The 253,434-nt window shown below is 36.9% G+C and overlaps 13 protein-coding genes, 3 long non-coding RNA genes and 1 pseudogene across 21 annotated transcripts; 10 read left to right on the plus strand and 7 right to left on the minus strand.

Annotated features, from left to right (window-relative positions):
* Nucleotides 1–3,188: 3,188 nt before the first annotated feature.
* LOC143231601 (uncharacterized) lies at nt 3,189–5,711 on the minus strand. Of its 2 annotated transcripts, XR_013017046.1 has the most exons (3): nt 5,591–5,711; nt 5,313–5,439; nt 3,189–3,451 (listed from the first exon to the last, which is right to left on the minus strand). It is a non-coding gene; the product is annotated as an uncharacterized LOC143231601 (long non-coding RNA). The 2 variants fall into 2 exon arrangements; XR_013017045.1 differs by lacking the exon at nt 5,591–5,711 and having other exon boundaries at nt 5,313–5,584.
* Nucleotides 5,712–18,109: 12,398 nt separating this feature from the next.
* Nucleotides 18,110–45,818, plus strand: LOC143232514 (uncharacterized). The gene is made up of 3 exons (XM_076468078.1): nt 18,110–18,333; nt 20,038–20,161; nt 45,456–45,818. Exons 1-2 carry the CDS (start codon nt 18,110–18,112, stop codon nt 20,114–20,116), a joined length of 303 nt encoding a protein of 100 aa, XP_076324193.1. The 3' UTR covers nt 20,117–20,161; nt 45,456–45,818.
* Nucleotides 45,819–58,508: 12,690 nt separating this feature from the next.
* Nucleotides 58,509–61,993, minus strand: LOC143231599 (uncharacterized). Its single transcript, XM_076466126.1, has 3 exons — nt 61,921–61,993; nt 61,073–61,235; nt 58,509–60,236 (listed from the first exon to the last, which is right to left on the minus strand). Exons 2-3 carry the CDS (start codon nt 61,159–61,161, stop codon nt 60,101–60,103), a joined length of 225 nt encoding a protein of 74 aa, XP_076322241.1. The 5' UTR covers nt 61,162–61,235; nt 61,921–61,993; the 3' UTR covers nt 58,509–60,100.
* A 282-nt stretch (nt 61,994–62,275) lies between these two features.
* Nucleotides 62,276–133,766, minus strand: LOC143231585 (uncharacterized). The gene is made up of 5 exons (XM_076466103.1): nt 133,652–133,766; nt 127,364–127,463; nt 71,250–71,385; nt 64,472–64,692; nt 62,276–63,784 (listed from the first exon to the last, which is right to left on the minus strand). The coding sequence occupies exons 4-5, from the start codon at nt 64,587–64,589 to the stop codon at nt 62,703–62,705; spliced, it is 1,200 nt and encodes a 399-aa protein (XP_076322218.1). The 5' UTR covers nt 64,590–64,692; nt 71,250–71,385; nt 127,364–127,463; nt 133,652–133,766; the 3' UTR covers nt 62,276–62,702.
* LOC143232416 (uncharacterized) lies at nt 67,473–68,028 on the minus strand. Its single transcript, XM_076467862.1, has one exon. The coding sequence runs from the start codon at nt 68,022–68,024 to the stop codon at nt 67,473–67,475; it is 552 nt and encodes a 183-aa protein (XP_076323977.1). The 5' UTR covers nt 68,025–68,028.
* LOC143232524 (general transcription factor II-I repeat domain-containing protein 2A-like) lies at nt 89,744–90,343 on the plus strand. The gene has a single exon (XM_076468096.1). It carries the CDS (start codon nt 89,744–89,746, stop codon nt 90,341–90,343), a length of 600 nt encoding a protein of 199 aa, XP_076324211.1.
* LOC143232525 (zinc finger BED domain-containing protein 5-like) lies at nt 91,762–92,829 on the plus strand. The gene has a single exon (XM_076468097.1). It carries the CDS (start codon nt 91,762–91,764, stop codon nt 92,827–92,829), a length of 1,068 nt encoding a protein of 355 aa, XP_076324212.1.
* Nucleotides 95,569–102,752, plus strand: LOC143232530 (uncharacterized). Its single transcript, XM_076468104.1, has 5 exons — nt 95,569–96,163; nt 96,837–97,442; nt 97,767–98,010; nt 100,195–100,425; nt 100,901–102,752. Exons 1-5 carry the CDS (start codon nt 95,569–95,571, stop codon nt 102,750–102,752), a joined length of 3,528 nt encoding a protein of 1,175 aa, XP_076324219.1.
* On the minus strand, nt 100,928–193,800 carry LOC143231592 (uncharacterized). Its single transcript, XM_076466114.1, has 2 exons — nt 188,460–193,800; nt 100,928–103,664 (listed from the first exon to the last, which is right to left on the minus strand). Exon 1 carries the CDS (start codon nt 189,906–189,908, stop codon nt 189,480–189,482), a length of 429 nt encoding a protein of 142 aa, XP_076322229.1. The 5' UTR covers nt 189,909–193,800; the 3' UTR covers nt 100,928–103,664; nt 188,460–189,479.
* On the plus strand, nt 105,806–115,547 carry LOC143232532 (uncharacterized; annotated as a pseudogene).
* Nucleotides 116,786–118,081, plus strand: LOC143232533 (general transcription factor II-I repeat domain-containing protein 2A-like). Its single transcript, XM_076468108.1, has one exon. It carries the CDS (start codon nt 116,786–116,788, stop codon nt 118,079–118,081), a length of 1,296 nt encoding a protein of 431 aa, XP_076324223.1.
* On the minus strand, nt 139,906–227,931 carry LOC143231598 (uncharacterized). The gene is made up of 4 exons (XR_013017041.1): nt 227,655–227,931; nt 157,413–157,549; nt 143,528–143,645; nt 139,906–140,261 (listed from the first exon to the last, which is right to left on the minus strand). It is a non-coding gene; the product is annotated as an uncharacterized LOC143231598 (long non-coding RNA).
* LOC143232417 (uncharacterized) lies at nt 206,729–209,207 on the plus strand. The gene has a single exon (XM_076467863.1). The coding sequence runs from the start codon at nt 207,477–207,479 to the stop codon at nt 209,205–209,207; it is 1,731 nt and encodes a 576-aa protein (XP_076323978.1). The 5' UTR covers nt 206,729–207,476.
* Nucleotides 211,508–216,712, plus strand: LOC143231574 (uncharacterized). 3 transcript variants are annotated; one of them, XM_076466090.1, is made up of 6 exons: nt 211,508–211,803; nt 211,972–212,019; nt 212,898–212,978; nt 213,756–213,997; nt 214,348–214,547; nt 215,884–216,712. In XM_076466090.1, exons 3-5 carry the CDS (start codon nt 212,900–212,902, stop codon nt 214,543–214,545), a joined length of 519 nt encoding a protein of 172 aa, XP_076322205.1. In that variant the 5' UTR covers nt 211,508–211,803; nt 211,972–212,019; nt 212,898–212,899; the 3' UTR covers nt 214,546–214,547; nt 215,884–216,712. The 3 variants fall into 3 exon arrangements, with proteins under 3 accessions (XP_076322205.1, XP_076322204.1, XP_076322206.1); XM_076466089.1 differs by lacking the exon at nt 211,508–211,803 and having other exon boundaries at nt 211,810–212,019; XM_076466091.1 differs by lacking the exons at nt 211,508–211,803; nt 211,972–212,019 and having other exon boundaries at nt 212,617–212,978.
* On the plus strand, nt 223,547–226,402 carry LOC143231591 (uncharacterized). The gene is made up of 4 exons (XM_076466113.1): nt 223,547–223,781; nt 224,522–224,588; nt 225,274–225,436; nt 226,272–226,402. Exons 1-4 carry the CDS (start codon nt 223,554–223,556, stop codon nt 226,336–226,338), a joined length of 525 nt encoding a protein of 174 aa, XP_076322228.1. The 5' UTR covers nt 223,547–223,553; the 3' UTR covers nt 226,339–226,402.
* LOC143231597 (uncharacterized) lies at nt 227,237–232,726 on the minus strand. Its single transcript, XM_076466124.1, has 2 exons — nt 232,587–232,726; nt 227,237–228,165 (listed from the first exon to the last, which is right to left on the minus strand). The coding sequence occupies exons 1-2, from the start codon at nt 232,633–232,635 to the stop codon at nt 227,912–227,914; spliced, it is 303 nt and encodes a 100-aa protein (XP_076322239.1). The 5' UTR covers nt 232,636–232,726; the 3' UTR covers nt 227,237–227,911.
* On the plus strand, nt 228,039–243,218 carry LOC143231600 (uncharacterized). 3 transcript variants are annotated; one of them, XR_013017042.1, is made up of 3 exons: nt 228,039–228,171; nt 232,835–232,940; nt 241,280–243,218. It is a non-coding gene; the product is annotated as an uncharacterized LOC143231600 (long non-coding RNA). The 3 variants fall into 3 exon arrangements; XR_013017044.1 differs by lacking the exon at nt 232,835–232,940 and having other exon boundaries at nt 228,041–228,171; XR_013017043.1 differs by lacking the exons at nt 228,039–228,171; nt 232,835–232,940 and adding an exon at nt 240,531–240,725.
* Nucleotides 243,219–253,434: the final 10,216 nt, after the last annotated feature.

Genomic DNA, 253,434 nt, shown 5'->3' on the forward strand with positions numbered 1-253,434 from the left:
AGTAAATAATCCTGCTTATACATACCTTAAAATCTGACTTACCTTCTATCGATGCTATAAAAGGAACAGCAACAAAACCTGTATCATGCGAGCTTAAAATTTAAATGCACACACATAAAATAGTTCGTAATCGTTACATTTAACAGCAATTTAAACTGGCACAAGTATTTCAAAAACGTTAACTCACAGTGTGTAATACTTGTATGTTGTGGTCCCCCGCTAGTACAGCGGTACGTCTACTGAATTACAACGCTAAAATAAGGGGTTCGAGTCCCCTCGGTGGGATCAGCAGATAGTCCGATGTGGCTTTGCTATAAGAAAACACACACACTTGTATGTTGTGTACTGCGATAATCATTAAAATGTTATGTAAAGAAATAGGATCTTTTAAATGCTAGTAACGCTAATTAAAGTATTTTGTACGTTTGTATTAAATGTTTTGTATTATAATTATGGTTTAATTCAATTCAGTTAATGATCTATAAGAGTTAATGTTATGTAGAATTTATTATTAATTCGATATAACGGTTATAGTAACCGATGCTTTATTAAAGATATATAATAATATACAACAAAAACTTCATTGTATAATTTATTATCACAAACTTTAATCACTTCGTTTATTATTTATGGTTCTGGACTAGCAGCCCACTTATTACGAAATAGGCTTAGTTAACTCAAATCTGACCTTCGGCTTCTCAACCAAGCTTGTCAGTGACCTTAACTTGGTAAACTTTGTAATTAAGGATTGGTAACAGCAGTATACCAAAAGTACTATGAAGGAAAGTGACATTTGATCCCGTGTTATCAAAATTCTTTCTTCCTGCGGTAACTGTCTATATGCATGTTCCAGTTTGACATCATATATCGATTCGTTCGTTTTGCGAACTTATAGAAATGGAAAAACAACATGCATGATTAAACAAATCTAGGACTTGTTTATGTGCGAATTTCTGACAGCGTCTTGATACATTTGCAAGTTCTGGTAATTTAAGTAATAGCAGTCATTAAATAGTTAGATTATCATATTTAGTTATTGTTATTTAGAATTAAGTACAAAGTTACACTCTGGCCTATTTGTGCTCTGACCATCAAGGTTATCGAAACCCTGATTTTCACGTTGCAAGTCTACAGACATGGCGCTGTGCCATTGGGGAGGGGGGTTATTAAAGTTAGTTGTTGTAAACTGTATTAATATAGATGATATATTTAAATTGTTTTTATTTTCACATAATTAAACACGGACTTTGACCACATGTGGAAGTACTGTTACAGTTTATTTATTATAATCTTACAAACAGTTGTTAAAATAATAGCAATTACATGTAAACGTATATGAAAGTCTGCCTTTGTACAATAATTCACACATTCCATAAAACTTTAGTTATGTAATAACACTTTTATGCATGCTACTTTATCTCGTATTTCACAAAGTCACATTAGTAAAGGTTTTAATTAATATATGTTATCGCCCTGGTATGGTGAAGTGGTTAGGGCGCTCGACTAGTAATCTGATTCGAATCACTAACACACCAAACATACTCACCCCCTTTCAGCAGCTACCATAAAGCAATGAAACAAATAAGTGCTCTTTTAGCCAACTAAGAAACTAAAGATCTAGGCCTTCACCCTCGTGGTATAGACAATGATTGAAAAGGAGTATCAGAGAATTTTTCTTTTCCCGACTTGAAACATTGTAAAAATGTTATTGTTTCCCTAATCTTATTGAAGTTTATATTATTCATTGGTAAAAGTGTTGCGGTAATGACTAGCTGTCTTTCCTCTGGTCTTATACTGTTAAATTAGGTACGGCTAGCTTAGATAGCCCTCGCGTACCTTTACGCAAAATTCAAAACAAACATTATTGCTCCCCCATTTTCAGATCGACTTGGCAACAACTCAAAGACCATGAAATACACACTTTTCTATCTGTGTAGTTAAAGAGGTATCGCGATAACAATATTAACTCCCTCTCCAGTCACATTTCAAACTTCTCTGTTTTTGTACTGCATGTTGATATCAATTAATTCTTACATGTCTTCCTTACAGCTTCTTTCCGGGTACAGTCAGGGCTTTTTATTTGACGCCCTGGCCCTAAAAGTGGGTTTTCTCGGGGTACTGCCGTTTTCCACCACTGCTAAATTTTCAGTCTCATTGGATCTATAGATACAAATCCAGAAAAAAAAAAAAGAGGCCCGTCTGTAAGTATCAAAATTTTAGTTAACCAATGTCATGTGTTTAAATCATGTCGACATACTGGTTTGAAACTCTCTACTTTTTCCACTTCGACCATATCGACGTCAAGAGATCTTCAAGAAATTGTAAGCTGAACTTCTCCCTACACTCTTCACACGCATTCCGACTCGCCGACCCCTTTTCGCAGCTCGTATCGACGCTCCTCAAAGATATAATAAATCTGTGAACTTCATCAGGTCAATCGGAACCACCACTCGAATTCAAAAAACAAGATCTACCCTAATTCAGTGATTAAGTTTCGAAATTATGTGACAAATTAACTCTAGCCGCCTGTAGGGTGAAGAGAAACAATAGTTTCTGACCGCCCCCGGGGTTTTTTCGCCTCCCTTAGGAGTACCAATTAATAATTTAACCCGAATACCTACCACGTAACACACATCTCAAACTCTTAGTTCAGACTCTACAACTATAGACTATTCACTGTCAAGGTAGTGAAAAAGAGTTTTTTACTACAGTTTTCTTTTCTACTCAAACTGGAGTTATTCGCTCTTTAACTCCACACCTCCGGAGTTTGCAGAGATTAAAATCAACGCAAACATTCAAGATATAATTATAGGATGTAAAGATCTACATGTGTATAGAATTTGAAAAACATCCATAAAAGTTAATTATGTTTTTCTATCAAATAAGATTTGTTATTTCGTTGCGCAGAAAGAAAACAACAAAATCAATCAACTTTGCATATTTTATACTTACTGTATTTTATAATGGAATGCTTTAGAATTTAGTAAGAAGTAATGGTCCAAGAGAGTATATTCAATAAAAATATGCGATAGTTTCGAGTAACATAATCGGAGCTAGAGAAGTTAAATTATATATACAGCGTGTGTACGTGACCTGCAGGTCCGTTTGTCAAACGTGCGTCTTGAAGTAACGTTATTGGGTGTGGTCATTTTTCGTCTGATATCGTATATGTTGTGTACACTATAATAATAATAATAATAATAATCATATCTTCATAAATAAAAACGAAGTTTTATTTTCACTAAATTAAAATAATTTATTGTAAAAAAACTGTAAAATTATATAAATTGAATAAAAAACCCATAATCAGATACACTTAAAAAGTAAAATTAATAATCTTCAGGTGAGGTGAAATACTGATACATGGATAACCTTTCCAAATGGTCAGTTACTTGTAGTATTCTTTGATGTAGAATGTTCAAGTCTTCTTTATTGAGGAGATTTCTGGTTGCTAAATTAAGACCAAATAACCCAATATTAGATTTTATGAAGCTAAATTATGCGTGAAAAACATTGTAATATTAGAATCCATTTGGTAGTTTCTACAAATTGTTACTTATTTTCGAAGATCACTCTTCACGACATACATACACTCACAAAATAAGTCTACTTATATTTTTTCACACACTGGATCCATACTTGCATGGAAACACCACACGTTAAACCCACAACAAGAAATTCTAGTCTTTATTTCTTACTTACTTCCATGATTACTGAGAAGGAATGGAATTTTCAGATACCGTTTACTAAATTCAATGGGTATCTTACAGTTACGTTGGACATTCATGAGGACAGTGTTCAATTCATTGTTCTAAACGCGTATTAAAGTTTAGTCTGCACTGCTTTCCGATAACGAACAACCGAGAGGACAGAAGTTAACCAAACCAATAGCCCACAGAAGTGTTATCCTGACGAAAGCCCAAAATTGTTCTGCACAAAAACAAACACTATCATGCCGCGTTGTCAGCACAGGCGCTTAGTATTGTTAAAATGCCCTCTTAATCAACTATAAAACCAAAGACCTAGGCGTCCATCCTAATGGTATAGACACATTGAAGTTTGTTATATTAATAAAGTCATTATTATTACACCAAGCTTACCTTCTTTATAAGAGTTTTAACTTCATGTCTTTCTAAAAGGATAACAAATTCTTTGTCCAATACGCTTTTGGGTTTTCGTTATCATCTTAATTTTAAGACAAAAGAAAGAAAAACAATTACAGATTTGTTATTAAGAAACATCTATTACAACTAAATAGTTAATATGCATAAGGAAATATGAAGTTTGTAATACTATTATTTGCACGGTTTCACTCCCCTTCTTAAATAATTGTCTAACAATACCGTTATTAAGAAGAGCAACCTTAAAATATATTTATCATTTGGTTTAGTCCGCCTAAAACAAGGTTTATTTGTATTAATCGCTGTTATGAAGTACTCACGACACTAACTGCCCTAGCGAGATTTCTATGTTTCACTTAAGATAAAGGAATGAAGACCATAGACCCAAAGTTTCGTACTTCTATAGGCTTACCACTACATTTAGGGACAGTAAGATAGGCAATATAATTAATACCACCTGGTCGCAAAACCTGATCCAAATTTAAAATAAAAAGTTAAAACACATCAGAGCCGAAAACGAATTAGAGGCACCAGACCACGTAACCGTAATTCAGTAGTATAGAAAACAACTTAAGATTGAAATAAATTCAAGCAAAATCTGCAAAATGCTTTGCCAGGAATATAAATATAGAAAAAAAAAAAAAAAAAAAAACAAAGCAAACAGAGCAAAGTATTTCAATTGGAAAGTAAGATATGATGTTGAAAATAAAGAAAGGAGTGATGAGAAGAGCAAGTGACCCGAGAGGTCAAGATCGAAGTAGATTAATAGAAGAAAGCAAGTCTAGGTATACGATGATTGTGGAAAAGATAGGAACACTAAAGCCTCTAAAGAAATTGTTTTTTTGGTTTAAATACTCCACGAATATCAAATCTCCAAAAAGATTCCGAATAGTAGTTTATTTTTACCAACCGACGCCTACTGGGATATATGTCAAAGTTTGACAACTCACAAAAACAAAAGTTAGAGTAACAAAAAGAACGGTTAGTGATGGAAAGATGAGCAAATTGTTTCTAAATGATAAAACTGTTCCAGTTTTTTTGTTTAAAAGAACAAGTTATTCGAAGTTAACTTAAATTTACCCATTTTTAATAATTTAAAGTTTCCAACTACATTGGAAAGAAAGACAAAATTTAATTGGTTAAGTTTAAAAATTTATAAAGCGAGGAAGTCTTCTTACATATCAGACATACCCGTTTCAATTTCGAAAACGTTTTCTTATTTTGATTTCTTTTCACTTTTTTAACAGAATTAGGAAACCTATTGAAGATAATTTGAGAGTGTTGTTCACCTTTCCTGCTAGAACCCATCTCACCAAAACTTTTTCAGATAAACAAAACAAAAATACATTAACATTGTGTACTCCTTATTAAACACTTCTGCTATTGGTAGAATTAAAACGAATCAACTCACAACTAAACACTTCCACACTTATTCTTAAAACTTTAATCACACTATTAAACACGTATACCTTAAAATTAAATATAAGTTACGAATTATATTTCAACTTTTTGAAAAAAAAAACACGTTAAAATACGAATCAAATATACAACACATATAGATTTCTATAGAAAATAAAACGTTAATCGTTGTTAGCTCCTTAAATAGCACACTTAAGTACGTGTAATCTAAATAAGTACAACTTAGTTAGTTAGGGGGCGGGAGGATGTTATTCCCCTCAAAGTTATTATTTGCTTCACTATAAAGTATTCATGAAGAAACAGGTTTAGTCATGGGGGAAGTAACTACTTCCAAATAACAGGAGGGGGCCCTATAATATTCCTAGGGTAATTCCATGCATTTTGCGCTACACCCTATATCACGTCACGTTTTTTACCATTATTTAAAGTATTTTCAAAATGAATTATCAAACTCATAATTTGGTTGCTTATTTGATGCTTCAAAATAAAAATAGTTCGATTATTTATTTTGTTTTAATAAAACAAGAACGGTAACATTCCTGATTTACAAAAAACAATTTCACTTTTCAAGAGCAACTCTAAAAAAACGGGAACATATGAGTTTTTAACTTGTTTACAAGATAAACGTACAAGATTATCTTGACATTTTGGAAGAAAAATCAGCAAAGAAATACTTAGCACGCTCTCACATTAAATCCATCTGCTGTTTGACAGCGATAGTGCTTGATTATTGTTAAATGATCTAAGGATGGACTGTAATAGTCTGGTGAAGTGATCTACTGATTGTCTGCTTTTACTGAAGGTTTTCTGGATGTTTGGGATGAGATTGTTGTTCTCAGCCTGTTTGAGATGATTCATTTCAAGAATTTACCCAGGCAATTAATAGGTCTGAAGTTGTCGGGGTTTGAGTTATTAGTATTAGATTTAGGTATTAATGGAATTATTGCTTTTGTTCTCTAGGAATATGAGCAGTAGCATGACAGTAAAGATAAAGTCATTATAATATGAAAGTGTGAATGAAGGTTGGATGATGCATTTTTAAATTCTCTTGTGAAGATTTTCCTGTTAAAAAGTAGTGGTCGTTCAGTGAAGTTTGTGTGTTTATACAATAAAACCTGTCTAAGGCGGAATCGCACAGGACCGAGTAAAATTAGAACATGTAATTCTTTAATTATATATAATTTTTGAGCGGAAAGTTATACTTGCTTGACTCAAGCGAAGTAAGACGTTTGTGAATAAAGTTATTATACTGTTTATGCTATACTTATTACAATAAGAACAAAAATAACACATTAAAATTATATATAGGTACACAAAATCTTAATCAAATTTATTTGAAGAAATTCCCCCCTGTTATTACAGCGTTACGTCTACGGACTTCCAACACTAAAATCAGGGGTTCGATTCCCCTCGGAAGGCTCAACAGATAGCCCGATGCAGCTTTGCTATAAGTGTGTTTGTGTGTTTTTTCTTATAGCAAAGCCACATAGGGCTATCTGCTCAGCCCACCGAGGGGAATCGAACCCCTGTTTGCTATAAGAAAATACACAAACACATTTTCCCCCTTCATTTCTACATAGAATTTGATGAAGTAGGAATTTCCATTTCCTCACTATCTTTTCCATTTTGTTCATCTGAATCCTTTACACTGTTACCATCTTGCAATTCTATTATAGATTTTAAATCAATTTCATTAGTTTCTGTTAAAACATTCTTGTCAACGTTCACAAAACTTTCTACGTTCACAGAATCATCTGCATCAATTTTCTCAATCAGAGTCTGGATTTTACTAGAATCGTCATAACAAACAACTTCTTCACAATCTCCGCCATTGTCAAGAATAAATCGACAGTTTCCAAAGCATTTTATTACACATTTGATTGAATGATTTAAAAGTGCAATTGCATCTAATACGTCAAGTTTCATGGTCATTTTAGATACTCTTTTTCAGTCGTCCATGTTTGCAATAATATGCCAATATTCCTATTTTCTTGTTCCATTCTTTTGTTTAATTTGTTCAAAAAATTCCTCGAATGTAGCATTTGTCATCCACGCTTTATTATTCGCGTTTCATTCCACAGGAAGTTGATTCTTCCTCAAATTTTTGAAACAGTACGGATAATACTGTAACATTTTGATATTTCCGGCTTTACAAGTTCCCGCCCTATGCAGTTTCCGGCATAGTCAGGTTTTACCGTATTAGCAGGAAATTTCGGGGAGAATACATTTGGAAATGAGGTAATGTGATTGTGGACTTCTTGTTTAACTGTACATTTAACTGGGGAGAATGAGTATACGAAAAGGTAACTATAGTATTCGGCTAACAGGTCCGCTTCGTCTATGTGGGTTTTGGCCGTGATGTTGTTGTATTTAATGTGGTCAAATAATATGTTGCTTTTCTCATTTGTTAAATATTTAACATTCTTCAAAAATTCTCTCGGTTCATTGTAAGTGCTATTCAAGGAGTTACAGAAGAGTAACCAGTTGTTGTTATAAGTGCTATTCAAGAAGTTACAGAAGAATAACCAGTTGTTGTATTTTAATATTGATATTTTACTTTAATTAAGGTATGAAATATATTAATTTTTGTTTTAAGTGACTGGTCTCTTGTATTCGTGAAATTTCTCCTTAGACTTTTCGTTCCAGAACTGAATTGTGCATTTTCGAGTTAAGTTTCTATTGCTTAATTATATTAGACTTGTTTGCCGTGGGGATAGTCCATTTGGTTGTTAATGTTATGCATCAGAGATTTTGTCTACGTAGCTGTCTAGTTCACTTTTCTTGTTTATGGTGGTGACCGAATTCGGTAACAAATTTATCTAGAAGCGTGTTGAATTTGTTCTAGTTGGTGTGGTGTAATTTAAAACTGTGGGAGGTTGGAGGGTGTTTCCTGACTATTTATTTGTATTGCGAAAGAGATGGGAAAATGGTCACTGGACACAGCAGGGCGTACTGTTATATTTCGCGGGTAAGAAAGTATAGCGTCGGGGATTAATGCAAGGTCCAGGATGTCGTACGTGCCAATATAAGACGTGGAGAAGCATTAGCCTCATGAGACACGACACGGACCTAGACGCCGAGTAAGTAAGACGTGTGTTTTCTAACCTTGTGATTTCCCAGTATGTCGTTCTCATTACCCGGACCTGCCGTGCCACTCGCGCCTTCTGTCCCGCCGGTCATCGTCGACGGTCTACCACCCCACCTTTTGCCTTTACAAGTTGCTACGGTCATCGCGCAAGCTAAGCCCGGCGCCTCCATCGACCCGTCTAAGACACGGTTCCTTCGCCGGGGAGGTATTCTCCTTCAACCGTCTACCCCTGCCGACCTTTCCTATTTCTGTCAACCTTGGAGCACTGCGATTGACATCAGATGTTCTCCAACAAAAAAGCCCAACGAGCCTTTATACTGTCTTCTTGAGAGGTATTCATCCCTCGATACATCCATCTGAGATAAAAAAATGCCTTAGAAACCCAGACCAAGTCTGAAATATACGCCGTACACCGTATATTTTCCAAATCTAACAGACAACCTACTAGTTTTATGAAAATAGTTACCACCGTCAAGCACGTTGCTGATACAATCCTACATAACGGTTGTTATTACCATATTTTTCATTTTAGTGCCGAACGTCCCCGACGTCGCCCAACTAATCCGAGAGCACCCAAACCACCTCAACACGTGTCACAACCTATTACTTCATCTTATACGCCTGCCGACCCACCTGAATTAAACCACCTGGAACATCAGAAGTCTACTAACAAATCGAGCCAGACCACACCTCTCGTTCCTGATTCCACCACCTCGACTCAGACTCAAACCACGCGTCCGACAACTAAAGACGCCTCGGTTCAAACCGAACCCAAGCCCACAAGTACCAAGTCATCTCAATCTTTAATTAAAAGAAGACATAAACCTGTCCAGACCAGTGCAGAACCACCAAGCCCAGAAACCCCATCTGAAATTACACCTGTGAGAAGGTCAATAGATCTGTGTCGAGCTAATATGAAACGAATTCTTTCCGCAGAACTTGCCAACCGGACAGCACCACCAGAACCAATCTTTGTCGCTTGTGATCATCGTGAACGTGCTAACCCAGCAGAACCACCAGAAACAATCTTTATCTCTTATGATGATTACGGTTATTAATTATGTTTTTGTTTTTTTTTTCCTGTGATTATTAACTCTGACTTTCTTTCCTTACAGCTACCATCGGGCACGATCTGGGTAGTTTATTCGGCGCCCAGGTCGTGAAAGTGGGTTTTCTCGGGGTACTCCCGTTTCCCCCCCCACACCTAAATTTGAGGCATTGGATCTTTAGATCCCTGCCAGGGCACTTTGATCCATCGATCCATGCCCGGCCCTGAAATGGCCCGTTTGGTTGTTGTTTGTATTTATCCGGCTTGCTTCTCGTCGTATTTCTTCTTGGGTGGGATTTGCTTTGCCTTCGCCTTGTTGCCTGCCACGCTCACCAGACAAGCACTTGCATATATTTAATCAATCCAGTAATCTGTCTATCAGTGTTATCTACTACCGCTATTAATTCATAAATTCCTATCTCGTGCGGGGTTGAAGGAGGACTAGTTAGTCTTCGAGCACCCCAGGGGATTAATGTTTCTTAGGAAATATTAATTTTTAACCTAAACACCTACAGATATATATATAGAGAGAGCCTCATGAGACGTTTACGAATTTAAACGCTGACGGAATTTTGCCCAAGTTTAGACTGAGAGTTGTACGAGACGAAGCTTCCAAGTGACGCATTATCAACTAGCTTTCTTCATAACAAGTATTTCAATGATACACGAGTCTCAGTTAACTTATTTTTCGTCAACTTATTCTTATCTCGTGTGTCTGCATTTAATCTCTTCAATTAAGAGTATTTTCTTAGTATAGATTTAAGCCCTTTTCAGGGCTTGTCTTAAAATCTCTGTAATGAGAACACGAGCCACCGGGCCGCCGCTTTCGGAAGGCAGTCAGTTAGAATTCCTCGAGTCTGCAGTAGCAGACACGCCTTCCTCTGAAGGTGAATCGCCAAACGTGTCATCTGACCTTGACACAAGTAGCTCTTCGGTCACTGGCCCGAATTCGCCATCAGGATCTCCAGCCTGCTTAGATGACAATGAGCGCCGACAACAGGAGAAAGTACAAACTAAATCAGCTTTACCACCCGCAAACATAGCGGAAGGAATTCCTGCGACTATCCGCTAACCAGAGGTCGCGAAACATCTCCAAGCCCTTTTTTCCTACAGTTACGTTCATAGAGGTTCGCCGCCTTCCGCGAGGAGGGTTAGTCATCAAATGCAAAGAACCGAAAGATTACGTGAAACTTTTAAAACCATGGTCTTCAGAAGCATTCAATGCAGCAAAGCTCAATATTCATGTACCTGGGGACCGACTTCCCGCTAAACAAGTAGTTATTCGTGGACTCGATAGCGACATCAGTCCACTAGAAATTCAAGAGGAACTGACCAGCCAAGGCATCCAAGTCACCAAAATAGAAAGAATCAAATCAGCCAAGAACGGCCTCCCCACGCCGCTAGTCCGAATCACCCTAAGTGATGTCGTCTTAGCCGATAAGCTAATAAGCAATGGCATTACCATGTGGTTTTTAAAACTTCGAGTTGAGGAATCAAAGCAACCCGCTGTAGTTACAGTACTGCAGTGCTTCAACTGCCAGAAATTTGGACATGCCAAGGCCGCCTGTAAAGCTACTCCCAGATGCGTGAGATGCAGTGGTACACACACAGTCAAGGATTGCCCAAAAAAAACCGGGACGAAACATGCTGCGTTAACTGTTGCAGTCCACACGCAGCTTTCTATCGTGGTTGCCCCAAATTTTCCAAAGTCATCGCTCTAAAGCGGGAAAAATTCTCCAACTCAAACTTTCCGGCAAACTTCAAGACGATTAACCCAATGAACAACAAAGACAGTCTGAACCCTCCGACAAAAAATACCGTCAAGCCAACAACCCAGCCGAAAGTCCACCAGAACCAGCCAGCTGCTGGCTCAGCTCCTACATCCCCCAAGCGGATCTATGCCGAGGCAACTGTACCTAGTCGAGAAACTGCCCAGTCCACGCAGACACATCGACTACTCATTAAACGTATAGTATCTTTTGTAACAGAGACTATACTTAAAGCCATGGGAGGTCACTTCAGTACCACCAAAGAAATAATAGAAGGAATTGCAAGTTCTTTACCCCACTATTTTGAGTTCCATCCCTACAGCCCCGAGGAACTGTTTCAAAGGACCATAGAAGACCCTTTATACGACTTCAGACACAAAAAATATGAATTATTTAAATTATGTATAAAAGAAAGCATACATTTAATAATCATTAGCGAAACACTTCTAAATGATAATAGTAATTTCAGCCTACCAAGCTATCACTGTATCACTAAACCTAAAAGTCCAGGTCGTAGAGGTATCGCCATACTTGACACCCACATCAACTCAACTAATGAATACATTCTTGCTACCATAAATCTATCAAACCAAACAAAAATAGCAATCTATACTTCTCCTTCTACCACTCCAGACACGAACTTACTCTTTCAAGGAGTTATAGCTTCCCGAACATAATTATTCTTGGCGACCTCAATTCCAAACACCGAAATTTTAACTGTAGAACAAACAACAGAAATGGCCTCATTCTCAATAACTTTATTTCCCAGCATAACCTTATATTAGGTAACAACAACACCCCAACCCACACTCACCATGATGGGACCCAAGACATCCTTGACCTTGCACTATACACGACAAGCATATCCCCCCTACATACAAGACTTCATAGTGCACCATGATATCGGAAGCGATCAATACCCCATATCTGTAACTTTAAATAGTGCATATCCTCAAATACCCAACCAAGCATTTTTGATTACTCTGCCACTAATTGGAACTATTTCTGGGAATATATTGATAGAACTTTACTACAAGTTTATACTCGGGCAAATAACCCCAAATCTATTGACGATTATCTATTACTCATCACCAACACACAACAGATTCACTGAACACAATAATCCCCAAGCGCCGTATCAACAATCAACCAAATTCATGGAAACTCACTAGAGCAGTACATTCACTGATTACCAAAAGACGTAAACTCAGACGACAATTTATAATCTCCCGAGACTCCGCAATTAAAACCCAAATAAACCGAGTAACCAAGACGCCGCATCAACGAACAAAAAATCAAAATTGGTCCGAGGTTTGTGCATCATTAGATAACTCGTATAAAGATCCGGCTACATTCTGGAAAAAGTTCAAAAGCATATGTAATGATAACTCAACCAACAGAATTCCCAATTTAAAACACAATGATAGCTTAGCAACTAATGACCTCGAGAAAGCCAACTTATTAGCCGATTACTATAAACAGGTTTTCACCACTCCCAACTCGCAGCACTTTAATGACAATCATCTGTGCACAGTTCAAAATTTTGTTAAAGATAATATAACATTATTCAGTTTGCATTTCCCGTGCTATCTACCCCACAATAGTAATGTCTACACTACCGACCTCCAAAAACTAAGTAGACCAATAACTCCGGTTGAAATAAAACTAATAACCAAAACACTAAAAAACAGTGCCCCAGGTGAGGATAGTATACGTAATATTATTCTCAGAAAAGCATCTACCTCATTCTTAAGACATCTGACAGCCTTATTCAACCTCTCTTTTTATTCAGGCTACTACCCGCCTCCGTGCAAGTCAGCCATAATCAAAGTAATACCTAAAACGAAACCTGCATCCAACAATCCCAAAAACTATAGACCCATCAGCCTAATTAATAATATTGGTAAATTACTGGAAAAAAATACTAGCCACTCGCATTACATGGTATTTGTAAAGTAATATGCTACTTTGTGAAATACAAAATTCCTCCCGAAGAAACAGACAGATGGCTGATCATTTAGTCCGATTAACCGAATCCGTTATTCAAGGTCTTAATAGAAATCATACCACTGTTGGATTATTTTTAGACGTTAAACAAGCCTTTGATTCTGTCTGGATGGATAGATCGATAGATAGCTTTCTTGATAATAGAACAGCTGAAGTAAGAATCAACAACGCTACATCCCACACTGTTCGCCTCTCAGCAGGAGTTCCCCAAAGTTCAGTACTTAGTCCTCTATTGTACATACTGTATGTTAACGATATCCCCTTTCCTAAGTTCAAATATACTTATGCGTCGCAATATGCCGACGACATCGTTGTATGGAGTACGTCACGTGAATCCCTCCTCGCCGCCGCTAAAGTCCAATCCACACTAAATAGCATTACCACCTCGTGTAATACCTGGCGGGTAGCGCTTAATGCCACTAAAACACAGTCCATAATATTCAAACGTAGAATTACGAGGAAAAACAAATCTATCTCCAAAGTTAAACTTAAAATGATGGACACTGAACTCAAATTTTCGTCGACTGTAAAATTCCTTGGTATTACGTTTAACAGGCAGCTAACCTGGACAAATCACTTTCAAACCATTCTCTCTAAAGTCTATAAACGAATCTACTACCTCAGAAGAATTAGTAATATAGTCCGAGAATGTAGATCTAAAACGATTCTTGCCATTCACAGAACTTACATTCAACCGATCATTGAATACGGCAATATGATCACGGCAAACGCACTCCCCTCCCATCTTAAGAAATTACATCAGGCCCAGAATCTTGCCATTCGCCTTGCACTTCGACTCCCAAGGCACACCCCGATAGAATACATCGATAAAGCAAGCTCCATCCCGTCTCTCAAGAAGAGACTCGTCTATCTTGCAGCCAACTATTACAAAAAAGCAAACAACCGTACACAATTAACAAGGCAAATTCCACAAATAGCAGCTACCCCACGATTTTGGCAGCGATACCTCTCGCCATATAATTACATTCAAGCCCTGAATGTAAACTCAAGTGACTAACCATCCATGTTCTTTTTTATTTCCAGCATTGGGCACTGGTGGGGTTGGTTTCTTACGGCGCCTCACCAGTGAAAGTGGGTTTTTTCGGGGTACTCCCGTTTCCACCCACATCAAAATTCTTTTTACTTAGGATTTATAGATCCCAGCCTTGAAAAAAGGCCAGTCAGAACACATCTTAGTCATTTCAAAATTTTAATATGTTAATATAAAAATCATAAGTTGTAACCAAGCTGACGCACTGCTTGCATCTCTCTGCTCACTCCAAGTCAACGTCGACCACATCTTCTTTCCCGACACGATTCTTCGAACACTTGTGAGTTGGTGCTGAACCTTCCTCGTCTTTCTTCGTGGTCTCTCCGACCAGCTGAACCGCTTATCAGCTTTTCCCAACGCTCCTCAATTAAATTCAACACACTATCAACTTCCAAGTCATTCGTGACCATCGCGTTGGATGAATAACTTACATGCCACTCCTGTCCACTTAACTTACTCCGTAATCAGTTAACTAATTTATTCTTGCCTTGTGTGGGGTGAAGAGAAACAATAGTTTCTGACCACCCCTGGTTATTTTTCGTTCGACTTTTGGAGAACGAACGAATAATTTAACCTAAATACCTACCAAGTTTGTCTGCTCAGCCTCATGAGACACATGGGTCACGGGACCGCTACTAGCTAACGTCTAGAGCAGTTAATTTTGTGAACGTTTTCTACATTCCTAATTACAGTATTCCCTCGCTATTCGCGGGGGGTAAAGAACGTAACCCCCGCGAATAGCGAAAAAACCGCGAATATTGGATGCAGTTTTAAAACTTCTATGTATGAGATTATATACGGTACTAAATGCTTCCCAGACACTTTCTAAAGACACTCTTACTCATTAATACAGTAATAATGTAGTAATATTGCATGCAGTCATGTATTTCACTAATGTAGTAATGATAATGTAAACACATTTTAATTTTGTACTGCAACAATATTTTAATCAAAAAGAAACGTACATAGTATAGTTACCCATACTGTATTACTGTACCGTAAAGTCATTTTCTATGCGTACAACACATGTATTAGAATTGATAGAAAGTGGAACAAATTTAAAGGCAAACTTAGACAGATAAATACAGTTCAGGTAATAATAATACAGTACAGTACAATTCAGTAATAATGGTTCGATAAAGACGTCAATCGATAAAACTGCTTGAGAGAGTAAATACAGACATACCCCCCGAAAAGCGCTTTTAGTCTCTATGACCTACAAAAACCCGGTTTACCGAGCATTCGTTTTTATGACGTTATGACGCTAGCCCGGTATACCGGCATACGATGCGATAGGGTTAAGAGCCTAACCCGCGAATATGCGGGGCCGCGAATGGGGAACCGCGAATAGGTGAGGGTATACTGTACTTCAGTCCTTTTCAGAGCTACAAACTGCCTTTTGGTTCATATTAGACTCTTAAGTAAAGCTATACCGCAGGTGTTATTTCCCCTACTGAGCCTTGCACTAAGCCAAACTCCCACCCTGGGAGTCTCACTGAAAAAACCGAACGGTCATGAAGAAGAAGAAACCAAGGCCGACCACACGCTCGCAGGGCCCGTCCCTAACCACCACCAAGCGCCTGAAACTGCTAGCCGCCGCTAGTGTGTCACTCTCAACCGACGAGGACCTGAATACATCAAGCGATTCTCTGTCTACCCTCACTGCGACTTCAACTTGCTCGGTCAAGATCAACAAGTGCCCCGAAACACGTCCCACGGAAAACTCTAAAGCTACCAATTCTTCCACTAACTCCGCTTCCACTAAGATGCCACCTGCAATTATTGTAGAGGGTATCCCCGCGACCGTCAGACAACCCCAAATTGCTTCTGAACTTCGACAACTATTCCCAAGCGTCAGGTTCAACAACGTTCGCCAATTACCCCGTGGTGGAATTCTAATCAAGAGTGAATGTCCCAACGATTACGCCACTCTTCTTAAAACATGGCCCACGGATGCCTTCGGTGGTATCCCCTTAACTCATGGGGTACCTTCAGACACCCCTAGGAAAACCATCGTCATCCGAGGTATACTTCTTGATACCTCGGACCAAGAAATCGACGAGGAACAAAGGCTACGAGAAGTTAAATTTTCTAACTTCTCCAGAATAAGATCAGCTAAAACTCAGCAAGTCACGCCTCTAATTAAAATCAATATCTCTGACATCACCCAAGCCACTTCCTTCCTAAAGAACGGAATCATTCTCTGGTTCCGTCGTTTTCGAGTCGAAGAACCCAACTTTCCAGAAAATAACATACTGCAGTGTTTTAACTGTCAGCGTTTTGGACATACGATAAACGCTTCCACCGCTAAAACACGCTGCGTTCAATGTTCAGGCGATCACACCGTCAATAACTGCCCGAAAGATGGAAACGACACCACGTACAGTAACTGTGGAGGTCAGCACGCGGCATGTTTCCGAGGCTGCCCCAAATTTCAATTTGTTGCTGCTATCAGGGCGAAGCTCTCCAAGACTCCACGTGTACAAACCACACCAGTACCCAACAGCCAGTTTCCTACTCTAACTCTACCTCAACAAACCCCAATTGATAATCAACTGTTAATCCGCAGCATCGAAGTCGAAGAGTACAGTAAGATTGTAGTTCTACATACGCGTGTAGTATTGTACGGAAAAAACGAACTTATCGAAGGAGAGCTGTAACAAAGGAAGAAAAGTAATTTATTTTTTATAAGACAGAACTTTATCCAGTAAGACGTAGGAGTTCAACTTAAGTGCCATTTCAGCATAGGAGATTAATATTAACAGGAGGAATTCGGTTTATACTGATATTCCTGAAGGAGCTCTGCCGCACGATGTCATCAACGCGGTAGAGGAAAAGTTAGGCCTCTAAGCGGTTGAGTGCCTCCAGCCGTTAGGAGGGAAAAAGATATGTTGCACGTTTTTATCGTATAACATCACAGTTAAGGGACTAAGTATCGGGTTTTTTACCTTTTTAAAGGTAAAGATTACAAGTATGTACCGGCTAGTACTAATGTGACCGTAGTTAGAATTAGGAACCTATCACACGAAGTTCCTAATGAGTATTTAGCAAGTTCCCTAATGAGTTATGGAAAAGTGTTGAATGTGATAAGAGAAATTCACGTTAACACAAGTTTTCAACGGTGCCAGAATGATACAGATCGACATGTCGACCCCGATACCCAACTTTTTGTACATCGGCCAGTTCAGGGTAATGGCAAACTACCCAGGAATGAAAAGGCTGTGTGCAAAATGTAAAGAAAACCACTTAGCGGCCAAGTGTAAAGAAATTGTGTGTCCTAAGTGCGACGGAGTCATCCACCCAGTGATGTGAAAAAGGGTGTAAAAATGTGGAGGAGATCACCACCACAAAGTGTGTAAAAATAAATCTTTCGCTGCAGCCCTTAAATCGGGTGAGGAAAAAGATGAAATAGAAAAAGTAGTTGAAGAAGTCGTGAAAGATGTGGTTGAGAAAGTTCTAGAAAACGAAGGTGGCAACATGGAGGTTGAAACAAGTGAATGAGGTGAAGAAATCGGGAAAAACAGACATGGAACAAAAACAAGTAACTACCAATGGGGAAAAGGATGGGAAAGTGAAACCAGCATCATAAGTTTATTCAGGAAAAGAATGGCTGATTCTAAAGAAGAAAAAGAAAATCAACAGCCAAACAAGTCAACAGATAAATATAAGCAAAGTAAACCGAGTATTGGGTATAGAGCTTCTTGCCAAAGACCTTCTACTGTCGGAGTCATCTTCGGACAGCGAGGAAGGTATGGAAGAAAAAACCAGAACGGTAAAGTTCACGGTCAGCAACATCGTCCGAAAAGAATACCAAGAAGTACAGAAGAAATGTAAGTAGGTAATTCCTTATGTAGTTGTAGGAGCCTCATTGTTTAATTGTAATTAGCCCTAATTTCCTTTTCTTTTTAATCCATTTCTCACTCCAGGTTTTATTATAAAATATATTTTTGATTGACTTTCAATGCAACTAAAAATAATAACTTTTAAATACTCAAGGTTTCCTAAAAATCTTAAAACAACAGATGGTAATTGATATGATGAAGAGAGATGGGGCTGACATTCTGGTGGTACAAGAATGTCATCTCAATAACGTTCATCAGATCAGACAATTTAATAAGAATCATAATGTTCTATCGTACTGGCCATTGGGAAAACCTAATGAAGCAGGCGCAGGCATTATAATAAGTAAAAATTACACAGGTAAAATTAAAGCTGTAAGACACGATTATTATGGTAGATTAACATATATAGATATAGAACATAATAGCTAGAAAATAAGATTAATTAATGTATATGCCCCAGCAGACCATACAATTACGGCAGTTTTCTATATAAAAACAACAACAACAAAACAACCCTATATACAATAACTATGTACAACGAATGGAATTATTCTAGTAGGGGATTTTAACTGTGTTAGGTTCTCGAATAGATAAAATAGGTGGTGATAGAGAAAAAAAATAGACCCCGGTGCAAAATCGTTAAAATATATTGATGCTTTTCAACTCGGAGACATTTAGAAAAAAGATAACCCAGGTTTAACTTTATGGAGCCGTTATGGAGTGGGAAGTAGATTGGATAGATTTTGTCCAACGTTTTTTTACTCCTGAAGACAGACGGAATAACAGTCCGATAGGTAGCCCGAACAATTATGTTAGCGACAACAATTTTGTGACATTTAAAATGTAAAATAGGAGAAACTCAACAAAGAGGCAGTGGATGTTGAAAGCTTAACGTATCTCTGTTAAGGAAAGATCACGTCATAGAGAAAATTAGCACTTTGCTGATGGAGCTCTGTGACACCACAGAATACGATGCCGACTGGTGGGAAGATTTAAAAACCAGAATAGCATCTCTGTAAAACGATAGCAAAAGACAATAGGAAAAAAATACATATAAAATAGAAAGACAGCTTACTAGTTTAGCAAGATTTTCAAATGGCGACCCAAATTTCTTAAAATCTATAGAAATCCTAAGACATGAATTAGACGACTTATATAGCGAAAGAATAGAAGGACTTAAAATAAGAACAGGTATAAGGGGTTTAAACAGTTAAGAAACTTTTAATAGTGAATTTTATAGACAGTTTAAGAACAGACTGAACAAATCCAACATAGCAGTACTAAAAATTTCAGAAGAACAGACTACCACCGACCAAAAAGAAATAGAGGAAATAATATTGAAATTTTATAAGGATCTATAAAACCTAAAATAGATGAAAGTAAGTGGGCGGAGGTTACAAAATTCCTCCCCCTCCCTTCCACCATAAATAATCTTGTTAAACCGTTTGAGAAAGTATAGCGTCGGAGATTAATGCGAGGTTCAGGATGTCGTACGTGCAAATATAAAACGTGGAGAAGCATTAGCTTTACGAGTACTGAAACAACTTTGGTCAAGTTATAGGTAAAATGTTTGTTACCGGCAATTTATGTAAGCAACAACAGCATATAGACACTTCAACCAGAAGTTATAGAAAAGTATGATACACTAATCGAGTGTCTTGTTGTTTTAGTTACCGATGCTTTGTTTTTCAGGTTCTGTGCAAGTTGTTCTGTAATTATAGATGGAAATCTGTTCGGTTGCTGCTTTCTGTTTAGTCCTGAAGAATCCTGACCCTACTTCCTTATCCGACAAGAGACATTCAAGAACAACTTTCCAGTAAGTGAAAATGGTTTTATTTTTTCAGAAAGACTTATTCCATACGAAGTTTTGAATAGATAAAATGCAGATATAATGTCATTCAACGAAACTTTACTGAAACAAAATCATTCTTTTATCTTTCCAGGATATAATATTAAATCAATGCATCGAGTAAAAGATATTGCTTTACTTAATGAACACAATCTCAATATTAAATTTAAAATTTCGTGACATGCCTCCAGTACTCAATAATAAAATATTGTATCTGATATCATTTACAATAATTTCCCAACCTTTGCATTAATCCTACTTTACGTCAAACCTAACCATTCACCGGACACCAACCTATTACAGAATTTAATTACAAATCATCATCGTATAATCACATAAGATAATTTAAATTCAAAACTCCAGGATTTCTTCTGTAAAACGAATAATAGAAATGGTCGCATTCTGAAAGGTTTTGTACACGGAATGGGAACAATTTGATTTATATTAATAATGATCAATCTACAGACACGCATACCGACGACTCGCAGGATATTCTAGATTTAGCCTTAGTTACTCCAAACATCTCTTCATATTTCAAAATTTCAAGTTAATGAACATAGTGATGGTGATCACCTCTCTATTTCATTCAACTTGTATTAGAAAAATTTTACCAATATTTATTATAGATTACCGATTTATGATTTTACCAATTCCAGACAGGAAACATCTAAGTTATTTAAACAATATTTTTGAGATTTTCCATCTCATATCAATAACCCTGATACATTAGATGAAATAAACATATCCCTAAGCAAAGTAATCACAAATGCTAACGATGCTATTGTCTCTAATAGAAATCGATTTGCAGATACAAAATGTTTGCAACTAACACCTGAATTACATAAACGCATCACTAAAGACCTCCGTTTACGTAGACTATTTGTAACTCTCCCTTTGTCGCACCACTCGAGAATGATATTTAGAGATTTCTGTACTCTTTCTGCAGCGATTAGAGGATTTTTCAAGGTGCTCCAAACGGCAATGTCGCCTGCATACTGAGAGAAATAAGTGTTGGCTAGGGAAGGGATATTGCTACCAAATATTATGTATAGTAGGGGAAAGAGTGAGCAGATCCCTGAGTTACACCTCCTGTAATATTTAATGTGTTAGAGAAGGTATTGATAACTTTAACCATGGCAGTTTTGTCTGTGAGAAAATAAGAGATCCATCTTAGGGTGGAGCTAATTCCCATAGTTTACAAACGATATCTGAGTGCATTATGTCCCACAGAATCAAATGCTTTTGTATATCAAGGAAAACTGCAATATTTACTTGAATGTTGTTAAATGTTCTATGTATGAACTCCATAAATCTTTTTAGATGGTGTATGGTTTACCTTCCCTTGTGGGAGGAGTTTTGTATCTTTTGGTAGGAGGTTGTGATTTTCGCAATATAATATTAGTTTGTTAGAAATGACTCTATGTAACACAAACTTTGTTCCTGGATAGTATGTGTTATTTCTTAATTGCTTATGTTGTAAAAGTACAGAAAATGGCCATTATTCCTTTCAAACTTTGTTTTATTCAGGCCTTATGTAATTAAAAATTTGCAAATTTGGCTGTTTTTACACAGAAAAATAGGTTAATTTCCAACTCACAAAAGCAATGTGAAAACCTCAATATCAGGATAACTCAGCTTCTGTGGAACATGTAACTATCAATGTGAAAATAAAGATTTACATGTATTTATACTAAAGTTCATACAAAAAATGAAGAATGTTTAGAAGTGAGTAGTTTTCCGAGATTTGCGACTGTAATGTAAATCACTTTTACGTATCAGCTCCCAAATAATCTCCCATCATGTTTTTTGTTATACTCTCTCAGTTCACAAAAGGAAAGTTTGAAGAGAAAAGTAGGTCTCTTTTCTTCCCTTTAGGCATAAGCAATAGGGAAATAACTTTCTGCTCAGGAACGAGTAAAAATTTTGTTACATCGTATAATTATTTCAATATCCTAAGAGACAGATAGCGACATGTTCTTAAGGATCACATTCCGTATTTTATCACGATTTGGAGCAGTTATTTTTGAGGGCTTTACCGTTTATTTTTATTCCATCTATTGGAATGTTCCTGTCGAATGGATTAATTTCGGTTAGGGTTATTTGTGCGTTTATGTTAATTGGGAAATGAGGATGGAAAAGATCTGGATTAGAGACAATATAATTATCGACTTCATGTTTAATTTGAGTATTAGTGTAAAAAGTCTGTATTAAAGAAAGAAGCTGTGAAATATTTCGCTAGGCCAGTTTTATCGATATCAGTTTTAGCTGATATGTTATTGTACTTGATATGATGGAGTAGTTTTTTTTTTTGGACAGTTAAGAATTTACGTTTTTTCCAGAAATCTTTGGGCCTTTTCCTACTTTTATCAAAATGTGCAAAAAGATGACCATTTTTCTTTCAATATATTTTTCTTTTGATTAGTGCGTTTCTGTTATTGTGTCTTTTTGTTGTCGAACAAAAAAACACGAACGTCCCGTAACAGTTATTTACGGGGGTAAACTTCCCAGTTGGAGTTCATGGATATTAATATCATCTTTACCCGGCTTATAATAGAATTTTGATGTGATCATAGAGAAATTGGATTTAGTTTTCAGTCTGACATGTCTTTGTATTACTCGATTAAAATTGAAGTAGTTTCAGAGAAGAGCAAATGGAAGTGTGCAGTCATATTAAGGTAGCAGAGAGAAAGCAATCAAGGCCAGTGGCGTAAGGTTATCTGTCCTTGCATTACCAATGACGCGACTTAAAGGACGAACTTTACGGAAGAACAGAAAGAAGCAAGTCGACAAACTATTTATCAAACGTCCTGTGACCAGGGCAATGGAGTGGCCGGGATCTATAAATCCAAGTACCTTAGAGTTTGCTGTGGGGAGGAGAAGTAGAGTACTCTGCGAACTCAGTTTCATAAGACAGTGTTCTACCTATCCTGTGCCCAAAGCTGAAATGAGTAAAAATATTAACAGTGATTAATACAGCAACATAGCATGTTTATTGTTAATTTATTATGTCTTGGAGGCCACGTACATGTTGAATGAGGATATTGTCATCGTGTGTAATTTAGCAGTTAGGGAGTTACGTTTCAATGCCTTCTCATAATAATTGTAAGTTAACGTTGCTAAGGGTACAGGTAAGTTGCAAACTTCGTTCACGTAATTAATTGCAGTGAATTTGGGTAGTGTAAAAGTCATTCTTCAGACTGTTCTGTTGGAGTTGTTCTAGTAATGCTTTTTTGGATATCATGTGATTTGAGCACCATATTCAATGAGAAAGCTTTGTGAATTTTTATGGTAGCGTGAGGTGTGCATCCTTTCATTTCCTCTGATAAGTTTTAAGTGGTAAATGCTCTTGCTAACAAATTTATTTTTGACTTTGAAATGTTGTGCAGGAGAGTCATTTATCGAATGTAATGTCCAGGAATTTGTGTAGAATTCAACTTAATTGTTTTATTGCCTAATTTAAGATTTACTTTCTCAGGTTCTTGAAGTGTTTAAGTCTGCATCCGAATGCAATGGCAGTGGTTTTGTAGACTCTAAAGTCATTACACCAAATAAGGATAAAATTTAATGATTATTGTATTCTGCTGCTCTCATTGTTGGATTTCAGGTGTACATAGGGCATCCATGGTACATACCAAAATGGGGACTGCCACAGTTTGCATAGCATGTCTCTTCCTTTTGCTTGGGACATTTGGCAACGAGATATGGTCCACTGCATTGCACATATTTTGTATCAAACGTTATTCCTGGGAATTTTGTTTTGAAGTTAACTTTAATTATTTTATTGCCTAATTTAAGATTTACTTTTTCAGGTTATGATGTTTGGTTAGGCTGCACCTGAATGTAATGGCAGCGTGGATGTAAATGGACTCTACCTGCATTTAGGATAGCATTTAGTGATTCTTGTATTCAGCTCTATTTACAATTGTTGGATTTCGTGACACACTCTAGACAGCTATATCGTCGGCGTATTGTGAGAATTAGGTATATGTCAAATCTGGGAAAGGTATCTTACTGACAAATATTATGTATATGATTGAAAGGGCGATTATGGCTAAGCCTGTCATGCTCTGAGTTTCGTTGTGATGTGTGCGTGTTGGTGAATTATCATTAATATTAGTGAGTTTGTGTTTGAATGAAGTTGGCTACAATTCAGCTGGGAGTATTTGTTGTATATTCGTGAAGAATAGGTGTCGCGTTAAGGTAGCCGAGTATGATTTACATTATTAAATGTGTTAATGATTGAGTTCAGAAGTTTGTCAGGTGGAGTTTGGAAAAAGGTATATCGCCAAGAGAAAGATATCGGGTAGTGACAGGGTCTTGAAGCTATAAAGCGTGTGTGTTTATGGTATGTGGGTGTGTTGTGGTCGATGAGGGTAATGTCTAAGTTGTGTTTATGTAAGAGTGTGATGCTTCTGATTTTGTGAGTCTTTGGCTTGTAAATGGTTTTGTAGTTAGAGAGGCGAAAGTTGGTGTTATTGGTTAGAAAAGTTTTGTTGATTTGTGATTAAGGAAGCTTTTAACTTGGTGGCTAGATCTAACAATTTTGTTTATATAATAGTGCACTTTGAATGTTAACATCATAAAAATAAGTTATTAACTAACTTGACTATTCGGAACAGTCAGGGAGTCCTTTGGTGATAAGATCACTGCGTACATCTGGTTAAATATCGCGAACCTTCAGGTGGTTGTGAGCTGCTTTGCAGACGTTCTTGAGGAACGTGAGCTTGTCGAGATTCATGTCGGCAGCAGCGAAAACGACGTCGACAATGAATGCAAAGATATAGCGTGTGCATAAAATTTGCCAGTTTTGGGGTTGTTTCTTCATGGGTGGCTGGTCTGTCCGTCTGGATTGTGACTTGGATGTAGCGTTGTAGATACGGGATTGTTGTTGGTGTGAACTTGTGGTTGGCGTTTTGTTTGGTAGGAGCTGTTGAGTTAGTGGTGGAAACTGGTCGTTATATGGTGGCCTGGGTTGTGTTTGGGGTGATTGAATACTTTTGCTCTTATTTCACTGACGAACTAAACTTGGGTCAACCATGGTACCATGCTACATGTTGGGTTTCACAATTGCCGGATTTCATGTCTTCTCTTACTTTTGGATAGTCACTAACGGTACACGCAGTCTTGGTATGGCCAAAACGCTGGCAGTTTTCACATTGCACAACGTGCGGGCCTGAAAACTTTGGCTCCATGGTTCTGACTCTGGAATCTCCTGCAGAAGGGTTGTGGCTTGTTCAGCATCCATGACTGTGATTCTTACGAGTGATGTAAATTGCTGGGACCTCTGGGTTAGAAATTACCTGCAACTGAGTTATTTTATTATTCCAAGACGGTTAAAAAATGTGGAAAGATCGTCAATCCACTGTTTGGACACAATTTCAACCTCCTACCACTTAGTCATAGAGCCCCTTCTGATCTCTCAGCTGACTTGGATATAAACAGAATTTGGAACTTTATTCAGGGAGAATTATCCCTTTCCATTTTAGTTTCTCAAACTGTACAGTGTCAACAGGATCTGCACGACTCGTGGTGTTATTTGAACTTACCTCGACAGATGGTTCGACTTGCTGGAGGTAGCAGCGCTTATCCAAGATCTGCTGAAGAGTCTTTTTGGGTAGATATTCTGCTCAGAGAACATTGATATTCCCACAGCCTGAGTATAATACTTCCACAGCCTGAAAGGGTCGTATTTCTTCCATGGACCATATTACCCAATGATGGGTCTCTGACAACGTCCTGAGTTGTAGATTTCATTTTGCAGGTCTTGCCGCTGAAGCTGTTAGAATCTGCTGCGAATGTGAAAGTTCACCTACAGACATTTTGGAATATGACAGGCGATAGCGTGATGGTTGCTATCATTTTTTTTGCAATATTTACATTGTGCCTGGGCCAGGGAGTTATGTTTATTTGCTAGATATGTTGCAAATTCGTGCGGAAACAGGTTACATTCTATTTTTTTAAGGGAAGGGAAACAAACTCCTGTTGTGCCTATTCATTCTATACTGATGCCTGCTCTTTCTCTTTGATTGATAATTGACATCCACCAGAGCGTTATGGCTGTTACTATACTCGCAATGCGACGTAATACCACTCATGCTATACATCTAAGTGGTTGAGTGGTAGCAAGATCTGTTGCACCAGTTTCACTTTGGGTATGTGAGCTTGTGTCAGAATAGATATCATTCAATGCCTTTATTCCTGATCTTGGACAATCCTTTCCTTCATTGTCGAATAACTGCTTGTAAGCTACTATCCCCAGTTGGGGCCAAGTAACTTTGGTTTGGCTGTTGCCTTGGCACCCCACGAATGCTGAACCATGGTTTTTATCTAACAAGTAACTTTCCATATTTTAAAAATGGTATGCTCTGTTATAGGTGTCAGCCAGGTCCCTATAAAATGCAAATACAGGGTAAAGCTGCAACTTCCTATCATATACCCATATAGCTGAGTTCTCACCATGGTTTGAAGTGTTACCATCCTTTATCTGGGGTTGATCCCCCCCTTGCCTATGGACACGTAGTGCACAGCAAATTCGCCACAGGGATTTTGGATGTTTTCCTTCACATAAGGAAGTTTATTTACAGGCTTTTCTATCTCCAGCTGTACCACTAGAAGGTACCTTCGTAGGATATTACTTTTCGGTATTGAAGCTCTAAGCTTATAGAACAGTACTATTTCAAATTAGCCAATCTTAAGTCAGTCGACGATACCGACAAATGCTGGTTGTTATTTTACATTAATGGAATCTAGATAAATGTAGAATTTTAATGGAGTCAACAGTTCCTACCAAGCGAGATGTTCATTATTTGCCTTCCATAGGATCTCCAGTGCGTATAGGTTTGTATGTTTACACAATAATTATTTTCAAGTACTGAGACTTGATATCTAGGTCAAATAAAACTTCCTTGTTTTTTAGGCGCCCAATGGGAAACCGTGAAATACAATAGAAGTTGCACTTGTTAGATCTTTTATTTGATGTGCCAGATTTTTGTATTTAAAGACTTGACTCGTATGCTTTTTTAATTTATCCATACATAAGCTCGTAACGACTCGTCACATTAACGACCATTCCCTTGTTATTGGGGTGAAATATCAGATCAGGTCACTGACATTCTCTGTTTTTTGTCTCAAAGGTGGATTCTTGTAGAACCTTTCATCCCTTTATAATAAGAAACCCCTTTTATCAAATAGACATGTATTTTATTGTGACAATGTATTCTCATCGATTTCAGTTTTGGACATTGAGTGCTAAAATTACAATGTGTCTTTCGTGGCTGTGCTAAAAGATGTTTGTGACCAACTGTATCAAATACTTTACAGAGGTCCAAGAAATCCAGAATCTATGTTGCTTGGCAACCCTTATTCTTCAGACTGGATATAGAGAAATCTTTCTGCTTTAGTCTGTGCTGTCTGGAATTTATCTGCACCACCTGCTCGAGACAGTGTGCCATAATCTTGGAATGCAGCCATAACACAATGGATAAAATTGTGATAGGCCTCCAGTTTTTAACATTGTGTAGGTTACTCCTTCATTTCGGAATGAGCATCGACTTACTATTGATTTCCATGGATTAAAACAGGACCTCAAAATTGTCGGAGATTGAACACATTAAGGAAACATCTATACCATATTTAACATGTTTTAGTAGAAATGGAAGGATGATGTTATCGGGCCCAGCAGCCTCGGTTTAATTTCATACCTTGAAGTGCTGCCGTCACTTCTTCTGATGTTATTCATTCCATAAGATTATTGATATTATTTGCCATAGGTGATAATGGACATCTGTCAAAATTGACTTGAACATTAGACTCACCATAGACCTGATTGTAGTAGTCTTTCACCTGATATTTACAGAGGATGTATTGGACAGCATCCCAGCCATCCAGTATCTCCTCTGGTAAGTGTTTACATTCGAAATTGAACATTTTTTCTAAAACCTTTTAAAACGTTCAATTCTATAGAAACGTTTCTTGTAGGGTTTCCTAGCAGGTTGTGGGTTACCAATAGTTTGCTTGAAAGTTCTCCTCATTGTTTCAAGACTCTTGAGAATGGGGGAGAGGATCATCAACCCATTGTTTGGTCACGGTTTCAACCTTCTGTCACATTGATTCATTGGTTCCGTTCTGATCTCTCAGTACAAACAAAACATGGAACTTTATTGGGGAAGAACTATCCCTTCCCAAATTAGTTCCTCAACCTGTATGCTGCCAACAGGATCTCCACGACTTGTGGTGTTATTTGAACCGACCTGGACAGATGGTTTTACCTCGTGGAGGTTGAAGTGCTCAACTGAGATCTGCTTAGGAGTCTTTCAAGGTAGATGTCCCACACAGAGTATAATCGGCCCCCAAGAATATCAATATTCTACTTCCACATCTTGAAGGGTTCTTATTTCTTCCTCTGAACATATTACCTGAAAAGGGCACTCTGATGCTGTACAGACTCCTTGAGACAATATTCATTCAGCATTTCTGGTAGCATGTCGATGTTTTCTATGCTTCGATAAGCCCAACCTGGTTTTAAATTTCATTTTGCGGATCTTGCAGTCAAAGCTGTTAGAATTGGTGTGAACGTGAAAGTTCGCCAATGGAAACATTTCGGAACATTACAGACGATAGCGTGATTGCTGCTGTCATCTTTTCCACAGATGGGCTGCAAACTTGGAAAATGCCATAAACTCGTGGATTCAATGAATCAATCAATCTTGCTGCATCTCTATCTAATGGCAGAAGTTTTATGGGGTTTAGAAGGACTCCAGTCGTTACTCCATTAAAGGTTTCTTCTGTTTCTAATTGTTTGTTTAGAATGTGTAATCTCAAATTTAATATTCAACATATAAAATACTAAGTTTAGCCTTCAAGTTAAGGTACTAATAGATTCCTTGATGTCCATGTCGTTTCCTGGCATTCTGTTAATGGTTGTCAAAGCTCTATCCAAATGATGAATCGTCCTTTTCCTTTCTCCAGACAGAAGAGAAGTAAGAGACTTAGCTTTAGCAGCTATAGTTACTTTTTAAAGAATTCCACTAACTGTCGTCGTAATTATTGGCTCTCAAGAGTTTTAATAATTTTCAAGTTATCTCATTTACGATAGGTGTACGTTCCAGTATTATTAAATCTCCGACATCCTGGACCTCTTTAAATGTGAGTGACGGGAATTTGTAAAATAACCAAACAATTGTCGGTTACATAATTGTTTGAGCCTGTCGCTTGTGATGAAACATCCTTACAGTTAGTCGTTGTATTAGAAGAGTAGAAACAATCGTTTCCAGTTCCTACTCCTGAGAAACTCCAGAAGGTAAACCCATGCTCTTGCAGGTACTTATTTCTCCAAGTATCTTTAAAATGAAAGTTGTCACATACGTTTTTTAAGAACATTAGCATTGCTTTTATACCTCCTAGAGCCTCCCAATTTGTCTATTACTTCCAGAATACAATTGAAATATCTTCTTAATACCACATCGTGTTGTGTGTGATAATAGGAAGTTCTTCAAAACTCTTAAAAATACCAGATCAACGATATACATGTGTAGGTGTGTAAATATCAACCAGAGTTGGCGCAAGGGTATTTGGCATCCTAGGTGAGCCCTTGGAGCCCTAGTAAGTTTTAATAAGCTAATGTAGGAACTTTGTTATTGTCCATCTGAAGTCTCGAAAAAACATTTATAATATTTATATTTTCACCTTGTGACTTCGTATATTAATTCATGCAAATGACCAACTTATAATAATTCATTGGAAAAAATGTGAATGAAATACAATTTATAAAGCTTTATTTTAAGGTAATCTCTAAATAAAGTAAGCATTTAGCTGGCTCATTTAACCTCGTAGTAGTATTATTAAATTTTTATTACATACACGGAGTGAACATGAGTCACAATATATGTATGTAGATTATATTTATTTTCAAAGAACCTTGGTAGCCTATTAGTCACCGGTAATTAAAGATCACATGGTGGAAATGTTCAGGTGCGACAACTATATAATCTTAAAGGTTCTTTAATACTACTATATTCAGTCCGTCCATGTTTGACAAATTAAATATATCAATTCTGTTTCGTACATAATTGATATTCATAGTATTTTTCTAATATTCTAGAGAATATAGTTTAAATGAATCTATATTACGTCTTATGAAGGGAAAGTTTTATACGTGCTGTATACTGCAGATAAGCATATCTTACCCAAAAAATGGAAACATGACCGTAAGGTACTTTCACCTATATTTACTACGTGATGCAACTACAGATGTATGGTAATACAGTTCTCTCATCTCGAAAGAGAACTTGCAGACAAATAACATTATTATACATGTTACCATAACTGTACGGGATTGGCTGTACTTTAAGCCAAAGTAGATATATTGAACGAAAATTGTATTTTTTTAATATTTCGAGTGAAGTCTATTTGATGCAGGTATGTGGATTTTCTGAGGCATTGTCCTTCTTGGTCATCCTTGGATGTGTCCTGCAAAACGTTATTTATAAATCTTTTACTAATTTTTATTTGTTTGCTCAGTAGCCACTTTGATCATGACATAGCACGACAATATTACTAATATTATATAATATCATTATTACTATATTATATGTAAACGCATGATTTTCCATTAAAACTTTACCTTTCGTGCTTTTGATGTGGCAAATGTGCAAACAAACTGTTTCAAGTCGAGTTTCTCAACAATTTCATGCCCTATTTCTAGAGTGAAAACCCCAACAATTCTTTCTTGTGCCATAGTTTACTGTAAATACGTTTTTATCAATTTTATTTGGGAAAAACATTGCTTACCACTAGCCACAGGGAGTGTCAAAATAATATGTAGAGCAATAAATACATTTGGAAAACTATCTGTCAGTTTTTTTACCTATAAATTTCAAAATGCCTTGTGGTGATGCACGCTTTTCGACCCGTCTTGCAATTAATTGTAATTCACTACACAAATCTGCAGTATCACTATCTTTGTCATCATCATGTTGCAAAGCTTTTTCTAGTTTTAAGCAATGTTCAGTTAGTTCCTTTGATATTGTCTACATTTTGTGGATGTCCCAAAGGAAGCCAGACAGAGAACTTGCTTGATGAATGTGTGTGAATCTTTGTTCAACTGATTGCATTGCTGCATCCAAGACTGTAAAATAAAAGTTCACTTTAAAATCTACTTGGTGTTCTGAATTGATTCATCATCTGCCTCAAACATGAACTGCTTTCTCCTTCTAATATGAAGTGGCCCTGGCTCTAATTCTAGTGATATGCCAAACTCTTCATCAAGTTCCTGTGCGTTTATTGTTTTCTCATCTTCTATATATTTCCTGCAGCTTGGAAAATACTTCGTTTCTTTCAGCTGTTCAACTGCATCATTTGTATAAAGTTCCTTCTCTTCAATTTTTTGCTAGCTATATTAATCTCGAACAGAATATTGTTCCAAACAAGCGACACAATAAACTTGAAATTGGAACTTTTATTTCACGACTGCTTAAAACCGTAAAGAATTGCCAGACGATCCCGTAAGGGAGGTATCAGATTTCAGGCAAGGCACCAAGTACATTGCCTAGCTGATTACTGAAGAGATTTCAAAGCATTAATATTATTTTCCGATCTTGTATCACTTAATATTTTCACTGTCATTTTGGGTATATGGCTTTTTAAAATCTCTTGGTGACGTGTCGAAATGAAAAGTACAGAAACATGTCGTACCAGGTCAAAGAATGCTGTTGTCTCAGACAACTTTTGTTAGTATCATTAACAACCAGATTTAAATAATGTACATTGTAGAGAGCAAATGTTACACTGGTCGTGGGTTAATATCTAATATTTTCCTTTGTACATAATTTTCTTATTTTCATGTTTTTTTTCTGTTATCCTAGTCTTGACTACACATCTTTGACGAGTAATAATATCTCTTGTAAATAATGTGGAATGGGATTAATCATACCAACACCTGTTGTCCTTAGTTCATACACATCCCACAAAATGTTCTTTGATTCAAGGCTCTGGCTGGCCAGTGTCTGAATGTATATCTACAGATTGAATGGTAGTTGTTCAACACAGCTTACATCACGTGTACAATCTAATATTATCAAATAATACTTAGATGCATGAGTAGCTGCTAGTATTTCATTTTTATCGCACTGGCTAAGAGCTGTACCAGTTCATTTTGTATATCTTTCCTACAGTTATGTACACATGTCTCGCTCTCTTCGACGTTGCAAAGATGTTTATAAGGGTGTGAAGCAAAACAAGTTATTCTTAGTTTAAGAAGTTTCCATTGCAAGACGTATGTAGGTTGTCAAGTATATGCTTATTTCTCAAGTAATGATGATGTGGGTCTTAATTATGTTATCAAGGCCATAAAATTTGAATTTTTAGAATAAAGGTAACTCTGGCAGTGGATGTGCAGGATTTTTAGTTTCATCCTTGTTTCTCTGCGGGAATCAATACATGATGTGGTGTGGAAGAAGACTGCTCTTGCAGTTTGTGTCCTGCAACTGTAGAAGTACACACACACACACACACACACACACACACACACACACACACACACACACACACACACACACACGTGATAGCCACAACATACGGGACACTTAACTATAAACGAGTCACTAGTGTGTCCAAAAATGAGACATTTATGGCACTGAGGAGTGCTGCAACTCTATGAAAAGTGGAGTCTGAGGCCATAGCGACGACACATGCGGCAACAAGTCAGGGTAGTTGACCATGATAGTAAACCCATTATTCCTACGAAAGTTTGGCATATGATGTTTACTGCTAAAGCACACCTTCCTGTTTCCACTACATACACTAGGGTGAGTCTGGTAACACTCGTGTCCGAGTTTAAGAACCATCTCATATAGTGTTGTAATCCTGGCACAACTGTATCATGGGGTAGTTCATTTGGGGGGGGGCATGGAGTCAACCTCTTGATATGTAGCCTCATTGGTTCAACAGGGATGGAGGTCCCATGAAAAGTAAAGTCACCTTTGGTCCACTAGTTTTTGAGCAATGGCAGGGAAGGCATTGATGCCCCACAGCATTAACTACCAGTTTTGTAGACACTCGAACAATACCTCCCAGTTGACTATACACAGCATTAATAACTGCTGATTGCAGCGAGACTGCAGGGACCACAAAACGAATTAACTGCACCTAAACAGAATAAGGCTGGATGACTAGCCATGCCGACCAGCCTGGAAAGTGAATTCCACTCTAAATTAGGTTAAAATACTAACGCAGATCTGTCAAAGCTAGGGTTGAAAAGTATTACCAAGACACATGACTACTACAAGTAACAAAATCTAGACAATATTGAAGAATAATACACGAACAAAAACAGAATTTACAGTGACTACATACTGAAACTATAAATTACACAATTAAACACATTTTGAATATACATATTTACAAGAAAAACATTAAGTAATAAAGAAAATTTAAAAAAGTAAAAAAAGCATTAGACAACTATTCACCGGTAATGAACAACTAACACCAAAAAAATTACATGTAAATATGTACAAATAAATAATTTAAATTCGCAAATTAAAAAGGTTTTTATGAAACAAAAATAATATAAATTATAAATAGCACGATGCATAGATACACTGTACACATATACACCGTGTACCAAATCCAGAAACACAATAAGGATAATAACAAAATTGAAATAAATGCAACAGTAAATAATAAAATACAAATGAAAGTTAAAAAGTAAATTACAACAGACAAGTAATGAAAATTACAAAATATATATACAAATACAAAGTTAACAAAACACATAGATACGAAGTTAAGAAGTTACAATATACAAAATATAGATAATGTGTGTATTATATTTGTGTATTTTAATTAACGCGCGTGCACACGCACTCTCTCTCTCTCTCTCAAAATATTAATAACTAAAAATGCAAATAAAAACAGTCATAAAAAATTAAATTTACACAAAATGATTAATATTTACAAGACACGTTACAACATAAAGCAGAAGTGGAGACGGAGTCTCGGTAACAGTTCTACCCGATTCCCCACTCACGCACAGAGAGGCGAAACGTCTGACTGCCACAGATGGTAAAAGTCCCTAAGGTTCAGCATCCTCTAATCTGCCTCAAGATGGAGTAAAAGTTTATATCTGCCCTTGCCCAAAATCTTAAACTATAATACTGATGCCTACTGGAAAACAAATTGGTTTTGAACAAGGCACACGACGTACTTAAAGACTGTTAATGTATACTGAAACGAAAAGGCTAAGTGATGTCATATAGTCTTAGATGTTATGCACTACTTGCCAGTTGAAAGCCTGGAAGTAGCTATCAACATGGTGTAGCACAACGTGGCCCCAAATAATGCCCTACAGAACAGCAGTGTTATATTCAGTGATGTCGAGAAACCCACTTGTTGAGAAATTTATATGCAAAAAACGGCTTGTTTGGGTTGAGAAAATATTTTACATAGAAGAGCGAACAACGTTTCGACCTTCTTCGAAAGGTTTCAAACATCTAATACCGCCCTCTACATTTCGACACACAGTTACACAACCCCTTTCAAACATGTGGTCAGATTCCGGTCAGTTACCTCTTTCTTTGTGAACCTGACGATGACCGAAGAAGGTCGAAACGTTGTTCGCTCTTCTATGTAAAATACTTTCTCAACCCAAACGAGCCGTTTTTGCATATAAATTAGCAGTGTTATATTGCTCCATCCTGTGGGTACATCCAGGGGCCAGCAAGCAGTATAGGGAACGGGTGTGTTAGAACATTATGAAATGCGACACGGAAACTCCGAATCGCTGCAGTATCCTCTTACCAGGAGGGAGAGTGAAAACAAATTGGTGTTTGCAGGTGTGGTGAAACATCCAAAAGCCTGAGCCCCATGTCAATCAAGACTGGCTAGGCGGCAATAGGGTTGACTCTGCAAAGACAGTGTAAAGTTGTAGACAGGAAAACATAAAAACGCTGGGTAAAGACACATGGAATACCCACACCCTTTTCTGTAAAGGTCAAGGAAAGCTGGCACGGAGCTTCCGAACTTGCCACTCCACAGGAAGACGAAGACATGCCATTCGACAGCCTGTGCAGTGTGATCATAGAGAGGAAGAATAGCTCCAAAGTACCAGACCAAGTGGAGTTTTCTTCTCCTCACCTGCCCTTGGTATAGATTCTTGTATGTGGTAAGGGGACCTCCCAGGGAAGGCTCCGTTCTTTCAGTTTACCTCTTCTTGGATCTAAATATCCACCCACGTGTTTACTGTGCAGGGCGACCCGTGAAGGGAAGAGAGGAGCCTGGTGGTTGAGGGGTCCAACCCAAACACACCACTTTTGGCCTTGAATTCCTGTAGACGGGCGGCCTTGGGGTGGCCCCTTGGGACAATCGACTGGTCTATTTTGGCTAGGGTCAACTAAGTACTAGTGTTGAATATACTCGACAAGTGTTGTAGACATTGTATCAGATGCTGGTGTTTGAGTATAGTACTCTCGAAATCCTGGCATTCCTGTGTCCTTGTTTGACATTGTAGTGCATCCCCCTGTAGGGCTCCAGGTGGGTGGGGTCAATGGGCAATGGAATATCCTTTTTTATGGATCCGCAATAAACTTTAAAAAAAATTGTGAAAACAATGCATGGGTAAACGACCACATATGAAAAGATTCTGAGCAACAATTCTCAACATCTGTAACATCTGTTGTACCTCAGTTTCTTATACTACATTCTCTTTTTCTGACAAATCTTTTGGGCAAATATCTCTCTTTCATTCAGAATAGACTAGACGGACTTGTTGGCTCTCCAAAGTTAGTCAAAAATCTTTGATCTGGAGACATTGGCGGAAACATCCACATCTCAACACCGTGAATTTCTCTTGCATTCAAAGGCAATTGGGAATATACCTATTGAGGTTACACCTCATACTACTTTGAATTTGTCAAGAGGAGTTATTGTTGAGAGGGATTTGAATAACAATCCCTCGTCAGATTCTCGCTGGTTTCTCCACTCGAGGAATTTCTGCACTGAGGTATATCCCCACTTGCAAAGATGGAATTACGATGCTAACCAAATGTCCTTATTCTCACATTTACATCACCACATCCACCTGCCAACCTCAAGGCAGGTTATCTTTCCTTGCAGGAAACATTTCTGAAACCTGCCAATACAGTCACCTTGTGCTGGTTTTCTTTGTACAGAAATTAATAGCTGTGTAATGGACGAGTGCAAGGAGGGGTGGCACTGTTGGTTCATCAGTGTCTAATACACTGAGCATCGCCAATCCTCTATGTAAAAGCTAGACAGAGCAACCACCTCTTTCCTTTTTAGGAGAATATCTCTGGCTATAGTCGTCTATTTTACACTGGAATTCAAATTGGCCCTTCATTTGTCTGGCAGTATATTGGTTGAACCTGATGATGTACACTATGAAATGCTGCACCATCTATCTCCTGCTTCTCTTGCTATTATTCTTATTTGTTTTTAACTGGATTTGGCAGGGGAACGTTTTCTTGAGGCCTGGTGCCAGGCTATTGTCCAAACTTTCTCTAAGCCTGGGAAAGATCCCAAGATTCCTTTAAACTACCATCCAATTGCTTTGAGGTGTCTAAGTCCTCGGAGGATGGTTTATGCTCGTCTTGTTTGGTTCCTCAAATCAAACAATCTCTCGCTCATCCAGTGTGGGTTCTGACAATAGAACTCTACCATATCAGAGAAGCTTTACTCAAATGACAACATCTTGTATCAATATTTTTTAACATTGAGAAGACTTGTGATACAACATGGTCGTATGGCATTTTCGAGATCGCCATTTATATGGGTTGTGTGACCATTTGCCCATTTGTATTAATGGACAGGCGATCCCAAGTTTGTGTGGGTTCGACACTTCACTGTTCTTTTCTACATGAACTTCGATTCCCCGAGGGCTGTGTTTTGAGCTTTAAACTTTTAAGTATAAAGATTAATGCAATCACTGAAAAACTATTTTACTGTCTCAAATGGGCTCTATGTCGACGACTTTCCCATTTCATGTCAGTCGTCGGACATGAGGTATATTGAGTGGCAGCTCCAGACTTCCCTTAATCATTTACTGAAGTGGACCACAGCAAACAGCTCTAACATCTCTTTCTCTCTCTAAAATTGTTTGCATGGACTTTTACCACCAATGGGGTATTCACTCTTATCCTGAACTCCTTGTCAGTAAAGTTATGCTGCCTATTGTCTGTAGACATCATTCTTATGGCTCATCTTTAACTGCAAGCTGACCTTTATACCACACATCAAGCAGCTATGGATCGAATGTACAAGAGCACTGAACATCCTTTGTGTCCTCTCTTCCACCAGCTGGAGGGCAGATGGATGTTCTATCCTAAAGATACATCATTTTCTTATTCAATCGAAACTCGGCTACGGATAACTGGTCTTTGTTAAAGATGTTGGACACCATACATCATCAAGAACTTCCACAATTCCCCAGTTTGAAACTTGTACATAGTCTCATTAACCTTCTTTGCACCTCTGCCATTTGCAACTCTCTTTATTAAATGCTTTGAAACTTTGTTCCTTACCAAAGCCTTCCATTTGGGATTGTATTTCCTTTCTCAGTGAGCCATGCTCTTTCAGAACAAATGATCAGCCATTCCTCCTCTTTCCTTCATATTCAGGGGCTGTTAGATGAATTGGATCTGTTCTTGGATAACATTGCTGTATCCACTGGTTAGCCAATCCAATCAAGGCTTCTTACAGTCCCCAAATGTGATCTATCTTTAAGTCACCTGAGAAATGCAGACACTCCCGCTTGGTAGTACTGTCTGTTACTTACTGAACATCTTTTGAACCATCTGTCTATTCCTATATATATATGGTTCGAAATCATCTGACTGTGTTGGCTCTGCTATGGTTTGTTGTGGTTCGATGGTTGCATGCAGAATCCCATCTACAGCTTCTGTGTTCACTGCTGAGCTACACACCATTTCTCTTGCCCTGGATCACATAGAAGCTAAGCAGTACTCAAATTGCATTATTTACACTGACTTGCAATGGAATCTTTTCACGTTAGTTCACACCCTGTTCTCGCCGATATTCAAAACCAACTGGTCCATTTCTCTAACATCTACCTGCTTCTATCCAGTTTTACTGGATACCAGGCCACGTAAGTATTCGCGGCAATGAGCTCACTGACACTGCAGTTAAATACAGATATATGGAACAGGCAAAGAAGTGATAATGCCAGAACAGATACTCTGGCTATGACTCTCTTAAGGTAGCCAAATGCCTCGTCATCTAATTAGTGACGCGCATGAATGGATTAACGAGATTCCCACTGTCCCTATCTACTATCTAGCGAAACCACAGCCATGGGAACGGGCTTTGAGAAATCAGTGGGGAAAGAAGACCCTGTTGAGGTCAGAACAGATACTCTGGCATTATCACTGCTTTGCCTGTTCCATTCATGGGTTATGGTCCTGTATTCAAGGCTCAGTTCCATGTTAGTTGACAGTCGACTTGGAGTGAGCAATGTGAAACAAACTTTAATAAATCCCTCTGTTGGGCTGTTCATGGCCATTTCCTGTGTCTTTCAAAGTGGAACACAAGTAACGTTTCTGGGATCGAGTGATTCCATTAGACGGGAAATGATCACTTCATGAAATAGTTTTGAATACTTCAAATCTCTATACTTCTTAAGATTCTCAATGTCTGAGAGGACCCACTGATCTATCAGCCTGCCTCAAAGGAAGCAAGCTATGATGCCCTGCTTGCTCTGCCAAGCTAGGCAGCAAGCTCCCGCACGCTGCATGCCAGCTTGTTGCAGGATGGAGGCACAGGCATCCTTGAAACACACCCATGAGGACTCGTCGAGAGACTCAAAAGCATGGGTAGACCCTTGACAAAGGCAATGAATTAGTCTCCAACTACATACTCGGCCAGAATGGAAACATTGGTCCTTCACACTCCAGGACCACAAGAAATGATGATCAAGTCCTGTAACTTTGAGAAATGCCTAAGGGTCAAACACGTGAAACTAAAAGTCACCAACCTGATAAGCTGCAGCCCTGCCAAAGTTCTGCTGTAGGCCACGTGTATTGTAGAATCTGTCCAGGTGACAAAAATACCCAGACTGGTCTAAGTGGCCACTAAAGCAGATCCATAGACTGCATACAAAACATCAAAAAACTCAAAACCTGAAAGCACTGCATGCAGAGCCTAGACATACCAATCACCACAAATCTTGTTAAGGTGGGGGGTACAGCAGACAGGTGAAGTCGCCACCGAGAATGATATTGGCCTGTGTTATCAAGCAACCTGTCCAAGGTCGACAAGGAAAAACCACCTCTCCACCCCTACAGGTGCATAAACATTAACAAGTCGAATCTTACGATCCCCTGTGACAATATCAACTCTTATGACCCTACCCTCAGCATCACTATGTGACGCGAGGATGGTTCCATTAAAATGCAGATGCAAGGATCCCCACACCACCCACATGCGTCGAGTTGAACGACCAGAAAGAACAGATGGGAACACAGGAAGAAAAAAAAGTCCCTTCTAGAGGCAACATAAGTTTCCTGCAAAAAAAGGACATCAATAGCAAAGCCTTTAGAAGAAAAAAACTGGAATCTCTTTGCAAAGCTATGAGTTCCCTGGATGTTTTAAAGGGAGGGGGAGAATGAATGATGCTGCTACTTCCTCTGGACAGTGTAGGGGCCAAGCAGACTCATGGCCCAACCCCACTCATCACCTCCTTTGGTGTGGATTCTTGTATGTGGTAAGAGGACCTCCCACAGAAAGTTCTGTTCTTTCAGTTTGCCTCCTGAGATCTGAACCTCAACCATGGTTTTTTTTCGTGCATGGTAACCTGGAAAGGGGAAAAGAGGATCCTGGTGGTTAAGGGGCCAAACTATAACACTACGTTGGCCTTGAATTCTTGTAGACTGGCAGTCTTGGGGTGGCAAATAGGGTCAATTGGCTGGTCCACTCGGGCTAGGGTCAACCGAGTACCAGTGTTGAATGTTCTCAACAGGTGTTGTAGACATTTTATCTGGTGCAGGTGTTTTGGTGTAATGCTCATGAGCACCTGGAATTGCTGCAGTGTCCTTGTTTCGCATTGTGGTGCATCCTCCATGGTGGAGTGGGGTCATTGGACAACTAATTATTCCTTTTTCAGTATGGATCCTCCAAATAAAAACTTAAAATAGTGAAAAACAGAATCATCTATATATGGTAGTATACCTACAGACTAAGCATCAATCTTCAATATCTGTAACATCTGTGCCTCATTTTCTTATTCTACATTCTCTTACAGACAAACCTTTAGGGCAAATGCCTTCCTTTTTCATTCAGAAGGGACTAAAGCGACTTACTGGCTCTCAAAAGTCAATCTAAAAGCTTCATTCTGGTGACAAGGGTGGAAACATCCACATCTCAACAGAGTAAACTCCCCTTGCAGGCAAAGGCGATTGAGGATATACCTATTAACGTTATGCCTGATGCTACTTTGAATTCTTAACGAGGAATTATTGTTGAGAGGGACTTAAAGAACAATACTGAGTCAGAGATTCTCGTTAGTTTCTCCACTCAAGGAGTTTATGCAGTGAGACACATCTCCACTGGCAAAGATGGAATTATGAAACCGACCACTGTCCTCATTTTCACATTTACTTCATCAAGATAATCTGCCCCCATCAAAGCTGGTTATCTTAATTGCAGGGTACGACTTTATATTCCAAACCCTCTTCAGATGTTTCCAGTGTCAGCAGTTTGGTCGCACAAAGAAGTCATTAGTGGTTCCTTGATGTATACTCGTTGAGGGTTGGCAATAATCCACGATGCAGTGATCATTTTCCTATAATTTTGAGAGACTGACAGTGGTGGCAAAGACCATGATGCCTTCGAGTGTGAAACGGACTCGATGCGTCAATTGCAATGGTTCTTACCCATTCTACTTTTGTTCTTGCCATAAGTTGTTGGAAGAAAGAGGTGCAGCATTTCAAAACAATTCGTAACGTTACTTATCCCGAGGCTCGAAAGTTGCTATTCGCCACTTCGTCTCGAATGTATGCTGCTACACTTTGTTCTGCTACTACACTACACTCATCGTTCTAAAATCAAATGAAAGGTCTTTGGACTTCCATTGTTAAAGTTGATGAATTAACTTCACTACCCATCTTTGTCCCTTACATACATTCCAACAAATTGCAAGATCCAATTTCTTTGGTTCTGGGTACAGGCATTTCCTTGCAAACATCTTCTCCCACCCAAAGATGCAAAACGATCATTTGTTCATGTCCTCAGTCACTGGAATCCCCTTCCAACGGCAAACACCTGCCCGATCGACCCAGGGCAGGATCCGTGGAGGTCGATAGACCTCCCTCAAATAAGGACAGTAAAAAAAAGATGTGGTCGTAAACAGAAGGGTTTTTCACCGAATTCACCAACACATAAATAAAAATGGCCACCTTGATGCACTGCTTCCTACCATCCTATACATCTTTCTTTGCAGGAAACATTTTTGAAACTTCTTGATACAATTACCTTTCCTCACTTTTCTTTGTACAGAAATGACAGGCTCTGTGATGGACGAGTGCATGGAGAGGTACTGTTGGTTGATCAACATATGTTTACCTGGTAGTTGACACTCTACACACCTTTTGGGGGCTATAACCATCTGCGTTTCATTGTTGGGTTATACCATATTGTTCTCTACCTGTTGCATGGAAAGACCTATGATAAAGTCGCTCTTGATGCTCTCATTGAACAGTTGCCATCTGCTTTTTTTAATCATAGGAAACTTTAATAGACATCCACTCCTTTGGGATAGTGCTAGTATTAAATGAAGGGATCTCTCTGTAGAGTGTATGCTTTCTGATGACATCGTTTTCAGTACTGGCTCTTAGTTGTATACAGCTAGTCAGTTCTTTACTGCTATTGATCTCTCAGTTTGCTCTCCTCTACTACTGCCACACCTTTTCATGGAGGGTTGGCAATAATCCACGATGCAGTGATCATTTTCCTATAATTTTGAGACTGACAGTGGTCGATGCCACCCAACCTGCATACTCAGGTGGAAGTTGGATCAAGCAAACTGGCTTTCTTTCACTGAGGTTGCTCTGAATTTGATCTTGCCATTGTCTGTAAGCTGATGCATAGCATCATTTACTGACTATTGTACTGGCAGCTGCTTAATGCATTCCTGAAACCTCAACCTTTACCACAATATCATATTCCATGGTGAAATCCTGCCTGCCATATGACATGGAAGGTTCAAAAACAGGCCTGCAATACTTTTCATGGGTATCGCCCACTCTCAAACCACATTGCTTTCCAGTAGACCTGTGCACATCCTTGGTGGGTAAGATGACAAAGCCAGAATTTTGATTAAGTTCACAAGCAGCATATCTTTTACCACCAGTTCCAAAGTCATATGGGAGACGATTCGAAAGGTCTGTGGGCAATATAATTCTGTCCCTCCTCTCAATCTTGCTCTCTGATAGCCAGGAAGTAGCCGATATGTGGATCATCACCGATACTTTAGCTGAAATGTTTTGCCAGGTATCTAGCTCTTCTGCTTCTTCCTCCACCTTCTTAGCTATCAAGACTTGGGCGGAGTGATCACTTTTTTCCTTTCAAGTTGATTGTCTCTATGACTATAATTGTGGAACTCAAACTGGCCCTTCTTTGGTCTGGCAGTACATTGGTTGGACCTGATGACTTACGCTATGACATGCTGCACCATTTATCTCCTGCTTCTCTTGCTATTATTCTGATTATTTTTAACTGCATTTGACAGGGAAATGTTTTCCTGATGCCTGGCACCAGACTATTGTTCTACCTTTCTCTCAGCCTTCTCAGTATGGAATCTGATGACAGTGCTACACCATGGACAACGTGATTCGATGTAACGCCAGAGAAGCCTTTCTCAAACATTGCATCAATATTCTTTGACATTGAGAAGGCTTAGAATACAACAAGGAGTTACGGCATTTTGCGAGACCTCTATTTATATGGGTTACATAGTTACTTGCCAATTTTTAAAAATATTTTAATGGACTAGTGATTCCAACTTCGTGTGGGTTCGACACTTTCCCGTTCTTTTCTTAGGAACTTTGAGTCCCTCAGGGCTGTGTTTCCAGTATAAAGATTAATGCAATCACTGAACAACTCCCTCTAACTGTTGCAAATGGGCTTTATGTCGTTGACTTTCACATCTCATGTCAGTCGTTGAACATGAGGTATATTGAGCAGCAGCTACAGACTGCTCTCAATCGTTTACTAAAGTGGACCACAGAAATGGTTTTATCTTCTCCCTCTCTGTAATCATTTACGTATATTTTTCTGCCAATGGGGTATTCACCTGAACTCTGTATTGGTAAAGTTATGCAACCTGTGGTCCCTGTAACAAAGTACTTGGGTCTTATCTTTGACCATAAGCTGACCTTTATATCACACATCCAATGTATAAGAGCACTGAACTTCTTCCTTGTCATTTCTTCCACCAGTTGAATTGTGGATCGATGTTCTGTACTGAAGATGTATCGTGCTCTTATTTGATCGAAACTAGGCCATATGTCACTGGTCTCGCTCTGCCAGAACATCTGACTTGATAATGCTGGACCCCATCATCAGGGACTTTGGATCTGCATCTAGGACTTTCAGATCGTATACACAGTCTCATGAATCTCCTCTGCCATTTGCAACTGTATTTATTGTATGCATCAAAACTTCAAGGACTACCACAGTATCCAACCTGGGATTGTGTTTTCCCTCCTTAGTGGGCCATGATTTTTCAGAACATACGATCTGCCATTGTACCTTTTGACCTTTGTCTCCAGGTTCATTTGTATGAATTGTGTCTGTCCTTGTATGACATTGCTGTATCTACTGGTCAGCCCATTCCACCATGACTTATTAGTTCCCAAATGTGACCTTTCTTTAAGTTATCTGAGAAATACCGTCTGTTATTAGCTGAACATCTTCTGAACCATCCTTCCATTCCTATTTATATGGATGGTTTGAAATCGGGGGACTGTGTGCATAATACCCTTCACAGTTTCTGTGTTCACTGCTGAACTGTATGCATTTTCTCTTGCCTTGAATCACATAAAATCTGAGCAGTACTCAAACTGTACTATTTATACTAGCTCGCTTCGTTCTTTACTGGCAATGGAATCTCTTCACGTTAGTTCCCACCCTATTCTCGCTGATATTCAAAACCAACTGGCCCATTTCTCTTTAACATCTTCTTCTATACAGTTTTATGGATACTGGGCCACGTTGGTATTTGTGGGAACGAGCTCACCGACACTGCAGCTAAGTCTATCTGCTTTGGCACTATCACCACTGTGCCTGTCCCATAAATGGACTAGATCCTGTATTCAAGGCTTTGTTCCGTGCCAGTTGGCAGTGGACTTCGAGTAAGCAACGTGAAAACAAGCTTTTCCAAATAGAACCTTCTTTTGGACTTTGACAGTTTTGTTTCCTAAAGGATTGGAAAGAGGAAGTTGTTCTAACTAGACTACAGTTTTAAAGTCCATCGTTTACCTTTATCTGGGATTGATGCACTAGTGTGTTGTCTGTTTAACACTCAGGTCACAATAAGCTACATTTTACTTTCTTGTAATCGTTACGACTCTCAATTATGGCACTATTTTAAAAGTTCTGTCCAAATGTTTGTCTAGGACGTTAGACAGTGTTGTTGGCGATGGTTACACTGCCCATCTTAGAAATGTTTTGGTTTTTTAAAGGACATTAATCTTTTTAATGCTACTTAAAAAAAGAAATGCATTAAAAAGGTCTAATGTATAAAAAAAAGTACATCTAGTTCGATTTAAAATTAGAAAATGGCCGTAATGTCAAATAACTCAAAACTAGAACTGGAAAGGCCAGCTTCAGGTGACTAACTTTCATGTTTGAACTACCCATTTTAGGCGTCCTGACGCGTTATTATAATTACAATTTTACTAAAGTCCTTTTAAAACTTGAATTGCTATACTTTCTGAAAACTGCCATAACATCAAATAACTCTAAACTAGGCCTGGAAAGGCAAACGTCTGGTGATCTAATGCTGATTTTTTGAACTTGCCTATCAGTCATCCTGGCAAGTTATGGTAATTACAATTATGTTACAGAAAGTTCTTTACAACTTGTATTACTGTAGTTTTCTCTTACCATTGTAGACTAGATATAAAAATTGGATGTAATTCTATTCATGCTTTAATGGAAAAATTTATCTTGGTTTTGTTTTACCTTAATTTCGTCTTATGATATTTAATAATTTTATTTTAATTTTAACTTTTTCCAGATATTTGATGCAGATAACCTAGTTGCTTGGTGCCATAAGACACCAAACCAACTAACCCATATCACCATAGTGGCTTCCAGAATCTGATGACCTCTGCCATACCATAATATCTGTCACATTTAACAGAGCTGCAGGCTTCCCATTCCCAGTCATTCGCCGCAATGATCCTCAAAGGATAAGGAGACTGGGGAAGCCGACGAGGTAATCAAACTTTATAGGAGACACGTTGGGTGGGGTTACCACCACGAACATTATCACCCACAACACTAGAAGCCAGAGGAATGGGCTCCTTCAAGCCCAAACATCAGCCTCACTAGCTAAGGAGGCATGGTCCACCCCAGTAGCACCATCACTCGCAGCCATTCCCACCAGGACAGAAGGAGGCTGATACTCCAAAGAGGATTCCACCCCAACAACAACACAAGTAGCGGAAATCGGGGCACTGTTGTAGTCCCCCCAACCCTCTCACCACCAGAAACTGAATCTAACCCCAAATCTGCCAAACTAGCCAAAGTCCCATCAGAGTTCTCAACCACATCAGTGCTAGCAGGGTGGGCCTGGGCATTTACTGTGCCCCACCCTCCAGACAATGTCGCCAAATAACACCCATTACCAAATGTTGCAAAACGTTGACAGGGCTACCTGCCAAATTGATATTTTAAGGTGTCTTTAACCTCTAAGGGTAGCACAAAATGGGTGGATCCCAGTAGAATGGAATATGGTCAGAGGCCAATAACCAACATGGAAAAGATGGGCCATCTTCTCCCAGATCACTACCAAAGTCGGACAAAGGACCAACACGTGCAAAACAGACTCCAACTGAAAGGGACACAAAGGACACATCTCAGTTGTACAATAATTCTATAGGAATGTATGCTCCCTCACTGGTATGATGCTATGTACTATGCACCAGTTGAAAAGTTGAAAGCCTGGAGGTAGCCATTAACATGGTGCAGCACAGCACAGCTCCAAATAACATCCCATGGCAGAGCAGGGAGTTTTCCTCAATCCTGTGGGTACATTCAGGGATCAGCAAGCAGGAGGAAATGGGAGTCCATCGGAACGTCTTCAGGCGTGGTACGACATAGCCAAATCGCCACAGCAGCATCCACATACCAGGAAGGAGGGTCAAAACACGTTGGTGTTTGCAGGCTCACTGGAACAGCACAGAGTCTGCACCTCATGCCAACCAATAATATAGTGAGGTGGCAACAAGGATGACTTCCGAAATACAAGCAGCAAAAGGGGTTCGCCAGAAAGAGAAAGACACTGGATTTGGACACATGAAATGTCCAGACCTCCTGTGAGGTGGCAGGATCAAAGAAAGCTGACACAGCCTCAGGCTTGCCACTACCCAGGAAGGGAATGACATGACATTTGATAGCCCATGCAGTGAAGTCATCCAGAGAAAGAATAACCCCAAGGTACCAGACCAAGGGGAGTATCCTCCTTTTAACCACCTCTGCCCTGCCAAACAAACAAATCAGCAGGGCAGAAACAGTAATCATGCAATGTCTAACTGACACACATCAACTCACCCCAGGCAACCTCGGGGCTTGTAAGAAACTGAACCCCAAAGCAACTGACTGGGGAACATAGCCAAACCAGTCCAAACAGGGAGTCGGCAGACGAGGCTCATTTGCCCAACCACTGAGCCTGATACTTGGCATAGTTGAGGCAGGCAGCACTTGCATGAGTAACGATGGAAAATGGCCACTACAGAACCTAGGGATGTTGTATTCTCAAGGAACAGGTTCATATCATCTGTATGGGAAAGATACTTGATACCCACACCACTTGGCAACTGGAGGCCATGCACCAAAACTGACTAACACAAATAAAAGAGCAGGCCTAAATCACTGATGTATAAAGCGAAGGGGACAATAGACAGCCCTGATGAACACCCTGGAGAATGGGAACTGAGCTGTCAGACATCCATTAATTAAAAGCCTGCTAAAAGTGGCTGCATACAGGGATTGCAGACGCTGGACAAAACAGGAGGAAGACCACAATTCTACAGAACAAACCACAAAAATTTCCAGAAATATCCCTGTCTGTAATGTAATGAAACAGGTCCCTGAATAGCATCAAGTCTGAGTTTGAACTAAATAAGGTATAACTGCACACAAATGGGCACACAGGACTAGAATGTGGATGCAAAGATTATTTTTAAAGAGAGACATGGGATGCCAGAAAGATCAGACTGGTTGGGATCCTTACAGATAAGTGAAATGAGCTCATCCAATATTCCTGGTGGTATAAAGTCACTAGTCAGACAGCTGTTAAGAAGTCTGACAATGAAGAATCTGACAACATGGCACACGTGGCGATAAATTTCCACTGGCAAACCATCCAACCCAGGACACTTATCAGGTGGCATGCACCAAATGGCCAACCAACATTCACCCAAGCTGATGGGTTTCACCAGCTGATCGTGAAAAGAAGGAACGAGTGAGGGCAAAAAACTGAATGATGTCCTCACCAACTTTACTTCCCCTTACCCAAAATTAAGCTACACCAGGAATTAAACAAAAAATCTTTGCACTTTATCTTCCAAGATGCCCTTCATTCTAAAACATGAAATTTTACGACCTCAACAACAAAATTAAGCCCGACATAATTATTTCTGAAACTACCGTTCAATAAAACAAACATCAACTTAACAAATTACAAATTCTTCACACACGTTAAAATCAATTAATTTGCTTAAACATAAATAAAAAATGGACAGCTTGATACAATGGAACTGGCGAGGATTACATTCTAATCTGGGTGACAAAGTACTGATTAATTCTTACCATCCTGTGTGTTTTTCTTTACACGAAACCTTTCTGAAACTGCTGATCCAATCACCTTTCAGCAGTTTTCTTTGTACAGGAATAACATGCTGTGTGATGGACAAGTGCATGGAGCCTGTCATTTCTGTACAAAGAAAACTGCTGAAAAGTGACTGTATTCACAGGGTGGACACATGCTGATAAACCAACAGTACCACCCTGTCTTTGCCACTTGAAACACCTGTTGTACCATCACTGTTTGTTATCTCTACCTGTTGCTTGGAGATACCTGTGATAAATCAGACCATGATGCCCTCATTAAACAGTTGCTCTCTCCCTTTTTTAATCCTGGGAACATTAATGGACGTCATCCCTCCAGGAAGTGCTATTGATTTCTCAAATTGCTCTCATTCGCTATTTTCCCATTTTAGTTGAAAGGTTGCCAATAATCGATGAGACAGTGATCATTTTCCTATAATTTTGAGAGACACTGGTCGTGGTCAATGCCACTCGACCCACATGCCATGGTGGAAGCTTGATCAAGCAAAATGTCCCTTTTCAGTACTCGTGAAGAGCTTGATTCTGTCATCGTCTGTAAGCCCTCAATATGCAACTGTGTGGCAGCAGTAACTGACTGTATTGTACAGGCAGCTGTTCAATACATTTCGAAAAGCTCCAAAACGTTTTCCATGATGTCCTCATCCGTGATGATATCCTACCTGCCACATGGCAGGGAAGGCTCAAAAAGGGGCCTGGGATACCTTTCACAAGTATCCCACACTCAAACAACATAGTTTTCCAGTAGATCCATACACATGCTCAGCAAGTAAGACATCAAAGCCAGAAGGCATCTTGGATTAAGTTCACAACCCACATATTTTCTACCAACGGTTCAAGTCATATGGGACAACATTTCAAAGGTCAGTAGGCAATATAATTCTGAACCCTATTGATCTTGCTCTATGAAGCCCAGGAAGTAGCTGATACCTGAAGCATCACTGATACTCTACATAAAAGCTTTTGCCATGTATTTAGCACTTCTGCTTCTTCCTTCACCTTTTTTTAGCTATCGAGACTTGGGCAGAGCAGTCGCCTCTTTCCTTTCAAGCTGATTGTCTCAATGACTTTAATCGTTCCTTTACACTGGTGGAATTCAAACTGGCCCTTCATTGGTCTGACAGTACATTGCCATCTATCTTCTGCTTCTCTTGCTATTCTTCTGATTATTTTTAACTGGATCTGGAAGGAGAATGTTTTTCCTGATGCTGGACTATTGTTCTATCTTTCTCTAAGCCGTGGAAGGGTCCCAAGATTCCTTTTAACTATTGTCCAATTGCTTTGGAAAACTGTCTCTGCAAGACCTCAGAGGATGGTTAATGCTCGTCTCGTTTAGTTTCTCGAATCAAACATCCTCCTCTCGCCCACCCAGTGTGGGTTCTGACAATAGCACTCTACCACATCAGAAAAGCCTTTTTTTCAAATGACAACATCTTGTATCAATATTCTTTGACATTGAGAAGGCTCATGATACAACATTGACGTATGGCATTTTACAAGACCTCCACTTGTATGGGTTATATAGCTATTTGCCCATTCTTATTAAAAACTGTAATGGACAGGTGATTCGAAGTTTGTATTAATTTTTAAACTGAAAAGTGTAATACTCAAAACACAGCCCGAAGGGAACCCAAGTTCCTGTAGAAAAAAACAGCAATCGCTGAACTGTTTCAAATGGGCTCTATGTCGACGACTTTCACATTTCATGTTAGTCGTCGTACATGAGGTATATTGAGCGGCAGCTCCAGATTTCCCTCAATCATTTACTAAAGTGGACCACAGCAAACAGCTTTAATTTCTTTCTCTAAAATTGTTTGCATGGACTTTTGCCACCAATGGGGTATTCACCCTGGTTCTGAACTCCTTGTCAGTAAAGTTGTGCTGCCTATTGTCTGTAGACATCGTTCTTATGGCTCATCTTTAACTGAAAACTGACCTTTATACCACAATCAAGCAAATGTACAAGAGCACTGAGCATTCTCCATGTCCTCTCTTCCACCACTTTGGGAGTGGATCAATGTTCTATGCTAAATATATATCATGCTTTTATTTGATGGAAACTTGACTATGGATCACTGATATAGTCTGCATTCGGTATTAACGTGTGTTAGGTAGCATTTGTTGTGTATTTTAGAGGCAGCAATTAAGGGGTTACGTGAAATGCTCAAACTGCTATATCGATAATCCACGTATTGCCAAAATAAAGTGTATGTTGCTAACAAACAGAATGTAGAGTACGGACGATAAAACAGTTCGCTAAGGAGATTCTGAGCGTTTTAACTATGATATTAACATTTGCTTTCCTCTCTGCAAGGAATTTGAGATCCATCTAAGTATTACTGTGTTAACCTTCATTTTATACAAACAATACCGGAGAGCATTACGTCACACGGAATCGAATGCTTTCTGGACATCAAGAAAAACTGCAATGATTGCTTGATTATTATTATTGAATGCCATGTGTATGGATTCCGTTAACCTTGTTAAGCGGTCTATAGTTTGTCTACCTTTTCGGTACACATTTTGTATATAAGTAAAGGAGGTCTGTTAGGAATAATTTTTCCCCACAGTTTACCCAGGCAGCCCAGAAGACTGAGCGAAACACTATTGGGATTAGAATTATTGGTATTGTCTTTTAGGTATAACTATGACATGTGTTTTTTTCCAGAAGTCTGGGTAATAGCGTGAAAAATAATAAATAAGAGGATGGAGGGTGATTGATTTTTGTTTGTAGGATTTATTCAATTGATGTATTTAAATTAATTGGGAATTTCGGGCGGAGAGATAGGGTTTTGAAGTGATGCGAGAGTCGACTTCGTGTTTGATTTGCATGTTGAAATTAGGCGACACAGTGGTTAAAAAGGACTATTGAAGTATTTGGGGTTGTCGGTGCTATTGTATAAATGTGTACAGAAAAGACACCAGTTGTACTTACTTGATATTGAGATTTTTTCTGTTGATCTGTGTTTTAGTGTCCTTTATTGTGTTTTCATGTGATCTCTTTTTAGACCATTCCTGTTTTATGATAGAGCTGTGCATTTCAGGGTTAAGTTTCTACTGTTGTAGTGCATTAGTCCTGTTTGAAGTAGAGGTGATTGCTTGTTTTATTGCTAGAGTTATCTAATTCGTTTTTTGTTGCTAAGGGAGGAAATGGGATTGAGTAATTTGTCTCCAGGTCTTGTTAAACCTGTTACAGTCTGTTTTAGTGTAGTTGTAAATCGGTGGGAGGTTGTAAGATATTTCCTGTTTACTTGAATTGGGAAAGAGATGAGGAAAATGATCACTTGGCACAGCAGGATGCAGTGAAAAGTTTGGAGAAAGCTGAAGTAATGTATTTGGAATAATAACTGAGTCGAGGATATCATACGTGTCCGTGCCCACATAAGTGTGGGGTGGTTAGTGTTGATGACAGTCTCCATCCACAATGGTGGTTCGGTTCGTGTGAAAGTGTGTATGTGTGACAATAAAATCACCAACTAAAATAGGCTTGGTTTGTGTGTGTAAACAAGAATGAATGAAATTTGTGTATAATAGTTTACTAGGAGAACAATACACGGGTAAAAGTGCAATAGAATGTCTACTGTTAAACCGGATGTAAACTAGACTATACTTAGAGGCAGGTATCTGTTTCAATACCAGTGCAATGAGTTAAATAATTTTTAAAATAAATGGCGTGACTTCTGTTTTCATCTGTTTTAGGACGTGTAAAGAATTTGTAATATTAGTATTATCTTGTAGTTTCAGAGATAATGATTATATCAACATTAAAAGTGTTGTGTTGATATCACGAAATTCTAATTTTTTGTGAAGGATTTTTGGTTTGATTTTTTATTTACATTTTCGTGAGTGTATACGTAAAGTGATATGGTGCGAGGTGTAGGAGTGGTAAATAATGTCTGGGAGTTTCGCACACTTGATTAATTAATATTTTGTTGTTTTGATAGGTTGACTATTGCAGTGTACTTCTGTGAGAATGGCTAGTAAATTGAGTGTAATCCCAAAGGTTGGGGGGAAGTTTGTGTTTTGTTGATGTGAAGACAAGGTAATGGTGTGTTGCTCTTTTGTTTATTTGTTCTGAATGTATGTGTTGTTGGTAAGTTGGTGTTGGGTGTAGCTGTGGCAATGGTGCAAAAGAATTGAGATGTAAAATCTTTAGAAAACGTGTAATTAGTTGTTGGTACTTGTGGTGTTAGAAGTAATGAGGTTTTATTTAGGGTAACAGGGGGAGTGTATGCAGGGTTAAACGTGTTCGTGATATTTACTGGTTGAGTACTTTTAGCAATACTAGGGTTTACTCTGTTTCTAATGACCTGAAATTTTGAACAGGCTCTATAGCTAGCAGCGTAGGGGTCTTAGCAGTTTGCACATTTTACCTGTTAGCGTGTGTTGGGGCACTGGTTAAACTCTTCTGGGTCTGAGCACCTAACGCATCTTGAGTTAACAGTGCATTAGGTTGGGAATCCCCAAATCTTTGGCAATTGAAGCACTGTAGTACTGCTTGGTGGAGAGGTTTGGCTGGTTCAATTTTAAATTTTGTGTAAAATAGGGTACACCCATCACGGAGTAACGTGTCTTGGTGTTGCTTGTTTTCAGAGGTTACTCTGATTAATGATGTTTTCTCCTTAGCCTTATAGGAAACAATTCTTTCGATTCGTTTGAATGGTATATTCTTTGTTAGGAACACCTTCAATAACTCTTGAAGCAGGTATGTGCGTGAGTTTTGCGGGTTCTGTGTTTGTAACAGGAGAGAAATGGGATGGTTGTTCACAAACAATCTTTGCCGACCAACACTCACCCAAGCTGATGGTCTTCACCAGCTAGCTGTTCATGAAAGGAAGGGTCGAGGGAGGCCAATAATCGAGTAATGTCATCCCACAACCCCTCGTCCACGTGTGAAGCCAAAAACAAATGGCGGTAATAGCTGAGGCAAACGTTCAGAATGTCGGAGATGTCAGATGACGATTGACCATTCTACAACACCAGACTGGAGATGTATCTGGTCTTAGCCATCTCCCATGCCTTGCACAGTGGAACCCTGGTGGCAGTTCTGGGATCGAGCAACTCGATCAGACAAGATATTCAGCAAGAAACAGTTTGGAATAATCCAAATGAATGTCCCGACGTAGTGTCTCAATGTTCGAGAGAACCCAGCATTCCATTGGTCTGCTATGAAGCAAGGCAGCCAAGGTGTCCTTCTTGCCCTGCAAGGCCAGGCGGCTGGCCCGCGAATGCCAGCTTGCCACAGCAAGGAGGCACAGGCTTACTTGAGACCCGCCAACAAAGACGTGGTAAAGATTTGACAGAACAGAGCTCCCGAACGAGGACGAGCAAAGCGTCCCCATCCTCATCCTTGGCAAGGTGGGAGATGTTGAGCCTCCACACACTGGGGCCCCGTAAAACGGGGACAAAATCCCGGAATGTGGCGAGAAACGCCTGATGGTCAGGCACGTAAAACGAGACATCTCCAACCCGATGAACAGCAGCCCTGCCGAGCCTCTGTCGAAGGCCAGGTGTCACATAGAACCTGTAAAAGCGACAAGAAACGCCCTCACCGTTCCAGGTACCCACAAAGGCACACCCATGCAGCGCATGCCGACATCGGAAAAGTCGAAATCTGACAGCACTGCATGCAGAGATCGCGTATACTAATCAACAGAAAGAGGATCACCCCAATCTTGTCGAGGTGACGTTCCAAAATGCAGTTGAAGTCGTCACCAAGGACGATATCGGCCTGTGTAACCATAAACATGTCCAAGCCCGAGAAGAAGGCCTCCTGCTTCTCAGGCCAGGCAGGCACATAGACATTGACAAGACAAATCTTACGACCCCCAGTGACAACATCAACGTACACCACCTGCCCCTCAGCATCACTATGGGATGCGAAGTTGGTCCCATTAAAATGCAAGTGGAAAAGGATCCTCACCCCCGCGAACGTGTGGTGCCAAACGACCAGAAGGCACGAACAGGGTAACGGGAGGAAAAGGAAAATGGTCCCTCCGAGAGGCAAAATGGGCCTCCTGCAAAAATATAGCATCAACTGCAAAGTGGTTAAACAGAGAGAATGCCTAGAATTGCTTAGCAATACTACGTATCCCCTGGCGATTAAGTGTAAAGCAGAAAAAACCCATCAACCAGTCAGAGGGGAGAAATCAGTGACGCTGCTGCTTTGACAAAGTTGACGGAGGCAGGGGGGCGTACAGCCTCTTGAGGCTAACCGACCCCACCCCTCTTCACAACAGCGGCCGGCGACATCTAACCATTGCCGCTGCACTACAGGAATATCCAAACCAAAGTCCGGCACCTCCCCACTGTCCTCACTCAGTCCAGACAGACAGGGAAGACTGGGGAAATCTAGAAAACTTGCGAATGAGCTGGGAGACAGCAGCTCGTCCAGAGTAGGGGTCGGCGCCCGCACGGCCTCGGGTGATGGGGACTTTGCACTGCAGTGTCTGACACGGCTGCAGCAGATAGTCTTCAAGGCCACAGCAGCGACACAGTCGTCACATGCCTGGGTAATTACACATCACCTGGAACCCGTTCACAGATATGAAGTTCGGAAATGGTGTCTTCATGTTCATACATACACGACGGTTCCCAGTGCACACATGTGGCCGCTTCTGGTGCGCCTTGTGTTCTAACTTTCGTACTATCCCATACGCCGACAACACGTCCTTGACTACGTCATGGGACAGTTCCTAGGTAACTGACCGGAGGGTGATCCACTTAACGTTTAGCCCGGCCGGCTCCACAGGCACAGGCTGGTCTCCCAAGGGAAAGTCTCCTTGGTCGAGCAGGCGACAGGCGTGAGCGGCCGACGCCAGCGTCGCCACAGTACACCCGTTGCCAAAATGTTATAAGCAATCTACATGGCTGCTCCCGACAGCGGCGTTCAAAGCGTCTATAACTGCAGAGGGCAGCGAGGCCGTGGGCACCACGAGACGGATGGACCGCAGCCGAACAGAGTACACGGTACGTACACGAGCACACACACAATGACCCCCACACAAACACTCCTACACCGCAATGAGGCTACACACGATCAAAGGACATGAACGAGGCAGAACTCGGTACGGCACATGGTACAGGACACGGTACAATCAACATGCCGAAAAACAAACTGGAACAAACCCAATGCTAAGTACAGAATGAACCACACCATACTCGACTGCCAGCAGTGGTACTCACTCGCACTTCAACAGGCAGGAGGAGCACACCAAACAAAATGTTTGAGGTTTAAATAGGGCAAGCCTCATTCACAATGCTGAGTAACGATCTTCTAATCACGTGCACTTGGTGTGATACACCTGTGTGTGAGTTGAGCCATTTTATGTGGGAATAAATGTGGTGTCCTAACTTTTTCCTCAGTTCGAATATGCATTTTTGTAGCACAGCATTTACAGAAGTTCTTAAAGTCTTTTCTTCACTTTTAATTGTTTAGTTATATTTTATAATCTCTCAGTATTGTTAAAATTGAGATTAAATATCTATATAACCAAAAAATGTTACGTAAATACACAGGCTTTCATAGGGTGTCCTAACTTCACATGACTGTACAAATATAATATCATTGTGTAATGTTATCTGAAACACATGAATATATATTAATAATGTTTGATGTTTCAATTAGAAATTATATTCTACTTTTGGATTACTATTTTCTAGGTTTGATCTAGAACTCGGGTATTTTTCGTTTATATAAAACACAAATTTAGATACATAGCCTAAATTTTCGAAGGTGTAATAATTTAGACGTCTATAAATATCAGTGTCGTCCATCTTGCAATTTGAACAATTTTTTACCTGAGGGTCAAATTCACCTGAGAGTATAATAACCTTTGATATTTATAAATAACACAATGCTTGTGGACTACCAAGATTAAATAAGCTTTCATACAAGTGAGTATATAACTTCTATAGGGAATTTGAAAGGGGCTTCGTAAAAATTCCGTTTTTCGCTACATTTTAGTAAAAATAGGTGAAAAGGTCTGTCTTAATAAAGTAACTTAATTCTACAAAAAAGGTTACTCCACAGTTACACTTCCCCAGAGTATGTAGTGGATGTATCTAATCGCCCATTCACACTGGTTGTGGTCTTTATCTCAAATACATTGCTTCAAAATAATGGATATATAACTTAAACTAATGCTGTGCATTTCTCCGCAGGTAAATTGAGATGGTGATTTCCATGTGTAAAAAGTCGAGATGTTCTCTTATTTTCATCACTTTCACTCATAATATCGTCAAACATAAAATGATTTGGCATTGCCAGTTGTAAATGATCCAAAAAATATTCTGGTAAGCATCAGTCAAAATGAATATTAGGTATGGCTTTCATTAAGTTAATATACAGCTGTTGAAATTTATTATAGAACCATAAAATGTTTTCTGAAGTAAGTAAAATAACATCACAAGAATGTGATAACATATTGCTAACAAACTGAGTTTTACTGCTTTCAGTTGGACCAGACCTGTGGAAAGAAATCTGTTGTAAAAGATACATTCCCTGAAACACAACAAAAACTCAACGTATTAAAAAATCAAATAAACACAGCCACAGAACTGATAAAATTAACGATGAAATCAACAAAATAAGACATTTCATCAACAACAACAAATTTCCTTGAAAAACTGTTGAAAAAATTATACACACACACACACACCTGGACCAACAACAACAAACCAATAATAAATTCAAAGATACAACAAACTAAGTTTAGAGATATACATACACATGTATATGTGTTCTTTATATTTTACATACAGTCAGGGCAACAAGATATCATTAATTTGTCAGATTTAAGTAGCGTTTTTAGTACTATAAGTAATAATGATACTAATATGTTGATTCAATGTAAACATAGGGATGAATTATGATAGAAGCAATTAGTATTGTTAAGAGTAATAATAATACCAAGCTGGTATGACTGCGTTAGGCTAATTTGGTTCATTTATATAATTGTTGGCTTTAATTTACGGATTAATTTTTAACTTAAATTAGTACAGAATTATGAATAATTTTAACAGTTCTTGGCTAAGATATCAATAATATTATATCATTATAAGAAGCTCGTTTTTGTAAATTAGTTTTTTCTAATTGTGATGTTTTAGAAATGCTTTTCCAGACGTGTAATAACAATGTATTTTACATGGACCTTTTAATATAAATGCGAAAGAACACAAAAAGCACAATCTCTATCGGTTCAAAGTGTGAAGACTAATTGATTTGCAAAACTCTTGCATTCGACACATCGGTAAAGAGTAATCCTACAATTCGTGTATCTACTTTCTTCCTAAAAACAGATTCATATTTATTTTGAGTTAATACTGCTATATAATAATTACCACAAATAAATGAAGGATATACACTGTTAGAAATTGTTCGTAATTTTACACTGCAATGTAGTGGCAGCAGAGTTGACGCTACACTGGAGTGTAATTTTTACGGTGCATTGCAAAAACAAATCTTGTCGTTTAACATGGCAATACACCGTAATTTTCATGCAAATACAGTGTAATTTTACATAGCAAGGTAGTGTAATTTTAATGCTGATAGGAGTAATTTTACATGGAAGGTAGGGTAATTTTTATGCTGATGTGGAGTAATTTTACAGTAGTATGGAGTGTATAATTTTTACGACCATGGTGGTGTTACTTTACAGAAAGAAATGCTCAATATGATAACATGCGCGGGGCCTGCATTTTTTAGCATAACATTAATAGAAAGAAAGAGACATGACTTTTTCTTGAAGTAAAAAAAACAGAGACTCCTGTTTATTTTCCATATTTATTGCAAACTGATGATATTTTGTTTTTCAAGAAAACATGAAATAATGGTACACAAGGAATGTCATGCCAATGTTCCTATTTATTAACTGGTTAAATTTCAATATTAGAAACCATAAAGTCTTGCAGTTGTTTAAACTTTTATTGTCCATCTTTTATTAAGCAGAAATAAAATCTCGGTAAATAACTGCCATAACAGTGTTAAAAATGTTATCAACATATTAACAAGAAATACTAAACCTAACAAAAATATAATAATAAAGAGCTACACATCAGCTTCTTAGCCAATACATGCCTCATTTACACAGAACAATACAGATCTAATATTACACTGCATCAGCGTAACTAAGGCAAATAAGATGACAAAGGTAATAACTATGATAAAAATTCTTTAATGTACATAAAAAAGTTAATACATTTTACATGACACATGGTGAAAGATATAGATTCTACTCATTTCAATCTTTCCATACATATCATATTTGGTGTTGTATGTTAAATACAAGACCCGTGGGTCTAAAGCGAACTTGTCTGAAGAAAAGAACAAGAAGTAACATGGACCAGGGTGAAATATATGCTTAAGCAAGTGCTTCATTATATATCACTTAAGGAAACATTTCAGTTTTTTGACATATTCATGCATTATTCACCTTCTATGACAGGTGGTGCCACCATATGAATAAATCTAAAATAAATTCATCCTAGGAACATATCTGAGGCAAAATGAATGAATTCTGTAAAATGGCTTCTTCAGTACAGAAGATTTTTGAGCAATTCCCTTCAAATTAACATAAAGCCTACAATAATATCAGAAAGCTGCAAGTAGCACCATCTTGTGGGCAAATCTGAAGGTATAGGCCTAGGCCATCTTTTTGATGTCAACTTGGGAAAATCTGATGAATTTTTTAAAGTTTTTTTTTTTAGATCCTGAGATTAACATTGGTACTCCTCTTATTTGACAGGTGGCACCAACATTTGAACAAATTTGAGCAATGCTTATTCTAAGAGTTTATATGTGTCATATCAAAAATATCTGTTTATTGTTTTTTTACAAGAAGACCCGTTTTACGACAAAGTTTATAGCTTAAGATTTCAGCACGTTTGAGGGGATGAAAGACAATGACAGATGCCAGATGCGACACTAAAATACACCACTGCAATATTTCACAAGTTCACTAACAAGTGAAAACTAACATTATCTACTGTCATGCAAATACAAAAGTAATATAGTCAACTGTATTCCTTTCCACATACCAGTAAGAATTTTGAAGTCATCATCTGTAAGCTGTATTTATGACTATTTCCATACAATGTAAACATTCCAGTAAATTTGCAAGATACATGAGATATGAAATGATATGTTTAACAACAACAAACTGTTCTGCATGATTAGCAGGATTATTTCATTTAAAACCAGTATGTGCACATTATACATACTTTTAACATGGCGTCTAATAAATATTTGAGAGAACACTTTGTAAATCCACAATTCAGATAAGCAAAACCAATCAACTACATGGTAGCAATACAAGGAATGCTTAGCAGTGTGCTCATCAATGTAATGTTCAGGGGGAGTTCTCCCTTATCTAATGGGTCCAATAATAACCTTATTTTAATTCCCATTACATTACATTTTGGCTCCTTCACTACATATTTTGCATTCAGTTTTATATTTTACTTAACACTGGAAAATTTCTTGTTGAATTTGACTAAGACTTCCTTGTTCTCCCCTTCTCTTTTTAACATGTCCTATACAACATGAACAACTATCCATAACAACTTTTTATTTACCCCATCTTTATTTGCTTTTTTATTCTTGACTTCAGTTTGGATATTTCAAGGTCATCTATTAGGATGACAAAGGTTTTATAAGTAAAACCAGTCGTAAAATAAAGAAAACTGCTAACAGCCCCATCTAGTGAACAAATCTAAAACTAGAAAGTTAGACAACCATTTTGCTGTGCCACTTGACACATTCAAATGAATGGTTTTTGGAGAAAAAGATTTGTTCTAAAAAACATTAGTCAGTCAGTCAATGTTCCAGTCATTATCAAAATCCCTTAGATTGTCTATCAACTTTCTAACTTTGGTACTAAAGGCAGGCCTCCTCTTGTCGGTCTTCCTCACTTTGGAGCCCCTCTGAGGATTTATGCCAAGGAAGATCCTGTTAAAATTGATAAGCATGGTTAAATGAGTCATAATATCCTGGAATTCTGTTTTTTTTATATATTTTTTCATAACATTTTGACAATTCAAATTATCTGCATTATAACAAAATACAATAAGGCCACAAGGAACAAATCTTTTGTTACTCATCCTTTTATTCCTTCTAGAGTGGGTTACAGATGCACTTTTTTTTTTATTCCGACCAGTCCACTGTTCAATTTGCAACAAAAATCGCTCAATTTTTCATACATGTCAATTCTCTTATAGAAAAAATTGTCATATTCTGCTGCAAATACCATGTACTTCTATTTCTGCCTACTGGTGACATAACTTTTTAAACTGAATATTCAACCAAATACTTCTAACAAATATACATTTCATGCTGTTAACATATAATATCTTAAAAAATTTTATTCAGTAAAGCCATAAAAATGTTTATAGGGCAGCCAAGACTGGATGCACGTAGCGATGATTCACAAATCTGTATTTCTTGTGGCCTAAGCTTAAGTTTTGTATGGTGAAACAGGTCTGGGATATGTGAGAGAGGACCTGTGTAGTAAGACTAACTAACTACTTCAGCTGGCCTTGCATGTCGGCCAGTCTAAATACATGCAAATTGATTAGTACAAGTTTAAAACTTTTGAAAGACCAACTGTGAGTAGGGAACATTTAACCTTGGTCCTAAGAATGGCTCTATCAAACTGATGGGTAGCAACCAAAGTACCGGTATTCTTTTGCATAGGAAAGAACTATTCATATTTATCATCTTCATTTACAGGTCAAAAGAAATTATGTAAGTAAATACAGGTAAATTAACAAAGTGCTATTCCAAACCTTTGAATAAATTCAAGAGTGTTGGCAATGGACTCTGGGTAGGTGATGTTCAAGTTATAATAAGCTGCTATGGTCAAACCAACTGCCATCCGTAGGGTGACATTTTCTGCCAGGATACATCCTTCTACAACTGCATAGCAGTTATTTTCAAATGGATGGTTTCCTACAAAAATATAAAACAACAAGAGTACATTTTGATGTTCTTGTGAGGCATATTGTCTTGTTAATACTGTTATCAAGTTTTCAGCCCTGATAATTCAGGTCAGACCAAAACCACATATGGAACCCTGCAGCCTGTAGTGTGTAGTTTTCTTTTATATATCTCTCCTGATGTTACAAATAAAACAAAGTACGTAGCAAACTGCCTAACAAGGAAATAATTACAGCTGCCCTCTTCTATCAGAGGCAGCTATCATATTTTCAGTGACGTCTGTGTGTCTCCCTGTGTGTGTGAGTTGCCCACATTTTTTGCCATGCAGGACTGTGTAATTTTGACCTTGAATGGTCAAAATTGAGGTCTAGCAATTCACAGGTCTAAACCCTAAATTTACAGAAACATCAAGGAATTCTGAATATTGTATTATATAATCTGCAGTGGTGCCATATATTTTAAACATATCTCAAACTTTAGGCCTTAATTATCATTTTCTTGTTATTTTTAATATATTTAAAGAAAAACATGACTAATTGTTCTTAATGAAGGTTTTAGAGTTTCAAAAAACACAATGAAGTCCATTAAATGGAAAAATAGGCATACAATGTGATGCACATACCCCAAAAAAAAAAATAAAAAAATCAAAGTACAAAAACAGTATGCATGAGTAAGAATATATTAATAAGTATCTTACCTCTGATGACTACATGGGGGTGAGGTAGGTCATCATGTTGTTCTAAATCAACAGATGTGATGATATCCTGTTGAAAAAATTATATAATCCTATTACATGTATTTATAAATTAGTGTCTAATACTGGAAACATACAGCAGGTCAAGTGACAGCAAAAGTTGATTTGTAATCAGGATTATAATATAAACTTATCTGCAGCGCAGCCCTAATTTGACGGTCACATAAGTGCTTAATTCATTTGTATAAATTCTGCGAACTTTAGTGATCCATAATACAACATTCAAAATGGCTCATTTTGCTGGGGAAAATCTTCAAGGACTGGCAACATTGGTAAGATTGATGAATATTTTTCTTTAGTGAATATTTTCCTGTTTACAGTATAATCCTGTTTCAAATCTTAGATAAGCGTTTTATGTTAATTATGTTAATGCTGGATACTGTCAGTCTACTAAATGTTTGTGAAAAGAACCTTGGTACTAAGTTAAATTAGGCAGTAGTATTAAAATGTACAGTACTACAGAGAACAGTATTTCCTTAAATAGTAGCCCTACCACAGGTCTCTGTTTTTTCAAGCTTATATTTGACATAAATTTGCTAATCCTATTTTCTTATAATTAAACTAGTCAATATTTACAGAAATTAGCAAACATTTAAGAAAAATTTACCAAAATCTCTAAAACAGGAAGAGCATCTGGTCACTAGAGCTTGATGTATACAAAGGTATTTTAACTGAAATGTGATATCATTTTGCAAAATCTGCCAAAAATAAATTGTTCCTATTTTTCACTCATTATAAAGCTGTAGTGAAAGCCTTACCTCTGCATTTTTAAAGAGGTCTTCTTTATCTTCTCCAAAGATCAGAGAAAGCAGCAAGAGGGTGCCATACACCTTGGGACTAACATTTCCAACCACTTCGGCTAGCATTGTCAACTGGGCTGCTGATGTTGCCACAGTTACATTTGTTTGTGATTGACAGTACCTCAGCATCTTGTCTGCCCTACTGCTCATCTCATGGTCAAGTCTTTCAAATAAACTGAAGTCCATAAGGTATTCAAAATGGCTTAGAAAGTATGCTGGCTGTAAAAGGAAAGGCCAATTTACTTTCACTGCTGACAAGTGAGCACTTTTGTTAATAAGGTAGCGCTGTGACGGGTAGGTGCTGGTCATACTTTGAATCACCCTTGGCGTGTCGGTACTACCATGGTGGTATTCTTCTACAAGCCAGCACCTCTGCTGTTCCTGGCTTTCCTCAGTCTCCCCGTCGGGCAGATCAGGCTGCCACCTGATACAGCCATAGCTATCCTGCTGCAGCACTGAGGCAGACTTTCTCTTAGCACTACCAGTTGTACCTCCATTTTCGTTTTCTTCCAGCAGCTTCCTGCGGAAAGAGTTGCCTCTGCTACAACGATTCAGGTTGTCAAATCTCTCAGAGAGGCGATTTGCGAGAGTAGCATACCCTTTCTCCACCTGGCCATATCGTGCTATAGAATCCATGAAGGTTCTAGGATGCGTATCCACAATCTTCTTGGCAATAGCATTTAAGTTAGCTTTCCCAGGTTTGGGATTTACCTTAGCTATTTCTTGGCACAACACTCTTACTGCAGCAAGGAGATCAGTCTTGGCTGGGGTTGTCCCTTTGGCACAAGCGTCTTGGACTGCATCAGGCAGCTTTTGCCAAGGGATTTCGAATCTCTCTGCCCAGCTTTGCGCCTCCCGTCTATATCCAGAACCTGAGGTGGTTGGTGTGATATTGTCCCTTGACAGTGACAATGGTGGGGGTGTGACACATTGTTCGGCTGGTGAAGCTGCTGCAGCAAGGTTTCTACTTTTTGGAGTCCCAACAACTGATGGGATACTTTCGGTGCCTTAAGAAAGTAGATTACAATAGAAAATTACAATAATATCTAAAGAGAATTAAAGTATTTGAAAAAGCACTTGTACATTACCAATCAAACCAAGTTTCACCTGCATTTTTGACAATTAAATGCAAAGTTTTGTTTAGCTGTATTTTTGACAATTAAATACAAAGTATAGTTATAATATTAAAGTAGTATTGACAGTTTCTTGCAAATTCATGCAAGTTAAGTCCCCAACTTGTGCCTCTCATTTTGATGGGTGAGGAAAAAACTCTACACCCCTCTCTGACATGCAGAAAGGAAGACATATTAGATAAAGGGGTGGGTACAGGATTGGTCTTAAATCCCCTTCCCAAGTAAAAGGAATTTTTTACAGCTGGAAGGTAAAAGGGTTGCCTGAATTACTTGAGGGTGGGGGAGATGTATATAATATTGTTATTTCAGTAAAAGAATCCTACTTTAGGGCTAAATTTATGCTCCTTCCCCTTCCAAACATGTATACTTTTACATAAAATTTTCCCTGCCCCCCCCAAAAAACTCCTCCATACATATTTAATCACATAAAAAGTTTATTTCCCCACTTTAGTGAAAAAGGGCCTCAAGTTTGGAAACACAGAATAAACATTAAAATATTGCCTGCCAAAAAGGATAGTTAACTAAAGTTATATGCATTTGTTCATTAAACTTAAAGAATACCATTTGCTGTGAAGTGGGCTTTCAGTTTGAGGGCCAGTTTTCTGCAGGCAAGCAGGTTTAGTGTCCCTTCAAGATCTTTCTCAGGATCAAGAAACTCCAAGTCTTCCAGATTTTCCATCCCAAATTCTTACAGCTTCTCCTCTAGTGCTACCATCTTGTCTGCTGGAAGATGAAGAGCTGCTACAAGAAAGTTCTTCACTTCTTCTGACACAGAGGGCATCCTAAAGTCAAAGGACAACTAAATTAACATCTGATTAGACACAGTGCATATAAATAATGACACCTGTACTATTTTTTTGTCCAAAACAAAAGCTTAGAAATGGCAAATAAGTCCCCAGGCTAGACCAGAAGCGGATCCATGGGGGAGGGGCAGAGGGTCTAGGATCCCCTTTCTTGGCTGCAGCAATTTTTTTCGGTTTCAAACCAATTTTGCCACCTGGACTCCTTTCTTGTTGGCACCTGAGGACCTTTCAATTTAGGATGTCTTATTGGTCATCATAGATTGGATCCCCTTTACAAAATCTTGGATCTGTTTCTTAAGATGGATGGACAGACAGAAGCTCACTATCTCCAACTTTCAGGCAGGGGACTGAAAAAACACCCAGTGCTAATGTACTACAAAAACAGGGTTTTAATGAAGGCTTACTAATAATTTTTTTAGAAATCTTGTTTGCAATTGAATATAATGTAGAGGTTGTATTTAATTTTAATGAAATTGAGGGTGGGGTCAGCTTATACATGGAATACCAGTACAAGTTACAAAGCATAGGGGTGGGGGGGGATAGGGGTGGATTCGTAACAACTGCCAAAAATATGTCAAATCTGCAGTATGTGCTTGTCCGCACTAAAAAATAAATGTGCCTGGCTTCATGAGCAATGCTGCTCATGTGCCATTTACATCACACACTGTCAAAAGTGACTGGATTCATGAATGCAAACTGCAACTAAACTCAACTTAAAGGTGCATCCAGCTCAAAGTTGCATTTGCCTATCTTCACTCAACAGAAAATGTGCCTGGCTTCACATGCAGATGCTGCTTATGTGCCACTAGCTTCACTTACTGTCTAGTGTGACTGGCTTAATGCAATATGCTTGTGTACAATATTACAAATGCTGAAATTTGGGCCTGTCCTTTAAAATTCTGTAAGAGCAGACTAAGGGAGGTAGGCCAGGTGATTCAATGCACAAAGGAATTGTTAACAGTATATATTACCAGGACCAGGGATTCAAAAGACCAAAGAAGGGCACTGAATTAGAACTTGCGTGCTTGTGGCCAGTACTTATTGTATACACCGTATGCTTCACTTGTCATGACTGTGTATTATAGAAAAATAAAAATAAAAATAATTCTCCCAAACCACTTGTTAGAAACCAGTAAGTTCATGTTGATTGTATTAGATGTAGGATGCTTTGGTACAACTGGGATAGCTCATGGGGTACCCAAAAACTTGGTGTTGACGGGGGAGGGGGAAAGGGAGGGGTCCTAGCTTCTCAACCAAAATATCATGGGTAGCAGGAAGGTTAATACTTTTTTATCTGATCATGTTATTATAGACCTAACACTGTACAGAACACAAAATAATTGTTTCCATCCCCTGCTAACTGGGTAGGCCTTGAACAGGCAAAATTCTTTGCCTGTTAAACAAAAGTTCCACTTTATATTATAAACAGTCTTGTTCTTATTGGGTTCCATAAACAATTTATCTATTAAAAAGAACAATTTATCTATTAAAAAGTGGTTTGGTGCCTCAGGAAATACCACTTCCAACCAAATTTGCCTGAAATTCTGATTGTCTACATCAGTATTTTACACCATGCTGCACCACCTTAAAATGAACAAAAAGTACCCAGATGGCACCTTAAGGATGAAGTGGGCTAGGCTGAGAACAGGGGTTATTCTAGGTTTTATAACTTGGGGCCCTTTCTTACTGATGTGGGAATTATTTAACGTGGTTTAATAGGAATGGGGGAATTTATGTTGTTGCAGAGGGAATTTTGTACAAATAACAAAAAAAAATTGCCAGGGGAAGAAATTCGGCCCTATAAAGGGTCTAGAATAATCTCTGGAGAACAAGGGAGACCAATATGAATATAGGCCTCATTGGAAGAATTCATGTCTTTGACATCCAAAAGAACACGTACCTGGATGACCTCAGTTATCCACCACAGCGTGTTTCAGAACAGCAAATACACTGGCACCAAATCTGTATAGCTCCAGGGGCCAGTAATCCAGTAGTTGGCTAAAAGGAACACATGTTGTTTTTGAATTTTCAGATTCAAAAATTTCAAGCAATCCAGATTCAGTTCTTTGTGTATCCTTATTCTGAACAACAAAATAAATATCAGTATCCTTACTGAGAAGAACCATGGTGATTTCACCACAAACAAGGTGATTATCAGCATCTCTGGACAAAAACACTACTTGTCCTTTATGGTAGTGGACACCATGCACCACCATACTCTGGCAAACTACAGTACTTGAACTATTTCTCAAGTGAGGGAATTTGTCAACAGCCTTCTGGATGTACTCTCCATACAAATCTGCATGGAATGCTAATGCTGACTTGTATGACACCGGTGGTCGAAACAATGATCCAGAACTATACAATGCTTGCAACAACTGATGTTTTTCTGCTAAGGACTTTGTTACATGTATATAATTTTGAGCTGAACGTGCACTCCTCTTGAAATAACAGTGTTTACTCTCAAATCGTAATGTCCACAATCGAATCAGGGGTCCACATTTCAATGTAAGCTCAGGATAGTGAGTCAGAAAATGGTGTTTTGCTCTTAAGTTAATGTTTGGAAAAAGTTTCATTCTTTTTACAATATATTCTTCTATCAAGTCCAACATTATGGCAACCTGATCCTCAGATATCACTGGGGCACATATAAGTTCAACAATCTGTCTTAGTAATAACAGCAACTGCCACACTTCATTATTATGGTCATCAATTTTTCCATGTATTAGCAGTGGCAAAAATCGGAGCAAAACCCAGACCTAAACTGCATGCCCACTAACTGTCTTAGAGCTCAAAGTAAATGGGGGTTTGTCATTTGCATCAGATCCTTTGAATTTATAAGTCTGAATTTTTTTGTTCAGGTAATCATAATCAAACCACTCTACTCGTACCAAGTAATTAAGAATCAAGTTGTGATCTTCCTTGACAATCCCTTCAAACAGGTCATGCCCAAGGCAAGGTGGGAGACCAGGGTTTGTAACATGAAAATGTTGCAATTTGTTCAATACTGAATCAAATTTAACCCCACTGTGATGCACCAGACCATTTGTACATACTTCTTGTACTGAGCTATTGTAATTTTCTTGAGTCCTTAAATCAAAGTCCCAAGGAAAAATATTTCCACCTTCAAGGTCATCTTTGGATATCAAACAGTATCTACAATTGTGAGAAACAGAACTGAAGTTTTCAACAAAACCACCTATCATATGACTACCTAAATTGTCCCCTAGAACAAAGGCAACAGACCCTTTGCGGTTCCCAAATCTGCCTAAGTCTACACCATTTGCTTCCAGATCAAGCAAATCTGTCATGATAGGAGTCAGAATCTTTTCCTGACCATGTGTCTTAAAGTCCTCTTCCCTACAGAGCAACAATAGCTGCTGTACATCTATTAAAGTCCTGACAGCAGGATGCAGATTACCAATGGTATAGTAAATGGCCAAAATTTTGTGTTTTTTCTTTGCTGACCCAAGTGGATTCACTATTTCAAATGAATCTTGATACAAGAGTAGCTTTAAAGCATCAGGATTTTTTGAAAGAAAACATTTTGATTGCACACTTTACCATCTGTAAAGTCTGTTAGCACTCCTGAATCTCCATTATTTTCAGATTTTTCAAAGTAGTGACTGATTTTTTATCTCGATATAGGGCCTGAAGTGAATCTTTTAAAGGCACATAGTAGCACAATGCCTTTGTATCATCTTTTTTGTGTTTAGGCTCTGGATGTGGAAGTGGTTCAACATAATCAAATTTTTCCTTGTAATACTTTTTTCTGTAATATTTTGACCTTAAAGTGTCATGTACTGCTTTGAGGTTGTCATGTTCGTACCAGTGTATAATTTCCTGAATACAATCAGCAGAAAGAGTTGGTTTTTCTAGCTTTGCCTTCAATTGATGTTTTTGGAATTTCGCTTGCTCATTATGGAGGAAGCTGAATTCATCCACAATAACCTGAATAGTGCTCACTGGTACGTGGTGTTTTGTCTGTATTGATAAGAGAAATGTAGCTAATTTTGTTGTCAAGGCACTTTCTATTTCTCGGTCTGATAAGAAATTATTTTCATCCTCATCACTATGGCAAATTTCAGTACATGGTTCTTCATAATTGCCTGCATTATTGTTTTCATTAGTCTGGTTCTCTAAATTTCTATCATGACCATCATGATCACCAATGGAGAGGATGGCTACATGCAGGTGATGAACTGAGGTGTCCTTGTGATATCTGCTCAAGTGAGAACTGAAACTTGACACAACCTCAAATCGCTTATCACATTGTTGGAAGGGACATGCAATTTTAATACCATCCTTTATATGTCCCTTCAAATGAGCAATAAAGGTTTCAAACCCAAATATTTTGCTAAGCAATGCCTTATCTCACATTGCAGCTGTATACTATCAGAGTCAACATACTGTTTTGAATATTCTCCCTTATGCTGCCTTGAAATGTGTGATTTAAGAGAAGGAAATGTTGGCAAGTTTTCACCACAGTCAGTCACTGGACAAGGTATAGTAGGATTTGGTAAAGCTGCATGGAATGAGTTATAATGACTGCCATACGTTCGCAGAGAAGATGTTCTAAAGTGACAAATAGTACAGCGATACATTTTGAGTTTCAGTTAAACTCTAACAAACAAGACCAGAATAGTGAAAAAAAATTGATATAGGAAATGAACTAAGCAGCAGGGCATGGTGAGATCTCCAAGATTAAGTGGATAAGTGATGGGGTGGGGGGTGGGGGTATGGCACAGGAATTAAAAATCTTGGCTTTAACCAACACGCCAGGCCTTGTCTGTTGAAAGAACTTGCGAAACAACTGATCAACTCCTGCTCACTTTCACTTACTTTTGGAGAAGCAATTCAAAATTCTTGCATAACTGTTAATTACAGAAGGAATCACCTGCTAAAATGCACCAAACTGGGATTAATCATGTAAACCACTCAGGACCAAAAAATGTGCCATGTTATATGATTCGCTCAAAAGTTGGCCCAAAATTTTAACATAATCTCTTTATAATTTTGGAATACTCTAAACATCAGTAAAATTCTTGCCCTATAACTTCATGCCCAGCAGCCAGACTGATCATGCCATGTACTTGCTGTAAAACCCTAATATTAGCGAGCCTTTTACTTAGGCAAATTTGGTGACTGGAATATTGTTGCTAAATTAACTGGATGGTAATTTATCTAGCTAAACATACTGAAGAGTGCAATTTCATAAAAATGCTATGGCAGTTTTTAAAGAAAAACGTGAAGTTCAGCCTACCTACGATCTTTACGATCTGAATCTAAGAATATGCTCTCACAAGGTAACCAGACGACCAGATCTGAAGAATCTACACTACTAGGACTTAGCCTATACCTATTATAGTATAAGGTTCATCAGATCATCAATCAGGAACCGTTTATCATCAAACGGTACCCAGGTACCGCACATTCCCAAATACCTGATACGAATTGACCAGGCCTGACGTTAGATCGCTAGAAAGCTACAATTTTAGGCAACGCAATAGGCCTAGAATATAGTTTGTCATGAAGTAGACATTGGGCTTCACGTTAGTAGATTTATCTATGTACCAGTAATATCAATGGTTATGAACCAAATAAAATACAAACCTGCCTCCTGGAAATGCACAACACAAAGTTAATTTAAATTAAACTGAATCTGGATTGCGTAGGTCTAAACAAGTGGTAAATAAACTGATGAGGTGTAGAACGCAAGTTGACTGCTAGACTCTATTCGGAACAAACTGCATCCACGATCCACTGGCACTGCTGATTCCTTTGTGTGAATTCAAAATTCTCGCTTCCGGTGCCGCGAGCGACCTAGTTCATGACCCCGCATCCAGCACTGCGTCAGCAGAGTCCGGCTATAGCTGATAAACACGCGCGTACGCGCATCTAGCCCCGCGCTAGCTACTTTGCAATGCCATGTTATTTGCGCCATGGGCTTGAAAGGCGGTGCCTGAGCGGGCCGCAGTGTTGATTACGTTGGTTAGCAGCGTGATTTCACGATGCTTACCAGCGTAGATCAGAAAACATGCGTATGTTCCGTAAAATAACGAGGCATTTCTTTGTTATAAAACGGTTATTTTTTAGTGTAGGTCGATATTAGATGCTATAGAAATGTATGTTCACGTGGGTGCCATGCAGTTCTTTTCGGGAGTTATTAAACATGATAAAGCACTACGACTCTGAATTGAGTGTACCCACAAAATATTATTTTTTATAATAACCAATCCAATACAGTCTTTACAGGTAATTAGGATTACAAGCATCAAAATTAATAGACTGAAGCCTAAAAAACAATTTGAGGCGCTGAGAAACGGTAATATGTTTTCTTTATTCCGGATTTATGAAACTTTCTTAATTAATAGAAAAAAGAAGAATATTACTTTTCGATATGTGCACAACTAGATTATGGAAAATTCCTTATTAAAATCTAAACAATTTTTATGAAGTGAAAATTCGCAGACCTGTGCAACCAATTATTTCAGACCTGCAGGAAACTAAGAAGCGTAACAAAGGTGAATTTTTACCTGATATATTAGTATGTAAGACGTCAGAGCAAAGCTAAAAACGAGGAAGAGAGAGTGTCCGCACATGTTGATGTATTGACACGTAGAAGTATGGAATTGTAGACATCCAGAGGAGTTCGGTCGGTCGATGACGTAACTGGGAAGACATAGGAGGGCAAGAAGAACATCGATTATGAGTTAGTGATGTGATACTCACATACAGACATTACAACATTACACGAGTGTGTGCGTGTATTTTAATGTGTTTTGACTTAAAAAAGTATGGTTATAATATACATGTATATATTCGTAAATCCACACACACACACACACGTATATCGATTACTTGAAGAAATGGACACTGAAAAAACAAACCGGAGTATACCCAGAGAAAACCTACTTTCGCGAATATGGAGGCCTACAGAAATATTCCAAAGAGAAAAACATGTACATAGAGGCTCAGCTTTGACACTGTAAGTCAATTGGCTAAAACAATGTGTTTTCTGTATGCGTAATTGCGAGCACAGATTGACAGTTTTATTGTATATACTAAGTTTATCTAGTTTAACTACAATGATAAGTTTGCATCATAATACGAGCATCTTTTTGTGAAATACAAATGTTCAACTGCCCGCTCTTGTCCTTCCTGCGGACATCCCTGTACATGGATCAGGTGCCGGAACAATATAGTTTACCCGTGTTGTAATCGTTTCATAATAAGCTAAACCCACTTTCCAGTTTTAAAATAAAGTCCATTATGTATCAGCACGTGCTTTGCTTGTCACTTTATGATCTGCCAAACGTGAATACAGTGTATTGCTTAAGATAATGCCGGCATTGACATCTTAAGACTACGAGTTATTAACAAATCTTAAAATCGAGGCTTAATGCGCCCTGACGATATTTCTTAAATATTAAACAAAATTAAAAAGGGGTTTATATATCGAACATAAATAGTAGAACAAAGACAAATTTTGAAAGAAATGTTTTCCTTATTTACAGTATACAGTTAGGTACTTATATACACAAATATGAAAAACTATTATATAAATATATAAACAGACAATTTAACTCATTTAAAAAGAGAAAGCTCTTAATGCTACATATCAAATCATAAGGCCTGACATGGCCAGGGGTTAGTGTGCTCGACCCGCGCTCCGAGGGTCGTTGGTTCGAGTCCAAGTCATACCAAAAATGCTCGCCCTCCCAGTCGTAAAGGCGTTATAATGTAATGGTCAATCCCACTATTCGTTGGTAAAAGTGTCGCCCAAAAGTTGGTAGTGATGACTAGCTTGCCTTCCGTCTAGTCTTACACTGCTAAATTAAGGAGGGTTAGCGCAGACAGCCCTCGTATAGCTTTGGCGAAATTCATATAAAAAAATCATAAGGAATAAACAAGCATATAAAAAAATCTTTAAAAATAAGTTTTGTTTGAATATTTAATTTTTTAAAAGGGGAAAACATAATAATGAAAAACTGATCAAGGGTTATTTAAGCTAGTTATCTATAGTTTAGAACTGACAGGCTAGAGGGAAAGAATCCAGAATGTAGGGAAGAAGGTGATAAAGTACGATAACATATTTGACCATAAGAAGCTCACTGTTCATATTAATTGAAGACCATATGATTGTAAAATACATAATTACAAAGCTTATAACTTTCACGACATAAAATATTGTTTATCTAATTGAATGTGTAACATGTAGTATCCAGTATGTGTGATACACTAGCACATCTGTAATAAAGCATTGCTTTTGGTTGTCTTTATTACAGAATTTATCTATAAAGAGCATAAACTTGGAGTCTTAGCAACACTTGCAATTGAAAGTATTACTAACACGTGATTGGAATTAAAGTTAAATTTAGCACAGACGAATGGAGATTTTAAATTAGGATGGTTAACTGATTAATAAATTAGCGAATTCTTAATTTTGGAGGTATTGAGGATGGTAATATACATAATATAGTTTGTTAGCTCCAGGTGATTTAGGTATTTAATGACTGCAAATATATCTTTCAAAAGTAACTTTTGTATATATGACCTGTGTCACTTCCAAATGGAGTTTGATTTCCATTATTATACATTCTTATCGGAGAGGCAGTGGGTGACTTTTGCCACTGAAGGGTATTGGTTTAAACTTCTTTGTGTCTGATAGGATGTTCTTCATTTCGTGAATGTATTCATTTGTGTACATTATGACTATAGCGTTTCGTTTACCTGTTTTTATACTTTTAATGTTTTTGTCTTGTTTCAGGTTTTTAATCGAATTAGTGTGTCTTTTAAGGTTGTTTTTTATTTTTCTGTTTTGGTCAAAAGTTTAAGACCATACCAAAAAGAAGTTCTAAACAGGGTAGGAAATGCTCAACAAGAGGTCTCAGCAGTGAGTTGCACGGCAATCATTGCTAATAACTGCAAACATTCGCTTTGACATGGTCAATATAAGTGTTTTCCGAAGGCTGGCTTGAATGTTATTCCAAGTGGTGAAGGTGGTTTTACGATAATCATGCATTGTTTGGAATTGACATCCATTTCTATAGACTTTCCTTGTCATCTACCCACAAACATTTTCAATGTGGTTCAGATTGGGTGAACACGCTGGATGGTCCAAAAGAATCAGGGTTATTCGCCATGGAAAAGTCCTATGTCCTGCAGGCATTGTGGATTGCAGTGTTGTCCTGCTGAAATATTCAGCCATTTCTAGTCAATATGGATGCTCTCTCCAACACACCAATGTAGCCAGCTGCTGTTTGAGGCCCCTCTATAACCTGAAGCTCCATTGTTCCATGGAAAGAGAAAGCACCATAGATCATGATGGTGCCTTCTCCACTGTGTCGTGTAGAAAATGTTTCCGGTGAGATATCCTTATCGTGCCAGTAATGTTGGAAGTCATCTGGATCATCCAGATTAAATTTTTTCCACTTTTCTACGTCCCATGTTTGGTGCTTCTCAGAAACGTTTAACCGAGCTGTTTCGTGGTGTGGAAGGAGGCGTGGCCTTTCAAGACGTTTACGGATTTTAAAACCTTTCACTCGCAGATGCTGTCTTATTGTTCTTGAATTGCATTCTGCGTCCGTAAGGGCCTTAATCTGGTTCAACAATCGACAACCCGTTGAATCTTCCTCCTCAACGCCGGCGAAATTTTCTTGGGCTGGCCACTTGTAATTCTTGTTCCATATCCCTCAGGGTCTTTTAAAAAATTTGCAATAGCAGTTTTACTACGCCCAATCTCACCAGCGATGGCACGTTGAGAAAGACCTTGCTTTTGCAGCTCGACATTTCTGCCACGTTCAAACTCTGTCACCTTTTTAGCCTTTGCCATGTTTTTACCCTATGTAACACAGGAAATGTCAGCAGGAGATGTTGACAACGCTAATGCTTGAATACAAATGACTAAATTTCGTGATGTAAATACGCTTCGTTTCAGTATGGTCTTAAACTTTCGACCAGCTAGTAGTTAGGCTAATTTCATAGTGTTCACATTTTCTTTACTAAATGCTAAAAAGTTGTTTATTTTTATTTTCTCTTTTCTCACTGCCATCTTTCGAAGCTCTACTCAAATAAGTGGTTGAGTATAACAACGCAAAATGCAAATTTTTTCTTTATGTTTATTGGCCTTAAAGTTTTGGCCAGCAGTGTATCTTCATATATTGTAAGGACTTTGTAGATGATATATATTGAATGATTTTATCTGACGGTTGGTCCATAAATTACTGAATAACTTCAAATGTTTATTTAATCATTATATAGGTGTGTTTTTTTTCTCTAAACAACCATTTTTGAAGCAATTTATTTGAAATAAAGACCACAACCAGTGTGAATGGGCGATAAGATACATCCACTACATACTCTGGGGAAGTGTAACTGTGCAGTAACTTTTTTTTGTAGAATTAAGTTACTTTGTTAAGACAGACCTTTTCACCTATTTTTACTAAAATGTAGCGAAAAACGGAATTTTTTACGAAGCCCCTTCCAAATTCCCTATATAACTTTATACACTAACTTGTATGACAGCTAATTTAATCTTGGTAATCCACACGCATTGTGTTATTTATAAATATCAAAGGTTGTTATACTCTCGGGTGAATTTGTTCCTCAGGTAAAAATTGTTCAAATCGCAAGATGGACGACACTGATATTTATAGACGTCTAAATTATTACAACTTCGAAAAGTTAGGCTATGTATCTAAATTTGTGTTTTATATAAACGAAAAATACCTGAGTTCTATATCAAACCTAGAAAATAGTAACCCAAAAGTAGAAAATAATTCCTAATTGAAACATCAAACATTATTAATATATATTCTTACGTTTCAGATAACATTACACAAAGCTAAATGTATAAAGTTATCTTGATATAAAACCATTGTCAGAGTTAATGTGTAGTAGACATAAAGTTTGTTTTAGTTGCAAAGTATATTGTGTAATAATATACAATAAGTATATGTTTGTGTGATACTTTACAAACATTTACTCACATCTGTTTGAAGATGTATAAGACTGGTATATCAAGGTCAAAATGATGTTGGGATAAGCAGTTTAGTTTTCAAAGGTTTTATATAGTTTCTAAAATAAAGGAGCTTAGATTACTTGCCTATTATGCTTGATTTATGATAACCTACTCGAACATCTATATATGGCAGGTACTATTATATCGAAGTGTGTGTCCGTATTTTATAACTAAAGTTTTCTTAAACAGCATGTTAGTATATCTTGAAGTTTCATTCACAAATGTTCCATTAAGCTTGTTAAATATGTGATTTTACACCAGGTTATGACAAAACACGAGTTTTTCCATAGAAGATAAAAGTGTGTTAGAAACTAATACTCATGGGATGTAATTTAACCATAAAACAATAAGTCTGGTTTTTTTTTTTTTACACATTAACAAAATTTCGTAAATAGTATCATAGCGTATTTTGGAGCTTTCTGAACAAATCTTTCAGTTACGAAGTTTGTGACGTATGCATGTGAAATTGTTTTTGCAAAGTGATGCCAACGTGGTGTTCCCAAATGAAATGTTTATGCAAACAAAATCTTTCTTTTGTCTTTGATTAACAATAAAGTTATTGATACTGAGAAATCACAATTAGTCATTGTAAATTATTTGACATATTTATGTAATATATAACAATAATTTTTCTAAACGTAGGATAATTAAGATAATCATGTTATCTCACATATTCCAATAGAATCGATCTTTCATTTTGTTCTAGTTTCTGCAACGCGTCCCTGATGGTGCGTCCTCTGTTGACAACAATTAGAAGTACGACCTCGCCATCTTTGATGTTTCTCCTAGTAACGTATTGTAAAACACATTGATAGAAATGTAGAAATATATTGTAATGAACGTTATTGAAGAAGACACGTAAAAGTGTGAGAGGCGTTTTTAAAATTAAAATCATAACAGAAGAAAATAGTTGTACTATATTTGACAACCTTTTCATTCTAATCAATCTTCTTTTAGCAACACTGTGTCTAGTCACTGTACATTTAGTGTTTGGTGAATATCATTGTAAAAACTAAAATTATTGGTCCAGAGTTTATATACGATATTTCCTAATTCACATACCTTGTTTATACGGCGTAAGTTTAACCAGATACTTCTATGAATTGATCATTGAACGAATGTTTAGTTTTACTTTCTTAAAAGGCACACTGGAGTTAATTTTAAAGGTTTTATTGTAACTGATTGTGGAGTAGTAGGTTGGTGACCGATTTTATACTTTTTCACATAAACAAATCTGCTTTTATAACACTTCAATGTATATTTAACTGAGTATTCTTGGAAGTAATACATAGGTAATGTTCAACAAAACAAATATACTGATTTGTAAAGCATATTATTACAAATTTTGTTGTGTAAGTAGTGTATGTGTGACAAGACTGTTTTAATCTTGTTGTGTACGTAGTATATGTGTGTAGGTGCATCGAGATTATTATTGTTTTTGTGTTGTTTGTGTAAGTCTTATTCATAAAGGTAGTATTTGCATCACAATCTTATAAAATGGTGTAGGTCCAGTTTGGTTAGAAGTAAGGAAACCCCAATAGCGGTATCATATCTTTCTTATCTATAATACCATTTTCCAGCCCATAAGGTATTTCATTATGTATCTTATCAGCCTTAATTGAACCCCCACAATAAGGTTGTTTTCACAGAAACATCACTTATATCTACATTAAGAACAACAATGTTGATTTGATTAGGAAGATTTGGAAATTTACATTCAATAACCTAACAAGTTGATTTTTCTCTACAGGAGGAAAGTGATCGAGGTTTTGCATTAAGATTGCCCAGAGTATCAGAATTACGGAATTTGATTTTGTGTTCATCTACAATATTTTCAAATTTACGAGAGCCAGAGTCAAAGAGAATGTCTTTCAGTAGAATACTCAATGGTTAAGATGCTTTAGGTGCATCTCAGATGTAATAGGGCTTGAACGTATTAACATGACACAGCTGGGTAGCCTTCTTATGCCTCACTGAGTTTGCAAACAACCTCACAGCAAACATGGTACCTATCTTTGAATGAATGTCCCATGGTGGATAACGTAACTAAGACCATGTCACCATGACAGAACTTATACTCTTTAGTTTTATGGTTGTAAATGTTTTTCATTTTAGCTTCTGATTACTTCAATTTCTTCCGAGCCAATTCAGAACACCTAACAGACTGAAAACACATTCCAGTAGGTATATTTCCTTTGAGTCATCCTTCCACCATTGTTCCTTCAGGACCTTCAAAGCACCATGCACTTAACGGCTAAATACCAACTCAAATGAGCTAAACCATAATTATTACCGAAATGGATCAAACAGCAAATAATAAATTAGCTGCTTCATTCAAATCTGTCTCATTATCGAGACTGCATCGCAGGTTGTCATGATAGAATGAAATTTCTCAAGAGCACCCTGTAATCCGGGATGGTATTCACTAGATTTGATCTGTTTAGCATCAAGCAGGTAAACAACCTGTTGCAACAACCCAAAGTTTAATATCTGATCAGACTTAATTTCTTTAGGCGAGACATAAAAGTAAAGAAATTAATCAAAGCAGTAGAAATGTTCGTCTTAAATATTTATAAGGATAGCTTCAGAAAATTGTGTGGATGCACACATGATAGTCAACAAATACTTGTTCCATCACGAAGTTTCTTAAATATTCAACACAATCAATAACACATCTGTAGGGTGCTTTGAAAGTTTGAATAGGTTTCACATGACCAATAGGAACATTTTAGTCAGAAAACGTAACTACTTGACGGGTACGACAAGTTTTAAAAACAGAGAAACAACTTGTGGCCAAAAGAAATCTCATAATTTTGTCACATGTCTTGTTAAAACCTAAATAACCTTCCATGGTGAGTTCCCAAACAGCTTTAAATATTTCAGAATGACTTGCTTTAAAAACAACGATTTCACAAATCAAAAGACCAGTCGTCTTTATGTGGCACATTTGTTGGTCTCCATTTTCTCTTGGACACACCATTTGAAACTATCTTGAGCATATCTTTTCTAAATCAACAATATTGGATGATTTGGTGAAACAACGCCCATTTGTAGATGCAAAAGCACTCTGTGTTGCCTCCCTGTCTTTTTAGACATAACATGAGGAGGTTGTTTTACACAAATGGCAGACAGACCTTGATGATTTTCATGGAATTTTATTCTAATTGTCATAAGGTGAGCTGGATTGTTAGAAGATTCCCCAACTTTAGTTTGTTGAGCAGATATAAGTTTTTTGCTGCAATGTCGGGAACACTTATTTATAAAACAGTGATTTTATGTGTTCTTGTAATAATCAAAATGAGCACCTGCTTCTTGTAGTGTTTCAACTTTATTTTCATACACGAAAGGTTTGTATAGCATTTAAGTTCCTGCATTAGAAATAACTTGGTTTGTCGAAACTGTTGCTAATGTGTATAGCATTACATCATTAACCAAAATAAACCTCATTTTCTTGGGCACATTCCATATAATTCATATGGGTTGAGAATAGTTGCTTTAACATTATTATATGTACAACCTGCCAAAGACAATGCATCATAACCTTTTTGTGCTTCACCACTTTAAATACTTTTCAATAATATTGACCATTTTTCAGAGGGCCATTCCATGTATTGGGAACTTTTTTCAAAATGTTGGATATATCTATAGAAATCATTTTCATCAATTGGTGATATTTTGCACTAAATAGATATATTAAGGTTGTCATTTTGCCTTGGTTGATGAGTACAATTTCCATTTCTTTCTTGACATCCATATGGGATTCTTTGACCTCGAGACATTGATTGTCTTTTTCAGCTTTAATATAGGATAGAAATCAAGCTAAACCTCAAATATCGAGCTTAGGCAAAGTTATCTTTACTCACTCTCTTGCGTCTCCACAAGCCAATCAGAGTATCAAAGATACACAGTGGAGAAGGCAAAAAACACTAACATTTTAGTAACACAATGCTTCAATTGTGAGAGACGCAAACACGTGTCGGGTGCTTATAAGTAAAAGCCATGATGTGTACACTGTGGTGAGGATTATCTGGCATTTCAGTGCATAGAAGTAAAAACATTGGATATAAATATTTTCTTGTCCTTGGGTTGGGAGCCCATTTATAAATATTCAATTTTAATCCTTATTTATATAATTGCACAAGATCCAAAAATGTATATTTTTGAATTATTTGGCCTCAGATACTCTAGATCATTAGAACAGCATAAATAGCTATATAAACGTATTGAACAATGTTATAGTACTTCCAATTCTAACGTGAATTTGCTAACAAGTGAAGGAATGGTGGTTGTTTGAAGTGTTTGTAAGAATGTATTATCAGAAGGAAGAAATTAGTAGTTTGTTTAATGTAGAAAGTAGATGTGTCCGAAAATCAAGTCGGACAGAGCTTCTGCTAGAAAACACTAAACTCTCACACCTATCTCTTGGCTTACTTTCCCTACTACTTCCCTCATGCAACGTCTAACGACAACAGCAGACTACCCTCAAAAGCAACTCACCATTGGAACCCACTGAATCTACCCACTTACAGTACCAACCACATTTCATGCACAACTAGAACAGTGACCATTGTAATTCCAATACTTGAATCAAAGTTGACTCTCCCTCATGAGAGCATCATCTACCACAAGATGAAAAACATACAAGACAGACAGTCTGGGTAGGCTAGCTGTTGCATGCTGGCTAATTCTTCCACTCGACAATTTATCCATATTAACTGAGAAATGCAGTGGCCAATGGAGCACACAAGCACTAACTCGATATACTTATATTTAAAGAACCTGATTCAGACACTAAGTTTTGCAAAATAAAGCAGTTTTAATATACTTTCGAAAAGCTATATTACAATGCATTTTGACTACTTTGATTAAACTAAACACAACTAAGCTCTTTTAGTATAACCAACAAAACAAAGTCATTACAATGTATCAACTCCACTGTTTTCGACTATGTTATCCAATGGCATGAGTAATTGTAGTAAGTTACTTAGAGAGTTTAGGTGAGAAACGTAAACTCATCACTGGAGTGGTCACGAACATTATTCAGATTCAGAGGTTCACCTGGTGATGGCTGCAATGGTTTCAAACACCCAATTTCTTCTCGCTCTTTGGCCTCCAAACACAAGTTTTGCAGAACCTACTTTGAATTCATAAGAACTAACGTTTGAGCTTCAAACACCAGTTTTAATACAAACTCTTTCCAATATTCCAAATAGTGTACACAACTGCCCTCAAGTAGATCTGACACTTAATTGGTTATTTTCCTTGATTGTTTCACAATCAAAAATCACTTGCTCGTTGTTTACAGATGAAGTCAGTAAGTTGGCAGCCTGCTTACTTGTATCCATACATATACTTCTGAAATGGATACTGCATCAAATTCGCGACTTTCCATTGTGATGGCAAGGAAGGATTTAGCATTTGCAGCAGTTTCTCCCATGCTGCAATGACGACAGTCTCTCAATAACAACCTTAGTTTCATCTTATGAAAGAGACTTTCGTTACCCTTCTCATGACCTTAATAGCGTCACTTGCATAAATAGACGAGTAGAAACGTTTCTCAACATCTCTCTTTTAAGGTAATTGCCATTAGATAATACTTTATAATTTTGTAAATATACATTACACTTCTCCTTACTGCATATAACTGCTCAATACATGAAGCATTTGAAATGTACAAAATTTTCCCTGCTTTAGATATTTCTATTCTAAGTAAACCTCTCCATTTCTATCATTCCGCTTAGACATCTTGGGACATTTACAATATGTTCGCTGATATTCTGCATGTTTAGCCAGTCAATCTTTAACAGGGTAACAAGTTACTGCTTTTACTCCTTTAGTCTTTAAATATCCTCATAGTTAAATTGATCTTTAAAATATATGACACACACATCAATCATTTCTAATAAACTTTAAACATGAATCATATGTACTTTGCTCGTGTTTGTATCTAATAAACATTAACACACTACAATAACAATTACATACCACAATTACATTCTTGATACTCATTAAACTATATAATTATATAAAGACTTGATATGACAAGCAAAAAATTAACATTATTATCTCATAATTATGTTAATATCATCTAGCTATTACATCACATTGAAGATAATCATTTACAGTCAAGTGATTCCTTTCTTCCTGTCTTCTAGACACTGTTCTTTTGTTATGTTCTCATCTTCAGAATTCGTGTTGAAAGAACAAAACACCGACTCACTGTTGCTGATCCATTTGTATAATGCACAAGCCTTTATCTTATCACAATGTTCAAGTGGTTGAATACGATAATCACATCACATGATTATTGTAGGTCAATTGTCTCTATACTGAATAACTGAAGTTTAACGTCTACACATGCAAAATCAGTCAAGTGATGAGCCTCACCTCCAAACTCTTCGACAGATTTTGGTGTATGTCTTACTCGTATCCCTACAGATGACAACTAACCCGGAAAGTCCTAATGTCTTGTTACTCATTCCAAATTCATGCTCTCTTAGCGTTTGTTTCTTAAATCTATGGTCATCTTCAATTAACTAATTCTCATTCTAATCGTCTTTGAATTCTCGAACAACTTTTTTCATCTTGCTTCTCGAACATTTTTGTTGGTGGTGTTAGTGACAGTGATTTTTAATCCTATTAATTTTCCCTCATAATTTTGATTTGTAATATTCACTTTATAGTTAGCTGACCTCATCAATTGGTTAAATAACTTCAAATTTTGTCAGTCTCTAACAAATCAATCTTCGTCCTAATTAGATGGGTCACCGTCAAGTAAAGCAACCACTTCAGAGGCCTCTGAATAAGACAACCTACTATTGTTGCCTAGCCCTGTTTTGGTTTTCATTTTGAATTTACATAACCCATCTAACTTCCAAAATTGCATTAAAGCCAATTCCTCATGTACTGTGTATAACACTATACTTACTAGTATTCCTACCAAGCATAATGTTATATTCACTGAACCAGTTCGTTTCCACTCATCTATCCTAATTTATTCTGTAGATAAACAGTTTACACACTGTTGAAGTTCTTTCATACAAGGTAAATCTTGAATATTCTCTAATATGCCTGTTAGTTCTTTAATGTCTGAGCCTACATTTATAATCCGAATTAGATAACATAATTCCTTTACCATGGATGCAACGACTTTTAGCCAATCTAAATATCCACTAATCCTTAATTTAACTTCTTCAATCTGGTAGTCAAATTTGTGTATGTTGACTTACGGCATACCACTGATAAGGTTAATTCATCCTTTACATTAAACAAAGTTCCTGGGATAAATGGCTTAAAGATAAATACTCCATTTATTTACATAGCTCTGTTATTCTATCCTGCAAACATTACATAGTTACACAAAGGGTACTGAAAAGATTCCTGAATTAAGTTCACTTACTCTAATAGGATTTTCTATACATCAGTTGTAAGATTTGTAATAAATTACAATATTTTATTAGTAATGTTAAAATTCTGATATAAAAATTAAGTTAACGGGTTTAATAAAAAATTTGTATACCAAATTATAAAACTATTCTGAAATAAATACAAAAATGTAATAAAGAAAAACTATTAGTAAATTTTTCCTGCTATTTATTCTGAAAACTTTAATTAAAAATAAAGTAGTTTAAGAACTTGGAACTACTTTATGCAGATGTACACCTTGAGCCTCATATGAAAGCATGACAGTTACAGTAAACTTAGTATACATGCCATTCACCGTCGAAGAAAGACCAAGAATACATCATCAGTTGTCTAGAAAATCCGCTAATAATTCAGAAGACTCGTCTGAAACTGCAATTTTCTTTGCAATCTTCCAGTAAAGCCTGCACCATCCAATATTAAGCCAGATAATACTATCCCATGGAAGTCTCCACCACTTGTAGGAATGCTGAAAACCCCCAGCTATCATTACTGAAGGCATTCCAGCCACTTGTCAGCCTGATATTGTACGAAAAATACTTAAAAACTTCCAGAATATTGAATAATCTGAAGTCGGAAGAATCCCGAAAGGGGAATAGTAGTTAAGTCCTCTCAATGATGTCGAGGAAACCCACTTGTAGAGAAATATATATGAAAAATGGCTCGTTTGGGTTGAGATTTTTTTTTTTTTAACGTAGAGGAGTGAACAACATTTCGACCTTCTTCGGTCGTGACAGTGACCCAAACGAGCCGTTTTTACCTATATAGTTAAGTGCTTTCATTCAAGGCACTCTGCTAAACTAGTATGGATGAAATCAAACTTGCTGCTTCCAACATCTGCCCCCTCTATACTGACAGAATCAAATCTTTCAAGACTGGACTACCAGTCCCACTCGTGAAACTTGCTCTTCAAGACCAAACCATAGTCAACAACCTTGTTGCCAATGGAATAACCCTATGGTTAGCCAAATATTCCATCTTCGCAGAATAATGCCATTTTTAGGCGTTTTAATTGTCGATGCTTTGGCCATATTCACACTGCCCGTAAAGCCTCTCCATGATGTGTTCATTACGGAGGTCTACACCATGTCAGTAACTGCCAGAGGCCATGTCAAGAAACCACATGCAGCATCCTACGCTGGTTATCCAAAATATCAAAAAATGCTTAGACATAAAAATCTGAAGCTTGGCAAACCAATCCCCTCTGTTGGACATCTGCTAAAGTCCAATCCACATTAAATAGCATTACCATCTGGTGCAACACCTGGAGGGTCGCGCTTAATGCCATTAAAACACAAGCTATAATATTCAAACGCAAAATCTCGAGGAAAAACAAAATCTATCTCTAAAGTTAAACTTAATATGATGGACACTAAACTTAAATTTTCTTCAACTATAAAATTCCTTGGCATTACGTTCAACAAGAAGCTAACTTGGACTGATCACTTTAAAACCATTCTCTCAAAAGTCTATAAACGAATCTACTACCTCAGAAGAATCAGTAGTATCGTCAAAGGATGTAGAACAAAAACGATTCTCACCATATACAGAATTTACATTCGGCCGATCATTGAATACAGCAACATGATCACTGCAAAAGCACCCCTCTTCCATCTTTAGAAATTACAACAGGCCCAGAATCTTGACATATAACTAGCATATCGACTCCCCAGGTACACACCGATTGATTAATTTGACAAAGCAAGCACCACCCTACCTCTCAAGAAAAGACTTACCGTATTTTCCGGTTAATAAGCCGAATCGCCGAATAAGCCGAGGCCAATTTTAAGCTCTGAAAATGAGGGTTCTTGCTTATTACCGCCCAATAAGCCGAAGCCATTTTTAAGAAGTGACAAGTTTTTTCAAAATGATTTCTTAGTCTCGTTTCAGCGTCAGCATGCATGTTGTGTGTGATCATTGGCGTTCTGTAGTAAAGGAGAACGTGTCGTATTGAGACAGAGATGGAATCAATATGTCATTCGTTATTGGCTCCACTCACTGAAATTAGGTAACCAATGAAATTCTAGAAACAACGTTTCACTGTAGTCTTAACGTGCTTTGGTGATGGGACAAAATTACCGCCTATGGTAATTTTCAAAAGAAAAACATTTCCTAAGAAGAAGAGATTTCCGAAAGGAGTGATCGGCCAATAAGCCGACCCCCAAAAATCAGGTCCAAAATTTAGGGCCAGAAATTCGGCTTATTAGGCGGAAAATACGGTACCTATCTAGCAGCTAAATACTACAGAAAAGCAAACAACCAAACACAATTGACAAGACAATTTCCACAACCAGCAGCCACCCCACGATCTTGACAGTGATACCTCTCACCATACAATTACATACAAGCCCTGAATGTAAACTCGAATGACTAATCATGTATGCCTTCTTACTTCCAGCATTGGGGACTGGTGGGGTTGTTTTCTTTCGTCTTGTGAAATTGGTTTTTCTCGGGATACTCCCATTCCCCCCCCCCACATCAAAATACTTTGATTTATAGGTCCAAGCCCTGAAATGAAGCTAGTTAGAACGCATCTTAACTCATCAAATTCTAGTATCAAAATTTCGGTTAATTTAGATCATGAGTTTTAACCAGGCTAACGTACTGTTTGCATCTCTCTACTCGTCTCATTTCATCTTTTTACGACTAAATTTACGTCTAAGAAACCTTCAAGCAGATGAATGAGTTGCTCAGTCTCTCGTCTCAGTCTTCGATCTCTTACAGACTCGGGGGCCTCCTCAGCAGCTCTTTCCGATGCTCCTTAAACAATCACACAAGTATATTAATTTCGGGGTCATCTGTAATCACCATTTCAGATAAACAAATATCTTGCCACTTAAGTTCACTTCACCAATCACGTACTTCGTAAAATTTATCTCGTCGCTTGTGGGGTGAAGAGAAACAGTAGCTTCTGACCACCCCTGGTTATTTTTCGTTCCCTTTGGTGAACGACATTATAAATTAACCTAAATTCCTATCCAGTGTTTCCTTCCTACTAATGTCAAAAGAATGGTGAGTGTACAGCGTGTTAGATGGTCACACAGACGAGCTCTGTCGACGAGAGTCACAGACGAGACCGCTACTAGCTAACGTCTATAGTAGTCGATTTAGTAAGCGCTCTTTATATTCCAAAGTACTTCAGTCCTTTTCAGGGCTACTTACTGCTTTCTTGATTTATACAAGCCTCTTATTAAAAGCTATACTGCAGGTGCTTTTCCCCCCTTACCGAGTCTACCACTAAGCTGAACTCCCACCCTGGGAGTCTCACTGAAAAACCGTACAGCCATGATAATAGAAGAAAGTAACACCGACTACACGCTCGCAGGGCCCGTCCCTAACCAACACCGAGCGCTTGAAATTGTTAGCTGCCGCTAGCGTGGCACTCTTAACCAACGAAGGCCCTAACACATGAAGTGATTCTATTTCTACCGTCACTGCCACTTCATCTTGCTCTGCCAAGACCAACAAGAGCCCCAAAACACGTCCCACGGAAAATTCTAAGTCTACCAATACTTTCACTAACTCCACTACCATCAAGATTCCACCTGCAATTATCGTAGAGGGTATCCCCGCGACCGTTAGACAACCCCAAATTGCCTCAACTTCGACGACTCTTCCCAAGCATCAAGTTCAACAACATGCGCCACCTACCTCGCGGTGGAATCTTAGACACGAGTCACGACGACGTTGTCAACGAGTGATAGTGAACGCTACTAGCTTTCGTTAGTGCAGTTAATTTTGTGAAGGTTCTATACAATCCGAATTTCCTCAGTCCTTTTCAGGGCTACATATTGCTTTTCGATCCTACTAGACTCTCAATTAAAGCTCTACCACAGGTGTTATTTTCCCTACCAAGTCTTCCACCAAGCTAAACACCCACTCTGGGGGTCTCACAGGAAAAACGAACGGCCATGAAGAAGATACCCAGACCGACCACCCACTCGCAGGGCCCGTCCCTTACCAACGCCGGGCACCTGAAACTACAAGCCACCGCAAGCACGGCTCTTTCTACCGATGATGACCCGAACACTTCTAGCGATTCTCTGTCCACCCTCACTGCGACTTCAACTAGCTCGGTCAAAATCAGCAAGTGCCCCGAATTACGTCCCATGGTAAACTCAATAGCTCCCAACTCTTCCTCTAACTCCGCTACTTCTAAAATGCCACCTGCAATTATTGCAGAGGTATCCCCGTGACAGTAAGACAACCACAAATAGCTGCTGAACTTCGACGACTATTCCCAAGCGTCAAGTTCAACAACGTTCGCCGATTACCCCGTGGTGGAATACTTATCAAAACCGAATATCCTAAAGACTATGCCATTCTTCTCAAAGCATGGCCAACGGATGCTTTCGGTGGTATCCCCTTAACTCAATGGGTACCTTCAGACTCCCCCAGAAAAACCATCGTCATCTGAGGTATACCTCTCGATACCTTGGACCAAGAAATTGACGAGGAATTAATACTACGTGAAGTTAAATTTTCTAACTTCTCTAGAATAAGATCAGCGAAACGCAGCAAGTCACGCCTCTTATCAAAATCAATGTCACTGACATCACCCAGGCCACCTCCTTCCTGAAAAACGGAATAATTCTGTGGTTCCGTCGTTTTCGATTCGAGGAGCCTAACTTCCCTGATAATAATATCTTACAGTGTTTTAACTGTCAGCGTTTTGGACACACGAAAAACGCTTGTACCTCCAAAACACGCTGCGTTCGATGCTCAGGCGATCATACCATCAACAACTGCCCGAAAGAAAGAAACAACACCATGTGTAGTAACTGTGGAGGTCAACACGTGGCATGTTTCCGAGGCTGCCCCAAATTCCAGTTTGTTGCCGCTATCAAGGCAAAATTCTCCAAGACTCAACGTGTGCAAACCGCACCAGTACCTATCGGCAAGTTCCCAACACTACCTCAACAAACCACCTTTGTCAATCAACCATCTACTAGCAAACAACAACAAAAAAAACCGCAGTTATGCTGACACAGTAAAACAAACACCACAATCACGATACAGGGAACAAGAGCCAACTGAAGTACAACTTGCCATTCGGCCAGTCATTAAGCCTTCACAAGTCATCGCATTCATTGTTAAAGTTCTGGTTGCTGCTGCTAACGAAAATCTCGATCTCTCGATCGTGACCAGTTCCTCTTAGCGGCATGTAAAGCAGCTCAAGACTATCTGATGATCCGAGGTTTATCACCCGATATCCTCGACCAACACATCACCGATGGACTCTCCAAATAGGTAAGCCCAAAAATGTCCTCACCTTCTTACATATTAATATTCAAGGTGGACTTAATTACAAAAAATACGAACTTTTAGATTTAGCTATTAACTCAGATCAGTGGTTCTCAACCTGCGGCCCGCGAGCATGCGATGTGCGGCCCGCAGATCACTTTCCAATGATGACATCCTAATATAACTCAAATAATCAAAAATAAAAAAATATGCACTGTATATAACATGTACATGTAGGCTACTCACTGTGGTGTGTGTGTGTGTGTGTGTGTGTGTGTGTGTGTGTGTGTGTGTGTGTGTGTGTGTGTGTGTGTGTGCGCGCGTGCAGATAATAATCTAAACCTTCAAGTAAGATGAATAGCAATTACTTTTAATATCTCTATGATGCTTCGCGTTTGCGATTTGCCTCGGCCTTTGTTTACGCTTTCCTAGCCATTGCCTTGACCCATATGCAATGAAACTTAACTTTGACTTGATACCGCGTCGACAATAGTGACGATATCTCTCAACGTTTCTACCGCGTCGCCAAGAGCAACGAGCTTTCCTCCGATCACGTTCGTTCTGGTTTCACCGCCCATTGCGCCCGCTCCTGCGTGTATTCGCCATGACTCATCTTCTCTCCATTGTTTCCTCTAAGACGCTGATTAGCTGTTCGAGTTCGTGACGCACTATTGTTGTGACCTACTTCTCACTTCTCCCCGTTTGTCGGCTACGGCTGTCGCGAATCTCGTGTTCCGAAGGGCTTGAATTAGGTGAGGTGGTAGTCATAGGAACAATATACAGTGAACGCTAAGGCGTGTCGCTTGAAAATTTGTTATTTGTAAAGACCCCATTAAGATGAACACGCCGCTGCGAAGAAAGCCCGCACTGTTTCAGACGAGAATCGCAGTTTCAACACCGAGTGGGAATTAGATTTTTTCTTCATAGAAAAAGAAGGAAGATGTTGTTGTCTTCTGTGCAATAAAATCATAACTGTGATGAAGCGATCTAACTTAGAACGCCACTATCGTTCGCTTCACTCCTCAAGCCTGGATAAATACAAGGAACATGCACGTGAGGCCAAACTCGAATCCCTGAAAAGAACTATCGAACTCAAACAAACATATTCACAAAAATTGTAAACGAATCACGGGATGTAACTCTGACGTCCTACAAGCTTAGTCATCTGTTGGCAAGTCGCATGAGACCATACACCGATGGTGAGATCCTGAAACAAGGCATTCTTCTATTCACTGAAAACTGCTGCCCGACTTCAACTCAAAGGCAACGAAACTGCAGCTGAGCAACGACACAGTGACCAAACGGGTTGAGTGCATTTCAAACGACCTACGAGAACAATTGATGAGTGAATCAAAGAATTTCGTTTGCTATTCGATTGCCCTTGACGGTACGAAAGACATTGCCGACATCGAGCAGCTCGCTTTTTTCATTCGCGGAGTTAAGCCTGATTTTACCATCACCGAAGAACTTCTTTCTATTCGCTCTCTTCATGGTTCGACTAAGGGTGCTGAGATCTTCCAACAGATGATGACTGTCCTCAAGGATGCGGAGCTTGATCCAGCAAAGTTAGTCGGCATAGCAACCGATGGTGCTCCTTCTATGCTTGGCCTCGGTGAGGGGCTGCAAGGTCACATTACAAGATGGCGTCAGGCCGAGGAACTGAAACCTGTTGTATGGCACCACTGTATCGTTCACCAAGAAAACTTAGTTGCAAAATCGCTGAAATTTAAGCATGTTACGGACATAGTTTTCTCGACCGTGAACTGGATCCGTGCGAATGCACTTAATCATCGCCAGTTTAAGCAGTTTCTTCTTGATATCAACGCAGACTACGGCGACGTCGTCATTTTCACGGCAGTGCGCTGGCTGAGCCGATCGTCTGTCATAAAAGATTCCATGCTTTACTCCCAGAAATACGGACTTTCCTCCAGGAAAAGGTGAGGATGTTCCTCAGCTCAACGACAATCAGTGGCTTCAAGATCTCGCTTTTTTGTTGACATAACAGGTCACTTGGCGCATCTTAACCTGCAACTTCAAGGAAAGGATAAAATGTGTCACGAGTTGTTTGCCACTTTTACTGCATTTACATCGAAGTTAGAGCTGTGGATATCTCAGCTTCAGCTGCAGTACTCTTCATTTTCCGACTTTGGCTGAATTTATTGCTTCGTCGTTTTCATATACAGAAGTACTTGTGGATCTCAAGGTTGAATTCGATCATCGCTTCAAGGATTTCAAGACATCAATAGAGAAACTGCATTTTTTCTTCGCACCTTTTCAATGCAACCCGAGTGATACACCCGCACAATACCAGCTAGAGCTGATTGACCTGCAGGCAGATATTTCGCTCAAGACTGCCTTCCATGGAAATTCTCTCATCGATTTTTGGCGACGCATGCCTCAAAAAACTTTTCCTCAGCTCCTTGAAAATGCTTACCGTCAGGCGTGCATATTCGGATCAACATATACTTGCGAGATGGTTTTCTCGAAATTAATTCGCATAAAATCGAAATTCGCAGTCGTCTTACTGACAGTCACATGACCCAGCTCCTTCAAGTCGCTTCAACAACAATGACTCCTCGTTTTGATTCCTTGGTGGACTCGCAAAAACAATTCCAACAGTCACATTGACTAATTCACAAAGACTTGCAGGTTCATGGTTGGGTGTTTAAATTTTATTTTTGGTTTGAATAGCTTCGAGTGTGCTGGATATGACTTGGAATATTTTTGTATATATTTTCAATAAATCCATTGTCTGTCTGGTCATACTGACATTTTACTTATTTACACCTCTTAAAATAATTATTACTTATAATTTGTATCGGTATACAACTAATAACATACTAACGTGGACCAAGAGAAACGATATTCAGCGTTTTTCTTTGGCTTCCTCCGCACAAGAAATAATTCATAACATACGTTGCAATGCAACTAAAAGTGTAATAGGAGGTAACCACTCTAATAATCGAACCATTCAATCAGATGTAAAAGGACGGCATCAATTTATCAGAGAATTTACTATAATTTAGTGACTTGCGGCCCGCGAGTCCAGATCGGGTCATCATGTGGCCCGCTGACAAAAAAAGGTTAAGAACCACTGATTTAAACCATAAAACATTGTCTCAGATTACTCGTCATCGGCTAGACAACGTGAAGTGTGAGTACCTATTCAATTTTTTTTATTTTTTATTGAATGCTTGTAAATGGATTTGAAGAAAGAAAACGTTATAAAAATTGATAAAAATCAGAAGACTCGACTATATGATTCAGATTATTTAGCTTTTGGATTTATTGCTAGCGACGATCGGAACTGCCCATCACCATTATGTTTAGTTTGTGGTGAGAATTTATCAAACAGTTAAATGCTGCCATCTAAGTTGAAGCGTCATCTGATATCAAAACATCCTAATTTGGCTGATAAAACCAAAGAATACTTTCAAAGACTGAAAGAATCTACTTCAAAACAAGCTCGTATATTTGAAAGGAAGTTCAACATCAGCAAAAAAGCGAACCAAGCAAGCTTTGCTGTGGCAGAGATCGTAGCCAAGCAGATGAAGCCACATACAATCGCTGAATCGTTAATATTACCAGCATGTGTTACCATTGCGAAGATTTTTTTTGGAGATGCTGCTGCTGAAGAAATTAAGAACATCCCTCTGTCTGACAACACAATAGGCAGGCGGATTACGGACATGTCAGTTGATATCGAAAAAGGGGTTATGTTAAAATTGAAAGCTGCTGATTTTTTTGCTATTCAAGTGGATGAAAGCACAGATTTAAGTGGAAAATCACAGTTACTTGCTTTTATTAGATTTATTGAAAATGATGGAATTGTCGAAGACTTTTTATGTTGCAGAGAACTACCAGAAACAACGAAAGGACAAGATATATATGATGCACTTTCCTCGTACTTGAATCACTGGGACTTGACATGGGAAAAGTGTGTTGGAATATGCACAGATGGTTGTCCTTCAATGATTGCAAGTGTAAAAGGTTTTGTCACATTGGTAAAGCAATCTCAGCCAAATATTTTCATAACACATTGCTTTCTTCATCGTGAAGCTCTAGTTGCCAAAGCTATTGGCCCAGAGCTAAAAGAGGTACTTGATATGGTGGTCAAGATGGTCAACTACTTAAAGTCAAAGCCAGTGAAATGCCGGCAGTTCACTAAACTTTGCGAAAGCATGGATGCTGAACATGTCACGCTTCTATTTCATACAGAAGTCCGATGGCTCTCTCGAGGACGAGTGCTATCTCGATTTTATGAACTTAGAGAAGAACTAATGATTTTCTTTACAAGCAACAATATTGAATATGTGAAATTTCTGAGTGACGAAAGTTGGTGTTTAAAATTGGCCTACCTATCTGACATCTTCCAGCACCTGAATAATTTGAATATGAGTATGCAAGGGAAAAGGAGAACATTCTAACTTCGGTAAATAAAATCAATGCGTTCAAAATGAAATTGATTATTTGGAAAAGCATGCTTCGCGAGGCAATTGTGAAATGTTTCCCACTTTAGTTCAAAGAACAAATTTAATTGACATTTTGCCATTGATAATTAACCATCTGGAATCTTTAATTAAAGGATTGGATAAATATTTCCCTTCAATATCGCTTGAAGAGTATGATTGGATTAGAAATCCATTTGTTGAATCTTTGAACGTGGATTTCAGTTTGACCGACGAGGAAGAGTTGGCAGGTATTTCAAATGACGGACACTTAGAATGAAGCACACTGAACTTGATCTGGACTCATTTTGGATTTTAACTGCAAAAGAATATCCATCAATCTCGAATAAGGCTCTGCGCATTCTCCTGCAGTTTTCTACATCATACCTGTGTGAAATAGGATTTTCCACCATGACGAACATTAAAAGTAAGAAAAGAAATAAATTACTAGCACTTGAAGAAGAGATGCGTGTATGTCTTTCTAAAACCAGGCCAAACTATCCAGTTCTGTTCAAAAATCACCAAGGACAAATTTCACATTAATTTGTAATTCTCTTGAATAAACAAATTTAGATGGTACTGTATTGTGTTTTTGTGTATATAAACCGTTTTTATTTCATTGAAAAAATCTTATATATATATATATTCATGTACAATGGGATCCGCAAGAAAAAATGAGCTCCTCGGGGGATCCGCGCCTGCAAAAAGGTTGAAAAGCACTGCCCTAGGGACTTCAGACCAATTTGTTTATTAAATTGTATCGGCAAACTACTGGAGAAAATTATCACAAACAAATTGCTTTGGAAATTAGAAAACGACAACATTCTGTCTAATATTCAAAACACAGGCCGTAAAAAACAGAAACTACAGATCACCTTGTGTGACTAATAGAAACAACTTTTACATGGTTCAATAAACTCCAAGCTACACTAGCGGTATTCTTAAATATACAAAAAGCTTTTGACACAGTCAGGCGGTTTTAGGAAGTTTATCGGAAGGATTGATAGATGACGGAGCTTTCATCGACTTCTTTCCTTTTCCATAACAAGCATCTCAAGTTACGAAAGTCCCAGTCGAAGTATTTTTTGGTCAAACTATTCTCATATCGTGTGTCTGTATTTTAACTCTTAAACCAAGAGTATTTTCTCAGAATAGATTTAAGCCCTTTTCAGGGCTTGTCTCAACATCTCGGCAATGAGAACACGAGCCTCCGGACCGCTGCTTTCAGACAGTAGCCAACTAGAACTCCTCGAGTCTGCAGTGGCAGACATGCCTTCCTCTGAAGGCGAATCGCCCAGTGTGTCATCTGACCTTGACACAAGCAGCTCTTCGGTCACTGGCCGGAATTCCCCCTGGAGCTCTCCAGCCAAGTCTGACGGCAATGAACGCGGACAAAAGTTGAAAGGGTCTGACCTTGAAGCCTCCCAAACCACTCACGCACAATCGAAAACAGTTTTGCCACCTGCAATCATAGTGGAGGGAATCCCTGCGACTACCCGCCAGCCAGATATCGCGAAACACCTCCAAGCTCTTTTTTCCCTCCATGACGTTTATTGAGGTTCGCCGCCTTCCCCGAGGTGGCTTAGTCATCAAAAGTAAAGAACCGAAGGATTACGTGAAACTCCTGAAACCATGGCCTCCAGAAGCTTTCAAAGGAGTCAAGTTAAATATACATGTTCCGGGTGACCGACCTCCTGCTAAGCAAGTTGTTATTCGTGGGCTCGATAGTGACATCAGCCAACAAGAAATTCAAGAGGAATCAGCCAGTCAAGGCTCAATGGTTTATGATTGGTTTAACGATTGTTTGGATTACGAGGAGAGTGGACACGTCTGAAGACCCAGTTAGTTTCTGCTACTCGTCGGAAAAAAATTTTTTTTCTCCCTACAGATTTTACAATTCAAGTAAGTCTGTTTTAGATCGTTTTCCATCTAGCCTTCATTTCCACTTACTCTACTATATTTAGTGTAATTCTCGTCTAGATTTAAGCCCTTTTCAGGGCTTATCTAGTAATTTTACCTATGAGAACACGGGCCAACGGCCCACCGCTGTCTAACGGCGACCAAATCAATATTTTAGAATCAACTATAGAGAACATGCCCTCCTCTGAAAGCGAAGCTCCGAGTGACCTTGACTCGAGCAGTTCATCGGTCAGTAGCTCAAATTCCCCACCACAATCTCCGGCAACGTGTGGTGACACTAGTGACCGTGAAGTAGACACCGTTCTTGTATCCAACCATGTTAGCCAAATAGAACAAGATCAACCTACAACGCCCCTACCACCCGTGATAGCAGCGAAATCAGCCCCCGCGATCGACCTTGTCACCAAGAAATCAAGTCAAGCAGTTCAAGGCAAACCTACAACTTCTCTCCCACCTGCCATAGTTGTGGAAGGAATTGCCGCTTCCGTCAGACAGCCCGAGGTCGCGAAGCACCTCCAGACCCTTTTTCCATCGGTTTCGTTTATCGAAGTTCGCCGCCTCCCGCGTGGCGGACTAGTCATTAAATGTAAAGAACCCAAAGATTACATCAAGTTGCTAAAACCTTGGCCTCAAGAGGCTTTTCATGGAATTAAACTAAACATCTACGTTCCGGGCGATTGACCACCTTCCAAACAAGTGGTTATTCGAGGGCTTGATAGTGATATCACACTACAAGAGATACGGGAAGAATTATCAAGTCAAGGCATTACTATCACCAAGATCGAGAGAATTAACTCAATGAAGACAGGGCTCCCTACGCCGCTAGTATGTATTGCTCTCCAAGATGTCGCTTTAGCTGATAATCTAATCAAGAACGGAATACACATGTGGTTTCTCAATCTCCGAGTCGAGGAGTCGAAACAACCCGCTACAGTTGCAGTGCTCCAGTGCTTCAACTGTGAGAAATTCGGGCATGCGAGTGCCGCCTGTAAAGCTTCAACAAGGTGTGTGAGATGCAGCGGCATGCACGCAGTCAAGGCGTGCCCTAAAAACAGAGAAGAAACATGTTGCGCTAATTGCAGAGGCCCTCACGCGGCTTCCTACCGAGGTTGCCCCAAATACTCTCAAGTAATTGCCCTCAAAAGAGAAAAATTTCTCAACGCCAGTGAAACGTCAATTCTAAGTGAGATTAAGTCGTTGATTCTTAAAAACAACTCGGTTGCTGCATCCAGTAAGGCCGTCAAGCCTACAACTCAAGAGAAAGTCAAAAGGCCCCAGCCAGCCACTTCATCAGCTCCCGTACCTCCACCTCTCAAACGGACATACGCCGAAGCTACAGCCCGCCGTCGTGAAACAGTTCAGTCTACGCAAACGCACAGACTGCTTATCTCACGTATAGTAACGTTAGTCACCGAGACCATTCTCAAAATCTGGGAAGCCCAATACAACTCCAGGTCAAACTGATCAACGGAATAGCAAACTCGTTGCCCGAATATTTCGAGTTCCAACCTTTCAACGCCCAGGAATTAGAAATGCTCCTGACGGAAGAACCCACTAGTGACGCTGAGAAGATAAGTTCTTGAAACTTTTAGCTGTTAACATTCAGGGTGACTTAAATCACAAAAAATATGAATTACTCCAATTATGCCAAAAAGAACGTATACATTTAATAATCATCAGCGAAACTCTCTTAAACAATAATAGCAATTTCAGTCTTCCAGGATACCAATGTACTAATAAACCTAAAAGCCCAGGTCGTAGAGGTATTGCTATACTCCACGTGACCCAACTAAATATATCATTTCCCGACCTCTGCATAGACTCAACTAACGAATTCATTCTTGCCTCCATAAATCTATCTCCCCAAATCAAAATAGCAATCCTTGGCATCTATGTATCCCCTTCCACCACTCCTGATACCAATCTACTCCTACAAGTAGTTAACACCTTCCCGCATTCAATTATTATTGGTGATCTCAATTCTAAACACCACACTTTTAACTGTAGAGCAATTAATCGAAACGGTATAATTCTAAATAACTTTATTTCTCAATATGATCTTATAGTGGGCAACAACAATATCCCAACCCACACTCACCATGATGGGAACCAAGACATACTCGACCGAGTACTATTCACGTCAAACATATCTCCCCACATTCAAGATTTTACAGTTCTCCCTGACATCGGGAGCGATCATTACCCTATATCAGTAACTTTAAACATCGCCGATACTCAAACCTCCAATTCGCTCCCATATCTGTTTGATTTCTCTGCTACCAATTGGCATTCTTTTTGGGAATTCCTTGATCCAAACTTACCTCCAGTTATTACTCATGCTAACGACCTTGACACCATCGACAAATATTTACTTCAAATCACTGACGCAATAACAGAGGCCATACAAAAAATAGTTCCCAAGCGACGCATTAACAACAACCCAAACTCATGGAAACTAACACGTGAAATACGCACACTAATCACCAAAAGGCGCAGACTCAGACGTCAGTTCATAACTTCCCGTAACCCCATGATTAAAACAGAAATTAATCGGGTAACCAGCCTAATTAAGCGTCGCATCAACGAACAAAGAGAACAAAACTGGAACGAGTTTTGTGACTCTTTAGACAAGTCCTATAAAGACCCAGCCACATTCTGGAAAAAGTTCAGAAGTATCTGTAATGACAACTCAACCAGCAAAATTCTAATCTAAAATACAACAACACTGTTGCAACTAATGACATAGAGAAAGCTAACTTACTCGCTGAACACTACAAGCAGGGTTTCTCTACCCCCAATTCGCCGCATTTTAATCATTCTCATATGTACACGGTCCAAAATTTTATCCAAAATAACATGGCAGCGTTCAGTTCACATTTCCGTGCCGTTTGCCTCACGATAACTCTGTCTACAGTACTGCCCTTCAAAAACTAGTCAAGCCAATCACACCAGCTGAAATAAAACTGATTATTAAAACTCTAAAAACACTGCCCCAGGCGAGGATGGTATACGAAATATCATTCTCAAAAAAGCTTCGCCTTTATTCTTAAAACACCTAACCGCTTTTTTCAACATTTCCTTTTATTCTGGCTATTATCCACCACAGTGTAAATCCGCCATTATTAAAGTCATATCTAAAACTAACCCAGCATCCAGCAACCCCAAAGATTATCGACCCATTAGTCTACTTAATAACATTGGAAAATTGTTAGAAAAGGTATTAGCTAATCGTATATCATGGTACCTGGAAAACAAGAACTTCTCTCTGAAATACAAAACGCTTCCCGCAAAATAGACAGACAGCTGATCACTTAGTTCGGCTTACCGAATCAGTTATTCAAGGTTTCAACAGAAATCACACCACAGTTGGCTTATTTTTAGATGTAAAACAGGCTTTTGACTCTGTTTGGCACCAAGGGCTTAAATTTAAACTCTTCCAGTTCAACTTTCCGCCTACCCTAACGAGTTGGATTTCCAGTTTCCTTGATGACAGATTAGCTAAAGTTAAAATCAGAAATGCTACATCTTACATTGTTCCCCTCTCAGCGGGAGTTCCCCAAGGATCAGTACTCAGCCCTTTGTTATACATTCTCTATGTCAATGATATTCCCTTCCCGCCGCTCAAACATACTTATGCGTCGCAATATGCCGACGATATCGCGGTATGGAGCATATCACGTGATCCCCTCCTCGCTGCCACGAAAGTTCAAGCCACATTAGACAAGATTACCACCTGGTGTAATACCTGGCGAGTAGAACTCAATGCCTCCAAAACGCAGGCCATAATATTTAAACGTAAAATTAAGCGGAAGAATAAATCCCTTCCCAAAGTCAAACTGAAATTGGCAAACACTGAAATTAAATTTTCGTCTACTATTAAATTCCTGGGCATCATATTTAACAGAAAACTAACATGGACAAATCACTTTCAGTCAATCCTTTCTAAAATATATAAACGTATCTTTTACCTAAGACGCATCAGCAGCATAGTCCGTGGGTGTAAATCTAGCACGGTTCTCGCCATCTACAAAACCTATATTCGGCCAATAATCGAATACGGTAACATGATTACGGTATCCGCTCCCTCCACCCATCTTAAGAAATTGCAACAAGCCCAAAATCTGGCCATCCGTCTCGCGCTCCGTCTTCCCAGATATACTCCTTTAGCATACATTAATAGAGCTAGCTCCATCCCACCTCTCAAAAGAGACTCATCTATCTTGCAACTAAATACTATAAGAAAGCAAAACCGGACGCCATTAACAAACCAAATTCCACTATTAGCAGCTACCCCGTGCTCGTGGCAACGATACCTCTCGCCTTATAATTACATACATGCCCTGAATGTAAACTCAAGAGTATAACCATTTATGTTTTCCTTTTCAGCATCGGGCACTGGTGAGGTTGGTTTCTTTCAGCGCCTCACCAGTGAAAGTGGGTTTTCTCGGGGTACTCCCGTTTCCCCCACAGCAAAAGTTCGGTTTCATAGGATCTATAGATCCTAGCCCTGAAAAGAGGTACGTCATTTTGATTTCTAAATTTTAAATTAGTATCCAAATTTTGAATATCCAAAATTTTTAAGTGTTTAATAGCTAATACATATAAGTCATGAGACCTAATCATGTCGGCGCACTGTGTTTGCATTTGCATCTCTCGGCTCTCTCCAAAACAACATCCTTAAACAATGATTTGTGGGTGTTCTGCTGAACCTTCCTCATCTTTCTTCGTCGTCTCTCTAGCCGGCAGGATCTCTTCTCAGCTCTTCCTGATGCCCCTCAATTAAATTCAACACATTATCAACTTCTAGGTCATTCGTGACCATCGCGTTGTACGAATAACTAACATGCCACTCCTGACCATATCTCTCGCTCCGTAATCAGGTAATTAATTTATTCTTGCCTTGTGTGGGGTGAAGAGAAACAGCAGTTTCTGACCACCCTGGTTATTTTTCGTTCATAATGAACGAAATCATAATTTAACCAAAATTCCTACCATGACCTAAGTCCCAAGTCCCAGTCAAGGCATCCAAGTATCCAAAATTGAATGAATAAAATAGGCCAAGAACGGCCTCCCCACGCCGCTAGTTCGAATTACCATAAACGACATAGCTCTAGCCGATCAACTAATTGCTAACGGCATAACCATGTGGTTTTTAAAACTCCGAGTTGAAGAGTCCAGGCAACCTGCTGTAGCTACAGTGCTACAGTGTTTCAATTGCCAGAAATTTGGTCATGCCAAAAACGCCTGCAAAGCTACTCCCAGATGCATCAGATGCAGTGGATTGCATACAGTAAAAGATTGCCCAAGAAACAGGGAAAACACATGCTGCGCTAACTGCTAAGGCCCTCACGCGGCTTCCTATCGTGGTTGCCCCAAATATTTCCAAGTCCTTGCTCTAAAACGAGGAAAATTCCTCAATTCCAGCTTGTCGGCAAATCATAAGACGACTAACTCAACGACTAACATGGACCGTTTAAACACTCTGACCAGCAATACCGTAAAGCCAACAACCCAGAAGCAAGTCCAGCAGCCCCAGCCAGCCACTACCTCAGCCCCTTCATCTCGCAAGCGGACCTACGCCGAGGCTACAGTCCGTAGTCGTGAAACTTCCAAGTCTAAGAAGACGAATAAACGACTCATTATAAGTATAGTAGGGTTTGTTGCTGAGACTATACTTAAAGCCTGGGGAGGTCAATACGAATCCGAGAAAGAAATGTTTAGAGGAATTGCAAATTCTATGCCCCACTATTTTGAGTTTCAACCGTTCACCCCTGAGGAATTTGAAGAGATCATGCTTCATAATATCACAATGGACCAAAATGAGGTAAGTTCCTAAAAATTTTGGCGGTTAACATTCAGGGCGACTTAAGACACAAAAAATATGAATTACTTAAATTATGCAAAAAAGAAAGCATCCATTTAATAATCATTAGTGAAACACTCCTAAATGAGAATAGTAATTTCAGCCTACCAGGCTATCAATGTACCAATAAACCTAAAAGTTCAGGTCGCAAAGGTATCGCCATACTCCACTTGACACAACTTAATGTATCATTTCCCGACTTCTGTATCGACACAACTAATGAGTACATTCTTGCCTCCATAAATCTATCTAACCTAATCAAAATAGCAATCCTTGGTATCTATATTTCCCTTCTTCCACCCCTGACACGAATTTACTCCTCCATGTAGTTAATAGCTTCCCGTACTCAATTATTATTGGCGACCTCAATTCTAAACACCGGAATTTTAGCTGTAGGTCAATCAACCAAAATGGTCTAATTCTTAATAACTTCATTTCTCAGCATGATCTCATATTAGGCAACAACAATATCCCAACCCATACTCACCATGATGGGACCCAAGACATTCTGGACCTTTCATTATACACGACAAAAATATCCCCCTACATTCAAGATTTCACAGTCCACCATGATATCGGAAGTGATCACTACCCCATATCTGTTACTTTAAATGGTGCCTATCCTCAAACCCCAAACACTCAACCAAATCTTTTTGATTACTCGGCCGCAAATTGGAACTCTTTCTGGGAATTTCTTGACCGAAATTTACCTCCAGTCATTACTCAGGCAAACGACACAGAATCTATTGATGACTATCTACTTCACATCACTAACGCAACAACTGATGCTATATACAAAATAATTCCCAAACGTGGTATTATTAGTTATCCAAATTCTTGGAAACTAACTAGAGAAGTACATTTACTGATCACCAAAAGGTGCAAACTGAGACGTCAATTTATAACTTCCCGAAACTCTATGATTAAAACCCAAATTAACCGGGTGACCAACCTCATCAAGCGCCGCATTAACGAACAAAGAGATCAAAACTGGTCCGAGTTTTGTGCATCTCTAGATAATTCTTATAAAGATCCGGCCACATTCTGGAGGAAGTTTAAAAGTATTTGTAACGACAATTCAACCAATAGGATTCCCAATTTAAAACATAATAACAGCTCAGCAACCGATGACCTCGAGAAAGCTAACTTATTAGCTGATTACTATAAGCAGGTTTTCGCCACTCCTAACTTGCCGCACTTTAATCATACTCATCTGGGTAACATTCAAAATTTTATTCAAAATAATATAACAGCATTCAGTTCGCATTTCCCGTCCTGTCTTCCCCACAATAGCAATGTCTACACTACTGCTCTTCAAAAACTAATCAAACCAATAACACCGGATGAGATAAAATTAATAATTAAAACATTAAAAGGCAGTGCCCCAGGTGAGGATGGTATACGAAATATTCTCAAAAAAGCATCACCTTCATTCTTAAGACATCTAACAGCCTTATTTAACCTCTCTTTTTATTCAGGCTACTATCCGCCTTCGTGCAAATCAGCCATAATTAAAGTAATACATGTACCTAAAACAAACCCTGCATCCAGTAACCCCAAAGACTATAGACCCATCAGCTTAATTAACAACATTGGCAAATTGCTTAAAAAAATATTAGCCACTCGAATTACATGGTATTTGGAAAGTGAGGAGCTACTTTCTGAAATACAAAATGCTTCCCGGAAAAACAGGCAGACAGCTGATCATTTGGTTCCGTTAACGGAATCAGTTACACAAGGATTTAATAGAAATCACACCACAGTCGGCTTATTTTTAGACGTGAAACAAGCCTTTGATTCAGTCTGGCACCAGGGGCTTAAATTCAAACTCCTACAATTTGACCTTCCGCCCACCCTAACGAGATGGATAGCCAGCTTTCTCGACAATAGAACAGCTAAAGTTAGAATCAACAACGCTACATCTCACACTGTTCGCCTCTCGGCAGGTGTTCTCCAAGGGTCAGTACTCAGCCCTCTGTTGTATATTCTCTATGTTAATGATATCCCCTTTCCTCAGCTCAAATATACTCATGCGTCGCAATATGCCGCGACGATATCGCGGTATGGACCATGTCACGCGATCCCCTCCTCACCGCCGCGAAAGTCCAATCCACAGTAGATAGCATTACCGCCTGGTGTAATACCTGGCAGGTTGCACTAAATGCCACTAAAACACAGGCCATAATGTTTAAACGCAAAATTGGGAGAAAAAACAAATCTATTTCCAAAGTTAAACTTAAAATTATGGACACCGAAATTAAATTTTCGTCTATTGTAAAATTCTTGGGCATTACATTTAATAGACGACTTACATGGACAAATCACTTTCAAACCATACTTTCTAAAGTCTATAAACGAATCAACTACCTCAGACGTATTGGTAGTATAGTCCGAGGATGTAGATCCAACACGATCCTCGCCATTTACAGAACATACATTCGACCGATAATTGAATATGGTAGCATGATCACGGTAAACACTCCCTCCTCCCATCTTAAGAAATTACAACGGGACCAAAATCTTGCCATTCGTCTTGCGCTTCGCCTGCCCAGATACACCCCGTTAGCATACGTCAATAAAGCGAGCTCCATCCCGCCTCTTAAGAAGAGACTCATTTATCTTGCAGCCAACTAATATAAAAAAGCAAATAACCGTACATCATTAACAAAACAAATTCCACGATTAGCAGCCACCCCATGCTCTTGGCAGCGATACCTCTCGCCTTATAATTACATACACGCCCTGAATGTAAACTCAAGTGTCTAACCATTCATGTTCTCTTTTTCATTTCCAGCATCGGGCACTGGTGAGGTTGAGTTTTTCGGCGCCTCACCAGTGAAAGTGGGTTTTTTCGGGGTACTCCCGTTTCCCTCCACATCAAAATTCCTCTTACTTTGGGTTTATAGATCCCAGCCCTGAAAAGAGGCCTCCCAGAACACATTTTAGTCAATTTAAAAGTTCAAGATGTATATTATAAAATTAGAAGATAAAACTAAGCTGACGCACTGCTTGCATCTCTCTGCTCGCTCACCTCACTCCGTGTTAACGCCAACCACTTCTTCTTTCACGATGTGATTATGTGAACTTTGGTGGATGTGATGCTGGACCTTCCTCGTCATTCTTTGAGAAGAGTTGCCGGCCAGGGAGACAACAGTTTCTCCTGACGCTCCTCAATCAAATTCAGTAAACTATCGACTTCCAGGTAATTTGTGACCATCGTGCGAGTCAAACAACTTACACGCCACTTCAGCCCAATCATCTTTTTCCGTAATCAGTTCGTTAATTTATTCTTGCCTTGTGTGGGGTGAAGAGAAACTGTAGTTTCTGACTGCCCCTGGTTATTTTTCGTTCGACCAGAACGAAATAATAATTTAACCAAAATTCCTACCTAGATCTGTCTGTCTGACACAGTCAGGCACCAATACTACAAGCGGAGACTACCTGAAAAATCAACGATAGCAGAGCGCGAAACCGCGGCGCAGATCTCACCAGGAGACCGGAATCAGAGTAGGGCTTGCACCTGGTTAAAAATAACCGATTAATAATTACTTGTTACAACACATCACACGCAAGAACATTATCACAAGGACAGGCTCGGAGAAAGCGGACCTATTAGCCGACTACTACGAATCCTCCTTCAGCGACTTAAATACAGTCGACTTTGACACACATCAACAACAACAGGTCAACAACTTCATAATCACAAATCAATCTTCATTCACACCGCAATTCCCTGGCGAGGCATTAGAAAAATACTCAAGTTAAATAAACAGTAAAATTACTATCGCAGAACTCAAAATTAACATTAAAAACTTGAAAAACACTTCTGGACACGACCAAATACCAAACATTCACAAAAAAAGGCTCTACGCCTATTATAACACCTCACAAACATCATGAACATCTCACTAAAAACTGACTACTACCCAGACACATGGAAAAAAGGCATAACCACCATGATTCCAAAGATACAAACAAACAGGACAAATCCGGATAATTTCCGTCCCATCAGTTTAAGTTGCCTTGGCAAACTGATGGAGAAAATTATGTCAACTCGTTTTCTTAGGAAAATCAGACAAAACATCACCTCACACGACTCACCGAATCAGTCGACAAAGCTTTTAATAACGATCACGTTACACTAGGTGTATTTTTAGATGTTAAAAAACATTTGATAGCGTATGGCACAACGCTAAATACAAATTAACACATCTGATAATAAATCCAACTATTATTGAATGGATATCAAACTTCCTAACAGATAGAACAGCACAAATCAATAAAACAATATCTAAATACAGGTAAACATCGAAAAAAACGCATCGATAAAGCGCGATAATCAGTTGGGCGCGATGGGGTCTTAGGCCCCAAATTTTTTGGGGTTTCTACAGAGGCCGCCGTTTAATATTACCACTGCTTAATGTAATCAGCCGGTTAATGTGATCAAAAATCAAAAACCAAATCCACTTCAATCTTTTTGTATGGTTTTTACGCCGCATATTGTGATCAAACCCCGGCCTGCATGTAATAATTCCTGGCTGTTAACTGCAGTAAAGTACATAATCTGCCAGTCATAGGATAGCTCTCAGTGCGTAGGCAAGAAGTATCAAAACTTTATTTTCATTAAAACCACAAGTCATCCTTGATCGACCGATGGATGACGAAGGATGAGTCATATACACTCATACACCAGTGACAGTGGCATGAAGTGCTGCAAACGATAGCGTCAATGTTGAAACCATATAAATTTCTAAGAAACAGCTCGCTCCCCAGAAGCTTTCAGACGAAATAGTTTCTTGGAAATCTGTGACGTCAGCTATTCCCTTTTATTATAATATCGCCGAATAACTGAAAGGTCTTGTAACACCAGCTCGTAGGCAGAATTTCGTCGACCGAATCAATTTTGTCGTGAGTGAATGGGATAGTGACCATCCGGTGGCGACAGACTGCAATTTTCATATTTTTTCAACATACAGCGTATTTATACCCATGGAGAAGAGAGGCACCAAAGGAATGCTTACACAGTACAAGAGAAGATACAGATTGTGCAGCGAATCGGAGCAGGGAAGCAAGGACCAAGATTATGAAAGAAATAGGAGTTCCAGAGTCTACACTTGAGGTTGGCTGAAGAATGAAGATCAACTGGGAGAATTCTGCAACCAGGTAGACAGAATGACAGGACTACAGAGGAAGAAAGCCAAGACAGCAGCAGACCCAGCAGTGGACATGGAAGTTTATGATTGGCTTGTGAGACTTCGAGCAGACAACATTCCCATCTCAGGACCCATGGTCCTTGCAAAGGCAGAGAAGACCTACCAGCAACTATACCAGAAAGAAGATTGGCAGCCCACCCATGGATGGCTACAGAGATTCAAGGAGCGGCACGGCATCACCCAGATCAAGATTTGTGGAGAGGCAAAGTCGGCAGATATAGCAGCAGTAGTGGAATTCATCCCTCAACTACAGCATTACATCAAGGAGAATAACTTCGAACTGAACCAGATCTACAATTGTGATGAGACAGCACTTTACTACAAGGCTATGCCAGATAGGACATTCACACTTCGGACAGAGACCCAGACATCAGGATACAAGCAAGTCAAAGACAAAGCAACTTTACTTTTCACCTGTAACTGGAGCAGCACCCACAAGATTCGACCACTACTCATTGGCAAGTTTCGACAACCAAGATGTTTCCATCACCTCAACATGAAGACACTACCACTTGACTACAACAGCAGCAAAAACGCATGGATGACAGCAACAATCTTTGAAGAATGGTTTCGTCCCAGCGGTCAGGAAGCACCTCAGAAGAAAGAAGAGAAGGCCGTACTACTATTGGATAATTGGCCAGCACACCCGCCGGCAGAGAACCTCACCAGCAGAGATGGAAAGATTACCGTACTCTACTTACCCAAAAACACCACCAGCAAGATTCAACCACTTGACCAAGGGATCATCGCCAGCTTCAAGAGAGAATACAGAGCTCAACTGGTCAAGGCCATAGTCGATGATATCAGCAACGTACCAGAGTTATTTCAAAATAACTGCAGAAGTGCCCCAAGGATCAGTCCTTTCTCCACTACTGTACATTATTTTTGTCAGCAATATACCTTTCCCCAGTTTAATACATACCCATAATTCGCAATTCGCAGACGACATCGCTATCTGGAATACCTCCAGAAACGCAGTAATATCCGTGTCTCATGTTCAATAATCACTAAACAATATCTCGAACTGGAGTAACAAGTGGAGATAAGTTTTAAATCCAACCAGAAACACAAGCAATCACCTCTTACAGGAAACTAAATAGACAAAGAAAAACTCCAGAAAAAGTAAAATTCTCTCTGGGAAATACGCCCATTAACATTTAATGACTAACTAGCAAACACCCAAACTGTCCACGAAAGACCATTATTCAAATATACAAGGCTTACATTCGTCCGTTAATAGAGTATGGATGTCATGTCACATATAGTCGAATAACAGTTCAGAGAATCCAAGTACAACAAAACAAAAGTACTAAGAGCAGCATACAGACTACCACCATACACTCCCATAAACTATATACACCAAATCAGTAACTTACCAACTCTTAGAAACAGACTAACAGAAATGTCATCCAAATATTATTTAAAAGAACAGAAACTAACTGCATCACTATGAAAATTAGCCAGTGCACCAACCAATATACTTCACCATACAACATATTTCAGCAATTACAAATCACACAACAAAGTATATAAAGGACAAACCTTATGTATACAGTTTCTTTCTTGAAATTATTCATTGTTATGATTGACAAAACCATATGTGTTGAGTTATGTAAGTTTGTGTGGGTGGCAATAATTTTGGTCTTTCATGTCTTCTTTGCTTAGTCACGGACAGGGGAATCCGACTGTCTAATTAAAACAAAGCATTGCGATGGCCGTCGGACGGTGCTGACGCAATGTGATTTCTGCCCAGTGCTCTGAATGTCAAAGTGAAGAAATTCAACCAAGCGCGGGTAAACGGCGGGAGTAACTATGACTCCCTTGGGTAGCCAAATGCCTCGTCATCTAAATAGTGACGGATTGACTCTCTATAGAGCCATAAAACATTGCCAATGTACTGCCCGTGGAGGTACCTCCCAGGGGTGCGGCTGGATACAAGGTCACCTGTAACTGAATCCTCCACATGTGAAGGAGAACACCAAAACCCGTATGATGAGCTCGCCGACCATCATATGTCCAAAGGCAGGGGCAGTCAGCTCCTGACAAAGGAAGGAAAACCTTTTAAACCATAGTGAGGACTCACCGAATTCGCTAGCTATCTGAGTGCCCGGTAGGAGGTTGCAGCCCTACCCTGTATTAGCATTTTGTAGGGACTGACCTACCCTACATCAGAGCTGGTTGTTATAGATATGGAAAGAAATATTAATGATAAAAGCTATGGTTTGGCGTTCGTGGGGTACCAGGGCGACGGCCAAACCCATGCTACTTGGCACCGCCCAGGGATGGTAGCTTCCAAGCGATTCCCCGGCGTCGAGGGAGAGGAAAGCCTAAGATCTGGAATAGAGGTATTGAATGAAACCTATTCCAACAACCAGACACATATCCAAGGTGTTTTGATTGCAACTAGTCAGACTGCCAGGGAGGCAGATGCCAAACCACTGAGGTGGACGGCCTAAGTTATGAATCCTCTGAAAATGAGGAAATAGAGTCTTTAAACAGCCGAACCATAGAGGTGGACGGCTTAAGTTACAGTCCCACAGTCAACAAGGGACAAAGGACAGATTTACCGAATAGTGACAAGGAATTGACGGTTGAAAGGGTATGGAGGACAGTAATTGTTAACCTACCCTATAAGAATAAACTTTTGGCTTGCGACCAGTGCCTACCGAGTTTACAAGTTTTCCTAGATTTGCAGACAATCTGGCAAATATTCATAACTCGGTGGCACAAGCGAGATGTATGTTTTGTGGAAAAGACGATAGCCACCATCATGCTATCGCATGTCATATACCGAAATGTCCCTATCGGCGTTCCGTAGCGTTCGCCAGTCAGTCTTCCAGTTTGGGATGTGAAGTCTGCAGCCTGAAATTTAAGACCAAATCAGGCATGTCTCAGCATAAGAGACATAAACATCCAAGGATCCGGAATGCCGAGTGCATTCAAATGTCTGGAGTTCGGACGCCGTCAGAGCGCCTCGCCAGGTAGTCTGGCCGAGGAAGAAGTACGAACCCCTCCGAGAGATGGTAGTAATATACTCGGGCCAAAAGAACATCAATGTTCTCTGTGCAGAACATCTACCAGGCAAAACTCCAAAACAGATCTCTGACAAATGCCGAGATCTTAATAAACAAAAACCGCCCGTCTGTACTGCTTCACACACCATCAAGAGTCGTGGAGATCCTGCTGACGTCGTTCAGTACAAGGAGCTCGACTGGGAAGGGATTAATATCCCGACCGGAGTTCTAAGTTCTGTCTGTACATATGTCAGCTGAGAGATCAGAAGGGACTCGACGAAGCAACCTGGCAGGAGGTCAAAGTTGTGACCAAAACATGGGTTGACGAGATCGCCCATTCTCAGACAACATGGAGAAACGAGAGAACTTGGCGCAGGCTCTTAAAGTCATTAATCCTGCCCGAAGGCCATACAAGAGGCGGTTCCACAGCGTAGAGCGCTTTAAAAGGTTCCAGAGAATGTTCGATTTTGAACGAAAACGCCTAGCTGAGGAGATATTAGACGGCCAGGATGCTGTCAGATGTCCCCTCAGTAAAGATCAGGTGAAAGACCATTACGATCAGGTCTATGGTGTTGCGAATAATAACGTCAATTTTGACGGCTGTCCATTTCCATCCAGGACAGACAACACCAGTATTCTGGAACCAATAACATCATCCGAAGTGAGTCAGGCACTTCGAGGCATGAAGAGAGGGGCCCCCGGTCCCGATAAGATCACTCTTCCTTTCTTACTCTACGCCTTAAGTATGGCATCACGCCTCCTTGGCAAGTCTGTATAACATCTGGTTATTCACGGGCCGCATTCCTGAATGCATGAAGGTCAATAAGTCGGTGCTCCTTCCGAAAGGATCGAGTAATCTGCACGAGGTCAAAAAAACTGGAGACCTATCACGATATCCTCTATCGTGCTTAGGTTATATTCCAGGATTATGGCCCGTCCCCTCGAGCAGGCCGTGCAGCTAAATTCCAGACAGCGTGGTTTTATTCCTCAAGCTGGTTGCAGAGACAACATCTTCCTGCTCCGTTCCATCATGAGGAAAGCCAAATGACATGGGACTCTGGCTATGGCCTTTTTAGACCTGTGTAAAGCCTTTGATACGGTTGGCCACGAACATCTTCTAGCCAGCCTTGCCAGATTTCATGTCCACCCACATTTCGTCCGACTTGTAGGGAACATGTATCAAGATGGTGTAACGTCATTTAGGGTTGGTATCGAGACTACCAAACCTATTCGCCTCCACAGAGGCGTTAAACAAGGGGACCCTATGTCTCCTATTTTGTTCAACATTGCCCTGGATCCTCTCATCCGTAAGATCGAAGAGGTTAGCCGAGGCATATCGCTAAACAAGAAGCTGGATCCAGTTTCTACTTTGGCGTATGCTGATGATATGGCAGTGCTGGCAAAAGACCATGTTAGCTTACAGGAAATGTTGAACACTGTGAACGATTACTGTTTGGGTAATGGCTTCTCACTGAACATCTCGAAGAGTGCAGGAATGCTGATTAGGGGGTCCAGTAAGACCTTTACCGTCAATAATTGTTCACCATGGACAGTTAATGGCGAAGGACTCCCGATGATTGGACCCAAACAATCTTACCGTTACCTATGGGCCAATGTCTGTCCATGGACCGGGGTGTACAGCGAGACTGTACTTCCTCTCCTCGAGAAGTGGATAGATAACATCTCGAGGGTACCGCTCAAACCACACCAATGTGTTGAGATTCTCAACCGTTTTGCGGTACCCCGGCTCCTTTACCAACTCGAATTGGGAGCATCGAGTGGTAAATTATCGAGAGAAATGGACAATCTAATTAAAAAGACCGTGAAGAGCTGGTGTCATCTTCCGCCTTGCACGACCGACGGGTTACTCTATTCCCGTTATCGAGACAGTGGCCTAGCACTTGTCAAGTTGGAATCTCCGATTCCTACTCTTAAGATCAAGACAGGATTAAGGCATGTCCATTCAACGGACAAAACAATTAGATATTTAGCCAAAACTGATAACGTACTCGATAACAAGGGCGGGACTTCCGATCCCCTAAGCCCCAACAGACTTCCGGGACATATTCTAATTGGAGGGATATGGAAAGGAAGTGCTGGGAAGGTCTTGCCCTGAAAGGGCACGGTGTAAGTCTCTTCAAAGGTTCAAGATCTGCCAACCACTGGTTACCTAAACCAGTGGGAATGAAGGACCACCACTGGGTGAAGTGTCTTGCTTTGAGGGCAAATGTATATCCCACACGGGAAGCCCTCAGTCAAGGGAATTTGAGTACAAACGAAGAAGTTGCGAAATGCCGGGGTTGTTCTGCCCCGAGAGAGACCATATGTCATCTTAGTGGTCAATGTCCTAAATTAAAATCTATGAAGACACGGCGTCACAACAAGATCTGTGACCATTTAGTAAAAAAATGTGTAAGTAAAGGGTGGAAAGTACTCATAGAACCCACCATTGACACAGACAATGGTGAGCATCAGAGACCGGATCTGATCTTCCATCGTGAGGATAAAGCGGTGGTTGTTGATGTGATGGTCCGATACGAACTCATGTATAGCTCCCTAGAGGAAGCATACAATTCCAAGGTCGCCCGCTATGAAGAGCTCGCACCACAAATTAAAGATCTAACTGGTGCAACTTCTATTGTTTTCCACCGTTTACACGGAAGTACTGGCAGACCTGGACATAAGATCTAAATATTTTGAAGAGTTCTTGTGCCGACGTGCGATGCTTTACACCCTAGATGTGTTGTGGAAGGCAAACAATGAAAAACACCTCGCCTGGTAAGGCAATTACCGCCCACAACACATGACGAAATTTAAACAGCCTCTTGTCATTAGACCAATGTAGGTATAATGTACAAATGAATTGATCTTTATGCGTCTTCACTATCGGCATCTGTCGATATCATCGACCCTGACGTAAAATTGGGTAATCTTATAATATCGATAGCCAAATGCCTTGTCATCCCTCAGACTGATGACGACCAAGATATTGACCTAGTTTCTATCCCCAATTTAAGTATAATAAGATCTCCGTTTGGAATACACCGTCGCGATACAGAGTGCCTAAATTCCGCTATGCTCCGAAAAAAGCTGCATTGCCTATGTGTCAAAGAACAATACCTATCCCCTCATTAAACCTTTGTTACAAATTTCCCTGATATTTAAGGCACGATTAGGGTAGACTATTCGGCGCCCTGACCGTGAAAGTGGGTTTTCTCGGGGCACTCCCGTTTACCCCCACAACAAACTTTTTGGGTATGCCTTTACCCAGGCCCTGAAAAGAGGTACGTCTTCCTATCCCGAACTTCTCCTGTATCTTTCTACACTCCTCCACTTTATGTACCGCCCCTCCCGTTCTCCTCCGACTTCGTTTGTCTCCTGCTCGACCATATCCAACTAATCTCAAAACATGCTCTAGAAATTACCCAATGATCCAGTTTGCTCATCGAGAGATCTTGAACCCTCAATCATGCGCGGGGTTGAAGAGAAACAAAAGTTTCTGAGCGCCCCTGGTTTGCCTTAGGGGTTCCCCTAAGGTCTTTAAAACCAAAATTACTGTCAAGTCTAAATGAAATGAAACAGTTTCTGGAGTTTCAAGGCCGCCGTCAAGCAGAGCAGACGTGTAAGTCGAGAGCTGCGAGACACGTACTTTAAAGACAAGGTATACTTTGTTGAAGTGCATAATTCCCAAGTTTTATTCTAAAAGGTTAACCCTTAGTCCTTATTAGGACTAGTAAAACAGGATGAACGCAACGCGATCTAACGGAAAAGCCCTATCAAACGAAAAAATCATTGAAATGCTAAACAAGGCGATGGAAGGACCAGCCTCAGAATCCCTGAGCAGTTCGACAGAGAGTTCTGAAAGCGAATACTCAGGAGCAGAAGAATAATCGAGACAAGAATCTCAAGAAGCAAATGCGACCTCAAACAAGAGGAGGCTGAAGAAGAAAAAGGACAAGGTAAGTATGGTTTCGGACACTACTCACCTTAACCTTAATGACACTACTAACAATACTAAAGATTCAAGTGTTAATAACGTAACCAATGTTAATAATGACAAAGCCACTAGTTCTAACAAAAATAACGCAACTAACCTGAATACTAACAACACCGCTAACGCCACTAGTTCTAAAAACACCACCACTGTCACACAAACACACGATTCTCATCATTACAGAATCCCAACTGTTCATTGAAGGAATTAACAACACAACACGCATCCCACAGATAGTCAAACAACTGACGGCCTATTACCCGGGCATCCAGTTTAAGGACATCAAACGTCTTCCTAATGGAAGAATCATGTTAAAATGCTCTGAACCACAAGAATTTGCACATATTTTGGCCCACTGGCCCATTCGGGGTCCAAGCCACCATTAGTACACCAAAAAACAACACGCTAAAATTAACTGTCATTATCAAGGTGTCGATTCCGACATTTAAGATAATGAAATCACAGATGAATTAAAAACTCAAGGCTAAGACATTGTATCATCAAACCGAATCATATCCTTTAGAACGAAACAAAAAACGCCACTGATCAAGGTAACCGTCAACAATAAAGATGATCAAGACAAATTATTAAAAAACGGTTGCTTCCTATTTTTCAAGAGACACACGACCAAACAGGAAAAAACACACCAAAAGCCCATAATTCAAATGCTACAAATGTCAAAGGTTCGGACACACGAAAACCAATTGTATGGCCAAGGACAGATGTGTGAGATGTGGCGGACCTCACGAGGTTGCTCAGTGTCCTAACGAGCGTAACCAAGTGAGATGCGCAAACTGTCAGGGCCCTCAGGCAGCCAGCTACAAAGGCTGCCCTAAATACACTCAAATACGTAATAGATTTATTTTCAAAACCACGAACAATAACAATCAAACCCAAGGCACCCTTTACATCACCAAACAACCTTTACTACAAACTCCAGCAGACTCCCAAATCAAACACTCTCAACCTCAACCAACACGTACTTTCGCAGACGTCACACGCCCGAAAACAACACAAGCATTCAACCCCACAGAATTCACCACAAACTTACTAGCAATGCTAATAGAATTGAGTGATCTCCCCACATTCGAATCGAGGCACGAGTCACTCAAATCTGTTTATAGCCTTGCAAGTTATTACTTTCACCTTCCTCACCTCAAACCACACCATCTTTCACTCAAAATTCATGCAAGGGAAATAAAACAACACAATGATACAACACATTAAAATCTTACACCTCAAATGCCAAGGAAATCTCAAAGACAAAAGGATAGAAATATAGAACATAAACAAACATATAAACGCCAACATAATCATCGTTTCAGAAACACTTTGCACAGAGAAACAAAACACCACAATCCCCGGATTCATCACGCACAGCATACCTCACTCGGAAAACAACAGAGGTATAATAGCTTACTTTAGTACGAAAATATCGCATTTAATCTCGATAGAAGATTCCTTTAGATCTAACATAAATGAAACCATTTTTTGTAATATACACTTTAACAACCGGCTAACTATTCCGATTCTAGCCATATATTGCTCACCAACTAAAGATATTGACATTAACTTCCTTCAAAAATGTGTTAATCGCAAACCCAAACCAATTATTATTGGGGATTTTAATTCTCCGCATACAGAACTAAGGGGGAAACAGAAACACACGCAGAAGGTTGTGTATAAAACATTTCTTTCTAGTAACAAAATGCACCTAATTAACGACCATACACCTACACACTTTTCAGCCGCCAACGGCTCATATGACGTACTTGATTTCATCATAGCACCCAAGGACATGGTAAACAGAATCTCTAACTTTAAAGTGCATGATGAAATCACTAGTGACCACTTCCCAGTTTCATGTATGATTCACCCACGCGACCCTGCCGTGGCGTACGTGACACCCTCTGCATACACCTATACCAAAACTGACTGGCTCACTTTCAATGCTACACTGGACTCATATCTACCCTACCCAATTGAACATGCTAACAACAAAAGAGAACTAGACAATTATGTAAATCAAGTTACAGAAGCCATACAGAAAGCCATAAAAAACACAATCCCTAAAACAAGGAGAAAGCACTCACATAATCAATGGACTTTAACACCGGAAATTCATGCACTGATAATCGAACGAACACACTATATTACACGTGATCCATCTATTAAAACACAGAACACATCAACAGAACAAATACAAAAATTAAACAAGAAATTAAAATAGCAAAAGAAACTAATTGGCAAAACTTTTGTACAAATTTAGAAAAAATAAAGAATTTTGGAAAAAATTCAAGAGCATTTCTTCAGACAAAAACCCAAATCACATGCTTCAACATATCGCACACAACAATATTTCAACAAATTTATTTCACCATACAACATACTTCAGGAATCACAAATCACACAACAAAGTACTTAAAGGGCAAAACTCGCGTAAATATTATGCATTTTCTTTTTCAGGTCTCGGGCACAGGACAGGTAAATCTTTCAGCACCTGTCCTGTGACAGTGGGGTTTTCTCGGAGCACTCCCGTTTTTCCCACAGCCAAGGCAACATTATTGCCATGCCCCGGACCGGGTCGTTTCGCGTTTATGTTGATGGTCATATTTAGTTTGACATCTGCTTTTCGGGATCTGGTCTGGCTGGTCTCTCCGGTGCTACCTTTGTCTCACTCATCAGTATTATGACCAACGTCACTCCTTCACCTAAAGAGTCAAAGTAAAAGAATATAATAAGAACATAATTATATCAGAAACATTGGCAAAAGATAACTATACTGTCAATTTACCTGGTTTCAACTCATTCTCGAGACCGAGAACAGTGAAACCAGAGGAATTGTAATGTATTTTAAGTATAACATCAGCCCACATATAGAAATCGAAAGAAACATTTTCTCAAACACAAATGAAACAATGTTAAAAATGTTAGAAAACAATAACATGCACGCCATAAACTACAGACATGTACGACGTACTTGACCTTGTAATCGTCCCCGACTATCTTTTAGTCCAGTGATGGCGAACCTATGGCACGCGTGCCAGAGGTGGCACGCAAGGCCACGATTGCTGGCACGTGATAGGATTCCCGCATCTTTGCGAAGACATATGTAGCGAGCTAGGTAATTATGAGAGGTGGCATGACCTGAGAGCACTAGGGTTCAAATACTTCGATTTTCAGGGCCTCCTCGTGGTGCAGAGGAGGCAATGCGCGTAAGTGTAGCTAACACTAGAACTAGAGATATTCCCGGTAGGATCGATGAGAAGGATTGGATATCGGTAAAGCCTGGGAAATCGTTGTTCCCAGTTTAATGCGTCTTAACGTCATCCCTTGTCTGCTTCGGGTTAGATTAATACTATAATATATCCCAGGGATATATTAGGGATATTATCCCTACAGGTTGAATGTCGAACCTTTTGAACGACGGGGGTGGCATCGTAAGTCATTACATCTATTCGTCTTGGTCTTCAACCAATATGAATAAATAATTATATCGGTTACTTATTATTCTGCAGTCATGAAGAATTATACAAAAAACAGAAAACTTGTCATAAATCATTCTTTGTAATTTTATTGAAAATTTGAATATAATACAAGATAAATGCAGCTAAAAATGCAAAACATTATAAACTTGATTAACTTGAGAATATTTTTCAAACAATCGTGTTTAGTTTTAAATTTTGCACTCCACATTATCATGGCATTAAAAAAAGCTACATTAACGAAACGGGCCAATTTAATTTGTTTAAATATTTAACTGTTCTTTGTTTAAGTAAATTTTTAAAAGTTTGTTTCATTAAACTTTACTTTTGTATGTTTAAGTTATACCAAAAATGAATGCAAAGAAGGCAAAGCTAATGGATAGTGGACGATTATTTCAAGAAAATTGGACAAAATTTGGAACCATTGAGCATAGCGGAAAAGCGTTATGTTATGTGGTGAAAGTGTTGTGTGTCGTACTTCAAGTGTCAAACGGCATTTTGAAACCAACCACAAAAATGTTGCTGAACTTGATGAAACAGAAAAGGAGGAATTTCTTGCAAACGAACTGAGGAAATATCATTCTCATTGTCTTATTCTTGGAATCTTTCTTTCTAAACCTAATCGTTTGACGAAGGCCAGCTTTCAAATTTCATTATGTATCGCTAAACATGGCAAGTCTCTATCTGATAGAGATTTCACAAAAACGACTATGTTAGCTGGAAGTGATTCCCTTTTTAGTGATTTTTCAAATAAACGTGAAATTTTACAACGAATCTGTGTGGTAGCACTTAGCAGAAATATCGTGAAAGATCGTATCTTACGTATGGCAAATGATGTCAATCAACAACTCAGTACTGATTTACAAAAGGCTTCTTGTTACTCCATGTGTTTGGATGAGAGTACGGATATAAATAATCATGCAAGGTTAGCAGTAATTTTGCGTTATGCTGTTGGTGACTCCATGAGGGAAGAATTGGTGAAACTGATTTCTTTACCCGGAAGAACACAAGGAGTAGATATTTACAATGCTGTGATGGAATGTTTTTTGACACAAAGTATTAAGCACGAAAAGACAGTTTCGATCACTAGTGATGGAGCACCATGTATGGTTGGGTCAACATCTGGTTTCATAAAGTTGTTTGAGAACAAAATAATACATCAAGTCATCCAGTTTCATTGTATTATACATCAAGCTCTTTGTGCAAAAGAAAGTAGCAAAAAATTAGATGATATACTCAAAGATGTTACAAAAATGGTGAATTACATTATGACTCGTGCGCTTCATTTTCGTCAGTTTCAAACACTTCTTGATGAGGTTCAAGCACAATATAGTACTTTAATTATGTATAACAATATCCGATGGTTGAGCAGAGGACGTTTTCTGGAAAGATTTATTGCTTGCTTGAACGAAATTAGATTTTTTATGCATGAAAATGGACAAGACTTTCCACAGCTCACTGATGTGGCTTGGCTTAATAACCTCATGTTCTTTACAGACTTTATATCACACTTCAATGCACTGAACACAAAACTACAAGGAGTAGGAAAAACAGCAGAAAGAATGTTCTGTGATATAAAGGTATTTGAGAGAAAATTGCAAGTTTTTGAAAAAGACATCGAAGGTGGGGAACTCAAATATTTTCCAAATCTGAAAATGCATTTAGAAAACTCGACAACATTTGCAGACTGTTCCTTAAGCAAACAGGAAATCTCCAAAAATTTTCAAGCATTATCGCGGTAGCGAAGGAGAATTTTAGTAACAGATTTATACAGTTTCGGAAGATAGAAAAAAACTAGAGAAAGATCTCGATCTTTCCTGTTTACACTAGTTGGGTTTGAAAACTCTAGAAATGGAGCTGGTAGAATTACAGAAAAACTATACTTGGACTAATAAATTCTGTGCCCTGCATAAAACACTTGAGAAAATAGAGTGTGGAGGGATCTTGGAAGAAAACGTTGCAAAGAGTTGTGAAAATGAAATTCTTAAAGTGTGGAATTCTTTGCCAATTAATTTTAAGTCAATGAAATTACTTGGAATAGCTCTTCTTACTTTGTTTGGATCATCTTACGCTTGTGAGCAGCTGTTTTCAACTTTGAATTTTATCAAATCAGACAGAAGAAACAAGCTTACAGATGAACTGAGTGCTGCATGTGTTGCTCTCAAATCAACAAAATATGAACCATCAATTAACAAGTTATCCGAGTGTTCACAACAGCAGAGATCGCATTGATTTAATAAAATTCAAGACAAAATATACAAATTTTAAGTCAAGGCTGTTTATTAGTTTCATTGAAACTTTTGTAATTTGACTTTTTTTAAAATAAAGATACTCATCAAAAAGTCTGTTTTTTATTGGAAAGTAACTGTCATTTTTATGAAAATCCTGGCACGTTCGGATAGACAAAATTATTTTGGGTCACAATTGAGGCACGCAATCTCTAAAAGGTTCGCCATCACTGTTTTACCTTATACACGGAATTTCAAGGTTCACCTTGACCCTTTTCCAGTTTTTTTTCAAAATCTCGTACAACAAACAGGATTTACCAACAGATCTCCCACAGGTCGAAAATTATACAAAAACTGACTGGATAACCTTCAATAACACCCTAACCACACTCTCACCAGACGAAATTACAAGCGTTACAAACAAAGTATACAAGTACGTTAACGACGTCACGAATGCTATTTCAAAAGCCGTGGATACAGTCATTCCCTCTAGACAAAAGAATACTCCCAAGCAAAACTGGACATTGACGCCAGAAATACATAATCTTATTAAAGAACGCAGGAAACTGAGGCGACTACATGAAAAGTAGAGACCAAACAGTACAGACAGTCGAGTTTTAAGTTGGCAATGCTGTTAGTTGAACATTCTCCAGAATGTATAAATTGTCTAATGACGCACATAACTCCGACCAATTTTTTTGTTCGTTAATTAGACGCCAGATAAGGTTATTGACTCGATTGATTTGGGTTTTAATAGCGGGGTCGCAGGAGATTATGAATTGGCATCTTTGAGTTTACGTCTTTTGGTGATATGTGACTTAACTACTCTAGTAAGTTTCCATGAGTTTGGATGATTATTGAGATGGTGCTTGGGAACTATTGTGTTCATTGCATTAGTTACTGTGTTGGTGATTATGGAAAAATAATCATCTTTGGACTTGGGGTTGTTAGCTTGACTAATAACTTGTGGTAGATTTTTTATCGATGTATTCCCAAAGAGTCCCAGTTAGTAGCAGAGAAATCTAAAATACTGGGTGGGGTAGTTGTGGTTTGAGAGCAGGTGCTATGTACAGATATGGGGTAGCGGTCTCAGCCGATGTCATTGTGCACTCAAAAGTTTCGTACAGAGGGGGATATGTTCGTTGTGTACAGACCAAGGTCGAGGATATCTTGAGTCCCGTTATGGTGAGTATGAGTTGGGGTATTGTTGTTGCCTAAAATGAGATTATGTTGAGAAATAAAGCTGTTAAGAATGAGCCCGTTCCTGTTGTTGATCCTGCAGTGGGAATTGCAGTGTTTAGAGATAAGGTCGCTTAGGATGATTGTATGTGGGAAGCTGTTTACTACCTGAAGAAATAAATTTGTGTCTGGTGTAGTTGAAGGAGGAGAAGTATAAATTGCTGTTTTTGTTTTGTTTGATAGGTGTATTGTTGCTAGGATGTATTCGTTGGTTGAGTTGATGTGTCAGGAAATGATACACTGAGTTGTTTGATATGAAGCATGGCGATACCTCCGAGACCTTTGGGTTTAGAGATGCAGTGATAGCCCGGTAGGCTAAAATTACTATTGATGTTGAGAAGTGTTTCACTAATAATAACTAAATGTATGTTCTCTTTTTTACACAAGTTAAATAGTTCGTATTGTTTGTGGTTTAAGTCGCTCTGAATGTTAATTGCTAAAATGTTTAAGAACTGACTTGATCTTTGTCATCGGCGATCCTTTGGAACACTATCTTTGAGTCTCTTGGTGTCGTATGGTTGAAATTTAAAGTAGTGGGGAGTAGATCTGACTATACCTGCAATTAGCTCGTCGGAGTTGTAATAATCTCCCATGACCTTGAGTACAGTCTCCTTTACGAATGAAATCATACATTTAATTAGAAGTCAATGTGTTTGTGTTGATTGGGCAGTTTCTCGACTGCGGCCTGTTGCCTCGGCGTTGGTCTCTTTTGGGGATGTAGGGACTGAGAAAGATGCTGGCTGGTTCTGGTGGATTTTCGGCTGGGTTGTTGGTTTAGCGCTGGAACTTGGCAGTGTGTTCAGTTTATCCATGTTCATAGTGGGATTTGTCAAAGAAAACCACATTCACATCACCCAGGCTCAGAATGAAATAATGGAGCTGTTCAGCCATCAAATATTGAGGAACATAGCACAACGTGCAGCAAAGTAAAATCTTTGCATTAATGGTTGATGTCTCATGGACGTCAAGGTTCTCATTTAGGTATTGTACACACACTGCTTCCTGTATGGCACCTGTAACATCTTGAGTGCCATTTCTTGGTTTGTACAGTGTTTCCAATACAACTGGTGAAACAATATCCTCGACTATTCTTGATGTACTGACTAGAATCAATTTACCACTGTCAGGATTAAGAGCACAACCTTATGATGGAGCCGCTAACATGAGTGGTGCGTACAGTGGATGCCAGGCAAAAATAAAAGAGAACCAACCGTCAGCTTTGTTTTTCTACGCTGTTGAAGGTTGTGTATGTGTTCGAGATTTTATCTAGTGAGTACATGAACTTGGTGTCTTGCTTCAGACGTTAGGCAAATATAAGACAATCTTTGAAAATATTGTATCGTCAGACAGCCACAATGGCCCACTTAAATACATCCGCCCACTGTCCAACATGCTGGTTGTGCCACCTATCTGCAAATACACGTGCTACTGATTACTACAGTGACATTGTTGATTCTTTGTCTGAATTCGCAAATGAAAAATCAGATGTAGCAGTAAAAGCACGAGGTCTGCTGGACAGATTTGACAAAGAAACGACAGTTTTAGGATTGTTGATGGCTCAGCATCTATTAGCTGCATTAGAGGAGCTAAACCGTGAATTCCAAGCAAAATCAGCGACAGTATTGGCATGATTGAAGCATCTGCAATGACAGTTGAGCAATTGCGGGTATTGCGAACAGAGGACTATTACAACAAGATATTTGATGAAGCTGAGAAAAAGGTAACTTCCCTAGATCTGGTGCTTATTGAGCTACCACGCATTCGCAGACCCCCCAGAAGGATCACAGGTGATGGCTCAGCACACCATTCTACAACAGCTAGAGATTACTACAGAAGCCAATATTTTGAATTTGAGGACACAGTCATAGAACATCTGACCACTAGATTCAATGCAGACAACAATGACTTGAGGAAATATCTAGCACTTGAGAATATGATCACATCTGGCAAGATTGACAAGTCGGTTATAAATTGCTATCGAGCCGTTGTGCAGAGATTTCTGGAGTTTTAGTTCCCACGTTCAAAGGAACAATAAAAGCAGTATCTTTGAAAGGTGCAAAGGATACTTACTGTAAGATGCATGAAACAAGCCAGCAGATGTTTAGTGAAGTGTTTCTTCTCATGAAAATTTTGCTTGTATATCCAATATCCAGCTGCGAATGTAAACGCAGCTTTTCTGAAATAAGACGGTTGAAGACGTGATTAAGGTCACCTATGTCCCAGTGCCGCCTCAACCACGTGGCAGTTTGTCAAACTCACAAAAATGAGGTCGACAAGATAAATATAGAAGAGCTTATGAAAGAATTCATAAACAGATCATCACAAAGGAGGTCTACTTTTGGGAACATGTAGACTAGAGGACAAAATGAATCTTACTTAAATGAATGAAAAGTGTGAATAATTATGTGCTACATTGTATTGATTTGTAATTTTCAAGAGATCACAAGGACATTTTTAACAAACAACATTAACAGTTTTTCAGTAGATATAAACTTATCAAGGGTAATTACTACTTTTATTAATATTTGAAAACGTAATTCATGAAATGAAAGTTATTAGTAACCTTGTCAAGTATAATGGCAATCTTTTATACAGAAATAAATTCATGTGACACTTCATTTGTGACACATTTGTCTTTATTTTATTAACATTTTGAAAACTGTTCACAACACCTCACTTATACAAACCTACATGGAAAGCTTGAAGTATCGATTGTGGTATATATAGGTATTGCTTCAGGTTCTTATTAAAAAACTGCTTTAATAGTATGATCTGCTGAGGCATATACGTTAATTAATCTTATTTTCTGTCTATTGTGTTCTATATCTAAATATATTATCCTACCATAATATTCATGTCTTACTGCTTTAACTTTATCTGTGTAATTTATACTTAATATAATGCCTGCTTCATTAGGTTTTCCCAATGACCAGTACGATAAGACATTATGTTTCTTATTGAATTGTCTGATCTATGTTATTGAGATGAAATTCTTGTACCACAAGAATATCAGCTCTATTTCTCTTCATCATATCTATTACTATCTGTTGTTTTAAGGTTTTTAGAAAACCTTGAGTGTTTAAAGTTATTTTTAGTTGCATTGAACGTTTATATAATTTTTTATAAAACAGAGTGAGAAATAGATTAAAGAGAAAAGAAAAGGAAATGAGATAATTGCAATTTAACAATGAGGCTCTTACGACTACATAAGGAATTATCTACTTACATTTCTCATGTACTTCTTGATACTCTTTTCGGTCGATGTTGCTGACCGTGACCTTTTCGTTGTTTTTTTGTTTTCATCCATACCTTCCTCGCTGTCCGAATATGACTCGGACAGTAGAAGGTCTTTGGCAAGAAGCTCTATACCCGGTCTACATTGCTTGTATTTGTCTGTTGTCTTTTTCGACTGTTGTGTTTCTTCTTCTTTAGAATCAGCCATTATTTTCCTGGATACACCTCTGAAGTTGTTTTCTCTTTCACTTTCTTTTCCCCCATTCGTAGTTACTTGTTTCTGTTTCAGGTCCGTTTTTTCCGATTTCGTTACCACTTCAGTTGTATCTTGTTTCTCTTCCATTTTGGTTGTTTCTTGTTCGTCTTCTTCGTTTTCATCTGCTTTCTCTACTACATTTTCTGTCTCTTCTTCTACCTCCATGTTATTAGCTTCATTTCCTTGTACTTTCTCTGCCGTATCTTTCACTACTTTTTGAACTACTTTCTCTCCTTGATCTTTCTCCTCACCCGATTTAAGAACTGCAGCGAATGATTTATTTTTACACAATTTGTGGAGGTGATCTTCACATTTTTTTTACACCCTTTTTTACATTCGCTGGGTGAGTGACCGACTCCGTCGTACTTAGCGGCCGATTGTACAGCCATTGTATGCCCTAAGTGGCCTTCTTTGCATTCCTGGGTAATTTGCCATTACCCTGAACTGGCCGATGTACAAAAAGTTGGATATCGGGGTAGACATGTCGATCCGTATACTTCTGGCACCGTTGAATACTTTCGTGTTAACGTGGGTTTCTCTTATAACGTTCCATAGCTATTAGGGAGCTGGCTAGATATTCATTAGGAACTTCATGTGGAAGGTTCCTAATTCTTACCACGGTCACATTAGAACCAGCTGGAGTCGAGTCTCGCTGAGTGGGTATTTGGGTATTGATGTTAAATACCCAGGAGGGTCAGGTACATTAGACCTCCTCCCGAACGTTGATAGCGTCTGTCGTTCAGGGATTAGTTTTATAATAGCTTTGAGCCAGAGTATAAGCATAACACCGTACTCGGGCCCATTTCAGGGCACAGTCCATGCATGGACGCACAAGAAAAGGTTTTTTCTTCTTTAATTATTTCTTTTTTTTTTTAATATATTTTTATCTTTTTGATTTTTTTGTATTTTATATAATATATATGATTTTCATTTAATATTTTTTTCTTTTGTCTTCTTATGTTACTTTTCTCCATGGAGAAAATGCTACTACTACTAGTAGTAACGATAAAATTAAAAAAAAAAATTATATGTGAAAATTTAGGATCAATAAAAGAAAAACAAGGATTAAATGTCTAGTGCAAGGTGGCCAGCTTGTGTTACATGTGTTAAATACATGTTAAAAGGGGAGAGGTATTTAGGGCTATTTACATCATGTATGTGGTATCTGTCGAGATCACACATTAAGTTATTCTTATGCCAATTCTTATTGAAATATTTTAGAGAATTATGCAAGAGTCTTTCAGATATTGTGTCTATGTTTGCGTACTTGTGCATGAATGTGGTTGAGGTGCTACGTGGTAATTTATATGCCGAAGTTAGTACTGAATTTTGTATTCGTTGAAGTTTCTGTACATGTGTGGGTGCTATGTTAATCCAGGCAGGTGATGCATATTCTATTATGGGTCTAATGTACGTTTTGTAGATTTTAAGTATATCGTCTGGTGATGTTTTTGGATTTTACCTGAAAGACTTCTTGCATAGTTTGCTCTTTTCCAGATTCGTTTCAGTATATTTTTAATATGCGGTAATCACGTTAATTTTGAATCGTAAGTTAGACCTAGAAATTTAGCAGACGTAGCAGTCAGTAAAAGTGATCCATTCCTGTAGAGCTTTGGTGGATCTTTTTTCAGCTTATTCAGTCTGCTGAATAATATCACATGGGTTTTCGGAATATTGATTTTTATTCTATATTTCTGGCAGTATTCTTCGATGTTATTTAGAACTGGTTGTAGGTTCGTTGCTGCAATTGAAGGAGTGTAGGCACTTTTCCAGACTGCTACATCGTCAGCAAACTGTGATGCATAATCTAAATTTAGGTCCGACAGAGGCATATTACTCACATACATGATAAATAATATAGAGCTAACAACCCCTTCCTGCGGGACTATTGCTTTGGGTGAAAAGGACCATGAGTGGGCCCCATTCACATTTACTTTGCACATGCTGTTTTCCAGGAAGTTGGACAGCCAGCGAATAGTTTCCTGGGGTAATGCCATTTCATGTAACCTATGACGCAAACCATTATGCCACACTGTGTCAAAAGCTTTCTCAATATCGAGAAAGCAAGCTACAGTGCATTCGTTTTTGTTAAAGCTGTCAGTAATTGATTCTGTAAGTCGAATCAGGTGGTCTGAAGTTTGGCGGTATTTTCGAAATCCGTTTTGAATTTCAGGTAATTTTGAATTTTCTTCTAAGTATACTGAGAGACGATTACTAATTATCCTCTCTAATACTTTGCCAAGAAACGGGGATATATCCAGTTGATAATGATAGATTAAATGAGGCTCTTAGGTGTTCGTATAATCTCCGAGTGCTGTGTTTTAGGAGGATAGCTTGAATACCATCTTCTCCAGGGGCTTTGTTTTTTGTGTTTTTAATAGCAGTTACTACTTCTGTAACAGTGATATGTTTTACCAGTTGATGAGTGCTCCAGTATTTTGTTTTTTTCTTGGTGCGTAATGGTGTTGACTGGAAATACAGGTGTGTAAAAGCTTTTGTTGTGATCAATAAAGTTATTAACTGTATTATAGAAGTATCTGTTCATGTCTGGTTCATGATGTGTCTTGAACGTGTTTTCTAGGTGTTTTTAAATATCTCAGCTTTTTCTATGTCAGTGTACGCTGTTTCTCCATCCAGTTCAAGTGGTGGATATACTGTGTTTGTTGTTCCTGTATTCGTAAATCTTTTTAAGTGTGTCCAGAATTGTTTTGGATCAGTTTTGTGATTTAGTTCCGAACAGAAGGTGTCCCAGATTTGTTGTTTTTGTCGTCGGATTAAATGTATCTTCTTCCTTATAGTGTTGATCTGTGTTTTAAGTGCGGGGTTGCGATTTTGAATGTACTGTCTGCGGAGTATACGTCTGTTTGTAATAAGTATATTATGTCTTTATGTGGTTGCCATGAGCGAGTTGTTGTGAAGTGTTTTTGTTTCGGTATAGAACTGTTGGCTGCATGTTTTAGACACTCAGAGATGATGACAGTATGCATCTATATCTGATGCGTCCGCGGCAATATGTGGTACTTCGGGGAGGTAAGGTTTGATTTAAGATAGTTTGAAAAACTGGCCAATTAGCTTTGTTGTAATTCAGTTGATCTTTAACTATGATTTTATTTAAGTGGGGAATGAGATTGAAGATACAAACTGGGAGGTGGTCACTGTCCAAATCGTGACCAACATTAAAGTTTACGAATTTGCGACTCATATTTGACGAACACAGGCATAGGTCCAGTATTTCACTGGTGCCGTGTGCGTACGAGATATGTGTCGGTGTTGCATCATTTAATAAAATCATGTTAGATTCATCCAAAAATTGAAAAAAGTATATTGCCGTTTGCGTTTGTACTTCGACAGTTGAATGCTATATGTTTACTATTTAGTTCGCCCGTAATGATTAGATTAGGACTGTTATTATTCAATGAATGCAAAAGATTTGCATCTAACACTGTACTAGGCGAGCAGTAGATGCCCGCCATAGTAACGTCTGTATGATTTTGCGTTTTTATATTAATGATTATAGATTCGTTACTGGAAGGGATACTAAGTTCCTGAACTATAAGTTCAGTCCTATACAACAATAAAATACCTCTGTTTGGATCTCTATTATGATCAGAAAGAGCTTAATCTTGTTCAGAATTTGTGTGTTGTGGAATATCCAGGGTGGGGTTTGAGATACTTAAACTACTAGTTATTGGCTTATCGTTATCTATATCCGTAGGCTTAGCCACACTATCGTCAGAATAGCTGGAACATACTTGTATTCTTTACTTATAAAAAGGTAAAAAACCCGATATTAAAACTTTAACTGTAATGTACAACGAGAAAGTACAACATATCTTTTTCCCTCCTAACGGCTGCAGGCACTCAACCGCTTCGGGGCCTAACTTTTCCTCTACCTCTTTGATAACCTCATGCAGCAGGGCTCCTTCAAGAATATCGGTATACACAGAATTCCTTCTATTAATTTTTAGCTCGTGTCACAATGGCACTAAAGACTAATTTCTAAGTCCCACTGAATTAAGTTCTATCTGAGTAACTTTCCTTCCAACAGAAAAAATTACTTGCCTTACCGTTGGTCTTCTCTTGCCTCGATTTAGCCTTTCTGCGATAGTTTAGTTTTTCCGTAGAATACTACACACGCACGTGGAATTACACTCTTCGACTTCCGTGCTGCGAATAACAATAACCATAGAAGGTATACAACAAGAACTAGAAAATCAAAATATACCTTACAACAAAGTAGAAAAATAACTTCCAAAGTAACAAACAAATAACCTTAATAAGAGTAGACAGAACAAAACAAAACATTTTGGAACTAATAAACAACGGTATCACTCTCTGGTACCAAAGATTTCAAATTATTCCCCATCTATTAGGAATCTTTAAATTTATCAATTTATTCTGGCTACTTCCCACTTTCTTGGAAGCAAGCCAATATACTAATGTTCCATAAACAAGGAAAGCCAGCCAATAAACCAGTTATCGATCCATCAGCCTGACCAGCCATGTATGCAAGATTCTTGAAATAATAATAATTAGTAATAGACTCTCCACATTTTTGGAGATAACATCAAAATTGCCTGAGTAACAAAACGGATTTAGAAAATTTACACAAACGACAGATCATTTAGTTTGGTTATGTTAATTGGTTCTACCTTTCAGATGGTTTTAGCTTTTGTCGTCACCTCTGTAAAGATATACAAACAAAGAATAATAAGGAACAAGTCGTAACCTTTAAAAAATATACCAAGTACTTTGAATATGCCTCTGAACACAGTAAAAATCATTTGAGAAACAGAGCGATGTTTAGAGAATCAATTCATATGCTCGGTGTAATACACACGAGTTTGTCTACAGATCTGCACTAAAAGTTTTGACACAGCATGTGCAACTTCACAAAACTTGATTTTTTCTATACAAAATACTTGTAATCTTTACTAAAAGTCCAATTTGTAATCAAATATTGTAACTAAATATTTCTTTGTGGAAATAGCCTGTTTCGCTCCTAGTCCGAGTGCTAAGTGATTTCGTGTTATGATTAAACAATTAAAATTAAATTCGTCCTAAAAATTCAAGTATTTTCCCACTTTCCAAAACTTCTTAAATACATTTCAAACGTTTTTCTCTAGTAACACTTTACATTTTGTTATTTTCTATATTCTAACACTGTAGTGTCTGTCATTTAACCACATTTCAATTACAATACTTTTATTCTTTTTTAAATACAGAATAAAATCAAGAAGTAAAGGAACTTTTGGCGAGAGTGAGCTAACAGATAGACGTGTGTTTGCAAGCTCTAGAGAATACAGGCATAGGAAAACTTTTATCCATATATCAACGAGAACCACATTCACCTACCCAGGCAAAGTTAAATTACTACACCCACTAGACAAAAAGAATTTACATTAAAAGAGAGAACACCAGTTGAAGGAAAAAGCCAAAGCTAAATTAACTTCTCTTGAACATGATGATGAAGAAAGTAATGCAAGAAAAAAATGAAAACCAAAAAGAATATCCTAAAATTAAGTAATTCAAGCGAAAATTCAGAAAATGAAGATGAGGGAGAAGAAACTTCTCATACCGAGGTAAAGACAGTTCCTTCCTCCATACTACTTAAAAAAGCCTTGGATGTTTACACTGAAACCAATCAAGATAAAAATTTAGAACAAACAGATGAACAAAATAATTATGACAGATTTCACATCAATAATGTCTGAAAGAAAAAGAAATTCTTTACAAAATGAAACTACACAACTTATATCAAAACCACCCCCATTTTCTATAACTATTGAAGGCGTGTCTGGCACATATAACCAGTCACAGCTAGCAGGGGAAATAAACAGATGTAAACCAGGTGTCGAAAGAGCAAATGATAAGCGTTGACCTAGGGGCGGTGTCCTTGTCCAAGGGCAAGGAGCTGCTGACCTAAATGAACTTCTTAAAGAATGGCCCAAGGACGCCTTCACACCTGGGAATATAAATATTCATTTACCAGGAACTAAGCCACAGCCGAAGGCAATAGTAATCTGTGGGGTGCACCACTCAATAACCAAACAGGATATTGAGCAAGGATTAAACAATCTCAACATACATATGCAAAACCGGCTCGTTTGGGTTGAGAAAATATTTTACGTAGAAGAGCAAACAACGTTTCGACCTTCTTTGGTCAGAGTCAGGTTTGTGAACCTGACGTAAAATATTTTCAACTCAAACGAGCCGTTTTTGCATATTTCTCTACAAGTGGTTTTTCTCGACATCACTGAATCTCAACATACCTTACACAAAAATAGAAATAATTATATCCAAGGTAACAAATAAAGCAACAAATTTAGTAAGAGAAGACATAGAACAACATTACAATATCTTGGAATTGATAAATAATGGAATCATTTTATGGTACCAAAAATACCAAATGAAACAATTAAAAACACTAGCAGTTGTAATTACACAGTGTTTTAATAGCCAAAGATATGGGCACGTCTCAGCGGCATGTCAAGCAACACCGAAGTGTTGCGAATGTGGCGGTAAACACCATATTTCGGCTTGTAAAAAAAGAACAAGCCACACAAATATGCTGTAATTGTGGTGAAACTCATACAGCAAATTATAAAGGATGTGACAAATATAAACAGATTAAACAACGCATCTATGAAAAAAAAACAATACAAGATAACACACCAAACACAATAACACAAACTACAGGACCAATTACATATGCACAAAAGTTGAAAGAAAATATTACACAGCCAAAACCACTTACTAAAGAACAACAAAATTCTACGAAAACAGTAACGACTTTACAAGATCCTAATAAAATCAGATACAACAAGCAACCAAGAAAACACTTACAAGAAGAGAAAAACACAAACGATGAAACAAGTCTAATAGTAAACTTAATTAAAAACACATTCTTACAGAGGTTAGTAAAGAATTTACTAAACCGAACCAATCAAATAACAGTATTGACCTCTTCATAAACATAGCCAAAAAACACATAACACTACATATACCACACCTAATAACAACAATTACAGGATACATGCTTAAAGCATAAAATTCACAGTTCTAAGTATCAACATCCAAGGTGCACTTGCTTCCAAGAAACACGAAATCGAAGACATAATAACAGATATAAACCCTGATATTTTTATCATAAGCGAAACATTAATTTATCCTAAGAATAGATTTAAAATATATAACTACTTCAATAAGAAAACACAGAAGAAATAATCAAGACAACAGAGGAATTATGTTATTATATAAAAAACACCTTTCAGTTACTGAAATCCCAATGAATAGCAACAATGAAAATATAGTGGTTGATATTCTCTTAGAAAACCACTCGAAAATAACAATAGCAGGATTATATTGTTCTCCAAATAAGTGTATAGACAAATCTAATATACAACATCTTTTCCCACAACCAAAATACAATAGTAACAGGATATCTGAATTCCAAACACAAGAACTTTCGATGCAATTCTACAAACTCCAATGGCAGACACCTTTTACAATTCATAGATAATAACAGCATATCTCTTATTAACGATAATACACCTACCCATACTACCTATGCAACAAATTAAAATGATATCCTAGACATCTGTCTCACCTCTTTTAATATTAGGCAAAAGCTAATAAATTTTAATGTGGGAAAAGATGTTGACAGCGACCATCTTCCAATATGGTGCGTCTTCGATCTCACCAAAAAGATAAAATCAGTAGGCAGGACAAATTTGATTACAAATAAACAAATTGGCAAGAATTTCAAAAAGTGTTAGACAGTGTACTACCAGATAAAGTTAAACATACAGCAAACAACGAATCAGAAATTGATTCTTACAGTCAAATAATTATGGAGTGCCTTCTAAAAGCAGTTACGGACACGATACCTAAACAAAAATATATAACCACAAACAATGGATGGAAACCAACCAAACAACTACAAACAATGATAAACCGACACGATACCTAAACAAAAATATATAACCACAAACAATGGATGGAAACCAACCAAACAACTACAAACAATGATAAAACAACGAAGACAATTAAGAAAACTATTCATGGCAACAAGAGAACAAGAAATAAAAACACAAATTAACAGCATTAGAAATAAAATTAGAGCAGAAATTAAACAACTAAAACAAGAAAAATGGAACAACTTCTGCTCTCACTTAAACGAACAAACCGACCCAAGTTTGGCTACATTTAAAAGATTCACAAATGAACCCACCACAAGAAAATATCCAACACTGGAATATAACAACACCTTAGTACAAACCAACAAAGAAAAAGCAGAAGCCTTCAAACAGCAGTTACAAAGCACATTTAAAACACAATGACACGGACATGAACAATTATTACTACAATAAAACAAATAACCACGTAACAAATAACAGAATTATAGAAACCACACTTTCCAGGCAACATTAAAAACAGCAACACTAACTACAATACCCAACTACTCACCAAACAAATCAAACTAAATGAGCTTAAAAATGAATCAAAAATACAAAAAACAAAGCACCGAGAAACGATGGAATACAAACAATTCTTCTCAAAAAAGGCACTCCAAAATTATTTGACCACCTATTAGCCATATTTAATTTATCTCTGTACTCTGGATACATCCCAGTCTCTTGGAAGCAAGCTAATATTTTAATGTTCCACAAAGAAGGAAAACCAGCCAATAAACCAAACAGTTATCGACCGATCAGTCTGACCAGCTGCCTAGGTAAAAATTCTCGAAAGAATAATAAGCAATAGACTCTTCACATTTTTAGAGATTAATTCAAAATTACCAGAAGAACAAAACCGATTTAGAAAATATATACAAACAAGAGATCATTTAATTACATTAACTGAAAAAATAATAAACAGTTTTAATAAAAAAAAAGAATGCACTGTCGCCTGCTTCCTCGATATCGAGAAAGCATTCGACACTGTATGGCACAATGGTCTTCGGTTCCGAATGTATGAAATAGGACTACCGCGAGGAATTATTTGCTGGTTATCAAACTTTTTGGAAAATAGAAAATGTAGTGTAAACGTAGAGGGAACTTTCTCAGAGTTCTTCACTCTAGCAGCTGGAGTCCCTCAAGGAGGGATGGTTAACCCTATTCTCTCCATCATGTATGTAATCAATATCTCACTTAAAGACCCAAACCATGGATATGCGTCTCAGTTTGCTGATGATGTAGCAATCTGGAAAAGTGCCCCTACACCAGAAATAACAGCCTCTAACTTACAACCACAACTAAATAGATTATGTGAATATTGTGAAAAATATAGAATTAAAATAAATACAGCGAAGACGCAACTAGTAACAATTCCAAAATCTACGAAATACCAAAAAGTTTAACCCTAGATCTACATGAACGGAAAGCTTCTCCAAACTGCTACATCTGCAAAATTTTAAGGATTAACATGCGATTCGAAACTTGCATGGATAAAACATGTAAATAAGAAAAACTAAAATTTGGCGAAGAATAAACTATGCTAGGAGTCTAACTGGTAAAAACCACGGAACAACACCAGTAAACATCATTAAAATATACAAGACATACATTAGACCTGTAATAGACTATGCAGCTCCTGCACGGATCAATGTAAGTGTAAAACAAATACAAACCAAACTCCATACATTTCAGAATACACTAATTACATCAGCATAAAGAGTACCTAAAACCACTTCAAAGTTCATGTATAATTAATCAGATACACAAACAAAACTAGATAGACTTCTACATAGTACAATAAAATATTTTGATAAAACGTGGCGAAAATACGAGTTGTTATGCGAACTAGAGAGATATTGCATACATGATGAAGAGACCTAAACACCTCTCCCCGTTAAATTTCTACATTAGATCATTAAGATAAACTCATTTAAAATAATAATAATAGAATAGAGCTAAAATAAAAACAGGCTACCTACGTTCTAGACTTATTCTAAAAAAAAAATCAAAGAACAATATAAATGGACATTGCCCTGAAAAGGACCTGACTAAACTTATAATAATCACTCCAGCCATTCAGTATTTACTCGAAATATATTAATCTGGTCACTCCAACAAAGTCATGGAAGGAGGAAAAGGTCTAGTGTACCTGATCCTCCTGGGTATACAAATAAATATACCCTAATACCAGAGAGAGAGAGAGAAGTAAAGGAAACATATCGTCTCGCTACAACCATCACCTCAAAATGGGTTGCTAAGCCTTTTCGAATTTCACATGTGGAGGATATCATAATTTACGTTATATATACATATATACAAGATCAATTTATTAACTTTAGACACTAACATCGATTTACAAAAATATGAAAGCTTGATTAAACTAAAGCCACTCCCTACCTCATTGTAATTTTCGATCGACTGAAAGTTGAACCGTTATCACAAATTTAAAATGACGGAAAAGAACCACTCTTACGACATTCTAAGCTGTTGAACGATTACGCACACGCCACCTCTCAGTGTACGCGTTCATATAAGGGACCGTTTCCAAAATTAAGTGTTGAATGTATGGTGTAGAACATAAGCCCCATCCCAACAAAATAAAAAAGTTAACGAGACTGTTATTTTATATACTAGCTTGAAATTACTACTTATTTTAGTTCCTAACTTGTACAAAACTATAGACCTATAATTTTGACATTACAAACATTAAATATTAAACAGTACTGCATTCAAAATACCACGTCACTCGCTAAAATTTGTATTTATGTTCTTTTAATATTTACTTTTAAGTTGAGAAATGAATTATAATCTACAGTGTGATTCCAAACGTATCGACAAATTTATAAAATAAGAGATTAATAAAATTTTAAATACAAGTCAATAAACAGGATGACATATGCTGTGACGAGTAACTCGATGCGAAAGGGTTAATTAAGATAGTTAAAAGGGGTGTATATGGTAATGAGGTAAGCTATTCTTACATATGTGTTTTGTAAAATCTGGAGATTTTTTGAGCGGAATTCGATGTGTTACATGGGACCATACTACTATATTCGGCAACAAGGCTTATGCATTATATCTTATATACAAATATAATGATAGTTTTATATCATTTGCAAATTCCCCCGATTTCTCTCAGATAATATAACCGTTGATTTCACTGGAATAATTGTTTTGATGTGTGTTGGACATGTTACATTTTAGTTTAAGTTGATTACGAAAATATGACGTTCTCAGAAAGAATGATTTCAGTGTCATATAGTTTTACTTTAATCTTGTGTAATTTTTTTCACGTTTAAAACATCTATAGAATAGTATCGCTTAGGTTGTTTTTGTTAGGGATAAGTGCAACGACCTATTTATTACACCAATCTATGATTGCACTAAAAGAAGTCTGAAATCTACGTGCGTTAGCGGAAGTGTTAGTTGAATCGCTTCAAACGACAACATCATCTGCATACTTCGACTTGAGTGTGCCATTCAGATTGGGAATGGGTATGACATTAACAAATAAAGTGTGTAGGAAAGGATTAATGACCGATTCCTAAGGAACACTACCTTGTATGTAAAACGTATTGGACGTATCGTTTGTTCTGACTTCAGCCATTCTGTTAGTTGAGAATTTAGCTATCCAGCGGATGAGGAATTCTGGTATTATAAATACGGATTATTTATATAAAAGAGCATTGTGAGATATGGAATAAAAGGCACGTTTAAAGTCGAAGAGGACACCAACTAATACACAATTACGGTTAAAGGCTTTGAAAGTTGATTCAGCGAGTCTTGCAAGGTGGTCAGTTATCTGTATTCGTTCTGCAAACATTTTGGATATTCAATAAAATATTGTTTGTTTCAACAAAATAGATGAGTCTATTAATGCGAATTTTTTCTAGTAGTTCATCTAAGTTGTTTAAAAGGCGAATGGGTCTATAGTTCGACGGATCCTGTAAATTTTTAGAGGACTTGGGAATTACTGTTATAGTTGGTATTATTTTCTTGATTCATTAAAGTTTTAAATTGTTTATAACGGATGATTAGAAATAATGTCTTTCTGAGATGTGCTTATGTAATTCATGTGTTAGTTTTCAATGTTTTATATTTGTAAATTGTTTCCTGGTGGAAACAACAGCATTTTTTATGGCTTCAGTTAGAAATATAGTTAGCTCATTCCAGCATTTAGTGTTGTTAATATGGAAAGGAAAGTCTAAAGAGAGAGATTTTAACAAACTGTTAAATGTCTCTGAGTTTATGTTGGAAAAGTAGTAGATCTAAGGTTTGTGATGAATATTGGTAGTTTTTGTTAAATAACTGAACTGGGAGAAGATTATTATCAATATGTTCATTAACTTTAATGTTTGAGATGTTGTGCGAGATATTCGGGGTCGCTAGGACCAAATCTACAATGTCATTTGAGCGGTGAGTATGCACTTGTGTAGGTTGATCACTATTCAGTTAAATGCAACCATTTCTATTATTTGTTCAATAGAAGAAATTCTGGTATTTTGAATTTAAACGCCTAATGTGGTTACACGACGATGATTTCCAATTTTAAGTTCTTTAATAGATTGGTTTCCGGTGAATGGTTATGTCTTGCATAAAGTATGATTAATGTAAAGGTTGAAAAATTATTGTAGGTGATATCAGATACAATCATGTTGTTAATTGGTTCTAAAGGCAAGCCATTAAATTTAGTTTTGAAATTGTATTTATAAAGTAAAGCAATATCTCTATTATTCAGTGATAACAAGAAAACCCACTTGTCGAGAAAAATGTATTTGTAAAAATGGCTGTTTTGGGTTGAGAAATTTTTTATGTAGAGGAGCGAACAACGTTTAGACCTTCTTCGGTTATCGTCAGGTTCTCAAAGAAAGAAAGAGGTAACTGAACGATAGCTGACCACATGTTTGAAGGCGGTTGTGTAACTGAGTGTAAGAATGTAGAGAGCGTGCTTAGATGTTTGATATGTGTAAAAAGGTGTTCCTTTGTATTGGTTTATTTTTGGCTTGAGGTGTTGTATAAGTAAGGCTTCTGTAATTTTGCGTTTGTTTATGTTTGTTTCTTTATTTATTATTTGGGTGTTTTCTATGGTTGTGTTGTGTTTATTTGATTTGCAGTGTTCGAAAACGTATGAAGGTGACTTTTTATGTTCTTTGAATCTGGTTTCCATTTTTCTACTTGTTTCTCCAATATAGAAGTCGTGGCAGTTATCACATTGTATTTTATAAATAATGTTGGTGTTGTGTTTGTCAGTGTAGTTTTTACATTGTATAGACCTCAGTTTTGTGCTTTGTTTTTGAATAAATTTGGTATTAACTGGAATGTCATATTTTGTTACTAGTTTTTGCTGAATGTTGGTTATTTTTCTCCTGATGTCGGGAATATATGGTATGCAGCAGTACATGGTTTCGTGATATTTTAATTTGTTGGATATATTCACTTTTGTTAGTTGATTTTGCTTTCTGTCTAGGTGTGCGCGTATAATTTTTCCTATGATTTGTGGAGGAAACTTATTGATATTAATGAAATATTGTTTTAATTTGTCTAATTCATCGTTAATTTTATCTGGTGAGCATAGTTTTATGTGTGTGTTTATTTGGTTTCTTAGTATGTCGAGTTTTTGTTTTGTTTTATATGCTGAGTCCCAAGGAATGTATAGTCCAGTATGGGTGATTTTTTTCGGGGGATTTCTGTTTTAAATTGTGTATCGATTCTTGCAATTTTGAGGTTAAGAAATGATATTTGATTGATTTCTTCTTGTTGACATGTGAAGTTAATGTTGGGATATATAAAGGTGATTGAAAAAAGTAAGTGTGTGTTCTGTAGATATGAATCCCGCAATCATGTCGCTAACATATCTGTACCAGTATAGTGGTGGATGTTTATGCTCTGTGTTTCAACCTGTGTCATAAAAGTGTTGGCTAAAACTGGTGATATTTAGGCCATTTGTTTGTACATAGTTGTAGTTGTTGAACATGTCTTCATCGTGGTGAATTTTATGAGGGTTGCTAATTGGTTGCTGGGAATGTCTGTAGTTGGGTTAGGGTCTCGGATATAGAGTTCTAAGGCTATCTTGCAGGCTTCAGTGGTTGGAACTTCTGTAAAGAGGGATATGACATCGAAACTGGCCATTTAAGGCTTTATGATTAAGTTGATTAAGATTAGACTTGAAATTGAAAGTCTTTGAACGAGCTGGTTAATGTTACATATTTGGAGAATGCCCATGCTTTGTACTTACCAAGACTGTAAGTAAACGATTCATATGTGGACATTATTGGACGTAGTGGACAATCTGGTTTATAAGGTTTGGGGATACCGTATATTTGTGGTGTGTTGAGTCGGTCTTGCGTAGGTAAGAATAAAGTGTTTTTGAAATTGTGTTGGCTTGTTTCATTTTTAGTAGTATTTTGTTTAATTACGTTTCGTGTGTATTCGTTAGATTTATTTGTGTGTATTTTTGTTAGATTTTTCGTGTGTATTGGTTTAAATTTTTGTGTGTCTGATAGGATGTTCTTCATTTTTTTGAATGTATTCATTCGTGTTCATTATGACTATAGCGTTTCCTTTATCTTTTTTTATACTTTTTATGTTTTTTGTCTCGTTTTAGGTTTTTAATAGAATTAATGTCTCATTTTGAAAGATTGTTTTTAGCTTTCTGTTTTGTGAAATTATGTTGACGGTTTTGTGAGAAAATTTTTGAAAAAATCGTTTAAGATTCTGTTTTTAGGTGTTTCTGGAAAATATAAATGTTTAACTTGTTCTGGAAAGTTTGGATATTAATAAAATTGTCGAAGTTGTTTCTTTCTGTTGGTTGTTCTTCGTTGTGTTCTTGCTCATGGCTAGGCCTTCTAAACATGTTTTAATTCCTGAGGTTGGGATGTACCTAGGAGCTATCGCGAAGTAGAGTCCTTTGTTAAGTAGTTGTATCTCGTCTGTGTTTCATTGTCGGCTAGATTTGTTAACTATGAGGTTAGTCAACGGTTTGTCGTGTTGTTGTCTTTTCTGTTGTTCGCATCTTAGTTTGTCTAGTTTTTTGTTGTGGCAGATATTTATGTCCCTGTAAATCCGAATGTTGATTTGGTTTATGTTTTTCGTTGTATAAGTCATTTTTTTGTTTTTGTAAGTCATGTAGTTCTTTGTATTTCATCTTCAACGTGGCTTTAAGTAGTTCTTGTCTGTAAATTTTGTATAATGTTTGTGCATTGATTAGAATTTTTTGATAGTGTTCTCGGTATTGGGCTCCTTACCTTAGGAAAGACAATTAGTTGCTGGATGAGGTTCAGAGAATGGTTAATTAATGATTCTGGAATGGACGAATTGTTATATGAGAATAGTTCGAAATCTCTCAAAGCGTTAAGGAGCATCTCGCTGTGGTGTTAAATATTATAAAGGGAATTGTAGTGTTGGTTCATCATGTATTTTTTATTTAACAGTGAGAATAATAGGATTAGGGAACAAAAATATAAATTTTGACAGGGTGGGAGCCATCTTCAACTAACACAATTGTATTTGTCTAACAGGGTGCTTCGTCTTTGGAATAGATTGCCTTTGCGGGTTGTGCAAGCAGTCAGTTTAAGTGAATTTAAAAGGCAACTTGATAAGTATATGAATGTTAAGGGCTGGATTTAAGATATTAAAAATTTGTTTACAAATAGTTTTAGGTTATGTTTGAGGATGGGATAGCTGAGATGAAAGAATAGTTCCAAATCGACCTATGTTGTGTCAAAACTTTATGCTATATGTTACCATTGATTCCAATGATGTGTTGTTTTAATATAACATACTGAACCTCTATTTATTTATTTAATCTGACATGCTTTAAACAGTCTAGCCTTATATTTTCTGTTAACTCTTGTCCAGGATTACTTGACAAATGATGAATTTAATGATAGTCTGAGTTCCGTTTTTGTCTTCTAGTTTTGGTTAGCAACTTTTCTTCTAAATCAAATCATGTTTTACAAATTAAGCTGATGTTATGAAAGCTTTTAGAAAACCAAAACGTCTTTTTGTCATATTTGTTATAATTCTATTATGTAGACATTACGCTCTAATTATTCACAAGTAGAACGAATGTTTCTAAGGACGATTTTAAAATTATTTATGCTAGCATAGAAAACATTGTTATAACGTGTTCTATCGATGGGTGATTTATTTTGAATTATTTTATAAAAATAGCTCCATCGCCAGTCAGTACACGAATAATAGTTGTTACAGAAACCGTCGCTTATAAACTTCAAATCAAATATTGCGGTTTAAGTAACTTTCAACAGACTCTTCAAAGAATAGATGACACAAGTCCTGACTTGTAAACTTTCCTCGCAAAGTTAATCGAGTGGTAAACATATCGAAAACTTATTACTTAACTGACCAGATATAATATTATTAACACTAATATTAATCACTCGTATCATTGGCTAACACACTTATTTTCGTATTCAGATTATACTGTTGTTTTTAATACTACACGAAATTTCTTTCCTTTACATATGCTTTAACTTTCTTGAATTTTTCAGATATTGTAAAGCAATATTTAGCAAACAAGTATCTAAATAAGGAATACTAAATCTGATATGTCTGCGACATAAAACATGTAAAATAAAAGTTCTTATGAGTTAACTTTCAACAATAAGCACGAGAAAATAATCTGTTGGAAGTCCTGTCTACACAAGTTCTATTAATTTTACAATGGTTTTGTATAATATGAAAAATAAAATACTACAAGTGTATCTGAAGTGTTAATTTAACTTACTGCAGTATGGTTTAGTGGGGGTCGTTTTAAAGAAATATTTTTTTCCTTTTTTATCATTCTTGAATTCTCTGAAGGTCTCAGCTTGTGGTTCAACCATTATGCACTTTTGGCCTGCACCTGCACAGTCTGGACATTCACCATCCAAATACTTCTTCCAGTTGTCACAAGCGATACCTACTGGTGTGCATTTTTCATTATCCAGAGCTTCAATGTAATAGCCAATGGATCTTAGGTGGTCACAAGCGAAAAGGCGTCTCACACCTAAATGTTTCACAGGAAAATAATAAATTCCGAGATATTAGGAACAACATTATTTTTGTAAAATGTAAGATGTATTTATATTTCACACTATGAGCATCTTTTTTAAACTTACTATTATGAGAAGTTAAAACAGAAAAATTCCAACACTAATTAAAAACAATATATTGTTAAGCTACTTCTTATAACTATTAATTTCCTTTGTTTAATCTCTCAATATAACAAGTTCAGAAATCACTTTTCTTTTTCCTAGTATTACCGTGAAATGTTTAGAAAGTGGGTTTGCTCTATTCAAGCTACTATCATAAAAGGTTAAGAAAGTAGTTTCATTTCATCGAGTTACTATTACAATATAAGTGACAAATGCTCATTAAAAAAGGTAGAATGGGGATTGTTACAAAGTATAGAAACAAGTTAACGCAAAATACCATGATAATATATTCAACCCTACAACTAATGACTCCAAACAAACATGGCTGTAAATAGTTTCTACATTATTTTTTACGTCTAAACTAATTATCAATAATGATTATCCATATTTTCCTTTCTTAAATTAAAACTTCTAATTGATTTTGTTTCTCACAACTTTCATGTCTTTATGGAGATTAAACTGAATGTTTATTGTTTTTCAAGGTTTACTTCTACACTGTTTTTTATTCTGTTTTTTACTTAACTGCCACACTTTACTTATTCAAAGTAAGTAACAAATGTACAACTAAGAAAAAACATATGTAATACTTTTAAATACAACAAAAATGTTAAGTTATTCTCAAAGGACCTTCTTGAAGTCAAAAATTGTATCTTTACAGGTTTAATGATTGGCTTTCATTAAGGTTATAATATAATATAACAAAAGACAAGCAGGAACAAAGCAATCTTATCAGAGCGGAATAATATTTCTTATAAGATCATATAACAAAAACTGATGCAATATAGACAAAGGCACTAACATGCTCACCTTGTTAGCTCTACATTACACATATATACACATGTGTTACACATAAAGTCACACAAATAATACACGGAAAATAAATAACAACAAAACACTTACTGTAAATCTCTAAGTATCGAAAATATCTGCGACCACTACTCCAAACGTTACAAATAGCGATAGCTATAGGAAACAATTCTGCATGCAGTAGTAATAAATACTGTCAACACACTCACTATTTAAGCTAAGTATAAGAAACAGTAGAAGAAATCACCACCATTGTCTGGATAGAGAAATTTACTTCTGGCAATACGTAACTCCCACTACTTACGTATGTAATTTTACAAGTAGAAAAGCAGTATTTTCGTATAAGAAAAATATTTCTAAAACACCAAATTTGAATAAACTTTGTTTCTTTCAAAGTAATTATTTATTGAGCCAGGGAGGTTTAAGCTCCAAGTTTCTTATAAAGATGCATTTAACGCGCGTCGAGTAAAAAAGCAGCAACATTGTACCTATTATGTATTTATAACCATGCAGCCATCCAGAACAACATTGTACCTATTATGTATTTATAACCATGCAGCCATCCAGAACAACATTGTACCTATTATGTATTTATAACCATGCAGCCATCCAGAACAACATTGTACTTATTATGTATTTATAACCATGCAGCCATCCAGAACAACATTGTACCTATTATGTATTTATAACCATGCAGCCATCCAGAACAACATTGTACTTATTATGTATTTATACTCATGCAGCCATCCAGAACAACATTGTACCTATTATGTATTTATAACCATGCAGCCATCCAGAACAACATTGTACCTATTATGTATTTATAACCATGCAGTCATCCAGAACAACATTGTACCTATTATGTATTTATAACCATGCAGCCATCCAGAACAACATTGTACCTATTATGTATTTATAACCATGCAGCCATCCAGAACAACATTGTACCTATTATGTATTTATAACCATGCAGCCATCCAGAACAACATTGTACCTATTATGTATTTATAACCATGCAGCCATCCAGAACAACATTGTACCTATTATGTATTTATAACCATGCAGCCATCCAGAACAACATTGTACCTATTATGTGTTTATAACCATGCAGCCATCCAGAACAACATTGTACCTATTATGTATTTATAACCATGCAGCCATCCAGAACAACATTGTACCTATTATGTATTTATAACCATGCAGCCATCCAGAACAACATTGTACCTAATATGTATTTATAACCATGCAGCCATCAAGAACAACATTGTACCTATTCTGTATTTATAACCATGTAAATCAGCGTTCAGTGAGAACTAATTAGCTTTTAAATAGGTCATGGACATTTGCTGCATTGCAAATAGTATATTTATGCGCAGTCGAGTTTGCTGTAGGCTTGTAAAACAGTAATATAAATAATAAAATAATATGAACAAAAGGGCAAACTCATTTTGTCCAGCAATTGTAAAATCACTCATTTTGCTTATTCTCAGTGTTTGAGTGGTCTAAGCTATTGAACAAGAAAGACTGTAGTGTTGTATCAAGAACACATCTGTTTTGCAAGTTACTTTTCGTCCGAATGTTCTACTGGAGTTTTGAGTAAATTTCTGTGCTATTTCTATTATGAGCTATTATCGTGGTTAATGGTAAGACGTTAAAAAAGTATACTTTTTTTACAGTTTCTACTATAAGAGGTTAATAAAGTAGTTTTATCTTTTTAGTTACTGCCATAAAATGTTTTAGAGCAAATGTTCTGTATTCCAGGTACTACCCTAAAAGTTAAGAAAGCGGTTTTCTTATTTTCACGTTATGCCATAATATGTTTGGAAAGAGCTTTTCTTTGTTCCAGGTACTAACTAAATCGTTTACATATTATTTTTTTCAGCTCTTCCCACTGTATGTTAACAAAGCATTTTGTTGCTTCACCTACAAAAAACATTCTTTCGTAAGTAATTTTTCTAAAGTCAATATATGTCATAGACAATTTTATTTAGATAGTTTTCATAATTATTGTTTCCCTTCAAAGTGGGGCTAGCTGTTATACGTACGCAGGCGACAAAGATAATGATACTTTAATCATACCTCACGATCATCAGAACAGTAAGTATAACTCGAAATTATTCAATGTTTTTATATGTCTTACCTTTAAGTGAGTTCAAACCCAAATATTGGAATGTTGTGGGTTCAACATTTGTCTTATTAAACTCCCTCCATAAAGAGTGCTTAATGGATAGATGAAATTCTGCTTTGTTTAAATACCTCTGTAACAAGTGTGCTTATTGGTTATGTTAAATATTGTAGGTCTAACCTGTACCTTGTTCCACTCCCTCTGTAAAAAAGGGTGCTTATTGGTTGTATTAAACATCCTGGCTGATGATCTCCACCATTGGGGTAAAAGTCAATATACCCAATAGCTTCTCTAGTGCCTAGATCTAGGATTAGACAAAGATGTTTCAAAATATGAATCTTCATAAATTAAAAGTTAACATGATCATCAGCTATTACAACATCAAAATATTGAATTAAATGAAAATATAATGAAGCTTAGTATTTGTTTGTCTTTTGAATTTTACGATTAGCTCACTGTGCTAACCGTCCCTAATTCAGCAGGAAAAGCAGCTAGTCATCATTACCCACAGCCAACTGTTCGTCAACTCTTTTACCAACGAATAGTTGGATTGATTGTAACATTATAGCATCCCCACGGCTGAAAGAAGAAGCATGTTTGGTGTAAGGGAGCTTCGAACCCGCGACCCTCGGATTACGAGTTGAGTGCGTTAACCACCTGGCCATGCCGGGCCATTATCCAAAATAACAGTTGTAGAAAGTCAGAGTCAATATATTTTTACTTCAGTGTTTTCTCTTTGCAGTGATGCTTCAAAGCCAATATTTGTGGATGAGTTGATTTTAATCTCATTTCTATACCTGGTGATGTAAATCCAAATGTTCCCACTACATTCGAAACTTTTGATATGTTTCGCCTCTGAAAATAACATTTTTTGATGATTGTGGCTATCGTCATTGCCATCAGGTATTTAATATAATGGTGGTCACCACTGTCACTGGAGAGGTACTCGAAGGCTGACCTTTCAATTTATTTTTTGTAGATTTCCACTCGATATAGTTTTAGTAACATGATGATTTTACCTCGTTATGTGGCATTTAAAGACCTTTCCCTCTGCTCTGTCTTCCTTTGGTCTTAGTTTTAACACAAGGTGAACTGTTTCTGCAGTATACTTTAGCTGTTCTGAAAATGTCTGGGCTTTTTTTATTTGTCTGTGGCTTCAGTCTGTGCCAATATACCTGACGTAGCTTGATCCATTGGTTCTTTCAGGGAAGAATCAAGGTCAACCCTTGGGGTCATTACTGAAATAGAATACTCCAGAACATCTTAAAAATACTAAAAAAGAAAACTCAATAAAATCATTGTCCATCTTAAAGACAAAATAAATTGTAATGCAACCTAGAAAATAACAATTCAGAAGTGAATAATAGAAGACAGAGATTGTCAGAAGAATTTACACATTTATTTGTTAAATTGAAAACGTATAATTGAAAATTCAGAAGAAACAATCTCCAATTAAACACACAAAATATCAAAACTAAAGATGAAAATTGTGAAAGCACAGTTACAAAATTTTCCTTCCCTGAAAATCCTGTTGAAGCATAGTGTCAAAACTATTGCTTTGTTCAAGTGACATATACGAATAGTTGCGTGTATCATGCCAATAACAAATATTTCCCTATTACCTGTAGGCAGCTTAGTTCATACAGGCATCCGTGGTTATCGCAGTTTACAAAACAAAACAAAAACTCGACATACTAAGAAACCAAATAAACACAGCCATAAAACTATGCTCACCAGATAAAATTAACGATGAATTAGACAAAATAAAACAACATTTTATCAACATCAATAAGTTTCCTCCACAAACCGTAAAAAACATAAACTCAAACACCTAGACAGAAAGCAAAATCAACCAAGTAAAGTAAATATATCTCACGAATCAAAAAATCACGAAACCATATACTGCTGCATACCATATACTCCCGACATAAGCAGAAAAATAACCAACACTGTTGATGTCGGGAATATATGCTATGCAGCAATATATGGTTTCGTGATTTTTTGATTCGTGAGATATATTTACTTTACTTGGTTGATTTTGCTTTCTATCTAGGTGTTTGAGTTTAATGTTTTTTACGGTTTGTGGAGGAAACTTATTGATGTTGATAAAATGTTGTTTTATTTTGTCTAATTCATCGTTAATTTTATCTAATGAGCATAGTTTTTATGGCTGTGTTTATTTGGTTTCTTAGTATGTCGAGTTTTTGTTTTGTTTCATGTGCTGAGTCCCAAGGAATGTATACTCCAGTATGGGTGATTTTTCGGTGGATTTCTGTTTTAAATTGTGTGTCGGTTCTTGTAATTTTGAGGTTAAGAAACAATATTTGATTGCTTTCTTCTTGTTAACATCTAAAGTTAATGTTGGGATGTATAGCGTTAATGTGATTGAACAAATTAAGCGTGTGTTCTGTAGATCTGAATCCCGCAACCGTGTCATCTACATATCTGTACCAGTATAGTGGTGGATGTAATGCTGTGTTAATTGCTTGTGTTTCAGCTTGTTTCATAATAATATTGGCTAGAACTGGTGATACTGGGTTGCCCATGCTTAAGCCATTTGTTTGTATATAGTTGTGGTTGTTGAACATGAAGTTTGTCTTCATCGTGGTGAATTCTATGAGGGTTGCTAATTGGTTGCTGGGAATGTCTATAGATGGGTTAGGGTCTCGGATATAGAGATTTTGCAGGTTTCAGTGGTTGGAACTTCTGTAAAGAGGGATATAACATCAAAACTGGCCATTGAGGCTTTATGATTAAGTTGATTTAGATTAGACTTGAAATTAAAAAAATCTTTGATGAATGAGCTGGCTGATGTTACATATTTGGAGAATGCCCATGCTATGTATTTACCGAGATTGTAATTAAACGATTCATATGTGGACATAATTGGTCGTAATGGACAATCTGGTTTATGAGGTTTGGGGATGCCGTATATTTGTGGTGTGCGTGAGTCGGTTTTACGTAGGTAGGAATAATGTGTTTGTGAAATTGTGTTGGCTTTTTTCATTTTTAGTAGTACTTTGTTTAGCTGCGTTTCGTGTGACTTTGTTAGATTTGTGTGTATTGGTTTAAATTTGTTCGTGTCTGATAAGATGTTCTTCATTTTTTGAATGTATTCATTCGTGTTCATTATGACTATTGCATTACCTTTATCTGCTTTCAGAATTTTTATGTTTTATGTCTTGTTTTAGATTTTTAATTGAATTAATGTATCTTTTTGTAAGATTGTTTTTAGCTTTCTGTTTCGTGAAAGTATGTTGATGGTTTTGTGAGAAATTCTTTGAAAAACATCGTTTAAGATGTTGTTTTTAGGTGTTTCTGGAAAATTAAATTTTAAATTTTTCCTGAAAAGTTTGGCTGTTGGATGTCAATAAAATTGTCTTAAGTTGTCTTCTTTCTGTTGGTTGTTTTCTTGTTTTTGTTTTCTGTAGAAAGTATCACAAGTCACCTGGCTAGATCTTCTAAACATGTTTTGATTTCTAAGGTTGAAATGTTCCTAGCTGCTATTGCGAAGTTGAGTCCTTTGTTAAGTAGATATATCCCGTCTGTGATTAATTGTCGGTCGAATCTGTTAATTATGAGGTTAATCAACGATTTGTTGTGATGGTGTCTTTTCTGTTGTTTGCATCTTAGTTTTTTCTAGTTTCCTGTTGTGGCAGATCTTTTTGTCTCTGTCATTCTTGGTGTTGATTTGGTTTATGTTTCGTTGTATAAGTCTGTAAATCTCTGGTTTAATCCAACATACCACTTGATGGTCTAGGTTCATTTTTTGTTTTTGTAAGTCATGTAGTTCTTTGCATTTCGTGTTCAACATGGCTTTTAGTAGTTTTTCTGTAAATTTTGGATAATGTTTGTGTATTTATTAAAATTTGTTGATAGTTTTACCTTTACAAAATTAGGGGTTAGTTGTTTCTTTCTACATTGTTGAATGAAGTAAGTGCCATTTCTTCTATTGATAATTCTTTGGTTTAAATTTCTTAGTTTCTTAACGATCGTATGAGCGTGTACTGTTAATAGTGGTGTGAGGTATGCCAATTCAGACATAATGGTACAAATACACTAAGAAAACACAAGGACTTACACTTCTCGTACAATCGCTGTGATGAAATAATAATCAGTGATGTCGGTAATGCTGATATCTTTAGTTTTGATTATACTTTTAATACTGATTATATCTTTAATGCTGGTTGTATGTTTAATACTAATTATATCTTTAATGCTAGTTATATTTTTAATTTTGGTTATTGTGGCTTTGCTATAAGAAAAACACACACACACAATTTTGGTTATATCTCTAGTGCTTATTATATCTTTAAGGCTGGTTATATCTTTCTCACTACTAGGAACACTTTGTTATTGTATTGTAATGTTTGATTAAGTAACACCTAAATATCACATTTATATTACAGCCAAGGATGCTTTTTCATTTTTAGATACCTTGAAACATCCTTAAAGGATGCGTTTGTCGCGAATAAATATTTTCTGTATTGCACTTTAATTCAGAAAATGTTGATTTTGTGTTGTCGTGATTACTTGTACAAACTGTTTACAAAAATTGTGATCTTCTAGTTTACAGTTTTCTCTCCCACAAACATCATTTGTTTTTGTTTTCTTTTCATCTCAATCAAAATAACATTACACGTCTAAAAATAAAATGTTGAATAATTTTTCACAAAACGTTTTCTAGAAATCGAAATTAAGTGACGTAAACAGCTCATAGCATAAACAGATGTTCCGTGATGACGAGAAAACCCACGTGTAGAGAATATTATATTTGTAAAAAACAGCTGACGATGACCGAAGAAGATCGAAACGTTGTTCACTCCTCTACGTAGTCCTTTCTCTACCCATATTAGCCGTTTTTTACATATATAAACAGATGTTCTTTCTGTATAAGTTTACCTGACTTCTTACGTAAAGAGGTTATATTGAATCTAACATTAACTAGCTGTCCCTTAACGAAAGAAAAAGCATGCCGGGAAATTAATTGAATAATGTGATATTACGTCTAACTGTTTTACTGCAGAGAGAACAAGTAATGTTTTGTTTTCTTTTTAATTTCGGGCAAAGCTACACGAAGGCTGTCTGTGCTAGCCGTCCCTAATTTAGTAGTGTAAGACTAGAGGGAAGGCAGTTAGTCGTAACCACCCACCACTAACCCTTGGGCTACTCTTTTACCAACAAATAGTGGGATTAACCGTACCACTCTATAACGCCTCCATGGCTTAAAGGCCGAGAATGTTTGGTTGTGGCGGAGATTTGAACCCTCAACCCTCAGATAACGAGTCGAGTGTCTTGACCACCTAACCATGCCGGGCCTAAACAAGTGAGGAAATACATGAATGAAGTTCGATAATCTCACGATTTCCAGTTTTAAGGCTAACTTAATCTAAGGAATTATGTGTACAGTCCTTGTGCTTATCAACAAACTATATTCATATCCTCGTTCAAACACAAAGAGTATTACTTGTTTTTCAATAAGCTATAACTTTGTATAAATATTGCGCATACTCTGTTTTAAAAACTCACCTTTTAATAAAAACGAGTTATTGTAGAGAATTCCAAAACTGAATCTGTTTGCAGTCTCAAAAATACAATAAATTATTAAATACGTTACTGTACAAAACAAATGAAAAACCCGATGAGACTAAAAACAGTCTCATACATTTAACATTTGTTGACGCGTTTTCTGCAAAGTTTCATTTTTATAACTGTGTACAGTAAATCGTTGTTTATTGAGAAGTGAGTTTTTAGTATCGAACATTTACACAAGCACCACTTAATGTCAAAACTATATATTCTTCTTATGTTCTTCAATAAGCTGTTTCTTCCTTCAAACGTTACTCATACGATACTTGTTTTTCAAAAAGCTATATTTTCTTCGAAACGTAGACACCAGAGGGCTATGACCTTATATTTAACTATTACAATTTTTATCCTTCTGCAGATTTTTGTCTATAGCTTGTTTTTTCCAATCTTCTGATTTTATATATATAGGCTAGATTATTAATATCTTAATATTTCGACAAAATGAGCCTTTAAGAAAAAAATTCACTCTTTCAATCGCTTTAAGCTACAGCCCAAAGCAGTGTACGTAAGTTTTGAACTCAACCCACTGACTGCAACTGCTCTAAATGCAAGGTGTATTTTTGCAAACTGTACACCATATATAACACACTCGCATTCAACTGCTAGATACAGAGTATAATCAAAATCAGGGGCTAGATTCCCTTCAGTTGCCTCAGCAGATAGCCCGATGTGACTTTGCTATAAGAAAACACACTTACACAGCGAATTAGCAGACAATGGGTTATAGACCACCGGCTGTCTAAACGTTTGTCACGAAATGGGTAATTGGTAAGAGAAGTCATCATGTGACTAAACAACCATACCACTCTTAAGACTGAGATAACAATGAAAAAAGATGAAAAGTAGATTATTTCTAGTTTCTAATGACATGTACGAACTAAAGTGATGAAATTTTATAATTATTGAAATGAATATATTAAAGATTTGTTCATACATTAGAAATTTGATCATATTATATCATTTAATCTTATCAGTTCACCAAAGCATCAAATATATTTTCACAAATGAACATAATTTATAATCGAAAAAGAGCTGACAATTATATTAATAGAAACTTTTAATTGAAAGTCAAGTTGTTATTCTTTCATGATTTGTAAAATCCAAAATTTTTGTCAAATTGTAGACTTGACAATCCAATCATAGTAGCATATTTATTAACAACATTTTGAGATACATTTAGCTGTAGTCCTAAATATGAACAATACAATTACTGGCTGCAATCCTGTATGTGTAGAACACGACTGTTAGTTTTAGCCCTAGATATATAGAATTTCACTGCTAGTGTAGCCTGTGGTATATACCATGTGCACGCTTGCTGTTGTGTTGGTTATACAGAATAGGACTAATAAATGTAATCCTGAATATCTAGAACATGAGTGCAAGCTAAATTCCATGATGTATAGAATACCCCTCACAGTTAAAGTCCTTGTTACGTTGTATAAGACTGTTTCCTATAATTCCCAATATGCAGAATACGACTTCTAGCTCTGGCTCTAGATATGGATGACATTAATTCTACATGTACATAATGACTGCTGGCTGTAATCCTGGACATACCGAATACGATCGTTAGCATCAGTCCTAGGTTTGTACAATACGACTGTGACATGTAGCCCTGGAGAAGAAGAGTATGACTCTTACTACTAGTTTTGGATATTTTAAATGCTACCACTACATGTGTGGAACACAACTGCTACATCTGTTCTTGTGTACATTGGATATCACTCCTAGTTGAAATCCTAAATGTGTAGAATACGACTGCTAATTGCATCCCTGGACACGCAGAATACGAATGCAAGCTGTAGTCTATGATATGTACAGTATAAGTGCTCACTGTCGTCCTGGATTCACAGAATATGACAGCTAGCTGTCGTCCTGGATGTGCAAAACGTGTGCTAGCTGTAGCCTTATATATAGATACATAGAAAGTTACTGCTACTTCTATTTTTGGACATGTAGAACAAGAATGCAGTGCTTGATATATAGAATACGACTGATAGTTGTAATCCTGGATATATGGAACACGACTGCTAACCATAGCCCTGTGTATGTAGAATACGAATACTATATGTATTCTTCAATATGTGGAATAACATTTTATTTGTACTTGTGGATATGTTGTATGGAATTGTTACCACTACTCCTGGATACGATAAATTAGACTGCTACACCTAGCCCTCGAAATGTAAAATATGGTTGCTAATTGTAGCTCTGGGAATCAAGAATATATATGCTAGTTGTCATACTCTATATGTAGAATAAGGTTGCTAGCTAACCTTAGATATATGTAATATGAATACTTGCTCTTGTCCTGGATATACAGAATATAACCGCAAGCTGAGGTCTGAACATGTAGACTTGCTACTAGTCCTAAATGTGTAGAATACAACTGCTATCTGTAGTCTTGGATATTTATGATATGAATGCTATTTGTAGTCAATGGTATGTATAAAATTAAACTAACCTCGATATGTTTAAGCGACTTTTATGTGTTAGTCTTAAATAAGTAGGATATGAATTTTACCAATCCTTAATATGTAGAATACGCCTGTCATCTGTAATCCTAAAAGACGACTGTTAGTTATATCCCTGAATATATAGAATATGTATAATAGCTACAGTCCTAGATGTGTATGATAAAAGTGCTAACCTAGTCCTCGATATATAGAATACAATTGCAACCTGTAACAAAATGTAAAGTATTACTATACCACTAGTATAGCATATGTAGAATACGACTTCTAAGTGTAGTTCTAGACATTTAGAATGTGACTGTCTCTAAGGGATTCCTACAATATTATTGCTCATTATATGTATTACATGAGTGCTCGCTGTAGCCCAAGATGTATAGAATATCTAAAATACAAATACAAACTGTAGTTCTTCGTTTGTATAATATGATTGGTGGATATAAACTAAATGCACGATGCAACTGTTGACTGTAGTTTTAAATGTGTAAAATATGTTTACTATCCAGTTTCTCGGAATTGTACAAAGCGACAGTTACCACTAGTTTTGTGCGTGTATAATAAGAACAGTACCAACTGTAATCCATATAAAATATATGGCTGTTACATATGGGCTCGGACATTCAATATACTACTGGAACTGTTAGTTTTCGACATGTAACCTGCATCTATAAGAAATCATCCTCGATATGTAGAGTATGATTGTTACATGTAACATTAGATATGTAGTATACAACTCCTAGATCTAGTCTTGTACATGTAGGATATGAATTGTACCAGTCCTGATATAAGTAGAGTACGACTGCATCATAATATTCTTGATATGAAGGATATGACTAATTGTAGCCCTTTATATATCATACTATAATGAAACTCTTTCTTTTATGATATTAGAAAAAACTGTTTTAATACGCGATGTACAAACCCCAACTTCACGACATTTTTATCCTGTGTGCATGTAAATGTATAATAGGGCACACGATTATCCCGTTTCACCTCCATTTCCCGTGACGGAAATTTTTTAATTTTCTCCATTCTCAGCGCTCAGATATGACGTCATTAATATATCACACGCAGATCTAATGCACTGGCGGCGCCTGTCCTGTGAAAGTGGGTTTTCTCGGGGCACTCCCGTTTCCCCCCACAGCAAAAACTTAGGCATTGGATTTTTAGATCCCAGCCCAGGCAACTTTATTGCCAGACCCTGATTCGGGTCGTTTGAGTTCATTTTCATATTTACTTTGACTTCTGCCTTTGGGGACAGGACCTGGCCGTTGTCCCCGCTGCTGCCTTTGCCTCGGTCTAGGATAACATTAAGAGTGACCTCCTTCACCCAAAAAAGGGTAAAAAAATATTTAATAAATAAAAAAAACAAAATCTAATGACCTTTCACGAAAGGGGACAAAGAGGAACCACAACGTTCCTGAACACCCCAGTTGGAGAGAGAATTCTTACGATTTCTAACTCTCTCAAGTCTAAACTAAACCCCTGCCACGTTAGTTTGCGTTTACTTTTAATGCACTGGCGCCATCTATATAAATATAATAGTAATATCTGTTGTATGTCCATGTAAATACCTCACAGGGTGTGGATGGATCTCCACCAAAGTTGGAATGAAGGTTCACTTGATCCACAGGGAAATACACACAAATTTTCAATTTTGCATTTTACTGTTTTTCTTAATATTTTTGCAGGGTCTTTTACCACTACTTGGCCCTTGTTGATGGATCTTCACCAAATTTAGCATAAAGATTTGCTGAGTCCATGAGGTGAAAAAAGCGTATTTACGGTTTATCATTTTGTGTTTTGCTGCTTTTATGGGCATTTTGGTTTGTTTTGTATTTTAATTTTATATAAGGGAAACAACTTCTCATATCCTAATATAATCTTTCATTTATCATTAATTTACATAACTACTGTCCAGGGTACGGGTACTCCAGCTAGTATACAGAATATGACTTATAGCTGAAGTTTTCTACATGAAAATTAAGATTGCTAGCTGTAGTCATGGACGTGTTGAATATAACTGTTTATATTGGTCTTGGATATTTAGAATATGACTACTAGCTTTTGTCCTGGAAGTAGAGAATAGGACTGATAGCAGTTTAGATATGTTGAATATATATATATATAAACAGCTTAACAGTCCAAACTGTAAACAAAGGCATTGGACAAAGTAATTTTTAAGAGATGTGATGCTGTAAATAAAGATACTGAGTAAAATTTTTAACAGTTTAAAGCTTACACGTCTCTATAATTAGGGTTCAAATACAAAACAATTTATTTTACACCAACAACACTTACCGAAACACAGTTAATAAACAAGTGCCTCACCAAGACTTCACACCAATATTGAAACACAAAGGGTATTTGTTCTCAGAATATGTCATGAGATAACAACTCTTCTGCTTCATTAATAATAGTATCTGTAGGCTAGGGAAGCTGGTGTCAGTTTCATCATAAAGATATATATTTATTACAATACAAGTAACTATTTAGAAGGTGAGTTAGCGTTTTAAAGTGGCTGAAAATTCGTATATAAACTAAACGATAAAAGGAAATAATAAGTGAACTATAAACACTACCATATTATAAGAATGTGATACAAATACTACCTTTCTGAATAAGACACTTGTACAAACAATACGAAAACAATAATAGTCTTGTCACACACACACACATACACTACTTACACAACAAATTTAAAACAATAATAGTCTTGTCACACACACACACATACACTACTTACACAAGAAATTTAAAACAATAATAGTCTTGTCACACACACACATACACTACTTACACAACAAATTTAAAACAATAATAGTCTTGTCACACACATACAACACTTACACAACAAATTTAAAACAATAATAGTCTTGTCACACACACATACACTAGTTACACAACAAATATAAAACAATAATAGTCTTGTCACACACACACATACACTACTTACACAACAAATTTAAAACAATAATAGTCTTGTCACACACACATACACTAGTTACACAACAAATTTAAAACAATAATAGTCTTGTCACACACACACATACACTACTTACACAACAAATTTAAAACAATAATGGTCTTGTCACACACACATACACTAGTTACACAACAAATTTAAAACAATAATGGTCTTTTCACACACACATACACTACTTACACAACAAATTTAAAACAATAATAGTCTTGTCACACACACACATACACTACTTACACAAGAAATTTAAAACAATAATAGTCTTGTCACACACACATACACTACTTACACAACAAATTTAAAACAATAATAGTCTTGTCACACACATACAACACTTACACAACAAATTTAAAACAATAATAGTCTTGTCACACACACATACACTAGTTACACAACAAATATAAAACAATAATAGTCTTGTCACACACACACATACACTACTTACACAACAAATTTAAAACAATAATGGTCTTGTCACACACACATACACTGGTTACACAACAAATTTAAAACAATAATGGTCTTGTCACACACACACATACACTACTTACACAACAAATTTAAAACAATAATAGTCTTGTCACACACACATACACTAGTTACACAACAAATTTAAAACAATAATAGTCTTGTCACACACACACATACACTACTTACACAACAAATTTAAAACAATAATAGTCTTGTCACACACACACATACACTACTTACACAACAAATTTAAAACAATAATAGTCTTGTCACACACACACATACACTACTTACACAAGAAATTTAAAACAATAATAGTCTTGTCACACACACACACATACACTACTTACACAAGAAATTTAAAACAATAATAGTCTTGTCACACACATACAACACTTATACAACAAATTTAAAACAATAATAGTCTTGTCACACGCACATACACTAGTTACACAACAAATTTAAAACAATAATAGTCTTGTCACACACACACATACACTACTTACACAACAAATTTAAAACAATAATAGTCTTGTCACACACACATACACTAGTTACACAACAAATTTAAAACAATAATAGTCTTGTCACACACACACATACACTACTTATACAACAAATTTAAAACAATAATAGTCTTGTCACACACACACATACACTACTTACACAACAAATTTAAAACAATAATAGTCTTGTCACACACACATACACTAGTTACACAACAAATTTAAAACAATAATAGTCTTGTCACACACACACATACACACTACTTGCACAACAAATTTAAAACAATAATAGTCTTGTCACACACACACATACACTACTTACACAACAAATTTAAAACAAATAATAGTCTTGTCACACACACACATACACTACTTACACAACAAATTTAAAACAATAATAGTCTTGTCACACACACATACACTAGTTACACAACAAATTTAAAACAATAATAGTCTTGTCACACACACACACATACACTATTTACACAACAAATTTAAAACAATAATAGTCTTGTCACACACATACACTACTTACACAACAAATTTAAAACAATAATAGTCTTGTCACACACACATACACTAGTTACACAACAAATTTAAAACAATAATAGTCTTGTCACACACACACATACACTACTTACACAACAAATTTAAAACAATAATAGTCTTGTCACACACACATACACTAGTTACACAACAAATTTAAAACAATAATAGTCTTGTCACACACACATACACTACTTACACAACAAATTTAAAACAATAATAGTCTTGTCACACACACACATACACTACTTACACAACAAATTTAAAACAATAATAGTCTTGTCACACACACATACACTAGTTACACAACAAATTTAAAACAATAATAGTCTTGTCACACACACACATACACTACTTACACAACAAATTTAAAACAATAATAGTCTTGTCACACACACATACACTAGTTACACAACAAATTTAAAACAATAATAGTCTTGTCACACACACACATACACACTACTTGCACAACAAATTTAAAACAATAATAGTCTTGTCACACACACACATACACTACTTACACAACAAATTTAAAACAAATAATAGTCTTGTCACACACACACATACACTACTTACACAACAAATTTAAAACAATAATAGTCTTGTCACACACACATACACTAGTTACACAACAAATTTAAAACAATAATAGTCTTGTCACACACACACACACATACACTATTTACACAACAAATTTAAAACAATAATAGTCTTGTCACACACATACACTACTTACACAACAAATTTAAAACAATAATAGTCTTGTCACACACGTACACTACTTACACAACAAATTTAAAACAATAATAGTCTTGTCACACACACATACACTACTTACACAACAAGACTAAAACAGTAATAGTTTTGTCGCACACACATATACCACGTACGTAAACAATACTTAAACAAATCTGCATTTACAACACTTCCTTCAAAGTATATTTAGCTGAGTATTCTTGGAAGTAATACATTGTTTTGTTGAACATTACCTAATATACTAATTTGTTTAAGCATATTATAATATGTTAATAAGTGTAAAATCGGTCACTAACCTACTACTCCACAATCAGTTACAATAAAACTTTTAAAATTTACTCCAGTGTGCCTTGTAAGAAAGTAAAACTAAACATTCGTTAAAAGACCAATTCATAGAAGTATTTGGTTAAACTTACGTCGTATAAACAAGGTATGTAAATTAGGAAATATCGTATATAAACTCTGGACCAATAATTTTAGTTTTTACAATGATATTCACCAAACACTGAATTTCCAGTGGCTAGACACAGTGTTGCTAAAAGAAGAGTGATTAGAGTAAAACGGTTATCAAATATAGTACAACTATTTTCTTCTGTTGTGATTTTAGTTTTAAAATCGTCTTTCACACTTTTACGTGTCTTCTTCAATAACGTTCATTACAATATATTTCTACATTTCTATCAATGTGTTTTACAATACATTACTAGTAGTAAACACGGAATTATCGCGGTAATAGGATATCGCCTAACCTTGATAGATTGACTCAGGAGATGAGAATTGAAGGAGAAAGATCAAAGATGACGAGGTTATACTTCTAATTATTGTCATCAGAGGGCGCATCATCAGGGACGCGTTGCAGAAATTAGAACGAAATGAAAGATCGATTCTATTGGAATATGTGAGATGACATTATTATTTTAATTATGTTATGTTTAGAAAAATTGTTGTTATATATTACACAAATATTTCACTATCTAAGCGATCATGACATTATTTTTTGAAACCCTTAGTCACTAATACTTAAAATAGTAAAACTTATAATTTTCAACATATTATTCACTTTAAATTATTATCCCATACAAACATATAAAACACATAAAACTTTGCGACGATTATTCGTTATCATTAAAATACAACAAATAAGCAAAAACTTCAAAATTCTGGTTGAGTTTAGTGACATTTCAGTCAATCTTTGACACTTCTCTGTTCGTAGGTAATCATTATAGCAAATATAATGTTTATGAAACAGTCAATGTATATATTCAGACATGAAGACACATAAAACGTGGCATTAACACTCACAACAAAAGTCATTTGTAAGTTGACAAAGTGTATTTTACAATACACAACTAAATGGGGTAGCTTGACCGTATTTGCATCAAGTATCTTCCATGTATACTTGTATTAAATGCATGAAAATCGTAAAAGTTCTGTAATGTTCTTATATAAAACTCACTTATCATCATATACAAATATAATATCATTAGTATATAGGAGGACAATCTCGGACACACATTTTGAAAGATTTGTTCAGAAAGTTTCAAAATACGCTATGATACAATTTACGAAATTTTGTTAATTTGTAAAAAAATACCAAACTTTATGTTTTATGGTTATATTATATGCCATGAGTATTAGTTTCTAACACACTTATTTTCTATGGAAAAACTCGTGTTTCGTCATAACCTGGTGTAAAATCATGTATTTGACAAGATTAATGGAACATTTGTGAATGAAACTTCAAGATATACTAATATGCTGTTTAAGAAAACTTTAGTTATAAAATACCGACACACACTTCGATATAATAGTACCTGCCATATATAGATGTTCGAGTAGGTTATCATAAATGAAGCATAATGGACAAGTAATCTGAGTTCTTTTATTTTAGAAACTATATAAAACATTTGAAAACTAAACTGCTTATCCCAACATCATTTTGACCTTGATATACCAGTCTTATACATCTTCAAACAGATGTGAGTAAATGTTTGTGAAGTATCACACAAACATATACTTATTGTATATTATTACACAATTTACTTTGCAACTGAAACAAACTTTATGTCTACTACACATTAACTCTGACAATGGTTTTATATCAAGATAACTTTATACATTTAGCTTTGTGTAATGTTATCTGAAACGTAAGAATATATATTAATAATGTTTGATGTTTCAATTAGAAATTATTTTCTACTTTCTACTACAAGAATGTGATAACATATTGCTAACAAACTGAGTTTTATTGTTTTAAGTTGGATCAGATGCTGAGGAAGGAAATCTGTTGTAAAAAATACATTTCCTGAAACAAAACAAAAACACAACGTATTAAAAAAACTAAATAAACACAGCCACAGAACTATGTTCACCTGATAAAATTAACGATGAAATCAACAAAATAAGACAACATTTCATCAACAACAACAAATTTCCTTGAAAAACCGTTGAAATAATTATACACACACACACCTGGACCAACAACAACAAACCAATAATAAATTCAAAGATACAACAAACTAAGTTTAGAGATATATATACACATGTATATGTACTCTTTATATTTTACATATAGTCAGGGCAACAAGATATCATTAACTCGTCAGATTTTGGTAGCGTTTTTATTACTATAAGTAATAATGATACTAATATGTTGATTCAATGTAAACATAGGGATGAATTATGATAGAAGCAATTAGTATTGTTAAGAGTAATAATAATACCAAGCTGGTATGACTGCGTTAGGCTAATTTGGTTCATTTATATAATTGTTGGCTTTAATATACGGATTAATTTTTAACTTAAATTAGTACAGAATTATGAATAATTTTAACAGTTCTTGGCTAAGATATCAATATTATATCATTATATGAAGCTCGTTTTTGTAAATGAGTTTTTCTAAGTGTGATGTTTTAGAAATGCGTTTCCAGACGTGTAATAACAATGTATTTTATATGGACCTTTTAATATAAATGCGAAAGAACACAAAAAGCACAATCTCTATCGGTTCAAAGTGTGAAGACTAATTGATTTGCAAAACTCTTGCATTCGACACATCGGTAAAGAGTAATCCGACATTTCGTGTATCTACTTTCTTCCTAAAAACAGATTCATATTTATTTTGAGTTAATACTGCTGTATAATAATTATCACAAATAAATGAAGAATATAGGTCGATATTAGATGCTATAGAAATGTATGTTCACGTGGGTGCCATGCAGTTCTTTTCGGGAGTTGTTAAACATAATAAAGCACTACGACTCTAAACTAAGTGTACCCACAAAATTTTAATTTTTATAATAACCAATTCAATACACTCTTTACATGAAGTTAGGATTCCAAGCATCAAAATTAATAGACTGAAGTCTGAAAAAACAATGAGAGGCGCTGAGAAACAGTAATATCTTTTCTTTATTCCGGATTTATGAAACTTTCTAAGTAATAGAAAAAAGAAGAATATTACTTTTCGATATGTGCACAACTATAATATGGAAAATTCCTTATTAAAATCTAAACAATTTTTATGAAGTGAAAAATCGCAGACCTGTGCAACCACTTATGTCAGACCTGCAGGAACTAAGAAGCGTAACAAAGGTGAATTTTTACCTTATATATTAGTATGTAAGACGTCAGAGCAAAGCTAAAAACGAGGAAGAGAGAGTGTCCGCACATGTTGATGTATTGACACGTGGAAGTATGGAATTGTAGACGTCCAGAGGAGTTCGGTCGGTCGGTCGATGACGTAACTGGGAAGACATGGGAGGGCAAGAAGAACATCGATTATGAGTTAGTGATGTGATACTCACATACAGACATTACAACATTACACGAGTGTGTGCGTGTATTTTAATGTGTTTTGATCTAAAAAATTATGGTTATAATATATATGTATCTATTCATAAATCCACACACACACACGTATAAGAATATGATTTTAACGATTACTTGAAGAAATGCACCCTTCTCATTCAAATTACTATGCGGAGCAAACCGGAGTACCCGGAAAAAACCTACTTTCGCGAATATAGAGGCCTAGAGAAATATTCCAAAGAGAAAAACATGTACATAGAGGCTCAGCTTTGACAATGTAAGTCAACTGGCTGAAACAATGCGTGTTTTGTATGCGTAACTGGGAGCACAGATTGACAGTTTTATTGTATATACTAAGTTCATCTAGTTTAACTACAATGATAAGTTTGCATCATAATACGAGCATCTTTTTGTGAAATACAAATGTTCAACTGCCCGCTCTTGTCCTTCCTGCGGACATCCCTGTACATGGATCAGGTGCCGAACAATATAGTTCACCCGTGTTGTAACCGTTTCATGATAAGCTAAACCCACTTTCCAGTTTTAAAATAAAGTCCATTATGTATCAGTACGTGCTTTGATTATCACTCTATGATTTGCCAAACGTGAATACAGTGTATTGCTTAAGATAATGCAGGCATTGACATCTTAAGACTACGAGTTATTAACAAATCTTAAAATCGAGGCTTAATGCGTCCTGACGATATTTCATATATATTAAACAAAATTAAAAAGGGGTTTATATATCGAGCATAAATAGTAGAACAAAGACAAATTTTGAAAGAAATGTTTTCCTTAAAGGGCGCTTATTTACAGTATACAGTTAGGTACTTATATACACAAATATGAAAAACTATTATATAAATATATAAACAGACAATTTAACTCATTTAAAAAGAGAAAGCTCTTAATGCTACATATCAAATCATAAGGCCTGACATGTCCAGGGGTTAGGGTGCTCGACCCGCGTTCCGAGGGTCGTTGGTTCGAGTCCAAGTCACACCAAAAATGCTCGCCCTCCCAGCCGTAGAGTTGTTATAATGTAATGATCAATTCCACTATTCGTTGGTAAAAGTGTAGCCCAAGAGTTGGTAGTGATGACTAGCTTGCCTTCCGTCTAGTCTAACACTGTTAAATTAAGGAGGGTTAACGCAGATAGCCCTCGTGTAGCTTTGGCGAAATTCAAATAAAAAATCATAAGGAAAAAACAAGTATATAAAAAAATCTTTAAAATGTGTTTTGTTTGAATATTTAAATTTTTAAGAGAGGAAAACATAATAATGTAAAACTGATCAAGGGTCATTTGAGCTAGTTATCTATAGTTTAGAACTGACAGGCTAGAGGGAAAGAATCCAGTCAACACAATCCACAACCAATTCCTAAGGTAATTTTATAATCAATGAACTAACCGTAACTGGCAGTAACTGTTCTGAAGGATTTCTTAATTTTTCTTTTTGTTTTTGACATGAGACTAGTACCTACAGTTCTATAAATGGAATGTAGGGAAGAAGATGACAAGGTACGATAACGTATTTGACCATAAGAAGTTCACTGTTCATATTATTTAAAGACCATATGATCGTAAAATACATAATTACAAAACTTATAACTTTCACGACATAAAATAATGTTTATCTAATTGAATGTGTAACATGCAGTATTCAGTATGTGTGATACACTAGCACATCTGTAATAGAGCATTGCGTTTGGTTGTCTTTATCACAGAATTTATCTATAAAGAGCCTAAACTTGGAGGCTTAGCAACACTTGCGATTGAAAGGATTACTAACACGTGGTTGGAATTAAAGTTAAATTTAGCACAGACGAATGGAGATTTTAAACTAGGATGGTCAAATGATGAATAAATTAGCGAATTCTTAATTTTGGAGATATTGAGGATGGTAATATATATAATATACTTTGTTAGCTCCAGGTGATTTAGGTATTTAATGACTGCAAATATATCTTTCAAAAGTAACTTTTGTATATATGACCTGTGTCACTTCCAAATGGAGTTTGTTTTCCATTATTATACATTCTTATCAGAAAGGCAGTGGGTGACTTTTGCCACTAAAGTGTATTGGTTTAAATTTGTTTGTGTCTGATAGGATGTTCTGTCACCTTTTTAGCCTTTGCCATGTTTTTACCCTATGTAACACAGGAAATGTCAGTGGGAGATGTTGACAACGCTAATGCTTGAACACAAATGACTAAATTTCGTGATTAGGTTTTTGGTAAAAACGCTTCGTTTCAGTATGGTCTTAAACTTTTGACCAGCTAGTAGTTAGGCTAATTTCATAGTGTTCACATTTTCTTTACTAAATGCTAAAAAAATTGTAAATTTTTATTTTCCCTTTTCTCACTGCCATCTTTCGAAGCTCTACTCAAATAAGTGGTTGAGTATAACAACGCAAAATGCATATTGTTTCTTTATGTTCATTCGCCTTAAAGTTTTGGCCAGCAGTGTATATGTGTATATATTGTAAGGACTTCGGAGATGATATACATTGAATGATTTTATCTAACGGTTGGTCCATAAATTATTGAATAACTATTCTTCAAATGTTTATTTAATCATTATATAGGTACATGTATGTTTTTTTCTCTAAACAACCATTTTTGAAGCAATGTATTTGAGATAAAGACCACAACCAGTGTGAATGGGCGATTAGATACATCCACTACATACTCTGGGGAAGTGTAACTGTGGAGTAACCTCTTTTGTAGAATTAAGTTACTTTGTTAAGACAGAACTTTTCACCCATTTTTACTAAAAAATAGCGAAAAACGGAATTTTTACGAAGCCCATTCCAAATTCCCAATGTAACAGTTATACAATAACTTGTATGAAAGCTAATTTAATCTTGGTAATCCACAAGCATTGCGTTATTTATAAATATCAAAGGTTATTATACTCTCAGTCAGGTGAATTTGACCCTCAGGTAAAAATTGTTCAAATTGCAAGATGGACGACACTGATTTGCGTCTAAATTATTACACCTTCAAGAAGTTAGACTATGTATATAAATGTGAGCTATATATAAACAAAACATATGTGAGTTCTAGATCAAAACTACACAATAGTAACCCAAAAGTAGAAAATAATTTCTAATTGAAACATCAAATATTATTGATATATATTCTTACGTTTCAGATAACATTACACAAAGCTAAATGTATAAAGTTATCTTGATATAAAACCATTGTCAGAGTTAATGTGTAGTAGACATAAAATTTGTGTTAGTTGTGTAATAATATACAATATATATATGTTTGTGTGATACTCTACAAACTTTTACTCACACCTGTTTGGGATGTATAAGAATGGTATGTTTGTTTGTTTGTTTTTGAATTTCGCACAAAGCTACTCGAAAGCAATCTGTGCTAGCCGTCCCTAATTTAGCAGTGTAAGACTAGAGGGAAGGCAGCTAGTCATCACCACCCACCGCCATCTCTTGGGCTACTCTTTTACCAACGAATAGTGGGATTGACCGTCACATTATAACGCCCCCACGGCTGAAAGGGCAAGCATGTTTGGCGCGACCGGGATGCAAACCCGCGACCCTCAGATTACGAGACGCACGCCTTAACACGCTTGGCCATGCCGGGCCAAGAATGGTATGTCAAGGTCAACATGATGTTGGGGCAGGCAGTTTAGTTTTCAAATGTTTTATATAGTTTCTACAATAAAAGAGCTTAGATTACTTTCTCATAATGCTTGATTTATAATAACCTACTCGAACATCTATATATGGCAGGTACTATTATATCGAAGTGTGTCGGTATTTTTTAACTTAAGTTTTCTTAAATAGCATATTAGTATATCTTGAAGTTTCATTCACAAATGTTCCATTAATCTTGTCAAATACATGATTTTACACCAGCTTAAGACAAAACACGAGATTTTCCATAGAAAATAAGTGTGTTAGAAACTAATACTCATGGCATATAATTTAACCATAAAACATTAAGTTTGGTATTTTTTTACAAATTGACAAAATTTCGTAAATAGTATCATAGCGTATTTTGAAACTTTCTGAACAAATCTTTCAAACAGTTTCAAAGTTTGTGACGTATGTATGTGAAATTGTTTTTGCAAAGAGTGATGACATGGTGTTTCCAAATGAAATGTTTATGCAAACAAAATCTTTCTTCTGCCTTTGATTAACAATAAACTTATTGATAGTGGTAAATCACAATTAGTCATTTTAAATTATTTGAAATATTTGTGTAATATATAACAATTTTTTTCTAAACGTAAGATAATTCAAATAATAATGTCATCTCGCATATTCCAGTTGAATCGATCTTTCATTTTGTTCTAATTTCTGCAACGCGTCCCTGATGATGCGTTCTCTGATGACAATAATTCGAAGTACAACCTCGTCATCTTTGATGTTTCTCCTTCAATTCTCATCCCCTGTGACAGCCTATCAACGTTAGGCGATATCCTATTGCCACGATAATTCCGGGTTTACTACTAGTAATGTATTGTAAAACACATGTAGAAATGCAGAAATATATTGTAATAAACATTATTGAAGAAGACATGTAAAAGAGACGTTTTTAAAACTAAAATCACAACAGAAGACAATAGTTGTACTATATTTGATAACCGTTTTACTCTAATCACTCTTCTTTTAGCAACACTGTGTCTAGCCACTGTAAATTTAGTGTTTGGTGAATATCTTTGTAAAAACTAAAATTATTGGTCCAGAGTTTATATACGATATTTCCTAATTCACATACCTTGTTTATACGGCGTAAGTTTAACCAGATACTTCTATGAACTGGTCATTGAACGAATGTTTAGTTTTACTTTCTTAAAAGGCACACTGGAGTAAATTTTAAAGGTTTTATTGTAACTGATTGTGGAGTAGTACGTTGGTAACAGATTTTATACTTTTTCACATAAACAAATCTGCTTTTACAACACTTCAATGTATATTTAGCTGAGTATTCTTGGAAGTAATACATAGGTAATGTTCAATAAAACAAATATACTGATTTGAAAAAGCATATTATTATAAAGCTTGTTGTGCGACAAGACTGTTTTAATCTTGTTGTGTACGTGGTATATGTGTGTAGGTGCGTCAAGATTATTATTGTTTTCGCGTTGTTTGTGCAAGTCTTATTCAGAAAGGTAGTAGTTGCATCACAATCTTATAATACAGTATAGGTCCAGTTTGGTTAGAAGTAAGGAAACCCCATTTTCCAGCACATAAGGTATTTCATTATGCATTTTATCAGCCTAAATTGAATACCCACAATAAGGTTGTTTTCACAGAAGCATCACTTATATCTACATTAAGAACAACAATGTTGATTTGATTAGAAACATTTGGAAAATTACATTAAAAAACCTAACAAGTTGATTTTTCTCTACAGGAGGCAAGTGATCGAGGTTTTGCATTAAGATTGGCCAGAGTATCAGAATTACTCAATATGATTTTCTGTTCATCTACAATATTTTAAAATTTACGAGAGCCAGAGTCAAAGAGTTTCTTTCAGAAGAATACTCAATGGTTAAAATGCTTCAGGTACATCTCAGATGTAATAGGGCTTGAACATATTAACATGACACAGCTGGGTAGCCTTCTTATGCCTCACTGAGTTTGCAAAGAACCTCATAGCAAACATGGTACCTATCTTTGAATGAATGTCCCATGGTGGATAACATAACTAAGACCATGTCACCATGACAGAACTTACACTCTTCAGTTTTATGGTTAAAAATGTTTTTCATTCTAGCTTACGATTACTTCAATTTCTTCCAAGCCAATTCAGAACATCTAACAAACTGGAAACGTAATCCAGTAGGTATATTTTCTTTGAGTCATCCTCCCACCATTGTTCCTTCAGGACCTTCCAAGAACTATGCACTTAATTGAAAAGTGTTTGTAGGAATGCATTATCAGGAGGAAGAGATTAGTAGTTTGTGTAATGTAGAAAGTAGATATGTCGGACAGTGCTTCTGCTAGAAAACACCAAACTCTCACACCTATCTCTTGGCTTACTTTTCCTACCACTTTACTGATGGAATGTCTAATGATGACAGTAGACTACCCTCAAAAGCAACTCACCATTGGAATTCACTGGACCTACCCACTTACAGTACCAACCACATTTCATGCACAACTAAAACAGTGACCATTGTAATTCGAATACTTGAACCAAATAAAGTTGACTCTCCCTCATGAGACCATCATCTATCACAAGATGAAAAACATACAAGACAGAGAGTCTGGATAGGCTAGCTGTTGCATGTTGGCTAATTCTTCCACTCCACAATTTATCCATATTAACTGAGAAATGCAGTGGCCAATGTAGCACACAAGCACTAACTCGATATACATATATTTAAAAAACCTGATTCAGACACTAAGTTTTGCAAAATAAAGCAGTTTTAATATACTTTCGAAAAGCTATATTACAATGAGTTTTGACTACTTTGATTAAACTAAACACAACTAAGCTCATTTGGTATAACCAACAAAGCATTCTTTAAAAATACTTTCCATAACATCACTAAGTCATTACAATGTATCAACTCCACTGTCTTCGACTATGTTATCCAATGCCATGAGTAATTGTAGTAAGTTACTTAGAGAGTTTAGGTGAGAAACGTTTGGTAAACTCATCACTGGAGTGGTCACGACCATTATTCAGATTTAGAGGTTCACCTGGTGATGGCTGCAATGGTTTCAACACCCAATTTCTTCTCGATCTTCGGGCTCCAAACACAAGTTTTGCAGAACCTATTTTGAATTCATAAGAACTAACGTTTGAGCTTCAAACACGAGTTTTAATACAAACTCTTTCCAATATTCCAAATAGTGTACACAACTGCCCTCAAGTAGATCTGACACTTAATTGGTTATTTTCCTTGATTGTTTCACAATCAAAAATCACTTGCTCGTTGTTTACAGATGAAGTCAGTAAGTTGGCAGCCTGCTTACTTGTATCCATACATATGCTTCTGAAATGGAAACTGCATCAAAGTCGCGACTTTCCATTGTGATGCCAATAAAGGATTTAGCATTTGCAGCAGTTTCTCCTATGCTGCAATGACGACAGTCTCTCAATAACAACCTTAGTTTCATCTTATGAAAGAGACTTTCGTTACCCTTCTCATGACCTTAATAGCGTCACTTGCATAAATAGACGAGTAGAAACGTTTCTCAACATCTCTCTTTTAAGGTAATTGCCATTAGATAATACTTTATAGTTTTGTTAATATACATTACACTTCTCCTTACTGCATATAACTGCTCAATACATGAAGCATTTGAAATGTACAAAATTTTCCCTGCTTTAGATATTTCTATTCTAAGTAAATATTTACTAAGTAAACCTCTCCATTTCTATCATTCCGTTTAGACATCTTGGGACATTTACAATATGTTCGCCGATATTCTGCATTTTTAGCCAGTCATACTTATACTGGGTAACAAGTTACTGCTTTTACTCCTTTAGTCTTTAAATATCCTCATAGTTAAATTGATATTTAAAATATATGACACACACATCAATCATTTCTAATAAACTTTAAACATGAATCATATGTACTTTGCTCGTGTTTGTATCTAATAAACATTAACACACTACAATAACAATTACAGACCACAATTATATGCTTGATTCAAATTAAACTATATAATTATATAAAGACTTGATATGACAAGCAAAAAATTAACATTATCTCATAATTATGTTAATATCATCTAGCTATTACATCAAATTGAAGACAATCATTTACAGTCAAGTGATTCCTTTCTTCCTGTCTTCTAGACACTGTTCTTTTGTTATGTTCTCATCTTCAGAATTCGTGTTGAAAGAACAAAACACCGACTCACTGTTGCTGATCCATTTGTATAATGCACAAGCCTTTATCTTATCACAATGTTCAAGTGGTTGAATACGATAATCACATCACATGATTATTGTAGGTCAATTGTCTCTATACTGAATAACTGAAGTTTAACGTCTACACATGCAAAATCAGTCAAGTGATGAGCCTCACCTCCAAACTCTTCGACAGATTTTGGTGTATGTCTCACTCGTATCCCTACAGATGACAACTAACCCGGAAAGTCTTACTGTCTTGTTACTCATTCCAAATTCCTGCTCTCTTAGCGTTTGTTTCTCAAATCTGTGGTCATCTTCAATTAACTAATTCTCATTCTAATCGTCTTTGAATTCTCGAACATTTTTTGTTGGTGTTGTTAGTGACAGTGATTTTTAATCCTATTAATTTTCCCTTATAATTTTGATTTATAACATTCACTTTATAATTAGCTGACCTCATCAATTGGTTAAATAACTTCAAATTTTGTCAGTCTCTAACAAATCAATCTTCGTCCTAATTAGATGGGTCACCGTCAAGTAAAGCAACCACTTCAGTGGCCTCTGAATAAGACAACCTTCTATTGTTGCCTAGCCCTGTTTTGGTTTTCATTTTGAATTTACATAACCCATCTAACTTCCAAAATTGCATTAAAGCCAATTCCTCATGTACTGTGTATAACACTATACTTACTAGTATTCCTACCAAGCATAATGTTATATTCACTGAACCAGTCCGTTTCCACAAATCTATCCTAATTTATTCTGTTGACACATGTGATAAGTGGGGGGATCGATATTATATGCATTAACAAAACATGTCTTAATAAAAATAGCAATTTTAGTCTACGAGGTTACACTACTATATCTACACATAAAACCACAAGCAGAAGGGGCATCGCATTACTTCACAAACATAATATTAGTGTAACACTCGTTGAATTAAGCAGCGTCAGTCATAATGAAATTTTAGTATGCTGCGTAGTTCCAGTTGGCACTCCCGCGTTCACCCTAGTAGCATCTTATGCTTCCCCACGCATGCTAGTAGACACAAACCTATTTCAGCAAATTCTCAATAACAATACTTCTATTATTTTCATTGGCGATTTCAATTCTAAACATAGTAACTTTCTCTGCCGCACAAACAATAGCAATGGAATCATCCTAAACCATTTTATTAAATTAAATGACCTCTCAGTACTTGAATGACAGAACACCAACACACACGTGGACGGTTCGCAAGACTTCTTATATTTAGCCATCTCTACACCTAACCTCTTACTTCACAACTAATTTTCGGGTTCTTCCCAACATTGGGGGCGATCATGACACCATATATTTCACATTACATAACCCAGAGCCAATTAATTGTGAGCCCATACCCTCAACTTACGATTTTGTTAACACTGACTGGGGGCAGTTCCGAACATATATTAATTCCACTCCCATCACCATGGATTATTCCTCTCTCAATGAAGATACGATTAATAACCTAACAAAGGTTAATCTCTTCCATACACGGAGCAATCAGGGCAACTGTCCCACAAAAAATACTATTCCGCGAATTCAAGTGATAGAAGCTCACACCTGAAATACATTTACATATCAAGCGGAGAAGGCGGTTACGCCGTCAGTTCCAACATCTTAAAACACTAATCAATAGAGAAAATAACCATATCAAATCACTTAAGAGACAACAGGAAGTTAACTGGGAAAATTTCTATATGTCAATTAATCAACGTAAAAATGATCCAGCAGCATTGTGGAAAAAAATTAAATCAATTTGTAATAACTCCAAAATGCAAGTTAAGTCAATTATCAGATATAGCGGCTCAATAGCCTCAACTGATCCTGACACAATATCTTGAACATACTTTTCAGACACCAAATCTCCAATCTTTTGACAATAATCATTTTCACTCAGTTGAGTTTATCGCCAATAACAAAGACATTTTTCAACCTATCTTCGATCACTCATCTGACCAATACACAGTTCACACTCACGATAATACATCTCGTCCCATATCATGTGCTGAGCTCAAAATTCAAATCTCTAAACTCAAGAACACTGCCTCAGGTGAGAATTAAATTAAGAATATCATTATAAAAAAACCTCCCAGACCTATACATACGCTACCTGAATTTTCTCTATAATCTATCATTATCAACAGGATATTTCCCTAAACATTGGAAATCTGCAATAATTGTTATCCCTAAAACAAATTCAGACTCTCAGAATCCCGCCAGCTATCGACCCATTAGCCTTTTGAATTTCACAGGTAAACTGCTGGAAAAAATAGTGGATAGCCGACTCCTATATTATCTGGAATCCAACATCATCAACGATATACAAAATGCTGCCAGATGCAAAAGACAAACTAGTGATCATTTAGTTAGACTTAAAGAAACCGTGTTCCAAGCTTTTAATCGTAAACACATCACAGTTGCAACTGTTTTGGACGTTAAAAAAGCATTTGATAGTATCTGGCACAATGGACTACGATTCAAACTCCCTCACACGATTATAAGGTGGATCTCAAGTTTCCTATCTAACACACAGGCTAGTGTTCGGGTGAATAATGCACTTTCTTATCATTTTCCACTAAAAGTCGGCATACCGTAAGGGTATACCATCAGTCCATTAAATTTATATTATCTATGTTAATGACATTCCCATCCCTAAACATAATTACACACACGTATCCAATATGCTGATAACGTGGCAATATGGAGCACGTGTAGTGGTCCGGCTGCCGCAGCGTTCAAAGTTCACTTAACGTATCAGTATAGTGCAATCACTGGCGCGTCACATTGAACCCCAATAAAAATCATGCTATCGTGTTCTTTCGTTGCCGCAAATATAAAAAAATTAACAATCTCTCACTAAAATTACTCGATACCAACATCAACTTGTCGAAAACTGTTAAATTTCTTGGGATTACCTTCAACAGGACATTGGTCTGGACCGATCACTTTAATAACATATGCAAAGCAGCCAACCAACGCATCGCGTATCTAAAGCGGATCGGAGACACTCATGTTAGATGTTCTCCGGAATCGATCCTTATCATTTATAAAGCATATTTCAGGTCACTCATGGAATATGGCTCCATGGTCACGCTCAACATGTCACCTAACGTCTCAAACAAAGTAGAAACCATACAATGCGGGGCGGTCGGGATAGTCTACCGTTTGCCTAAATACATTCCGTTATCATTCCTAGATTCCCTGCAGGTACTACCCAAAATAAATACTAGGTTTCTTAAACTCGCTGTCAAATACTACTAGTCTGCTCGCGTAAGAAATTCCCTCACAAAACAGTTCCCTATACTAGCTGCCACACCAAGTACCTAGCGCATTAATAAATCTCATTATGTATCTCGCACCTAAATTATGGTACATGTATTAACCATATTTTCTTTTTAAGTTATCTTAAGTTGTTCGATTTTGACATGGGAAGTGAAAGTGGGATTTCTCGGGGTACTCCCGTTTCCCCCACACTAAATTAAACCAGACATCGGATTTATTGATCCACGCCGCCTTGAATGACCCTTTGTCATCAATTGGCCGTTAATTTTGTGGTATCCACTCGAACCGGGTGCTTGTGGTCGGTTTTTTGTTCTTCGTGTCTGTTTGCCTTCTTCTCGCGAGTTTAGTATCTCATATTTTAGGTGATTTATAATTTGTTTTTTCGGGTAGCTTTAACAATACTCCAAATTCACGAGTCCATCTTTCTGAGCACCCCTAGTTATTTTTATCTCCTCTGTGGATAGAGAATTTCAAACCACAATTACTGTCAGTTTTATTGTTGTTGTTCCTACTTCCATTCTGTTCTATCTTCGTTCGTCGTACGTTAGAAGTTTTCAATAAAGACTGTATTTTAGCTTGTTGAGTCATCTGGGAAACAGATTCCAATTATGACAAGCAAGTGTCTGAAACTTTCCGATATTAAACAGTTCTGCAAGCCAGTTACTAGTACTACAAGTGACAATGTAGATACAGATAATCCAACAACTTCAAACAAAGGAATAAAACTTGCTATACAGAGGAAATACCGTGTTCATCAGAGGACGAGTCTGAAAATACTTTTGCAACTATTGCACATCATGAACCACCTGGTAGTTGTGAAACAAGTTTGTACAGTAATTAAAAATCTGACACTCCACAGATACAGTGTGGAAAGCCACATTATCCAGATGCACAACTAATACCACGACAAAAAGCAAAATTTCACAATATCAACTTCCAGGGCAAGTGGTTTGAGTTCCCATGGCTGCACTTCGACGAACAGACTTACAAAGTCATATGCTTTCATTGTGCCAAGGCGGAAAATAGAGACCTTTTTACAGGGAAATTGGAGAGGCCAGTGGAGTATACCTTCATATCTACCGGTTTCTGCAACTGGAAAAAGGCAAAACAGAAATTCAATGAACACGACTCCTCCTCTCAGCACAGATTTGCTATATCTCCAAAAGATTCACTTGATGTAACTCCAGTGACTATCCAGGTACATGATGGAAAAAAAAAGAAGCAGCGGGTAGAACACGAAAGAAGTCTACCCAAAATATTCAGAAGTTTACGTTTCTTACTGCTTCAAGGATTAGCAATACGTAGACATACTGATACGGAGTGAAACGTCCTGCAGTTAATGAAGCTCCTGGAAGAGGAAGATCCTGAGTTGACAGCCTACTTGTCAAAGAAAACCACATTCACATCACCCCAGGCTCAGAATGAAATAAAGATGTTCAGCCATCAAATATTGAGGAACATAGCACACGAAGTGCAGCAAAGTAAATTCTTTGCATTAATGGTTGATAGCACTCAAGATGTTACAGGTGCCGAACAGGAAGCAATATGTGTACGATACCTAGATGAGAACCTTGACGTCCATGAGACATTTCTTGGTTTGTACAGTGTTTCCAATACAACTGGTGAAACAATATCCTCGACTATACTTGATGTACTGACTAGACTCAATTTACCACTGTCAGGATTAAGAGCACAAAATTATGATGGTGCCGCTAACATGAGTGGTGCATATAGTGGATGCCAGGTTAAAATAAGAAAAAAGCAATCGTCAGTTTTGTTTTTACACTGTGGAGAACACAAGGTTAATTCAATAATGCAACGTGCTGTTGAAGCTTGTGAATGTGTTCGAAATTCTATCCAGTGGGTACATGAACTTGGTATCTTGCTTCAGAGGTCAGGCACATACAAAACAATCTTTGAAAATATTTTATCGTCAGACAGCCACAATGTTCCAGTTAAATACATCCGCCCACTGTGTCCAACATGCTGGTTGTGCCGCCTATCTGCAATTACATGTGCTACTGATCACTACAGTGACAATGTTGATGCTTTGTCTGAATTAGCAAATGAAAAATCAGATGTAGCAGTGAAAGCACGAGGTCTGTTTGACAGATTTGACAAAGGAACTACAGTTTTAGAATTCTTGATGGCTCAGCATCCATCAGCTGTATTAGAGGAACTAAACCGTGAATTCTAAGCAAAATCAGCGACAGTATCTGCCATGATTGAAGCATCTGCAATGACAGTTGAGCAATTGCGGGTATTGCGAACAGAGGAATATTACAACAAAATATTTGATGAAGCTGAGAAAAAGGTAACTTCCCTAGATCTGGTGCTTATTGAGCTACCACGCATTCGCAGACCCCCCAGAAGGATCACAGTTGATGCGATGGCTCAACGCACCATTCTGCAACAGCTAGAGATTACTACGGAAGCCAATATTTTGAATTTGTGGACACAGTCATAGAACATCTGACCACTAGATTCAATGCAGACAACAATGACTTGAGGCAATATCTGGCACTTGAGAACATGATCACATCTGGTTATAAACTTCTATCCAGAAATATCTGCACAACGGCTCGAGATTCAGTTGCCTATGTTAAAAGGAACAATAAAAGCAGTATCTCTGAAAGGTGAAAAGGATGTTGGATGCTTACTGTAAAATTCATGAAACAAGCCAGCAGATGTTTAGTGAAGTGTTTCCTCTCATGAAAATTTTGCTTGCATGTCCAGTATCCAGCTGCGAATGTAAACGCAGCTTTTCTGCATTAAGACGGTTGAAGACGTAGTTTAGGTCGACTCTGTCTCGGTGCCTCCTCAACCATGTGACAGTTTGCCATACTCACAAATGAGGTGAACAAGATAAATATAGAAGAGCTTATGAAAGAATTCATAAACAGATCATCACAAAGGAGGTCTACGTTTGGGAACATGTAGACTAGAGGACGAATCTCACTTCAATGAAAAGTATGAATAATTATGTGCTACATTGTATTTATTTGTAATTTTCAAGAGTTCGCAAAGACATTTTAATTATTTTTATCAAACAACATGAACAGTTTTTCAGTAGATATAAACTTATCAAAGGTAATTACTATTTTTATTAATATTTGAAAACGTAATTCATGAAATGAAAGTTATTAGTAACCTTGTCAAGTATAATGGCCATCTTTTATACTGTGCAGTGTGCAGGAATAAATTCAAGTGGTAGTTAATTTGTGACACATTTGTCTTTATTCTATTAACATTTTGAAAACTGTTCACAACACCTCACTTATACAAACCTACATGGAAACCTTGAAGTATCGTGGCAACAAGATTACTCTGACTGCATGTTAACAGCTTTCAGGTTCACGTAATCAGAGATTACCAATTTGCAAATTGGTCCGTCCTTGCGATTATATTGTTGTGTGTGATATGTTGAAGCATGTGATTTAGGTTTTTGTCTGAAGAAATACTCTTGATTTTTTTTCCAAAATGCTTTATTTTTCCTAAATTTGTACAAAAGTTTTGTGAATTAGTTTCTTTTGCTATTTTGATTTCTTGTTTAATTTTTGCATTTGTTCTGTTAATCTGTTTTGATAGATAGATCATGTGTAATATAGTGTGTTCGTCTTAATTGTCTGCGTTTGATTATAAGTGCATGAATTTCCGGTGTTAAAGTCCATTGATTATGTGAGTGCTTTCTCCATGTTTGAGGGATTGTGTTTTTTATGGCTTTATGTATGACCTCTGTAACATAGTTGTCTAATCCTGTTTTGTTATTAGCATGTTCATTTGGGTTGGGTAGATGTGAATCTAGTGAAGCGTTGAAAGTGAGTTGTATGCTAAGGGAGTCACCCCCGCGTGGCAGGATGGCGCGGGTGAATCATACAGGAAATGGGGAAGTGGTCACTCGTGATTTCGTCGTGTACTCTGAAGTTGGATATTCTATTTACTGTGTCTTTGGGGGCTATGATGTAATCAAGTACGTCATACGAGCCGTTGGCGGCTTAAAAGTGTGTAGGTGTGTGGTCGTTTATTAGGTGCATTTTGTTAATAGAAAGAATTTTTTTATACAAAACCCTCTGCGTTTGTTTCTATTTCCTCTTAGTCCTGTGTGTGGAGAATTAAAATCCCCAATGATGATTGGTTTAGGTTTACGGTTAACTATAGGAAGTTAATGTCGATATCTTTAGTGGGTGAACAATATATGGCTAGAATTGGAATTGTTAGCCGGTTGTTAAAGTGTATATTACAAGTAATGGTTTCATTTATGCTTGATCTAAAAGAATCTTCTATTGAGATTAGATGTGAAATTTCTGTATTAAAGTAAGCTATTATGCCTATATTGTTTTCTGAGTGAGGTATGCTGTGCGTGATGAATCCGGGGATTGTGGTGTTCTATTTCTCTGTGCAAAGTGTTTCTGAGACGATGATAATGTTGGCATTTATATGTTTGTTTATGTTGTAGATTTCTATTCTTTTATCTTTAAGGTTTCCTTGGTAGTTGATGTGTAAAATTTTAATGTGTTGTATCATTGTGTTGTTTTATTTCCCTTGCATGAATTTTAAGTGAAAGATGATGTGGTTTGAGATGGGGAAGGTGAAAGTAGTGTCTTTTGTAAGGCTGCAAAGAGCCTTGAGTGACTCGTGTCTTGATTCGAAGGTAGGGGAATTCACTCAATTCTAATAGCATTGCTAATAAAATTTGTAGTGAATTCCGTGGGGTTAAATGTATGTGTTGTTTTCGTATATGTAACGTCTGCGTATGTACGTGTTGATTGTGGCTGAGTGGTTGTGTTTGTGATCTGCGAGTCTATTGGAGTTTCGAGTAATGGTTGTTTAGTGATGTGAGTGTTGAGAGGTTGTTTGTTACTGTTCGTGTTTTGAAAATGATTCTGTTGCGTATCTGTGTGTATTTAGGACAACCTTTGTAACTAGCTGCGTGAGGACCTTGACAGTTTGCGCATTTCACTTGGTTTCGCTCATTGGGGCAATGAGCAACCTCGTGAGGCCCACTACATCTCACGCATCTGTCTTTGGCCATGCAGTTGATTTTTGTGCGTCCGAACCTTTGACATTTGTAGCATTGCAAAATTGGCTTTGGGTGCGTTTTCTCCAGTTCGGTCGTGTGTTTTTTGAAGAATAGAAAGCAACAGTCTTTTAGTAATCTGTCCTGGTCGTCTGTAGTGTTTACGGTTACTTTGATTAGCGGCGTTTTTTGTTTTGTTTTAAAAGAGATTATTTGTTCTGATTTAGAAATGTCGTAACCTTGTGTTTTCAGTTCCTCGGTGATCTCGTTATCTTCGATGTCAAAATCGACACTTCTGATAACAATAGTTAGCTGTGGAGTGTTGTGTTTTGGTGTGTTAATCGTGGCTTTAACTCCAAAGGCATCTTTGGGCCAGTGGGCTAAAATTTGTGAGAAAGAATGGCCAGTAGATGCATTTAAACCTGGGAAAAATAAAATCCACCTGCCAGGAGGTAAGCCACAGCCTAAAGCCATGGTCGTAAGAGGGAGGCACCAAACTATTATCCTTGACACAATTACCAAAGCATTAGACAAACAAAACATACCACATACGAATATACAATGCATAGTTAAAACAAAACAGAAAACACAAGCACTCACAAACCTAATACGAATCGACATTGATGATAGTTACAACATATTAAATCTTATCGATAACGGGATAATGCTTTGGTATAAAAATACCAGGTAGAACAACTAAAAATTCCGGCAATTGTAGTAACTCAATGCTACAATTGCCAAAGATATGCACACGTTTCTGCGGCATCCCAAGCAACACCGAGGTGCTGCGGCTGTGGCAGAGAACACGATATTTCCCAATGTAAAAAGGAAAACGGAACACCCAAATGTTGTAACTGTGGTCAAACCCACACAGCCAATTACAAAGGATGGGACAAATATAAACAAATAAAACAAAGTATATATCAGATAAGAACAGAAACGTCAGAACAGGAACAAACAAGTACAAATTCGCAACAAAAACAAACAATTTAACAAAACTAAAACCACATATGCACAAATGTCAAAAGGAAACAAACCTCAAAAACAGCAAGAACAAAATATTACAGAGAAAATAACACCTTAACACAAAAACAAAAGCGACAGGAAAATACCACTACACTCCCAAAAACAAACCCTAACACACTTGATAAAATAAGCCATAATCGAAAACATTTACAACAGAATACACAAAACCAAACTAAACAACTAACTGTATCGATATGTTAATTAACATACTGAAAAAACACATTACACCTCATATACCACACATAACAACACTTGCCGGATACATGATAACAACATAATGTTCACAGTTGTATATATCAACATCCAAGATGCAATAGCTTCCAAGAAACACGAGATCGAAGACCTTGTACAAGAAACTAACCCCCATATTACAGTAGTTAGCGAAACTTTAATATACAACAACAATAGATTTAAAATACCAAATTATGCATCAATAAGGAAAGATAGAATTAAAAATAGAGGCATTATGTTACTATATAAAACGGAATTATCAGCTATAGAAATTAGATTGAGCAGTAACAACGAACATATTACTGTAGATATTCTGCAAAGAAACAATACAAAAGTAATTGTAGCAGGAATATACTGCTTACTGAATAAACAATTAGACACAGCATTACTCAGCAACGTCTTTTCTCACAACTATAACTCTATAGTTATTGGAGACCTAAATAGTAAAAATGTCAACTTTGGATGCAGGTAAAGAAATATCCTACACTTCAACACAATACAATAGCACACACAAATAAAGAAAAAGCTAAAGCTTTCAAAGCTCAACTTCAAAATAGATTTAAAACTCATTCTGATTCAGATATCAATACATATTTCTACAATAAAGTCACCTACCATATACTAAACATTAAACAATTTGAACCAATTTTCCCAATGTGCACATCTGAGACAAACAAGACACATCACAAACCATGAAAACTACGAAGACACGATACTTACGAAAGAAATATCCCCACAAGAGCAATAAAAAAAACAAAAAACAAATTTTCAGGTGAAGATGAAATACAAGCCATCCTTCTAAAAAAGGGCACTCCAAAATTGTTTGACCACCTAAATTCACTTTTTAACTTATATCTATCCTCAGGATACATCCCAGTTTCTTGGAAGCTTGCAAATATATTAATGTTCCATTAGGAAGGAAAGCCAGCAAATAAACCTAATAGCTACCGACCAATCAGCCTGACCAGCTATATAGACAAAATTCTCGAAAGAATAATTAGTAATAGACTCTCCGCATTCTTGGACATAACATCAAAATTATCATAAGAACAAAACGAATTCAGGAAACTTAGACAAACGATAGATTATTTAATTAGATTAACCGAAACTATAATAAATAGCTTCAATAAAGAAAAAAGAATGCACCGTCGCTTGCTTCTTCGATATCGAGAAAGCATTCGACACTGTATGGCACGATGGTCTTCGGTTCCGTATGTATGAAATGGAACTACCGTGTGGAATTATTTGCTGGTTATCTAACTTTTTGGAAAAAAGAGTGTAGAGTAAATGTAGAGGGTACCTTTTCTGAGTACTTTACTCCAGAAACTGGAGTCCTTCAGGGAGGGGTGGTTAGCCCTATACTCTTCATTATGCATGTAAACAATATACCATTGAAGGATCTTAATCATGGATACTCGTCACAGTTCGCTGATGTGGCAGTCTGGAAAAGTGCCACAACACCAACAATAGCAGCCACAAAACATACAACCGTAACTAAATAGAATATGCGAATACTGTCAGAAATACAGAATAAAAATAAACACAGCAAAAACACAACTTGACTTTACAAAAATTGATAATGTACAAAAACTACAGCCTGAAATACATATGAATGGAACACTACTTCATGGATTAACCATGTAAACGAAATTAAAAACAAAGTATGGCGATAAACTAACTATGCTAGGAGTCTAACTGGCAAAAACAGTGGAGCACCTACAAACAACATACTAAAAATTTACAACACATATATTAGTCTAGTAATAAACTATGGAGTTCAAGCATGGATAACTATAAATGACAAAATAATTAAAACCAAACTACAAACAATCCAAAAACACACTCTTCACAACAGCATACAAAGTTCCAAGAACTACATCATCTCAATTCCTACACAAATATTCAAACATACCAACCATTACAGATAGACTCCTTCTTCATGTGTCAAATCTGCGGCAGACATCGACGACCATGGTATGCCAGACTTCTATAACGTACTTCGATAAAGATTGGATGAAAAACGAATTACTATGTGAACTAGAAAGGTACCTCGTACATGATAAAGTTAGTGCTAAACATCTCTCCCCGATCAATATACATTTCAAACATAAAAACACATAAATAAAAGATAAATAATAATAAAATGATGAAAATAATTTTTTTATATTATAAAGAACACTAACAAGTACCCATAGAAGTAGCAAACAAACTAAAACGTGAGGAAGCTTGAGACTTCACCTGGTCGACGAAAGCACAGGTCGGCAAACAAAGAGTGAGGCCGACAACCACAAAGGAGAATAGCAACATGACGTCCAGAAACCAAGATGCATGCTCTACCAGAAGCCAAAAAACAAGCAAAGTCTATTTCATTAGGTGGCCAGAAATTAGGTTTGGTTTCAAACCAAATAAACCATTCTATATAAATGGCCTTATGCAATGTGATCAAAAACAATTAACATTTGATAATGAAAAACATAGTAATTTAAAAAATGCAAAGGAAGAAGAAAAATAAATAAATTAACTCTAGTGAAAACCCTGAAGATGAAGGAGGTGAAACTTTTCGTACCGTGGTACAGACATTTTGTTCTACCGCTATAAATTCCAAGGACAAACTAACAAGTTCAAATAACATCTTCGATGTTGATAACTGATTATGTAGCCACAAACCAAGAACAAAATGATGAACAAGACACTGAACACCAAGAAACTTTTTCACAAGTGGTATCAAAACGAAAAGACGAAATTCAACACAGAATGATAAACTACAGTCTAAAAACATAACATCAAAATCTAAACAACTCCAATACTCGATTATAATCGAAGGTATTCCTGGCACATGCAACCAACCCCAAATTGCGATGTTTCTGTGGACAACACGCTTACGTAATCCTACCTACCTAAAACTTACCTATCATTTCCAACTTTTTCCACGTCATCTTCCCACAGATGTTTGCTCTAAGCACTATAGAGGCCTGGGTGAATAAGATAGATCTTTGTCACCCAGAACCCTATTACGTGTTATTTTGTGTACTACATTTATCAATGACATCATTTTTTTAACCATACGTGTTGGCCTTGCCGTCGGAACTCGGCTGTAGTCTACATTCGATTTCTGCTCGGAACTTGAAGTCTTACCTATGTTGAGCGACTTCGGATTGTTACTCCGGGTCATCAAGTTTGTGTGGTCGCCATACTCTAAGTCAGTACTTGACCCTATAGGTCTTTCCTTTCTCAAAAATTCGGTTTCCTTCACTGACCTAAGAATTCCGGGTTCACGTCATTGTACCCAACACCCGCCAGTATGACGAACCACCCACTCGACAGTTAACCACGCAAGGTTCCCCGGGCCGTCCGCCGCCGAGGACAGTCTGCCACCCGCCAGGACACCCAGGTACCCTTGGGGTAGGCTTCTTAACTTCATCTCCTGTACCACGCCTTTATTCCTTCAACTTGGAGAACACATTAACTATTCTGACTAAACTTTTACTGTGGGATGAGGATAGGACATATCTCCAGCCTATCCTGCAACCCCAGTCAACACAAAGTGAGTTATATAAATACTTACCTTAGTTTCCTTTTTCTCAGTTACTGTAGGATTCCTTTGTCGTAGTAGCTTCTTGATACTCTGTCGTATGTTGATTACTTGTTGAACACAATTGGGGAACACGACACACAACTTCACGTGTAGTCAAAGTCACTATTTTTACGGTCCTTGAGCCACTTGTACAAGCACCTACACGTGAAGCAGACAAACACACTCGCTAACCAGGTTTGAACCTCCAGCGTTGGCTGGTCACCGCGGTTCCCTCTTCCGTCGTCCACTTGAAGTCAGCGTGTGATGCTTGCCTTTACATAGTGAATTTTAAAATCTCAGGTCTATGAATCCGCTTTTCGTTTCCATGATTTTCGACTCTTCTGGGGCCTATTTCTTGTTGAATTCTACTTACGTTAATCGATGTTTATCGACGTTTAGCCTAATCCTCGTGTTTGCTATAATTCTTTTCATCACCACCGAAACATTTTCGTATATGGCTTTGCACCTTGCGGACCATATCTGGTATTTAAATTCACTCAACAAAAATAAGAAAAAATTCTGATTGGTTTTCACTGGTAGTGAGGTATTAAAGAGGACTGCAGCCTAGCTTATCAAGTCCGTATGGAAAATATCAGATATCTTCCGGCAATATACTTCAACGTATGCACAGTCATAATAATCATGACTTGTTTCTATGGGCTGGCAGTACGGAGATTTGTCTTCATAACTTTCTGTTCGTTTAATCTTTCTTTTGTACAAACTATATCATGTGCTATAATTATATAATTTAGATCTCTTCTCTTGCTTTCGATTTTCTTGTCACTTGTTGTGGACCCTGCCGTCTTTCAGTTTATATGTGATATTGGTTTACTAATTTGGCTTAGATATTAGCTGTTAGATTTTCCGTTGACATTTTATGTAGTTCTATTGCTGAGTTTTTCTTTGTCACCTTTTTTGTTTCTGTTATCTTTTTTAGATAGACTGGTGGAGTTTCTGCTCGTATATAGTGCTTGAAGTTTGGTCTTATTTATGCGAAATTTGGCGTTGAAACCAACTGTGTAGTAATAGAAAGGAGCACAATTGTGTTCAAACCCCATAATTTTACACGTGTTCTGGATAGTAACTGCTGTCGGGTAGTTAATTGTCCAACCTGGGCCTCCTTCGTTGGTCGGGAGATTGATTATTTCTCGTGACAAGCGTTCACTTTTTAAGTTCTATATAAAACTGTATATTCTATTTGTTTTCTCGATTTCCGTCTCTGGGGGCGGAAGTGTTCTGCCTGGATATACGACTTGTTTTATGGCCTGATAGGATAGCTCATTCTCTTTTCAGTTTTCTATATTTTCTCTATTTTTGTAACTTTGAGTTTCCAGTTGTGGGCTATTGAATCTTATGGACCCAGCCATATTCCTAAACTTTTGATGATGCTTTTTGTCCAGCTGATATTAGATGGGGAGTCATTTCTGATTCTGAGGATGTGTACTCCTGTTATTTCCGGGTCTGCGTTAACGCTACTGAGAAAGGTTTCAATCATTAGTACATATAAAGTTGGAGAAAGGGAACATCCTTGTCTTACTCCTGTCTGTCAAGTGTCCGTTTATATTTATTTTAGCAGTCACCTTTTTGTATATCAATTCAATCCAGTTAATTTCTGGAAAAAGTTATATTTCTTTAAGACATGGAACAAAAATTTATAGTCTATTTTATCAAAAGGCTTTATCCTGATCTAGTGAGATCATACAAGTAGGGGTGCCTTTGCTATTGGATATTATATCCCGGATCATATTGACATCAAAAAGTACATCTCTTCCGGGTACTGCAGAAGTTTGAGCTGATTTTATTAGATGATTCAGAACACTTGTAATTCTGTTATTTATACATTTAGTAAATAGTTTATAATCTACATTGCTCAGTGTAAGAGGTATGTAATCTTTTATAAGAACCGAAGAGTCCTTCTTACACTGCAACCTGATTACACCTTCCGTAAAGGATGAAGGTAACTTCTTTCTAGGCTATTGTTTATTACATCTGTAAACGGTTTTCCTATTATTCCCCAGAATCGTTCATAAAACTCAACTGGGAGTCCGTCCAGTCCTGGAGCTTTTTTCCTGCTGAACCGTTTCATCACAGTATTAATCTCTGTTAATTGAAACGGCTCGCCAAGATTATTTGCTTCTAATGAAAGGGAGGGGAGGAATTTTGTAACCTCTGCCCACTTACTTTCATCAGTTTCTTTAGATTTATACAGCTCTTTGTAATATTTTACTGTTATCTCTTCTATTTCTTTTGGTCGGTGGTAGTCTGTCCTTCTGAATTTTAGTACCGTTATATTAGATTTTCTGAGTTTGTTTTTAAACTGTCTATAAAGTTCACTATTAAAAGTTTCTTCGCTATCTAATTCCTTTATACCTGTTATTATTTTGAGTCATTCGATTCTTTCACTATATGGGTCGCCTAATTCATTGTCTTAGGATTTCTATGGATTCTATAAAATTTTGGTCACCGTTTGAAAATCTTGACAGACTGGTCAGCTGTCTTTCAATTTTATGTATATTTTTCCTATTGTCTTTTGCTATAGTCTTGTTGGAACCTAGTTGCTGTTGTGGTTTTTAAATCTTCCCACGAGTCAGCATCGTATTCTGTAGTGCCACAAAACTCTGTTAGCAAAGTGGTAACTTCCTCTATGATGTTATCTTTCTCTAACAGAGATATGTTAAGCTTCCAACATCCCTTGCCTCTTTGCCGAGTTTCTCCTATATTAAATTCTAATGTTACGCAACTATAGTCGCTGACCTAGTTGTTTGGGGCCCCTATTGGTCGAACCGTTATTCTGTTTGTCTTTAGGAGTAATGCTTCGGACATATAAAATCAGTCCAATCTACTTCCCACTCCATTCCAGGCCCTTTTTCCCTCGGTGTCGTTTATTGAAGTTCGCCGCCTTCCGCGCGGCGGACTAGTCATGAAATGTAAAGAGCCGAAGGATTATATTAAGCTGTTAAAACCTTGGCCTCAAGAAGCTTTTCACGGAGTAAAGCTCAACATCCACGTACCTGGAGATCGACCGCCTTCCAAGCAAGTGGTGATTCGTGGGCTTGATAGCGATATCAGCCTTCAAGAAATCCAAGATGAATTATCTAGCCAGGGCATTACTGCCACCAAGATTGAGAGAATAAAATCAGCAAAGACTGGCCTCCCTACGCCGCTAGTTCGTTTTTCACTACAAGATGTCGCTCTGGCTGATAAATTAATAAAAAACGGCGTGACCTTGTGGTTTCTCAAACTCCGAGTCGAAGAGTCAAAACAACCCGCGGCAGTCACAGTACTTCAGTGCTTCAACTGCCAAAAATTTGGGCATGCGAGAGCTGCCTGTAAAGCTTCACCCAGGTGTGCGAGATGCAGCGGCATGCATGCAGTCAAAGAGTGCCCCAAAAACAGGGAAGACACATGTTGCGTCAATTGCGGAGGCCCTCACGCGGCTTCCTACCGTGGTTGCCCTAAATATTCTCAAGTCCTAGCCCTTAAACGGGAAAAATTTCTCAAATCCAATATGTCGGCTAATCTCAATATGATTAAGTCGATGACCCTAAAAGACGATTTGATCACTCCATCCAGTAAGACCGTCAAGCCTACAACCCAGGAGAAAGTCCAGCAGTCCCAGCCAGCCGCTCCATCAGCTCCTACATCTCTCAAGCGGACCTACGCCGAAGCTACAGTCCGCCGTCGTGAAACAGCTCAGTCTACGCAAAACATAGACTGCTGATCTCACGTCTGGTAACGTTTGTTGCTGAGACCATTATCAAAGTCTGGGGAGGCCAATACGACTCCAAGCAGGAGATGATTAGAGGAATGGCGAACTCTATACCCCAGTATTTTGAGTTTCAACCTTTTAGCCATCAAGAATTCGAAAATATCCTGTTTGAAAAGCTCATTCTTGACTCTAATGAGGTAAGTTCTTAAAAATTTTAGCTGTTAACATTCAGGCATACTTAAATCACAAGAAATATGAATTACTCCAATTATGTAAAAAAGAATGTATACATTTAATAATCATTAGTGAGACACTTCTTAATAATAATAGTAATTTCAGTCTACCAGGATATCAATGTATTAATAAACCTAAAAAGCCCAGGTCGTAGAGGTATCGCTGTACTCCACTTAACCCAACTAAATGTATCATTTCCCGACTTCTGCATTGGCAACTAACGAGTTCATTCTTGCCTCCATGAATCTATCTACCCTAATCAAAATAGCAATCCTAGGAATCTATATTTCCCCTTCCACCACCCCCGACACGAATTTACTCCTCCAAGTTGTTAATAACTTCCCGTACTCAATTATTATTGGCGACCTCAATTCCAAACACCGCAATTTCAATTGTAGGTCAATTAACCGAAATGGTGTAATTCTTAATAATTTTATTTCTCAGCATGATTTCATATTAGGCAACAACAATATCCCAACTCATACTCATCACGATGGGACCCAGGACATACTTGACCTTGCCCTATACACGACTAGAATATCTCCCTACATTCAGGATTTCACAGTTCACCATGACATCGGAAGTGATCATTACCCCATATCTGTAACTTTAAATATCGCCGATTCTCGAACCCCAAATACTCAGCCATATCTGTTTGATTTCTCTGCCACTAATTGGCACTCTTTCTGGGAATTTCTTGACCGAAATTTACCTCCAGTCATGACTCAGGCTAACGACCCTGAATCTATCAACGAATATTTACTTCACATCACTAACGCAACAACTGATGCTATGCATAAAATAATTCCCAAACGTCGTATCGATAATCATCCAAATTCATGGAAACTAACTAGAGAAATACATTTACTTATCACCAAAAGGCGCAGACAGACGTCAATTTACAACTTCCCGAAACCCCAGGATTAAAACTCAAATAAACCGTGTGACCAACCTTATCAGACGTCGCATTAACGAACAAAGAGATCAAAACTGGACCGAGTTTTGTGAATCTCTAGATAATTCTTATAAAGACCCGGCCATATTCTGAAAAAAGTTTAAAAGTATTTGCAACGACAACTCAACCAACAGGATTCCCAATTTAAAACATAATAACATTGTTGCAACTAATGACCTCGAGAAAGCCAACTTACTAGCTGAGTACTATAAGCAGGTTTTCGCCACTCCCAACTCGCCGTACTTTAATCATACTCATCTGTGCACTGTCCAAAATTTCATTCAAAATAATATGGAAGCGTTCAGTTCGCATTTCCCGTGCTGTTTACCCCACAGTAACTTTGTCTACAGCACTGCCCGTCAAAAACTAGCCAAACCAATTACACCGGCTGAGATAAAACTGATTATTAAAACTTTAAAAAATAGTGCCCCAGGTGAGGATGGTATACGAAATATTCTCAAAAAAGCATCACCTTTATTCTTAAGACACCTAACAGCTTTATTCAACCTTTCCTTTTATTCAGGCTACTATCCACCTCCGTGCAAATCCGCCATAATTAAAGTAATACCTAAAACAAACCCGGCATCCAGCAATCCCAAAGATTACCGATCCATTAGCCTAATTATCAACATTGGCAAATTGTTGGAAAAAATATTAGCTAATCGTATAACATGGTATTTGGAAGATGAAGAGCTACTCTCTGAAATACAAAATGCTTCCCGGAAAAATAGACAGACATCTGATCATTTAGTTCGGTTAACCGAATCAGTTACTCAAGGTTTTAACAGAAATCACACCACAGTTGGCTTATTTTTTAGACGTGAAACAAGCCTTTGATTCTGTCTGGCACCAGGGGCTTAAATTTAAACTCTTCCAATTTAACTTTCCGCCCACCCTAACTAGATGGATATCCAGTTTCCTCAATAATAGAACAGTTAAAGTTAGAATCAGGAACGCTATATCTCATACTGTTCACCTCTCAGCAGGGGTTCCCCAAGGGTCTGTACTCAGCCCTCTGTTGTATATTCTCTATGTCAATGATATCCCCTTCCCGCCGCTCAAATATACTTATGCGTCGCAATATGCCGACGATATCGCGGTATGGAGCATGTCACGAGATCCCCTCCTCGCTGCCACGAAAGTCCAAGCCACATTAAATAGGATTACCGCCTGGTGTAATACCTGGCGGGTAGAACTAATGCCTCTAAAACACAGGCTATAATATTTAAACGAAAATTACGAGGAAAAATAAATCTTTTCCAAAGTTAAACTGAAAATGATAAACACCGAAATTAAATTTTCGTCTACTGTAAAATTCTTGGGCATTATATTTAATAGAAAGCTTACATGAACAAATCATTTTCAATCTATTCTTTCTAAAGTCTATAAACGTATCTACTACCTTAAACGTATTGGTAGTATAGTCTGTGGATGTAGATCCAACACGATTCTCGCTATTTACAGAACCTACATTCGACCGATAATCGAATATGGTAGCATGATCACGGTAAACGCTCCCTCTTCCCATCTTAAAAAATTACAACAGGCCCAGAATCTTGCCATTCGTCTTGCGCTCCGCCTGTCCAGATACACCCCGTTAGCATACGTCAATAGAGCGAGCTCCATCCCGCCTCTCAAGAAGAGACTCATTTATCTTGCAGCCAACTAATATAAAAAAGCAAATAACCGGACATCATTAACAAATCAAATTCCACGATTAGCAGCCACCCTACGCTCTTGGCAGCGATACCTCTCGCCTTATAATTACATACATGCCCTGAATGTAAACTTAAATGTCTAATCATTCATGTTCCCTTTTTCATTTCCAGCATCGGGCACTGGTGAGGTTGGTTTCTTTTGGCGCCTCATTAATGAAAATGGGTTTTCTCGGGGTACTCCCGTTTCCCCACAACAAAATTCCTGTTACCTTGGATCTATAGATCCCAGCCTTGAAAAGAGGCCTGTCAGAGCACACATTTTAGTCTATCCAAAAGTTTAAAAGTTTAAGATGTTTAGGAGAAAAAAAAAATCAGAAGATATGACTTAACTTAGCTGACGCACTGCTTGCATCTCTCGGCTCGCTCACTCTGAGAAACCGTCGACCACTTCTTTTCTGATGTAATTCTTCGAACTTTGGTGGATGTGATGCTGAACCTTCCTCGTCATTCTTCGCTGTCTCCACTGGCCGGCAAATCTTCTCAGTTTCTCCTGACGCTCCCCATTAACATTCAGTAAACTATTAACTTCCAGTTTAGTTTATTTGTGACCGTCGCGTTAGTTACACAACTAACATGCCACTCTAGCCTAATCTTCCTCTCCCGTAATCAGTTTGTTTATTTATTCTTGCCTTGTGTGGGGTGAAGAGAAACAACAGTTTTTGACCGCCCCTGGTTATTTTTCGTTCAAAGAACGAAATGATAATTTAACCAAAATCCCTACCCTGATTTGGCCCACTCCATTACGACTCCAGAAGGTTAAACCTTGGTTATCTTTTTCCAGGTGTCTTTCAGTTGAAAATTATCGATAATGTCTTTCAACGATATAGCATTGGGGTCTATTTTTTCCTATCACCACCTATTTTATCTATCAGAGGATCCAACACACAGTTAAAATCCCCTACTAGAATAATTTCTATTGTGGTGTGTATATATAGGTATTGCTTCAGGTTCTTATTAAAAAAAAAACTGCTTTAATAGTATGATCTGCTGGGGCGTATACGTTAATTAATCTTATTTTCTGTCTATTGTGTTCTATATCTAAATATATTATCCTACCATAATATTCATGTCTTACTGCTTTAACTTTATCTGTGTAATTTATACTTAATATAATGCCTGATTCATTAGGTTTTCCCAATGTACGATAAGACATTATGTTTCTTATTGAATTGTCTGATCTGATCTATGTTATTGAGATGAAATTCTTGTACCACAAAAATATCAGCTCTATTTCTCTTCATCATATCTATTACTATCTGTTGTTTTAAGGTTTTTAGAAAACCTTAAGTGTTTAAAGTTATTTTTAGTTGCATTGAACGTTTATTTATAATTTAAAATTCAACAATAAGGCTCCTACGACTACATAAGAAAGTATCTACTTACATTTCTCATGTACTTCTTGATACTCTTTTCGATCGATGTTGCTGACCGTGACCTTTACGTTCTGTTTTTTTTTCATCCATACCTACTTCGCTGTCCGAATATGACTCGGACAGTAGAAGGTCTTTGGCAAGAAGCTCTATACCCGGTCTACATTGCTTGTATTTGTCTGTTGTCTTTTTCGACTGTTGTGTTTCTTTTTCTTCTTCTTTAGAATCAGCCATTATTTTCCTGGATACACTTCTGAAGTTGTTTTCTCTTTCACTTTCTTTTCCCCCATTCGTAGTTACTTGTTTCTGTTTCAGGTCCGTTTTTTCCGATTTCGTTACCACTTCAGTTGTATCTTGTTTCTCTTCCATTTTGGTTGTTTCTTGTTTGTCTTCTTCGTTTTCATCTGCTTTCTCTACTACATTTTCTGTCTCTTCTTCTACCTCCATGTTATTCGCTTCATTTCCTTGTACTTTCTCTGCCGTATCTTTCACTACTTCTTGAACTACTTTCTCTCCTTGATCTTTCTCCTCACCCGATTTAAGAACTGCAGCGAAAGATTTATTTTACACAATTTGTGGAGGTGATCTTCACATTTTTTACACCCTTTTTACATTCACTGGGTGAGTGACCAACTCCGTCGCACTTAAGGCATACAATGGCTGTACAATCGGCCGCTAAGTGGCTTTCTTTGCATTTAGCACACAGCCTTTTCATTTCTGGGTAATTTGCTATTACCCTGAACTGCCCGATGTTGGATATCGGGATCGACATGTCGATCCGTACCCTTCTAGCACCGTTGAATACTTTCGTGTTCACGTGGGTTTCTCTTATAACCTTCAGTACTTTTCCATAGATATTAGGGAGCTGGCTAGATATTCATTAGAAACTTCATGTGGTAGGTTCCTAATTCTTACGACAGTCACATTAGAACCAGCTGGAACATACTTGTATTCTTTACTTATAAAAGGTAAAAAACCCGATATTAAAACTTTAACTGTAATGTACAACGAGAAAGTACAACATATCTTTTCCCTCCTAACGGCTGCAGGCACTCAACCGCTTCGGGGCCTAACTTTCCTCTACCCCGTTGATAACCGCATGCAGCAGGGCTCCTTCAAGAATATCGGTATACACAGAATTCCTTCTATTAATTTTTAGGTCGTGTCACAATGGCACTAAAGACTAATTTCTAAGTCCCACTGAATTAAGTTCTATCTGAGTAACCTTCCTTCCAACAGAAAAAATTACTTGCCTTACCGTTGGTCTTCTCTTGCATCGATTTAGCCTTCTGCGATAGTTTAGTTTTTCCGTACAATACTACACACGCACGTGGAATTACTCTTCGACTTCCGTCGCTGCGAATAACAATAACCATAGAAGGCATACAACAAGCACTGGAGCAGTGGTTCTTAACCTGGGGGTCGTTGAAGTTTCTCGGGGGTCACAGATGGTTTGATAACTATTGGGGAAAAACACGAAAACAAAAATTTCGGGGCAGGTATTTAGTTTTTAAAGGAAGATGAACTTCTCGATTGGGGTGTTCAGGTATATTTATGTCCCCCTTTGCCCCACTCGCGTTAGGATTTTAATGCTGTTATAGATTGCGTTTAATTTCTTCTTATGATGCAGCGAGTCGGATGTTTGAGAAGTTGATATTGAAAAATAGTTTCAGGAAAAGCAAAAAAATCACGGAGCAGCTTGTAGTTTTTGTGACAAGTGCTTGTAACTGCTCACCAAAATTATTATAGGGGTCACGGTAATACGCTGGAGAGTCTCAGGGGGTAAAACGATAAAAAGGTTAAGAACCACTGCACTACACTGTAAAAAATAACCGTTTTATAACAAAGAAATGCCTCGTTATTTTACGGAACATACGCATGTTTTCTGATCTACGCTGGTAAGCATCGTGAAATCACGCTGCTAACCAACGTAATCAACACTGCGGCCCGCTCAGGCACCGCCTTTCAAGCCCATGGCGCAAATAACATGGCATTGCAAAGTAGCTAGCGCGGGGCTATATGCGCGTACGCGCGTGTTTATCAGCTATAGCCGGACTCTGCTGACGCAGTGCTGGATGCGGGGTCATGAACTAGGTCGCTCGTGGCACCGGAAGCGAGAATTTTGAATTCACACAAAGGAATCAGCAGTGCCAGTGGGGAACGATGCCTTGGAACGATGAGATAATAGGACGTTCTTTGTCTGGCTCTTGTTCAAAGCGATTTAGGCTTAAAAGAATTTGAATTGAAAATATAAGAAGAAGCATTTAAATTTATTATATATCTTATCAGGACAGCACATTACTTGAAGAAATCACAGAGGACTGCTGAAATCGGGAACAGAAGAGCGGGAAACCGCAAAAATAACAACTACCGGTCCAATAAGACCGGCAAAAGAAATGGCGGGAAAAGCCGTTACGGCTCAACAAAAGACTAATGCAGGTAAGCGTAACTGGTGGCAACGATATTAATAATTCCCCATTGCTAACTCTTTGTACTTTGGCAAAAAGGGAATTAAGTACCGTTAAAAAAACAAAAAATGTCATTAAAAAAAAAGTAAAGCTAAGCGTAAATTAATTAAAGAAATTAATTCTTCGGAAAACTCAGAATGTGAGGAAGAAGCAGTGACGGCTACTAATACTGAGGTAGAGGTAGCTACCCCTGCAATTAGAGTAGGGTTAAGTCCCAATAAGGTAACGGTGAAAAACAGTAACACCAAGGATGTTGATAAACATAATAATGAAGAAAAAAATGACAGTGATCAAGAATTGGAAGACCAAGACTTTATCACTGTCATATCAAAAAGAAATATAAAAAAAACAAACTAACAACCAACAATAATACAGTGACAAAAACAAGACCACCACAATACGCAGTTATAATAGAAGGCATTCCGGGTCAATATAACCAACCCCTGCTTGCCACAGAGGTAAAAAGATGCAAACCAAATGTTAACATAGTTAACATTAAGCGTTTGCCTAGAGGTGGAGTACTGGTGCAAGGGCAAGATGTAGTCGATCTTAACCGACTACTTAAAGAATGGCCAACAGATGCCTTTAAATCTGGAAATATCAAAATCCACCTTCCGGGAAGTAAGCCGCAACCAAAAGCAATAGTGGTAAGAGGGGTTCATCAGACGATTGACCTGGACCTAGTTAAACAGGCACTTGACGAACAAAACATACCACACACCAAGACAGAAAGAATTATTTCTAAAAAAACACAAACACCTACTAACCTCATTAGAATAGACATTGATGACAGCTACAACATTCAAAATCTAATAAACAATGGAATATTGCTCTGGTATCAAAAATACCAAGTTGAACAATTGAAAACTCCGGCAATTGTTGTAACACAGTGTTACAACTGCCAAAGATATGGACATGTTTCAGCAGCCTGTTTAGCATCACCGAGGTGTTGCGGATGTGGCGGGGAACACCATATCAATCAATGTAAAAAAGAAAAAGAAACGCCTAAATGTTGTAACTGTGGTCAAACCCACACAGCAAATTACAAAGGCTGCGAAAAATATAAACAAATAAAGCAACGCATTTTTCAGATCAGAACACCAACAGAACAGAATCAATCGAAAACAAGCAGCTTACCTGAAACAAGCACCCCAGCACGCAAGGTGACGTTGAATAAACGTTGAAATGAGGTTGGAAAGGTTGAAGAATGGTTGAGGTTGGATACTCAACGTCTAACCAACGTTGAGAATTGGTTGTATGGCCAACCATGCTAACTGCGTTGAGAGTGTGACGTTGACTAAACGTCGGAACAACGTCTGAATATTGACGTAGCCAATGGCGTTGAATATACGACATATAATCAACGTTGAGGACTTGTGGTATGGCCAACCATTGCAGTTACGTGGAGCGACAGACGTTGATTCATCGTTGCATCAAAGACAAATTATCCACGTGAAAAACACGACATTTATTCAATGTTGAGAACATGTAGTTTTGCTAAACGTTCAAATATCGTTGAGTGACAGACGTCAGGGGCGTAGCTAGAGAGTTATGAAAGTATATACGGTGTAGGGAGAGCCCCGCCCACCCACCAACCCAGGTGACAACAAAATTTTACCTGCAGACAAGTTCATAAACTGTAGGCCTATATGAAAACTTGGAATTCAACCGTGAATTACTTAAATTACCATGTAATTTTCGAGTGACAGGCCTTAAGCGTTTAATTTTTATCTATTTATGTTTAAAACTTTCTGACGACTTTCTTTTACATGTAATGCCGATTTGCGAAAAAAATAATCACCACTGCTGCAAAACCAAAAATGTCATCATTAAAAGTTCTTCTTTCACTGAACAGTGGCGAATCCAGGGGGGGGGGGTTAGGTTGTTTAAAACCCCCCTTGCCGGGAAAAATTACCTTTTTTTGCAGTATATTTCGTGAATTTCTAGTGCTAAACCCCCCCTCGGGGCCTTGTTCATAGGGTTTCTCCAGGTCCCATAGTCTGAACCCCCCCTTTCCAAAATCCTAGATCCGCCCCTGCTGAAAGATCACTTTTTCACGTAAACTAAGTATGAAGTTGAATTCAGAAACTAGTAGTACATACATATATATTGATCACATCCTTTAAATATAGTCAAGTAGAGATACAACGCATCAATATGAACACTTTCAGGGACGTATATTACCATTAAACCATGTATATAGACAAAAGTTGCGAGGGCGCGAAAGACCCGGGGGGTGGGATATTGAAACTTTTCCAAAATTACATTATAAATGGGCTAAATTAGGGTGCAACCTCTACGCTCGGATGCGATGAGCAAAAAAAAAAAGTCCCCAATCCCACAAGGTCTCATGCTTGACGTTAAATCGTGTTCATAAATATATGTAAATGGGAAGTGATATATAGAAGAGGGTCTTTTGTTTTGTCTCACACACCTGTGAATAATACCGAAAGAGCATTAACAATTTACACATGCTGGCAACGCATGTTTACCATCCAGGTAGACAAGGAAAATCATATAAATCCGCGCCGAAGGAAAAAATTGCGTCCTAGCAAGCTAAAGGAGCAAGATAACACAAAATTTATATATTGACCATGGAATGTTGGGGGCGCTAGGCCCCCCATATTTTTTGTTGGGGGCGCCAGGACCACCCTGCTCCGCCGCCTACGAAAACTTTAAATTGGTAGATCTACCCTCGCGATTATGCATGCATGACAAATTGTCTATCATATGGGAAGGGGATATCAATCCTGCAACCAACTTCAATTTATCGACAAATAAAGACTATTATAATTATTATTGGCTAGGGTAGTCCCTATATAGAATTAGGCCTATCCTGTGCCTTTTAGCATCATTGTTATAGGCGGCGGAGTTTGGTTGGGGGGACTCTCCCCCTGACGCAGGTTGGACAAGCAAAAAAAAAAAGGTAGTATTTTAGGCTGCCCTATTCTATATCGTTCGTTCATTATTGAATGGAAATACTTGCCTATATAATAGATTTTGGTGAAATTCTGTACAGAAATACTTTTCTTTCAAAAATACCATGCACTGCAGTAAAGATTCCAAATCTTCGATCTTCAATGTGTGTTGGCATCGTGTTTGATCTTAAGTTTCTAGAAACTTTTAATTTAAATAGTTGTCATTGTAAAAAATCAACTTAATTTTATCTGATCAAAATATTCCGGCCAACATTCCACAATTTTCTGCGATCAGTTTAATAATGAAAATTTATGTCTGACAGCAGTCTTGGGAGATTTCCAAAACCGAGTATGATGTTTGCTATTTTAACCACCCATTCTGTTAGTCACTTTGAAAATAGATAACCCTCTGCACCCGTCTGGTGATGGTCAATGATTCAATGTTGAGAACATGTAGTTTTGCTAAACGTTCAAATATCGTTGAGTGACAGACGTCAGGGGCGTAGCTAGAGAGTTATGAAAGTATATACGGTGTAGGGAGAGCCCCGCCCACCCACCAACCCAGGTGACAACAAAATTTTACCTGCAGACAAGTTCATAAACTGTAGGCCTATATGAAAACTTGGAATTCAACCGTGAATTACTTAAATTACCATGTAATTTTCGAGTGACAGGCCTTAAGCGTTTAATTTTTATCTATTTATGTTTAAAACTTTCTGACGACTTTCTTTTACATGTAATGCCGATTTGCGAAAAAAATAATCACCACTGCTGCAAAACCAAAAATGTCATCATTAAAAGTTCTTCTTTCACTGAACAGTGGCGAATCCAGGGGGGGTTAGGTTGTTTAAAACCCCCCTTGCCGGGAAAAATTACCTTTTTTTGCAGTATATTTCGTGAATTTCTAGTGCTAAACCCCCCCTCGGGGCCTTGTTCATAGGGTTTCTCCAGGTCCCATAGTCAGGGACGTATATTACCATTAAACCATGTATATAGACAAAAGTTGCGAGGGCGCGAAAGACCCGGGGGGTGGGATATTGAAACTTTTCCAAAATTACATTATAAATGGGCTAAATTTAAACATATTGTAGCTTTTAAACATATTGAAGCTTAGGAGAATGAAATTTATAGGACTGAAATTATAAGATAATTCTGGACAGCCTTTGTGTTAAGGCAAATGCCTAATGGTAATATACGCCCCTGACATTGAAAAATGATACTGTAAGGAAAGTCAAAATGCTTTCAATGCTCTCTTCCTTAAAAAGCCATTGTTGTACACTATCAGTACAGACAATAATGCTGATTGTACTTCATCGTACGGGCAAATAGGAACATAGGAACTATATCTTAGGGCAGATGACTGCAGAGACAGGGATGAATCTGTGGCTGGAGCAATCTATTATGACGAAACGGTAAAGATGCGAAGGAAAAATTTTGGAAAATGACCTTGTTTTGCCATTTCTCCCAAACTTCTATGTTGGTAATTGATCTCTCCCCTCTCCTGACGGTTTTTTCATCTGACCATCACCAGACGGGTGCAGAGGGTTATCTATTTTCAAAGTGACCAACAGAATGGGTGGTTAAAATAGCAAACATCATACTCGGTTTTGGAAATCTCCCAAGACTGCTGTCAGACATAAATTTTCATTATTAAACTGATCGCAGAAAATTGTGGAATGTTGGCCGAAATATTTTGATCAGATAAAATTAAGTTGATTTTTTACAATGACAACTATTTAAATTAAAAGTTTCTAGAAACTTAAGATCAAACACGATGCCAACACACATTGAAGATCGAAGATTTGGAATCTTTACTGCAGTGCATGGTATTTTTGAAAGAAAAGTATTTCTGTACAGAATTTCACCAAAATCTATTATATAGGCAAGTATTTCCATTCAATAATGAACGAACGATATAGAATAGGGCAGCCTAAAATACTACCTTTTTTTTTGCTTGTCCAACCTGCGTCAGGGGAGAGTCCCCCCAACCAAACTCCGCCGCCTATAACAATGATGCTAAAAGGCACAGGATAGGCCTAATTCTATATAGGGACTACCCTAGCCAATAATAATTATAATAGTCTTTATTTGTCGATAAATTGAAGTTGGTTGCAGGATTGATATCCCCTTCCCATATGATAGACAATTTGTCATGCATGCATAATCGCGAGGGTAGATCTACCAATTTAAAGTTTTCATAGGCGGCGGAGCAGGGTGGTCCTGGCGCCCCCAACAACAAATATGGGGGCCTAGCGCCCCAACATTCCATGGTCAATATATAAATTTTGTGTTATCTTGCTCCTTTAGCTTGCTAGGACGCAATTTTTTCCTTCGCGCGGATTTATATGATTTTCCTTGTCTACCTGGATGGTAAACATGCGTTGCCAGCATGTGTAAATTGTTAATGCTCTTCGGTATTATTCACAGGTGTGTGAGACAAAACAAAAGACCCTCTTCTATATATCACTTCCCATTTACATATATTTATGAACACGATTTAACGTCAAGCATGAGACCTTGTGGGATTGGGGACTTTTTTTTTTTGCTCATCGCATCCGAGCGTAGAGGTTGCACCCCCCCCCCCAACCAAAATTTCGCTCCGCCGCCTATGATTTTCAAACATAATTTTGCGTATACCTTTATCGTTCCTACTTGCAACAGGCGGCCCGGGCCACAACCCGCCCGCCAAGCCATTTAGTGTGGCCCTAGTTGTTGTAATCTAACCATGTGGCCTGATCTGTAATCCAACGCAAATGGAATATTTTTAAAAGCATCGATCCTACGGGATTCCCAGACTTCGACTCGACAAACTTCTAAAATTATCTTTGCTAGAGAGGAGCAGGCCGAATTCGATTGGTCGGCCTCCTTAGGGCATGAATAGGTGACGTGCACTAGCACTATTGTCTACGACTCAACGTCATGTCCAGAACCTCGCCTTCGCCCGCTGGCGACAATTTTCCCTAACCTCTGCTGTCCGTCATTCATTATTGGTGAAAATTTTATTACCTTTTGCAGTTACTACAAGAGGTTGAAGGTAAATTGATTATTATTTAGCATATTGTTGTGACTTTACTGAATTTATTAAAATTTTGCTTTCAGATGCATCTGATTCTATGTAGAGTGTGACCTCGTTATTCGCGGGGTTACGTTCTTTACCCTCCCGCGAATAGCGAAAACCGCGAATATTGGACGCAGTTTTAAAACGTATATGTATGCGATTATATACTATATGAAATGCTTCCCAAACACTAATGATACTTATACTCATTGATGCAGTAATAATGTAGCAATATTGCATACTGTTATGTATTTCACTAAATTGTACCGTGCGTTACCGGGCTGTGCTTTGCCGTTTGCGTTGTTGGGGAAGCTGAGGCAGTCAGCCAATAGCAGTCCAATCTTGTTTGGTGAAGACGACAATTGATAAAAACGGCTTGATTGAGTAAATACAGCAGAAATCTCCTCGAAAAGCCCTTTCAGTCTCTTGTGACCTACAAAAACGCAGTTCGCGCATAACCCGCGAATGGTGAACCGCGAATAGGCGAGGTCACACTGTATTTTGCTATTCTCAATTAATTTAAGTACCGGAAGGCTATGATCGGGATGCCAATTTAGAAACACGTGTTTCTGTCCATAAGAGGTTCCATGTGTAAATAAATTCTATGTTTTTTCTACTTTGCTATTTTCGTGAGAATAAGTTTTGTTTTGATTTCAGGGCTAGTAAAATGTCAGCAGTTAAGAAACGAAAATTGATGATGAGGGAAGGTTATTCAACAGTGAATGGTGCACAAAATATCTTGTTGTCCCACATAATCAAGGTGTTGTCTGCCTCGTCTGTCAAACTATAATTGCAGTCATGAAAGAGTACAATATTAAGCGACATTACGCAACTAAGCACTCCTCCCAGTTTGATGAAATTGTTGGTCAGGCACGAAAGGACAAAATTGAACATTTAAAAACATCCATTGAAAAGCAACAAGGTGTTTTACCACTTTCAAGAAAAATTCAGAACTGGTGACAAAACTGAGTTTTAAGCTTTGTGAATGTATGGCAGAGAAGGGAAAGCCTTTCAGTGATGGAGAATTTATTAAAATTGTTTAACAATATTCACAGAATATGCATGTCCAGAGAAAAATATTTGGTGGAGCAAACTAGCCTTTCCGCTTTACTGTCTCACGCAGGACAAAAGATCTTTCAGAGGACATCAAAGAAACTTTGAAAGAGAGATTGAATTCGTGTGAAGCTTTCAGTCTGGCTTTGGAGGAAAGCACTGATATCAATGACACATCCCAATTTGTCATTTTCATCAGAGCTGTTACTGCAGGCTTTGATGTTTTCGAAGAGTTTTTAGATATGGCAAGCCTTTCCTCCACAACCACAGGACAGGATATTTGTGAACAAGTGCTTAAGGTTGTAGAAAAGTTTGAACTGAATCCTTATAAATTATGTGGTGTTACAACAGATGGTGCTCCTTCCATGACAGGTAGGACAAATGGATTCACCAAGAAATTTCTAACTGCAATTGGAGCACAAGACGTAGTTGTAAGCCATTGCATTATTCACCAAGAGAGCTTGTGCACCAAAGTTCTGGATTTTGCAGAAGTCATGAAAAATGTCGTCCAATGCGTAAATTATATTCGAACACGAGGATTAAATCATCGACAATTTAAAACTTTTTTAGATGAGCTGGACAGTGAGTATTCAGATGTTTTGTACTTCTCTGCTGTACGTTGGCTTAGTAGAGCTGCTACTTTGAAGAGATTCTGGAATCTGCGAGAGGAGATTAAGTTCTTCATGGAGAGCAAACGTCAGAATGTGGACTTCTTGAGCAATGAGAACTGGCTGAATGACTTAGCATTCCTCACAGACATTACACAGCATCTGTCTGATTTAGACTTAAAACTACAAGGGAAAAGTCAACTTGTGAATAAGTTGTTTGAGCATATTTGTGCTTTTGAGAAGAAATTGGAACTTTTCCAGGTTCAGTTGAGAAGAGCCATATTGACCCATTTTACATGTCTTGCAACCAGGAAACTGGAATTTCCTAATCTGGATTGCACCAAATATGGAACCAGTGTACAAAAGCTGCGTGATGAGTTTGCAAACAGATTTCCAGATTTCAGACAAACTGAAATTAGATTGAAATTGTTCGCTCAACCTTTTGATTTGGCAGTGGAAGACAGTCCTGATGATTGCCAAATGGAACTCATTGAACTGCAGGCTGACATGGACACTAAAAGGAAATTCTCTGAAAACAGTTTGCTAGACTTTACAAACTCTGTGTACGTGAAAAGTTTCCCAATTTGTCCCGTCATGCACAAAGAATTGCCTCCCTTTTTGGTAGCACCTACTGCTGTGAGCAATTTTTCTCCAAAATGAAGCTCATCAAAACCAAATGTAAAAGTCAGCTGACTGATGAACATTTGACCAGTCAGTTAAGAGTGGCAACCACTTCTGTCAAAGCTGATATTGACAAGCTCTGCAAGGACTCTAAATTTCAAGTGTCGCACTAAAATGATCACTCATGCAAAATATAAAATATTATTGCTTGCATTTTGAGAATTTTTAAATTTATTGTGCATGTACACGAATAAGCTTGTTTTTTAAGTGGCCCCGCTTGATTGATGAAGTTGGTTATATGGCCCACCGACGAAAAATGTTGCACACCCCTGGTATACATGGACGCCTTATTGTCTTAATTATATGTTCACTTCTGTTTATTTTCACCTAGTTCTATTTTTATTAGGCCTACATTCTTAGGATTCTGTTAATGAAAGAAGACAAAAAACAATTTTTAAATGAAATATAATAATGAAATTACGCAGTGCATGAATCGTTTTGAGTTCTCACCCAATGAATAAATCAATATATTATGAATCATGGGTTAAAATACAGTAGCAAATTGATCAGCACTTTGCATTTGACAACCGCGGCATGGTTCCCGCGCCCGCCACTATAGATCGCCGTGCGTGCAAACGTGACACATTTGGTATTTCGCATCACGATCTGTTTAGACCAGTGGTTCTCAACCTGCGGCCCGCGGGCCTCATGTGGCCCGCGAGCATGCGATGTGCGGCCCGCAGATCACTTTCCAATGATGACATCCTAATATAACTCAAATAATCAAAAATAAAAAATATGCACTGTATATAACATGTACATGTAGGCTACTCACTGTGGTATGTGTGTGCAGATAATAATCTAAACCTTCAAGTAAGATGAATAGCAATTACTTTTAATATCTCTATGATGCTTCGCGTTTGCGATTTGCCTCGGCCTTTGTTTACGCTTTCCTAGCCATTGCCTTGACCCATATGCAATGAAACTTAACTTTGACTCGATACCGCGTCGACAATAGTGACGATATCTCTCCAACGTTTCTACCGCGTCGCCAACAGCAACGAGCTTTCCTCCGATCACGTTCGTTCTGGTTTCACCGCCCATTGCGCCCGCTCCTGCGTGTATTCGCCATGACTCATCTTCTCTCCATTGTTTCCTCTAAGACGCTGATTAGCTGTTCGAGTTCGTGACGCACTATTGTTGTGACCTACTTCTCACTTCTCCCAGTTTGTCGGCTACGGCTGTCGCGAATCTCGTGTTCCGAAGGGCTTGAATTAGGTGAGGTGGTAGTCATAGGAACAATATACAGTGAACGCTAAGGCGTGTCGCTTGAAAATTTGTTATTTGTAAAAGACCCCATTAAGATGAACACGCCGCTGCCGAAGAAAGCCCGCACTGTTTCAGACGAGAATCGCCGTTTCAACACCGAGTGGGAATTAGATTTTTTCTTCATAGAAAAAGAAGGAAGATGTTGTTGTCTTCTGTGCAATAAAATCATAACTGTGATGAAGCGATCTAACTTAGAACGCCACTATCGTTCGCTTCACTCCTCAAGCCTGGATAAATACAAGGAACATGCACGTGAGGCCAAACTCGAATCCCTGAAAAGAAACTATCGAACTCAAACAAACATATTCACAATAATTGTAAACGAATCACGGGATGTAACTCTGACGTCCTACAAGCTTAGTCATCTGTTGGCAAGTCGCATGAGACCGTACACCGATGGTGAGATCCTGAAACAAGGCATTCTTCTATTCACTGAAAACTGCTGCCCGACTTCAACTCAAAAGGCAACGAAACTGCAGCTGAGCAACGACACAGTGACCAGACGGGTTGAGTGCATTTCAAACGACCTACGAGAACAATTGATGAGTGAATCAAAGAATTTCGTTTGCTATTCGATTGCCCTTGACGGTACGAAAGACATTGCCGACATCGAGCAGCTCGCTTTTTTCATTCGCGGAGTTAAGCCTGATTTTACCATCACCGAAGAACTTCTTTCTATTCGCTCTCTTCATGGTTCGACTAAGGGTGCTGAGATCTTCCAACAGATGATGACTGTCCTCAAGGATGCGGAGCTTGATCCAGCGAAGTTAGTCGGCGTAGCAACCGATGGTGCTCCTTCTATGCTTGGCCTCGGTGAGGGGCTACAAGGTCACATTACAAGATGGCGTCAGGTCGAGGAACTGAAACCTGTTGTATGACACCACTGTATCGTTCACCAAGAAAACTTAGTTGCAAACTCGCTGAAATTTAAGCATGTTACGGACATAGTTTTCTCGACCGTGAACTGGATCCGTGCGAATGCGCTTAATCATCGCCAGTTTAAGCAGTTTCTTCTTGATATCAACGCAGACTACGGCGACGTCATCATTTTCACGGCAGTGCGCTGGCTGAGCCGATCGTCTGTCATAAAAAGATTCCATGCTTTACTCCCAGAAATACGGACTTTCCTCCAGGAAAAGGTGAGGATGTTCCTCAGCTCAACGACAATCAGTGGCTTCAAGATCTCGCTTTTTTTGTTGACATAACAGGTCACTTGGCGCATCTTAACCTGCAACTTCAAGGAAAGGATAAAATGTGTCACGAGTTGTTTGCCACTTTTACTGCATTTACATCGAAGTTAGAGCTGTGGATATCTCAGCTTCAGCGCGGCAGTACTCTTCATTTTCCGACTTTGGCTGAATTTAGTGCTTCGTCGTTTTCATATACAGAAGTACTTGTGGATCTTAAGGTTGAATTCGATCATCGCTTCAAGGATTTCAAGACATCAATAGAGGAACTGCATTTTTCTTCGCACCTTTCAATGCAACCCGAGTGATGCACCCGCACAATACCAGCTAGAGCTGATTGACCTGCAGGCAGATATTTCGCTCAAGACTGCCTTCCATGGAAATTCTCTCATCGATTTTGGCGACGCATGCCTCAAAAAAACTTTTCCTCAGCTCCTTGAAAATGCTTACCGTCAGGCGTGCATATTCGGATCAACATATACTTGCGAGATGGTTTTCTCGAAATTAATTCGCATAAAATCGAAATTCCGCAGTCGTCTTACTGACAGTCACATGACCCAGCTCCTTCAAGTCGCTTCAACAACAATGACTCCTCGTTTTGATTCCTTGGTGGACTCGCAGAAACAATTCCAACAGTCACATTGACTAATTCACAAAGACTTGCAGGTTCATGGTTGGGTGTTTAAATTTTATTTTTGGTTTGAATAGCTTCGAGTGTGCTGGATATGACTTGGAATATTTTTGTATATATTTTCAATAAATCCATTGTCTGTCTGGTCATACTGACATTTTACTTATTTACACCTCTTAAAATAATTATTACTTATAATTTGTATCGGTATACAACTTAATAACATACTAACGTGGACCAAAGAGAAACGATATTCAGCGTTTTTTCTTTGGCTTCCTCCGCACAAGAAATAATTCATAACATACGTTGCAATGCAACTAAAAGTGTAATAGGGAGGTAACCACTCTAATAATCGAACCATTCAATCAGATGTAAAAGGACGGCATCAATTTATCAGAGAATTTACTATAATTTAGTGACTTGCGGCCCGCGAGTCCAGATCGGGTCATCATGTGGCCCGCTGACAAAAAAAGGTTGAGAACCACTGGTTTAGACTTATAGTTTGGCCTTGTGCAGTCCAGCTCGTGTCTACAGGCTGAGCGCGGTGTGCACCAAAGCGATGCGGGTGGTTATCTGATATCGCTGACCTCCTAGTATCGCGCGCAAACCGTTGATAGCCTTTGTGTTAGCTGCGTGGTCACTTGCTGAAGGAGACATTGCTCGTTAAGCACTTTCAGTACTGCTACCGTTGCCAAAGAAACCTGATTTTTAATTCCAAAGGTTACTTGTACCAGGTAAGTTAGGTCCAGTGAAATTAAGTTTTGCCTTTGGATATTTGAAGCATTGCTTGCAGGTTTTGTGTATCCATCTAATTGGATAGAAACGGTATTAGTCAAACTGCATGTTCAAATTGGTGATTGTTGAAATTCAAAAAAGATTGTGATTAAGGTACGTTGTGGAAGATTGGTTTGATTAATCACAAACATCGATCTTGAAGCCATTTCCGAGACTTCAAACCTACCTAGGGGCCTATTTAATGTAAGATATGCCGATCTTCCGATTTCAGTTGATTTTTTCACAAACTTGAGAAGAAATTTCAGTACTTTTTTAATACTGGTACCGTAGCTCTCAAAAGGCTACATCATAGTAGTATTAGGCATTGTTAAATAATGTAGCATAAGAAGTTTCTGATTCTGGGAAAAAATTTGCCAATCTACCCAAGGCTATAGAGTCTATCTAATTTGTACTGGCTCTCTGCTTGGTTCCAGTTGCTTACTCCTGTGGGCATTGTTTTCCTCCCTCTTCAATTTGCACTGTTGTAGGCCTTTATTGTTATTGAAACATACAGAGCATCTTATTAATAGACACCCAAAGTAATTTTTTCGCTATATCTAATTGTTAGCTTAGATAGTTATTGTTACAAGTAGTTTTCTAAAGTTTCAAATTAATAGTATAATAGACTTGCTGTCACAGCTGTGAAGGGCAACAGGACATTAGTTTAATGGACTTAAATGCTAAATATTACCATAATTTTGGCCATTTTGCCCTGTGACTATGTGATCACTACAAATTCAGGGTCAGGGTTCCCATACCTCCTATTTCTGGAGTTCCTTAAAATTTGGCTGCATCCTTGCACATCTTGAAATTTGCAATTTCTTCCTGCTGCACAAAGAAAAAGTATTTAACCTTTGAATTAGAACCATTTAGTGAAGATCAATTGAAATATTTCAGTCCATTTTAAATTCCTTATTAGTCATAGGACTGTCATGAAATACAGAAACCATGTCTGGAAAAAGACCAGCTTCTGAGAGAGGTATGGGAACATCACAGTGGAGCCTAAAAAGGAAAGCTAAGCAAAAAGCTGAGGAATATATTCTAGAAATTTGTGAAAATGGCACTGAAAAGGAAATGCATGTGAAAGAAAATGAATATTCAGTGTATGAGGAAGCCCATGCTTATGTTAACAATAGCGGGAACATTACTTTTTGGAAGGGGTGCAGTGAAGATGGTGATTCTTCACCTTCAAAAAATGCAGGGAGCACAACTGTGGAAGTGGAAAGTGAAGGTGACATTTCATGTAATACCATGTCTCAAGCTGAAACAGATAATAATAATAATAATAATAAATTTATTAAGCAATAAATTAGACACAAAAAATCAAATAACAATATAAAACCATCAACAAAGAGTTAACTCGTCCTGTGATGGTTAAACACATAATAAAGTAAAATCAAAATAAAGTTCCCAGAATATTATCATCAGTATTTAAGATCCATTGTTTTAAGTATTTCTTTTGATTAACACGATTAATAGAAGATCTTATACTATAAGGAATAAAATTATGAATAATGAGGTGCCAAATAAAGATATTGATGAAGTGTAACTGTTTTAACGTGGTATGGGTACATTAATTGGAAAAAAAGATTGAAGTCGGTAAAATATGAAGTGACTTTAAAAGGCCTATTAAAAGAAACATGCATTGTAGATAAAGCTAAAAAATATAAATAAAGTTTATCATATGAAAGAGGGGAATTAAATTTACTGAAATCGGTATCAAGCCTTTAGGTAAAAATAAGAGAGAAAACACTTTTTTGCAACTTGTGAATAGGAATTAAAAAAGTCTTATATGTGCCACCCCAAATTGAAATACAATATTGTAAGAAAGATTGAAAGAGAGCATAATATACACTTAACAAAATATGATAAGGAGCACAATGACTAAGTTCAAAAATTAGCATAGAACTATATTTTAATTTATTAACTAAAGAATTAATATGAAATTGCCAATTTAATTTTCGATCTAAAATAATTCCTAAATATTTAACAGAGGAAACTTGAGTCAATTTAGGACACTTACAATTAGGGTAAGTATAACAATCACTGGAATGATAAAAAATAGAAGGAAAAGCTGGAATGACACCATAAAGGTTAAACTGAAGAAGAAAAGATTTAGATATATTTAAGGATAAGCCATTACAGAAAAGCCAATTTTTAATTTTATTAAGATCACTAGAAATAATGGCTTCATTAATTAGATTTGGCTTACTATAAACAACACCAATATCATCGGCATAGGCTTGGATATCTCCAAAAAACTGTTGGAAAGAATATCATTTATATAAATGAGAAATAATAAAGGGCCCAGAACAGAACCTTGTGGTACTCCAACATTAATTGTAAGCCAATCACTATAATTTTTATGGATAGAAAGCAATCAGTTTGTATTTTATGATTAACAGAATCAAAAGCTTTGGCTAAGTCAAGAAAAACAGCAATTGGATGAAGATCAGAATCCAAAGCTTCTGTAATACTTCCCACAAGTTTAGCAACAGCAACCTCTGTTCCAAGCCCAGGCCGAAAGCCAAATTGAGAAGGAGACAAAACTGAATGTCTATCAAGAAATGATAAAATTCTAATCTTCATAGATTTTTCAAATAGTTTAGAGAAATGTATTAATAAGGAAATAGGTCTATAATTCGTAAAATCAGAAATATTACCAGATTTATAAATAGGAATGACCAATGATAACTTTAAAGCATTAGGAAACTTCCCTTGAGTAAAAGATAAATTAATTAAAAAAGTCAAAATTGGTGCAAAAAGATTAGCACTCTGGTGAGTGTCAAAAATGGTATCATTTAAGATGTAAGAACTTAACTGAACAGGATTTGGAATATTTTAATGAAATTGGGAAAAGTTATGAATGTGATTTTTGTATGAGAAAAAGAAAGTTAAGCCTAAATAGTGAATCTCCATTAAGAAGGACTGTGTCCATTTCGTTAGAGGGGGAGACAGTGAATCTTATTGAGAATAGTGAGCTTGATTTAAATATGGGGGAGGCAGATATGAAGTGGCTTAAGACAAAAGTTACTGAAATTTTGTCAAGACTTGATGACTTTCACTTAATTAAAGTAAAGGTCGAAGAATTAGTGACTTCCTTTCAATTTTATTCAGAGAAGGTAGAAACTATGAGTGAGGATATCACAACTTTGAGAGCTGAAGTTAAGGAGTGTAAACAGGAAAACATTAAAGCATGAAAATGAAGAATTGTGGAAGGAGATGGCAAGTTTTCGGAGGAAGATGTGTGACGCGGAACAATATTCTTATAACTATAATGTTTTGATTGGAGGTATTCCAGAGAAGCCTAATGAGAATTTGCAAGAAGTTGTTGAGAAGATTACAACTACTTTTGTTTAGGTGATATTATGGCTCAAGAGCCAGTGAATAGGTTTTCTGATGATGATCACAATGATGATGAAGGTTCTGATGGAGAACCTGACTTGGCTGCAAAACACAAAATTACACACAGGGCACTTGGAGACCTTCTCCACATTCTTTGCAAAAAAAATCCAAGTTTGCCAAAAGATCCTAGAACTTTGCTTAAAACAAGCACTAGCATTACAGTTAAGCCTATTGCAGGAGGGTTGTATCACCATTTTGGAATATCTAAAGGAATTAACCAAATGCTGTATCCTGAATCTATTCCAGGTGTAAATTTGTTGCTCCAAATTAATATTGATGGGCTGCCATTATTTAAAAGTTCTAAACTGCAGTTTTGGCCTATTTTAGGAATGCTGGACCATAAGGGCTTGAAACAACCATTTTTAATAGGCTTATTTGCTGGTAATTCCAAACCCCAAAATTTGGATGAATATATGAAAGATTTTGTGGAAGAAATGAAATATTTAGAAAGAGTTGGATTGAATTTTGGTGACAGACATTTCCAAATACAGATATCAGCAATAATTTGTGATGCTCCAGCAAGGGCAATGATCAAATGTTGTAAACCCTACAATGGATATTTTGACTGTGACAAATGTACACAGGAAGGGACATGGTACAACAAGGTCACTTTCCAAGAGACTGACGCAACTTTAAGGACTGATGCAAGCTTTAGAGACATGCTGGATGAAAATCATCATACAGACATTCCATCTCCCTTGTTGGAGTTGGATATTGGTATGGTAACTCAGGTGCCTCTAGATTATATGCACTTGGTTTGTTTAGGTGTGATGCAATGTCTTCTTTTGTATTGGATAAAAGGGTCACTGACTTGCAGGTTGCCAAGTAGATCAGTGTTGGAGATATCTGGTAGGTTGTTAGCTTTGGCACCTTATTCTCCAAGAGAATTTGCGCACAAACCCCGTGCATTAAGTGAGATAGACCGATGGAAAGCTACAGAGTTTAGGCAATTCTTGTTGTACACTGGTTCTTTTGTATTGAAGGATATATTGTCTGATACATTCTACAAGAATTTTGTTCTTCTCTCTGTAGGTATGAACATTTTGACCAGTCCACGTTTGTGTACTCATTATGTGGATTATGTTAGAGAACTTTTGGTATTTTTTGTGAGAGAGTATACACAAATTTATGGCCACCAAGAAGTTGTCTACAATGTCCATGGACTTGTCCATCTTGCCGATGAAGTGAATAGGTTTGGACCCCTAGATAATATATCAGCTTTTCCATTTGAAAATTTTCTTGGCAAAGTGAAAAAAATGGTTAGAAAACCACAGCATCCTATCCAACAAGTAGCTCGCCGAATTTCAGAGTCACAGAGCTTATTTAGAGGATCTGCATGTGACCAAAATTATCCTCTTTTGAAGATGGAGCACAGCAATGGTCCTGTTCCAGAATTATTTGAAGTTTACAACCAGTATGGCCAACTCTTTTTACCAAGATTTTGTATCACTTTGGATCAGGAAAACAATTGTGTGCTACTTAATGGGGAAATATGTATTGTGCAGAATTTGCTTGCCAAACATGGCCAATCTGAGGATATTTTCCTAGTTGTTAAACAGTTTGCAGAGGTAAATGACTTTTTCAAACACCCTCTGAGGTCTTCAGACTTAGGAATTCATCATGTTTCCAACCTGAAACCTGAATTAGTTGTGGTTTCAATTTCCAGATTAAATGGAAAATGTGCTCTGGCCTAGCAAGTCAGGCTATATAGCAGTTCCACTCAATCATACAAACGAGTAAATCAAATGCAGTGATGTGTCATATCAGGGGTTATTCTGTACACTTCAGGCCCTTTCCTACTAAAGAGAAAATATTTTTTTTATTTGGTTTTTGGTATTTGGTGAAGGGGGAATTTTTTATTTGTGTATGGGTGTATATGTGTGTCGGGGTATGTCAATTATAATAATTCTGCAAGGGAACAGGGGCCAAGGTGCCTTATCAGCTTCATACTTATGTATGAGAAATACCATAATGTTCAACTGACTAACCTGTAGAAAGGGGGAACTGTTATGATGGAGCTGTAACATTCATGTCACATTACATCTATACAGCACAGGGTTTTCATTAGCTTTTACATAAGGAGGCAAGTTGAAAACTTCAGTAGCTAGGTTAAAATAGGTCTGTGTCTGTATATTTAACACTGTGAGGAACAAATTTCAGTGCTGGTAAATTGAACTGTATCACTCTGTAACAGGCAGTGAACCTGTTTACTGGCATTAAAAGCAAACCCTGACAGCAGCTTATAACAGGGGCCTTGAGAATATGCAGTTTGACTAATTTGGATGTTCAGGAGATTTTTGGTATTTGTCTGAGTCCATTTTACAATTATAAAGTGAAAAAGGATAAGGTAATTTCTTCTTTAGCAAAGACTGAGTGAACAGATAATTTTATGTAGGTAGAGCATATACATTTACACAAATGTCACATCTGCAAGCAAATTTTGACATTGATATATTTTATGAATATTACTGTAGTATGTTTAGTATTTTAAATGGAAAATTGTAAAATTAGAAAATCAGGTTTCTTAAAGGCAGCATAGTTACATGGCTAATGTTGACAGATCCAACCAAATGGAGGTGGAAATTAGAGAATATGTGATAGTAGTGTTCACAAAGGACAATAAAGTTGGGGTGGCACCATCAGACTGGCTATTGGATGAATGCACCATTAAGTGGTCGAACAAAAAAAGGTCAAAGCCTGAATAAAGCTGTTCTGGACAGAATGCCTCCAGAGGATCATTGGGATGAGTATGATGTTAGAGTCATCTATTCAGATGGTAAGTTGAAAACTACAATAATACATGGTGCATGGAAATTTATTTATGTTTCCACTTTGTGTCCATATAGATCTTAGTAGAGGACGTGTTCTGTTATAAAGTATCTGTCTAGCAAAAACATCATGAGGTACATTCCATATATGTCAACATAAAAAAAATCAAAACAATTTTTTAAAACCTGTCCTTATCATAATTACATATGCATTTTAAGTGGTGGATGTGAACTGCATGTTGAGCAAGTACATGTAATGTTTAGTGAACCTGTGAGATGTTGGCAAACTGGAAGAATGACATCTGTTAGCACACTGACACAGGCATGCATGTACAAAGGTTTCTCAGGCCCTGCTCAGTGGAAGTCTACCTCTGTCTCCTGAATTTTTCAGATTTGAATATTTGAGTGACAGAAAAGTGATATACCTGTTACTTGAGACTTTTGTTTTTACAGATGACTATGTTAAGGTGAGAGGGAAATTAAGTTCTGCAGAGGACAACTCTTCTCTTGAAACAGATGATCCAGAAGCTAAAAATTCTGAAAACTGACCAAGAATTTGCACCAGTAAGAGAAAGTATGCTTTGCTAGTGACTGCAGTTTTAAACAATTTGTCTCAAACTATCACATTTTCAAGTTAACACATACTGGCTAAGAATAATATACTCCAATTACTTTATCTCAAAACTATATGATAGCGGTACCTGTAAAATGTGAAGCTCACATTGGTTAGGGTTCAGCACTTGAATCACACACGTATAAGTAAATTGTAAAGTGAAATTAAAGGGATGGAATGAGAAATAAATCAAGCCATTTTTTTTTCACTTTGCTAGAGCCTGACATAAATAGACAGATATGGTGACCTTGCAGGAACAGTCTCAGCTTAAAGTCAATATAAAATTGTACATTTTGTAATAGAACTAAATTTATTCATAATATTTGAATCTGATTTTATATTATGATGGGTGGTTGGTGAACTGTAAGACCATGTCAGCTGAGTAGGTCTATATATTTTTAGAGTAAAAGATTCTTATTATGGGACCTCTCACAAGAAAAATGAGTGCATACTTGCCTTAGGCTTGAATTACATGTATATGTAGTTACTTGATCAAGGTGCCACTTCAGAATGAATGAAAATGATGTATACAAAAAAAAAAAAAAGAAAAATAGCACTGTATTTTAAATGACAAACTTATTTTCAAAGTGATAAGCTATTTTCAAATTGAATAACTTTTTGGGTCACTTTAGCAAAGCAATATTAGCCTTCTAGATACATTTTTGCAAAAAATATGCTTCTTTTTGTATAGGCCCACACAGAGATTAGTTTCTGAGTCTGATAATGAGTCTGAGGCCGATGGGGAGAAGAATCAGCAAGTTCAGAATTCCAAATCACAAAAACACAAGTCTGCAATATGGTCAGATGATCATGTGGATTTGGCTCAGCTGACCATACCTAAGCCACCAGAGCCAATAAGCAATGCTGGAGGGCATGTGATAGTGACCCCAAAAAGAAGATGCGTGTCAGGTAAACTACACAGTAAAATGTTACTCTAATGATAAAGGTTGCAGTTTCATTCAACATTTTTATTAAACTACAAGTGCATCTTCTGGTTTAAGCTTTGCCATACACTCCATAATGTTGATACCATAACTGTCATCTTGCCATAGAATTATGTCCTTTTCCATTTTGTAGGTGAAGTCAACAGAATCCAGAGGACACTAACACCCCTGACAAACCATGGTAATGCATTTTTACTTCAATCACTGGTAGACATAGTAATAGTATACACTCCTGTTCAGGGCATTATGGATATGAAAAATTTTTTTAACCTTCTGAAATGTTTTATTTGCCTCATTGTATATCTGTTAAACATGAAAACCCTGCCCAGTACTGTATCATCATGACAGGGCCACAGCCAGGCTTAAAAGGTGACAAAATATGACATGTTCTTCATGCAATGTAAATGCACGTGTTGTAGATCTCAATGGAAGCTCTCTTGTTGATGAGAACCAGCCGCCATTAGCTGGGCCCTCTGGCTCAGGTTCATCTTCAGGTACAATTACTTGAGTATAAACCAAGAGCAAAATTTGCCATATTTTATATAACATCTTATTAAATATTTTTGAGAAAGGTATTTTAATTTCAATAAAGACAGTTTCAAAATTTACAAATGTAGTTCTGTGTAACAGGGGTGGATACAGGGTTTGCTTAAGGAGGGTGCCAGCCTTCTCCGAACCACAAACCAGTATTTTTCCACTCATAAGCACTACTTTGTTAGGTGAAGTTAGAAACTGGAAAACATAAAAATAGTACTTTAAGCATACAGGCACAAGAATGCACCACAACCCACCACCACCCCCAATCTGCCACTGTAATTAACCTGTTTTAATACTGGTATTTATGTGCTTTTTATTTGACCACAATGAAGGGCAGGGAATTTATTCTTAAATTCACCTACCTTCTGTGGGTTTTTTTTGTTTTGTTTTGCTGCCAACATTTCAAAGTATATCTGAAAGGTTCTGAAATGTTGTGGGTTCTGCAGATGTAACTGGAAATAAGATGTACCTGATTAACCTTATATGTAAGATATTAAAGAGTGGCAATAATTTAACTTGTAGAGATGCATGACAGTGATACAAGTAGGAGCTCCTCACCACAAAGAGAAATACACCCTGCCATTCACAGTACACCATATTCTGGTATGTATACACATACATTATTTTGTATTATTATTGTTAGTGTTAGTGCTGTTATATTACAGTTAGTGCTGTTATATTACAGATATATTGATATGCTGCATCTAAACACATACTTTTGGTGTTACATCTCTCTGGTACTTTGAAATACATTTTATTAAACTCATTCCAAGGAATGTAGTAAAGTAGAAAAGGCAGCAAGATGAATCATTTAGCAGTATGTTTCCCTCTGGACAATCTGTTGCATACCATAACCTATCTAAAATTTTGGCCCAGATTAATTAACCTGCTCTTCTATATACTGTATATGTGTATCTGCAGGTCCTAGAAGAAAGGTGACCAGCACTCCTCAGGTAGCTTCAACTCCCACCAATGGTAAATATGAATGTTTGTGTGGATTTGTTAAATGATTATGATGTATCCCAGAAATGATAGGCAGTGTACATTAAAAATGTGAATGCCTGTACAATGCTGAGTTTCCATCGCTTTGGGTTGGGCTAGGCCCCCCAGAAAACCTAGATTTACAGACTCCGGGCACTGGAGTTGGTGACTTGGACCATTTTTCTCTTGGTCTGGCCTAACTTGTAAACAAGTGTTTATTTTTCATGTCAGAAATTTAAACTAAGCTTCATTTAGTTTGTAGCAATATAGCAATCACCAGAATCAAGCAAGTAATTTGTAAATTTATCATGATAGAAGTCATACTTTTATTGTTTTTACAGTTGCAGCCAATATAAACACATTATTAATAAATGGAATTTTCCATTTTTAAATAAAAAGGTGCTGCAGGAATCACACAGACAGAAAGAAAAATTCTTCAGGTGCTAGCAGAGCTACAACAAAAAGTGGACATAAATACAGGCCTTCTGCAGACTTTGCTGAGAGGTCGGCCTGCCAGCACCAACTCATCCATAAATCTGTCTGTGTGGCCACAGGGTCTCCCAGCTCTGCCGCTTAGTACAATGGATGGGTTCAACACCCTGAATGACAAAGTTATGATTCAGCATAATGCAGATGCTGTCGTAAGTAAATCTGAATTAACTAGATTTTAGGGAGAATAAAGGGATTTACAGTAGTGTATGTATGTCAAAGGCAAATGAATTGTATGATGACCTCCTCAACGGATGCTGAATGTTTCCGAGTTTAAACTATCATGGTTTCTATGCATGAACATTCATTCTGTTTTTACAGGTACTTTATCCATAAATGTGTTCCAGAGATCTTACCTTTGAATTCAATGAAAAAGAATGATGAATATTAAAGCATACGCAATAATCAGTTTATGGAAATGTATTTTCAATATAAATTATGTGCATCAGTTAACACATGATAGATGCAATTTTCATTCTGGAAATATCATGAAATTTTGTAGGTGAGGAAGCTAAGTATGAGGGATGGTGACAGTGTGGATGCTGTCACAAGAAATGTACTAACAGGTCTAATGACCAACAGCCTTGCCAGCCAGTTCAACTGGATGGGACATGAAAGGAAAAAAAAGACAAGACGATGGGACCTTAGTTACCATACCAAAGAAGGCCATATCTACAACAAATTTGTTACAAGTCATTAACAGTAAGTGTCATTAACTGACATATTTGTCAGTCTTCCTTCATTTGCTAGATATTCAGAGCAAATTAAGTTCCTCTGTCAGACACTTGTATGGAAATTTGAAATCTTCAGCTATTGTCTCCTTGCATAGACAGTAGGTTGAAAATTTTTAATGATATCAGATAACATTGGGCATTGGGTGAGTGTGATGCTGAGTGACCTTGACTAAATTCCAATGTCACAGAATGTTTTTTTTCTGGATTTTTCAAAGCTGGGGTTGTGACATGAATAAGTTGCAAAGGTTTAGAGATAGGAAAGTCAAATTTATATCAATTATGTATCTGGCCAAATTCTCAAATGAGTGTGATCCTGCATGTCCTTCACTTACTTTGAGGTTACAGCAAGGCTGGAAAAAGCAGTATTGCATCGAAGTTTGTGATGCAAAATGCACCTGCTGTAATCTTATTTTTTTTCAGTGTGCATGCTGATCAAACCATGTGGTAAATACATGTACAGCTAATCAATTGTGATTAATTATTTTCAAGCCTTGTACAGGGTGATGTTCCTGAACTTGTTGAATTTTGGCTTGTGACAAGGATAAGTTGCAAAATTTCGAGCTAGGACAGTCAAATTAACATTAATAATGCCTCTCATCCAGATCTTAGGAATGGAAATTAAAAACAATCAACTATCTCATCAAGATCTTGGCCAACTTTAATGATGAGTGATACTGACCTACTTTTCAAGGTCATAGATTAATTTAACTGAAATGTTTAAAGGTAAGCTTGTGGCATATGTGATATGGGATATATTGTTACAGCTTTATGCAGGGGAGGGAATATTTTTCATTTGTATGTCTCTTCAAGATCTAAGCAAGGTTGATGATGATCCACCCTGATCTACTTTTCAAGGTCACAAAGCAATTAGAATTATTTTCATTGGTGACATGGATAAGTTATGGAAGGTTAGAAATGGGACTGATCTTTATATCAGTTCATCAGTTACCATTCTTAATTGTTTTCAGTGGTAGGCTTGGGACATGGATCAGTTGTGGAGGATAAGAGTTGGAGGTGTAGAATTTGTAACAGTTGTGTACTTTATCAAGATCTTGGATTAGCTGTATGTTGAGTAACCTTGAGGTGCTTTGAGATTTTGAGGCTTTCCTTTACTGGGGCACGAGGGCTGAGGGGCGTTGCACTGGCCTGCAGTGCATTTTTTATCCGTATGCTTCAACTGACAAAACAGTAATCCAAAAATAATGGGTGAGAATCTGCTTTATTCGACCTACTTTAATTAAAATAATAGTTTCAAAGTCAATATTTAGATAAATAAGTGTAAATAATGGGACTTTTCTTTGCAGGAGCTGTCAGGGATAATCCTGTGGCTGAGATGGCATCAGATGATGTCATCAAGAAGACTGCACAGAGCTGGTTCAAATATGCTGCCTCTAGGAAGCAGGAAAAGTGAAAGAAAGAAAACTTGGTACAGTGTGAGGACAATATAGGGTGTCAATACACATGAAACAGTTATTCTGTCAGATCCAAGATGACCAACTGGATTTGCACAAAATCGTCTGGATTTGCTACCAGTGACCAAGAAGATGTTCATGGACACTGTTTTGTCATATTTCATGCAAATCACAAAATAAAGTGACATGCATCAATGGCAATAATGGTCCTTGCACCCTGCTGCATTTCTTATAATTCACCTTGTAGACTTATGAGAAATCGCCATCTACACACATCAAAGTCATCCCATGCTTTAGCTTATAGGAGGCAGTCAACCATAATTGTGGACAAAGTTTTCTCAGAGATCTGTGATAGGAATTTATTGCAACTTGGTACACTGTGAGGGCAAAATGGAGTATCAATGCATGTAAAACAATTCTGATCAGATTCAGTATGGCTGACTGGTCACGCAAAAGATGCAAAATAAGTGGAATTTGTTACCAGTGGCCATGAGAATGTTTACGGACATTGTTCTGTCATATTTCATACAATATACAAATTAAAGTGATGTTTATCAGTAATAAATTTCACTACTGCTTAAACGTTGTGTCATTGTTATCCTTCAAGATAAAGACTAAGTGAGCTGACCTTTCCTCCCCAACTCAGTGAAATTTGCTCAGTGAGCTTGTTTGGCCAAGTCTTTCCACAAAAAAAGTTACAAATCTCCCTTCACACATCAAGCTTTTACAACCCTGATGTTACTGGAATTAGCAAAGTTGTAATACTATGTATCTGACTGATTCTTCATACTCTTAACCACTATCTATAACTTATTTAATCTGTTGCAACCAGTGCATGTTTTAGCTTAGTAATGTTTGTTGATTCTTGTATTAGTATGGGACCAGACATTAATAAGCTTCTCAGCTTGCGTCCAATACCCATTGGTGTTCATTATCCAATAAAATATTCACAAACAAGCAAGCAAAGTTGTATAAGGTCTTGTAAATGACCAAATATCAACGCTTAGCCAACGTATTCTCAACGTCATACCTACCTAACTACACCATTGCAATCAACCTTTCTTCCACGTTCCTCAACGTTTTATCAACGTTGCTTCACAACGTTTTTTCAACGTGGACTCAATGTGCACATCAATGTTTATTCAACGTTGATGATCTACGTCTTTGCAACGTTATTTGCCAACGTTGTTTCAACGTCAAATCAACGCTTTTTGCTGGCTGGGTAACCAACCCCTGCTTGCCACAGAAGTAAAGAGATGCAAACCAAATGTTAACATAGTTAACATTAAGCGTTTGCCTAGAGGTGGAGTACTGGTGCAAGGGCAAGATGTAGTCGATCTTAACCGACTACTTAAAGAATGGCCAACAGATGCCTTTAAATCTGGAAATATCAAAATCCACCTTCCGGGAAGTAAGCCGCAACCAAAAGCAATAGTGGTAAGAGGGGTTCATCAGACGATTGACCTGGACCTAGTTAAACAGGCACTTGACGAACAAAACATACCACACACCAAGACAGAAAGAATTATTTCTAAAAAAACACAAACACCTACTAACCTCATTAGAATAGACATTGATGACAGCTACAACATTCAAAATCTAATAAACAATGGAATATTGCTCTGGTATCAAAAATACCAAGTTGAACAATTGAAAACTCCGGCAATTGTTGTAACACAGTGTTACAACTGCCAAAGATATGGACCTGTTTCAGCAGCCTGCTTAGCATCACCGAGGTGCTGCGGATGTGGCGGGGAACACCATATCAATCAATGTAAAAAAGAAAAAGAAACGCCTAAATGTTGTAACTGTCAAACCCACACAGCAAATTACAAAGGCTGCGAAAAATATAAACAAATAAAGCAACGCATTTTTCAGATCAGAACACCAACAGAACAGAATCAACCGAAAACAAACAGTTTACCTAAAACAGACACACCAACAGAACAGAATCAATCGAAAACAAGCAGCTTACCTGAAACAAGCACATCAACAGAACACAATAAAACAACAAAAACCACATATACAGAAATGTTAAAAGGAAAAGAACCACATAAACAACAAGTACAGAAGACTAATACACAGAATAAGAACACATTAACACAAAAACCAAAAGAAAACAACATCACCATACAAGAAACGAATATTAACACAACAGACAAAGCAAGCCTGTTTTCAACAGTTTTCAAAAATGTAATAACTGATTTTATAACAGAATATACTAAACCAAACCAGACAACTAACTTTCTAGAACTACTGATCACTATTACCATAAAACACGTCACACCTCACATACCCTACATTATAACTACACTAACAGGTTACATGCTCACAGCACAATGTTCACAGTAATGTATATCAACATCCAAGGTGCAATAGCTTCCAAGAAACATGAGATCGAAGATCTAATAGAAGAATTAAACCCCCAGATTATAATAATAAGTGAAACTCTAACATATAATAATAATAGATTTAAAATACCATATTACTCAACTATTAGAAAAGACAGAAAAAATAAAAATGATGAAAAAAGGCATTATGCTGCTTCATAAAGTAGACTTATCTGTAGAAGAAATCGAATTAAACAGTAGCAATGAACATGTTACTGTAGATATCATCCAATCGAATAAAACTAAAATAACCGTAGCAGGAATTTACTGCTCACTCAATAAACAATTAGATACAACTTTACTAAATAACATCTTTTCCCACAATCAAAACACTATAGTCATGGGAGACTTAAACAGTAAAAATGTTTCCTTTGGATGCCGAAGTTCTAATTCAAATGGTAGAAAATTAATACAATTTATTGATGATAATAACATTGCTTTATTGAATGATACCACCCCAACACATACATGCTATTCCACTAACTCTAGTGACATACTAGATCTGTGTATGTGTACAGATAATTTAAGCCAGAAATTAGTAAAATTTCAAGTGGGAAAAGATGTAGATAGTGATCATCTCCCAATTTTTTGAGTCTTCGATCTCACTCCCTATAAAAATATAACATATTGGAAAGAAAAATTTAATTACAGTAAAGCAAATTGGCAATGCTATAAACAAGAATTAGATAATCTGTTACCTAATAAAATTATTAAAGAAGTTAAAACGCATGTCGAAATGGACAACTATCATCAAACAATCACGGATTGCCTTCAGAAAGCAGCCAAGTTAACAATACCAAAACAACACCATAAAACAATAATCAACACATGGAAACCCACCACAGAAATAATCAACCTAATAAAAAAGCGCAGACAACTGAGAAGGCAGCACATGATTACAAGAAACAGAGAAACTAAAACACAAATAAACAACATTAGAAATCACATCAGAACTCAAATAAAACAACAAAAACAAAATAAATGGGACAATTACTGTAATAAACTAAACGACATAACTGACCCGAAAAAATTCTGGTCACATCTTAAAAGATTCACAAATGAAAACACAAACAAAGAAATATCCTCCACTTGAACATAATAACACTATAAAGAAATAGCCGAAGCTTTCAAGGATCAACTCCAAAATACATTTAAAACTCACACAGATCCAGATATGAATAAAAACTTCTACAATAAAGTCACTAATCACATAGCAAACAATAAACATCAATATGAACCAATATTTCCAGTAAACATAACTGATACAAATACAAGTTCTAACACTGATTATGCAAGCACATTAATAACAAATGAAATATCCCCTCAAGAATTACTCAAAGCAATAAAAAACACAAAAAATAAAGCACCAGGTGAAAACGAAATACGAGCTATCCTTCTAAAAAAGGGCACTCCAAAATTGTTTGACCACCTAAATTCACTTTTTAACTTATCTCTATCCTCAGGATACATCCCAGTTTCTTAGAAGCTTTCAAATATATTAATGTTCCATAAGGAAGGAAAGCCAGCGAATAAACCTAATAGCTACAGACCAATCAGCCTGACCAGCTGTGTAGGCAAAATTCTTGAAAGAATAATAAGTAATAGACTCTCCACATTGTTGGACATAACATCAAAATTACCAGAAGAACAGAATGGATTCAGAAAATTTAGACAAACGACAGATCATTTAATAAGATTAACCGAAACCATAATAGATAGTTTCAACAAAAGAATGTACAGTCGCTTGCTTCCTCGATATCGAGAAAGCATTCGACACCGTTTGGTACGATGGTCTAAGGTTCGAATGAATGAAATGGAACTACCGCGAGGAATTATTCGCTGGTTATCTAACTTTCTGGAAAACAGAAAATGTAGAGTAAACGAGAAGGAACTTTTTCCGAATACTTTACTCCACTAGCTGGTGTCCCACAGGGAGGGGTGGTTAGCCCTATACTCTTCATCATGTATGTAAACAATATGCCATTGAAGGATCCAAATCATGGATTCTCATCACAGTTCGCAGATGATGTGGCAATCTGGAAAAGTGCTGCAACACCCACGATAGCAGCTACAAACATACAACCACAAATAAATAGAATTAGTGAATACTGTGAAAAATACAGAATTAAAATAAACACAGCAAAAACTCAGCTGGTACTCTTTACGAAATCGACAAAACACAGAAAACAACAGCTAAAAATATATATGAATGGCACTACTCCAGATTACCCAATCAGCAAAATTTTTAGGTCTGACTTATGATTCAAAATTAACTTGGATCAATCATGTCAACGAAATTAAAAATAAAATTTGGCGAAGAACCAACTATGTTAGGAGTCTAACTGGTAAACACAGTGGAGCATCTACAGATAACATTTTGAAAATATACAAAACATATATAAGACCAGTAATAGACTATGCAGCTCCAGCATGGGTAACTGTAAGTAATAAAACAATCAAAACCAAACTACAAACAATACAAAACACACTTCTCACAACAGCATACAGAGTCCCGAGATCAACATCATCTAAATTCATTCACAATTACTCGAACATACCAACCATATCAGATAGACTCTTAAATATTACAATTAGATATTTTAACAAAAATTGGATGAAAAATGATTTATTATGCGAACTAGATAGGTACCTCATACATGATGAAGAAAATTCTAAATACCTCTCCCCAATTAACATATATTTTAAACATAAAGAAAAATAAAGTAAAGTAAAATATGTATGTATATAAACTTTAAATCTTATATTTATAGTTTACATATTTATGTATTTTAAAATAATAATCAGATAAAATAAATAAATTGCCACCAGCTAGCTTGACTACTGTGAATAATAGACTATAAATGGACATTGCCCTGAAAAGGACCTAACATACAAACAGTTAGGGAAAATAAGTTCAGGAAGGAGGAAGAGGTCAAAGTGAACCTGACCCTCCAGGGCAAAATACCCAGATACCATTAAAACGATTGAGTGCCAGTGGATCGTGGATGCAGTTTGTTCTGAATAGAGTCTAGCAGTCAACTTGCGTTCTACACCTCATCAGTTTATTTACCCCTTGTTTAGACCTCACGCAATCCAGATTCAGTTTAATTTAAATTAACTTTGTGTTGTGCATTTCCAGGAGGCAGGTTTGTATTTTATTTGGTTCATAACCATTGATATTACTGGTACATAGATAAATCTACTAACGTGAAGCCCAATGTCTACTTCATGACCAACTATATTCTAGGCCTATTGCGTTGCCTAAAATTGTAGCTTTCTAGCGATCTAACGTCAGGCCTGGTCAATTCATTATCAGGTATTTGGGAATGTGCGGTACCTGGGTACCGTTTGATGATAAACGGTTCCTGATTGATGATCTGATGAACCTTATACTATAATAGGTATAGGCTAAGTCCTAGTAGTGTAGATTCTTCAGATCTGGTCGTCTGGTTACCTTGTGAGAGCATATTCTTAGATTCAGTCATGCATGGAAGCTAGGCCTAAAGATCGTAGGTAGGCTGAACTTCACGTTTTTCTTTAAAAACTGCCATAGCATTTTCATAAAATTGCACTCTTCAGTATGTTTAGCTAGATAAATTACCATCCAGTTAATTTAGCAACAATATTCCAGTCACCAAATTTGCCTAAGTAAAAGGCTCGCTAATATTAGGGTTTTACAGCAAGTACATGGCATGATCAGTCTGGCTGCTGGGCATGAAGTTATAGGGCAAGAATTTTACTGATGTTAAGAGTATTCCAAAATTATAAAGAGATTATGTTAAAATTTTGGGCCAACTTTTGAGCGAATCATATAACATGGCACATTTTTGGTCCTGAGTGGTTTACATGATTAATCCCAGTTTGGTGCATTTTAGCAGGTGATTCCTTCTGTAATTAACAGTTATGCAAGAATTTTGAATTGCTTCTCCAAAAGTAAGTGAAAGTGAGCAGGAGTTGATCAGTTGTTTTCAAGTTCTTTCAACAGACAAGGCCTGGCGTGTTGGTTAAAGCCAAGATTTTTAATTCCTGTGCCATACCCCCCCCCCCATCCCATCACTTATCCACTTAATCTTGGAGATCTAACCATGCCCTGCTGCTTAGTTCATTTCCTATATCAATTTTTTTTCACTATTCTGGTCTTGTTTGTTAGAGTTTAACTGAAACTCAAAATGTATTGCTGTACTATTTGTCACTTTAGAATATCTTCTCTGCGAACGTATGGCAGTCATTATAACTCATTCCATGCAGCTTTACCAAATCCTACTATACCTTGTCCAGTGACTGACTGTGGTGAAAACTTGCCAACATTTCCTTCTCTTAAATCACACATTTCAAGGCAGCATAAGGGAGAATATTCAAAACAGTATGTTGACTCCGATAGTATACAGCTGCAATGTGAGATAAGGCATTGCTTAGCAAAATATTTGGGTTTGAAACCTTCTATTGCTCATTTGAAGGGACATATAAAGGATGGTATTAAAATTGCATGTCCCTTCCAACAATGTGATAAGAGATTTGAGGTTGTGTCAAGTTTCAGTTCTCACTTGAGCAGATATCACAAGGACACCTCAGTTCATCACCTGCATGTAGCCATCCTCTCCATTGGTGATCATGATGGTCATGATAGAAATTTAGAGAACCAGACTAATGAAAACAATAATACAGGCAATGATGAAGAACCATGTACTGAAATTTGCCATAGTGATGAGGATGAAAATAATTTCTTATCAGACCGAGAAATAGAAAGTGCCTTGACAACAACATTAGCTACATTTCTCTTATCAATACAGACAAAACACCACGTACCAGTGAGCACTATTCAGGTTATTGTGGATGAATTCAGCTCCCTCCATAATGAGCAAGCGAAATTCCAAAAACATCAATTGAAGGCAAAGCTAGAAAAACCAACTCTTTCTGCTGATTGTATTCAGGAAATTATACACTGGTACAAACATGACAACCTCAAAGCAGTACATGACACTTTAAGGTCAAAATATTACAGAAAAAAGTATTACAAGGAAAAATTTGATTATGTTGAACCACTTCCACATCCAGAGCCTAAACACAAAAAAGATGATACAAAGGCATTGTGCTACTATGTGCCTTTAAAAGATTCACTTCAGGCCTTTCCTTTTACAGCCAGCATACTTTCTAAGCCATTTTGAATACCTTATGGACTTCAGTTTATTTGAAAGACTTGACCATGAGATGAGCAGTAGGGCAGACAAGATGCTGAGGTACTGTCAATCACAAACAAATGTAACTGTGGCAACAGCAGCAGCCCAGTTGACAATGCTAGCCGAAGTGGTTGGAAATGTTAGTCCCAAGGTGTATGGCACCCTCTTGCTGCTTCCTCTGATCTTTGGAGAAGATAAAGAAGACCTCTTTAAAACTGCAGAGGTAAGGCTTTCACTACAGCTTTTATAATGAGTGAAAAATAGGAACAATTTATTTTTGGCAAATTTTGCAAAGTGATATCATATTTCAGTTAAAATACCTTTGTATACATCAAGCTCTAGTGACCAGATGCTCTTCCTGTTTTAGAGATTTTGGTAAATTTTTCTTAAATGTTTGCTAATTTCTGTAAATATTGACTAGTTTAATTATAAGAAAATAGGATTAGCAAATTTATGTCAAATATAAGCTTCAAAAAACAGAGACCTGTGGTAGGGCTACTATTTAAGGAAATACTGTTCTCTGTAGTACTGTACATTTTAATACTACTGCCTAATTTAACTTAGTACAAAGGTTCTTTTCACAAACATTTAGTAGACTGACAGTATCCAGCATTAACATAAAACGCTTATCTAAGATTTGATACAGGATTATACTGTAAACAGGAAAATATTCACTAAAGAAAAATATTCATCAACCTTACCAATGTTGCCAGTCCTTGAAGATTTTCCCCAGCAAAATGAGCCATTTTGAATGTTGTATTATGGATCACTGAAGTTGGCAGAATTTATACAAATGAATTAAGCACTTATGTGACCGTCAAATTAGGGCTGCGCTGCAGATAAGTTCATATTATAATCCTGATTACAAATCAACTTTTGCTGTCACTTGACCTGCTGTATGTTTCCAGTATTAGACACTAATTTATAAATACATGTAATAGGATTATATACTTTTTTCAACAGGATATCATCACATCTGCTGATTTAGAACAACATGATGACCTACCTCACCCCCATGTAGTCATCAGAGGTAAGATACTTATTAATATATTCTTACTCATGCATACTGTTTTTGTACTTGGATATTTTTTTTGGGGGGGGGGGGTATGTGCATCACATTGTGTGCCTATTTTTCCATTTAATGGACTTCATTGTGTTTTTTGAAACTCTAAAACCTTCATTAAGAACAATTAGTCATGTTTTTCTTTAAATATATTAAAAATAACAAGAAAATGATAATGAAGGCCTAAAGTTTGAGATATGTTTAAAATATATGGCACCACTGCAGATTATATAATACAATATTCAGAATTTCTTGATGTTTCTGTAAATTTAGAGTTTAGACCTGTGAATTGCTAGACCTCAATTTTTGACCATTCAACGTCAAAATTACACAGTCCTGCATGGTAAAAAATGTGGGCAACTCACACACACAGGGAGACACACAGACGTCACTGAAAATATGATAGCTGCCTCTGATAGAAGAGGGCAGCTGTAATTATTTCCTTGTTAGGCAGTTTGCTAAGTACTTTGTTTTATTTGTAACATCAGGAGAGATATATAAAAGAAAACTACACACTACAGGCTGCAGGGTTCCATATGTGGTTTTGGTCTGACTTGAATTATCAGGGCTGAAAACTTGATAACAGTATTAACAAGACAATATGCCTCACAAGAACATCAAAATGTACTCTTGTTGTTTTATATTTTTGTAGGAAACCATCCATTTGAAAATAACTGCTATGCAGTTGTAGAAGGATGTATCCTGGCAGAAAATGTCACCCTACGGATGGCAGTTGGTTTGACCATAGCAGCTTATTATAACTTGAACATCACCTACCCAGAGTCCATTGCCAACACTCTTGAATTTATTCAAAGGTTTGGAATAGCACTTTCTTAATTTACCTGTATTTACTTACATAATTTCTTTTGATCTGTAAATGAAGATGATAAATATGAATAGTTCTTTCCTATGCAAAAGAATACCGGTACTTTGGTTGCTACCCATCAGTTTGATAGAGTCATTCTTAGGACCAAGGTTAAATGTTCCCTACTCACAGTTGGTCTTTCAAAAGTTTTAAACTTGTACTAATCAATTTGCATGTATTTAGACTGGCCGACATGCAAGGCCAGCTGAAGTAGTTAGTTAGTCTTACTACACAGGTCTCTCTCACATGTCCCAGACCTGTTTCACCATACAAAACTTAAGCTTAGGCCACAAGAAATACAGATTTGTGAATCATCGCTATCTGCATCCAGTCTTGGCTGCCCTATAAACATTTTTATGGCTTTACTGAATAAAATTTTTTAAAATGTTATATGTTAACAGCATGAAATGTATATTTGCTAGAAGTATTTGGTTGAATATTCAGTTTAAAAAGTTATGTCACCAGTAGGCAGAAATAGAAGTACATGGTATTTGCAGCAGAATATGACAATTTTTTCTATAAGAGAATTGACATGTATGAAAAATTGAGCGATTTTTGTTGCAAATTGAACAGTGGACTGGTCAGAATAAAAAAAAAAGTGCCCCTGTAACCCACTCTAGAAGGAATAAAAGGATGAGTAACAAAAGATTTGTTCCTTGTGGCCTTATTGTATTTTGTTATAATGCAGATAATTTGAATTGTCAAAATGTTATGAAAAAATATATATATAAAACAGAATTCCAGGATATTATGACTCATTTAACCATGCTTATCAATTTTAACAGGATCTTCCTTGGCATAAATCCTCAGAGGGGCTCCAAAGTGAGGAAGACCGGCTTTATGTTAATTTGAAGGGAATTGCTCAAAAATCTTCTGTACTGAAAAAAGCCATTTTACAGAATTCATTCATTATGCCTCAGATATATTCCTAGGATGAATTTATTTTAGATTTATTCATATGGTGGCACCACCTGTCATAGAAAGTGAATAATGCATGAATATGTCAAAAAACTGAAATGTTTCCTTAAGTGATATATAATGAAGCACTTGCTTAAGCATATATTTCACCCTGGTCCATGTTACTTCTTGTTCTTTTCTTCAGACAAGTTTGCTTTAGACCCACGGGTCTTGTATTTAACATACAACACAAAATATGATATGTATGGAAAGATTGGAATGAGTAGAATCTATATCTTTTGTCAATCTATATCTTTCACCATGTGTCATGTAAAATGTATTAACTTTTTTATGTACATTAAAGAATTTTTATCATAGTTATTACCTTTGTCATCTTGTTTGCCTTAGTTACGCTGATGCAGTGTAATGTTAGATCTGTCTTGTTCTGTGTAAATGAGGCATGTATTGGCTAAGAAGCTGATGTGTAGCTCTTTATTATTATATTTTTGTTTGGTTTAGTATTTCTTGTTAATATGTTGATAACATTTTTAACACTGTTATGGCAATTATTTACAGAGATTTTATTTCTGCTTAATAAAAGATGGACAATAAAAGTTTAAACAACTGCAAGACTTTATGGTTTCTAATATTGAAATTTAACCAGTTAATAAATAGGAACATTGGCATGACATTCCTTGTGTACCATTATTTCATGTTTTCTTGAAAAACAAAATATCATCAGTTTGCAATAAATATCGAAAATAAACAGGAGTCTCTGTTTTTTTGATTTCAAGAAAAAGTCACATGTCTCTTTCTTTCTATTAATGTTATGCTAAAAAATGCAGGCCCCGCGCATGTTATCATATTGAGCATTTCTTTCTGTAAAGTAACACCACCATGGTCGTAAAAATTATACACTCCATACTACTGTAAAATTACTCCACATCAGCATAAAAATTACCCTGCCTTCCATGTAAAATTACTCCTATCAGCATTAAAATTACACTACCTTGCTATGTAAAATTACACTGTATTTGCATGAAAATTACGGTGTAATGCCATGTTAAATGACAAGATTTGTTTTTGCAATGCACCGTAAAAAATTACACTCCAGTGTAGCGTCAACTCTGCTGCCACTACATTGCAGTGTAAAATTACGAACAATTTCTAACAGTGTAAGTTAATAGCTAAATCTAAAAGTTTGTATTTTTTGGAGTTAAGTCCACCTTGAATATTAACGTGTAAGAATGTAAAGAAATTTTTGGGCTTACCTATTCCGAGGCTTCATAGATTCCGTTGGTGATGTATTGTTCTAGGGTATCGGGTGTTATACATCAAATCTTTAAATGATCTTGAGCTGCTTTACATGCCGTTATGAGGAACTGATCTCGGTCTATAATTTCGTTAGCAGAAGCAGCCATAACTGCAACGATGAACGCGATGACTTGTGAAGGCTTAATGACGTGCCAAATGGCAGGTTGTTCTTTAGCTGGCGCTTGTTCACTGTAACTTGATAGTGGTAGTTGTTTCACTGCGTCAGCATAACTGCGAGGTTGCTGCTGTTTGCTTGTTGATGGTTGATTAACAAATGAGGTTTGTCGAGGTAGAGGTAGAGTTGGGAACTAGCCGATAGGTACTGGTGCGGTTTGCACACTTGGAGTCTTGGAGAACTTCGCCTTGATAGCGGCAACAAACTGGAATTTGGGGCAGCCTCGGAAACATGCCGCGTGTTGACCTTCACAGTTACTACATGTGGTGTCGTTCCTTTCTTTCGGGCAGTTGCTGACGGTATGATCGTAGAAAGATATTTTATTATTATTATTATTATTTTGCTATTATTATTATTAATTTTATTTTATTATTTAAATTTATATATTTTTTTCTTTTCTTATTTTTTATATATTTAAAATATAAGTTAACTGGGGAGAGATATTTAGGACTAGCTTCATCACGTATGAGGTACCGGTCTAGTTCGCATAGTAATTCGTTTTTCATCCAATTCTTATTCAAGTACATAATTGTATTATGTAGGAGTCTATCTGGTATGGTTTATATGTTCGAGTATTTGTGAATGAACTGAGGTGATATAGTTCTTGGAACTCTGTATGCAGTTGTGAGGAGTGTGTTTTGGATTGTTTGTAGTTTGATTTTAATTATTTTATTGCTTACAGTTATCCATGCTGGAGCTGCATAATCTATTACAGGTCTAATATATGCTTTATAGATTTTTAGTATGTTATCTGTAGATGCTCCACTGTTTTTACCAGTTAAACTCCTAGCATAGTTAGTTCTTCGCCAGACTTTATTTTTAATTTCGTTCCCATGATTGATCCAAGTTAGTTTTGAATCATAAGTCAGACCTAAAAATTTTGCCGATGGGGCAATCTGGAGTAGTGTGCCATTCATATATAATTCTGGCTGTTATTTTTTGTGTATTGTCAATTTCGTAAAGACTACGAGTAGTGTTTTTGCTGTGTTTATTCTTATTCTGTATCTTTGACAGTATTCACTTACTCTATTTAGTTGCGGTTGTATGTTGGTGGCTGCTATCGTGGGTGTTGCGGCACTTTTCCAGACTGCCACATCATCTGCGAACTGTGAAGAGAATCCATGATTCGGATCCTTTACTGGCATGTTGTTTACATACATGATGAAGAGTATAGGACTAACCACCCCTCCCTGAGGGACACCAGCTTGTGGAGTAAAGTATTCAGAAAATGTTCCTTCAACATTTACTCTGCATTTTCTGTTTTACAAAAAGTTAGATAACCAGCGAATAATTCCTCGCGGTAGTTCCATTTCATATATACGGAACCTTAGACCATCGTGCCAAACAGTGTCGAATGTTTTCTCGATATCAAGGAAGCAAGCGACAGTACATTCTTTTTTATTGAAGCTATCTATTATGGTTTCTGTTAATCTGATTAGGTTGTCTGTCGTTTGTCTAAATTTCCTGAATCCCTTTTGTTCTTTTGGTAATTTTGATGTCCAAGAATGCGGAGAGTCTATTACTCATTATTCTTTCAAGAATTTTGCCTACACAGCTGGTCAGGCTGATTGGTCTGTAGCTATTAGGTTTATTCGCTGGCTTTCCTTCCTTATGGAACATTAATATATTTGAAAGCTTCCAAGAAACTGGGATGTATCCTGAGGATAGAGATAAGTTAAAAAGTGAATTTAGGTGGTCAAACAATTTCGGAGTACCCTTTTTTAGAAGGATAGCTCGTATTTCGTCTTCACCTGGTGCTTTATTTTTGTGTTTTTTATTGCTTCGAGTAATTCTTGAGGGGATATTTCATTTGTTATTAATGTGCTTGCATAATCTGTATCGAAACTTGTATTTGTATCAGTTACGTTTATTGGAAAAAGTGGTTCAAATTGATGTTTATTGTTTAATATGTGATTAGTGACTTTATTGTAGAAATATATATCCATATCTGGATCAGTGTGAGTTTTAAAAGTATTTTGAAGTTGATCTTTGAAAGCTTCGGCTATTTCTTTATTTGTGTGTGCTATAGTGTTATTATGTTCAAGTGCAGGATATTTCTTTGTGTTTGTGTTTTCATTTGTGAGTCTTTAAAGATGTGACCAGAATTTTTTCGGGTCAGTTTTATCATTTAGTTTAGTGCAGTAATTGTCCCATTTATTTTGTTTTTGTTGTTTTATTTGTGTTCTGATGTGATTTCTAATGTTGTTTATTTGCGTTTTGGTTTCTCTGTCTCTTGTTATCATGTACTGTCTTCTTAATTGTCTTCGTTTTTTGATGAGATTGATTATTTCTGTGGTGGGTTTCCATGTGTTGTTTTGGTATTGTTAACTTGGCTGCTTTCTGAAGACATTCCGTAATTGTTTGGCAATAGTTGTCCATTTCAATATGAGTTTTAACTTTTATAACTATTAGGTAACAGGTTGTCTAATTCCTGTTTATAATTTTGCCAATCTGCTTTTCTGTAATTAAATTTTTCTTTCCTATATGTTATATTTTTATGGGGAGCGAGATCAAAGACACAATATATTGGGAGGTGATCACTGTCAACATCCTTTCCCACTTGAAATTTTATTATTTTCTGGCTTAGATTATATGTACACATACACATGTCTGGTATGTCACTGGAGTTAGTGGCATACGCTGTATGTGTAGGGGTGGTATCATTTAATAAAGCTATATTATTATTGTCTATGAATTTTATTAGATTTCTACCATTGGAGGTAACATTTTTACTATTTAAGTCCCCCTTAACTATGGAGTTTTGGTTGTGGGAAAAGATGTTGCTAAGTAATGCTATATCTATTTGTTTATTAGGTGATCAGTAAATTCCTGCTACGGTTACTTTAGTTTTATTCCTTTGCAGGATATCTACAGTAACATGTTCATTGCTACTGCTCAATTTAATTTCTACTACTGAAAGCTCCATTTTGTAGAGCAGCATGATGCCTCTGTTTTCATCATTCTTATTTATTCTGTCTTATGGTTGAATAATTTGGTATTGTTATTGTATATCAGAGTTTCGCTTATTATTATAATATGGGGGTTAGTTTCTTGTATTAGTTCTTTGATCTCATGTTTCTTGGAAACTATTGCACCTTGGATGTTGATATATACTACTGTGAACATTGTGCTGTGAACATGTAACCAGTAAGTGTTGATATTATGTAGGGTATGTGGGGTGTGATGTGTTTTTTGGAGATATTAATCAGTAATTCTAAACAGTTAGTTGTCTGGTTTGGTTTGGTGTATTCTGTTACGAATTCTGTAATTATGTTTTTAATTATTGTTGTGAAAAGGCTTGTTTTATCTGGTGTGTTAATATTCGTTTCTTGTATGGTGGTGCTGTTTTCTTCTGGTTTTTGTGTTTAGGCGTTCTTATCCTGAGTAATAATGTTTTGTTCTTGGGGTTCTTTTCCTTTTAACATTTCTGCATATGTGGTTTTTGTTGTTTTATTGAATTCTGTTGATATGTCTGATTTTGGTAGGCTGTTTGTATTTGGTTGATTTTGTTCTGATGGTGTTCTTATCTGATAAATACGTTGTTTTATTTGTTTGTATTTATCACATTCTTTATAATTGGCTGTGTGGGTTTGACCACAGTTACAACATTTGGATGTTTCCTTATCTTTTTTACATTGATTGATATGGTGTTCCCCGCCACAGCCGCAGCACCTCGGTGTTGCTAAGCAGGCTGCAGAAACATGTCCATATCTTTGGCAATTGTAACATTGTGTTACTACAATTTCCGAAGTTTTTAGTTGTTCTACTTGGTATGTTTGATACCAAAGCGTTATTCCGTTTATTTATTAATTTTAGTATGTTGTAACTGTCGTCTATGTCAATACGTATAAGATTCGTGGGTGCCTGTGTTTTCTTTGAGATTATACGTTCTATATTATTATGTGGAATGCCTTGTTCATTTAAAGCTTGTGTGATTAATTCTAGGTTTATGGTCTGGTGAACCTCTCTTACAACAATGGCTTTAGGCTGCGGCTTACTTCCTGGAAGGTGTATTTTAATTTTTCCCGGTTTGAAGGCATCTGCTGGCCACTCCTTCACTAATCTGTTAAGGTCAGTCAGCAGCGTCTTGTCTTTGAACTAGGACACCGCCTCTAAGCAGACGCCTGATATTAATTATGGTTACGTGCGGCTTGCAGCGTTTAACCTCTGTCGCAAGTAGGGGTTGGTTGTACTGGCCTGGAATACCTTCTATAATAATTGCGAATTGTGGTGGTTTTGTTTTCTGTGCCATATTGTTACTTATTTTCTGTTGTTTCTGTAATGTGTTGTTTTTTTTTTCTTTTAGATGTGACTGTGATAAAATCTTCTTGGTCTTCTGTGTCTGGTTCACTGTCTGTGGTATTTTTGTGAATATTATTTTGACTGTTTTCAGTAGAATTATCAACATCCACGGCGTTTGTTTCAACTTCTGTTTCTTTAGCTTTGTTAGATATTTTATTATTAACGTTAGTTGCAGGGGAAGCCACCTCTACCTCGGTATTAGTAGCAATAACTGTTTCTTTTTCATTCTCGGTATTTTCCATTCAATTAGTTAATTTAATAATTTTTTTTTTTACTTTTCTTCTTTTTCTTACATTATTTTTGTTTGTTTTTTCAGCTGTACTGAGTTCCTTTTTTGCTATAGTACATAACGCTAACAATGGAGAGTTAGTTAAATTATTTTTTGATTTGCCACCAACAAGACTTGACTTACTTGACTTCTGCATTTCCTGATCAGTATCACTATGTTTTTCGTCTGCCATGGCTTGTCCTTGTCCGATTCTGGTTTCCAAGTGAGATCTGGGCCGCGGTTTCCCGCTCTGTTGTCGTTGATTTCTTCAGGTGGTCTCCGCTGTTGTATTGGTCTGTGTGGTCTATCGCACTTGTAATAACATATATATTCTTCAACTGTACTGGTTGGGGAAGCCTATCTATTCAAACTTTTTCCTTTTTTGCGTGAAGAGAGAACATCTTATGTGCCTCACACTCGCCAACCTAAAATGACGGAGAAAAACCACTCGTTGGACATTCAAGCTGTTGAACGGTTACGCTCACGTCACCTTTCGATGTAAGTGTACATATAAGGGACCGTTTCAAAAATTAATTGTTGAATGTATGGTGCAGTACATTAGCCCCATCCCAACAAAATAAAAAGTTAACGAGACTGTAATTTTATACACTACCTAGAAAATACTAGTTATTTTAGTTCCTAACTTGTACGAAACTATAGACCTAGAATTTTGACATAACAAACATCAAATTTAAACAGTACTGCACTCGCTAAAATCTGTATTTGTGTTCTCAATATTTACTTTTAAGTTAAGAAATGAATTAATATATTAAAATTTGAGTTATAATCTACAATTTGATTCCAAACTTATCGACAAATTTGTAAAATAATATTTTAATAAAATTTTAAATGCAAGTCAATAAACACGATGACCCGATGCGAAAGGGTTAATTAAGATAGTTAAAAGGGGTGTACATGGGTATGAGGTAAGTATTTTCTTACATATGTGTATTCTAAAATCTGTAGATTTTTTAAAACAAAGTTAGATATGTTACATGGGACCATACTACCATATTCGGCAACAAGGCTTATGTATATCTTATACACAAATATAAAAGTATCAGTTTTATATCATTTGCGAATTTCCCCGATTTTTCTGAGATAATATAACTGTTGAGTTCACTGGAATAATTGTTTTGATGTGTGTTGGACATGTTAGATTTGAGTTTAAGTTGATTCCGAAAATTTGATGTTCTCAGAAAGAGTGATTTCAGTGTCATATAGTTTTTTTCACGTTTAAAACATCTATAGAATAGTATCTTTAGGTCGTTTTTTTAGGGTTAAGCGGAACGCGCTATTTATTACACCAATCTATGATTGCACTAAAAGAAGTCTGAAATCTACGTGCGTCAGCGGAAGTGTTAGTTGAAGTGCTTCAAACGGCAACATCATCTGCATACTTAGACTTGCGTGTGCCATTCAGATTGGGAATGGGTATGCCATTAACAAATAAAGTGTGTAGGAAAGGATTAATGACCAATTCCTGAGGGACACTACCTTGTATATGGAACTATTGGACATATCGTTTGTTCTGACTTTTGTTATTCTGTTAGTTCAGAATTTAGCTATCCAGCGGATGAGGAATTCTGGTATTATAAATACGGATTATTTATATAAAAGAGCATTGTACGATATGGAATAAAAGGCACGTTTAAAGTCCAAGAGGACACCAACTAATAGATGATTACGGTTAAAGGTTTTGAAAGTTGATTCAGCGAGTCTCGCAAGGTGGTCAGTTATCTGTATTCGTTCTGCAAGCATTTTGGATATTCAATAAAATATTGTTTGTTTCAACAAAATAAATGAGTCTATTAATGCGAATGTTTTTCTAGTAGTTTATCTAAGTTCTTTAAAAGGTTAATGGGACTATAGTTCGACGGATCCTGCAAATATTTAGAGGACTTGGGAATTACTGTTATAGTTGGTATTATTTTCTTGATTCATTAAAGTTTTAAATTGTTTATAACGGATGATTAGAAATAATGTCTTTCTGAGATGTGCTTATGTAATTCATGTGTTAGTTTTCAATGTTTTATATCTGTAAATTGTTTCCTGGTGGAGACAACAGCATTTTTTATGGCTTCAGTTAGAAATATAGTTAGCTCATTCCATCATTTAGTGTTGTTAATATGGAAAGGAAAGTCTAAAGAGAGAGATTTTAACAAATTGTTAAATGTTTCTGAGTTTGTGTTGGAAAAGTAGTGAATCTAAGGTTTGTGATGAATATTGGTAGTTTTTGTTAAATAAGTGAACTGGGAGGAGATTATTACCAATATGTTCATTAACTTTAATGTTTGAGATGTGGTGCGAGATATGTGGGGTCGCTAGGACCAAATCTACAATGTCATTTGAGCCGTGAGTATGCACGTTTGTAGGTTGATCACTATTCATTTAAGTTTGGGTTAAGAAATTTTTTATGTAGAGCAGCGAACAACGTTTCGACCTTCTTCGTCAGGTTCACAAAGAAAGAAAGAGGTAACTGACCGATAGCTGACCAAATGTTGAAGGCGGTTGTGTAACTGAGTGTAAGAATTTAGAGGGCGAGCTTAAATGTTTGATATATATCTTTAATTTTGCGTTTGTTTATGTTTGTTTCTTTATTTAGTATTTGGGTGTTTTCTATGGTTGTGTTGTGTTTATTTGATTTGCAGTGTTCGAAAACGTGTGAAGGTGACTTTATGTTCTTCGAATCTAGTTTCCATTTTTCTACTTCTTTCTCCAGTATAGAAGTCGTGACAGTTATCACATTGTATTTTATAAATAATGTTGGTGTGGTGTTTGTCAGTGTAGTTTTTACGTGGTGTAAACCACAGTTTTATGCCTGGTTTTCGAATAAATTTGGTATTAACTGAAATACCATATTTTATCACTATATTTTGCTGAATGTTGGTTATTTTTCTCCTGATGTCGGGAATATATGGTATGCAGCAGTTTATGGTTTCGTGATTTCTTAACTCGTGGGATATATTTACTTCTGTTAGTTAATTTTGCTTTTTGTCTACGTGTGTGCGTATAATGTTTCCTACGGTTTGTGGAGGAACCTTATTGATATTAACGAAATATTGTTTTATTTTGTCTAATTCATCGTTAATTTTATCTGGTGAGCATAGTTTTATGGCTGTGTTTATTTGGTTTCTTAGTATGTTGAGTTTTTGTTTAGTTTCATGTACTGAATCCCAAGGAATGTATAGTCCAGTATGGGTGATTTTTTTCGGTGGATTTCTGTGTTAAATTGTGTATCGGTTCTTCCACTTTTGAAGTTAAGAAATGATATTTGATTGATTTATTCCTGTTCACATGTGAAGTTAATGTTGGGATATATAAAGGTGATTGAAAAAATTAAGTGTGTGTTCTGTAGATATGAATCCCGCAATCGTGTCGCTAACATATCTGTACCAGCATAGTGGTGGATGTAATGTTCTGTTAATTGCTTGTGTTTCTACTTATGTTATAAAAATGTTGGCTAGAACTGGTGATATTGGGTTTCCCATGTTTAGGCCATTTGTTTGTATATAGTTGTGGTTGTTGAACATGAAGTTTGTCTTCATCGTGGTGAATTCTATGAGGGTTGCTAATTGGTTGCTGGGAATGTCTATAGATGGGTTAGGGTCTCAGATATAGTTCTAAGACTATTTTGCTGGCTTCAGCGATTGAGACTTCTGTAAGGAGGGATATGACATCGAAACTGGTCATTTAAGGCTTTATGATTAAGTTGATTAAGATTAGACTTGAAATTGAAAGAGTCATTGAACGAGCTGGTTGATGTTACATATTTGGAGAATGCCCATGCTATGTATTTACCAAGACTAATTAAACGATTCATTTGTGGACATTATTGGTCGTAGTGGACAATCTGGTTTATGAGGTTTGGGGATGCCGTATATTTGTGCTGTGTTGAGTCGGTCTTGCATAGGTAGGAATAAAATGTTTTTGAAATTGTGTTAGTTTTTTTTTTCATTTTTAGTAGTATTTTGTTTAGTTGCTTTTCGTGTGTTTTTGTTAGATTTGTGTGTATTGGTTTAAATATGTTTTATGTCTTGTTTTAGGTTTTTAGTGGAATTAATGTCCCTTTTTGAAAGATTGTTTTTTAGCTTTCTGTTTTGTGAAATTATGTTGACGGTTTTGTGAGAAAATTCTTTGGAAAAAAGTTTAAGATGTTGCTTTTAGGTGTTTCTGGAAAATATAAATGTTTAACTTGTTCTGCAAAGTTTGGCTGTTGGATCTCAATAAAGTTGTCGAAGTTGTCTTCTTTCTGTTGGTTCTTTTTCGTTGTTTCCTTGCTTCTGGCTAGAAACATGTTTTAATTCCTAAGGTTGGAATGTACCTAGGAGCTATCGCGAAGTGGAGTCCTTTATTAAGTAGTTGTATCTCGTCTGTGTGTAATTGTCGGTCGAATCTGTTAATTATGAGGTTAGTCAACGGTTTGTCGTGTTGGTGTCTTTTCTGTTGTTTTCATCTTAGTTTTTTGTGGCAGATATTTTTGTCCCTGTCATTCCTAGTGTTGATTTGGTTTATGTTTCGTTGCATAAGTTCGTAAATCTCTGGTTTATTTTGGCTATTCCATTTTCTAATGTTGTTTCCATCTTAGTTTTTCTAGTTTTTTGGTGTGGCAGATCTTTTTGTACCTGTCATCTCTGGTGTTGATTTGGTTGATGTTTCGTTGTGTAAGCCCGTAAATCTCCTGGTTTAATTCAGCATACCAGTTGATGGTCTAGGTTCATTTTTTTGCTTTTGGAAGTCATGTAGTTCTTTGTATTTCATGTCCAACATGGCTTTAAGTAGTTTTTATCTGTAAATTTTGTATAATGTTTGTGCATTGATTAGAATTTTTTGATATGTTTATTTTTATGAAGTTGTTGGTTAGTTGTTCCTTTCTATATTGTTGAACGAAATAGATGTCATTTTTTCTATTGATAATTGATAGACACAACATATCCATGGAAAACACCTAAATACTAAATAAAGAAACAAATAAACAAATGTAAAACTAAAAAAGCCTTATTCACACAACAACTCAAGCCCAAAATAAACCAATACAAAGGAACACCTTTGCTGATAAATATATCAAACATCTAAGCACGCCCCATATATTCTTACACTCAGTTACACAACTCCCTTGAAACATGTATTCAGTTATGAATACATAACTGACTGATCAGTCAGTTACCTCTTTCTTTCTTTGTGAACCTGATGATGACCGACGAAGGTCGAAACGTTGTTCGCTCCTCTACATAAAAATTTTTCTCAACCCAAACCAGACGTTTTTACATATAATATTTCTATTATTGTTTACTCGAGGAATTGATTTAATATTATATCCTAGAAAATTCAATGGATGATTATGTTTCAGTAAAGTTTTTGTCAAGAGAAAATATAATTGCATCCTTCTACTGTACAGTTGTAAAGTTCAATCTTCTTATGGAATGAGCCTCTCTAAATACTTATATGTAAAAATAAAACCATTTGCTTTTGTGGACTCGACGAAAAACACACAATTATTTAAAGTTCTGAATGCAACTATTGTAACCAACAGTATAACAAACATTTGAGTAAAGTGGCATTTTACATAACTCAAAGGATTTATTATAAACACGTGCTAGCTCCCCAGCACATAAGGTACTAAATAGTGAGGGCGGTGATCTGTAAGACAATGATTACGCTTTCCATGATTATAGTTATATTTCCATGATAGTTACTGATCATGGAGTGAAGTGGAGTTGTGTTGTGCTGATAGGTAAGCTACTGACAGTATTCTATGAGGTTGTCCAGAAATAAATGTCTTTTTGAACTGCGAAGTTCGGAAAAGTATAAACCAGTGATGTAAAACATGCTTTAATCAAAGTAAACATCATTTTCTTGAACACACTTTTGCCAATGTTTAACAATGCTGTTTATGCCCCTGCTGTAGAAATCAAGAGTTTCTATGGTCAATGAACTCCCTGAAAGCTTCTTCTGCAGCTGCTTATTTTTGAAAGCATTTATTGTTCAAAAATTTGTCAAAGTGCTTCAAAAAATAAAAATATCTAGGGTAATGAGGTGGTTGGCAATGCTTGTGCCTAGCTGTTCTTCAAGCTTCCATATTGTTATGCGAAGGTCTGTCTTAACTGCTTCTCTTAATGTGTTTTCATCTAAGGATGGCTTTCTTCCACGACCTTCGTGGTCTTCAAGACATTCATCTCCATATCGAAACCTTTGAAACCAGCGTTGAACTGTATGTTCAGTAACAGATCCATGGCCGAATGCCTGGCTGATGTCCGTGTAGTTTCGGTAGCTTTTCGTCTCAGTTTGAAGTTGCAGAGGAAAATCGGACAAAAGTTCTTCTTATCCATATTGCCTTGGGGGTTACAAAACTTACTCTGAATAGAGTTGACACAGCAAACAATTAAGACACTTTGTAAGTGACAAACGTTGAATTAAACCAACCAAACAACCAATGATAAGTTACTCAATATTCAGCTTCTAATTGTCATCGTGAGAATTCCAACATTTATTTCTAGACAACCTAATAGGAGCTCGTTACTAAGTGACCTTGTGGTTGGGTTTTAACATTTATTCGAGTTTAAGAGTCTTGGAAACAGGCAACCCCACCACGTATCTGATGGTTAAATTAAGAATGATCGAGAGATAGTGAAGGAGAGATTTATAGCAAAACGTAGGTAACTGTTGTATGTATTATGAAACGTATCTCTACTTTAATATTTTAACATTTTACACAGGTTAGAGTCTGGAATAAACAGATTCAGAGAAAGGAAGTTTTATGCTTAATGGTGATTTTTTCTGGTGATTCTTTTCTGAACCAAGAGGTAGATTAAACTGCGATGATTGTCAGAAACATCTTGTCACTATGACTTAGATTTGCTACTAACCAGGAATTATGTCAGTCACTTGGTCAAAAAAACCAACGAATGTTTACAGTTTATTTTTTAAACACTATATGGCGATGACTCCTATAAAATATATGAAGTGCATTTTATAATTACTACTATTTCGTTATTTGTAATTAATACAGTTATACATAATAAAATCAATGTAGTATCCCTCTCTACTTTCCAATATATTTAACCACGTCTCGCCACAAGAGATATCTATAACATAGGTGTACTAGTATGTGTAATACCTACACTAACGGTATTTTAAAATATGAAAATATCTGATAGAAGCTTGAAAACTTAAATGAAAGCACGTAGTAAAACTAGATTTTCAAACTATCTAGTAATTCTCGATGTTGGAAGGATAATTTAACCGTGAATTCAACTGAAATGTTAGAGAATATTTGAAATTATATAAAATAAAATATTTTGGAAAGGATAAAGTTTTCTCAATGTTTTTAATATTGTTTCTGTATATAGCATTAAAGTAAAACTGTGCATCTATGGTGGCACTTTGTTGTTACTTCTGGTCTGTGCTAGTCCTATATTAGAAATCATGTGTCTGTAATAATGAAGTCACATTGTCAGAAGTTAATTGTTGTCACTTTTACAGAGATAGGCCTGTTTCAGACATCTATATAGGATCAGTAAACTTAGTAATAGTAGTTGTTGTTTTGAATTGAGCACAAAGCTACACAATAGGCTATCGGTACTCTACTCACCACGAGCATCGAAACCCGATTTTTAGCATTGTAAGTCCCGCAGACATTCCGCTGTGCCACTGGGGAGATAATATTCGTAGGTCTATTTGTGGTCTAATTCAAGCATTGGGTCTAATAGATAAACATAACGTAAGGCTTAGCTGAAACAGTATTAGATAAATTTTATTTTACTTTTAGTTTCTTGTGATTCTTCTCATACTTCAACATTCTGGATATTGAATTTCTCGTCTTAAACTCTGTTACTAAATGAAACATCAACAACAAGGGGTATCTAATTCTAAAACATTTTACTAATAGAATCCTCTGTTACGTGGTATTTATTAGTTGGAGTTTATACATTAGTTTTATCATCATTACCTATTTTCAAAGAAGGCATCATATATTCTAGAGAACTACAATTTATTTGAATAAATTCGGTGTTTAAATTGGTAACTATATTAGCCTGAGTTCTCATATGGTTCATTAAAACAAATTTTATTTAAATCTGAAAAGTTAGAGCCTGGAGAACAATACAGTTACCTTGTGTTTACAAGGAAGAACCCTGGCTCAATTAAGAAAGTCAAGTTTAAATGGGTCAGCCAAAGTCCTACCTTATTTGATCTCGAGTTTTGACGCGGTGAATCTAACAAAGGCGAAAAAGAATTGTATCTGAGCAGAGTGTCTATCAACCCTATTAACACCGGAGATATAGAGTGAGTTCAGTGATAATAAGTAGCGGTTTTAGAACTAGTAACGACTAGAAATTAAATCATCGTGTAATGATCTATAGCGGCAAAATCACTAAGAAATCATAAAAGTATTCACTCTTGCAAGCTTGTGCATTGTTTTATTTATAAATAGCATTTTATGCGAATAAACTCGTTTTAAGTGTTATCCAAAACATATGATCCACGATTTAAACCTCTAATGCAAAATTATTTTAATCATGAAAAAGTTTTATAGTTAGACAAGATATTCTTTCAGTTTTGTTAAACATGGGGAGGCCCCCATTCATTGTGAAAATCGTAATGTTCTTGGTTCTATTTCGTGACTCTGATATATATTCTTTTCTCATTTACATCCACGAAAAGATAATATAAGAATTGTTCTGTATCTGGAAATTATAGCCTTGGTACTGTTGTATAATGTTTGTATGCATAAGGAAATAATTTATTATCACTATTATTCAAAAGCTGTATTTAATATTCATGCTTTGCTGAAAGAAAAAAACAACATGATTCACAGAGTTTTATGTTTTATTCAACAGAGGACGAAAGATAACGCCTTCCTCCTTCTGCTACAAGACAGATGAGCCGATCAAATCTAATGAACGTGTCGATTTGAACCCTGGTGAATGTGAAGAAAGTATACAATGATTTTATATTCAAGATCAGGAACACTCTTGAAAGTAAATAATAAAGTTTTACATGACCAAGCCAATATGAGAAACTATATATTTCGGCAACTTTATGCTAATATATACGACCTGATAGATCAGAAATACGTTTAAGGATTTACAACACTAAAATCCAAGGTTCGATACTTCGAGATAGACACAACCTACTGTGGTTTTACTGTAAAGAAAAAAGCCAGGCATAACGGTTTAATACACTGTAAATGTAAAGGTAGTAAATGTTGTATATAACAAACTAATATTATAGCACAAGATTCCTATTTAAGCTTCACGCCTATTCAAAACTATTAAAAATAGAATCATATGATCTGTTCTGATGGCAGACTTAGCAAGTGGAAACTTAGCTTCATTAAGACGGTAGTTTATGTCTTAATCACAGTATAATATATTACAATTGTGCCTAATTTTATGTATATATTTTTATTCCAAATGTCTAAACTTCAATACTAGAAAGTATTGTTTTAATCTTATTAACTCACCATAAAATAACACTGTCAATTTAACCAGTTACAGTATATCACTGTATTGTAATTTGTTATCATTCACAGTTTTCGGAAGAAATATTAATTTCTTAAAAATAACAAGTATTTTACCCTTAAAGTTTGTAACGAATCAAAGCTTTTCTCTGTAAAACTACCTGCTTCTCTGGCATGGTTTATTTCTGATGAGTCTAGAGTTATCGAAATGCGTATAGTTTTGATGTTGTCTTTCAACAATAAGATTTTATTGTACATTTTAAACGTTGTTCCTGGTTTTGATTTTATAATTTCTGTAGAAGTTGCACTGAATTAGCTTCCTACAATGACATAAATCTAGTTGTAAAAGGAAGCAAATATGTACAAACCTTTAGAAGTTTTAAAATAATATTATTATTTGTGTTTTCAGAAAATTTATCAAACCTATATCGTGCTACTTGAGTAGGAATTTTATTTGGATTTAACTGAATATTGTGTGGCTTTATTTAAAGCAATCTAACGGGCATAGAGTACGTTTCTAGTTATAAAGTGACAAATCACTGTTTCATCAGTTGGATATCTGTACTTGTAAACATATATTCGTAATCGTAATTCTCATTAATATCTTTCAATGTTTAGTCTGTTTAGATGTAATTTGCTCCTAAATTCATGTACATTAACTCAACAATGCAAAACCTTTATAATGAACGTCCCTCGGTGATACAGCGGTAACCTGATGTGGCTTTGCTATAAGAAAACGCACACACCTTTATAATGGGATAATAACCATAAACTGAATAATAATATTTATATAACAGGTAAACGAAAGAAAACTTGAGAAATAGCACAGTAAACTTTTATGTCCTATGACAAATAATTACACTACGCCTTTTATACTTTTAACACCACGTGTAAAAACATCCAATATACATTGACATCTTTTCATTTGTTTGGCTTGAGCCTTATATAGGGCAAAAAACCAAATAACTAAAAGATGTATAGTTTAGGTTTCTGGGCAGTGGTACGAACAATAACCAAGAAGAAAATACCCACAATTATAACTTTAATGCTTCCAACACATTGAAATACAATTCAGTTGAATGTGCCCATTTTGGATCATTTTAGAGAAGTCCATAAAGAAGCATACTTAGAAATCTTTGATCAGTTACTCTTTGGGATTTGATACAAATATATATATATTTTTGTTGGCTTCACGCAATGATCTAGACTTTTTACGATGTTTCTGGTGTCAAAACTGGCCATGTTTGGATTGTATGTTAAAGAGATGTTGCATTTTCTCCAATGTTGTCCTCTTTAATATTGATTATATCTTTAAAACAGGGTTATATCTTTAATGCTGATAATATCTTTAATTTCGATTATGCTTTTAATACTGATTATATCTTTAATGCTGGTTGTATGTTTAATACTAATTATATCTTTAATTCTAGTTATATTTTTAATTTTGGTTATTATGGCTTTGCTATAAGAAAAACACACACACACAATTTTGGTTGTATCTCTGATACTAATTATACCTTTAAGACTGGTTATATCTTTAATACTGGTTATATCTTTCTCACTATCAAGAACACTTGGTTATTGTATTGTAATGTTTGATTAAGTAACACCTAAATATCACATTTATATTACAACCAAGGATGCTTTTTCATTTTTAGATACCTTGAAACATCCTTTAAGGATGCGTTTGTCGCGAATAGCCCGGCATGGCCAAGCGTGTTAAGGCGTGCGACTCGTAATCCGAGGGTCGCAGTTCACATCCTCGTCGCGCTAAAAATGCTTGCACTTTCAGCCGTGGGGGCGTTATAATGTGACGGCCAATCCCACTTTCGTTAGTAAAGAATTAGCTCAAGAGTTAGCGGTGGGTGATGATGACCAGCTGCCTTCCCTCTTGTCTTGCAGTGCTAGATTAGGGACGGCTAGCACAGATAGCCCTCGTGTAGCTTTGTGCGAAATTCAAAAAACAAACATTGTCGCGAATAAATATTTTCTGTATTGTACTTTAATTCAGAAAATGTTGATTTTGTGTGGTCGTGATTATTTGTACAAACTCTTTACAAAGTTTACGGATGCTGACACAAAAATTGTGATCTTCTAGTTTACAGTTTTCTCTCCCACAAACATCATTTGTTTCTGTTTTCTTTTCATCTCAATCAAAATAATATTACGCGTCTAAAAATAAAAAAATTGAATAATTTTTCACAAAACGTTTTCTAGAAATCGAAATTAAGTGACGTAAACAGCTCATAGCATAAACAGATGTTCCGTGATGACGAGAAAACCCACGTGTAGAGAATATTATATTTGTAAAAAACAGCTAACTATGACCGAAGAAGATCGAAACTGTTCACTCCTCTACGTAGTCCTTTCTCTATCCATATTAGCCGTTTTTTACATATATAAACAGATGTTCTTTCTGTATAAGTTTACCTGACTTCTTACGTAAAGAGGTTATATTGAATCTAACATTAACCAGCTGTCCCTTAACGAAAGAAGAAGCATGCCGGGAAATTAATTGAATAATGTGATATTACGTCTAACTGTTTTACTGCAGCGAGAACAAGTAATGTTTTGTTTTCTTTTTAATTTCGGGCAAAGCTACACGAAGGCTGTCTGTGCTAGCCGTCCCTAATTTAGTAGTGTAAGACTAGAGGAAAGGCAGTTAGTCGAAACCACTCACCACTAACCCTTGGGTTACTCTTTTACCAACAAATAGTGGGATTAACCGTACCACTCTATAACGCCTCCATGGCTTAAAGGCCGAGAATGTTTGGTTGTGGCGGAGATTCGAACCCTCAACCCTCAGATAACGAGTCGAGTGTCTTAACCACCTGGCCATGCCGGGCTTAAATAAGTATGGAAATACATGAATGAAGTTCGATAATCTTACGATTTCCAGTTTTAAGGCTAACTTAATCTAAGGAATTATGTGCACAGTCCTTGTGCTTATCAACAAACTATATTCATATCCTCGTTCAAACACAAAGAGTATTACTTGTTCTTCAATAAGTTGTGCATTTGACCAAGTATAGCCGTGTTCTTCAGCAAGCTGTATTTTTCTAAAAGTTGATCATATTACTTATATTATTCAATACGCTATAACTTTGTATAAATATTGTGCAAACTCTGTTTTAAAAACTCACCTTTTAATAAAAACGATTTATTGTACAGAATTTTAAAACTGAATCTGTTTCAAAAATACAATGAATTATTAGATATCTTACTGTACAAAACAAATGACAAAACCCGATGAGACTAAAAACAGTCTCATACATTTAACATTTGTTGAGGCGTTTTCTGCAAAGTTTCATTTTTATAACTGTGTAAGTCGTTGTTTATTGAGAAGTGAGTTTTTAATATCGAATATTTACACAAGCACCACTTAATGTCAAAACTATATATTCTTCTTATGTTCTTCAATAAGCCGTTTCTTCCTTCAAACGTTACTGATACTATACTTAGTTAATATGGATGCTCTCTCCAACATGCCAATGTAGCCAGATGCTGTTTGACGCCCCTGTAAACCTAAAGCTCCATTGTTCCAAGGAAGTTGAAAGCACCCGAGATCATGATGGAGCCACCTCTACTGTGTCGTGTAGCAAATGTCTCCGGTGGAATATCCTTATCGTGCTAGTAATGTTTGAAGTCATCTGGATCATCCAGGTTAAATTCTTTCTCATCAGAGAAGAAAACCTTCTTCCACTTTTCTACGTCCCATGTTTGGTGCTTCTTAGCAAAGTTTAAGTAAGCTGTTTCGTGCTGTGGAAGGAGGCGTGGTCTTTGAAGACGTTTACGGTCTTTAAAGCATTTCGCAGTCCGTAAGGGCCTTAATCTGGTTCAACGATCGACTGGTGTCTTGCTGTACAACCCGTTGTATCTTCCGGCGAAATTTTCTTGGGCTGGTCACTTGAACTTCTTGTTCCATATCCCTCAGGGTCTTTTAAGGGTCTAATTTGTAACAGCAGTTTTACTACGCCCAATCTCACCAGCGATGGCACGTTGAGAGAGACCTTGCCTTTGCAGCTCGACATTTCTGCCACGTTCAAACTCTGTCACCTTTTTAGCCTTTGTCATGTTTTTACCCTATGTAACACAGGAAATGTCAGTGGGAGATTTTGACAACGCTAATGCTTGAATACAAATGATTAAATTTCGTTACGTGTTTACCAAATAACGCTTTGTTTTAGTATGGTCTTAAACTTTTGACCAGCTAGTATTAAGACTAATTTCATAGTGTTCACATTTTTTTTACTAAATGCTAAAAAGTTGTTGTTCCCTTTTCTTACTGTTATCCTTCGAAGCTCTACTCAAATAAGTGGTTGAGTTTAACAACGCAAAATGCATATTTTTTCTTTATGTTCATTCGCCTTAAAGTTTTGGCCAGCAGCGTATCTTCATATATTGTAAGGACTTCGGAGATGATATATATTGAATGATTCTATCTGACGGTTGGTCCATAAATTATTGAATAACTATTCTTCAAATGTTTATTTAATCATTATCCAGGTGTGTGTTTTTTTCTCTAAACAACCATTTTTGAAGCAATGTATTTGAGATAAAGACCACAACCAGTGTGAATGGGCGTTTAGATACATCCACTACATACTCTGGGAAAGTGTAACTCTGGAGTAACCTTTATCGTAGAATTAAGTTAGTTTGTTAAGACAGACCTTTTCACATATTTTTACTAAAAAATAGCGAAAAACGGAATTTTTACGAAGCCCCTTCCAAATTCCCAATGTAACAGTTATACACTAACTTGTATAAAAGCTAATTTAATCTTGGTAATCCACAAGCATTGTGTTATCTATAAATATCAAAGGTTTTTATACTCTCAGTCAGGTGAATTTGACCCTCAGGTAAAAATTGTTCAACTTGCAAAATGGACGACACTGACATTTACATTTATTTGCGTCTAAATTATTACACCTTCAAGAAGTTAGACTATGTATATAAATGTGTGTTATATATAAACGAAAAATATGTGAGTTCTAGATCAAAACTAGACAATAGTAACCCAAAAGTAGAAAATAATTTCTAATTGAAACATCAAACATTATTAATATATATTCTTACGTTTGAGATAACATTACACAAAGCTAAATGTATAAAGTTATCTTGATATAAAACCATTGTCACAGTTAATGTGTAGTAGACAGAAAGTTTGTTTTAGTTGCAAGGTATATTGTGTAATGATGTACAATAAATATATGTTTGTGTGATACTTCACAAACTTTTACTTACATCTGTTTGAAGATGTATAAGAATGGTGTGTGAAGGTCTACATGATGTTGGGGCAGGCAGTTTTGTTTTCAAATGTTTTATATAGTTTCTAAAATAAAAGAGCTCAGATTACTTGTCCATTATGCTTCATTTATGATAACCTACTTGAACATCTATATATGGCAGGTACTATTATATCGAAGTGTGTGTCGGTATTTTATAACTAAAGTTTTCTTAAATAGCATATTAGTATATCTTGAAGTTTCATTCACAAATGCTCCATTGAGCTTGTTAAATATGTGATTTTACATCAGGTTATGACGAAACACGAGTTTTTCTAAGGAAGATGGAAATGTATTAAAAACTTATACTATGGCATATAATTTAACCATAAAACATAAAGCTGGTATTTTTTTTAGAAATTGACAAAATTTCGTAAATTGTATCATTGCGTATTTTGAAACTTTCTGAACAAATCTTTCAAAATGTGTGTCAGAGATTTTCCTTCTATATACTAATGATATTATACCAATATACTAATGATTTTAATGCATTTGATAGAGTATACATGGAAGATACTTGATGCAAATACGATCGAGCTACCCTATTTCGCTATGTATTGTAAAATACACTTTGTAAGGTTACAAATGACTTTTGTTGTGAGTGTTAATGCCACGTTTCATGTGTCTTCATGTCTGAATATATACATTGACTGTTTCATAAACATTGTATTTGCTATGATGATAACCTACGAACAGAATAGTGTCAAAGATTGACTGAAATGTCACTGAACTCAACCAGAACTTTGAAGTGCTTATTTGTTGTATTTTAATGATAACGAATGATCGTTGCAACATTTTATGAGTTTGTTTGTATGGGATGATAATTCAAAGTGAATAATCTGTTGAAATTTATAAGTTTTACTATTTTAAGTATTAGTGACTAAGGGTTTCAAAAATAATGTCATGATCGCTTAGATACTGACTGCATCTTCCTTCTAACCATCAATGACGTATTGACATAATGATGTCATTATCGTTCGCTTACAGCATAAGTGACTGCATTATCATTTTTGACACAAAGTTAAATCACATATGTCCACGCATTACATTAAATGTATAGTGAACTTTTAATAGAAACATTAAATCGGTCATTTACCACTTAAAGTTGAAGAAAACTAATCATGAGGTTTGTAATATAATTAAATCTAGTTTTATGATTCATGTATTATTAATCTTACAAAAACAGTTTCGGAGTTTGTAACGTATACGTGCGAAATTGTTTTTGCAAAGTGATGCCAACATGGTGTTCTCAAATGAAATGTTTATGCAAACAAAATCTTTCTTCTGTCTTTGATTAACAATAAACTTATTGATACTGATAAATCACAATTAGTCATTGTAAATTATTTGAAATATTTGTGTAATATATAACAACAATTTTTCTAAACATAAGATAATTAAAATAATAATGTCATCTCACATATTCCAATAGAAGCGATCTTTCATTCATGATGACAATAATTAGAAGTATAACTTCATCATCTTTGATGTTTTTTCTTCAATTCTCATCAGTCTATCAAGGTTAGGCGATATCCTATTGCCACGATAATTCCGGGTTTACTCCTAGTAACGTATTGTAAAACACATTGATAAAAATGTAGAAATATATTGTAATAAACATTATTGAGAAAGACACGAAAAAGTGTGAAAGACGATTTTAAAACTAAAATCACAACAGAAGAAAATAGTTGTACTATATTTGATAACCGTTTTACTCTAATCACTCTTCTTTTAGCAACACTGTGTCTAGCCACTGGAAATTCAGTGTTTGGTGAATATCTTTGTGAAAACTAAAATTATTGGTCCAGAGTTTATATACGATATTTCCTTATTCACATACCTTGTTTATTCGGCGTAAGTTTAACCAGATACTTCTATGAATTGGTCTTTTAACGAATGTTTAGTTTTACTTTCTTACAAGGCACACTGGAGTAAATTTTAAAAGTTTTATTGTAACTGATTGTGGAGTAGTAGGTTAGTGACCGATTTTACACTTACTAACATATTATAATATGCTTAAACAAATGAGTATATTAGGTAATGTTCAACAAAACAATGTATTACTTCCAAGAATACTCAGCTAAATATACTTTGAAGGAAGTGTTGTAAAAGCAGATTTGTTCAAGTATTGTTTATGTACGTGGTATGTGTGTGTGTGACAAGACTATTATTGTTTTAAATTTGTTGTGTAAGTAGTGTATGTGTGTGTGTGACAAGACTATTATTGTTTTAAATTTGTTGTGCAAGTAGTGTATGTGTGTGTGTGACAAGACTATTATTGTTTTAAATTTGTTGTGTAAGTAGTGTATGTGTGTGACAAGACTATTATTGTTTTAAATTTGTTGTGTAAGTAGTGTTTGTGTGACAAGACTATTATTGTTTTAAATGTGTTGTGTAAGTAGTGTAAGTAGTGTGTGTGTGTGTGACAAGACTATTATTGTTTTCGTATTGTTTGTACAAGTGTCTTATTCAGAAAGGTAGTATTTGTATCACATTCTTATAACATGGAAGTGTTTTTAGTTCACTCATTATTTCCTTTTATCGTTTAGTTTATATACGAATTTTCAGCCACTTTAAAACGCTAACTCACCTTCTAAATAGTTACTTGTATTGTAATAAATATATATCTTTATGATGAAACTGACACCAGCTTCCCTAGCCTACAGATGCTATTATTAATGAAGCAGACGAGTTGTTATCTCATAACATATTCTGAGAACAAATACCCTTCGTGTTTTAATATTGGTGTGAAGTCTTGGTGAGGCACTTGTTTATTAACTGTGTTTCGGTAAGTGTTGTTGATGTAAAATAAATTGTTTTGTATTTGAACCCTAATTATAGAGACATGTAGGCTTTAAACTGTTACCAATTTTACCCAGTATCTTTATTTACAGCATCACATCTCTAAAAAATTACTTTGTCCAATGCCTTTTTTTACAGTTTGGACTGTTAAGCAGTTTATATATATATATATAGAATTATTTCTCGGTTAAAAGTTGTATAACACGTATTTTTCATGTGTTTGACCCCCGGTAGTAGTTATATTCTGCACAAAGTTTTATTATACATCTGTAGCTGTATTATACACATGCAGACCTAGAAGTATTGGGACTAATGATAACAAATATATTATTAATGTCCAAGCCTACATTTAGAACTGGCATTGTACATATTAATTGATAAATATAGTAGTTGTGTTCAAAATATCAGTGGTTGCTACTAATAACTATATTTCACATGTCCAAGACTAGAGCTAACACTTGTATCATACATATGACACACAGCTGTCCTATTCTAGATACACAGGACTCAAACTTGCAGACCTTTTGTATACAAAAAGAGCTACACTTAAAAAGTGTATTACAAACTTTTAGGAATATAAGTAGCGGTCTCATTCAACATATCAAGACTGCTGTCAGTCCTATTCTCTACTTCCAGGACAACAGCTAGCAGTCATATTCTAAATATCCAAGACCAATGTAAACAGTTATATTCAACACGTCTGAGGCTAAAGCTAGCAGTCATAATTTTCATGTAGAGAACTGCAGCTAGAATTCATATTCTATATACTTGCTGGGGTGCCCATACAGAAGTTATGTAAATTCATAATTAATGAAAGGTTATATTAGGGCATGAGAAGTTCTTTTCCTTATATATAATTAAAAAACAAAACAAACCAAAACGCCCATAAAAGCAGCAAAACACAAAATGTTAAACCATATAGAGCCAGTGCATTAGATCTGCGTGTGACATATTAATGACGTCATATCTGAACCCTCTGAATGGAGAAAAATAAAGTTCTCCGTTACGGGAATTGGAGGTGAAACGGGAAAATCGTGAGTCCTATTACACATTTACATGCACACAGGATAAAAATGTCGTGAAGCTGGGGTTTGTATATCGTGTATTCAAAAAGTTTTTCTAATATCATGAAAGCAAGACTTTCATTATAGTATGATATATAAAGGGCTACAATTAGTCATATCCTTCATATCAAGGATATTATGATGCAGTCGTACTCTACTTATATCAGGACTGGTATAAGTCATGCCCTAGATGTATAGGACTACATCTAGGAGTTGTATGCTACATATCTAATGCTGCATGTAACAGTCATACTCTACATATCGAGGATGATTTCTTATAGATACAGATTACATGTCCAAAACTAACAGTTTCAGTAGTATATTGAATGTCCGAGCCCATATGTAACAGCCATATATTTTATGTGGATTACAGTTGGTACTGTTCTTATTATACACGCACAAAACTAGTGGTGGTAACTGTCGCTTTGTACAATTCCGAGAAAACAGATAGTAAACATATTCTACACATTTAAAACTACAGCCAACAGTTGCATCGTGCATTTAGTTTATATCCACCAATCATATTATACAAACGAAGAACTACAGTTTGTATTTGTATTTTAGATATTCAGAAGCACAGTTGGCAGTTGCATTATATGCATATTCAGGACTACTATTAGCACTCTTATTCTATTTATTTGTTTGTTTGGAATTTCTCACAAAGCTACTCGAGGGCTATCTGTGCTAGCCGTCCCTAATTTAGCAGTGTAAGACTAGAGGGAAGGCAGCTAGTCATCACCACCCACCGCCAACTCTTGGGCTACTCTTTTACCAACGAATAGTGGGATTGACCGTCACATTATACACCCCCACGGCTGGGAGGGCGAGCATGTTTGGCGCGACTCGGGCGCGAACCCACGACCCTCAGATTACGAAGCGCACGCCTTAACGCGCTAGGCCATCTTATTCTATACATCTTGGGCTACAGCGAGCGCTCATGTTATACATACAATAAGCAATAATGTTGTAGGAATCCCTTAGTTACAGTCACATTCTACATGTCTAGATCTACACTTAGAAGTCGTATTCTACATATGCTATACTAGTGGTATAGTAATACTTTACATTTTGTTACAGGTTGCAGTCGTATTCTATATATCGAGGACTAGGTTAGCACTTTTATCACACATATAAAGGACTATAGCTATTTCACATATTCTATATATTCAGGGATATAACTAACAGTCGTTTTATAGGATTACAGATGACAGGCGTAATCTACATATTAAGAACCGGTAAAATTCATATCCTTCTTATATAAGACTAGCACATAAAAGTCGCTTAAGCATATCGAGGTTAGTATAATTTTATACATATCCTTGACTACAAATAACATTCATATCGTAAGTATCCAAGACTACAGATAGCAGTTGTATTCTACACATTCAGGACTAGTAGCAAGTCTATATGTTCAGACCTCAGCTTGCGGTTATATTCTGTATATCCAGGACAACAGCAAGTATTCATATTACATATATCTAAGGTTAGCTAGCAACCTTATTCTACATATAGAGTATGACAACTAGCATATATATTCTTGATTCCCAGAGCTACAATTAGCAACCATATTTTACATATCGAGGGCTAGGTGTAGCAGTCTAATTTATCGTATCCAGGAGTAGTGGTAACAATTCCATACAACATATCCACAAGTACAAATAAAATGTTATTCCACATATTGAAGAATACATATAGTATTCATATTCTACATACACAGGGCTATGGTTAGCAGTCGTGTTCTGTATATCGAGGATTATAACTATCAGTCGTATTCCATATATCAAGCGCTGCAGCTTGGAGTCGTATTACCCATGTTCAAGGCTGCTTTAGGCTGTCATATTCAAAGTGTCGCTAACTACAGCTAACAGTCGTATTCTATATATCCAAGACTACAGCTAGCAGTCACGTCTTAAATACCTAGAATTACAACTAACAGTCAGTTTCGATGTATTCGAGACTACAGCTAACAGTCGTATTCTATATATCCAGGACTACAGCTAGCAGTCACATCTTAAATACCTAGAATTACAACTAACAGTCAGTTTCGATGTATTCGAGACTACAGCTAGCAGTTGTATTCTATATATCCAGGACTACAACTTCCAATCGTATTCTACATATCCAGGACAGGACTACAATTCTTCCTAGAGCTCGCAGTCGTATTCTACATATTCTACATATCCAGGACAAGAGCTAGCAGTCGTATTCTACATATCCAGGACTAGAGCTAGCAGTCATATTCTACACATCCAGGACTAGAGCTCGCAGTCGTATTCTACATATTTAGGACAAGAGCTAGCAGTCGTATTCTACATATCCAGGACTACAGCTCGTAGTCATATTCTACACATCCAGAACTACAGCTAGCAGTCGTATTTTAC

The sequence above is a fragment of the Tachypleus tridentatus genome, chromosome 11 (genome assembly GCF_004210375.1).
Source record: "Tachypleus tridentatus isolate NWPU-2018 chromosome 11, ASM421037v1, whole genome shotgun sequence".
In the NCBI taxonomy this organism is placed as follows: Eukaryota; Metazoa; Arthropoda; class Merostomata; order Xiphosura; family Limulidae; genus Tachypleus; species Tachypleus tridentatus.

Bases quoted from the DNA above. Each gene is read 5' to 3' on its own strand.
- LOC143232514 (XM_076468078.1), top strand. From the start codon at position 18,110: ATGGCTGATTCTAAAGAAGAAAAAGAAAATCAACAGCCAAACAAGTCA. The intron at 18,334-20,037 runs GTAAGTAGGTAA...TTTGTTTTTCAG, and splicing joins CCAAGAAGTACAGAAGAAAT to GTTCTGTGCAAGTTGTTCTG.
- LOC143231599 (XM_076466126.1), bottom strand. From the start codon at position 61,161: ATGGCAGTTGGTTTGACCATAGCAGCTTATTATAACTTGAACATCACC. The intron at 60,237-61,072 runs GTTTGGAATAGC...CAATTTTAACAG, and splicing joins ACTCTTGAATTTATTCAAAG to GATCTTCCTTGGCATAAATC.
- LOC143231585 (XM_076466103.1), bottom strand. From the start codon at position 64,589: ATGGAAAATCTGGAAGACTTGGAGTTTCTTGATCCTGAGAAAGATCTT. The intron at 63,785-64,471 runs GTATTCTTTAAG...TACTTTCTTAAG, and splicing joins AGCCCACTTCACAGCAAATG to GCACCGAAAGTATCCCATCA.
- LOC143232416 (XM_076467862.1), bottom strand. From the start codon at position 68,024: ATGACAGATTTGCTTGATCTGGAAGCAAATGGTGTAGACTTAGGCAGA.
- LOC143232524 (XM_076468096.1), top strand. From the start codon at position 89,744: ATGAGTGAATCAAAGAATTTCGTTTGCTATTCGATTGCCCTTGACGGT.
- LOC143232525 (XM_076468097.1), top strand. From the start codon at position 91,762: ATGCTGCCATCTAAGTTGAAGCGTCATCTGATATCAAAACATCCTAAT.
- LOC143232530 (XM_076468104.1), top strand. From the start codon at position 95,569: ATGAAGACAGGGCTCCCTACGCCGCTAGTATGTATTGCTCTCCAAGAT. The intron at 96,164-96,836 runs GTATAGTAACGT...ATGATCTTATAG, and splicing joins GCACAGACTGCTTATCTCAC to TGGGCAACAACAATATCCCA. The intron at 98,011-100,194 runs GTACCTGGAAAA...CCTCAATTCCAG, and splicing joins TTAGCTAATCGTATATCATG to CTTGTCGGCAAATCATAAGA.
- LOC143232533 (XM_076468108.1), top strand. From the start codon at position 116,786: ATGTTATGTGGTGAAAGTGTTGTGTGTCGTACTTCAAGTGTCAAACGG.
- LOC143231592 (XM_076466114.1), bottom strand. From the start codon at position 189,908: ATGGAGGTAGAAGAAGAGACAGAAAATGTAGTAGAGAAAGCAGATGAA.
- LOC143232417 (XM_076467863.1), top strand. From the start codon at position 207,477: ATGGCTCAAGAGCCAGTGAATAGGTTTTCTGATGATGATCACAATGAT.
- LOC143231574 (XM_076466090.1), top strand. From the start codon at position 212,900: ATGCATGACAGTGATACAAGTAGGAGCTCCTCACCACAAAGAGAAATA. The intron at 212,979-213,755 runs GTATGTATACAC...TTAAATAAAAAG, and splicing joins TCACAGTACACCATATTCTG to GTGCTGCAGGAATCACACAG. The intron at 213,998-214,347 runs GTAAGTAAATCT...GAAATTTTGTAG, and splicing joins AGCATAATGCAGATGCTGTC to GTGAGGAAGCTAAGTATGAG.
- LOC143231591 (XM_076466113.1), top strand. From the start codon at position 223,554: ATGGACTTCAGTTTATTTGAAAGACTTGACCATGAGATGAGCAGTAGG. The intron at 224,589-225,273 runs GTAAGATACTTA...ATATTTTTGTAG, and splicing joins CCCCCATGTAGTCATCAGAG to GAAACCATCCATTTGAAAAT. The intron at 225,437-226,271 runs GTTTGGAATAGC...CAATTTTAACAG, and splicing joins ACTCTTGAATTTATTCAAAG to GATCTTCCTTGGCATAAATC.
- LOC143231597 (XM_076466124.1), bottom strand. From the start codon at position 232,635: ATGGCAGACGAAAAACATAGTGATACTGATCAGGAAATGCAGAAGTCA. The intron at 228,166-232,586 runs GTAAGTCAAGTC...TCATACCGTCAG, and splicing joins TCAGGAAATGCAGAAGTCAA to CAACTGCCCGAAAGAAAGGA.